Raw genomic sequence first — 265,424 nt, 5'->3', positions numbered from 1 at the left:
TTTTCTTTCTTTAAGTTAAAAAAAAAATCTTAAATGATTTACATATGAATTGCTTCTAATGAGGACACACAAGATCAGTTTTCCAGCAGACTTTCAACAAGGCCAAAATTAAGGATACAATTACATGGCAGAATACTAGACTGAGATCTTCATGGTTTTTGTGTCAACAGTGAAGTCAGCTACTGCTGGTGGGTGGGAAGCAGCTCTCTTTAGGGATGTTGAGCTGGTTGATTTTCTGATTACTTCAGAGAATTTTAAAAATAGCAAATTATAATAACAGGCCTATAAGACTCTCTAGCAGCTTTCTGATTAATGTCAAGCTCAAGCTATATGCTGAGTTCTTGTCCATAAGGTACTCTGCTCAGACATTTTCTAGATGCTGTTTCAACCTGCGTCTTGAGTCACATTAGCCAGAAGAATTGGCCTGTAATTTAATTATTGAGAATGGTGCATTGGTGAGTTATTTCCTAGGAGAGAGAGTTAAGAAAACCCAACACCGCAATTAATGCTGAAATGGAACCCTTTTGCTTTGGCCTTTCAAAAATTTTTCCATATGTCAGAAGCCAAGTGAGACTGAGAGAGTTTAGAAAATTCTATTAGAAAGTCATCTTCACCCAGAGCTTTCCCAGAGACCAGAGGTTTTATGACTCTTTATTTCTTCCTCTGCTTTGGGACTACATAACTCTTCCCTAATTTTTTGCAGAATTACAGGTATTTCCAATTTACTTCAGAGACCTTGACTCTGTTCAGCTGTACAAATGACTCAGACTAGTTAAGGGATTTTAGAATTCAAGAGAGATGTCTTTAAGGTCCACAGTGTTTGTAGCTTGTACAACAGATGACCATCACAGCAATCATATAACACCCTGTGCTTGCTTTCCTTCATGAACTGTACAGCCAGCAGTTCACAGACCTTTCCTCATGGCTCTTATTTTCTGTTTTTCCACTGTTTTCTAAGCAAAGAATTCTCCACTTTTAATTCCTATAGAATTGGAATTATGATCTGAGCCCCAGTAAGCAAGAGACCCTCAGTCTATTGCTTCTGCTTAACCACGCAGCTTGAAAACTTAGAACAGAAACATTTAGGACCTGATCAGATTAAACAACAAAATCAGCAATATAAGGGATTCTCAGTTGGGTTCAGAGGCTCTCCCAAACGGAAGCAAGAAGCCTGGAAAGGTTTTTAAGTGCTATTAAGTCCAAAAGCACCATGAGTTGAAAAGCACAGCAAGTTCTGTGATGCATGCCTCCAACCTTCCTTCTATGCCACCATCTTCCAACTCCGCTGTGCAACTTCTGGGTGCTTTGGGCCATCCACACTCTACAGATGAAGAGCAGGCCTTGCTGCCCCTCCTGGTGGGCTGAGATGTGTTCTGACCATGCCTGGCCGATCCAGACAATCTGGGACACACACTAAGCTGCAAGTGTGCCTGGGCTTGTCCCTCCAGAGATCTGCAGGGCGCAGCCTGCAGCCGTGCAGCGCTGGTGCCCTGAGCTGTGCAGGTGTACACAGAGTTTGAACAGGAATCAGCTCCAGACCCCCCTTACAGACACCTGTGTGTGAGGACTCTGCCCCTCAGCAACGTGGCTGAACTGGGCTTCCGTTGCCTTAACTCTTCTCAGTTACTGCTCTCCAGGGATAGCATTGCACACAACCCACAAACTATCTGTGATGCTTCTTTTTGGCCTGTAGAGTGTGTTTGTCTTCTGTCTGACAAAACAAAAGGATCAGAAATAGAAGTGAATAGGAAAAAATGACAGAATAGAAAAATCCGAATAAATGCAAAAGATAGGGCAAGTCAGAGTGGCAAATGCAAAATGCCAATATACAACATCTCTGAAGCCTTGATCCTGTGACATGTGTAGGACATACATGGGAGCCTGCTTTACTCACAAGAAAAGAAAACAGTCCTATTTCCAATACATTGATTTTCTAACTTCCTTTTGCTAAAAACGTATTTGTTTTTAAATTAATTACATTGGGAAAAGGCAAGAGAAATGGGAGCAGTGGATTTTGAGGAAAAATAAATTCCAATTGGTAAAAATTAAATGTGTGCCTACAGAACATGGTGGACACCAGGTTCTGCTCTTCAGATATTTCTGTAGGCTGAAGGAGAACAAATGGGCTGAACTGGTTCTTCCCTTCATAGCTGGTTGCACCAGAGGATCTGCACCCTTTATCCTCCAAAGTACAAAGCAAGACACAAGGAGATGTAAACATAATGAGCCACACAATCTACACACGCCAGGTTTTTTACTTCATCTTTAAAACATGCTGCTTTTGGAAGACTTGAAGCCTGGCATGCCAAAGCTTGGGGTTGGACTGGAGGCAATCTTTCTGCTGTGGCAGAGCTAGCTGTTGAAAACTATGTCCAGCAGGCTCTGCTCTCCACAACTTCTAGCCACTGTTTAGAAATGGGTGGACTGGTGCCTGTGTTGGCAAAGTGGCTTGGCTTCTCCAGGTGGACTCATAGTGGGAAGCCCCACAAGCTATAAAAATCCCTTCTCTCTCCCCCTAGAAGTCCTGCAGGATCAATGTATCTACATCCCACTGGAGTCAGACATATTTCTTTGGTTTCATCCCCAGCTCCCTCCAGCGAGTGTCCAGCAGCCAGGCTGGGCTTTGGTGGTCCCACTGTGCTTGTTCTGCTCTGCACAGACCGGCCCAGAGCCTCAAAGGTTCTGACCACCATGCATGTGTTTAGTTTTAAGAGCAATTCAGACTAGTGCTTGACTCATCTAGCAGACATACCTTTTGTTTCCAGGGTACATGTTTTCAGTGTGTCCTACCTGGCCACAGTTTTCAGATCAGGCTGTTCCTGTGTTGCAGTATAATAAGCAAAGGCAGATGATCCAGTCCTCAGTGGTTTTGCCTGGAGAGATATAAATCACAGTGTTGGTATTATTTCTTCACATGTTGTGTCATTTGCTGAACAATTAAGTGCGTGCTACTGAAGGATTAATAAGCGAGCCAAGGCTACAGAACATAATGCAACTTCACAGGAGGAGATGACAATGCAATTTTTTAATACTGTGTTATTATTTAATGTAAAACCAGCTGATGCAAAAATCAATTCCATGCTAAATTGTGTTTTCCTCTTTGATCCTTTTAAACTAATTTTAAAAAATGGGAAAGATACCAATAGCCCATAGACAATCTCTAAATAATTTGTTACAGACTGATGGTAAGTGGCACTCTCGCAAACCCATACTTATATTAAGAAACCTCATATGTGTACATTATATAGACCATCAATTATAACAGCTGAGAGTAAAATAAATGTAATGACTGTGCATCTCCTTTACTACACATTACATCTCATCTTGAGAAAATGGTATTGTTATTCTAAGCTATATACCTCATAAAGTTATAAACAAACTGTACACTGCTGATACTGATCAGCAGTATCAAAATCTAAATACCTACATCCAAAACATGCACAATTACAAAAAAGTGTATTGTTAACTATATATAAATTAATAAAACCCATTAGTTTTAGGCCTTTTCTCAGTGTAATTCTATTTATCGTGTTTTGGCAGGTAAATTAATAGATTCATCCACATTAAATTGCACTTCTTTCAATAAAGATGAGTCTCTGGGGTGTGATTTTGGATGGTATGTTTATAATCTAGGGCAGCTCTACATTAAGACCACTGCAACCCAGAGAGGGTAAAAAACCAATCAGACAGTTCAAAGGTTCACACTTGTGGCTCTCTTTTCAATAAGTGCATGAGGGCCAAAGGGTGCTAGTCCTTCCCAGCTCCCAGGGTGGAATCACGAGGAGCCCATCCCTGCAGCCAGCACTGGCTTTGGCAGCCCCTGCTTGACAGAACCCAGCAATCATCTGTGGAACACCTTTTGGGTGACATGGACAGTGGCATTGAGTGCACCCCCAGCGAGTTTGCTGATGACACAAAGCTGTGCAGTGCAGCTGACACACAGAGGGAGGGGATGGCATCCAGAGGGACCTGGGCAGGCTTCAGAGGTGGGACTGTGTGAGCCTCATGAAGTTCAGTAAGGCCAAGTGCAAGGTCAGCACCTGGGTCAGGGCAATCCCTAGAGATGCAGACTGGGCAGAGACTGGATTGAGAGCAGCCCTGAGGAGAAGGACTTGGGGGAGATGTTCAACATGACCAGCAATGTGCACTTGCAGCCCAGAAAGCCAACCTTGACCTGGGCTGCATCAAAACCAGCATGGCCAGCAGGGTGAGGGAGGGGATTCTGCCCCTCTGCTCTGGTGAGACCCCACCTGGGCCCCCCAACATAAGGAGGACGTGAGACCTGTTGGAGCAAGTCCAGAGGAGGGTCACAAAGAGGAGGGTCAGCAGAGAGATGGGCATCTCTCCTGTGAAAACAGGGTGAGAAAGCTGAGATTGTTCAGCCTTAGAGAAGAAAGAGAAGGCTCTGGGGAGACCTTAGAGCAGCTTTCCAGTATCTAAAGGGAGCTGCACAACAGCTGGAGAGGGACTTTTTCGAGGGCGTGTAGTGGCAGGACAATAGAGAATGGTTTAGGGTAGGTTTAGATCAGCTATTAGGAAGAAATTATTTACTATGAGGGTGGCAAATTACTGGAACATGTTGTCCAGACAATTTGTGGATGCCCCGTCCCAGACTGGATGGGGCTCTGAGCAACCTGGTCTAGTGAAACCTGTCCCTGCCCATGGCAGGAGGCTAGAACTAGATGATCTTAAAAGGTCCCCTGCAACCCAATCCATTCCATGATTGTACAAAATCACTGTTCCCTCCTGGCAGAGAGTATTGCTCCCTTCATCTATGGAATAACCTCAGCTGCTGCCAGCACAGTTACACTGCAGGAAAATCCTGTTCCAACTAATTTAGTCTTTATTTACTCAGAAGAAAATACTAAAAAGCTAGAAGGTAAAGGATAATGAAATAGCACTATGGGAATTATTTTACAGGAATAAAATACTTGGCATGTGTCTAAGGGCACAACATCATACACAGGTCCTGAGAGAGTCCTTCACAGCAGGATTTCCTGAGGACCTTGTATGTGTTCACATAACTTTATAGTTATGGGAAAGATGCTGGTCAATCATCATGTCCCATCACAGTAAGAAGGCAGGGTACAAGTAAATTGAAAGGACTAGACACAGCATGTGCACCTGGGGAAAGCAAGCAGGCAGAGAAAACGAGTAAGTGCCTTTTGTTTTCATGTTAAAATTACATGCAAAGTGAGTTTTGAACCTAAGGTTGAAACCAATTCCATATTCCTTGTCTGTTGGTCCCACTGTTAGTCTAGTTTACAAAGCTCCTTCTCACATATTTGCAATGTTTCTCATTTGGCTGCATTTTTAATTAGTATCTTCATATATAAATAAGCTAAATTGGATATGCCTTATCATGTAACTGGCACAGTGAAACAGGGAATAAGTATGCTTGCCAAGTAGTACCAGGAGCATAGATCAGGCTCCTGGCAACAGGGAGACTTTGGCTATTCATTGTGATGACACTTAGGAGAGGAATGATGCAATACAGAGCTTGAGGCTTTCATGCATTGCCTCTGCCACCATCCCTCTCAGACAGGGTGAGAGATACTCAGTGTCTTCATTTGCTCCTCTGAATTACAGCACAGTCACTAACACATCATCTGAGGGGTTTGAGGCTAAACTCTTGTAAACCAGTTTTGATTCCTTCCATCATGTCTCTCATTAAGTGTAAAGTGCCTCCAGGGAAAGGCAGCTGATTAAACAGATTCCTCAGTGACATAATGAATTTACAAAGCCCTCCAGTTTTGCTGGGGATGTTTTGGGAAAAATATCTTCAGCCACCGAGGGCAAAGTCCACTGAGAGGGAGAATCACTTTATTTCCTCTGCCTTGGGGCCTGAGAAACATTCCCCACCCAGCCTGGTGGCTGAGACAAGATCATTGTTGAGCATTGGAAGGAAGGAGAAGGGGCAGGGATATGGCCATCCATCCATCCATCCATCCATCCATCCATCCATCCATCCATCCATCCATCCATCCATCCATCCATCCATCCATCCATCCATCCATCCATCCATCCATCCATCCCAGCACACCCTGTCATCACATTAAAGGGTGGGGGTCACAGCCTCCTTGCTTTCCTTGGCAGCCCAGCTCTGTCACCCTTCTCCCGGCAAAGCTCTCCAAGGCAAGCTCTGCTCCCAGAGAGGTATTGCCTCTCAGCACAGGAAAGAAGTATGAGGCTTTTTCCAGCATACAGATCTGTTTTAAGTGTGACTCAGCTCTGCAGAGTCCATAAGGAAGACACGGGTTGTGCTTTATTAGCACTTAGGTTAATGTTTGGAAATAACAAGACTGATGGTTTTATCTGTTTAATCATTTGGTGCTGCCAAGAGCGACCATAAGCACAGCCCAATGGTGCATGAAGGGAGTACAGCCTGACATTAGTTTCCCACCACTAAAATCCAAACATTAGCACACAAGTTGTGTAGCAGGCTGGCAGGGGCAGGCAGCCAGATCACTGCTATTGCAGTGACTCAATGATTGTAATTTTTCTTCATGGAGATTTTGAACCTCCTTGCAATGGAAGGAGATGGAGGCAGATTAGGTGGGCTAATTTTGAAGTTTGGTAGTCCATTTGTGTTTGCCCAGCTTTCCTATGTCCTCAGCTGAACTAGGCTACAGAGCTAAGGACTGAAACACTTCTCTAGATTTCCCCAATATTATTTCATGTGTTTTTCAGTCCCCCCTTTTTTTCTGAGCTCTCCTCAGGTACATTCTTTAGCAAGCAGCAGCTGCAGTGCAGATTCCCCAGATGTAACCAGGCAATGCTACTGAGCTGCCATATGCAGCCAGCAGCAGCTGTAGCCATTCATCACCAAAAATCAATCAGAGGGCTGGTTCCTGTGGTCAGCTGGCACCCAGACAGCACTGGATGTGGCAGATGCCATCAGTGCAGAGAGCAGAATAAGAGACAACAGCAGGAGTCAATAGACTCAGGGATGTTTTCTTCTAACAGAGGATAGCTACCTCAGCTAGTGTTTATCACTATTTATCACTAGAGAAGTGCAGCTGTTAGACCCACTGATCCTTTGAAACGTGTGGAGCAGAGTTTGGTGAATTTTGGCAGAGTTACTCAGAACACCTCTCCTTCTGTACACAAAATCAGGGGGGAGAAAAGCCACTGAAATAATCACAGTGGAGCTGTGGTCCAAGAAAAGCTTCCTTGGACGTGCAAACACACCTCACCCACTGCTGGGAAGGTGTGTGGCTGTACACAGCATGGTCCAGCTGCCCAACACTTCCAGCAAGGGCTGCACGACTGGCACAGCACTGCAGAGCTCAGAGCTGCCATGTAAAGTGCTTTTTGCAAAAGCTCCTCAGAAGCCACACAGGTGGGCTGTCATGTAGAGGACTGGCTAAAAGAGACAGAGAGTCTGCAGGGCTGGCAAACCTCAAAGACCTGGGATTCTTAAAGTTTCCACAATTGCCCTGCATCTGTTTTCTTTCTCCTGTTTGTATTCTGTTGGTATTCACTCTTTCCAGTAAAAAAGGGCAGTAGCAGCACATGCCCTTGCCCACCTCATATGTCTGAAGATGCTGTCAGGAGCTGCCCATAGCTTTAGCATGCCAGATCAACACTTTAAATCCTTTTCCTCTGCCAGAGCTATGCTGTTTGCTAGCACAAAAATAAGCAGAGCCTGAGCTCTGCCTACTCTTCCTGCTTTTCCTCAAATACGTACCAGAAAAATAGCTGGAGCATAACTCCCACTCACTGTACATGATCCAGACTTTACAAGCCCTAAAACAAGCTTTTTCCTGTCCCAAGCCTATGCTAGAACTAGTCAAAATTTAACACTTGCAAGATCATAACATTTTTAGAGCAGAGGAAGTAAGGGTGGGAAATCCGAATAAGCCTGAACACACCCAAAACATGCTGCCACTTCCACAACTAACAGAATCCCACAATACTAAGCTAAAATAAAAATGGAATAGTCTTCTCACCTCCTCTTTAACCCTAACCTCAAGGCCACCTCTGCTCCACAACTACATAGTTTCCCTCCAGGTTCACATTTTCAGCCTTGCCATCTTAATGAGAAACTTCTGCCAGCTGGATCCAGCTCCCAAAGCACAATCTGTAATGAGGACAGGCACCTGGGGACCTACCTGTCTCTCTCAGGAGAAGAATTTGGTTTGTCTTTCCAATCCCCCGCACTGCAGGGTCCTTTGAGGCTGAGATAAGGGAATGCCAGACCACCTGGCAGCAAGAGCAGATGAAAAGGGAGGGGACTGATGAAGTTGAGATGTGGGTGGTAGCCAGGTCGGAGGAAAGGGTTAGAATTAGAGAATTGTTTATCAGAAGGGATGTCTGAAATTATCAAGTTCAACTGTTCACTGCCAAGTCCACCACTAAGCCACACCCCCAAGCACCACATCTACATGTCTTTTAAATACCTCCAGAGAGAGGACTCAATCACTTCCCTGGACAGCCTGTTCCAATGCTTAACAAGCCTTTTAGTGAAGACATTTTTTTCCTAATATCTAATCTAAACCTCTCCTAGTGTGATTTGAGGCCATTTCCTCTCATACTGTCTCTTGTTACCTGGAGAAAAGGCTGACCCCTACCTGGCTGCAACCTCCTCTACATAGTTGTAGAGAGTGATAAGGTCTCCCCTGAGCCTCCTTTTCTCCAGACTAAACACTCCCAGCTCCCTCAGCTGCTCCTCACAGGACTTGTGCTCCAGACCCTTCCCCAGCTCCGTTGCCCTTTCCTGGACATGCTCCAGCCCCTCAGTGTCCTCCCTGCAGTGAGGGGCCCAGAACTGGACACAGGATTTGAGGTGAGGCCTCACCAGTGCTGAGTACAGGGGGACAATCCCTGCCCTCCTCCTGCTGGCCACACCATTGCTGAGCCAGGCCAGGATGCCATCGGCCTTCTTGGCCACCTGGGCACAGCTGGGTCATGCTCAGCTGTTTTCCAGCACCCCCAGGTCCTTTTTCCCTGGGCCACTTTCCAGCCACTCTTCCCCAGCCTGTAGCCCTGCCTGGGGCTGTTGTGACCCAAGGGCAGGACCTGGCCCTTGGCCTTACTGAACCTTGTACCACTGGCCTCAGCCCACTGGTCCAGCCTGCCCAGATCCCCTTGCAGAGCCTTCCTGCCCTCCAGCAGATCAACACTCCCACCCAGCTTGGTGTCTCAATCCCCTCATCCAGATCATCAATGCACATACTAAACTGGCCCCAGCACTGATCCCTGGAGAGCACCACAAGTGACAGATCACCAGCTGGATGCAGCACCATTCACCACCACTCCCTGGGCCCTGCCATCCTGCCAGCTTTTAACCCAGTGAAGAGTGCACCAGACCAAGGCATGAGCAGCCAGTTTCTCCAGGAGAATGCTGTAGGAAATGGTGTCTAAGGATTTACTAAAGTCCAGGTATACTACATTCATAGCTTTCCCCTCATTCACTAAGTGGGGTCACCTTATTGTAAACTTAAATCAGGTTGGTCAAGTAGGACCCACCTTTCATAAACCCACCCTGGCTGGGTCTGATTTCCCAGTTGTCCTGTATGTACCCTGTGATGGCACCCATGATGATCTGCTCTATAACCTTCTCTAGGACCAGGACTTACAGGCCTTTTGTTCTCTGGATCCTTATCCCTCCCATTCTTACAGATGGGTTTCACATTTGGTAACTGGCACCTCCTCAGTTAGCCAGGACTGCTGGTGAATGATGGAAAGTAGATTCATGAGCACTTCTTCCAGCTCCCTCAGCACCCTTGGGGGAATCCCATTCAGTCCTATAAATTTGTGTGTATCTAAATTGTGTTGCAGGTCACTGACGAACATCCCTTAGATCATGGGGGCTCCATTCTGTTCCCCACCCCTGTCTTCCAGCTCAGGGCACTTGGTGCCCCAGCAACCAGTGGTTGTAATAAAGACTAAGACAAAGGCATTAAGCACCTCAGTCTTCTCCTCACCCTTTGTCACTTCCCTTCACATCTAATAAAAGACGCAGATTCTCCTTAGCCCTCCTGTTGTTGGTGATATATTTATAGAATCATTTTTCATTGTCTTTTACCGCAGTACCAAAATTAAGTTCTATTTGAGCTTTGGGTCTTTCTAATTTTCTCCCTGCATAACCTCACAACAATTTTGCAGTCCTCCTGAGTTGCCTGCCTCTTCTTCTAAAGGCCATAAATGCTCTTTTCATCCCCCAATTCCAGCCAAAGCTCTCTGTTCAGCCAAGCTGGTCTTCTTCCCCACTGGCTCCTCTTTCAGCCTACTCCCATGCCTTTAGGATTTCCTTCTTGAAGAATGTCCAGCCTTCCTGGACCCCTTTGCTCTTGAGGACTGACTGCCATGGGACTCTGTCAACCAGTCTCCTAGACAGGTCAAAGTCTGCCTTTCAAAAACCCACTGCCTTGTTGGCCTTTGCACAGATTCTTATCCATAAACAATCTTATTGCCACCATCAGTAAGCTTCAGAAAATCAAAACAGTCCCTAACATACAGGGTTACCACACTGTCTCTTCTTCCTTACCTATTCTTTCTGATCTCTGCCCTCATACATGAGCATCTAGTTTTCTCCCAAGCCTGAAAAGAGGGTGTAGGGTGCTGGTGCCCATTTGGCAAGACCACTTTTTTTTTATAGTTTTGTTTCTTTATTATACCTTTGGTTTGTTTCCTCTTTCACTTGCTGGCTTTAAGTCACAGCTTGCTGGGAAGGGAAGGCTTCAGTTTCTCATGAAGTAGAGACTGTTCAGTCAAAGCCCAACTTTAAAAATACATTTTCTAAATATGCACTATTCACTGTTGTCCTCAGTGATTTGATTGGCAGAAATAAAAACTGCAAAAGTGGATCTTGTCAGTCATTCTTAAGGCTTCCTTAATATGGAAACAATCATCTCCCATTTCAACCATTTTCTGCAAGGGGCACAGTGGGCTTAATAAAATGCACACACCTGCAGTCTCAACTTATTTTTATTTTCTGGTAAAATTTTTTTGTGAGGATTGCAGATGTGCATGGGCAAGATAAGAGACCCTTCCTGTGACACCTGAAAACCCATCCTGGCCTATATTCCATAATTTTCTGGAAATGCTCTGCATGTATGCACACTGGCCCAGCTCTGAGTGTCTGTCTCATGAGATCCGAAGGATGAGGGTGACACAACCCTTATGTTGTGCAACACCTGCTCATTTCAAACTCATCTTTCAGAAGTGGTAAACATCCATGGTGCTGTCTGTACTCTGAGATACATGGAGACACCCACCAGCTTTTACAGAAGACCAAGGTGGCCTCATACTGAGGTCCCAAATTATGTTTAGAGAATGGTTCCAGAACAATCAACTTTTTTTTTTCTCCTTCATTAAAAAACCTCCTAAGGAAGAATTAAACTGGTAGTGCTGTATAGTAAATTTAGCTACAGTGTTTCTGGGACAAGATGTCCATAGAACAAGCATCTCTCATTTATCACCAGAACATCTCAATTCTGACCTGAAACACAAATTTGGTGCCACGTGTAGCAATGTGTTTGTCGTCTGTTGCAAATGCCAGCCAGCGAGGGAATATGTTGGTTTAAGGCATGCAAGTAAAAAGCACAGCTTTTAAAAGCTCAGCTTCATTTTCCTTTGCTGGGAAAGGAAATAATTATTCTATTTATTTTGCTTCCAAGATGGGAATAGTAAATGTATTTCTCACCTCACTGAGAGGAAAAAAAAATCACACCCAATATGGTTAAGGTGCACCCCCTTTTACAGAGCAATGTGACAACCTTGCAACTTCAACACAGTATTTTTTTCTTTAGCTGCTGCCTTCTGGATTTTTTCTTTTTAATGTGGTTTATTCTTGAGAGATCCCTCATGCATGAACATCTTGGATTGTTTCCTACAGAACAGCAGAGCTCCTAAATAAAAGGAATGGGTAGGGCAGAAGTGAAGCTTATTTCAAACAGGGCTTTAGAGGAGCTGATTTTGCTGCCATGTGGAGGCAAATATTTGGCCACAGAGGAAGAACATCTTAAAAATGAGCTATGCTCCAGGATTGAGCAGATCAGTCCTTCCTAGAGGCCTGTAGTAATTCATTTCTTGGATGATGTGAGCTGTGATTCCGCTGAGGCTGCTGCTTTGTTTGTTTGCTCTTGCAGCGAGCACGCTGCAGTTGAGATCGCCTTTTCCACAGCTCAGAGGCACCTTCTGGAGAGCCAGGGCCCAGGAGAGCATTTGGATATTTGTGTCCCATGATCAAGGACAGGGCTCTGGGAGAAAAACTGGAGCACAGCAGATGTTGAGACCAGGAATGCTCACAGCACTGCTCCTTTTTGACCTGCTGTGTGACCCTTTTAGGGATGCTCCCTTGTTTTTCATCTACTGGATGCTGTGACACAAATTTCTGTGTGTGTAGTGTCACTTCCCATGACTGAAAGCCCTGAAAAAGAGGAGCCAATTGGGACAATTCCTGCACAAGTTTCCCCCCACACCTCCCCAGCTCCAGTGACAGCAACCTGTGTCTTCACACTACTTCTTGGCCTCAGCTCCCTCATAGTGAGGTGATCCACAAAGTGAGCATTAGAAGGCATTTTCTGAGCCAAGGGCTTTTCCCCAGCAGCTTGCAGAAAGGCCCATCTGCCTCTCTTGGGGCTGGTGTTGCCTCCATCCAGCCTCCACAGCTGCGTGCAGCTTTTGCTCTGACCACAGTGGCGCTGGTGACAGGGGATGAAACCCAGCTCTAGGTTGAGATGCACAGAAAAAAAGTTGCATTACATGTAAATGCTAAAACTTGTCTGAGTGGATGAGGGCTCCAAGGCACAAGGTGGGATTGCTGCTCCCAGGGGTGGTGCAGCCTGTTTCCTCCCTGGAACAGCGATGGGAGTATGGCTCAGCTGGAGGCAGCAGGGCCAACACACCGCCCAGGCGGCCACACGGGCACGCAGTGGGTGAGTTAAGGACATACTTTCAGCCTTAATTCTGAGTTTCCTAGGTTTTGTCAGTTTAAGCCAGATTCCTAATGTTATTTTAATGCAGTTGTTTTGTGTGTGAATAATATGCTTTCCATGCCAAACCACAAGCCCTGGAACTAATATCTCATAAAAATGCCTAGAGTCCAAAGCTAATAGTGGTAATTCAGCTGATCAAGTGGTGCCTAAAAAGTTCCGGATTAACGCTATTCTCCAAGGGGAAGTAAAATTAAACTTGCCTTCTGAGGGGCTGGGTGCTATTTTGCACCACAGTGCCTTAGCCTGGGCTGAGGGATGCAGCTTGCTGCAGACCCTGGCCACCCCATGGCAGGGCTCAGTGCCCTGTGGGCAGAGGAGGTCGGGGGTGCAGGGGGGTGGGGATGTGAGGGATTTTCATCATTTTTTCCCTTAAAAAACCTCCCACCCTTCCAGCAACACCGCACCCAGTGCTGTGTCACTACAGCTCATGCTTGCACAGCCCTGATGCTGGGCAGTGATTCAGATGCCAAAATGAGGCGGGGGGCTGGTCCCTCACTCCCAGGCTGGTGGTGGCAGGATGAGTGGCAGCTGAGGTGACATCAGGAGCTGTGCCTGCCAGGCACAGTGGGCAGGAGCTGGTGCTGGACCCAGCAAGGAGGCAGGTGCCCCTTCCCCTCCCAAAGGGTTTGGATGCAAGAGTGACTTACTTGCAGAGACGGGACATGGAGGGGCAAAGCTGTCCCTTTCCAGGCGGGGAAGTCGTACCACAGGATGTCAGTGCAGCCTGTGAGAATGCCATGCCTCCCGAAAGAAAGGACTGTCTCCTCTCAAAAGCACACAGGAAGATCTCTTTCCCAGAATATCTTATTTAGGAAACTTGCATCACAGCAGCAAAGCAGAATGCTTATTTGGGAAAAGAAAATGAGATGTGGCCCCAAGTCAGTGCTTGCCTGTAGGCTCTCTAGCAGAAAGTTTGAGGAGGCACCCGAGGCAGCTGCTGGCTCGCAGTGCCAAAGGCAGAGCTGGGTGGGCTGGAGGCCCAGCTGGTGTTTGCTGCCTGTGTCCTCCAGCTGTGGAGCTGTAAGGTATCAGGGATTTTCCTGTTACAACACAAAGGGATCAGTTAGATTAGCTTCTGCAGAGGTGAGAAGGAAATGTGTCATGTTGACTGTTTATTTTGCTCTAATTGGATTCAGACCATCTTTCTGAATAAATCTCGGTTTACTCCAGCTCCTGTGGTTTTTCATGGCTGTGAATGCAGAGTAGCTGTTCCAGGGATGGGCAAGTGATCCTCAGCTGCAGTGGGGAAAGCAAAGGGATCACACTGTGGTCACTAGAGGCAGCCTGCAAGCAGCACGGCTGTTTCAGGAAGCCCTCATGGTCACATCCCAGATGAGGCTTTGTGGTCATGCATAGCTTCAGGCAGCACGAGGCAAAAGCTGCTCTTTGAGCAGGGAATTTTAAGCTTTTCAGTCTTTCAGATATGACATCTACAGCTGCTCTGGGCGAGCTGCAGCAGCACAACGCTCTGACCTGGGGGCAATCCTGTCTGTAAGAAAGCAGCACATGCCAGTCCCCTTCAACAGAGAGAGCTGTGCTGTCAGCAAATCTTCTGCACTTCATCATCCTTCTCTAGCTGGTGTGGAACTCTGTAGGAAAATTATCTTGGTCTGCTGTTTTTCTTGGCCTGCTCACTCAGAAACATGGAAAGTACCTGCAGCAGGAGTGGCTTCTCAGGTTCGTCCATTAAATCTCTGGAAACAAAATGGGCTCAGATGGAAAAGAAGAGAGAGCATAGTTTAAGAACCATAGGTCTGGATAGCTGCAAGCTGCTAATCGACCTCTCTTTGTTAATCCCTCTAAACCAGCAAATACTTTTCATTTCTGTGTCCCCTGCACTATGGAAACTTTTTGACATCTCTGTACTGGCCAATGTGGTTTGAATCCCTGCCTCTGAGAAACATGGGTATCAAAATCCTCAGACCAGCTGGACTGAGTAATGCTCTCTTGATGAGCACAGCAGAAACAAGACATAAAATAAATCATTAAGTCATTGACATTTTTGGGTGATCTAAATTATGCCTGCATATGTGTTACAGAGTCAAGGCTTGATTTTGAAATTCTTCCACTTATTTCTTGTTCTTACAGGTGCAAATGAATGCTATATCAAGAAGACACATTTCTCTGGAGAGCATCTGCTCCTGCAGTTTCCAAAGATGTCCTGTATTTGCAAAAGTCTCTTCTTGTACATGAACCTGTGACTTGTCTGAGAGTTCTGTTGTCTTATTGGAATTGGACATTAAAATGATCTTTTATTGTTCTTTTGATCACATTTCTCTCTGTGACAGATGATTGTGTTTTCTGTTGGCTTTGCTATTCTTTAACTGATCACTGAAGGATCAAATCCAGATGCTGGGTACATTCTCTGTTTGAGGTGGGTATTGGAGTACTTTGGTAAAAAAATTGTGATCATTTTCAATGGCACCTTTGCCTTGATCATTTGCTCTTGCAGAACTCATTTGTTTTAGTACTTTTAGAGCCCATGGGAGGTGCTAAACAAACACATCAAACTATAAAAGAAGAACTGTGAGGGAGTAAAATTAAGTAAAATACCCAGCATCACACAGGTAAGCAGAGCAACTGTTTTTTTCTTCCTATGTTGTCTGGATTAATTTACAGCATATCAGATCAGGATTTTACATTCTACCTACCTGCAGATTTTTCTACCGCAGTATCCATCCCCATTAAAAAAAAAAAAAAAAAAGAAAAAAAAAGAGAAAAGAAAAAAAAAAGAAAAAAGCCCAAGATAAAACCAGTATGATCAGCTAATTTGAATTTGAAGGAATTTTTTTTTTAATATGGACAATGCAGTCTGTTTTTGCTTATCTTCAGTTTTGGAGTGCCTGAGCCGTCTTAGAAAATTTAGCCTGAATCAGACATGTAGAATTTCCTAGTGAGGAATATTCCAATCTACAAAATGAAACTTAGGTTAAAGGAAAATAGCTGAAAACAGAGAGTGCTACCAGAAAACATGATACAACATGGACATTGGGAGACACTGTAATACAGGAATCCCTGAAGCATCTACTGAAGTCTGCCACCTCTACAACAAAGCTGCTTTGCTTCCACGAAGCAGTGCTATTATACAGGTTTTTAGGGAAGGAAGGAGCACAGAGCATTATTTCTAAGGGAAATCACAGGTGCAGTAGGAGAGCTGTCAGTGCAGGCATCCCTTTCCCATGGCAGCACCCACACAGCACAGTGGGAATGGCTCCATAACAGAAGCAAGGACAGGATGGGTTCTAAGGGTCACCCAGTGAAAAAATTGGTAGGGGGCACCAACAGGCTGCCAGTCCCTCTCTTGCTGTCCGGCCAGGGGGAAGCATTAGAGAAAACAGGTTACTATTCTGCAGACTGAAAGTAAAGATAAATGAATTACTCAATCCAGAACTTTTTAAAAACAGCAAGATGACTTTTGGAAATGCAGAAAGACCCATCCGTCTGTTGCTTTCTTAGCAAGATGAAAATTGAAGGACATTGTATAAGACAAGGGAAAATCCCAACATTCTCCAGTACAAAATTCAGTTAAATCTCTGTCCTCAGCAGCTTCCAAATCACATAAACATCAGGAATATTGGAGGGCTGGGGCACAGGGTCTTAAGAGGCCAGGGCAGAAAACAATGTTGTCTCCTTGCAAGAGAAGCTATAAATAGTATTTAGCATCTTCAAGCAGGCAAGTTCATAAGCGAGCCTGCCTGACTGTGAACTGGCTTCTTCGACAACTTAGTATTCAGGAGAGAGAAGAATTGCCATAGCAACATTCCCATCTTCTGACATGTATCATGCAGATCATGTAGTCAAGGCAGCATAGCACCCTCTCACACATGTGCTCTGTGAACTTTTGTGTTCCTGACAATATTAAAGAGAGAACTGTGTCTCATGATTGACACACTTGCCTGTGTGTCTTTATGATTCCTTAAAAAATATATGGAAATGCTTCCCTTCCCCCATCCTCCTCCTTTGAACTGTTTTCTCTTTTCCATCCCACTGTAATGATGAGAACAGCTCCTGCCCCAGATCTGTAGATATATGCTCCTGACAGTAGTCCTACGCTATGCAAATGTGTAAACTGCAAAATGTAGAGGGCTTTAAAAAATTAAGTATATCCAGCAGAATCTAAATTCTGAGGGCTGAAAGGGACTAGAAATCTTTCCGTACCTGCATAATTAATGCTCTATTAAGCAAAGACTTACATCTCTTTTCTTTTGGGTTTTTTTATTTGTTTTTTGCTTTGAGTTAGCCTGAAATCTCCAGACACACACATCAACCATTCCTATGGCACATGCCAGTATATATGCCACCCTGTGTGGGAGCTGAGTTCACAAGCAGAGCAGAATACTTGTTTGCAGGCAGGGTCTGGCTAACCCCTGGGATGGCTTTGGCTGTTAGGACTTCCCACTGTAGGAAAAGCACTACACATCACACAGGGCTGAGCTGTGGGCCACTACAAACGGGAGGCTGCAACACTGTGCAGTGACACCCATGTCTGGAACCCTGGCTGCAGTGACAGCCAGGTGCTTGACTTTACAAGTGCTCTTGGTTCGATTGTATGATAGGTCCATCCAGTGGACCTCTTCCAAGCTTACTGCCTAGTCAGAATTGTGGCTCCTTTCAAAACCTCTGCAATGCTAGAAGGAGTTGGAATATAATGATACCAATGTATTTATGTGTGTCTCTAACTACAGCTATCCCACCAGTGGTTCTGACATTAAAAGTACCACAATATACTGTCATGTGCCTGCATACTTTCCCCTCCGACCTGGGATTTTACACACTGTGCCGTCCTTGGCAGGATGTCTATTGCACCATTTCTGCAGACAGGTTGGCCTCAGTAAACCCCTTCTCCAAGGAATGGGCTCAAAATCCTGCACAATTCTAAGGCCTTGGCAGAAAGAGACCAAAACCCATTTTGACTGAGTGCTCTCTCTGGACTGTATGCACCTAACTGTGGGCTACACCTAGGCAAGGTAATTTTTCTAACCAGGTTGTTTTATCCTCTCTTGGCTGCCTTTTTACACAACTCCCCAGAGCTGCCTAATAAGCATTCATTCACTGCAAAACATTCCCATTGGATGGCAAAAGCTCCCATTGTTTGCATCAAGGGGGCTCCTTTGTACAACTGTCTGCTGGAGGCAGGTAACATTTGGATGGTAACATCTTCTTCCATCTTTCCCCCACCCACACTCCTGAACTCTCCACCTCTCTTCCCCAGTGTTTAGGGTTACTGTACAAAGCTTGGTACCTTACATGGTGCCAAAGGAGCCAGGACCTCATGATATCCCAAGCAGGTGAATCTAATTATGTTGTGGTCAGTATTGCTTAGTGGCTCAGCTACGATTACATCTCCAATGAGCCATCTCCTAAGCTTCACCCATGCTTGAAAGCCCTCCTTGTCTTGGTGCACTCCATTCCATGATACGAAGATTCAAGAAATTCCCTCTTCATAACTTGTTTCATGGTAACTCTTGGCCAGAATACGCACAGGTAGTTGAGGTCCTCCATTATCGTAATTTTGCTGCCTCACTAAGTATTGTGTGACTAAATGCCTCTTCCTACTCTATGACTAACAGCACTCCTGTTAAGCCACTCCATTCTCTAGAGAATGGTTTTTCAGTTTAATACCAGTCACAGAAGAGGGGTGACCTCCCTCTCTTTTATCCCATTTAATCTGTCAGGTGTAAACTTCAGAGCCAAACTGAGAACCATTATTATATAAGAACTACTTATTGTATTGTACATAGTAAATAAGCTAAGAAAATTATATATAGACAGCTAGCCAGGCACTGTTCTGCCTGCAGAAATACAGGAACTGCAGAGTCCTGCAGACACAGACTGTTTCTGTTACTTTGGGCAGGATGGCCAGCAGCTGACCAGCCTTATTCCCAGGAGAAAAGTAGGAGGACAAGGGGCTGTCAGTTTGGAGTTATGGTGGCATTACTGCCCCTGTCAAAAATGATGCCTTCCACAGTGCCTGATTTCTTCCCATGTAAAGTAAGTACCTGCCATTTAACATCCAACTGTCATAATTTGTTTCTGCAGAAGATCCTGTGTGTATACATATGTGTATATATATATGTGTCCGTGTGTGTTGAACTTCTATCTACACAATACACATACAGAGGGGCCTATCTGCATAATAGAAAGCAAAGAGAAATTCAGTCCTAGAACTGACTGCACTATAGCAATCTCTATATTCAGAATGCACACTGCAGAGATACTTCTCCAGCCTAATGGTAGACGTTTATTTTTTAATACACAAGCTATATATAAAATGCTGAATTTGAACACCATGGCTAGTTATGACATTAATAACACAAAAAAGATGTTATTTCATTTCTGTCTCATTTTACACAACTCTAAGGAACAGCAGATACCTTCTCCAGTGGGCCACGAAGTCTGTGGCCTACCTTTCAAATTTCTGTACTGGCATTTATTGCGATGAGGTTCAAATCCCTTTACAGCTGTGGTCTGAACAACAAAGGGGTACTTAAGGGAATAAAACTACAACTTGCTCTTCTGGGTTACATTAAAACCCATTGATTTCCATCTGTTACTTGAACAGAGTGCATTTTGATAAAAATAAAATTGCTCATTTTGGAGAATATACGCTAAATATATTTCATGTTTGTGGTCTGCAAATTGGGCAGTTCTGTTCTTCCTAGTTACTTAAATAATACAAGCAAGAGGAAGTAGCTATGCTCAAAATGCATATTTTCACTCTAAGCCCAAACCCCTGTCATTACATCATTAGAAGCACTACACAAAAATGCCCCACCTGCCAGTCCACTTGCCCCCTCATTCAGCAAAGCCCCTGCAATCAAAAAGCACCAGTGCACGTGCTGTGAGGTCAGGATGTGCCCAAGAACTTTTCTAAACAGACCTCAACAGCTACATCCTTTTACTTTCCAGTTTAGTTTCATTCTCCCTTTGTTCTTGCTTTAAAAAGAGGAGAGAGATATCATTGCTACTGTAGAGAGCTGACCAGCCAAACTTCCAGATGTTCTTTTCTTCCCTGTGACTTTGGCAGTAGTCAAACTCCCAGGTTTCTGTCCTTCCCAGCAACACCTGTGACCCCAGTTTAACCATCTGGCCACAGCAGCAGGTGAAGCTCTGAACCATAGGAGCAGAGCAGTGGGGTACCCTAGTGGAGATTATCTCCTCTACTGGGATGTACCAGGCTTTGATCAGGAACTTTCTTATGCTGCTGCAGACAGAAGACACCTGTCACCAACATTTGACCCTACTCACATGACAACAGAGGGCATTAAAAGATAGCATTAGTAGCACTTCTCTAAGTCTACATTCAGAGGTGACCTCACCTACACCTCTTCTATTGCTTGCTCCTTTACTCCCAGGGCAGGAACATCCAACCTGCCTTGGTGGCGCTCGTCTCAGGCTCATGGTCTCTTCAGGACTGTACATCAGCTCATGTTTTAGATGATGAATCTTTTCAGTGTTTACTCTAATGGTATCTGAGTCTTCAAAGGCTACTGAAGTGCAAATCAGAGCAGACCGACCAATCCTTGTAGAAAATAAAAGGCAAAGAATAAATTATTGTTAGGATTTGAAATAGTCTTTGAAAAGCAAATTCAATAGGAAAAATGAACTGAGAAGTGCCTGAGAACTGCCACTAGAAACTGCCCCCTGGAGCCTGCAGAATGGTGAGCCATTTGTCAGTCTACTCAGTGGCCAAGTGGCTTTGACATGCACTGGTGGTGATTTTGCTAATATTACTCCCATGGGCAGAGAAGCAAAGACTAGGGAAAATTAGGGAAAATATTTGTCATTTTCCTTTAAAATAAGGCAATGGTTGCTATACAAAGACATCAAATTACAGTTTTACCCCACACAAGCCAAATCACAGATTGAAATAATTTAATGTTGAGATTGTGGCACAAGTTTGCAAATTATGGCAAAGCCTTTGTAACAGAATGGTATGGGAACTATGAATACGTGTTTTGGGGCAGCTACATGCAGGCAGAAAGTCAGGATGAGCTTTCTAAAGCCAAATAGGGGACTTAGTCAAAATGAAATTCATGACAACATGGTGGCTAGACTTTCTAACCAGCCTTTTTTTCTAACCCTCTATTTTGTGTTCTATTACTAAAAAAAGAGATTACTAAGTTTGAAAAGTTGGGTATTGAGGAGTGAGGTAATGTCAGCATTTAGGCTGTCTGTTCAACCTTAATTTGGCCCCTTGTGAGTATGAATAATGATATTGCCTTTAATTAGATGATCACACAACATTTTTTCCTGTACCTCATTCGTAACACTTGATGGATGGTGCTCACTGAATGATGAAACTGTATTTTGTTTTCTCCTCATGGTTCAAGGTGTGGCAGCCTTCCTTATTTACTGCACACTGCACTCTTCTCCGACAACAAAACTAATGATTCCTTCACACGGTTTTCTATGTGGTTTATCATTACAGCTATAACATAACAAACACTACTAATTTCATTTTATTGCAGTCCTCAAGGGAAAAGCTAGAGTTTTTTTCACTTAGTTCATCCATCTAGAACCTATTCTCATTGCTCGGTTGTCATTAAAGCTTGGCTTCCCTCACACTTCGATGCAGCTTTATTTGCATCAGCTCTGGGGAAGTATTGACAATACATGGGAGGCAAAGTGGCTTCCCCATTCTGGTCTGTGTCTTGGGTAGTCAAGGCATGGAGAGGATCAACAGACCAGGGATGGCAGAGAAAATCCTATTCAGCCACAACTTTAATTATTCCCAAAGATAATAAACACTCTGGAGAATTACCTGTGCACTACAGGGAAATGCAGGCTTATTATTTTTCCTAAAATTTGGACAAAGACAAATGGATATTCCTCATAAATTCAGAAAAGCTGCAAACATAAATGTTGTCCTCAGACTAAGTTCCACAACAAAACTAGAGAAAAGTTTTCTAGACTTTTTTTTTTCATAGACTTTCACTTGGAAATAAATTACTTGTTCTGACAAAAAGCTTTCCACCCAAAAAATAGTTCCCCCAAGAGAAATACCTTTCAGGGACAATTTCAGCCAAGATGGTTGAAATTTGGCAAGTTTACAAGTGACTTTTATTTTAGTCATCATTCATCCATCATCTTTCTTAAGAATGATGGATTGTGTAATCCTAAAGGGAATGATCACAGTCTAGAAGAGTGCTCTCTGGGTACACAGGCCCCCAAGTTATTTATATCATGGTTCATACATCAGAGGCTGGATTTAATGCTCTAAAATGTTTTTGACTTTAAGTACGATGATTCAAAGCTCACAGGAGGTGGAGAACTTTTTGAGATGTGAGAAGACAAATGGAGTTCAAACCTTCTTGGAATACTATAAATTTTCTTAAACCAAATGAAACCCACCACGTTTTGTGTCACATATATTGCCTTTGGCTAACACTGCCAATCTCAGGGGCTTAACTGAGATCTAAGCTTGGTGTCTATTTTCTTCAGGTGCTGAATATTCACAAATTAACAGATATGAGGGCTGACAACTTTAAGCATGCCTATGCTATACCTCTGAAAGGGAGCCTTCTTTCACTTGGACACCTACCTATGGATTTATCTATGCAATCCTGATCTCTGACAGCTCTGTTCTCTTTATATTCTTACTCTATTTTCTATATTGCATATAATGACATGGTATAAGAAGAAAAACCTATCTTGAGCAGATACAAAACTTCCTGAGAAGGAGAAATCTTTCCATCAATGTCTGTTTTTGAGATCTCAGACATTCAGTATTCAGTGGTGCCATATATAGAGCAGACATGAGCAGAGGTGCTCTAGCACAATGGGTACAGCTGTGTGGCATTTTCTTATTTTTATTTAACACATTCTTCCCATCAGAATGAATTCTGGAATTCTGTGAAGGAAACAATACCCGTGAAATAAAATTAAAAAAAAAAAAAGGTCTAGACTTAACAGCAGAGTATAGGTTATGCAAATTCTTCATATGACAAAAAGTCAACAGGATTTGTGCTTCAGGCTTCCTGCCCTAAGCCACAGTTGCTGCTGTTGGAAAGTACAGCCAGATCCCCCAGAACATTCATTGTCCACCACTACTTTCATGTGCTACCACAGCTTTCAGAAGCGGTGACTTTAAACAGTTCCTAGCTCACTGAACATGAATGAATCCATGCCTTCTTTCCTTTCTGAGTTTTAAAAGCAAGTAACATTGTGCACATCTAATGAGGAATTCAGGAACAGCTGAACATAATATCCTTACTGCAAGGCCTCATGGCTATGGCCATTTGCTTCCAAATTCTACTGGTTTTGTGTGTCCTGTCCTCTCCCTCTGTAGGATCATTAGCAGAGCTCCTTCTCTATCTGGCCACTTATTTCCATGAAATTTCTAGTAATGTGCTTAGCTTTGAAATCTTTGCAACTCTTGATCAGCAAGTTAAAAATAATCTAGCAGATGGACAGACAAAGACAATATCATTACTGAGTCTTATTTTTGAAGGAAACAAACCAAAAAGCACATTGTTGAACTTGTGCTGTTTCATATGATAGTGTGTACATAAATATGTTTAAAAAGTACTGTGGAGGAATGTAATGAGTTGCAGGAGATCAGTCTTCCCCAGAATTATTCCAGAGCAGAAACACTGTTAAACAGTATTAAAACTGTGCAGAAGTCCCGTTACTAAAAACAACACATTAGCACTATACATACTCAAAGTGCTCTGCTTGTGTTAAAATAAATGACTAAATACACTAATGAAAAAATATGTGATATGAATACCAATACTTGGATTGCAAAGCTACTTTTTAATAAATATTCTCTTGCCAAAAATTATTCACTTTATCTTAGTTCTTGACAATTTTTTTCTGCCTACTAGAGTTACTTCTTGATTGTCTAATAGTTAAACAGAATCATGTTAAACTTAAACAATCACTAGTATTTTGCAATTGATTCCTTATACAAACAGGCATATGCTTAACTTCAAACATTTGCTTATGTGCCTTCCTGAAGTAAGACTTAAATGCTTTCCCTTTTACAACACAAACAGCCCAGCCCCCTACTGAGAACTTACAACTTGAAAATGCAGGATTTGTTATTTTACTATGAAAATAAGAAGAAAAATCCTCATGTAGAAATTATATCATCTACAGTTGACACTGGAAAATCTGAAAATGTATCATTCAAATGCCATCAATCCATCTAAAATTTCAAGAATCAGCATGAAATAACAGAAATGCAAGGATAATTTAATATTTATTTAGGTCTTAAGATCTTAACACTGCAAGTAAGATTTCACTGGACTGGTAAAATTATTAACATTACAAATTTAAGGCAGCTGTTACATAGTGTTACATTAATATTTCAGTCAGACTGAACTCTTCTTTAGATACATTCATGCAATTAACTTCTATGCTGTAATTTGAAATATATGGGATTGCTTTGTTTCCTTGTATTAGACCTATCTGGTAAAACTTTTCTCAAACAGTACAAAGAATGGACTCATTGTTTTTCTTGGCAGAAGTAAAAAGATCTAATGACTTAATGGTTAAATGACTTATTTAATTCAAGAAATGCATGTTGAGAATGCCTTGGAGATAAATATACATCTTATATGGGTATGTCACATGCAAGCATGGAGAAACTGAAGTTTGAAACATTAATATTCTTAGCTAAAATCATTTTCCCCCCCCCATAGAAAATCCAAAAATATCCTTGCACTGAGAAGTGGGTCCATGAAACTTCATCCTTCCCAAAAGATTCCTCTCCAGGCCAAACTCTGTTGGGATGAGAAATCTTCCATGCAGCTGTAAACAATCCTCTGTGTTGTCTCTTATGGTTCACTCTGATTTCGGCTTTTCTCTTCCTTCTTCAATACCTGAAAACATATGGAGAGCAGCTTCTAAAAATCTCTCAATAAAAACAACCCAGTGAAGGGTTTGCTTAGAGAGGTTCTTCTAATGCATTCATCTTTCTTTTCCCTTTTTCCATGTTGCTTCTCCTGAACTTGCTCGCATGTGTTACCTCACCTGCTGTGAAGGAAAAGAGCAGCTGCACACCTGATGACAGTGGTTGTCCAGTAATGAACTGCACAATCCCCCCTCCCTCACTCCCATTTTCAGATCAGCCTGACCCCCTGCTGCACACCCAGCCTTTGATGGCTGCAGGGGTCTGGGAACACTTAGTTCCCTCACCTGCTCTGCTTACCTACTAGCAAACTAAAATAGATGTTACTATAGCTGAATCTAAGCAAACAACTTGGTTTGAAAGAGAATTTTAATAACTGTGTTTCAGAATTCAATAATTGGAAGCCACTCTCCATTTCAACATTGGATTTTTAAGTATTTGCAGGTACATCTCCCTTTTCCAAAAGTACAAGAAAGAATAAACAATTACTACTGAGAGGGTGCTTTTCTCTTCTTGTAGTGGCCATTTATTTCAGTAATATCAGGAGGGCTGAGTTGAGTGTACAGCTCCTTAAAGAAATTATTCTAACTGCAGGACACGTCTCTTTTCTATGCTGGGCTGGGCAGCAGACTGTGTTTTTTCTGGCAATGGAAACATTCAGCTATTTCATATGCCTGTTCCTGGACAATGAATTACTACTGGTATCTGACAAAAGTATTGTTCTTCTGACTAAGCCCTCTCTGCCAGACATCTCAAATACAAATATTTCTTTTGGAGGTTTTCAGGCCTGCTGCATGCTGGAAAAGAAAGACTTATGATAACCAAAGGCAAAAAAGAAGCAATGCTTGAGAATACTGAGAGGAAAATCCAGTCACAAGTAAGATCACCTGCTAGTGCAATATATGCACAGGCGGTAAGTACACCATAAATCACTTTAAAAACACAGTTAATGAATTCCAATATGGGAAACAATAGGATTCATCTGCAGTTAGAAATCACAACTGCAGAGCTGCCTTGCTGAAAGGAACAACACCAAGACAAATGGGTCTGCATGTTGCCAGCAGCCCAAGTACAATGGCCCTGGGTGTTGCTGGCACACCGGTGTAATGGGAGAGCCACAGTCAAAGGTTTAACAACCAAAACAAGAGACTGGGACCAAAAGATTACAGATAGTTTACAATGTTGCTCCAGAGCCAAACTTATGTCTTCTGCTTTCTCCTAGAAGGAATTTTTCCAATAATTTTAAAAGCTATTTTATTTGCCTTTTTGAAAGCACCTCTTTCCTTTCTTCTGAAGCACTCTACTGCAGATGCATCAAATAGTTTGGCAGGAATGCAGATATCCTCAAAATTGTGGACAGACGCTGGCTTGTACAAAGGGCAAATTTTTCCTTCCCTACCATGTTTGTGGTTTAACTTGGAAAAACTAACTGCAAATCATTTTGTCAGTAGTGAGGTTCTATTTAATGCATCTCCAGAGGCAAATAAAAAAACTCCAAATCCAAAACAACCCCTTCTCACCCCAGAAATCTTCTTATGGCAGACTGTTTAGATTTGCAGTCTTACTGCTCAAAAGCCCCTTTTAAGTGTACAGTTTTCAAATAATATTTTCCCAGGTCTTGCATGGTGACAGACTGGCATAATTTTACATCTCTGCTGTTTGTGGTGTTCCTGCCACGCACTTTGGGTTAAGTTTGTGCAAAGTGTTTCAAGCTCAGAAAACCAGCACATGACCCACAGCATTTTCTGTTTTGCAAGTGCTTGAGCCACAAAGGACTTGGGATCAATATTCCTTATCTATGTGAAGGAAATGATGGAGAGGACAATAATGCCAGGGTAAACCTTGAAAGATGTTGGGAGAGTGAGGAAACTAAGTTAGCTCCTCTAGGGCAGCAGGCTGCAAGGAGCAGGGATTTTGTTATGTATACTTTGGAATACCGCAGGAGATTTTCCACCATCTACTTATTCAGGGACTTGTTAAGAATATGTGATTCTTTACCACACTATTATTCTTCATACAGGACTTAGGTCAAGTGAAATTACTCCTTGCAGCTGCCTTTTTTGGAAACATCTTTCCCGAATTAACTTAAAGATGTTAAATAAATGTGAATTTGACATCACACTGAGGACTGAATACCTGTCTTGAACACTATGACCAGTGACTGATGGTCCTAGAGCAAAAACAAAAAGGCATTTTACACCTGGATGCTAATATGGGCAAACTGAAAGTAAAACTGCTTTGAGCTTCTAGCATTGGATTCTACCTGGTATTGAAGGACTTGTTAAAGGGAGTTGTGTGTGCCATTAACTACCATGTGAATTTCTTTCCCTCCAGCTGTGATTTGCCACAGCAGCTATTATGAACGTTGTTTGCTTATTTCATTCAATTTGATAAATGAAGAACATCTTTCATAGATAAAAGGAACCTCCTTTAATCTTGTGTTTCTTATTTTCCTTTTTCCTCTCCTCAGCAATGGGTGGCCTAGGCAGGATAGATGATGTAGAGTCTGCACAGTTAAGTTTACCCTGCACTAAAGTGATCTTTCATTCCTGTTATTTCACTGACAAGAACCTGTTCATTTTCTCTGAGTAAATTTATATGGTGAGAAAATACCTTATACCTGAAAATACTCAAAAACTTTATTTTCATTTCTCAGTCTAAGCCTACCATTAATGGCATTCGTACAGAATGATACTTTATTCTAGCTGCATTTAATGGGTTCATCAGCTAATAAGTGGGCTGTAAACATCTCAGGTAATTGCCAAGAGCTCTTAAATTAGTACTGTAACTTATAAAAGAGAATACATATTCATAGCTCATCAGGCTCTCCAGCAGACATTCTGTTCATCCGTCTGTTTTTAAGGGCAGGCAAGCAAGATGTTTCAGTGAAACTTCTGTCATTTTCCTTTGTTTTAGTCAGCTTAAAACATTCTACACTTTCAGAGAAACATACTCAAGTCCTGATGGTGTATTTCATGAGATAATATTCCTAAAACAATACTCACATTTTTGTGTATCCCAGATGTAGTTGTTCAGGACTTCTCCCACCAAGTAGAATACATTAATTATTATAGTAACGGCGGCAAAAAAGATTATTTTGACACCTGGGCTGAGGTGCTCAAGAAGCGGGTACACCCACACTCCTGTAACGTGGTGAATCCAGCACACCCTGAAACAAAACAAAAATAACAAGCACTGACTCAGCCCTGTTTTACAGAAGTAGCTTGGTCTGTAGGCTTAGCTACTGTAACCCAAAAAGCAATTATTTGAAAGGCCTGCAAGTTGCAGGTGAACTGGAGCATGTGGATGACACCTATCCAGAACAGACATCACAAATGATGTAACTATGACTGATTTCCCACATTCTTACTGCTTTGCTTTCAATTTATTATGAGCAGTTGGCCTGTTTTCATTTCTGATGTAGGCAGGTATTTCCTTGCTCACTTATATTTCTGAGGAAATCCCTGTTTTGTGCCAAAGATGGAAACTGCAGCAGCCTCTGTTCCAAGCAGGTTCTTTATCCTAAAAGCATTCAGGGTTCTACAGGCTCTCCTACCATCTCTCTCTGCTTTCTGCAGTTCTCCTGCTTTCACTTCATACACATTTATGTTTTTCTTTTGCTTTTCCTCGCTACACATGGTAATCAGTTTTTGGGTTTGCCAGAAGCATATGGTTTAGATTCTCTTGTAGAGAATAATTTCTTCAGCAACTGTGTTTTAGATTGGCTCTCCTTTTCTTCCAGCTACCTGCTATAATTTGGAATCTAGTAATTTTTCTCTAGGTAAGATAAATATTTTTTTTAAAGACCAAACAAAACCACACCTCAAAAGTAGTGCCCAGCCCCACAGCCAATATACAGTAAAGGAAAAGGATTGATGGTGCTTTGCTGGTGACACAGAGATTTTTAGCATTCATACAGAGGACATTGTCGGTAGACTAACTCAAGAGACAGACTATCAGCTTTACTGCAGTGCAACCTGAAGAAGCACTCCAGGTGTGTGGTTTTGCTGTGTGTGGCTGTAGTGGACACCTGCATCCTCTGATGAGATTGCTTTTGTGTTGAGATCTGATGCAGTGAGTGGTGAAGTCAGAGGGAGCAGAGAGAGCCCATACATTCCAGTAGGTGGAAGTTAAGAAAAGCAAATACTGGCAAACAACTGAGTAAACATCTCAGAGGCTAACTGGGTAAAGTGCTCAGTGAAGGCAAGCTGGGGCTTTGCTGGGCTCTCTTCAAAAATGTACATCTTTTCATTTCTGACCTGAAAATTTGAGTGAAAAGCTCACAGTGAAGCACAGCTAGAGCAGCTGCACAGACTGTTATACATGGGGATTTCCATGGTTTGATTCACTTGCTGATGTTTCTATTTGCTTAAGGAAGATTTTTGATCACTAGATCAACAGTCAAAGGCTCCTAAAGGGCAGAGATAGAGAAGTCCACAGAAAACTGTTACCATAAAATTCTGTCACACAGGGAGTACAGAATCCCTGTTTAACAATCACCCTGGAAATGTACATGGTTGTCATAGCTTCTCTCCACCTTGGAAAAGCTTTTATTACAGCCCAACCCTTAACAGTTGGACACTTCACTTGGGAAACTACATGTGTCAGTAAATTAATCTGCATGATCTAAATGCAATTAAACCCCCTCTCTGCAAATCAGTTCACATATGGGAAATTATCTCTGTACTTTACAGTTATTTTCCCCAGTATTCTTCTGTGATAGAATTAACCTGACAAGATAAAATTATCTATGAAAAGATGAAGTGTTCCTGTGTAACCCATGGTAACAGGGGACACCTTGTTCCTTTTGATGAAAGAAAAAGATGAGACAGTTGGGTAGAAGGTAGTGGGATGTCCCCTGCTACCAGGTTCGCTTAGCAGGGAATGTCTATTATTGCCTAACAATTTTCAGTTTCATTTACTTTTTTCAGTTTTCATTTGCTTTTTTTTTTCTAATGATCATTCTGTGAAAAACAAGCTCCAAGGAAAAAGACCGAAAAAGAGCCAGTCTCTTTCTGCACTTATTTTCTCTGGTGTGATACAACTTCCCAGGATTATAAAGTACCTTTACAGAGGGACTTTTCAAGGGACCTTCTAAATGGCATCTACATAGCCAGCTTCACGAACCAAGTAGAAGTGGCTTTTACTAGATCACATTTATGTTAGAAAGAGGAAGCATTTTCTAAATCAAACCAATGAGTCAGTGATGAGCTCCTGCATATCAGCAACATCTGGTTAGTTCAGGCTTTGCAGACAGCTCACATACTCTGCTCCCTGCTGCCCAGCTCAGGAGCCCACTCCCTGCATGGTGATGCTGCTTGTGCCTTCAGTGTAGCTGTTGTTTGCCTGTCCCGGGAGTGGCCACACTGTCAGAATCGCTTTGAGCATGAGAGGGACCACTCTGGAGACAACAGTCACAAACCCACCTGATCCTTCTAAAAATGAGCCACAGCACGCTGCTGGCTATGCTGGGGTGCAGTAATATTAGCCTTCTCTCTCTGAGCAGTGACACACTGACTGCTCCAGCATTGTCTGTACCACAAACAGGAGCAGCAAAGGGACAACTGCTGCCATGGAAACCTTACCTGGTGGCCTTTCTTAGTGGGTTTGATCCTGCTGCAATACAGGCATTCTCGAGGCTGCACTATAAAGGGCTGATCAACCATTCGCATAAAGCTTCCACACCAGAGTGTTGATTGCCAGCGTTAATGAATGCCTTCAGTGCTGCCACTCCAGTAGCCTTTACTCCTATCCAAACTCATTATTAGTTAAGCACAGGGAAGCATGCATTAAGATTTACTTAGGAGTGCAAAAACTAGATCAAATTGAAGACTTTGTTATTGAATAGGTGTAAAAAATGTGTCATTTAGATAGAAATAAACTGAGGAGAAAAAGGAAAAGGAGAAAAAGAGGAGTAAAACTGGACTGGCTGCTCTGAGAAGATAAAATTAACCTGAACCTCCCTGTGATTTGGAAGAGTAGCAGCTGTATGTAGACATAACTGTATATTTTCAAAGATGAATGTGTTACAGGTCATGGAGTTCATCTAGCCATTTGTTAGAAACAGTAAAAAAAGAAGGAATGGAAATATTCACACATTGTATTTAAATTAAAATGTCTGTAAAAAAAAGTAGTTGTTTTTAAAAATTTTCAACCAGTTGGTGCAGAAATCAGAAAAAGCTATTTGAAAATGCACAGTATTGCTTGTTTTTAACAAATCTGTCAAAAAATGTGACTTTGTAGCTAGTTTTCACTTCTACTATACAGTAGATCTTGTATATCTCTCCTATCAAAGTAATCAGGAGAAAATGAAAACTATGCAGGGAACATTTATTCTTTGGATATAGATCTTTTGTTAATGAGGAAAACTAAGCACAAAAAATTGTTAAAACCTTGTGGTTTATGTGTACTCTGTCAGTTTAAATGATACAGCTGCAACAACAATACGTGTAAGACCTTAGGCCTGGCAGAATCAAGCTCAACAAGTGAGTATAATGGCAGATAATAACCATGACACCTCACTAATTTTGTAATGGGAGGTGTTGCAGAAGATGGTTGCTCCTTCATGGTGGCTGCTCTCAGTTATCATAGCTCAGCAGTACTTTGTGGTCTGGACTCTCAGTTTCCACCCATTTCCTGCCCAGCTTGACTCCTTCACATAATCTGTCATCATCAACAACCAGCACTATAAGTTCTGGAAAAAGGGGCTGCTAGATGAGGGGCTATGTAACTTCTCAAGAGCAGCAAATGAAAGGACACAGAATAATAATGCATGACATAAAATGGGTGAAAAGCTTCCTATTTTCTTCCTCGTGACAGAAGAATCACCTCAATGCAACTCAGAGACAAGAGATTCAAATCTGGTAATGGAAATATCTTTCTGAATGATACCTAATCAATCTCTGGAATGCTCTACCCTACCTTTCAGTGATAGATCACTGAAATAGAGATATTCAAAAAAGTTTTGAAGTATGAAAGTCTGGAAGTCTATTTAGTCCACTCATCTTCTCTAGGCTCTATCATGCATTTCTAGCCAGTTTCTGAAATCAGGAGATTGTACAAGCAATAAGAATGTGCACAATTATGCCTAAGTTTAAAAGAGTACAAGGTATATAAACCACCAAGACCAAAGGATCTAAGCACCTACATTTTGACATAAGTTTTGGAAGAAAACTCCCTCTTAAAGGCTGGTTGTCTCATAATGGTCTGCTAAGCTCTCCTGAAGCATCTGACATTAGCTCTACCTGGAGTGTGGGTACATGACAGCTCTCATCTATGAACAGCAGTTCCTTTCTGGTTACTTGCAGCAGCAAATCCTCTCCCAGATCTTCAGTATTCTTCATATTTCCAGTGGCTGGCACAAAGGAAGGTTGAATCCTTGGTTCCAGACAAATTGTAGATGAGTTCCCAGTGGCTACTCTTTAGCAAACAGAACATGGGCATTTTCTACGCCTTTATTTCATGATCTTTTCCAGCATCATTCTCTTCCTTTTCCACCAAGAGTGATAACTTTACCTGGAGCTATTAAAATGTGGAATGGCTTCCAAACAAGGTGATGGGCTTACAGCGGCTGAGACATTCAAAACAAACAAACAAATAATTTGTGGTTGTAGTGCAGGTCCAGTCTTGTGCTTTCAGGGACAGAAGCACAATGACCCACACTAAGCTTGTTCTACTTTTGGTTTCTAATACTGACCGATGTGAGACACATCTTCAAAACTCCCCCCAAAAATACAGGAGAGTTTGTTCTGCATTGAATCAGATTTCTTAAGATCTCAGCTATATTTAAAATACTGGGCTTCTTATATTAACAGCCAGCCAGACCTAATACACCTACACCAGGAATGCACATAGTTTAGGAATTTTAAAGACTAAAAAGTAAGTTCAATAAACAGTCATCATTTAGGAAATAACAGCAATCATCCCCTCTTGTTCCATTTTCTTAATGCTGGATTCTTCTCCATTCATCTGAGTGGAGAACAATACATGGGTCACAGGACTGTGCTACTGGTGTTGAGTGGCTTATGCAACAAGACCTGAGAAACTGCAGCTGCAAATATTGTCACATCCAGAATGTACTCAGCATGACATGGTGCTGGCATCCTCTGGGAGGAACAAAGCTTAGCAGAAATTAGTGTTTATGTACAGGTAGCTACAATGACAGAAATTTAGCAGATTCACTGCAAAGCGCTGTCATCTCTGGAAGTCATCTATTTTGATAAATAATTTTTCATTTTAAATATAGTAATGGTTGCTATGCCTTCTTGAGCTATATTTGAAGGAGCTGCACAAGGAAGTGAGAACATATTACCCATGCACTTCATCTGTGATTGTGCTGTTGCTTTGACTGAAACATTTGAGGATGTGGAGGTGGAGGCAAGCCAGAAAGTAACAGTCCAAAATGGCTATGTGAGACCTAACAGGCTGGGGATCCATACAGCCTTCTCTTGCTGAAAGCAATTCTGCCCTCCCCTCCACCTTCTGGGTCAGGTACAAGGGATGGTAATCTTCCCGTGGCCTATTTCTGCTGCTTCTGTTTCTTCCTACTCTTTCCTCTTTGGGGCAGCTCCAGCTCCAACTCTCTTCTCCTGCTCTGCGTTGTCTCATCTATCATCCCCTTCTACATCAGCCTTCCACTCTGGTTTCAAAGCCTGTTTCCCTCTCCCAGCATTCCCCACTTAGTTTCACGATTTCACCTTTGAATCTGCTGACCTGTGAGCTGTATGTTTCCTTATCCACTTCTCTTTTAACCCATGATTTTAGTTCATTTCTTTTACTTGCCCCCAGGCCATTTTACTTTATTTTTTCTCTAACCATGGACTCCTCTGATCTTTATAGAACTTTTATCCCCAGTGCTCACTTCCAAAAGCATGCATGATGCCCTTCCTACATACAAAGCCTCAGCACAGCTTAGCAAAGCCATATTGTGTCTCTCCCGCTCCATTGCCACCACCAACCTCAAAAATCCTTCTGGTTTCTCAATCCTGTTCTTCTTTATTAACATGACTGTCAATTTTCACCAAGCTTCACACTCTAACCCACCACCCCTCTCTTCTGAATGTCAAGGTTTGTCCTAGCAGTCTGTGCCAACATCTGCTCTTTCTGATCTTCCTCTCCTTCTATGGAGAATCGCTAGTGGAAATCCTACAGCAAGCCTGATAGAATCAATCTCAAATTCAGTCCAAATCCTCAGTGTACATTCCTTTCTTAAATTTGTTCAAGAAGAATTCATCAAATTACCCTATCTAAATGCTCTCCCTCAGTGAATCTAAGGAACTCTCCTACAGTCACTTCAAGAGAAACTTTATTTTCAAATCAAAGTTTAAAAGCTCTTTAAATAGATTTATAAAAGAATGAAAGAATGAATCAAGTCTAAGCTTGGCACATGTGGAGGCAGCTCCTAGTGGATTTGAGATAGTTATAAGAGAGCAGATCATGTCTTTTGCTCCCAAACATGCAGCCCAGCACGACTACAGCAGTGGAGTCAGATTCTTAGGGTCTTTTTTTTTGGCATCCTGAAGTGCTCAAAAGTAGAGGGAAAAGGAAAACCATTTAAAATAAACGTATTTGTCTCAGTTTATTTTAGGGACATATTAGGCTCTGATATTAGTTACCATGATGTCATTCTTGTTACAAGGAGCAACACATTTTTGGCTCTTTTCTGTTCCTTGACAACTAACTCCATAGACTCATTGGCAGAATTTTCTGGTAGTACTGGCAAATGCTCTGGTTTTCTTAGCACTGTCTAGATTTAACAATTCAATACAAACTGTGACCTTGTCAAGCCATGCTAAATAAAGCCAATAGGCTTTTCCCATCTTATCCCATGGCCTTGATCCTAAAAGTCCATGTATGGTGTGCCGCATGCAATGCAAGTCTGCAGATGTTCTGCCTGGGCACAGTTCCTTGTGAGCTCCCTCTCACAGAGAGTGCATAAGCTAAGTGTGCTTACTCAAAACCTCTTTGACTGAAGGGACAGAATGCAAAAAAAAAAAAAAAAAAAAGCTTTTACTCTTCAAGAAAGGATGTTTCTCAGAAAACAAGTCTGAATCATGCTCAGGAGATATCAAGTTATGTAGCTATGTTCTTCCAATTTCAGTGATGCTATTCAGAATTGTTTGCCAGTTTTCTTGTTTACCAATTATACATCAAAAAGCACTTGCTATTCTACCACCTCTTTCATATATGACAGATTCACTCATATACAAAATAAAACAAGCTTTCCTCTACTTGGAGTTGAGAAAAGCATTCACAGAATCAAACCTAAACAACATCCTCCTGTATATTCCTTTCCTGTAAAAAGTGCAACACAATACATAAAACATGTAGGATGTTAAGAAAGTTTCAGCTGAGATGGGAAGAGAATTCAAAATTCAAGAACAAAACATAGAGAACATCTGATTAGCAACTATCTTTGCTTTATTCTGAGAGTTGCAGTGAAAACACTTCTGCTTAGGGAAAAATGGAATAGGCAAAAGAACAAATTCTCAAGTGGCAGATCCCTAAATTCTAGTTAAAAATACATAAACCACAAACTAAGCCTCAGAACGGGACCCATGGTCAACCCTAGGTACAAAGGAAGGAAGTTCCACCAGGCTGTATGGAACTAGGTCATGTGCAGATGTGCAGGTATAGTCTCATTTTAATACACTATGCTAACCTTGAGGGTGCTGCCAACAAGGACAACAAATTTGAATTCAGCAATTCCAAGCCCTCTGAGTGATTAAGGTCTCTGCTGTAATGTGGTCACTTGGCAACAGGAAGACAGTGGATTTCAGCTGTGAAAAGAAGCCACACCCTGAATGAGAGGGGTGAAAAACTCCTCACTTTTCATACTTACTGGTAGATTTTTCCAACCTGTGAATATGACATATTATATTGATGTAATGGGACCAAGATTTGGCTTGCAGCCTCAAGCACATCTTGGATAGAGTCTTCAATAGCACCTGCAGGCTGAAGACATGCAGAACTTTCAAGTGATGGCACAATGTAGCTTTTGTCTGCCTCCACTAACCTGCAAAGGCCTCCTTCCATAACAGTAGAAGGAGAAATGGGTTGTATGTGCATAATTTAAACTTTTAAGATTGTCTCATCTCATTTAAAGAGAAATCACAACTTGGAAGAAGGCAAATCACTTGAGAGTGGCCCTATCTGTTTTGGAAATAATATACGAGTAGGCAAAACCAAAAAACAGCAAAAGCAAAGGGAGATAACCATAGTCTGTGCCTGGGTAATTATTAATGCAAGTAATTATTTAATGCAGAATCTGCTTCTCCTGCTTTACTTGTCCTACAATTTTCTTTGACCTTGTAGCTGCAGGATACACATGCACTGTAGTAGGTAGGATCAAACTAGATGAGCATCACACTGATATGGTAACAGATTCTTAAAAGATTTGAGACACATCTGGTTTTGTTTCCCTTGTAAAACTGGACTGTTTCAATTTTAAATTCTCATTAAATACTATTGCATGTGTCTACTTAGATGATTTTAGGAGTTGCCAAAGGAGGTCAAGCCATAGGTACCTGCTAATCTGTCTCCAGGCACCATTAGAGGAAGGTCAAGAACTATCACAGTTAAGCATTACTGTATATGGGTTAAGAACATAATTCCTTTTTCCTGAGGGAATAATTATATACCTTTTTGCATGAGGCTGCCCTTATCTTACAATTACAAATATTATTCTTTTTTAAGAAGGGTATGTATGTTTATAAAAGTTAATGGCAGAATGTGTCTGTTGTCCTGGGACACAACATCCCACTTCAGCTGGATTAATAGCATTGTGTGATTACTGAGTGTGTGGATATGTATGAATAATGACCTCTCTTAGCTGGATCAAAGGGACAAATTGCATAGTTAAAGCCGTGTGATAGTACTGCCTCAAGACCATGTTACTCTCACATTAGTTTCATCTCTCTTGGTTGGTGGAAATTTAGGAAAAATACCTTCTTAGCTGAGAGAAGGATGTTGTGAAGTAAAGAGTATGAAATGGGGGTCATGAAATGCAGAAAGGATAAGGGATAGATGGCATCAAAGGAGAAATATAAATAAAACAAAGGTTTAGTGAAAAATAAATACTAGGGTGACCAAAGTATATTAACTCTGTCATGCAAGTCAGGTGCTTGATTAGAAACTGCCCAAAGACTTAATTTAATGTTGTACAAGAAAGATTATTTCTGTTTTAGTTTAATTTCTCACCACCATTTGCATTTCTTAAAACAAACTTTAGAGTGTTTGGATTACTGACTTATTCTGTAATCAATTTTACAGAAAGAATTTATGAATCAGAAAAGAAAAAAGACAGTGTTCTATCTTTTCTCTTGATGCTTAAATATGATGCAGGAAATCATTTGCCTAGTCTCAATTTTATTTGATAGAACAAAAACCCCAAGCAATAAAACTAAGGTCCAAGAAAAACATTTAGCTTGAAAAATGGTTGAAAAATGTACCCTTGGAAAGACCACTGCTTACATGGGATTGTTCAACAAATTCCTGTTGTGTGAGGTTTGGCATATACTTTCTAAAAATATAAGCATCTGGGGAAACCAGACAAAGCCCAGGTCTTGGACCAAACGAGGCATGCAGCGTGAATCTGTTAGCGATTATATCCATAATGAAATATGTGCCCAAATTTAGCAGTACAAAACCCCCAATACAATGTGAAAACACAGCATGTACAGCCCTTACCATAAAATATAGCCAACAGCGAAGGTGCACACTGCAGCCAGTCCACAGCTCCTGCTGGGATACTGATGATGTGTTGTTCTCATCTCGATTAATACAAAGGGCAAAACTGTTGTGTGCTGGAAAAAAAACCAAAACAATGAGGAAAAGCAGGCGATACAAATGGTTCTCTATATTTTCATTTCAATTCTACAATAAGAAACTTAATCGCAGACACCTGAAGACAATTCTTGATGGCTAGATAGACAAGGTAAAGTAACTATAAAATTGATCAATAACCCGACAAATGTCATCTCTAAAATGTCTGATTGTTTGAGAGAGCAGAGGAAAACTGAGTGACCAGAATGTACTTTTTTTTCAGGAATCCAAAGCAGATACTCAGTGAGTAAAAAGGAAATGTGTCATGAAGGGACACAGGTCCCTACCCCAGTCTGGTCCTGCAGTTGCTCTGTGATCTCTGCCATGTCACTTCAGTTATTGTGACCATTCTGGTTGGAAGGCAATACATTTGGTTTTCAGAGACTAAGTACAAACAATGCCAAGTGAATGAATATAAATGGATGTATTTAACGCTTCTGAGAATTAGGTTTAAATGTATCTCAAACTGGGGACTTGAAAACAGGAGACATATTTTCAAAGGATAGCATCAATACCTCTGTTCCTTCATCTGCAAGACAGAAGCAATTACATTCAGAAAGGTGTTGTGAATCTTAATTTTTCAGTTGCACAAAATAGTTTTAGATTCCTAAATGAATCATATGAAAGCCAAAGCTGTAAAAATAATTTTCAACCACTTGTCTTTATTTAGCTGTGAAACTCCTTATTTTGTTATTTTCCCATACACATTTCCTATATTGCCCCTTTTGAGAAGGCCTGTTCATTCAATTAATGTCAGCAGCATGAAAAACTGCATCCAGCCTGCCCCCAACACTCAATGTCTACATTTCAGAGTGCTGGCAAGCATGAAAATATACATAAGCAAAGAACAAATGTGCCAGGAAATAAACCCCATAATTTCTGAATATACAGCTCACTTAAGACCACAGCATTAGTGGTGACTCCAGACACATACCCTGCCTTGCCTCCATGGGGCCAAGTTTTTGCTGGCATCTAAAGGGAATTAGTTCAGTTGAGAGGTTAGCTCTAGGGTTTGGTAAGACTGACTGTGAACTCTTCTGCCCTCTCCACAAGAAGGCCTGGAGGTGTAAGGACTGCAAGGGCAGCCTAAGTCCTAAGGCAAGTTCAGTCCTGCCCCAAGTACTTGATCACCAACTGGAAAGGAAAGTTATGGCATACACTGGCTACATTCTGCCATCATGTAGTTCTGGGGGATGCTGGAGGTCTGATTTCTAAGTTTGCAATAATTACAATGTAAACCCAGACTGATTTTCTCCTGTGTGCAGATAGGAGAGGCATGGAGTAGAAATATCTTTGTGTGGATTACAGGTTCAACTGAGAAGAAACACAGTGGGGTCTAAGCCTTTAAAAACTGCAAAGCAGAATGGTTTGAATGGAAAATGGTAAGATAATGGAAATGCTCCTGCTGAGAGATGTAATGTAATTGAATTGGATATCTGCTCTGATTTTCAAGGCATTGGTAATTAATGACTAGCATTTGGAGAATGTCAGGTAGATAATCCAGCAGTTAGGGGAGCTTTCAATTTCTTCATCTTCTAACAACTTGTTCCACCCCCATCCCTTTAAACAGTATAAATCAGCATCAAGGGAATGCAAAGGTGTTTTGTAGCAGTGTGGTCTGCTATAAAGGTGCCCACCATTAGATTAGAGGTCTATGAGCTGCAGAGGACCTTCAAAATCCATGATCAGGGACTGACAGCAAAGCAAGCCCTGGAGATTCACCTGCACATCTTGTGTCTGTATGGAAAAGGTCTCCAGGAAGAGAGAGATCAGTGCCTCACTCTGCAGAGCCCCCAAAGCAGAGCAGCTGGAGGCTGTGCAGATGTCTCCTGCCCTGCCCCCATAACTTATTCAGAGAAAAAAACAGAGGAAAAAAACAACTATTAATACCAAAATCCACCCTCGATACTCCTTGTACAATGTATTCTTGTAATCCAGTCACTTAGTTTAACTCTACACTCTATGGATGATTGTTACAGAGCTTGTGAGCTCAGTTTCTCCATGTAAATGTTTACTGCTTTCGATACTGCTTGTTGATGAGTTCTTCATTGATGATAACAACTCAACAGCTTGCCAATTAAAAAGTAGTTAAAATAATTTCAGCAATCAAGCCTTAATTTCAAATACTCTTCTTTCCCTCCTCCCAATTTTTATGGTTATATAATAAAATAGGTTATTATTTTCCTAAATTCTCACTTCTGCTCTTTTCTAAAGGTAAGGGTGGAGGGAAAAGCAGATAATGAGCTCTGCCACTAAAAAATTTGTGTACAAAATCCCATTAAAAGTACAGTGGAATTAGAAGTCTAAGGAGAAAATCAGAGACATGTAACTTTAATCTCAGTCTGTTAAAGCGAATGTCAATGCTACATGCAAACACTGCAGTTTTACAAATTTGGAGTAGGAACTTTGATTTAAAATGCTTTTGTGAAAGTGCCACTCTAAAAAGCTGCTTCAGATCCTTTACCAAACCACAACCAAGATAAAATTTCCTTTCTCTACATTTCAGCTCCTCCAAAAACCTTGATTTAAAAAACATGAAATTCTGTAGTCTGGGATGCCTTCTATCCAACAGTGTCAATAAAAACTCTAGACTGAAGCATAGTGGAGATGGTCAGGGGTCAAATGTGCTTGCAGTGGGATCCATCAGGGCAGGGTATTCTGCAGGGGGCCTAAGATTTCATATCCTCTAATGTTTTTGCCACCTGATTTCTGAATAAACAGGCCAGTGGGAATCTGAGGCTTAGAGAGAAAATAGCATTGATATTTCCCTGACCTGCCTAAAGATCACGCTGTGCCGATCAAACATACCTGACTGGTACCTCTGGGACTGATCCCTTTTACCGACTGGCACGCGGGGTGACAAAACCACATTTTTCACCTTGTTTGCCAAGGTATCTCCTGGGGCTTGCTTACTTCAGAGAAGACTGAGGAATGAGGAAGTTCAAACAACAAGGAGGCTTAAACAGTAAGGATGATTAGCTGCTCTAACAGCTTTCCAGTAGTTGCCATTTTGCACCATTAAAAATTTTTAAGAAAAGAACAAATATATAATTAGAGTATAATGACTAGTATAATATTACAATAGTAGTAAACCATGCTAGCAATACTAATTAATGTTATATTGATTGTTGCAGACATCTTTTTGTGAAAATCTTTTCTTAGGATTTCTGCTCTTCTGAGAAGCTGAGGCCTCAGAAACAACATGTAAACAATGGTTATCTGCTGCTGTGGAATGCATCAGGTTTGTCTGTGATTGAGCCATCTTGAATGTTTACAATTAATGGCCAACCACAGACCAGATAGCTTGGACACTCTGTCCAAGCCACAGACCATTGTTATTCATTCTTTTCTATTCTATTCTTAGCTAGCCTTCTGAGAGATGAAACCTTCCCTTCTATTTCTTTTTAGTATTGTTATAATGTAATATATGTATCATAAAATAATAAATCAAGCCTTCTGAACATGGAGTCAACATTCTCGTCTCTTGCCTCATCCAAGAACCCCTGTGAACACTGTCACAATTGATAAGGATTTTTAATATGGACTAGATAGTTACAAGCAAAACTGTATTTTTACCAGGACATCCTATTCTTCTCCAACTGAGACCAGCTGCCCCTGTGAGATGGTTTGCCTGTATGACTGTGCTGACACAAGAGACTTGTGCTGAGCACTGTTGTGGCCACACCAGGGAGCACCATTCCCACTGTCCCAGGAAGGTAACCCTTCCTGCCCATGTTCTCTGTGGTGACTGCAGGCTCAGAGTAGTCCCCAGCCCCCAGCTCAGCCCAGGCAGCAGTGGGGGAGAGATCAAACCTTGTAGCATTAGGAGGAGCTCCTACACTGAGCTTTTTCAGGGCTCAGTAACTGCAACTACTTGTAAGAAAATGCACCCTGTCAGCTTCTCCAGTTGTGACTGTGGTGCTATCTGCAAGGTGTCCTCACAGCCACAAATCCTTTTTTCCTCTGGAGTGCCAAGACAGCAGTCCTCAGACCCATTATTTACCCCTCTCTGAAGGGTAAATAATCTCTCATCTGCCAAGACCACTTTGTGAGCTGAAGAGCTGACCATAAGCCCCCTTTACCCAGCCACAGCATTACCCTGCTCAGACCCCTCACTGCCTGCCCCTGCTGCTGAAAAGCCAGCTCTGATAAATCTTTTTGCTAGGAAGTGCTGGTCTCAGCAGAGTAGAAAGCTGCAACTTCCTCTTACTCTGTGTCTACCACATGGCATTTCTTCCCAAGGACCCATCACCAACAAGTGGGGAAGAAATATGGCTTGCCAAATCTCCAACTGCTAGAAAACAGAGAAACCAGCACAATGCACAGAGCCTGAATGAAATGTGCAGGAAGGTTATCATATGGAGAATCTGACCCACAAGATACTCTGGAGACTAATTTCAAAGAAGCAACCTCTGAGTGAAGCTGAATTATCACACACTATAAAGAAAGCCATCCTGGGATCTTGCAGGTGGATTAATTCCTAGAGCCACTGTCACAGCATCCTGAGAGAAACTCTGCTCATTAATAACTCTTAAAAAGATATTATGAAAATATGTACCACTCCCCCACATGGTATATATGTGCCTAATGACATTTGAGACCAGAAAATCACATTACAAATATGCTCCACAGCTGAAGTGCTGGCTTGGGAAACTGAGCTTTGATGGAGGACTGTGCTTCCCCGTTGTAGGTGTGCTCTGCAACAGTTACTTGGAAAAAATATTTTATGTAAATTGGGTACATTAACAATGAGTTCTGTAATAGTCTTTGGGCAATTAAGTGCTCATTCTTGAAAGCCTGATTATATATTTTATCTTTCAACCAGTAAGTGCTGCTTTTTTTAACACTGGTTTCAACAGTACCTTACTTGACCTTTTCTCCCTACTTTAACTGTGTTTTAAATGGAATCTTAAAACTTTTCAAAAGGTGCTAAATTGACTGCTTTATGTATTATATCATCAGCATAAACATCGTAGTGATGTCTTCCCAAGTCATCCTCCTGATCTGCACTGACTGTCCAGAACTACCTTTATGACAAGGAGCTCAGTCTACAGAGGCATCTCAGACACCCAGGTAGCTCACAGAAGTTCTGTAGGAATGGTTAAACTGAGGGTCACAAAAGTTGTGATTATAATTCACTTCAACCAACAGACTGTGATTCATTACTCCGTTTAATCAGATGGAAAACTACAAGGTATAGGACATTTTAGCTCAGTAAAATAATGTGCACCTCTGAGGCCTACATCATGACATTCAGCCCATGTTCTTAAGAGTCAGCAAAAGTCCAGTGACAAGAAAGGAGCCCTTGCAGTTTTGATATCCACCAACATTTTAACTGATGGACTGGGAGCCTCCTGGGGGTGTTGGTGTGTCCTGCAACAAGGAAGCTGCAGATGGGTTTTCACCCAGAGAACTTGTGCAGCCCAGGACCTGGAGGGCTACATCTGCCACCCAAAGCTGTGTCCATGTCAAAGCCTCTGCCCTGGCAAGGACAGCTGCTTCAACATCTGCTAGGGAAACTACTCTGCAGCACACTGCCTCTGAGCCTGAAACTTTTGCTGGTGTAAATTTGGCGGTGCTCCCCTTCTTTGCACCCTTCTGTGCAAACTGCTGTGTTTTCTGTCTGCCTCTGCTTTCTTTTAAAATTTGCCTATAAAATATAGTTTCCATCAGCAGGATCTTATCCTGCCCCTTTTTCTTGTGAACTCACAACAAGATGATGATGTTAAACAGCTGCTCCATGTCAGAATGAGTGGAACAGTCTGTCTGCCACTCTTTCTTCCCTCTCAGGGGTTTGTGCAGCACCTTGAGATAAAGAAAACAGAAACCAGCAGCAAACTGACCTATGCCTATTCCTCTAAATTTAAAATCACTACTAGTGTGTTCATCCTGGAAACCAATAGTAATAGGCCTAAAAATCCCTAAGCTGTAGTCAGTGCCATTTGTAGAGTAACAGTAGCAATAAAGCTCATTTTTCTGCATGCTCCTAGCAGAGTACCATGGAAAAACCAGATCAGGAACTAGTAAAATAGAGGCATGATTATGATTTACTCCTTGAGAAACTTCTGAGAAAGGAACAGCTGGCAAGAGAGTATTTATGTGTTGTCTGAAGGATGATACCTTCTACCAAGGCAGCCTAATCCATAAAGAGAGCAGCAGGATATCAGAGCTGGGTGCATAATAAATTGGAATCCTTGAGTGAGTCTGAGCCCTTATGAGACTGAAAGTGCTGGTAGCACTTTTCCTCTTACAAATGAGAAATTATGACTATTAAATGAGACATGCTGATGCACAGGATGCACTCCAAGGCAGCCACAGACAGCTCACTAATTGTTATGGTAGATTGGAGGGAGGAAGAAGTATTATATGATCTAAACGAAGACCAATACCTAATAATGCCACAAAACACACAAGAGCCAAAGATAACCATTTTCAATCAATATGAGAGTGTGGAGTTCTTTGAAAAGAAAATTAACACTTCCTCTCTAATGTTACCCCTTCTTTCCCTTTTTTTCTGTAGAAAACCACAGTGGATATGGCATTCCAGACTTAAGAGGATTTCTACACTTTATCCACACATACCTGATGTTGACAGCTTTGTTCTTGTTTCTTCACACACATGCAGTATATACTATATATTGAAATAGCAGTGTCAATCTGATCTCACCCTACAACTGTACTGGTGTCAGGGAGGTTATATATAGGTGTTTATCTATAGAATTTCCACAGTGCCAATCACTGAAGCACTTCAGCACCTCAAAAGCATTACTAAACATACCCTCACAATAGCCCTGATCTGTAGGAGCAGGATATCCTATCCTCATTTTGAAGAAGGGCAAGATGGAGATGGCATGCCTCACTCAAGGTCACATAGGGTAGCTATGGAGGAATGAAGAACCACATCACATTCCTCAGTTCCATTCCTGGGTGTTTGCCTAAGATGAGCAAACATGTATAGAGAAATAACAAAAAATTTGGTATGAAAGCCAATCTAATCCTTCAAGTTTACAGCTCTGAGACATCTTGGCCCTTTCAGCATCTATCAGTTGTTACCCTGATTGACCCCCTGTCCTGGTTCCCCTCTGCTTTTGGAGGCTTCTTCAATTGCCTCCCTCTGAGATATCTGTCTGTCTTTCATCTCAGCTCCTGCTGCTCCAAGCTGCTTTCTTGCAGCTCCCATCCTTAATACCTTAACATGACACACAAAATCTTGGTCACTTGGACTTGAAACAAGAAGAGGGTAGGGACCAGACACAGTACATACAGTATAGCAAAACTGTGTAAAACCAGTGCCATGTTGCCAAATGGAACAGCATCGCTACGTGTTTCATTTTCTTTAACTTTTTTAAGTCAACGTAACTACTTTCAATGCTTTTCATGTATGCAGATATCATTAAACACATGCCAAGTGCAATGTCACATAAATCAACTCTCTCTTTTTGCTGGGATCCCTTAGCCAGGCTTTCTTGTTCATTCTGTGCCATGCCCAAACTTCCCAGTCTGCTCCTGCCAGCAGGAGCTCACTGCTTGACCCTTAGCAGAATTTTAAAATACAAGACAATCATCAAAGACCAGACCATTTCCTGGTTCTGTGCACTCAGCCACAGCTGAGCAAACCCTCCAGACCCTAATTTACTTTCAACCTCAAGTCCTTATTTTTGCCATGAAACCCTTAGAGAAAACAGGCTACTAACAACTTGGAATATACATACAGATATATCCTGCGCAAGGAGCACTCATTAATCACAGTGTTATGCAAAGTAATTTTTCTACATATTTTTCTCAGTTTATTTGCCTGCTCTAGAATTTCTTAAGCTACTATTTGCAAAAAGGTTTATCTAGGCAAAGAAATATATTGTTGTCTCTTAAAATTATCCTTAAAATTAAACACACACACACACACACACACAGACTTTTACAGGGGTTACCAAGATTTAATGTGCATGAATGAATATTTGACTGTTTTTGCAGATCATGCTGAAAAAGTGCTTGTAAAGTCATTGAGCCCTATGTATTCCTAGCAAAAAAATCACTAAAGAGAGCTTTTTTTAAAAGACGTATTTTACTAATGGTTTAAATGAGATTACTCATATGGAAAATAGTACTCCTCTCCCTGAAAAGTGAACTCTTTCCATACTCGAAGGAGAGAAGGGAGAAAATAATTTGTATCAGTATGTTTTCTAAATCTCTTTAACTAACTTGAAAAGTTTATCAGTACATAAAATATTTTATATTAAATTCTAACATCTGGCAATCTCCCAGGACTAGTATTAAGGCTTTCACAGAGGGATATTTTTGGTTTCATGATAGCCAAAGTATCCTTTTTCCAACCTGAAAACAATGGAGTCTGAATCTGTCACTGGTCCAGGACCAAATATTGCTTGTCCTGGGCTTTGGGCCAGTATATTTGGGGAAAGAGATTTCACATTTGGGAAAATAAAAAAACCCCATTATTTCTCGGTTTCTTTTTCAAATGGTGACTCTTTGATACTGTTCGGAAATCTAAAATCTTGGAAGTGGTTACTGAGGGACTGGATTTATTAGGTGTTGTGTAGGTGAGGTAGCCAAAGGTCAAACTTTGGTCTATCACATGGTGATTGCAACTATCTGCAATATGGTTCAAACAATTTATCTCACAGATATTGTTATTATCTTTATTTCATTATTTCTTTACATTGTACATGCAAACTCCTTTAACAAATAGCTCTAGAGGACGTAACCTCCTAATCTTTTTTGTTGTATTACAGAAAGCAGTAGCAGACTAAGGAGAGAATAGTCTTACTGCTGCACCCAACACTCTGTCTGTCTGTCCAGTTTTACTGGATGTGCACTGCCCTGAGTCTTCTAAACAGCACATACTCCACTGCCACGCAGAGGTGTATGCCTGTGCAGCAGGGCAGGGCGAAGCTGTGTGACAGCAGCTGCCCACTAGCAGCTACTGCCGAGCCACCCAGCAGGCATTGATGAGCCATGGCCTGGCACCAGGGCAGCTGCTGGTCTCACTCTGTGCTCAGGATGCAGAAGGCCAAGCCTGGGCATAGTGGCACCACAGATTCCTAAGAGCAGGAGTGTCTAAGGCACTAGCATGTGTTGAGGTGCAGGGAAGAGGGAGTACATGGTGGGGGTGTAGGGAAGCCAAGAGGCATGGGCTGTGTTCCTGCATTGGTTGAAAGGCAGATGGAGTAACAGGTATGGCTGAAAAACTTATTGAGGGTGAGAACGAGTTTGTGCAGGAAAGCAGGGGAAGGACAGAGATGCAGGCAGCACTTTATTTAGGAGAGTCATTTTGCTTCAAATGCAATTAGTTGTAAACGCTATTGTTCATCTTAAAACACCTGTTATTTTGATCAATAGTAAAAGCCTACCCACCATAGTAAAGACAGGAATGTCAGGCAGAAAGACATTACAAAATCTATAGCCTGACCCTTTAAAACCCAACTTGAACCATCAGATTTGACTTATGAGACTAGTAACAATAGTGCTTCATGCAAAAAGCATTAGGTTAAGGCTGGATCAGGCTAAGTTGCCAAACACACCCTGGCATAATTAATCAAGAATATTTCAAAACCAGATCGCCTCCAAGAGGTTATTGATCTCCTGTCACGACACGTTTTCCTCATGAGGTGTTACAATGCTATGTAGCTGAGATGTGCTGGCGTGTATTTTTCAGTGACTAAGCCTTGATCTATCTTCCTGGATTCCTGCCACTGGTGCACTGACATCTGCAACTACTCATGTTTGACAGTCTCATGCATGAGCTATGTGGCTTCCAACTTGGATGGGATTAGTATAGGAGACTTTCAGAATACTTCAAATGTAATTGAAAGCAGATAAATACAAGGGTCTCAAGAGGATGGCATGCTTTTTACAAACAGAATCACATTAAATCATGTGTATAAATGCTTGGACTAAGAAAGATCTTAGTGCTAACCAGTATAGTATGCAAGAAAGTGTTTGTACTTGCTCTTAAATATGTATGAATCCTGATAATGTCACTTCTCTCTAAAATCCAAACACAGTGCATGGCTGAAGTGCAGTTTAGACAAGCATGATAAGGTACATGTTTGGGGAGAAGGGCAGGAGAAGAGGAATCTACTCAGAGACTGACAGGTGCTCTGCCTTTCACCCATGCCTGCACTAAGGAATTAATATCTTCCGAGAACCATTCCTGCCAACAGATGAGAGCTGAAAACAATATACGTCATGTAACTACAGGTTATACTGTTATAGTGTCAAATTTCAATAAATTACAAGTGATGTTTTCTTTTAGAGCAAAATCCAACCTCATTCCTTACACAGAACACAGAAGAAATACATTTCTATGTATCTGTTTTTTCTCAGAAAATGTGGACATTGATATTGTAATCTGCAAATGTATTCTGCATATATTTATTGAATACTATAAAATAGAAGATGCAAATACAACTGATGTTAACACTGCTGTAAAGAGTTTATCTTTCACATTTGTTACTTTTTTAGACTCTAAACTCTGTAAACATAAGTAATCTTGCTTTAACACAGAGCTTTATAAGAAAAAACAACAAAACCTTTCAGTGGGAAATGGCCTTTCTTGCAGTCAAATACCTTTTTGAGGATTATAGTGATGGGCAATATACGAACATATGAGAGAGCAGTGATACTGAACATATACAGTATCAAAGGGGTCCAAGATGATCAGGTTGCAGTAGTACTAAACCTATGGGCTTCTCTGGGTTCTCTTGCAGACTCTGGCCTGATTTTTTCTCTTCAGTTTAATGTTGGTATGCCTGTCTCTGCTTCCCTCACTTACAGCTCTATCCCAAGCCAGGCTGATCTCACTGAGCTCCCCGTGACCTGCACGGCTTTTCTATTTTAAATGTGAAAAAGGAAGGAGAACTGGAAAAAAAATCTGATTCTTCTTACCACATAGTAGCATTTTTCCTAGCAAGCAGAGGAGCAGAACAACAGCAGTCACCATGGGAGAGCAGTGTGTGCGCAGTAGGGTTGCAATGGGATGAATGGCTTCTTACTCTGCTTGGTATCACAGCTCCTATCATGGAGTAAAGTCCTCAACAACTTCTGCTCCATCCTCCCAAGGTAGTTTAAGTGAAGTAACCCTTGGTTTCCTTCCCATGATACTGATAAATGTGGCCTAAAATTTCATTAATTTGGTGATAATTGTAGTATCATAATGCATTTTTGGTACTATAAATTTTATCTGTATTCTCCCATTGCCACAGGGATTCCAGACAGAACTTCCTTCGCAGCACCTGCTCTTAAAGCTGTGCTATCAGTCTTCTGTGAAGTTCTGTCATATATGCTCCAGCTGGTCTGCATTCTTCTGTGCTGTGGGATGGATGCCAGCACTGGGATAGAGGTCACTCACATGACCATGCAAATGGTTCATGAAAATTCTTGTTTAAACATAAGAAATACATTTTTTTACTCTGAAGGTGATCAAAGACAGAAAGTGGTTGCCCAGAGAGGTTGTGGAATCTCCATCCTTGGTGGTATTCAAAACCTGACTGGACACTATCCAAGGCCATTGGCTCCAGCTGACCGTGCTTGAGCAGGGCGTTTGGACAAAACAATCTCCATGGGTGCCTTCCCACCTCAGCAAGCCTTTGATTCTATGACCCTAAGGGCTTGGCTGTTATGGTCACTGGCCTTTATAGCCAGTCTTTGTCAGCCCCTCAGTGTCTCTTGTCCATCTCCACTCCCTGGACAACACTGGGTCTGAAGGAAGTTGCTGCATTAGAAAAAGAAGGAGAAATGAACCAACCTGACCTGCAGTATTTCTGCCCTCTGCCCTTCAGAAGTGTCTCTTGAGTATTTTCTCTCTTGAAGACTCTCGATATTTTCTTAATTGAAATGTAACTCACCATTTTTTAACTGGGGAGCAGAAAGATGTCAAAAATCCCCAGTTCTACATGTTTGCCTCATTGTTAATGGTCACACTAGTGGTGTGTGAATGTATGCTTGAAGCAGAAGATTTTAGAAATGCCTTTGAGGTGGGAATGGACTAACCAGTGACTAGATGTATTTCACAATGTTAGCTCTAACATTGTTCTGTTGCAGTCCCCAAGTGCAAGAATTGCAGCATAAACCCTTTTAAACAGGGAAGATCACTACAAATGTGTAACTGAAGAATAACTGTGATCCCAAGGTACCTGAGACTAACTGATTGACCTTATACTGGGGAATGGTGTCTGTTGGGAATACGAAGAGACACACTTAATTAGGAGCACTTGAACTCCATAGCAGTGATATTTTCCACTAGGAAGAAGCACTAAGGATAACCCCATTGCTAAGAGAAAGACCTGAGAACCATCTGAAGTGCATCAGGCAGCAGTGCAGGTATGGGAGCCAGCATGGTGGGCTAGGCTGTACACAGGAAGCTGGGTGAGAGAAGGGAGACCTCTTCCAAACAGCAGGCTAGCTGAGAAAGGCTGGTTAGAGCCTCTTTCTCCAGAACTGGAGCTGCAGCCACCTCAGCTGTGCTGGCTGAAGACTGATTGGCTCAGATTCGGGTCAGTGCCAAGCCAAGCCAAGAAGGTATGAGGAGCCATGGTGGAGACCAGAAGCTACTCTCCTGGAACTGAGAAGGAGGACTGACTTATGAGCATTGCAAAGGCAGGCCAAAAGAAGAGGAGACTTACCTAATACTGTTGGTTTGTTGTACCTCCCCCCCCAAATAAGACTGTATTTGAGTTAAGACCTTGGAGCCACTGCTAGCAAGTAGTTAAGCACTGCTGCTCAGGGGCACCCATGTATGTAATCCACTTCTTCAAGTTTCTAGGCAGGGTCTTGTGCCAGTGTTATTTTCAGCAAGAACACTGAAGTGATCGAAGCCGGCCTGTGTGACTGGCAGCAGCGCTGGGCACAGAGAGGGTACATCATGTACACACACTCTTGTTTCTCCTTTGCTGCTGCAGCGCGTTCTTAAAAGGTTGCTAAACTCTGTACTGGCACTTCTGTAGAAGGGACCTGGCACTAGAGTAATATTTGTATTTTAATTACTTGACCTATTGCACTGCCTTGTTGGGCAGGATTCTTCAGCCCTATAACCAACTTCTTAATGACCTTCACTATTAAACAAAATCAAAATAATAGGAAAAGCTTGCTGCTCTGCTGCAATGTCCACGGGCAGAGGAATCACTAAAAAAAGACTTAATATTACCTTATGGTCCTTAGATAAATCTTAAACTTTAAACAGCCATCTCTTACACGTTCTCCAGAGCATGAGACTGCTTTGTCATCTCAGGAATATCAATTACCACTTTGCCATTTCACTGCAAAACAAAGGAGTGAAATAAACCAAAACTCCAAACTTTTTAGCAAATTGGGACAAGAAGTGGAATAAGAGACACTTGACAACCTTATGGAATCAGCTGTTAAGATAACAAGAGCATAATTCTCTGTAACGGTCTTATTAATTAAAATAACTTCTGACTGTCAGCATGCTTTATAAAAATTCCAGTTAACCCTTACAATGTTTCTGTGAGACAGTGGGGAAGAGAAATAAAAGCATTTTATCAGTTAAGACATGCATACAGAGAAAGAAAAAACATCTTGACCAAACCAAAGCAAAAGGCCAACAGTGAGGGATTTTGAACTGGAATGCAGGTGCTGGCGATGCCTTCCACTGGGCTCAGCCCACAATAACAATCCCTTGTCAGAAGGTCAAAGTAAGAACAATATTGGTGGGAAGTGCACAGCTACTTAGGGGCATCAATGTACTGACCTCTTACATTCATGGCAGCAGAAGAAAATCATGTGGATCAAATCCAATAGTTTAGGCACCCTATCAAAGCTGATTATTTCAAAACTTTTAATTGAATGTGAGCTCATCTGCCTCTCTAAATGTCAATGTAAACAAGCTAGAGGGAACACAAAAAGGCCAGAGGAATACTTGGGCCGTTGCCTATTAAATTTATTCTTGTTCTGACCCCTCTCTTCTAGTGAAAGTAGAGAGTAACTGGGGGCTTAAAACCACTGGACTTCAGCTTCAGGGCAACTTAGGTTCCATGAACCTGAGCCCAGGCTTAGCAGCATGCATCTTAGTAACTCATATGGTTGAGATTCAAGGATTCATGGCAAGTATTCAGTTAGGCACATCTCAGAATGCAGAAAGGATGCAGCTCCCTGACTAGGGAGCCACAAACATCATAATAGTATTTGTGAAGGAGTTTCTGTACTGTTTCCATCTCCCCTTCCCAGGAAAAGTCAACAACACCTTCAGGAATAACCACAAGTCTAAAGAAGCTAATAGAAACAGTGTGTTTTAGAAACAGAACCGAGTTTTTGTAACTATAAATTATTTATATACAGTGTGTAAGTGACAGCACTAACACCTGTGCCTTGATCCTTCAGGAAACCCCTAGTGATCCTTTGTCTCTGCTGGAGGCTGACACAAGCTCCTATCCCAGAAGAAGGACTGAAGGAGGTCTCTACTATACTTCCCCCAGGGTACTTAACAGATGATGGACTATTTTGGCCAAAAAGTGGAGAGGCTTTCTCACTTTGCATCTGGGAGAGGTTAATAGCCCTTTTGGCCAGTAAACCCTTTTCTAAGTGTTGAGAATTGCAGAAAATCAACTTACAGCTCTTTTTGTGGTGTAAGGGTTAATACCAAAATATTTTATTTCTGTGAAATGCAAACAATGTGGATTTAGTCCTTTTTTTTTAAAGTAAAAACAACTCTACTTTTCACTCCAAAATAAAAAAAAATATTGAAGTATTTATTTGAGTCAGGTGGAAACACCTTTTTATATCAAGAAGTTTAGAAACATAGAATATCCTGAATTGGAAAGGACCCACAAAGATCACTGAAGTCCAACTCCTAACCCTGCCCAGGACACCCCAAGAGTCACACAATGTTCCTAAGAGCATTGTTTAAACACTCCTTAACTCTATCAGGCTTGGTGCTGTGAGCACTTCCCGGGAGCCTGTTCCAGTGCCCAACCACCCTCTCCATGAAGAACCTTCTCCTAATATCCAGCCTAAACTTGCCCTAACACAACTTCATGCCATTCTCTTGGGTCCTGTCAATGGCCACCACAGAGATCAGGGCCTGCTCCTCCTCTTCCCCTCACCAGGGAGCCGTAGAGAAATATGAGGCCTTCCCTCAGTCCCCACTTCCCCAGGCTGAACAAACCAAGTGACCTCAGCTACTCTTCATATAGCTTCCCCTCACTCCATCATTGTGGGTGTTCCTGATTAGAAAGGTGTGAAGGCTGAAGGCAGCAATGCTGGTGCCCTGCAATAATTCCTTTGGCATGACTTTTCCAGCTCCTGAGTCCCCTGAGCTGAACTGGCTTTCTGAACTCTAAGTCTAATCCTAACAATAATGGAACCTTGATGCTAAGGCTGAGGTTGGTATCATCATGGGTGACCCAGATTTAGAAGGGTGTGAAGGCAGAATTGTTAGTGTTCTGCAGTGATCCCTTTGGCATGACTTCTGCAGTCACAGTGTCCCTGGACCTTATGATTTCTGATTCTCTGAACTTTAACACTAACTGTAATGGAATCTTGGGGCTGCTTCTGAGGTCTCCAGCACAATGGTGGCCCAAATTAGAAAAGTGGGGAGGCGAAAAATGATGGTGCCATGTAGCAGACTCCATGGAGCTGGCTAGAGCTCCCTGGAGGGCTGAGACTTAACAGTAGGAACTGCTGAGTCATGACGAGACAGCAAAATAAGCTCCTGTCTTCTGCCTAGCTTATCTCTGTAACCCCATAGGTCACTTTTCCCCTAACCCTTACTATTGGACAAGTTTGGATCCCCCTATACCCTGTAAAAAAGGGCTGTTTTAGCCCATTCAGTAGAAGAAGAGCTGTCGCTGGAACCTTTCACAGACCCCTCAATAAACCATCACCAGGACCTCCTTCTCCTCTCTTGCTGTCTGCTTCTACCCCTAGCCAAAGGCACCCTAGCAAGCAAGCTCGAGCTGAAATCCTAAGAGAGCTGAAAATCACTAAAGAGCTGAAATCCAGTAAGCTTGCTTAGGGTAGCCAGCGGCTATGAGCGACGTGAGTGTTCAGGCACTCTGTCTCCCAGAGGGACTGAGTTCTCTGGATAAGGACTGCCTTGCTCGGGGATAAATCCAATCTGAGGACCTGGGGTTTTATCAGTGCCATGCTCTGATTCCCTTGACATAACTTTTCCAGCCCCAGTGTCCACAAAGCAGTAGGCTTTCTGGTTTTGAGAACCATAACTTTGTTTGAATTTAATATGTGACCAGCCCTGGTGGTAATGTAATTGACCAATGATGTTGAAAAATGTCCTAATGCCTGCTAGAATTCCTTTAAGAAGAACAGATGCATGTAGTGGGACTGAAATATAGTTGCAAATGGAGGAAATATTTGGAAGATCTTGCTAAAAGTCATTTTTCATCAAGGCCATTAGCACTCTATTTGTCAAAGCATTCAGAAAGCTCCTTAATTTTGTTGGACTCATTGCTAATGCTGCTCCCTATGTTGGGACAGTAATAATCTCCCATTTAACAGGAAGCCACATTCTTTCATTTTGGGTGAGGATTTGTAAATGGCAGTCTATTCATTCATTTATCAATTCCAGATGTATTTAATAGTCCTTCAAACTGAAAGTGAGAAAACAAAAATTAGATTAATTGTAATATGGCAAAAGTCTTCATTATTTGATACTATGCTTTCTGCCCTCTAAGGACTCCTAAATCACTTCAACTACTGTTTTGGTGCCTTGGTTGTACTGAGAGCAGGGAAACCTCCAGCCAACTTCATTCAGATGAGCCACCACAAGCTGAAATGTTCTTTCTCCTCCCACCTTTCACCTCTTTCTCTACAAAATCCCTTTTCTCCTTTCTGCTTCCAGCTTCACATTGCCTGGACGCTGCTCAGCTTCTCCACTCTCACTCCACCTGTGCTGAACAGTGTGAATATGGGTGTTAACAAAGTCTTTATCAGTGGAAGACCTGTCTGGCTTTTGATAGGAAAGAAATTCCCTGCCCTATCTTTCTTCTTTATGCTCTATTCTGGTATCACTCACAAGACAAGGTGCTGCTTCATTCACAGACACAGCAACAGGCAGGCTTTATGGTGACAGTGCAGCTATGAAGTCCTCCAAGGAAGATAGCCTATGGAGGTTGGAGAAGAAGTATTGCTGTTCAAGGATGTTCTGGTTTAAATTGTGGACTGGGAGAAAAGAAATGACCCACATCACTGGTATTTTTAACATTGCAAAAATCTTCCAGGGACAGGAAAAAAGAAAAAAAGAAAGCAGTGGCGAAAACCAAGCCAACTGGACATGCAGAGCTCAGGGAACAAAAGAAGGGTAGGCAAGGTGCAGAAGTCATTAGAGATAATGCAATGGACTTCATAAGTGCAAGTTCTTGCTATTAATGTGGCAAAAAATATTTATACTCTCTGCTTACTTCGCAGTAGAGATGGGCAACTTACCTTGCATCTCAAGCAGATGTATGCATGGCAAAAGCACAGACAGGCAGAACAGAGCAGATGGAGAACATGTGAGTCAAAGCACACTCTATAAACAGATATTACAGAAGTAGATGGTAGAAGACTTTTTTATTAAGTGCTCTTAGCATTTCCTTAGAAACCTATTCCTTTAGCATAAGTTTCTTTCTTGTAAGGAACCAAAAAACATTTGCTTTACTGATTGCAGATATAAGTTTTGGGAATCAGACCAACAGGATGGAAGCTCAGCACTTACTAATGATGTTTTTGGAGGATGCATGTATCTGTAGTTGACCTTGGTGGGACATCAGGCACCCACCAAGCTGCTCTATTATTCCCCTTCCCAGTGGGACAGAAAACAAGATGGAAAACAACCAGTAGGTTGAGATAAAGCATTTTGATGTTGTGGTGTGATGCCATTTCCTGTTTCACCTATCCCAACCCCTCAGGTGTGCCAACCTCTCCTTTCCCCTCCCCCAGTCCCCAGGCTTAAAAGGAGACGGGACCATGCGGTCTGGATTCTGCTGGGAGCTGTTACAAGATTCAGAGGTCCTGGAATAAAACTCTGGATTAAAACTCTACGACAGAATCCTCTCCTTTTTCTCTTCACTGTCGCCTGAACCTTTTCCACCAGAGGTAAACTGAGTTTCTACTCTGCCTGGATTTGTTCCGAGTGCCCAGCTACAGCACCCAGCTGGCCAAAGGTATCTCTGGGGTAAAATGCCACAGCTGCCACCTTTGGCCCAGCAGCAAGGGTCAGAGGAGCCCAGGCACGTCCCACCCGGTAATATTGGGATTAATATTCCATATTTTACTAAAGTAAAAGTTTGCATGTGCATTAGTAAAGGAGAAAAAAAGTTTAATCTCTACTTCCTATTGGCAAGTGATGTTCAGCCACTTCCTGGGATGCAGGGCTTTAGCACACACAGGGGTTGCACTTCACAGGGGAAGGTGAACATTGTAAAATAACAAATGCTCCACATTCCTCCTCCCTGCCTTGGCTTTTATATCTGAGCTGACATCATATGGTATGGAATATCCCTTTGGTTAATTTGGCTCAGCTGGCCTGGTTGTGTCCCCTCCCAGGAACTTGCTCACTCCAGTCCCCTAATGGGGGGGAGGGTTAATGTTAAATAGACAGTGATGATGCTGTGCCGGAGCTGCTCAGGGAGATGTTCTGTATTTATATAATTCCTTCCATTTTCAGTCTAAGATACCAGCAATTTTAAAGTGCCATGCACTTTCAAAATAACACACATTGTTTCCACCCATTAGCATGTGTCTATGAGAACTACATGGATCTTCTTTAAATCCTGATGAAGTATTCTGGTTTCTTGAGGCACACCACCTTTTTGTAATATTTTCAGAAAGAAATCTATTGTAAGCTTTTCCTAAAGCCTCCACCCAGTAAGTATATGTCTCCTTGCAGGTCAATTATTTTCAAGGTTTCCACTCAAAGATGAAGTCCTCTAAGATTCACTAATTTCCCTCCTCTCTCTTTGCCATGTTTGAATTCTGACATTTGCTTGCTGAAAGGATGAATGAAGTCAAAAGCAATGCTGCTATATTTTATCTGCCTAAACAATTACCAGCAAGGAGGTTTGCTATATTTTCCTCAAAGCCACATTGCCATAATATTGTATGCATCTGTCCATGTCTGATAACTCTGAAGAGTCCACACACAAATGGAAACGATCTTTCCACTTCTATGTCTCAAATAATGTTTTTCACAATTACTGGATTACTTAAATCCACTTAGATAACCTTGATGCTGTTTAGATATAGAGAAGAATTTAGCATAACCAGGGTTTCTTTCTAAATGTTATTTTTTAACACTTCCTCCTATGAATCCAAAACAACTTTTTGTTATTCATCTCACTAACCATTCATGGATGAATGACAATTACTGAATGTCTTAGAAACAACACCTTGAAAATGTCATTCAAATAAATTTTTCCACAGCATGAGAGGCTAGGAGGTAATTCACACTTCTTTTATAATAATATTCTATAAGAGGTACTGTAGTCATCTGCCTTCCTGCCACCTCCTCCAGAAGTAAAAGATTATAAATTCACTCTGATTTAGTGCAGCCAAATGTACCAGGCAGAGAAAAACACTGCAGAATATGCAATTAAGACTGGTACATTATGAAAAAAAGCCATCTCCATTATTGCCCCAAAACTGACTTGTTCCTCCCAGTTGAGCAAAAGCATGGAAGAATGCTGCAAGGCAGAGCTGGAAAATGTCTTTCCTTCTTTAAGAACATTTATCCATGGACAGCAACTCCAGAAGCATCTAAGCCTGGTATCTTGAACTCTGCTTCTTTCTGCTTCTGAGAGAAGCTCAGAACCCTGTTTTGTCCTCCTAAATATCAGCTGCTTATTAAAATCCAGAGTTCCTCTTCCTAAAGTGGTGCAATATACCTTAGGGGTCCACCGAACCCCGAATCCTCAAGTATCAAGACATCATTATTCCAGCATTTGCTCATATCTAACTCTGTCATGATTCTAAAACCACCAGCAATTCAAGCCCCCAAGCTGGGACAAAGGAGCTAAAGACCTTCTGGCTAAAAGATTGTTTCATCCTTTCAAAAGGCCACTGACGAACAAGGAGATGCCACCTAAGAAGTTCATGCCACAGTATCTGTCACACATCCAACACTTGAGATCAGTTTCTGCTGTTGGCACAATGTCTTCAGACCCCTAAGCCAAAGCAACAACAGACTTGAACCACAGCTGAGGAATGTGTGAAGCAATGAAACCCAAACCATCTACTTTCAAAGTCTGCATGCATTACTGAATGCAGATGTAAAAAAACACCAGCACTGCTACTGCTAAGTTAATTTCCAAAGTATATTCTACATATACACAAAGATTAAACCAGAGGAATAAAAATAGAGGGAAATATTGCCTATTTCCCCATATCAGATATGCAGATCAGGTGTCTTCCTGTAAGCCAGTTCCTTTCAGGCAAAACCTTGGATAAATCTTACAGTTAAGAGTGAATCCACTCTTTGGCCTAACATTTGAACCCAAGCTCTCTGCTTCTGATGACTTCATATGAAGGATGCTGGCAGCACACAGTCAAGGACACTGTAGTTCAAACTCCTCTGGAGGTGGATGCTGCATAAGCTCTCCTTCATTTGATGGACAGAACAGCATGTACTTGCCATGAATCTCAGCCTTACAGGGCTGCTGAAAAGCCAGCAATTATTCTGCTGTCTTCAGGGTCTTCTCCAGTTCTCCTGGTCAAAACTGTTTATCAGTCTGTCAGTCTGACCAGTGTTAGTGCGTCACACAGGGAATGATTCCTCTTCCCATCCATCACACCTGGAAGCAACGAAGCTGACTTGGATGCCAAAAAAAAAACCAACCCCAACCTGTTTCAATCCTTCTATTTTTCAGCATGGTCCAGAACAATTTCTGATCTCTATCATGGGGTAAGAAACTCATCACATGCTCACCTGATGTAATATCCTCTTCCCCACAGTTCATCTGCACTCACTGCTGAACATAACCACCTCTCTATGCAGCACCTCCCAGAAGATGAAAGACAGAGAGAATGGACTTCTACAGGGCCTAGTTCCTGGGTTGCCGCAGTGCCAAACAGGTCCCACGGGCAGATCAGGGGACTTCAGAGACTGCCCACCCTGAGAATAAAGATGTAATATTTTGGTATAATTTTTGAAGTGACTTCTTCATGTTGTTTACAGGTTTGAACCTTTCCATTATCAAAGCAGCTGAAGATTTAACCTTCCTGTGGTGCTCTCTAGCAGCACTGCAGCTTTTGAGATGATCATACGTTGTCTGTCTGTCCCATTGGAGAACATTTCCTGTAAAAAGAATTTTTGGCACGGCTGCTTCATTCTCTGCCAGGAGCAGAAAGTCGATGCAGAGATTAGCAATTGATTTTCTAAGAAGTACCCCACAAATCAGGTCTCCTCTCTCTGTTTGCCTTCACATTTCTGCTGGAGCCTCTATAATTAATTTAAACAGATACAAGCACTTCTCCTCCTCTCCTTTTTGATGCGAGCTGTTCCAACAGACTGTGCAGTGAAGCTGCAGCAATTTCAAAGGCTTCCGCTCCCTGCGCAGAAGGGAGCAGCTGCAGGAATAGCTCTTTGAAGAGGAAATGGCACCCAATGGGACTGACAGGCGGCTCCAAGCTGAGCTCAAAAAGCCCCCAAAGTCCTTGGGAGCATCTGAGGACATCAAAAGAGGAAGGAACTCGGCTGGGAGAAGCCTGAAGAATGACTTCCCCTCAACCCTGAAGCTTTTTTTTTGTGTAAGCAGCAGGGTCTGAGAAGAAGAGTCTTCCTCATATTTGGCTCAGATGATCCCACTTATATTGAAAGACTGGAAGTAAGTGCTGAACACAATTTCAGTCCTGGATTATTCATTACACTGTAAATGTATAAATATCTGTACAAACACAAACATATCTATACAAATTCTGGAGTCCTGTATATTGTTAGAAAAGCCATTATATTTCTATTAATGTAAGTAAGTATGCAACCATATTTCATTACTATAAACACTCATGGGGCTTCATGCATGTTTAACTGGTTAACTGATGAACTCACTGATGTGATTTATCTCAGTGAAATGGTATTTTTTTATGATGATTGCCAGTATAGTCTGTTATTTACAGCATAGAACACTTTTCTACTGTTCCATTTAAGTGATTTATAACAAATTCAATAGACAAACCAAAGAAATCTTTGTTTCATGTATATGAATTTGTGTACAGGTACATACATATCCTCTCTGCCCTGAAGTGGGTAACATCACTGACTCACTGCTGAACTTTATAACTGATGGAAATTTCTAGTGCTGATTTAACAAGCTCCACGCCTAACAGGACAGTATTCATTGAAGCCCTTTGGCCTGTGCAACCCCTGAAGAACTACTCCAGCTGAGGGGTAGTTCAAACAGCAGCCAGTTTTTAGTGGCATGCCTGCAAAAGCATGCATTACACCAAATGCATGCTCTTTTATGAAAGCTGCATCCTTCCCTAAGTATTTATGTATAAATAAATGCCATTTTACTACACTGCTACTGTGCATAACCAACATGTTGTCTAGAAAAAGAACTGACACAACACATCCTGTAAATGCCTCTTCCTTGTCAGATTGCACTAATTATACACTGCATCAAACTTCTCCAGCTTTATCCTCCTAAACAGCAAATTCTGACTTTCTCAATCAATTTCACACTGCTCTTCTCTCTTCACTTTTCAATTTTTCTTTTGGAACAACTTAAGTTCATGGACATACAAACCTGAGATAAGTGGTGCACAGAGCTACTGCACATATATTTATGCCCACACTTCTGCACATCCTTTGGCACAGATGTGGACGGCCTTTATCTGAGACCATATTGAGTTTGGCAGGACAACCCTGCATCCTGGCAGGAACTGCCCTCAAACAATTTTTCTCTAAATAATTTTTCTCTAGAAACAGTTTTGCTCTGCTATTAACATTAGGCCTTATTGTTCTGATATTGCCCAACAAATTATGATAAAACATTATATTGTGACTCTTTTATTATACATTGCAATTAATTGGCTAGTGAACTCCATTAAAAACACTTCTCTTTTCCTAAGTGTATAGGCTGCTTAACTGAGTTACTAGATGATGTGGAAAAATGTAAGGAACTAGGTTGAGATCAGTGGAATAATTATAATTTCCACTTCTCTCTGAAGTGAAAGTTTTGCTGATACTCCTTGACACCTCATATCTTTGCTGTATTTTCAATGTCTGACAGGGTCAGTTGTTGAGAGACAAAAACTCTACAGCCAGTTGTTTATACTTCTGAAAGCAAAATTAGAATGCAGAACAGGAAATAAACTGAAATGGTCTCATACTTGAATGGAATATAAACATTCTGCTTAATTAGGTCACTAAGCATATGTTTGTTTACTTGGATATTTTCTCTCAGGCAGTTCATCTCTGGGTAACACAACTATCTCACTGGAGAGCGTGGAATTTCCATGGCAGATAACATGAGGTTGGCAATTGGGGGGTCAGAAAAATATGCTTATTAGCATACTCTCACATAATGAAGGGAGTTAGAGTGTGAACAATACATGCCTTGCTGCCTTCTGTGTCAGGCTGGTGTCCACACAAAGGAGAGCAGGGCCATTAGGGAGTTGGTTATAGCTCTACGAATTTCTGCCTAACCCTGATTTACCTTCTTGGCTGATTATAAAGCAGAGAATGGTATAGATGCTAGTGATGCCTATTTCATAGATACAGAAAATCTTTCCTTCTTGCAAACCAAAGGGCAATATTGCCACCTACACTCATCTCTATAACTCTGTTATTTTTTTATATTTTATTTTTATAATTTTCTTCTATATCCTCCACGCATTACATTTCTTTTTTTGTTTTAAGGCTACTTGAAACATGTAACTTCTTTGTCTTCAGAAGTACAAGCAGACTTCTGGTGGTACATGTAAAACCCAGTAATTTCTGTTTCTGTGTGCATTACAGGCCCAAGCCACAAGCGAGACTAAAGGAAATCCTTCAGAGACAGTCCCAGTACAGACTCAAGTCCACTCAAGCACTGTAGAGACAGCCGATCCCCTCACTACCACCAACACCTCCTTTTATGGGCCTGTGTTGAAAGCAGGACAGGGCTTACAGAAAACCATGTGTGCTGTTCCCTCCAGACCACAGTTCCAGGGCATGGTGCTTTATGGACAGGCATGTTTTACACAATGAGCCAGTATTTTCTGGATGTAGCACCTCAGCAGTTGTTCCTCCACTATCAGTCTCACGTCAGTTCCTGGGATGAGTTCTTCTGATTTCTCAACAGAGATTACTTGCACCTGGATGGGAATGATGGGGGGTTGGCAGGGACACTGAGCAGATGAGAGGAGAGGGGAGAAACCTTGCCAGCCTTTGTGTGCACAACTGCTGAGTCAGTTCAACAGAATCAGAAATCCCCACCCCCACAAACACAGGTGCAGATGGCCATGTAAAAGTAATCTGAATTTGGCTGCTGCCCAAATTCCACATTCCTCTTGGCTCCACTGGAGCCTTTTTCCCACATGACCTCATCTCCCATACCCTTGCAGCAGACAGCCAGGCAAGCAACGTGAAGCTTTTCCCAAAACATCCAGGAGTTTCTGCGGAAGTGGGAAGGAGATGGGAGTCCAACACGGGCGAGAGGAAGAACATATAGGCATGCCTGGGTCTGGGCCTTTGACCCTCAGACTTCCCACACAGCCACTGAAGTCTGGAATACAGATCCTTGGAGCTACCAGGCTGCCTTTGTGTCCTTCCACTCCAGCAATAATGCACAAGCTGCAAGAAATCCTTCCATGCGAAGGACTCTGCCAGTGTAAAGCTGCTCTGCACAAAGCCTGGCAGCTCCTGCTTTGTCCCCCTCTAGACAGGATTAGAGGTGTCAGGATGCCCTTGTGGGAGACAAGCTGCTGTAAGCCAGCTTCAGCTGGTCTGGCCCCTGCCCCTCTACACACACAGCTCCAAGCAGCTCAAGACCAACATGCAGCTACGTGAACAACAACTTCATTGCCAGCTGGAGGGCTGAGGGCAAATTCCCACACCCATCTCAATGCCTGAGTTAATACTGACTACAGCTCCAGCATATGGAGCTCATAGACTTATTAAAACCAGCCACTGAAGCTTCAAAAAGTTAACTTTAACCTACACAAGCCTTATTGATCCTCTTAACAATTGTGGAAGCTTTACCTGAAAGTGACAACACTCATCTGCGCCTGCAAAAGAAGAGTAAACTCCTTATTTTACCTTAACTAAAACAATTAGCAAGTCCACACATTCACCATTTGCCAGGGAGACTAATGAAGCCAAAGCCAGTGGCAACGAAATACATGATGTCTGACCAAAGACTGCTTCCACACTGTGTTTCAGTTTCCAGAATGAAGCCACTTTGTGTGCACAGATAACGAACTTCGTAACTTGTCTGATTTGATTTTGAGGGAGCCTTCAATCATTTTTCAGAAAAAGTGAAAGAAAATTGGTTGACTTTGATTAAAGTAAAACAGAGACAAAGGCTGGAATACTTCAGATAGCAAAAGTTTCAGGAATTCACAAGCAGTTTCAAAAAGAAAAGTGGACTAGAAATCATTATACAACTTCACTGTAGGGACCAGTGCTTCAGCTGCTACAATTGGTAAAGGAAAATCAAAATCACTCAGATATGTATCATATTTCATGATGGATATCTAAGAACCACCCATTCCTTCATCTCATGTTTAGTATATCCCATGTGTTAGGGCAAAAAATAAAAACGTGAGCAGTAGGCATGAGAATGACAACACCATCGGGAGCCTCCTGCTGTTGGAGGTTTTATCGAGGGGAACTTTGACTGTCAGCTTGGCTGAGCTTCAAATCTGCCCTAAATATGGTGCAACTGGCAGAGAAGAGCTGGGACAACAGGGTGAGAACGCTTGCCACCACAGAACTATCAACATAAGAGGGTGGCTACCTTCCTGTTTGCTGGGTTCTCACACAGCCTGATCAAAAAGGGAATGCTAATACAAACGACACGTGTTAGGTACAGCATATGCCAGGCTCCGAGCAAGGCTGCTAAGTCAAGGCAGAGGCTGTGGCTGTGTGCAGAGGGGGCACAGAGCAGCACACAGGTGTTTGCACAGGCACGGGGGAGCTTGTGGTGGGAAGGAAAAAATGAATTGCAAGAGGAATTCCGTTGTTAGTAAGTTAGGAGGTGCTATGTGCCTATTTAAATCTGAATTGTGTTGACAGCAGAAACAGAAAAGGAATGGTGAGCAAGGTTAGGACTGCCCATTAAATTTCCTGGACTGGCTAGGAAAAAGTCCTGTCTGGCATCTGAATATGCTGCAGGAAGCATTCTTGATGTTGTGTCTATGTCTTTAGCCTCCTTTAGGGCTATTGCTGTATGTCACAGAGCTTCTCACCGTAGCCATGAAGATGCTTCACATAAGTGGAAAGCTTTATTCTCTCTGTCAGTCTCAATCATGGTCACTGCAACTCCCCGTGGCTGCAAACTGCTCCACCGAGCTCTGGGTCAGGCTCTAGGCTGTAATCATGCTGTGAACCTGGGAGAAGGGAGGTGTGTGGGAAGGAAGAGACAAGAACAGAAGGAAATGACACTGCAAGAGCCGACGGCAGGATGGAAAATGGAGATACACAAGGAACCTGTCCTTATAAGAAATGCAGAATAGAAAACTGTTGACATGACACCCTACACAAAACAGCTACATTAAATACTATTAGCAGCTTTGGAGGTGTGCATGATCAGAGTAGCAAGGAAGAAGAAACATCCTGAATCTGAATCAGAATATATATGAATGTGAGTCAGCTGTCCCCAAGCCAGACAGCTAATTAATTTCTGGTTTTAAAAGCTGTAAGAGATCACTGATCATTTGAGCCTTTATCAGCATAATTGAAAACAAGTAAGGAAAAAACTAGCTTACAAATACCAACAAGCCATGTTTGGGATGCTTTGTTTTTATTAGAATTTTTTTTTCGGAAGAGCATTTATGTAAATCCAAATACAGATTTTTGGCTCCATATGTATGGTAAGAAGAACATTTGGTTGCACTGTGGTCATCTCAGTGGTATTAATCTGCAATCTCGTCATTCATTATTTATAACATCACTGTCTTTATAAAGCACCAGTTCACAATCACCATAAATCCCATATATTTCACTTAAGTACTAAAATTTTAATCAGTCTTTAAGAGTGAAAAAGAAAGAGAAATTAAGTCACCCAAACAGGCAGAATAATCAGATTCTGTGGGAACATACAAGAGGACAAGAAGATCACGCCAAGAATTTTGGCTGTAATAAGCTAAAGTGTGAATAAAAGCTCTTGTGCCATGCTTGTCAAAAGACCACATGCAACAGCTTGGCCATGGCGGCAATTACCATAACCTTCTGTGGACATGTAAAGTATTCCAGAAGTGAACCAACATTACTGATCTCAGATAGTAAAATTCAGCCCTGCTCCCGCTTCTAGAAGTTGTAGCAGCTCATACTCTCATTAGACAGCAAGAATTCAGGGCAAGGATCATCCTCTAGTATGTGCTTTGTACAGTGCCAAGCACAAAGGGTGGAGTACTTCAGCTGTCACACAATATAAATAACAGTGATTAATCTTTCTGATGCCTTCCTATTAGCTTGATTACCTGGCTTGATTCAGTCGAGGTCTGTAACAACTTCCATGGGCTGTCAGAAATCTTATTTCCCAAAGCTGTTTTTGTTGAACAAGATATCAACACACCTGCCTCCTGAGAGGATAGATTTGAGACAGAGCACAACACAGTCTCCTCCTCTTCACGCCTGAACTCAAGTTGGCCTGAGTTGCTCTTGAGGTGATCATGAAGAATGGGAATCCAGGCTCTGTATCTGCAGCCAGGAGTAGTTTATCTGTAGCTCAAGGTGAGACTTATGCTTTGGGGGCTACATCATCCCCCAAATTGTATTACAACTTCTCACTCACCCCTGCAAGGGACTGGAGGTTCTTTTTGCTCCCTGAGGACACAGAGGCATGTGCAGAAAGCAGTTCCTGTTGCCCCTACTCAGCACTATACCATGTCCTTGTCATACTTGTTGGTGCAGCAATTTTAGGGAAGCAGGTATTTTTCATTTCAAGAAAGGCTTTTCTCTATTAATCAATCTTGTTCACATTCTCATCAAGATCCAGACTCTCACTTTGTCTGGGACTCCAAATGTCCCAGACATTTGGAACAAAAAGCAATGGTTTCTTGTCCCAGCCATATTTATCTATTGTTTTCACAATGACCCATGCCACCTCTTTTGTTTCTTTATAAGCCCTTGTCACAGCTTCATCAACACACTACCTATTTCTACCTGCCCTTTTTTTTTTAATTAGCATTTAGGTATTGTGCTTTTACCTGTACTGGATTAGAATTTAGCAATTTTTTAACTCAGGGCCAGGGGCTTTCCAGGTTTTATTTTTTTAGGCTACAGTCTAAGCCATATGGTTATTCATCATGTCCCCCTGCAGCTCTTACTTCCAAGAGCTAATGATTGCACCGAAACAGCATCCTTAATCTAAGAGTACTGTTCTTTTCAGTAGAAAGAACAGGCTGGTGAGGAAAAAGTAAAAATACAAAAAAATTTGGATTATTTTAGTATAGTCTTCATGTCTGACTTTTTACTGAAATGCTAACGAAGTCTCTACCTACCTTTGCAGGTCAAAGGTTTGAAAGGGTTGGTGTTTTTTCAGTAACCAGGATTTCACTGAGTAAATCCTTCACACAAAGACAGGATTCCCTTCTAATTCCTACATCACTTCAGTGCATACTTTTCTCCTCATCCCTTTCCGGCATTGTCCTTTAAACACATTTATGAAAAAATACTTGTGGAAAAATCACACTTGTCTTTGGCCTCCATTATTTTCCTTCTCTTTTGTCCAAAACCCATGACCAAATCCCTTCCAATAATTGAGAAGATTTCTAAAAAGTACAATACTCAAAGAAAGACAGATTCCTTTTCAAGTGCATCACAAAATTAAATTGTAATCCACAGCAATTACACACACACTATCAACCTCAGCAAATTATTTAACTGTGAGCTGTTTCAAATGCTTTCTTCTCACCCTCCAGCTAAAGCAGGGGAAAACCTATGAAATTAAATACTTGCAACTTCTAAAAGCAATGTCACATCTCGTCCTGCTGAAATGTGATCAGTCACTCAAAATGCAACTCCAAACACCTGCTGAACATTGGCAATGTGGGGTAGACAGTACATCGTACACTCTTGAAGAGTAAAGGCTATAAATCTCTCCTACGAAGCCAGTGAGAAACAATTCCCTGTCAGCAGACACAGAAGAGTAGACATGAGAATAACCTTTCCCTATCTGTGTTGCTGAGGCTCCAAACACTGTAAATCTCCCCAGAGCAGCCACTACAGTGATGGTTCTGCATGTTGTGCTTGAAGAATAGTGACATTTCATCAGCTGCCTACAAGAGATGCAGAATCAATGAAGAAGTATTTTACAGTTTTCCAAGGGCACACAGGCCCAGCAAAACATGCTGCTATTGCATCTGCTAAATATTTTGCACTTCCTACTCAAATGTTATCAGGAATTTTCCCATGTGCTTCTAATGGACTTATCCTGACACCTCTGTCAGAGGTGCCTTTGCAACTATCTCACTATGCTGCAGAACCTCTGCTCAAATAAACAGGTCAGCAAATGCACACTTCAGCTTCTTGTTTCCTAGTTTTGCAATGATGGCTTGCAATGATCTACTTCTCATGCTGGAAAATAGTAAAAGCAAAATGGCAGCATTTTAGGCCATATGCAGTGAAGCAAAGCCCACTTGAATCAGGACTGATAATAGCTGCTGCTTTGTTCTATGTCTGAAAGATGCATTTCCTAAGTTGCTAAGCATAGGATAGACTTTTCCAAAGCTGAGGTGTGAAGGGACCTCTGGAGATTCCCTAGTCTAAGCTTCTTGTTCAGACAAGGTTTTACCAGAACAAATTGCACAGGGCAGCATCCAGTTGAATTCTGATTATCAGTACAGATGGAGCCTCTCTGGGCAACCTGATCTAGTGTTCAGTAACCTTCACAGTAAAAAAGGTTTTTCTTATATGACCTTAGCTCAGTATACCATCTGAATATTTTTTCTCCCCCCTCCAAGGAACTGCAAAGTTGCACATACATTTGAGGGAAACTTTCTGCAAAACAAAGTATGAACAGGAAGGGTCAGTTCCCTGTCTTCCATATATCATTGTGAAGTTTTTAAGACAAGCATTCACACCATAGGTTGCTAACTTTGAAAAGAGGCATTTATTATCATATCTATATTCTAACTCACAGGCAGCAGAAGTTAAACAAACATCACAGAGTCAACGTACCAAGAAAGCCTACTTCACAGCAGTCACCTTTGTCTCTCTCTTTGCCAGTTTCCTGTTGTGGAAGAAGATTTATATACGATACTGATGATGCCACCTGTCTCTGAGTTTCTTGAGCACGATGAAAATGATGTGTTTATTTTACCCATCCCTTGGTACCTGTGCTCAGTACCTCAGTTCAGGACATCATACAATGTCTATGTTCTGCACATCTGAAGAGGAACCAGGGCTTTCAAATGGGTATTAGCCACCAGAGGCAGCCTTGCAGCCAGCCACCAGGGTCAGTGGGATTTTTCACCAGCTTGTCCAACGCATTTCCACCCGTATCCTCTGAAGATATTTTTGCAGCATGCTTACTATTATCAGGAGTGGATGAGGAATCTTCCACACCCTATCTAGCATTTTTTCACAACTGTGTTAACTTCAGGGGCTTGTTGCTCCATTTTATGATACTTAGCTACCTATGATGGATCTTAGTTCTGTTTCAAGGTCAAACCAAACCAAACCAAACCAAGGAGGTGGGAAAGAAGTCTTCTGAAGTTTGGAAGCAAACCTCACAGCTATATACAGGATTACTGCTAAAGATGTAACTGATAAGATCTGTACACAGGTAGGGTTGTTTGTTTGAAGTTGTGCTACCTGTGCCAACCATATTAGAGAATATCCTAAAAAATATCTAATTGTGAAGGAAGCATAGGGACTAAGGGGCTGACATGAACATAACCAACTGCTAAAGAGTACTTAAGGCAATGCTACAGGATAGGCCATGGTCAGGGAGGGATTTATGGGATTTTCTTTTGTAAAACCAAGAAGCAGACATGTTGGATACGCCATACAGAACAGAAATAAGACAGCTTCCAAAGTAAGTAGAAAGCATAATACTGTTTGCAAATGTTAAAGGCACTTGGGGAAGATGGGATTCTTTTCCCTTAAATTATATATTGAAATTTAAAAAAAGTCAGCTGAGGACAGCCTCATCTATACCACAAAATTACTGCCCATTAATATGTATAAAATAACTCATCATTAAAAGATTAGGGCAGACAAAGACTACTAAGAAGCTTGATGCCAACCAGAACAACAGATGATGATATGAAGTTAAAGATGACAGTGCTACATGTCATGTCAAATTTAGCTCCTGTAAATTAACATGATAGTTAAAGGATGTTCATGTATAGATTCCAGATGGAGGAGGGAAGAAAAGGCAGAAAAAGCCTATGATCATCAGATGATTTCTGATGATTTCTGATTTTTTACTGGAAGGGCACAATCAGCCAGTTAAGACTACGGTAAAAGAGAAGGTAGTGTCTTGCAGGAATATTATCCCACCAAACTTTACCTATATGCACAGACCTGGTGACAGATACCGTGACAGAATAAATATAAATAGAGAAAATTGCCCCAGATTTCTACCACTTTTAAAAATTCTGAAAAATGCAACTGAGGGATGGACATAACTGAAGTAAAGCACAACATGCCAGTTTCTCAGGCCAAATAGCAGTTACTTCTGACTTCATGTGCTTTCACTGTTTACTGCTGCTTTTTGGATAAGATTATGTTCCATACTGCTTTTCAAGTAGAGATTCCAAAAACTTCTAATTGCAATAGATACATTCATAGTGTGTCTTAGTAAAATCAAAATAAAAAATATGAAAACATCTAGCAGTAAGTTATTAACATCTGAGGTACAAAACTCAGTTAAAGAGCTGTACTTGTTAATCAATAGATACATGATTTCATTACAGACAAGTATACCTATGTCTGAGTCTTTAAGCAGAATTTATTAGATTCCTACAGCAACTGACATACAATAATACCATTGTCAAATATATTATTAATTAAGGTATGTATATGAGAAACAGTCTGACTTCCACAGTCAAAGTGTACTTGTTTGTTTGAAGTTGTGCATTCACTCCTTAAGGAGGACAAAGTGGTCTTTAAGCACATCCAGCACTAGAAATGGGTATTTAGGTAACAATTTCTGTCTTGGAGTATGGGTAGCAGCTTATTTCAGATAATAGCTTTTCACTGATAAATACAACAACTATCCCTCATTACAAAGTAGGAATGTAAAAGGAGGGCAAGACCTATGCTGGAGCAGAAAAGAGAAGTGCAGAAATGAAACACTGTGGTGCCTGCCCTTCTCTCAACAGGAGGAAAGACATGTTCCAAGGCTGTCCATGTCAGGGTGAAGAACCCATACTGAAGGGGAGAGCAAAACTGCTGTACTGAATTTAAAGGTGACAGTAAGGGCCCAGTTCTTCACCACACCCATGCTCTTGTCAGCATAAACCCAGAGCAAGTGCTGGCCTACAAACATACAAACCTTTCACCTTTTGCACCACCTGGTCCTAACTAAAGTCACTGGTGTCAGTCTCCCAAAATATAATGCAGATTATGAGATGTGTCTACACAGACACTCCAAGTAACCCCAGCTCTGCACAGGCGGTTTATGTTGGCAGAAAATTCCTTGACCAAAATAGGCTACAGTGACAAAAATACTTTTAGACCTATAACCACATCCACTTTGGTATAGAAAGGAAGCAACACTGGGCAGCCTAAACCAACACTGCCACAGCATCAAGAGTTTCATAAAGAGCCAGCTTTCACATATGTTAGCTATGAGATTTCTTCAAAATCAGTTTCAGACTCAGATGATGGAAGGGGCTGGAAAATGGTGGCTGTAGAAGAAGAAAAGGACTTCATTATATTCTGTTGCAAGTGATTTCCTTGCTGCAGAAGAAATGCTCCAGCAGCCTTGTACATGTTCAGATTCTCCACTATTTGGCCACTACAGGTAAAAATGTAAGATCAAACTGGAGAATGCCATTTACACTCTCTTCTCTCTTTTTTCTCAACAAGCTTTAGCTTGGGGCACTAGGGAAAGAAAAAATGAAATAAAGGAGCTATGAAAACCACAATACTAACAGTAGCATTTTGTTAAAACTTCTAATGAGAAAAGGCAAAGGAGAGCATTGATTTTACACTCTTCATATTCCTGTCCCACACAACTCGTCTCCAAATAGATGACACAGCAGAGCAGCATCAGTGAGCTCCAGTCCCCTTCTGGCTGCCACACGGCCCTGCACTGACTAACTTGAAACTCGTGCAGCTTGGTGAATTGCTCAAGGCTCAGGGAGGCAATCAAGTCCTTAACAAGCACTAGGTATAGGACATTATAAAGGCAATGCCTTAAATGTACTGTATAGGTATGTTAAGTTCTATTTTCTTTTTCAGAAGATACAGAACTGCAATATTATTATCTCTCTTTGTAGAACTCTATGTACTTTTTTTTTAGATTCTTACACATTTTCAAAATCCTCTAAAGCAGTTGATTTGAGGAACAACTTGAAATGTGGCAATTTTATCAGTTAATTAATCAATTATCAGGAGAAACTGAGAGTTAGACAAAGGTTTTTGTTATTGTTGTGTTTTGATTGGTTTCTTGGTGTGGTTTTGTTTTCACACACGATGGCAATAACTTATTTCTATAATTGGCCAGCATTTCTCTATCACATCAGAAAATATTTTTGAAACCTGGATAAAAACTGAGGGAGCAAATGACTAAATGTGCTCCACCCCCCTCCCCCCCAGAAAAATTCCCTGTGCTTTTCCTTAAAAACCTGTATTTTTAAAAAGGTGGCAGAGGCTTGGCCTGACATCTTCTATTCATATTGAGAAAAAAAGGTGTGGGCAAACCTTTTCATGCAATTTTCTGAAAATCTCAACGCTTGATAAAACACTATGCTAAAACAAAAGTAGTAATAATGTGGTTGATGTAACGTGAATGGTTCAGTTGTTTAAGAATTAACTGATTCCATGCTTCCTGAGTATGGATAGTTTGGTTTCTGGGATAATAGCAATTTGGATAGTTATTTCATTATTTCATCTCAGCTGGGTTTTTGAGGAAATGTTGGTTGATTTGTGGCTATGCTGTTCTTATTTACCAATGAAATACTATATTCAAATACAGCACAGAGTTTTTCCCATTTGTTTTATATAAAAATAATAACAATTCAGCTGTATCCCTGGAGGAGTAACTGACAAAATCTTTCTAAGGGTTACTTTATCTTCCTTTTTTGTTCATGCTTCCAGTTTGTCAGCAACTGAAATAGTAATTAACTTGGACTGTCATGTTTTCTGTACCATAAATAGAACTTTTAAACAACCCTGAAAAGCCCTCTTTTCTTTAGGTTACACAACATCTCAAAAAAAGCAAGTGACTGAAAACCACTAAACAATGGATTTTAATGTTTTGAGTTCCAAGAGAAAGTCAGCTGCAGGACATCCATGTCTGTTTTTCAAGCCTCAGGGTGAATGAAAAGTCAGCACTTTTCAGTGTTTTTTTAAACAAGTGTATGGAAGTGTTCTTTGCTTTTCCACTGCCTATGGAAGCAGTGGGTTATTCCTAGTCTTACAAACACCTTTGATGGATGGTTGAGAACCCCACAAAGAATTTGCTTTCTTAGGGCTCAAAAAAGATGGTAACAGATAATTTTGCAGACAAGTCAGCCAAAATACCAATCCATGTGATTGCTACTTTTAAAGACAAACATATAAACTATTACATAAAAAAAATAAACTAAAGAAAAATCCCCACTCTTATCCCCTCCTTCCAAATCTCTACAGCTATAGTAGCTGTGCCATGCTGTTTCTTAGAGAGTTGGGACAGCATATTTATTATTTTAACAAGATGGGAAAAACAGTAACATGACATCAATGGATATAAATGTGGTTGTAAGAGAAGTTTATTGTAGTTTAAGACTGTCAAAAATATCTTGTTTTATGAAAACATTTCTCCTTAGTTTCAGAAGGGGTGAATTATTATGCTTCATCATGTCTGATATATTTTATTGGGGGGGAAATACACTGAGAATAAGGAATCTGCCAGAAATATTGACCACAGTGTACTGCATTTAAGCACACAGTGGGATCTGATCTTATTTTGGGACATATCCTGTATTATTTGGACTAAAACAACCACGTACCACTGTCAAAAAGACAATGGAATATAACTGAGGAGGCTCTTCTGCAAAGGATCACATGAAGACAGCATAAAATCATAAACCTATGATTATAGAGTTTTGTCACTATGGGCTTTCTTGTACTTAAATTAATTTACTGCAATTTTTCTCTCTCCATGGTTTCTCAAAAAAGTGGGGTGAAACCCATGAAAGAAATCCCACATTTTCTAGACTAGGAGGTGAACAGCACACCACACTACAAAACTCCAGTCTGGTTCTAATAGTTTAATAATCCCTTCCCCAGGGGAAAACTAACACTCTAAAAATACCAAAACAGAAACAACACTGATCCAGCGTGGGTTAAAGATTTTTTTGTTTAGTTTAAATGCAGAAGATCAGTTTAGGGAAACCACCTTTTTATGAAGTAAATGTTTAATAAACAGTAAAGAGCATTCCCTGCTGGAACTGCCTATGCAAATATACACTTAAGACTTCAGTATCTACAATATGCTGTCCTCACTACTGGGGACCTGGCTGCCCTCTCCACTCCCATATCACAAGAAGCAGCTATGCAGCAAATAATTTCATGAAGCTCTTTCTCATGACATTCTGGAAAATTATTCAACTAATGGCTTGGTGGGCAGGTCCAATTTTTTGCCTCATTGTCTGTGTTCTGACTCCAACTCTGTATAATATTTTGGAGAAAGTTCGCCTTCTCTGCACTGTGCCGAGTAAATATTTTGTCAGTTGTTAAGGATGAGCTACAAAGTAAGTCCCAGCAACGTATCCAAATTCAGCAGCAAGACTTGGAACCATATTAGAACTTTTTCCAGATTGTGATTTGTAATGTATTTCAGAAGCCAGAAGAAAACCAACCACTTGAACTATTACGGAAAGGCTGAATGAACCCTTTTCAGAGCTGTGAAAATGTTTTTCCCCACAGTTAAAAAAAAAAAAATTAAAAATCATTAGTGCCAGGAGAAAGGGCTGGGTAATGAAGGGGGAAGTTTCCTTTCAGTGCAGCATGTTCTCCAAGGAAGAGCCAAACTGTGACACCAAACTGTCCATGTCAAAGACACATCCATTCCACTGGCAGGTGAGCAGGAAAACACTTAAAAGAGGCTGCCCTCCATCTTGCCTTCACAGTGGAGCTATAGAGAAGGAGGCATAAATGAAGATTAAACAAAGACTTGCTTCAGGAACATAATTGTTTGATCTCTGCTGAAGCCAGGCAATTAGTAGAAGTGATGATCACCAAAATTGAATTCCACTATTTAAGTAAGCAAACATCCAGCTTATAAATTACTAAATAAAGAGAACCTACATGAACACAACCATAGGGCTCAGCACACATCTATAACAATGTCATGGTAACCACTTGTTTGTAATTCTAGTCTTATGCCTAACATAAAATGCCTACAGTAATAATCTGTGGAGGGAGGAGGGCAGAAATCTTACAGACAGGTGCTGTTGTTTGGACCAACTAAGAAGTAAAATAAAAAAGCATCTTCCTTTCCAATAGAACAGTCCTACCTCATACAATTTTGGATTAAAATAATATGTATCTTGAGGTTAATATGCCAGAGATGCCGTGTCTCTCATACTATTATGATTGGTGCCAGAAAAATATTTTTTCTGTCTGCAAGGCAATGTACAAAACCCCTAAATTGGTGAAAAGAATGCAAAGGATGAAGAGGGTCACAAGGAATGCAGAGATAGAGCGAGAAGACAGAATCTGAAAAAAATGATGTTGCGTATCTGAATGTTTATCTGAGGAAATTTCTGTCACTACCCCAGCTACACAACACTAATATAAATGGCAAGCAGTTCCCTTCCCTTTCTCCTTCCTCTTTCCTTTCCCTGCTTCCTCTGCTTCTCCATTTTTGGTGCTTTTTCTGAGGTAAAGACTTTATATGGGAGATATTAGTAGGCTTTTTATAGAGAAGAGAATACTACTTTTCTAAGCAGGAACATTTTTTGTACAGTATTTACAATCAAGCCCAGCTAATGGTTCTAGTCCCTGATTGACCTCTGCTACTTCTGGCATGCTCACAGCAAAGAACACCAGTCCTTTAGGAAAAGCCATAACAAAAAGCTAGTAGAAGGCCAGAAGGATTTAATTTTTGTTTCAGCTACACTTTGCTATTGGCAGTAGCATCCAAAATGTCTCATCGAATCACGAGGCAATAAATTGAGGCATAAATTGATAACATCTACCAAGTTCAATTTTTAAAAGAGTAATTCTTGACTATATTTACTATTTGCACTGAGAACTACTCCAGTTTTGTTTCTTTGGCACATTCATAAGCAACTATTCAGCTTCAGGGATATCACATTAAACAAACATAAACACTGGTTTCCCCTCCTATGTTGTCTGTATCGGTTAAGCCCAAAAGTCCTTTATGTGGCATCCTCCCATTTGATTTTAGGGCCTTCCTGCCATGCTCTTAGGCCAATGGCTCCTCTGTATCACTACTGTCCTCATCCCCATCCACTGGGCTGGACATGTCCTCTGCACAGCTCTTCCCTGCCATACTCTGAGCCTTGGCTGTCCTTTCCCTGCCATGTTACAGCTCTCTCTTCCTCGCTCCCCTTGCCTGTGTCATCCATATGCTCTTCTCCCTCATTCTTTTTCCTCTTCTTTTCCTCCAGACAACTGCTCACATATCAGTTTTCTTTCTAATTTATCAGAAGTGAAGCAGAAGTGACACAACCAGCAGAGGAAGCCACAACCCGGTGTTTGGTTGTGGGAGGATGGATTGTAGGAGAATAGAGATAGTGGTGAAGGCAATCTCACCCCTGAGGAGTTGCAGCTGTACTAATTACCAAAGAGTAGGAACAGCCTTGCCTTTAATAGGCCACAGCTGTGTCCAATAAGGATGGGTGCTATAACAGACTGAGTTAGCTGGTTGGGAGTTGAGTTGGGGTTTACTGGCTGTGCTGTGAGGAGGATGGGTTAGGTGGCTGTGCAAGGGACAGGAAGGAGTCAGTGCTGTGAGAAGCTGCCCATGGGAACTCACAGAGAGAAGGTATGAAAGTTTTATAGTAAGATGATAAACTGGTGGTGACAGTCAGATTGGTGCCAAGCACTGATGCCAACAATTGGTGGCTCGTACGGGGATGAGTCCCGACATTTGGTTGTGTCCTGCTTTTCTGATGCATCTTGTGCATTGGTGCCTGCCTGTGACTGGAGCTCTGCAGCATGGCAAAAGTGCAACCAACCAAGCTTCAGAGAAACCCAGGCACTGGTTAAGCATGGAGATGCACCATGCACAGCTCTGTCAGGGCTGGTCAGGAAGGAGGAATACAAGTCTTCTAGGGTAAGACTAGAGAAAAACAGTTGTGTGCCTCACAGCACATGCTGGTTTCTGTTATAAGAATAGCTTTTTGATCACCTTTCAAAAGTAGTCAAAAACTATAGATAAAAAGGGAAATAATAAGATTCTGAGCAGACATTGCATTTTTTTACCCTTGAGTCCTTTTCTGGCTCAGTTGTACAACTCCACTACAGACCAAGGAGAGACCAGAAAGTTAACAAAGGCTGGAAGATCCACCTAGGCCTCATGGTACTTTAGCTCAGGACAAACCCCACTGGGTTCAGGGACAGAACAATGAAAAAAGAGAAGGGACATATTTCTGAAAATGCTAACCCAATTAAGTCACAGAATCACAGAATAGTTGGGGTTGGTAGGGACCACCTCTGGAGATCATGCAGTGAAACACCTCTGCTAAAGCAGGTTCATGCACAGCAGGCTGCACAGAATCATGTCCAGGCTGGTTTTGAACATCTTCAGAGAAAGACTTCACAACTTCTCTGGGCAACATGTCCAAGTGCTCTGTTACCTTTAAAATAACTCTGTAACCCCCAAAGTGAAGGAGCTTTTCCTCACAATCAGATGGAATTTCCTGTATTTCAGTTTGTGTCTGCTGCCCCTTGTTTTGTTCCTGGACAGCACTGGCTGGTCCCATCATCTTGACATCCACCCTTAAGATACTTGTGTGCATTGATAAGATCCCCTCTCAATTATCTCTTCTCCAAGATAAACAGGCCCAGTTCCCTCAGCCTACTTCATAAGAGAGATGCTTCAGCCTCCTAATAAGCTTCATCGTCTTCTGATGGATCAGGGAACGAAGTTCTAAGAATGTACTTAAATACTTAAAAAATTATAGCTCACTTATACATATTTATTTTCAGATAAAGCCAGCAATTATTCTTAAAGAGTAAGTACAATCCAAATAAAAGTCATTGTTTCAACAGCAACAAATAAAGTTATTGCTCTCCTCAGCAGCCTTTCTCCATAAGGTATTCCATGTGTTTAACAACTATAAAACTTCACTGAGGCCAAGTGAATGAGGGGATAGAGTTAGTGATTAAGCAAGGAGACAGCAGGTAACAGGATCAGGAAATAAGGCATATGCCAGCAGAGGAGTATAAGTATACAGACCCAGACCTCTGACCTGTTCTGTTTGGCACCTGACCCAGAGGAATGCACAGTGTGTATGCTCACTACCTGCATCCAATTTTAGCCATGAACACACACTGTCCTGTCCCTTCAGTTCTGCCACATTTCTGAAAACTTGTTGTTTTCTTGGAACATGCCATGTTCAAGACACTTGGTTAGAAGCAATTCACCACTTTTGGTATATCTGGTAATTCAGACTGCAGTATTTAATTTTTTAAGCTCAGAAAATGTGACCAAGTTTCTGCAATTTTGTTTACTGCTGTGAAGAAATTCACACTGTATCTTGATAGCACATAAGATGACATATGATGAGAAAAGGCAGGTAAATATCAAACAACAATTCAGTTCAACTCCAGAAAAACATTTTAAAATCTTGCTTAGAAAATTTAGTTATATGTAAAGTCTGTGAATGTGTTTCTTAAGAAGCAAACCACTGGACAATACCTCACTGTATTGAAAGGAATGGCCTAACTTGTATTGATGTCAAAGGGGTAAGGAAAGATGCAAGACAACCTTTAGAAAACCTAACACCTCCACTGTTTCTCTGTTCTCTGGGACAAGTTGAACCCTTCAGAAGCTCAATGTAAAAATTTGCCCACAGCTCCTACACCTGTGAATTATGTATTTCTTAATTTTTAATTTATAGGTGTCTTTTATATTGCCATCTTCCACCCAAAGACCTAGTCAAGTCTACTTCTCCCAGTAATCTGGTAGGACTGGAGTGTTGTGATTCAAGCTTTGGCTCCATCATTCATCTAGATATGCTCTTGATTTTGTTAGAAGATTGCGTTTGGGAAAGCTGAGAAAAATTAAGTTAACAATGCCATGGACTTAAAAGAAAAATTACTTCTATAGCTATTTTCTGCCCTTAATCTTAAGAATTATATTGAATTTTAAAAATCTATGGAGGGAAACTGATGAATTTTTAATGATTTTATTCCTTTCAAAGTATAATTTAATATTGTTTCCAAAATTATCTTCCACAGACTACTACAACAACACCAGTCCATGCTGATCAGAATATCATCTCACTGGCTGATCTGATCTCACTGAGAGAAAGGAGGCTTATAAAAAATGTTTTAAGACTAAACAGTACAACTAGTGCCAGGTTTCATTTGACTCACACTGTATGGAAGCTGAGGCTCAATGTTCTCCTCTGCCAGATGCCCATGTTCTCAAATTTAAACAGATTTTACATTTACCAGTAATACTTAGAGTAATCATCAAGTTCTACTAAAGAAGACATTTAATAATTTGTATGACACCATATGCTATATTTAATTTTCTCTTTAAAATGCATTAAGAAATATTTTGCAAAAAAATCAAATTCTTCATAAACAAAATGTAATCAGTATGGGTGTGTGTACCCAGATGTCTGTGTGTGAAAGAGATTTTGGAAACTAAAGGCTCTAATTTCTCTTTTCTGAAAGGCCCTAGATTTTACAAGGTCAGAACAGGAATTTTCAAATAAAGAAAAAAAACATGAATGCACAGAAGGAACACACATCTGTTATGCTGCTGTTCATACTGAAATCCAAAAGCAACACAAGGAGAGGTATGCAAACAACAATTTTGGTGTTCTGGTGGGATTTTAAATAACAAGTAAATTTTTGGTTAAGAGGAAACTGGAAAAGGTATGAAAACAGCATATCCCAGCTCTAGCCTGTCGCAGACATCTTTTCATTAAAATTCTTTCATTAGGATTTTTCCTGCTGAGAAATTTCAGCAACAAGATGTAAACAATGGTTATCTGCTGCCGTGGAATGCAACAGGTGCATCTGTGATTGGCCCATCTTGGATGTTTATAATTAATGGCCAATCAAAATCAAGCTATCTCGGACAGAGTCCGAGAGAGCTGCCTTTCGTTATCATTCTATTCTATTCTTAGCTAGCCTTCTGAGAGATGAAACCTTTCCTTCTATTCTTTTAGTATAGTTATAATGTAATATATATATATATATATCATAAAATAATAAATCAAGCCTTCTGAACATGGAGTCAACATTCTCATCTCTTGCCTTATCCAAGAACCCCTGTGAACACTGTCACACTAGCCTCAAGGTCTACATGGCTCTAAAGAGGCTGCTGAAAAAAAAAGACAGAAACCTCTGACATTTCTATTCCTCCTTTAAGAGGGAAGCAGAGAGTCTGTGAGTACTCCATGTCTCAGTTTGGAGGCTGTACAAGTGCACAGTTATGTTTTAAGACAGAATAGAGAGGTACCAGAGGTCAGAAAATCCCTTTCTATGGGTTGTTTTAAACAAAGCAGAGCCATGGGACAACGGCGAGGAGAAGCGGTCTCAGGTGGAAGCCCATGCCTTGGGAAGAGTCCAGCTTGCACCTGAGGTGCCCTAGAGCAAGGACCAGGACTTGCACAGGCTACATCTTCACTTGATCTCATCTAGAAGGAATCCTGGAAAATGTAATCCCAGTATCTGCTGGGATTTGCAGACATCCACAGAAAGGCATATTTGGAAAGAGTTCAAGATAGATGCAGCTTCCTTTCTAGTAATTTAGGAAAATGTGAAAGAAACTAAAGATCATGCTCATCTCCCCTGTAAGCAGGGAAAAAACCTCCTTGTTTTACCTGGAATGTCAAAGTCAAGGAGGCAGCCATTAATTTAACTACAGCAACACCTGGCACAGTTTTAGCCCAGTGAGCAGGCCTTTTTATTTTGTTAAACCTACTAAAAGTGGTTTTACTTGCTTGTTTAGACTTCGCCACTAGAACTCTGGGGAGAAATGTCTCCTCAGAGAGAAGCTGTTTGTTTGCAAAATAACTGAATAGGCAAAGTCTGTGGGGAAAATTGGCCTGTAACATGTAGGAAAAACAAACAAGAGTGGTAATGGATTCAAAGGTTAATATAGAGACAATGAAGAAATTAATTGGGTTAATGAACACATCCTGCTGCTCACCCCTCCATCAAAATATGATGGCATAGCTGCAGCCCAGCTCTGGGCACATCCTCAAGAGGGATGAGAATCAGATACTACAAACAGTGTGAGATGCAACACATATGCAAGTTCCAGAGTGTCACCCAGGACAGGTGACGCTTTCATCTGCTAGGCTGCAACAGCAATACCGTGTGGACTGCCTGCCTCCAGGCTGGGAGGGCCCCGCTGACAGCTGTTTTACTTCCATTTGTGCACAAACCCCAGAACTTTTCTCTGCAAGTGATGGAAACCATCATTTTCAAACGTGTGCATTGCTGTGCCCACTGTGATATGGCTGAACTACAGACCTGTGTGCAAGACTTACCCATTTCCTAACCCATCTTTATAGCTGGATTTTCTGACACTAGCGCCTGAAAAGCTTAAAAACAGCTAAATTAACTTCCCAGTGCAGCTTAAATTCAGGCAATATTTCTGAAGTGACTCTCCAACCTTCTTTTCCCCCATTTGGGATTTAACAAACTCCACCCAAAATTCCACAACACATCTGGCAAACAAGTTATTGTGACTGGTTTATTTAACATCATCCCTTCTGTACTTCCATGTTACCTCCATAAATTACCTTGAAACTGTAAGATGCCTTAAAAATCTGTTTACGTAAATTAAAAAAAAACTAACATTCTGCCAATTAATTCTATAATATGACACCAAAATCAAACCTCAAGGTAATTCAGGTATCCCCAAAGCTGAGGCTGAAAAAAGCATCACACTTAAAATAGTCACAAAATTGCATGCTGGGGTTAGAAAATGTCTTTCAAAACAAATTTTTGACGGGAAATGTTGTTTGGGTATAGCTGAAATTTTGTTATTTTAAAAAATTTTCCATGCTTATAAACAATCTAAAAGATCCATCAGGCTACTTCAGTATGGCTGCACTGGTCGCATTCTGCCTTCTCCCAGCAGTTCTCGTACAACATTCTCTACAGCAGTTCTCAGAACAACGTAGCCTTGGAAGAATTTAGTTTTCCATCATCTGACACAACAGTTCTGGGCTGTGGGTTTAGCTTCTGGCTCTCACAACAGTTTTTCCTTCTCTCAACCCAACCAGTTTGGAGTGGAACCATGAACTACCTGTATGAAGATGCACTTCAGGTTTACACTAACTCAGAGGAAATTGTTTTGTGACTTGCAGATTTAAAATGTACGAAATAATGGAGAAAACCCCATCATACAACAACAACGAAAACCAACCAACCAAAGGAAAAAAAAACCAGTAAAAGACTACCATTACAATTTTTTGCCTCCATTAATAATATAAAGAGTAAATACAATCCATAAATGTGTGGAAAATGGCTGCGCAGACTGCTGGGTGTCTATAGAAATGGTGTGTTTGGGTTTGTCAGATGTGAGACCTTGGAAAGCCCTACCCGTGCTGCATTTATGAGTAGGTAAAATATATTTTTGGTAAGCTTTATCATTCTATCCAAGTAAGAGTGAAACAGAAGTTGGCTTATTTCAGGCTGCATAAGAAAAAAAAAAGAGGAATAATTAATGCAAACTGACAGGTAAACTAAAGTGCAGAGTTTGCTGCATGCAATTCCCCTCATGTGGGAGACGTTTTTAGCATACAACAAGAATAATGGACTGGGAGAGCTTGAAAATTAGGTTAAGGCAAAGGAACTGCATGCAGACATAAAGTGGCATCAACAAGTGACAAACTCACATCTGTCTGTAACAGCACCAGAAGCAGTTGAAGCATTACAGCTGGCACTTAGGTCAACCACACATAAACAGTTTACCATATATAACTCATTTTCTCAGTCAGGCATTACTCCTAAAATAAACAACACTGCTTCATTGAAAGTAGGTGGTGATCATCTTACTTTGCATGCGTGCTGATTTGCTAGGGATGATCAAAATGACCTGCAAGGGGACACCAGACCCATGGATTCATGTAGATCACAACATAAGGATAGCTCAGGTGCCATCCATTAAAAGAGGGAATGGGAACAGGGGTAATAGGAGATATTGGTAAGAGAGACTGTAGATCATCTCCTGAGATAACACTTTCAAGGGTCTTAACCTGATCACCTTCTCCAAAAGGAGATATAAGATCTCTCCTTTTATGGAAAACCATGATACAAGATGAGGAATAACAGACTGTTTTAGCAGAGCCGTGGAAAGCATAACAAGCTGAAGCTGGACAAGTTAGAAATTTGGAAAAGAATTAGCAGTGACAGTGAATAATGACAGGAGCAAGCTGCTAAGGAAAATAGAAGATTGCTATCTTTTCAGATCATGACCAAATGCCTTTCTGGAAGACAAACTTCAGCCAAATGAAAATTACTGGGCTCACTACAGGTGCAAGTGAAATGTTATGGCTTGTGTTAAGCAGGAGGTCAGACAAAAACACCTCATATTCTTTCCAGACCTTACGAGCCATAGATGTCTGAGTTTGTCTGTACATATTTTGTTGGCAGGTGAGGACTCACTCTCGGAGTCTGGATGAATCCTTGCCAGCAATGAACTAGGTGTGCGTAGCTGTGGTTAGCATAATGCACAACCAGCCTTATAACTTGCTCCTGACTGGGTATCAGCAAGCTCACAACACAGAATCAAGCTGCATCTGTCTGCAAAATACCATCCAGACATACCTACCCCTAAGTCTGCAAGTTGACAAGCCAGCCAACCTGGTGCATTTTTACAGATCAGGAGACAGGAGGTATGTCTGTGCCATGCCCTGGATCGTGGTGCAAGGATTTCTGAGATAGCACCCATGGTGTTCGTGCTGGAGCCAGCAGCAGTACAGCCATCTCGGCACCAAAAAAGCTTGGCCAAGGAAAAGGCTAACCTGGATGCAGTGCCTTCAAACCCAAGAGCTGTACCACATGGGGACAGGCCAGGCCACAGCAAACCCCAGTGACTACCCTGCTGCAGGGCAGGTGTGCATTAGGTCCTCTTGCTGCATGTGGTACTCAGAGGCAAATTGTGTCATGGATTCTCTTCTTCTGGAGCAAGAATGAGGGCTCAAGATTGGCTCATTGGTCATAACTGGATTTTAAGCGCTCTGAAAGGACAACCTGCATTCCCTTCCATCAAACTCTCAGCACCTGCTTGGTGACCTGTCTCTTTTTCTCAGTGTAAAATGAATGAAAGCAACTCCAAATGCAAAACAAATTATATAGTCACACTGTTTTTTCTATGCTCAACATCTAAAGAGAAGAAAAATGAACAAGGTGCTAAGAATATGCACTGGACATGCAAAGATGGCAAATAAAGTGATAATGATCATAATATCATTGCCACCACATAGTTTGCCTTTATAGAAAATACAGTGAGCAACACACCGAAAAATCCTGGTTTCTCAGCACAGAGCTCTTCACTGACAAGTAAAACACAGCTTGAGGGAAGAAGACAGAACATGGTCCTGAGGGGAAAATGTTGTCCTAAAGGATTATGCCACAGGATTGAATGCTGTGAAGAAGTATTGAAGTAAAAGGGCAAACCAAAAGTGAAATTCAGATGTTTACTCTGGCCTCCTCTTTAGGGTATCAGATACTCAATTTACATGATTAGTTGATAATCTCAGGTTTTATTTATAAAAAAGGATTTCCAGTCCTTCATGGTGTGAAGAAGAGCTTCAAACTGAGACTGTAAGGATTAACCTATCAAGATAAAATTCACAAACTTGCATATTTCTGGGCTTCTGCTATTTTTAATCCTGACCATTCAGACCTTAATATTTGCAAGCTTACACCTCAAAACCACTGACACCTGGTGAATAATAATACCAGTGTAGGATGCTCAGGATTAATCTCTATATTTCATGGAGGTATGTAAAAAAATGCTCAAAGAGGACTGGTGCATGAGCAGTACAAGCACATATGATGCATTCGACAGGATAGCTCCTGAAAGCATCCTGAGTCACTGGTTTTGTGGGAGGATAGTTCCTTGAAAGAATAATGTCCATCTGGAGGGGCAGAGTAATTGGAAAGAGGCACTGGGAATAGGATTTAAACAGTATCACAGCTACTGGATATCAACTATAAAACATGGTAAACATTTCAAAACACTTAATAATTGCAAACCAGAAATTTTTGGCATTATAATAGTGTCCTTAAAGTTGAGTTTTTCTGTAACCATAGAACCTTAGAAGTTGAAAACTCTCCTCTCTCTATTGTGTATCAGTATGATTTCCACAAACACATCACTTCAGTTGCTGTACTAGGAACAAAAACAGGATGGGTATTAGACATTGGAAACACTCCATCTGCGTTTACCACAAGGGTAGTTTTTCCCATGGATCATAACAAGGGCAGACGGGCATTCCCTCGAGGCAAACAGAGATGTTTTCAGAACATTGTGCAACAGGAATACTCCCTGACAACGTGTCTATAATATTATGTTTTAAATACAACTTTCTGTACTGCACCTTAGGCTGTTTGGTGGTGGCCATATTTTTCTGCCCATTCATTTTCCCTGAACTTGTGTAGAGACCAGCTGAGATAAACAGCCTTTTAAAAGCAGGACATCTCATTTAACCACAAAGATGTTCCTTACAAGTCAATAGGTCCATAAAATTTTCTGAAAAACTATCTGTGTATCATCATTACCCAGTTTCTCAATCAGCAAGGTGGAAAAGGTTATGATGAAAGAAATGTACTTAGTCACAGAGTATCTTGTGAGCAGACAGATTCCAACCCACTCGTTGTCCCAGCATCCAGTTTCCTTACAGAGCCTCTATGTGGCCACAGTTTGATAAAGATGTGAAAAGTGAGACAGTGTCAAATGTCATCCAAGGCTTCCCTGTGGACAGACTTGCAAAAGAAAGGAAAGAAGATTCTGCGCTCATTTCAGTCCCACGAGACTTCACTCAACACACAGCTCATCTAAATGCCACCCCAGGAGGCATTCCCCAAGCACTAACAACAGGCAAACATCGATCCCTGCCTCAGGAGTGTGCTAGAGAGCTCAGCCTGGCTCTCCCTGGGTAGCTCACCAGCTCCTTGGCACCTCTATTAGCACAGCAGGTTTGGTAAATGCCCTACCATGAACATGGCAAGTGGAAGAAGACTGTTCATTCTCACAGTCTGAGCAGCTAGCTTCCCTTTGCATCTCCATGAATTCCAGCTGCAAAAGCCCTCCTCACTGAGGAAAAGTTTTTCTGTGCTGCTGATGGTCCCTTCCATTTCACATCTGGAGATTGTTAACTGTATCCCATGGGGTCTGAGTTTTAGCAGTAAAAACACTCCAACAAATTCTAGTAAAACTGATTTATTTATATTAACTGGACATTGGATACCCAGATAATACTATATAGAATCATAGAATATCCTGAGTTGGAAGGAACCCATGGAGAACTATATTTACCTTCCTTTTCACATTGACATTTCACCTTGAGCTGTCCTTTGAAATCAATACTAGGGAAACCTCACGTTTTAGTGGTTGGAAGTTCAGAACTGAAGAGGTCAGAAGCTGAAAATAATTTAAGCATGACATCTCCTCTGTTCAGGAGAGCTTAAGTACGTATGAGGGGCGGAAGTCCCAGCTAAAACTCAAACTTGATGCTGTGAGGCTGTGACTTCCCCTGAGCTTACAGCAAACTCTCTTTCTGCAAAGTCATAATTTTCTGCCATGGAAAGAATTATATTAGCAGACACTGAGCACACTGCTTCAAATCTTTGAAGGACAAAACACTGCAAGAGGGTAAAAGATACATATACATTATGCAGCTACATAAAAGAAGAGATAAATAAAGTGGGGGGAGTGCTGACTAGAGCTGTAAAAATGGTTTTAAGTTGCTAACATGGAAGAAAAATTACCTATGTGTTGGATATAAAATTTACTACCTTTCCAGAAGGTTATGAATTTGATATCAAAGACTTATTTGGTGCAAGCACATTTCTGCACAAATATCGTTGTTTAACATTTGAGCCACTCTTTGGTAAAAGCCAGAAGGCTAAGTTAAATGTTCTTCAAAAGTAAAAAATGTTCTTCAAATGTTCTTCAAATGTTCTTCAAAAGTAAACTACCACAAGTAACTAAAGATTCAAAATATTATATTTATTTTAAAATCACCACTAACAGGGAGAACGAACTGAATAGCTGCAGAATGCTTTCCACTCCATTTAAATAGGAAAAACCTTCTTGCATTAGGTCACCAATGTGCCTAAGCTGCGTGGCAGAGAAACAATCATTAGAACTGAGAATGTGAGAGTGAAGAAGATGATGGTTTGCATCAAATACTTGTTCTGTTATTTTACTTTCTCAGTTTAACTTAGTTTTGAGCCCATCACTGCAAATGTACCAGCTATCAGAGCTTTTTGATATCCTCAGTGTTACGTAAATGTATTGCATGAGGTGGCAGAAAACATAACACACCCCAAGGCCACTGCCTGAGGCTTGCTGCTGCAGCTGCTATGGTAGTGCAGCATGCTCTCACTCAGACTCTGCCAGGGAGCATGTATCACTTTGGGATTCATGTCATGGATAATCATGCTGTAGTGCAGGATGCAGAAAGGCTGTGCTTGGCTGCCTTGTATCTAATTTATGGATAGGTGAATGAAGGCATGAAGTGTTAAGAGAATGCTGCAGACCACACAAGGCTGCAGCTGTTCTGTGGTGCAACAAACTTAAACAGTCCTTGCTCCAAGCAAGGACTGACTCCTGGGGAAAGCATTTATTGCCCAGAATTCATCATCAGGAAAATGAAAGAGAACAGGTTTTATTTGTACTGCAAATCATGTACAGGACCAGAATACTTCACTGCAGTCAGAAGAAGATTGAATTCTGGTGTGCTATCTGACAAAGAGGCAATTTTGTTTTTTTAACTGAGACAAGTTGTATCTCTGAGGATAAGGGAACCAATTAGCATTTTTGAAGAGCCTTGTCATTCTCACTTCAGGAGGAAAAGGTATTGAATCGTAAGACGATGCAGAGGGTCCACTACTGCAAGAAACTAGCTTTGAGGAATTTGAAGGCACCACAATTGAGCCTTCTGCCTTGTAGGCCAGTGCAGGAAAGCTGATGCAAGAGCTCTGACAGGGAGTGAATGCCTGCCAAATTCCCACTAATTGGTAATAAGGATAGTTGAAGAAACTGGTCTCTGAAAGGAAAAATAAAGCTTGAAACCTCAGACCAACTTCTTCAGGAGCAAAACTACTGCTAAAGAGAGTAGTAGACCCACGTGTGTGGATAGATATAGGCTAATGCCTATAAATAGCTCCAAGCTGGCAGTGCTACGGCAGGAACAGAAGCCAGACTGTGGTAACAGCCGGCTTCACTATAGAAATTTTCATCTTAATGCCATCTTCCTTCTTCCTGTAGGAGATGCATTAAAAACAGGCCTGGGTAGTATTTTAAAACTTTATCAGGCTTTTAACAAGGTTTCATATGGTTACATGAGCAATTTTAAAATTTCATTTTAGAAATTCAGTTCAATCTCTATGCAACACTTACTAAAATCCTAGGTTTCACTGTTTACATGAAAATGCCAAGTAATATGACCCTGAAATACGACTTTTACATTTAGTCTAGAAAGTGTTCTCTACAAAAGTAGCAATAGTGGTAAGAAACCTTATACAGAAATTCTTTAGATGAATTTGCCAAATTAAAGAAGCAAATATCCTTTACTCCTTTTGCTGCTGTTAATTTAAACCGATAGGCAATTTTAATCCTCCAGAATTAATATTACACCTCTCAATTAAGAAAAGAATATATAAGCCTAAATAAACTGTCTTTAATACTCTTGTAAAGTTTAATTCATTTGTTTGCAAAGTGATCTGAGATATCTGGAAAATTAAGTACTATTTTCTTTTCCTAGCAAAGGTTAGAATACGGTTGGGAATTCTGCTGCAGTAATACACACAAGACTAGTTTCCATGAACATAACAGAAACACTAGATTCTCAAGTATATTTCATCTGCACAGAGTGCACTGAGTTATACTTACAAAAGTAAGAGAGAAGAGGAAAATCACAGTGCTTTTCTACCCTTCTGAGGTTGCTTGGGTTCACATTTCTTGCAAGAGTAAACAAGGATAGTCATGCTATTCTAACATGTACTGACAGGAACTGGCAGGTCTGTGTCACCTGTGAAGGGACCAAGCAGGGGCTAGTTCTTTATATTGTGCAGTTAAAACATTATCAGAGAATTTTCAATGCCACGGAATTTTACATATTACTATTTATATTTTGAAATTGCAGTCACAGAATGTTCAGACTTGCCCTGCTCTGCCTGGCAATGTATAGGTGGGATCTTCCATGAAAAAGTCAACTCGATAAAATACACTTTCAGGTTCACCACAGAATTTTCTTCCTGACACTGTAAAACTTACCAAGAGGCTGTACAGTATTATATTACATGGTAATGGTATTTCCAGAAAAAAAAGAATTGCACATGAATAAGGCAATGAAAGTATGCAGGTAACCATGGCTACTGTTGTGAACTAAATAACATTTTTTATACAGCTGTGAATATTTGTATTACTGCCAGCTAAGCTGTAGAGTTCAGATTTGAGACAGAACTGGTAAACACTGAATTCTTGCCTGAAGAAAGGTACTTCCCAAAGTCGATCCAGGCCTCTACATCGTGCTGCTACTCATTGTGGTGTAGCTTTGTCTAGTAAACACACACCTTATTACACCAGTCAAAATGATCTAAATACAAGGAGTTCCTCATGGCCAATTCTTACACTTCGCTGTCAGTGTAAGACCCACTTTTGCACAAGCTATTTTCTGTCTTTTGGGTATTTTTATTTCCTCTTACCCACAATCACAACTATTGAAATAACTTCTGAAATAGCTTAGACTCCATACATGAGTTTCATACTTTTGAAAGATCTTTAAAAAATGTGCAACTTCTCAGCTTTTCTTGATCTTGGTTAGTGTTAACACCCACCCACCCCCTTCTGCCCCTTGTCTCGCACTTTGGTCCCAACAGCATTCCTGGACAACAAAAGAAAAAAACATTTCCAAAATGACAGGGCAAGGGCATATGAGAGGGAGCTCCTCTCCCTTGACATATTTTCAGTTTCCAAGTTCATCCTTCTTAAATCATCCTTCTGTTTACATATCAGCGTTTCTCTTCTCAAATCAATCATCAGAAGAAATGGAAACCTAAGGGATTTTCCTCCTTACAGAGAAAAGGTACGCCCAAAATCAAATTATTTGGAATAAGTTGTCAATAGTTACTATACTAAAAGAAAACATAAACACAAAAGCAGTTGATGAGGTGAACCTGTACTTCCAGTGATATAAACAAAATGAAAATAATGGAACGCCTATTGTAACTAAGTGAAGCAGGACTTAGAGCAACATCTCCCTATTCAAAAATTGAGTCACTTCTTCCTTCCAATAGAGCCTAAGTTTGAAACCCAAGTGAATGCTCATTCATAGACTATGAATTTGTTGTCTTTGCCTGGTTTGTAGAGAGTGAATAATTTCTTAACAAAAGTACTGACTAATGAAGCAAATGCAGATTCACTTTGCAGTTCAATCTTTAATAAACTGCCTGTAGCTTCAGGCAAACCACAAATTCCATGTTATTGTTTCTCCTCTGTAACACAGGGAAAATACTAACTCTCTTCTACTGGTCTTTACCTGTCCATTCATTTAGGCTGAGATAAATTTAAGGACTAAACATCTTTTGTTTGTATCAAAAGAGATCAGCTTAGATAGAATTATAGATATTCTTTAAAATTGTATTATCTACTAATATAATTATTATAATAATAGCTGAATGGCAATATATATCAAGTATTTCTATGTATGGTGTGTGTGTGCATATATACGCATATATACACACAAACACTATACATACACTATATATACACACTGTATACATACATGCATGATAAACATATTACTAAAGATTTACTGTATATAATAATCCTACCAAACTCATGTAATGGAGAATAAAACTATGGGAGGCTCAGTAGCACAGTGTTCAGACAACTGGGAGATCTAAAAGCCCACAAACTCTGGCGACAGTAAAGGCACCAAGTGTGCAAAGCGGGGCATTCTTTTGGTGTCCGCATGCACAAAGAATGCTGGAAAAAGAGAACTGTTCTGTAAAAACAGTGGCCACAAGAAACCAAATGAAGCTACTTTTCTGCATGTTGGTCTAAAATAAACTATGCATGCCATTTTCAATATACACTGGGTACTTCAAACTTCTATCTCAAGCTTTTTCTCAGTGAAGTACAGTACACACAATTATCACCTCCACATTCTATGGCTCTCTCCAGCTGACTATTATTAGCACCTCTTTATTTCAGCATTTGGTTTCCTCTGCTTTGTTTTCTGTCTTCTTCTCCTCAACAACCTATAAGGCTATCACTTTTTCTCTTAGCTTCTGACACTTGATTTTCTTTCTCCTTCAAACTCCCTCTTCTTTTCCATTTTTCAATCCTCTGCTTCAGGAGCAGAGACCAAAATACCATCCACCTTAGTCTCTGATCTAAGAATATGTATATTCATCTCCTAACATGATTTGCAGCTGCATGAATTTTTAAACAACTTGCAGCCAACAAACATTTGTTTGTTAATGGAGACATCAGTAAATCTGTGTGTTGCTAAAAAGACACTTTTAATGGATGTTTCCTTAATAGAAAATTATATAATTTCCCATTCCTTTATTTTAAAAACTGCCTTAAAATATGAAGTTCAGTAGACTGATGTGCATATTTCCTCTTTCTCATAAATAGTTCACAAAAAAAAATCTATATTGCATATTGCATTTGTAAAAGAAGCCACAAAAATGTGCATTGCAGTGACTCAGCAAGTTGGAACCCTGTATACTGGCTTTATAGAACGCTGGTAAAGCTCAAAGTAACAGAATAAAAAGCTAAAAGCCCCAAGAAGCATATAAAATTTCTTCCTGTTGGAAATAAACTGAAAGATGTGATTTGACTGTTACAGCCATTTTTATAAAGAATTTCCTTTCTAAGTATATTTGACCTTCTATAGCATGCCTTACATCAGCCTAGAATTTTTATGATATACCAGGAGCACTAAATTTGTACATAACCATGGGTAATGTTATTATTTGTAGTAGAGGCCACTTGTGCTATGCAGCAGAATGGACAAACTCTCTTAGTTGCATTTGCATCCATGAACCTCAGAGGAATCTGCAGCAGGCAATTCCTCTCTTCACTGCAGCTGAATGAATGGGACGCTGAGGCACGTGAATGGGAAATCCCTCCGAGGTCTCAGCAAGCCCCAGCATGGTGAGGAGCAGAGGGCAGGCACAGGCAGCCTGGTCTGGCACAGCAGCCCAGCCCTGCCTGGGACACCTCACAGCCAGAATCAGAGGCACAGTACCATAAACCCTCTGACAGGCAGCAGTGTTTTTCCAGCTACCATCACAAAGCTCCACAAAACACAGGCACTAGCTTATGAAGACATAAAAAATGCTTTTGATCAAACACCACATATTTTCCCTCAGATTGTTTAGTAAAACAGATCTAGGAATAAAAATAGAAATATAAAAATGGGGTTTAAAAGCAGCACTTCAAACATGCAGCATTCCTTGTTTTGAAGAGAAAGCAAGCTGTGAAGAGTTGAACGGTATCAGTTAATAATGCAATGGAGATGAAAGAGCGAATCCTTGGTTTGGTCCGCCTTTTGGTCCACCACTCATCTGCCTTTTGCCACTTTGAGACACTTCACACCATCTGCTATTTCTCCAAGAGAAGAGTTGTTTCCTGCTCAGATAACTCTGGTGTCAAAGGGAAGGAAAGGGTCACCTTAGTCAGACTTGTGGTCTCTGGCAGAAACAAGACACCTCTGAAAGGTTATGGGTTTTCCTGAGTAGGGCACCAGGATGGAACTTCAGTGTGTTATGTAAAGATCCAAAGGTAGAAGGGACAGTTGTAGAACTGCATGACTAATGGCAATGGCTTACACATCTGTCAAAAACATTCTCTGTGCTACCTCCAGTTACTAAAAAATGTACACTGTTTTTACTTCTTTGTATCTATGTGAGAAATTTTAAAATATGAGGATTGAACATAACAGGTTTTGTTAAAGCTTAGTCTTCCATGAGCAGAGGTCCCAAGGTTGTCCCCAAATTCTTGATTTCTGCCTATCAGCACGTATAAAACATTACTGCTGTGGCACTATTTCAACATATTAATCATCTGAATATGAAATTACTTCTGCAGAAATGCTGTCTGTTTCCAAACACAAAGACACATAGAAGATAGCATTTAACAAAGAAAAAAGCTACTTCTAAAAAGTGGTAATTTTTTACAAAAACAATGTCAAAATATTTCCTTGTATTAGTTTTCCTGAAGCAATAATGATCTCTGGATACAGGGAGTAGTAGTATTTTTTATTCCATCAACTTCAAGGGCTGGAAAAAGCATATAAGCTTTTGGGCTCAGATTCCCTTCCCCAGGTCTGCTGATTCTTCTGGTATTGTGTCCATGTGAAATAACCCACTTTCCAACAATGATAAATAGGTAAAAATCTGGTCACTGAGCTAATACATATGCCTTCAATTGAAGGAAAAGCTGTCTGCCAAGCTTCAATCAAGTAGATCATAGGTCTGTGAAAAAAAGAATCTAAAAGGATGGAATTCAGTTGCTATAGTGGCACATTAAACAAATAAATGAGATACCATGGAATGCTGCAAAATATTTGTGGTCTGATTAAGTCATATTTGCCACATGTGTGAACACTAACAGCACAGTTTAGTAAAGTGGGTACAATATAGTACAGTCCCACTTTTACTGTATGCAAAGTCTAATTCTTATCTGGGTGCTAATGGTAACCAGCGTGCCCAAGGGTACATAGCACTACATTTTACTGTAATAATAGGGCAAAACATAGTCCCTTAAATACACACAAAGGTATACAATAAATGCCTATTAAACCATTATACCTTCAAAGAGATATTTGCACCCTTCCTGATGTTTGTGAGACCTGCTAAGGAGACAAAGCTCTTCATTGTGATAGCCTCCAGGATGCTCACGTGTTTATTAGAGTACATAACTTGTAGCTGGCAACTGAGTTATTAAACCTTCATCAATATAACCCATCCTCCTCCAATACATTAATTTTTTCCAGTGAAATGTTCTCTTTTCTTGATAAAAGACTTTGGATATACTCATTATTAATCAGAACAATCTATCCCATAATGTTTGACTCTACTATCTGCCTATGCTCTCTGGAAAAAAACTCAGGGAAGAAACCAGAAACCTATTCTGTTAAAAGATAAAACAAGTGTTTGATTCAGCAGAGAGAAGAAAGAACATGTATTTTTTATTGAAAAAGCATACTACTTATTAATGCATTTTGCACTGATTTTTAAGTTGAACATTTATTTACATTTATAACCTGTAAATATATATCTGATAAATGGTGCAGTAGCACCTGAAAATGTACCATCTTAGGCATTACAGAAGAGCTGTGCACAGCTCCAGCAGCATCTAAGGCAAGCAATGTAAGCTGCACAAAAAGTGAATGTTAAAACAAAACCAGCATTCCTAATATTGTCAGAACTATGTGACTGTACCAAATGCATGTCCATCCCACATCACTACTGGTGTAACAACAAACCTAACAGTCCAGGGCCAAACTCTGCTTCTAGGAAACATAGCTCACTACTTCACGCTCAGAGAAAGGCTAAGACTCCCTTCATGTGTCCTTTGGGGGCTTTTCTTTGGTTATTTGCTTTGTTTGCTAGTAATCACTCCAACAAACATTTGTATGAGCAACTTCAGCTGAAATTCTGGCTTAAAGCTTTCATTATCAGCATTATTACTATCAGCATAATTACTACTTCCAGAGTTACACCTAGCTTTGGCTGTTAAAGGAAGGCAGTTTGAAATACAGACAGAACACCTCCTTACCTTACGTATTTCAAATATGTGACCTTCCAGCTCACCTGCAACCCTCAGCAAAGTGCATCTGTTTTAATATGCAATGCATTTCACACTTCACAGCTGATATGGAAAAAAAAAGGGTCTTTTCTAAACAAAGGACTTTAGTTTTGACAATCAAACAGATTATCAAGATTATGTACAGCTTTGCCAGATAAGAATATAGACAGATGCAAGGACATCAATGTCATTCTACAGATGTCACAGAGGAAGTTTTATATGAACACAGGCTTCATACTTTTGTGTGGCTGCAGATGGTTTTAATCTTAATTTTTTCCAAGGTTTTGAAGCTCCTGCTATGTCACTGAGCAAATATTACTTTACCTGACCTGTAAACCTACATCCAACGGCAACAGAAACAATTCTCCTCCTCAGAGTAGCACCCATAAGCCATTTCCTTGCTCTTAATTCCTCAAACTAATACATCTCAGGGAAGTCTACCCAGTGAAGAGATGGAAGAAAACATACTCTTCATTTATTCTTACTGTTTATTTCCTTGCTCCTCTCTTCCTCCTCCTCCTCCCCCTTCAAGTCCTCTTTACCATTTTGCGTCTCTTCCAGCTTGTCTACATTATTCTGTGGCTCCTTTTTTATTCACTTGCCTCATCTGTTATTTTTCTTTGTTTTTTTTTTTTATTCACTTGCCTCATCTGTTATTTTTCTTTGCTTTTTTTTTCCCCTACGTAGGAGTTGGAACAGCATCAGCTGACTACTTAATTCATCTCTTTCCTCCTGCCTGTCTTTTCCTCTCATTCAACCATCTTTCCCTAACCTCCCTTTTTGTGCTCTCTCACTGGCTCTCTCCCCTTCTCGCTTCCTTTGGTTGTAACTCCACAACTTGGTGTTGACACTAGATGCTCTCATGCTCTCTGCTAGCAGACCAAGTTACGTGATCTTGTCAACAGAAGGTGGTTAAACTTCTTGAAAGAGATTTCATCTGGGGATTTCAGCTCTCAGGCCTTTCATTTTCAATGTTCACACCCAGAATAGGGTTTGCAGGTTTTGCTGTTATTAAGCGCTCAAAGATGTTTTAAAAAAGGTTCCTTGTTACTAAGGTTTAGGGACGTTTATATCAGGAGGAGCCTCTGTGTGGGTTTTCTCCAGATTAGTGGAAATAGCAAATAATCGGAAAAATTCAGCATCTGTGTCCACTTAAAAAGCTGTCTTCACCTTATCCTGATGAGTGTTATCTGGCAGATGTGTAACATGGTTCAGGCCAGCTTCCCACTTCACAAAAACTGCTGTGCTGTTACTGTGTTAGGTAAAGGGGATTTCCTAATGCCCCCAGAGGATGCCATTTAGACAACAAGGACTTCACCCTAGGAGCCTCTCTCAATTTTCAGGTGCTATACTATCACAGGTTTTGACATACCACCAATTTCCAAGCCCTTCACATAAGTAAGAGAAAATAAAAGAAAATCTTTTAAGCTGGTGCTGTTTTTCTCCCCAGAGCAGGGAGATAATTGATACCACTGTAGTTACGCTCCAGTGGTGGAACTGGCAGATAATGAGGAGAGATAACAGATGAAGCCATGTAACTGCAGCACAAACATTCAAAAAGTGTACAAATTCAACAACATTATTTTCATGGGTTTTGAAAATATCCTGAGTCCCCAGGCAACCAGCTTCAATTGCTATTCTCTCCATCAGATGTTTAAATAATAGCCGTCTAGGAGTGGTTAGTCTGTTGGAAATTAAATTAAAAATTTTCCCTGATTTTTATCAGAAAACCTTGCAACTTATGTAGAAAGTGGGAACGCCTTCCTGGAGCACTGAAAATTTTATTCACACTGAACATATGAAAATATTGTAAATAAATTAAGAAGAGCACTTGAGTTGTATTATCCTTGAAACACATTTATTGGATTTAGAGAATAAATCCCAGAAAAATGTAAATATCTTCTAGGCAGAAGCATGAAGCATTACGAAGGTGCACTACATTTCACAAGCAGAGCCCATCCATGGGATGTGCCGTGTTAGGAAAGCATCCCCAGGAACTAAAGTGCATTGTTTCAAATTAACAATTGCTGAAGAGGATTTTTAGGTCTACATGGAGAGAAACTCCCTGATGAAAAACAGAGTATCTCCTTGTTCATACATTATGGTGACCACTGTGTATCACCTGACCAGTGACTAATGGAGAGATGGGTTTGTGAAATAACTCACCAATTTTGGACATTCCAATCTTTATGTTCAGGTCACTATGGATTTTGATTTTTGCATGCCTTTTCTATTGTTCTTGGTAAATCATCAAGGAAAAAAGATTTACACCAGAGAAACAACTTTCATAAAATCACAGAATGATTTGGATTGGAAGGGACCTTAAAGATCATCTAGTTCCAACCACCCTGCCAAAGGGAGGGACCCCTTCCATTAGATAGATTGGTCAGAGTCCCAGGCAACCAGGCCTTGCACACTTCAAGGGACAAGACATTCAGAGCTTCTCTGGACAACCTGTTCCAGTGCTTCACAACCCTCATAGGAAAGAATTTTTTCCTGATGTCTAATTAACTAACCTGCCCTCTTTCTGTTTGAAGCCATTGTCCTGTCACTACACAACCTTGTCCTGTCACTATAAATCCTTGTAAAAAGTCCCTCCAGCTGTCTTGAAGAACCACTTCAGGTACCGAAAGATTGGAATAAAGTCACCCTGGAGCCATCACTTCTCCAGCTGAACAACGTCAATTCTCTCATCCTTTCCTCACAGAAGAGGTGTTACATCGCTCTAATCACCTTTGTGGCCCTCCTCCAGATTCATTCCAACAGGATTATGTCCTTCCCACCATTAAAACAAAAAGACACACAAGCCATGGCCACCAGGCCTTGGACAAGGCTACTAGGACAAACAGTTGGAGAGGTGGTTGGTGTGACTTTGTACCACTCTCCAGTGGGCTCAACTTTTCAGCTGGCTAGTCAGCGGTAAGAAAAGAGAGACAACTTGTGAAATAGAGATTCATCTCTTGGACAGGCTCCTTCCTCTTCCTTCTTCTCTCTTTCCTCCAACTACTATTTGTCCCAGTTTTTGTGCATTCTCTTGAATACCAGAACAGAGGGTAAGTCTTTCTAGAAATGCCTTTGTTTCCCATTTCCTGAAAGCAGCTTAAAAAATAACAGAGTACAAAACTGGAAGAGCTTATATAGACTGCAGTGGCACAGAACTCAGACAATAATCATTTTTCCAACTCCACAGATGTAGAGCATATTTCTCTTCCCCCCTTCCTGACCTCTCCTCTAGGGTCTTCATATGAAGACATTACTTTGTTTCTGACCTCCAGAGCATTTCAGCTTCTCAGTAAGTAATGTCTATCTCTGTATTTTGCTTTCCTTCCCACAAACAAAAGATGATTCACATTTTTAAAACAAATTTGAGACAGTGTCTGCAAAAACCAAAGAAGGACTCTTGCTGAAATGGTATGCTAACTTGGACAGATACTGCAGGCAGTCCTGCCATGTAACCTGGCTCAAAATCAGCAATGCTCAAGCGTAAATTAATTCAGTCTACATATCTGTTTATGTGGGCATTGGTTAGAATACGGGCAACCTCTAGTTTTACAGCCTGTGCTAATATTGAAGAGAATATAATTTCTGAAAAAATTAGCCATGCATCAACCTGGCCAGCCCCAGCACAAGAAGTTGCAAGGAATGAGCTGATAAAAATCCTACTACTATGACACATCCATTTTACACGCTAAAGGTTAGTGTTCAATTAAAATTCTTCATACTGCTAAAGATCAGATAGCCAGCCATCAGAAAGTGGAAACAGTATTTCCCATGGAAAATATGCATTTGGAATGATGAGCTGATATGGTTCCAAACTGCAGGACAGTCTCCAGAAAACAAATGACATCTTTGATGAAAGAGTTCAGCAATTTGGCAACTGAAATTGTAGCCCATGAAGATGAATTCATCTGCATAACTAATAAATCGAGGAAGTGCACTTGACAGTTCAGAAACAGATTAAGGCTGAGACACAGCTCTATTCTCCAACAACTCTCTTTAAACAGGTAGTTATATCTGTGGACAGAAGCTTAGCTTCAGCTACTCAAATGTGTTCCTTCAGATAATAAACAGAAATTAAATCCTTGTGTTGGTCAAATCAGCAGCAACCGTGCTATTGATTTCCATGGTCATTTATCAAGTCATAGTGATACCATTGGTTATAGATTAATGAAGTGACTGACATGATGCAATACATCAGTTTTATGGCACAGTACAACTCTGTCAGTGATACCTTTCACAAGTGTATGAATCTGCACATATGAGGTACTATCTGGTACCATAAGGCATCACTTTATACACAGATTTCCCCAAATACAGGAATTATGTTTGTAACTAATACAGAGTGTGGGTCTGGGGGTGTGTATATATCAAATATAGATATAAATATAAATAAATGTATATAGGTAATAGAAAGATATTCTTGAAACTATATGCAATTTTATGCTGAATAGGTTCTGCATAGCAATAAGCCTCTCTTTTTCTATGAAAATTTATAAAAATATTAAAATTGAATTGGTAATGGGACTACATATTTCCAAGGTTCATTTCCCTCATGTTTCCCATTTCTACAAAGGAAGTTTTTCTATAATTCTGATTTTTTTTAATGCTGAAAAAGTGTTGCTATGAAGGACTGGTATCTCTGAGTATTAACAAGACATTACAGTGTGTTCAAGAAAATAGGGGTTTAGATATGGACGGTGTTGTAACTGCAAAGAAGGGATGGGAAAGAGGAAAAGAAAAAGGAGAAGGAGAACTAATTACTATAAGCTTAAAAAGCAGCAGGCTCTTCAGCCCAAATCACTTCTTCCTGGGCTAAGGCACTGAATTGGATGAGCTTTTCAAACAACTTCACAGAGACTTCAAGATAGCGACCTAAAAATGCTTCTAAAGTATGAATACTCCCAAATATTTTAATACATGCCCATATTACTAATGGAAATATGATTGCTGTTATTACACCCAGATTTCATGACTTTTCACTCCTTTTCTATGTATGGATTTTGCAGGTTGATGTTGACACTTGAGCAAGTTGTTACAGCTGATCATAATACAGTAGAAGGCTTTTTAATTGTGCAATTTTGCAATTTTTTTTTTTTTGGCTAAAGAAATATTTTGGGGAAATTGCTGTGAAAAAATTCTGGATAGAGTGTTCACAGGTTAAGTAATGTTTGACCTCATATCCTTAGGAGCTGTACCAGATACTTTGTAGGAAGATTACACAAAAGTGGGATTAATCAGCAACATGACAGAAGCTAAACAACCCACCTCTCACTGACAGATGAGAGTCTCTTGTGTGAGCTTTGTTGTGCAAGGTTGGGCTCCAGCATGGCCACCCTTGCTTTCAGAATAGTTATCATTCCATGCGCACAGCTGCTGTCAAAATGTGCAGGAATACATGAGAATAAATGTTTATTTCAGTATAAAGCAATAGCCAGGGATCCTGACTTTTTAAAACTATTCCCAGAGGTCCTACCCTTTCACCAAGTGGGCCTCTATCATATTCTCTAAAATCTGCCTGTCAAAATTTTAACTACTACTAAGTAGGGTGCAAGCATTCTCAAGGTAGTTTAATAACCCTTTCATACTATGATGAGCAATGGATCAGAATTAATTAGCATGAAAGCTGGTGAGGATAAAATGATGGATAAAACATCAGAAAGAATGTACTAAATGTGGTGAAAAGCCCCACAGCCATAAACTTCCCTTGTGATCTAACTGAAGAACACTTGGATAAATAGAGACTGACACAGAAACCAACTCCTTTACAGAAGTCTTTCAAAAATGCTTTCTACAATATTTCAAGTTGAAAAAAAAAAGTCTAAAATAGTTGGACACAATACATTTCAGGAAACTCTATGATGTCCAAAAACCTCAAACAAAAGACCTCTTCACATATTTCACTAAGTATACATCTCTACAAAGCAACATGAGCTTGAGTTGCCTTTTAGTTAGCACACAGAGAAGACTTCCTGAATACCTACGGCCTTTTGCTGCCAACTGCTTCACAATGTACATTCATGAAAAATGTTATGGGTTAGACACTTCCAGTATATGGAATGCCACCTGAAAGAAATGTCATCAGAACTGGGACTGATCTGTTGTGGGGAAAAAAATCAAGATAAGCACGGTTTAGCAGTGTTTGCAAGTTTTCAGTTCATAACCTCAAAGCTCAAGGGAGTACAGCCTGAACAAATATAGCAGGAGTCATCAGACTCTTTCCTCAGCTCTAGATACACACAGTATCATGCTGTTCCTTTCAAAACATCATAAAACAGTACAGTATCTAGCAGAAGCTGATGCTCCTTTTGTCAGTAGCAACTCTCATACCGCTCCTTTGATACAAAATCTGGGGAACAAATAAACAGCAGTGTCATCTGCCCCACTCCACAACCGACCCATTTATCAAGCACAGCAATGGTGGGCAAATCTTGACCTGCTGTGGTGATAAAGTTCACACACCTGGAAGGATGAACTCTGCTGTTGTCTAGTGATGAACAGCAGTGCCAAATGGTTTGCGACATCTTGATGAGGAAATCAAAGTAATAATGAAACATTTTGCACAGATGCAACTAGAGAAGCAAACATGACACTTTTCAGCTCCAAATGCTGCATCAACAGTGGAAAATAACTGATGGAAAATTGTGGCCTTAACTTTCCCTTGGCATTTAAATATATAGTCGAGAGAAAGGATGTCTGACTTCACATAGCAGAGAGGGATTAAAAGGTCAGTTTTCTTCTCAAGAAACTACCTTTATGAATACCAATGCATCAATTTTAAAGCTTTGCATCGAACATATAATTCCACATTATTAAAAATATTCAGATACAGGTTCTGCTACATAAGTTTGGTGTGCTTGAGTTATTTTTCTTAAAACACCCAAGTCCAAAAAATAGAGATTTTTTGAAAAAGCATTTTAACTAAAAGTTTTCATCATGAGTTATTCTTTGGTAGACTGGTAAAGAAACATTCAGTTAAGTGTTTCTGTCATTTTAGAGAAAGATTGTCAAAATCAGAACCTCTGTTTTATGAACAGTCTCTTCCTCATGACCATGGTGACATTTCTCTGGGAAAGTTACCTTATACAGGAAAGAGTTGACCCCCACAAGCCTGGGATATAGGACATGTAAGTTCAAATCTCCAGTTTCAACCTAATAAGGACTCAAATACAACTCCAGAAGACAGGGAAGGAAAGATGTTACTCTTCCTTGCAAATCACATTCCTTAATCACTTCTGAGGGGATTAGCACCAAGAGTATGCAGAATCATGCACAGAGAAATCAGTGTCTTTCTTACATTTTTGTTTATGCAAGGAAGTGTTTACATTACTTTACTCACCATTCCGTGATTTAGCCATGCTGGTATAAAATTATCAAGGAGCTTTGGGTAAACCAGTTCCCTGTCATAGATATAGATGCTCCAAAACATCGTCACAACAAACTAAGGAGAAAAAAAAGACAAGACATTTTTAAATATATGCTTCTGAAAAATTAGTTGCATTCTTTAGATAGCAAAATGGGTCACTTAGCAAAGGATTTAGAGACAGACATGGGCATTATTGTTCTTTGACCAAATACTGTTATAATCAACAGTTTGAATCTGGATTACTCTTTGCATTCATTGAGGTTTTAACTTTTCTTCTTTTTTTCTTTCCTGAACTTTTAGCCAGGAAAAAAAATCTCATTTTTGACTTACATGCCTGTGGCCAAATTACAAGTGAATATTAGACTTTAGTAGCAGATGTGGCACATAAATAATGTTTCTCCAATAACAGGATAGAAAACAAATGGAAAATCAGCTAAATATCACTTGGAATTCATACAACATATCAATATGAAACATTCACTCCTGAACAGAAGCCTGTAAATTCATATTTGCACTTTTCTGTGTCAGCCATCAAGTCAGCTTTAAAAAAAAACAAACCAAAGAACCTTTGATGACTCTGTACACAATTCACACACAATTCTCTGTGGATTGGGATCCACAGAGAAGAGGTCTAGTATCCTGCTCATTTGTCAATATGAAATTTGACTTGGTTCTTCTCAGAGACTATTTACTAGGGGTCCAGAAAACAACCATGATTTCCTGTAGACTGAGGCCAGGACAAATGGATCAGATAAAGTTTACAGTAGGCTAAATTTTTGCCGAAGTGTTCACATATTCTTTCAAGTTATCCTGATGTCTGAAAGGCAAAAGACAATACAAACCCACAAAAATGTACAGAAATAATAGTTTTAGCTTACCTTAGCTGTGGCAAGTAAGTATTTTTCTAATTAAAACACCACTGCTTTCTTACCTTGGATTTGAGTCATAGTTTTCTAGTAATAAAAAAGGCTTATTGTTCATAGCAGGAAAACCTAATACCTGGGCCAGGAGCTTTTCAGTGACCATTTACAGGGGCTCTCTAAACAGAAATGCTAAATCCAAGTTCAAAAATTGAGAGCCAAAAGATAGAACTTTCACTGAGATAGAAGGGAAGTATTCAGTTACGTCCAAACTGATGTGGCTCATGATCTTACAGATCATTTATAGAATCAGTGAAAGAAATATGGGGTGAGCATAGCACATCCTGCAAATTAGTAGCGTGTATAATAGTGTAGGCATAAGTTATTTCATTAGCTTCTGACTTTAGAAAGTTAAAACTGAGGTTTGCAGTTAATCAATGGCACCTTGTTCTAACCACAGACACGCAGACTTTGGCCAGCCAGTTATGTGAATGACCTGAACCAGTACACTGTTCCCTCAGTGTGCATACAGTACATAGTTTCTTGGTTTCCAGCACAGTTGTCCATCTGTTACGACAGCTATCAGTGCCTGCTCAGAATAAGCTTGGATTATTTGAGTAGTGCACAGAGGCCAGGAAAAAAAATAGGTTATGATGGACAGCCCGAAAAGTACTGCAAGTGTAAAGCACCCCACAAGAAATCTCTCTTCTGGGTCAGTCTTGGCACTGGCACAGCGCTGCTCTTTACGCACCTGCTGACTCATAAGTGCCAAGATATGAATAGCTGAACAGCAGGAAAAATGGAAGCAAAGTATCCTCTTCTCTATAGGCTTCCTAGAAGTCATGTATTATCACAGTGGGTCTCTGAGAACCTGCTAAGATCAACTGGGGCATAAAAACATCTTCTCAGGCATATGAAGACCAAGATTGAGAATGTTTTTTTTCCCAAGGAAGTCTCAAAACAAGAAAAATCAACCAGGATTAGACTGAACTTTATTACACTGAATAGAACAGAGGTAGCATGTTTTGACCTGTGATTTTTGTGTAGAGCAGAATAAAACAATAGACTTTGTCAAGGAGGTAAAGACAAGAAAAGAGGGGACGTGCCATCTGTCCCTTAACCAAAGTCAGCCAATGGATGGAACAGGCTCAGCCTAGCTGGTTGCAACCATCTGGAGCTACAGACGGCAAATGCTGCTTAGCAAAGCACTATCACAAGGCAGACATAAAGTAAAGGAAGTGTGCAAAACCAAATGTGTTACAGAACTAACCTATCCCAGAGGATGACCTGGTATGAGACTTAACACAACAGGGAATCTTCCCCACAACACCCTGGGGAAGATTCCTTCCAGGGTCTGAATGGTTCACCTTACTCTTCTTTACAATTAGCTCATTTGGATAAAATGAACTATAAAACTTAACTATTTTGATAAAAGGAATTATAATGAGGGCTTGCAACATAGTTACTTTGGCTGCTTCTGAATTTGTTTACTTTGATTAATGAGCAACTGTTGGTCTGGTACTTTTAAGTACCCTCTACTATGCTTACATTTTGCCACTGGCAGACTTTTTATTTGGGCTGGGCTTTGCTAAGATCCCACGTCATCATGTACTGCCAGACCATGACACAACTGAGCTGCTTCTTTACACTGCCTCTTGTAAAGTCCCGGACCTGCAAGATGAGTTTCTTATGCTTTTTTAATACACAAGGCAGCACACAGGAGAAATGAGACAACATTCTCAGGAGGTTAAGCAATAAACTTTCATTTGCAAACTTTAGAAAATAAGGGTACTTGGCAGATTTTAAAGAAACATTCATTCAAAATCAAGCATTTCACAAGGCATTGGCTTAGTGAACTCCAAACCATACAACTCTTAAGTTACCCAGATTTTGAGAAGAAGAAAGGGGGGAGGAAGAGAGAAATATTAAAAATCATTGCTTGAATTCCAGTGTGATTTCAGCTACTGTGAAATCCTAACAGTGGGCTGTGACCACATGTGCTATGCAACTGCTTTTATCTGCCCTGGTCTCTCAGATCATTCCCCCTTTGGTGGGACTTTTCCTGTCCCAGTGGCTAATAGCCATTCTGGGGCTGGACTAGAGGCTTCAGGGCGGTGGGGGTGGAGCAGTGCAACATTCCACCTATGCAGGACACACCCTGCCCCTGGTCCCTTTGGTTAAGTACACTACCCCGAGGCTCAAAACAATGACTGAGACCAGAACAATGGGAAACAGGATCTTCTTCTTCTTCCATGGTGGCAGTAGTAGGATTCTAACCTAGCAGAGAGAGGGAGAAAAAAAAGGAGAGGAAAAAGAGGAAAGTGTACAAGAAATCACACAGCGGACAATTGCTGCTTCAAGAATAAAAAATAGAAGTCCAGTCAGTATAGGGATTCCACCCTATGCAAGCCTTCATCCCTCACTGTGTCAGTTCCAGAGATGGCAAGAAAGATGCAAATCAGGATCTGGGGGGAAGAGTTCATGAAACCAGTCTTTTGGCTGCAGTGATTGGAAGAGTTCAGCAGACTGGTTGGCAATTTTCTTTACTTTTGCTTGTGCTGCTTAAAACAGCATTTTCCTACAGGTGAGGTTCAGAATTTCACATATTCCTTGCCCATTTAGTAACAATTTATTGAGGATTAGACAATTTTATAAAATAGTTTTTGACACTTGCTGAGCTTCTAAGTTGAGCTCCAAAATGGCCTAATGAGTCCAATTTAAGATTCTCTATTGCAATGTAATTGCACACCTCACCAAAAAATAGAAAACTTAAGGATAAGGCAAATTTTCAACAGTTAGGCTGCCTTACATTTTGGAGCTGATAATTTTACAAGTCCAGGTGTCATTGTAACCCAAACACATTTCCTGTATTACCACTCTCATCCCTTCTACCAATGTGGTTTCAGGGGGGGTCCCCAGAGTCCATATTACAGTAAATTATCTTATTACAATGCTAGAGATCCAAATGCCAGGATAAGGGGGAATATCAGGGTGTACCATGGGAAAGTTACATCAAGTTAAAGTTCTTAGTCTGGTTGCCTCAGGGAGGTTAAAGGTATAACAAACACTCGAGCCATTTCTATCTATTTGGCATATTTTTCTAAACAGGGTCCTGGGTTCAAACCAAATACCTTCCTAACTTACTAAACCATTCACTGGTTTCCAAATCCAAAATCCTTTCTTCTGACATCTTGACCACTTAGGACTTCTTTGCTTACAGCTGGAGAAAACTTTCCAGCTGCCACCTCAGTCTCTGTCAAGCCCCTTCTCTGTAGGATCACGCTTCATGCATCGCTTTCCACTACCACATGTGGTTCCTCTGGCATCAAACTACACTTCTTTCTCAGTTCAAAATAATTCTATACCTTGTTCTGAGGAAGTAGGAAGGGGTACACAAATCTGATTTCATAATCATACGAAATCCTGTCTGAGCTTCCAAGCTAAATTCAGGAAGGAATCTTTTCCACCTGCTGTGGCAACCAGAGAGAAGACACAAACAGCCCAAAACAATGCTTGTAACATTTATACACATACTGCAAAACTACTGAGGCAAAACAGATATGAATATAAATATCACAAAACATATTAAGATAAAAACATATACAAACAGTCACTGCAGCAAAGAACTGTGTAAATCTTCAGTCCTGTTGCCACTTCATCTTCTCACAGCCACATCTTTGCATGGAATGCTTGTAGAAGGAGAGACAAAAGAAAACGCAGTCCTACTTGGACCAGTTTTAAAAAGCAGGGATTATCCATCTGCTGTTAATTTTGTGTTCTCTACCATGGGTATCTTTGGTTACCTATGCATGCACGTTCAGGGGGGTCTTTAAGACCAGCAGGACTTCCCTGATAGCTGGGAGGCCTACCAGTACTGGCTGACCAGGAAAATGTATGGAGTTCTGGGCATCATCAGTCCTTTTGTTCCTGGAAGGCATGGTAGGTGTCGTGGGACAAAATGCTGTAAGTCATGGACATCCACTTATTCTCCATGGGTCACTGACTTTGGTCACAGTGTCCCACAGTTGATCAGGCACCTTTGGATCCTGAGGTCTCAAAAACCATTTTAGGAGACCATTTGTCCTTTCTACTATCCCATTGGCTTGTGGATGTGGTGTAGGGGGTATGGAACACTCACAGTATCCCTTCAGTTTTTGCCCGAACCTGGACTATTCCTGCTGTGAAGTGACTGCCATTATCTGATTGCATTGATTTTGGTTTAGGAAGGAAACTGAATTATAATTTTAATCCTTTCACAGTACTTTCCCCTGTAGATCATGCCACTGCTTTAGCCTGCACTTGACTTGACACTATTTGTACGCCTATCAGCACATATTATTTTGCTCCTGATTAATTAAAAGGACCAATGCAGTCTACCTGCCAAATTTCCCTCAACTCCTTTCCCATCCTTAGGTGCAGGGGGGAAATGTGCAGGGGGTGTTCCTCCAGTTTGGGTGCAGCACTGGCTGCAGACAGAAATGACTGTTTCACAAGCCCTTCGGGTGACAGGACATCCCCTACTTACCACCTCTCTTAACAGGTCTTTCATCCCAGAGTGGCTATGCTTCACATGCAGCCATTCCAACAAATATCTCCATTTCTCTTCTTATTCTGTTTCCTTTTCCTCAGCTAAGATAGCCAACTGAGTGACAGAGTCTACTTGGTCATTTAAGATGTGGGCTGGATGATCCCCCTTCTGATAGGCTGCTACCCATCCAACTGATACCATTTTGGATCTTGCACTTTTCAGAATTTCTCCCCATTTCTCTTTCTTTCATACCAGCAGTCTTTATACCTGTGTGTGCCAGTGGCTAATAGCCAGTCTGGGTCTGGATTAGAGGCTCCAGGGGGCGTGGTATCATCCCACCTTTGCAGGACTTGCCCTGCCCCTCTTCCTCCCTTCCTTTAGTTGTTCTGAGCCAGTACTCACTTTCTCTGGTCTCTCACACCTACGTAAGCCTCAAACAGAACTCCAGCTCTTGTGCTCATGTTGCCTTCCTTGTGGCATAATTCATCACCCCTATGGAGACAGACTTTGTACTATATTCACATGCCAGGCTGAACAGGCTGCTCATATGAAACAAAAATTTCAGAGAGCCCAATACTTTATTTTCCTTTGTTCCTAAGGCAAAATGGCACAAATATTACCCTTCCACTTCCTCTGTAGACACACTCAAGGCTTTGAATTCAAGGAAGAAAACAGGCACCAGAAATTGTTTTTTACATTTCTTTGCACAGGAGCCTCCTAAGACTGACAGATTTGCAAAAATAGTACTGGGTTAAACATAAAATGAAGCAACATATAGAACAGAAAAGTCCCTCATTTGCAGCTTATCCTATCTAGAATCTGTAATGATTCTATCTGTCTGTAATGATTATCTATCTAGGGTCCAGTCATTATAGACCAAAGGAAACCTCAGATTTGTCAGAAGACCTTGGAACCTGGAAATATGGAATAGCTCACTTATTACAGTGAGAAGAAAGACTGCTGAACAAATACACAGTGGCAGAAAAAAATAAGGCTGAAAACAAACTGCTGTCTCCCCACTTATGGAGGTATTCCTTGAGTGTTTGTCCTCTGTCTCTGAAGCTTCAGAGGACACAAGCACAGCATGTGGCCCTGTCAAGGGAAAAGTTTTAAAGGACAAGCTGGGAAACGGATAGTTATTCAAAAGAGAAATCAAGTGGCTTTGTAAAAACACTACAAATGAAAGCAAAGAGAAACTAAGAAAGTAAAGCCAATAAAAAGAATTTTACAATTTGCACTTTTACATGAGTCCAACCAAGAAATGTTATGCAAACGAAGAATGAACCCAGTGGAACTTTATTTTCCTACACTATGTGTTTTTGGTTTTGGCTGGGCTGCACAGTTCAGTCATTTCCTGGATGGCTAATGACAAAGAAAAAAAAAAACCCAACCCTTGTGACCCTGACACAATTTGTTGTAAGTACAATTAAAGGCAAGCTTTCTACCTATCTCCCAAGACACTTGTGGTTAACTGTGGGTATAAATATGTTGTTTGTGAACTTCTTTAACAGTTAGAGGTATTTACATCTAGAAGAAAAGTGGTGTTAAAGGCAGACCACAGTAGGTAAAACTTGGCATGGTACTGTCTTTAGGTAGGATTGAGAGCTAGCACAATACACCAAAGGGATTTGAAAAGCACCAGTGACAGGAATCCCAAGGAGTGGGGGAAAAAGCCCAGGGAAAACCACTCTCAGAAAACAGACTTCAGGGGGCAATTGTACCACTACTCACTAATTATCCCATCACCAGGCATCTTGTCATAACAGATGAGGGTAAAATCTAGAAGAGAGATTTTTGCATGGTTGAGTCAGTTATGGAAATAAAATTATGCTATAGTCTGGTCAAGTAACGAGGTAACTAGGAAACTGCAACAAATGCCTACACATCTTTTCTTGGCATAAGATCACAGATCAGCATAATTGATGATCTACAGAAGGCTGATCAGCTTTCCTTTGACTCTACTATATGGAGAAACATGAAATAATAAAGCATGCCTGATTTTCTCTCCTTTGTATCACAGGTTTTTAAACCCATAAAAGTAAAACAGAAAAAATGAGGTAATTCTGGTCAGTTTAGACTCTGATTCAAACACAGCTGTTGATGCTACATGATATAAAATGTCTGTGGTAGAGTTTGTGATTTTCTAGGCAGCAATCTCTCTTTTGATATGTAACAAGATCAATTTTTATTCTTCCTATTTTTAATAAACACAGTCTTAAACAACCAGAAATGCCTGATTTATCTCTTCTTCCTTTTGTTCAGTACAAATTACAAGAAACATATTGATAAAACCAAAACACTAATTAAGCATAGAAACATGGCAACTTAATTATTTATGTCAAACAAGTAGAAAAAAAGTAGGGATAAGCTAAACCACTGGTGTAATGTCTGACTTTTAAGCATGTCTCACATCACTCTAGCAGTGTAAATTACTCTCATATATATCTCCTTTACACAGATAAAGGATGGCAAGTCCAAGTAATTATAGATGAAAATTGGTAATGGACTTCTAAAATGCCTATGCAAGCAATTTTCTTCAGTGGATGGTTCCTAGTCTCTTAGGCATTTGAATAGTATTGCAGGCTTATAATGAACTAAAAAAGGGCTAGGAAGTGTTGCCCATAGACTTTTTTGTGGCGTAAGGCTTTACTGCACAGAAAATTAATCTGCTGATTTCTGATTTGATTCTCTGAAGAGTCATGTTAAAAAAAGCAACAATAGGTAAATAGTAGCCATGATGTCCTTAGAAGAGGTTCATGTTTATTTCTCAACTCTCCTATGAAATATAGGTTGGCAATTCAATTTTATCAGAGTCCCTGAAGATACACAATGCATATCACAACACTGGAGAGATGTGATTTGCTGCACAGATTTTTCAGGCTTTGATTTGTTTGCAAGATTTGCTTTGTTGTGAAGCCACAAAAGGAGATTATTTACCCTTGGGCTGTTCTTTCCCTCCTTTGGAAGGTGGGAAGAAGCTGGTGGTCAGACTTCCCAGATGGTTTGTATGTTTAGTTTCTCAGGAAGTCTTAAAAATTAAGAACTTGGTTACATTTTTTTTTTCTCACATCACTGTTTAACTTGCGAGTGGATACCCCTTTTCTCATCGTTTTTTCAGAACAAGTCATCTCAAGGGCTCCAGTAAGCAGGAAATACAGAACAAAATGTGGTGAATTGCTCTTGAAAAGCTGCAGTTATTAGGCTTTAAATGCTCCCCTAGTATTTGCATTATTGCCTAAACATGCCCTGTGTAAAACACTGAGCAATAAAAATAATTTAGATGTTAAGATAACTGACAAGTACTTAAGCATGATCACTACTGTTACATTAGAAACCCAACAAAGATTTTATTCACATCTGCCCAGTTTTTATGTGTGAAGGTTCCCTTGTGTCACTACTGGAAACTGCTGAGAAGCTCCATGGAGAGCTAGGTGGGTGAGTCTCAAGGAAAGAAAGTTTGCATTTACAATTATTTTCTTTTTCTTTTTTCCTTTTTTTTTTTCTGGAGTGAGGAAGCTGTTAAAAGAATATGAGAAACAAGGGAACTTTTAACTTTTTTTTTCTGCAGACACTCTGGTGTTTAATGCCTTCCTTCTAATGAAAACCTCCATCATAGCAAAACTTCACTATTTTCTTCCACATAAATAGCTCTTTGGATGACAACATCTGCCTTAGATGTTTGCTACTTTTGGGCCCTGCACTCTTCCTATCTGTAATCCCACCAAAGCAGAGCCTGCAGTGAAATTCTCCAAGATCTTGAGAAGTTTCAAGGTCAGGAGCATTGCAGGAGTGGAGGAGCACACAGACAACAGTATGAGCTAAAACAGTGGCAGGAAAGAATCCCTGAATCCTGAGAGGTGTGAGAGACCCAAGGTGCTTTGATCCATGTGAAGGAGTACACTTCTAGAGTGAAAAAGGCACTTAAAATATTTAAACACAGACAAATAGTGGGAAGTTGTTCTCCTTTTTCACTTCTACTATCAACACAGGAAAAGCATCTGTTGCTACTCATAATCACAACTACTTCTAACTCCCTATCTCCCTTAAAAACACAAATGCAACATAAATCTCTGCACCCACAAAATGCATATTTGCAAACTTGTCTATGGACAAATTTTCTACTAGCTGTATTACCTGATCCAGTCTCCTCTACCATTGCTGGAAAACTGCAGTCTGCTACCCCAACATGAATTGTGGCAGCTCCCAAAAGGCAGCCCAGCAAGTATAATAAGGGAAGGCTACCAGCTGGGTTTTTATTAAAGAAGTACCTGCAGTGTTTCACATATGTTTTGCCTTTTGTAACTTTGCAAAAGCATTCTACATATATTGTGAAATTCCACATAAATGGTGAAATGAAATTCTAATGAAGCATCACTGAATATATGAAATTATAAGTGATAGATTGATATGTTAGCTGCTGTTAACTGACAGAAAGTGATCAGCTGTTGTGAAAGTACAGCTTTAAAGACCTCATACAACTTTCTAATAGTCCATGAAAAAAAATCTGCTTCTAGTGAATTTATTTTGAACTACTGTACAATGAAATAAGAAAAAGAGAATTAAAGATTGATCCTGAATTACAATAAAAGCATTAACTTTAACAAAATGTTCACACATTTTTGCATTGCAGTCTAAGCTTGGAACTAGACTGACATAGATGACACTTCCATATAAAAACTCATGAAATTTTGGATTTTTAGCAGCTTTATTATCTATTACGTAAAGACACTGAACACCTCTTGCCATTGAAAGTGATGTGCAATGTCCCAGCAAAGCAGGATCTGATCCAAAGAATATTTTTCTTTTTTTAAAAGACATGTCAATCCCACATTTTCAAATACCTTCTGTGTCCTTTTTAACATTACTAACAAAACCCCTTTTTTTCTACCTCCATTATTCTGTCAGCTCTGAATCCCTTGTGGAATTAACAAAGAGCAACCTGGACTTTTGCTTCTCTTCCTGCCCATGTGAAAATGTCTTACAGCCCAGATTCCCTCAGGTCATTATGGTGTAAAACATGCCACAGTCAGCACTTTCACTACTCCTGATGATGACATGTGGAGCAGAAAAAATCCAAATTGAATCCCAAGATGCTGCTGGTACAATACACATATAAAATTACTTGTACGATAAAGCTCCTATTGTAACATGGCTTTTTTATAACAAACCAAAAATTATTTCAGCAACACACTGTATATTCTGTTCCCTTACACCTGTGAAAAACAAGAGAGTAGTAAAATCATCTCTCCCATTTTCCCCTTTCTGCATAGTCTTTCATATAGTGATGGGAAAACCTTTCAGGAAGAAAACATTCAGTAAGTAACACTGTTCACCCAGTTAGCAAAGACATGCACAGATTAACACTGTACTTACCACTCCCACAGGGAAAGCTAGAACAGCCATCATCCAGTCACGGAGGGAAATGAGCTTTTTCAGTTGCCTCTCTTGCTCTTGACTGTCATTCCCTCTAGTGAGAAGACTGGACAGGTCAGTCAAGACGCAAATCCCAAAAAAGACAGCCTGGATAACCTGCACGGAAGGAAACACACTCTTGAACACATCTTAATCTTTCTGTGTTCCTTCTCCCATTTCTTCTTCTCTTGAACAGAGAAGACCAGCCCTTCAGCAGAGGGCAGGTCAGACACAGGCATGCATGAGGAATATTGCCACAGAATTGACATGGGGAGTGGGAACACATCAGTCTCTTAAATATGGGTAGAGTTTATTCACATAAAAGCCACGTGTGCTTCAAAGTGGTGCATCTATAGGGGGAATCCATGTGAGTGGAAGGACCATCCCAGAGGTGGCTTTCCACCCTCAGCTCAGATATGTGTTGCCTGCTGGGAACTGAACTGCAGCCACCCCTTCCTGTGTCACTCCATACAGCTCATCCCCAAAGCAATTGCCTCTGAGGCAGAAAAGTGAGAAATGCTCCCTGTGAGAAGAAGGAAAAGAAACAGAAAGGAGTGTTTCCTTCCCTTGTGACAGGAGGTCTCTCTTGGAGATTCTGCCTGTCCCAGACACTCCACCTAAAGGCAAAGGAAGTGCCTGAGACTTCCTGACAGACACAGCACATGGCCCAGGTGTCAGCAAATCTATCTCTACTTCATCTCAGGTAGTATGATAGAACGAGAAAGCTGCAGGAGTTATTCACTTTTCCTGATGGCAGTCTGTCATTTTTTTTTCAATTTTTCCTTTTTTGCATTTACGTATTTGTGTGCAATTTAAGATTATCTGCGATATTAAATCGTTAGTTTAATCACCTGAACCCACTGATTTGGTTCAAACTTGACTCAATCTTAATGTGATCACTGAGTTTTTCTCTCTTAATTGGCTTAGTAAAACTGTAATAAGTTAGCTCAGGAATGCTCTTGCCTGAGGACTTGCACATCCTTTCTAGTACAGTTCAGAGGAAGTGCATGCAGCTTGTTTACTCCCCAAACTGGAAGCCCAGGTCACAAACCCACACACATCAGGTAATCTCAGGTAAGAAATCAACAAAACATGGGCTTGGTTCCCAAATTAGACAGTGATTAGTCAAAAAACATAAACACATGTATGCTTAGAATTCATACTTCATGTATTTTAAAGCAAGCATGGAGTCCTAGTTTAGAAGTCTTACTGTAAACTAAGTGTTCCACTGACCAAGCAGAAGACTACCCATAAGAAATAAGAATAGCATATACCCAGATGCTGCAAAATACAATTTATTATCTGCATAGATCTTTGCAGCATTTACACTACAGTAAGGCATGTACATGCAGGCAGGAAGGATGGACGGAGAGAAATACCAAACAGATGTTGGCTACCAGGAAGAAATCCAGAGATTTGTAATGATTGTATGGATTAAAGTACACTTCCTTCCTCAATAATCTTTATATGACCCAAACACTTGTAAATTCTGGCTGTAAAGCTGTGAATGACAAACACTCAAATGGCCCCTGGATCTGCTTGCAATTCTGTTGCCGTTGCTTTCTCCTCTCCAGGCTGTAGCTACATAGAATTTGCTTGATAAATAGATGAAGCAACATTACAAAACATTCCCTGAAGCTGTGAGATGTGACAGACTACTAGTGCTAGAGCTGTATATTGCACTAGAAAAAGGTATTACTATTTCAAATGACTGCTTGGAAAAGTTACAATCTTCCACATAATCTTTGAAAAGCCTTTTAAATGTAAGTTGGGGCTTCTTGGAGCTACTAAGAACTCCTAATGCACTTTTTCATATTATTTGTTTGAAACAAGCACTTAGTAGAAAAAAAATCTTCCCATACTCAGCCCTGTTTTCCACCAAACAGATGGCCTATTTGGAGAGCTGAAATAGAAGAACTAATTATGCATTTGCTTGACTTATGAAGAGATATGATACCATCTACTATTCACTCAAGAGTGTGAATGCCAAACAAGACGGAGATGGGAAAAAAGTATAGCTAACAGTATGAGATCAATCTGGGTGTTAAAAAGTTTAGGCTGAGTACCAGGAAATATTTCCTAACAGTTAGCTCCATCAGACCATGAAATAGTTTCTCAGAGGAAGTGGTGGAAGCCTCATGGCTTGAGTCACTCAAACCAATATTGGACAAAACACTCAATAATGTACTGCAGGGAACAGTATTATGCTGGCAGGGTTTGGAAGAGTGACTAATGGATTGTTTGCAGCTCTAACTACAATTCCCTGAAATGGTCCCTCTCCAAAGAAACACAGACTCAAACAATCACACACCCACTTTCCAAGGGAATTGAGATTGTACATCCACTAATCAATCACAAACAGAGCAACTTCCCTCCCTATTATCCTCTTATGAACACAGAGCTTCCAGAGAAAATGTAATGATATCATTGGGAATGAAATCCCAATTAGGAGTGACAACCCCTGAAGGGAAATACCCAAAGATTTCAGAGGGTAGGTATGAAGCAGACTACTCTACAAAAACATTAACAAATAAAAATCCATATAGGAAAGAGAAAATTACATCTTCATTGAGAACATTCAGAGCAAATGAAAAACTTGTACAATGTTCAAGGAGGAACAGTTACAGCTTAGTCATACAAATAATGTACATACATTCACTCCATTCATTCTACTTCCTTTCCTTTCTAGAATGCACAAGAAAACTTTTCTGACACCTATCAACACCTGGGATTAGAGTTAGGACCTCCAGAGCTGCATGAGTCTCAGCAACATTAATTAAACAGAATCAGTAATGATTTACATCCTTTGTGGGTCTGGCATAGGAAAAGCACAGCATGCAGCTACTGGTGTTTTTTGGTACAAAACAAAGTTTTAAAGCCCATGCTCCTCAGTATGAATGCTGTTTAACAAATATGAAAAAAGCACAGCAAGGAAATAGAAACTCCCTCTAAACAACGTTCTCCAAGGTGCCCTGGTGTTACCTCAGATTTCAAAAGAAAAAATTATTATGAAAATTTATTTTTATTATTTTGAAAATTTGCAAGTGGTAAATCTATACATGAAACATCCTCAAGCTGTTAAACAGCTGACTTTTTTCCCCCTTGGAAATGTAAGCAAGAACAGTATTTCAGAGGAAATACTTTCCATTTTTGCCTCTAACTAGAGCTTGAAGGAAAACAGTGATTTAGAAAATGACAAATTTGACAGAAAACAGACAGAGCTTCCTTATACTATCTAAGGGTATAGATAGACAGTATGGATAGAATCAGAAACTTATGAGCAGAGTATGCAATCCCAAGAAAATAACTGAACAGGTATAAAATACTGCTGATCCTTTTTCTCCTAGAAGCCTAAAGGGGCCACTGCTACTAGGGTTGATACTACAGTACCTTTAAACTGTGATCATGTAATGACAAGTAATAACAATGGCCATGTAAAGGATGTCAGTAAACAAAACTCAGAGCAGAGAAAACACTTGATAAGTTGCTGCAGGAGAAAAACAGCTATAAACATAAGATGAAACCAAGCAGCACAGAAACCACCTCAACAGTGAGATGTGTTGAACTACATGGAATAAACTAATTGTATGTGTCTATCTACTAAAAGAAAAGAAAAACTTGCTTCAGTAGGACAGTTTTTTCACAAGGACTGCAGCTAATGACCTCCTCATACTACCCCTAATTTGACTTCTTAGAGTCAAACAGAAAGCCTATTTCTAGGTATTTCTAGCCTATTTCTATTTTTTCTCATAAATCTATTTCCAGGGCATGGAGACTCCCTTCTCCCCCATGCCATGAAGCTCCATGGTGTGAACAAGATCTCCTGAGATTATGAAAATTCTGTTACTAGTCTTAACAAGGCAGAAAATCCCTCATTAAATTCACTGAATCTGGAATTTCATTCTCTTTCAAGTTCACTCTCATAATCAGAAGCACTCCTTGAGCTCTGGGCAGAACTGGAAAAGTCTCTGCAAGCACTAATACCATCCAAGGGTAATTATTCCTCTACCTACCTGTGATTATGAAAAACCACTGTCCTTAAAAACAGTTATCATCTTAGAGATTAACACCACTTACTTCATGTGACCTTCTATGAAATAAGGCTTCAGTCTAGCCTGGCAAAAAGCACTGCCAGAATAAAACATGGGAGCAACATTCACAAAATCCGCAAGAAGTAACAAAAAAGCACTAAGTAACCAAACATAACCCACATGATAAGATGACTAATTCACAGAAGGCTGTCAGGGAAGCCTTACTGATCCATGGGGGCAGGAGTGGCAGGGGGCAGTCAGGGCACATCCCATCCCCAGCCAGGAGCCAGGCAGCCAGTGGCACAGGGGCAGTCCCAGCCTCAGGGCATCAGGCATCCCCTTTGGGACAGGCCACCCAGCTCAGAGGTGGGGGGACAGGCATAACCTGACCCATCAAACCACTCAGGCTTGAGACACATGTTGTATTTCCACAAGAAGATGGAAGTTCAGCTCTACCAGCATGCAAAATCAAACTGCTGAAAGTTGTAGTTTTTCTTGTATTTCAGATTTTACAATCTGTCAAATGAACATGGTCTGATTTTCCTCTTCAAACAATGGAAAATTATTTATAACCTTGGAGTATCTAATACTGCTCACTGTCACCTTAGCTTTAATTTCTCCAGCCTCTAGACACCCTCACTTGCTGTAACAAATGAACTATGCTTCAAGCAATTCAGATGACTGTTTCAAGTGGTGTTGAGTATTTGGGCTGTTTGCAGGCACCTGTGAACAGGCTGCATCCTTAACAACAGCTCGGTTACCTGTATTTGCAACATATGGAGGAAGTTCAGGATGAGAGATGGAGAATAACAAGGTATTTTTAATAGAAAATGCTTCAAATGAAGTCATGGGTTGTAGCTGCTTAATAAATGTTACTGTTCTTCATTGTATGGAACTGCTGATTGCTCTTGCCCATTGCCATTCCACCACTACTCACAGGCACACTGCTTTATTCTTCTCATTTCTCCTCTTCTTGCTGTATCTTTGTCAGTTATGACAGCAAGCAGAAGCTGGACAACATTACAACATGTAATTTTTCTATCAGAGATGCCAGAGACTTCAGATAAGAAAAAGGTAGATCTTTGTGTCTACAGACAAATGAAAGAGAGACAAAGAAAAAAAATGCAAGAACCAAGAGCCTTTTAAATACTAAAATACAGTGTAATACATCCAACCACTAAAACTACAATTAATTAGGGTGCAAGAACCATGAAAAAGCAGTGTGCTACTCAGAATCATTATTTCTGTGCAAGGAATAGGGAAAAGTACTCATATTTCAAAGGTCAGAAGTAAAAAAGAAGCATCACCCCAGAAGATTCATTGACAGTAAGCTGAGGCAAACAGGCAAGCTTATATCGCATCTTCTTCCATACCAGCTGCAAGTGCCGTGGTTGTTTTAGGTTGCTTTGTTTCTGAAGCAGGTTTCAACATCATAGGTCACTTCAATACGGAAAGGGATGAGCCCCTGGCCCATCAAAAGCCAGTAGTCTCAGAAAACAAATACATCATATACAGAAGAAAAGTAACAGACAAGGCAACAAAAACAGAGTAAGCCAAAGGAATAGTTAACACAAATGCCATCTATTTTACTTTGAGTTGTTTACTGGTTAGGAACCTTAAAGTATTTCTCCTATCCCTCCTTTCTCTTTTATTTACACAAATTAGAACTAAAAACTACACTAGTAAAACATGACACTTCTATCAGAAGAGACATTAGAACCTCAGTAACTGGATAAAGGGACAGCCTTATAAATGTCCAGCACTGTCCTCATCCAAGCTAATGACTCATGTCTCCCTTTGCAGCCTTCGGGGGGGGGACGGCTCTTGTACCCAGCATGTTGCATATGAAGACTAGTCCTTAGTAGGAAATTTAACTTCATTTTCATGGTTTAGTCATAAGATATGAATCAGCTTATAAAACATGCCTAATCCCTTACCACATTATGTAAATTCAGGGACTCCTTTGACTATAATCCTTTATATTCGACATAATCTCCTGTGGTCTCTTTCTTTGAAGCCCACCAGCATTGTCCAAATATAACCAAAGATGGGATTTTAAACCACTGAAATTATATAGATATACAAAAGAATAAAATCTACTAAGACATGAATATGCATAGAAGAAAAAATTGTTTGACTCTTGGGTCTAGTTTTTATAGGTACTACACTGTTCAACTCCTAGTGATTAAGCACGTATTATGAAGGTGTGGAACGGGGACCAAGCATGTAAGATAACAAGATCTTGTGTTTCCATGACAAGAGATGCCTTTTAAAATTATGTCTGTTGGAATGCAAGATGTGTTTTAATCTGGACAGACAAAAAAGCAACTCAACAGGCTCTTCCTTTCTCTTTTCATCTTCCCTCCTCTTAACCCAGGAAAATCCCTTACTCTGTTACTCTTACTGGAAAGGTTAACTTAGACCATTCAGTTTTAGCATGATTCCTGACTGTCTCATAAAATTTCCAAAAATATGCAGCACAGTTCTTGGAGAAATAATGTATTTGTGCTAACATAGTTTTAAAACAGTTTTTATAATACTTTAAGTACTTCTGTAAGGACAAATATTCCTTACTACAGCAAATTAAACAGAAATTCGGTACACTAGCAAAAAAATTTGGAAATGTTATAGTCTTTGACAGCAACAGAAGCATCTTTATTCTTTTTACATGGGTGCAATACCACCAGCAAAAAAAAAAATCCATAGTGGACAACTGAGGAATTAATTTTAAAGTGCTACTCTATCTCAGCTGAGTTGCATAGATGACATTTCTAACATGATCTCAGCATGACAGAGTGTATGCCATCTGGCTCAGAAGTGCTAACAGCCTGCAATCCACTGCACATATCCAATGAAGAGATGGAATGGACAATGTACTAAAGAAATATGAATAAAAATTTGAACAGATGCTGAGAAAGTACTACATTTTCTCAAATTCTTTGCAACTATATCAGCTGTGTCATTCCTCTCCCACATCATGTCAGTCTTTTTCTTAGATGTTCATATATGTTACTTTGATCTTGGCTAATACACTCAAAGAAGCATGAAGCTCATTGTTGCAGTACTTAAGAAATTATTATTCTATTTTTATCTGTATCTTTTTAATTGTTTTGACTAAACTCATTTTCTAATAATCCCCATCTTCTTCCTTGCTCTCGTACATTGTCTATAGAAAAGCTGCCATTACTACTTATTGTATCCTGCTTATAAGACAGTCTAATTTCATTAAATTTATATAATCCATTCAGCAAACATGTATAATACAGTTTATTCAGAATAGATTATGATTTTATTAAGTTATATATTTTATGTTTTTCTTTAGTAAAGCTTAATCTTATTAGGATTATACACTGCTCAGAAGGTTATGTCATTATTTTGTCATAAATGATCATTTTACACATTTTAGCACGATTGGTACACTCTCTGCAGTTGTGCCCTTGCAGTTAAGGCAGGAAAAGCAGCCCTCTAGACAATGTTTGGCACAGCTAGCTAAGAAGGTAAGACTTGTTCTACAGCTGTCTGTGCTAAAATGAGCTTTAGGATAGGGTTTCCCATGGCTGGAAAGCCCCAAGCAGTTTGTAAATTAACTACCCCCAAAAAGAAACTGCATTTTATTAAGCACAAAACTTTATTTAAAAAATGATTTGCTCAAAACCCCAGAAACTTCTGCCTTGCACCAAATTTTTCATGTTTAGAAATATAGTTTGAATACCACTACAGGGAAGCAATTTTGACTAATCAAAGAGTAACTGATTTTGCTTTTAATTTCTTCCATTTTTAATGAATAAGGTAATAGCTACCTTCTAAACTCCTGAATTTAGATAAGGCCATTACAAATGTATCTCAGCAACATGGGGACAGAGCTGGAAATGCAAATGAGAAAGTCACTACAATCTTCTGAGACACAGCAACCTCAGTGCTATCCTACTGTAGCTTAGGAAATAAAAGGTTTTAAAGGTTTGTTTCCTGAGCACTGTGAAAATAGTAATGAATGATTCCACACATCAGTCCAGAAAGACAGGCTTTACATGATATCCATCTAAGTTGGGCAATTCTCCTTCTCTCCAGGGAAGGTAAGGGAAGGAGACACTGAGGGCTTTATCCCACTTCGTCATTCATCCAACAATACACAAATAAGTCAGTTGCAAACTCATATTGTGGAAAACATCTCAAATCTCTGATCAGGCTCATCTTCAGCTTTTGCTTAAACTCTTCTTCCTTTGCACACTGCTGCAGCAGCTGAAGCTTAATTTATGACAGGTAAAGTATATTCATAAATAAAGTTATTACTAAGATAAGGATTTTCTGCAATTTAGACCGCAAAGGTTGCTATTCAAGCTCCACTGGAAGAAAAGACAGGACATAATTTTGAACGTAATTATAAAGCATGTGGTTCAATGAAAGGTGATCTAACATGTTATACTGTCCTCATAAACAAGACTGTTCTTTACACAGCACTTCAAGCAAGACACTCTTCTAAAGAGTTGCATTTTGGGAGAAAAAAAAATCTCATTATCTCACATCTCTAAAGAAACCATGGGAAAACCCCTGATATAAACTAACTGCATTTAAATTAAAAATACAAGCGGGGGGGGGGGGGGGGTGTCAAGCGTTCACTAGGTGTGTGGCATTCCAACCACAGATGATAACACTTCCCTGCTTTCATTGTCTTTCTTAGGAACCAATCTCAGAGGAAATGAAGGATTTGTTTCCTGACTGTTGTTGGTGAAAGCAAGGCAGGGGGAAATGAGCTGGCCAAGGCAGCAAGGCACCCCAGGGGTGAACTCAGGTGTCCTGACCCCTAGGTAGTTCTCCAGGCTTGTATCAAGGTTATTTTCCACATACCTACACTCACTCTTATAGAAACAGCCATTTCCAATGCACACACATTTCATTCCTTTCAAATGCAGCCATACTTCTGTATGTATGTACTAATAGTGTAAATTCAAATATTTCTCCTCTTATGTAGCTCACAGTGATCAGAGTTTTCAAAGACCTTCTTTAGTGCACTATGTCTTTAATAGTTAGATACTATAATTTGGACCAGCTGATCTATTTCTGCCAAAAAACTAGAGTTACCAAGGTCTCTAATACCTTTGGAGATCTTCTTGTCCCATTATACCACTCCCAACTTCACTGCTCTTACATCATATTTCATACAGCAAATATTGATTTTGAACAACACTAGGGGTGAATATGTATTTTTAATTTTTCCTCTTGTTTTGCTCTATATGAGTAAGTTTGATGTGCTGCAATGTCAACATGGTGTACACTTGGCTTCTCAGCATGCCTATAGAGCAGATCAAAGAGTAGAAGAAGCACAACAACCTCATCTGCTACCTGGAAACTGTCTTTGGAGAGAGTGGTCTGAAACAAAAATCAGCATGGAACCATATCTTGCCTTATTTGCTCATGAACAGACACAGCTCAAACCTGTCCCACTCTTTCTTATTGTAACCAACATTTTCTTGAGTTTCCAAACTAACCTTTTAGACATACCTGTTTATTGTACTTCTGGCTTACTCACTACTTTACATTTCATTTGCAAAAGAAAAAAGAGATTAACTATATGGAAGTTTAAATTTACATCCCCTTACATATTAGGGGAAGCCACTTTATGACAACTACCTGATATCAAACCAGATTCCAAACCCATGAGATTTAGATATTCTCCATCAGCAATGAATGTATTTTTCAGTCAGTAAGCACTTCAAGTTCAACAATAGGCTGCCCTTTCTTCTCGAAGAAACAGAAGGCTCAAACAACACCGGTTGTAGCAGGTAAGAAATAGCAAATCACTCCAGTAAAGAAACCCTTGCTGAAGCCTAGTTCTGGTAACAGTGAGCAAGGTGTTTTTGATTTTCCATGGCAGGAAAAGCACTTTGTAGTAGCTTGTAAATATGGCAGCCTGGCATGAAAAAAAAAAAAAAAAGGCATTTGTGCCTACCAAAGAACACAGCCTACTAGTCAGCGGATGAGGACACACCAGGAAATGCCCAAGCATCAACTGGCCACTGCAAAACTCTTGGTCCTTCCAACATTCCTGCCTCCATGCTCCAGGTGGGTACAGGCACGTGCGCTCCAAATTAGCACAGCAGCTGTAATTGTAATGCAGCTGGGGACAAGGGCTGTGCCCCTGCACATGCTGGGTGTGCTGAGTCACCAGAGGAACTCCCTGGGCAGTCCCGGGAACTCCCCAGCTAGTTTCTGTGCAGATGAGATAATTGATTGATAGCTACTGGAACCCGCCCCGGGCAGTCCCAGCTCCACCAGAGGTCTGAGGCATCGATAAAAGAACTCCACAGGCAGTCCCAGTACATGTTAACGAGATAATCAACTGCGTGTCAGAGACTGGGGAGGCAGGGAGTTCCCAGCAGCCCTGGGAACAACCCAGGCAGGTCCTGCTTTGCTCATATGATGTAAACGGTGAACTAATGGACACTATTTATCTATTGAGATATGTATATCATTGAACCAGACAACCTTTTGCACACAGATGAGATGATTTTAACTAGAAACTCATCGTGTATACACTCAGTGTTGACAAGGGGCTGCAGGGCAGCTGAAGCAAACCAGAGGTTGCGGGGGTTCTCATCCAAATGAGCTGAAAATGCTGCTGCTACGAGGATACTTGTGATGGAGTCTCCTATCATCACCTGGCGAGAAACTGGCCTTACTGTCACAACAGTGACAACAGCAACATAACATTGTTAGCTAACATGTAAACCAATGTGTGTGTAACATAAACCAGAACAGTTTCTTAAGAAAATGAGTCTACCACCACATAAACTGGCCACAGTGAAATGCCACACAGATTTAAAACATTATCCTAGAGTATAAGAACATTGGTCCAAGTAAAAGTATCTGGTGTTACTGTCTGATTTTATATAAGGTACCTCTAATTCCAACTTGCAGAATACATACTCTTTTCCCAAGACACTTTGTAAATAAATACTTTACAGCATTCTGCCCAGTTCTTCACAATACAAAAAAACAGCTGGTTACCCAGATAATTTTTATAAATGTTGGAGGCTTTTAGGCCATGCCCAATTGTTTATAATCTGGCAGAAGCCCATTGCAGGACCAGGCCCAGACACCCCTGCAATAGAACAAGAACCTCTCCAGTCCAGGCCACCTGTAACCACTCAACAAGAAACTTCCCACCGGAGTCCCGGAGCAGAGCTGCTGAGCAGCCCCTATCAGCATGCCCATCTTGAGACATTCCTTTCTGACTAACAGCAAGACTGGGTCACATTCAACCTCTAGCTGTGAATCAGCCAGGAATCCTGGTTCAGAGATGTGTTACAAATTTTATATGAAACAGCCTGACCAGGGCATTGGATCCTTCTTTCCATGTCATGAAATCAAGGCCAACTACTCAATGCAGAGTTGAGCTGAGTCCACCTGGACTTTGAGCACCATAAGGGGCTGTTCTGTTTACACTCAGCAAAGCTAGGTTTGGATTATGCCTGTACCCACCAGGAGGTTCAGGTGCAACACTGCACGGGGTTTTTAGATACCTGGCTAAAGTGGAAAGCACAGCTCTCACACAACACTAATTTCCAAGGAGCAGACCATAAAGTGAGATGAAAATAAAGCAAAAATGAACTGGATATAGTAAGGTAAAGAAGTATGTTTGGAATCCCAACCTCTCCTGCAAGGCACATACCTGCAGAATTTAAGTAACCTCAGTCAATTTCTTGTGTGAGATGAGCACTCACAGCTCACTTGACAACCAAGAAGGGCTTTACGAGTCCAGCTTTTAACTTTTGGGACTACTGCTGTAACATACAGTGGAAAGAAAAGACAAATTCTCCGTATCAACTTTTATACAGTATCAGAGTATATTACTTGCTAACAAATGCACCTTCTACACCCATTTCAATCCAAATTGAGCTTAAAGAATAATTCCTGTCTTCAAGAAGATACATATTACTGACAATGTCAAAGAGTATTATGCCCACCTTTCCTGATAAATTGTGCTAGTTTAGGAGAGAGCCCACAGATGTCTTTGGAACTCATACTGAGGTTCCAGCCCTGTGCCTGTATTTCACTATAAAAACTATCTGCTAAAACACTTTATGTGGAGCAAGAAATAGGAATCAGAAACAAGGACTACTTCCTCCTGTCCCATCCTTCCCCACACAACATGCAACATTGGACAGCCACTACTCTAAGTACAGCTCTTTGTGAATGCTGTCTACCATCTTGCCACTAAAGTAATTGTTTTCTTGGGGCGAAAACCAATATATTTTAGAAGTCTCACTGCAGAGCTCATAAATATCACATTTCTTCACGCATTACTGAAACATCAAGGAAAACACATGCTGGAGATGTTTTTCAAGTTCTTGAGTTTTGTTCTTCCCACTCCACTGAAGGGAAGAAGCATGTGTGAACACTGGCCATACCCAAAGTTTGCTGTCAAGATTAGCCATTTTACTTCTTTATTTCTATTTATAAACACAGTTAGGTATTACAAGAGCCAGACTATTTAGCCATGAAGACTGTCAAAACAGATAATGTACTGTGTCTCACTGAATTACAAACTGGCTGGGTGCCTAGCCTATTGACTGCAAAAGTCCACTCCATTACAGCTCCAGCAATGTCTTCTATCTACTTCAAAAAGGTTTTTAAAAGCAGACAACTGTGAAATGACTATATGGATCATACATTTTTTTTTTTTTACTCCTTCTGTTGGTTACCTGCAATTATTGACTACTAGTTCTGATGCCAACTCAGGAAGAGTTATACTTTACCAGAAAATCTAACTGATGACCTTCAGTAAGAGATACCACTCAGCAGTAATCTCCCACAGTATCCACACAGATGTGTGTTCACTTACTCTGCTGGAATTAGTGCTCTGATAAATTTTTTTCCTTATGTGTTTAGGGAACACATGTGCAGCCACAGTGTGATCAAAATTAGTATTACATTTCAAGGAACCGAGTCCTTGGTGTAGTAGCAGTTACAATACAGTGATAGCTCTTATGAGAACCATGAAATTTTGTTTGACTCACTGCAGGCATTGCTTGTATCTGCTTCCAAAATATGCAAAATAGATAACTAAAAAAACAAAGGTAATAGCACCTACAAGTATGGCAAATTGAATACAGGCAAATATCTTCTTTTGAGTGGAAAACACTGAAACAAAACAATAACCCAGAAAATGCACATGGACTCCAGGTTGGAATACCACAGCTTGCCTTTATATGAAATTGTATTATCTTTCAGAGGAAAATACAACTTAAATACTGGTTTGATTTATAACATGCTTGATATTCAATCATCAACTTGCATACATGCAGTGATGTAAAAGTACATTGTGCTTCCCTGCAAAGGGCTTTCTTCTCAAGAAGCAGGGTTTATCCAGCTATGAAGATAGTCAAAACGTGTACTTCATCTAAAAGCAAAACATTATATAGTATTGAAATAAAGTAGTATTATAATTAATATAAAACTACTACTTCAGGAATTTCCTGTCTATAATTACAACACCTGTATTAATGCCAAGGTCAGCACGTTATTCCATAGTCAATTTGAAAAATAAGCACAAAATATCTACAGCAGAAATGGTCATATTTTAACCAAGTGTTTATTAACCTTGTATGGTAAAAGGATAACTATCATATCATCATGTCCATATTTTAAATGTATTTAGCTGAAAAAAAAAAATCAATCGGCATATCACAGTATTACTATGGCATTATGATTGCTTCTCTCCAGAAATTTTCCTACCCTTATTTTGTTTTTTGTCATTACCACTTCCCAGGTTTTCAGACTGAAGATGGAGAAAGTATTAGAGGGACTCTTGCCTCTCTAAACAACTCAAGAAATCAGAGAAGGAACCTGAAAGGATCTCATGTACTTCAGTTCTAGGTTTGCTTTCCATTAATAGCCCTCAGTAAATTAGAAATTATTTTGCTGCTAAATACAGAGACAGCCAGCTTCAGATAGGAGTTTTTCTTTGGTGTTTTCAGACTGTTATAATCTTTTGAAGAAACTTGAAACTGATCAAAGAGATTATCTGTTTATTTCTTATGCAGCTCTTATTTAAATTATTCTAAATGTCATATGGAAAGGATGCTTTACATGGAACTGTCATAAACCAGCCTAAATGGTATCAATGCACATTACTCAGGAGTGTAAACTGAGTGTAAACATCCATATATTGTAATATTTCTCTCGAGCTATGATTTTTTAAAAACCAACAGAAAATCATGAAGCAGAGACCAATAAATTGCTAACTATATTTAATGAAATCTCAAAAACAATTAAGTCCGCTTCCCCAATTTTAATTTCTTTATTCTTATTAATGGTAATCTTTTAAAAGAACTAATAAAATAGATTTTTCATATATAATTTTTTCATAGGCCATCATATTTATTTAGATCAAAAAGAGGAGTAAGATTTACAACAGAGATGTTCCCTATCAATGGCTATTTCGTAAGAAGGCAAAATAGTACATCTGTTAACTGCACTGTTGCATAATAGCACAGGAAGAGCAACCAAGAGCAAAGCAGACAAATCCACAGCAATTTACTGTTTTGTAACCCAAACCAACACTTTAAATTCAGCTTGAAAAAAATACAGGAAACACTACTGTAGCTGGACAAAACAAAAAAAAAGGCAATTTCCTTGTGGTATGATATACTTAGTAAGCAGACTGCAACATTTTGCACTACTTGCCATTTTTGGATAAAGCTTCTGGTGAAGGAAACTGCAGAGAATAAGGCCTAAGGCATTGATGCCATGCGAACATTACAAAAACGTGACACTGAACACAACCGCCTAGTCAACCCCAGGCAGAAAAAAGGACTACCGAGTTCAGGAAGGTAACCAGACTTGTAAGGGCCAAAACCACGTAACAAAATGGCAATCACTTCCCCTAAAAAATGAAATCTTGGTTTTTGCTATACTCCTTATATTTTGTTGTACTAGAAAACCGTAACTAAAATGGTGCATTTATTTTATTTCTGTTAGATAAGTATCATGACTGGTGATAGGCTGGAATATGCTAAATATCTCCAAGCAGAATCCTGGACAATTCTGAACTAAATAAATGATCTTAACTTCAGATGTGTTGCAAATGCAAAGAAAAACTTAAAATAACACATTATGTATTTAAATGATACACTAAAAAACTATATGTTTTCTGTTGTAAGTAAAAACAGATTTAGTATTTCTTTTCACCATGCTCTACAAGATTTTAAAGGTAGTAGATATTATCCTCCCACACCTCATTGTTATTCGCAGGTGAGTAGGAGGAAAACCAGTTTTCCTACTTTCTAACTCCCAGCTGGTTTCTCACTGAATTGATTTTTCTTCATTCTGTGTGAATGAAATAGTTACTGAACTAACCTAATGAATAACAAGAAATACTTTCTCTGTATCTGCAGAGGAGAGCAGTATTGTCAAAAAAGCAATTAATACTGAAGGAAACTCTAACTCTGGTCCTTAACCATTACCTTTAAATAGTTCTGCGGTGTGGTTCCTGTTAAAAACTTCAATAGCACAGTCTCCATCTAGATTTAACAGTACATGCTTATAAAAGTACCTGAAATGATGCTGTACTAGGATACATCATGGATTATGAGCGTGTTCACTATCACACATCCAGCAAACAGGATCATCACCGGTGAGATCCTTAGCAGACAATGGGATTGAGCAATTCTGTACAACACAACAGATGTGTTGTACAGAACAAGAGATGGATGTGTAACTGAAGAAGAGTGGAGGTTTCCAAGTCAGAACTGAGGTGGATGAAGTCCTAGGCAACCTCGGTCAGTGTTGAACATAATCTAAGGGATTGGACTAGATGACCTCAGTAGCTTCCCTTCCAACCCGAGTGATCCTATGGTAACATTACGTCTGGGGCTTCATGTAAGGAAAGTGTTTAGCTGCATCAAGGATTGTGAAATCTCTTAATTGTTAATTGAGATATGAAATTCTCATATCTCTTGAATGACTCCAGCTGATCAAAACATTTTAAATACTTCTGAACTATTCTCGCAATCTACTGAAGGAATTTTCCTATGGTCATTACAGGTTTAAGCTTCACATGAGGATTCTGGTGAACCGACAAGGGTAAGACTTCAAACATGTTACTCAGAGGGAAAAAACAAAAGAGTCAAGGGACACAGACCAACTAAAGATTTGAGTGTAAAGTTGTATACTAGACTATCATTAACTAAGATGTAATCAGTAGCGCCTGGTTGCTATTTTATATGCTTACATAGAAACAATAAAAAAATTCAAACCCTACCAAGTTGTCACCCATGTAAATCTGGAAATCATTCTGCAATTGCAACATCTGCACTTGACAGGTTCAACTCATCCATTAGAATAAAGAAGTTATCTGTGCATGTTTAGGCATGTACCTTACTGATTCTTTCATTGCCATTTTCTGTCTAAACAGGTCAGGAAGTTTTTACATACACACATACCAGAACTGCCTTTTAAGTCTATAGTGACTGTTCAAAATCTGTTTCTATCTCCGTGAAACTGAAAGACATTAAAACAAATAGCTTAGTCTTTTCTATGTGATTTTACAGTCCAATGTTTTTCAATCATACAAAGAATTCTTACTCATACCATGTCAAATTTCTGGTTTACATTAAAGGGATGCTATCCATTCATTTGTGAGGTCTTCATTATAGATCCTGGATCTACCTTGCTGGTGTCAGCAGCAAACTAACACCAATTCAGCTTTTAACCAAGATACCCAATGTTGATAAAAAAGTTATCACTTCAGTATCAGCCAGGCAAGTTGCATATGAAATGCAGCACTAATGTAATTTCTTGAAAAAGCTTATTAAAGTTTTGCAGGTAGTCTTTCCAATAACTAATAGTATGTTATGAAAGTGCTTATCAACTGGGAGAATAAGTATTTGAATTCCCATAGGTGGTTGCTCATATCTGTGTGCAATATAGACAAGACAATAACAAACTAGTATGAAATTATCTTTTCACTTAGTTGAGTCCTTTGTCAGTTAAAATATAAGAGGCAAGATACAGATGTAACCAAAGTTTTTATTTTCTCCGTTGCTGGAACCAAAAGCTTCAGTTTGTCTTGGGACACTGGAGTCTTCCAGTTTAATACCTTGGACATGTACACTCCTCAAAAGGAGTATGCCATTCCTCACCATTGATCCTGAAAACTGGAACTAGAACCCTGAACCTTAATGCCTGTAATAGGGGACTATGTTTTAGATTAGTGCTGAAGAGTATTGAAAATAGATGTTTACATTATTGCTGAGCAGTGCTTGCACCAAGTCCAGGCTTTTTCTGCCTTTCACACTGCCCCACCAGTGAGGAAGCTGGGGGTGAACATGAAGTTGGGAGGAGACACAGATGGGACAGCCGATCCCAAGATACCAAAGGGATATCTCATAGCATATGGTATCATGTTCCTTACATAAACTGGCGGGAAAAAGAAGGAAGAGGGGAATGTTTGGAGTGATGGCATCTGTCTTCTAGAGTAACCGTGATGTGTGACAGAGCCCTGCTTTCCTGAAGATGGCTGAACACCTGCCTGCCCAGGCAAAGTGGCAAACAAACTCATTTTCCTTTGCTTGTGTGCATAGCTTTTGCTTTTCCTATTGAACTGCCTTTACCTCAACCCACAGGTTTTCTCCCTTTTACTCTCCTGATTCTCACCCCCATCCCACCACAGGGGGATGAGCAAGGGCTGCATATGGTGCTCTGTTGCTGGCCAGGGTTAAATCATGACTACTCTACTACTGCTGGTGGTTACTGAATTTTAACTTCAGCAAAGTTTCTGAAAAAAAGCTATTTTTTCTAAGCATTTGGAGAATGAAAGCATAGAAAAAGTCTACATGAAGGACTTTTAGATAAGCCGCACTGAAGGGCCATAACCAATCCCTCTACATACTGTCAGGCAAAATTAAACTGCTGGTTTGTTTTTCTTTTATTAATTTCTTCCCTGATGTTCAGAACATTTGATAAAATATCCTACATATTAAGGCAACAAATATTCGCTAATGTAGTAAAAAAATACTGTATTACTGATTTGTCTGAAGAAACAGTGAAGAAGAATTACAGCTAGTATTTCAGAAGAAATTTAACATTTAACATTTACAGGTAGGACTTTAAACTGATAAAGAAACCTACTAGAATTCATAGCCCAAGGTACAAAGCAGTGGAAAATAATATTTTACCTGAACACATCATCCAGGGAAGTAACAATAGCTACTTTTATTGTCAATTTTATAGATTAAGTGAAGCCCAGAGAATTTACTCGCTGTGATGACATCTTACAGCTCAGGACATTCTGGAAGAAGACAGTCAAAACTCTTGATTGACCAAGACTCATTAAATAATCCTTTTGACCTTGATAGAAGTCAGTTGGCAGAAATTCTTCACAATTTGATTATCTCCCTCTCCTATAGACATCTTTTGAATGCTCATATTTAAATATAGACATGCACACTTCTAAATAAACACCACTTACATCTGTCTCTTGCTGATAAAGCAATGCACAGATGATAATTCTATCATGGAAAAAAAAAATATTTTCAGTTACAGACCTTGACAAGGAGCTCAAAAATTTAAATGAGTGCTTCAGTTTGCCTGCTCACCAGATTAAACAGGTATTTCTAAATGGTGTCTGCTTCATGGAAGAAAGAAAATTAGACTGACTCTGGATAAAGGCCATGTCTTGAACTTTCCATTTCCTCTATGTCTACATACAAATTGAAGACAAGATGCAAGCACTACCAGATGATAACGATGTGTACTTGTATTGCTAAGGTGTACATGGCAACACAAGGTGCAAACTAGAGGCCTTAAAACTGGATGAAGAATGCAAAGAAACTCTAGCAGTAAAAAAGTTACATCCTCATTTGGAAAAGAGTAGAAAAATAAAACAAGCCTAATTTTCAAAGTAAAATTGTTAGAAGCAAATCTGGACTATGATTAAGAGAATATAAACACCTAAAATCCTTTTGCTGCCATGATTGTTTACTACTAATTAAGCAGATAATTTTTTCACACTCCATTTGCAGCAGCATCTTCTGTTTGAAGTGTTGTGAAGATGTTGTGTTTGTCCAACACAAACACTTGTAAATTTCACTTTTTGATGGTTCTACACTTTGATCAATTCAGTGTCTTTCATGACTTCAAGAAAATTGGATTTTAAAGACTTATAAAATTTCCTGAGAACTGGCCATATGAAACATTTGATGACCTCTAACTTTGGCTCTTTACACAGTTGTCCATGTCACAGTTGAGGTGAGAAAACTAAACCTGTGGAAAATCATAGCGAGGATAAATACCAACGTTGCTTCCTTTTGTGGCTATGGTTCTTTATAAAATACTTGGACATACCTCATGAATGGCAAAGGTCTGAAGCACAGTTTATTCAAAGACCAACAAGAAAATGAAGAGGGAAGGAAGGATGTTTATAATAGAAGTCTGATAGCTGTAAGCTTAAAGCTCAAATAAGATTAATGACTTGGGATGTAGACTTTCAACTGATAAAAATTTGGAAGTCACTGTCATATGATTACAGATTAAAATGGCAGCCACTCTTAAGATCAGGTGTATCTGGAAACCATTCACTACATTAACTGGCATTTTGCAGAGGTAGATACCCCTTATCTGAGTGTAAGAGCAAAGGCTCTTAGGACAGCACAGGAGTAAGAGCACCTTACCAAGCACTAGCACAAAGTAAAACACCTGACACTAAAACTGACTCTGATTCTAGAAGTAATTAGGATTTATGCCTTCTTGATATTCTTTTAACAGAAAACTCTAGATCTTCAGACTTTCTTTTTAGATCATTTGCTTTAAGTCAAAGAGCTTTTTGGGCCACATAGCTCAAAGAGATACTCAGGAATTATTCAGAGAATACTGATTTCAAGCTCTGGGATGGGAACGCAAAAAATGTATACATAATAAAACATGCTTAGAAAATATTCTTGTGGGGAAAAGGAAAGAACCATGAACCCTTATTCTCCCCACAGAAAAGTGTTAATTAATGAGATAACTGAAAGCTGTAAACAAAAATCTAAAGTAAACATAAAACCCAAAGGAGGTTCTGAATTAACTTGACCCTATCCACTTCACTACATAAATGCAATGCTTTTTGTTGTGTATGGCACAACCTCCCCTTTTATAATCCTAAGGACATATAGTCTCTCTTATGAATCACTAAACCCTTTTGGCTAGGGCTGGCATTGCCTTTTGTCCTGAAAAGAGGGGGTGCACTCCACAGCCATGAAAACTGAATCTCCTCCCAGGCTGCCCCAGCTCAGCACCACAGGTTGCCTTTCCAAGCAGGGGGAGAAGGGCAGGCACCCAGGAACCAAGCAGCAGGCCACCTGTAGGCAAGGCTTGGCTGGAAGGCCTCAGCAATCTGCCCCCAGCTGCCCCCATTTCCCCATGAGGAAGAGGGTGAGCTGCACACCACTGCCTTCAGCCAGGTCTCACCTCCAGCCACCCCTGAGCATTACTGCCAACCAGCGACTACAGCAGCAACAAAACACGGCCCTGACACCCAAATGCCAGTCATACATAGGCTTAACCATTTACATAACCACGGACTACGAAATACACTAATAAATAAGGGCACACACGAAATTCAAGATCAGAAAGGCTGACAGGGCAATGCATTCCTCCCCAAAGCATGCACACAGCTGCCTCAGCCCAGATCCATTTGAAGATGGATCCTTCAGGCAGAAGGGCCTGAAATCAGGGACTGATCCATGGAGATCCAGGAAATACGGATGATATGTCTTTGCAATCTCTTTCACTGCAAATCACTGATCCTTTATGAATTTTCAAACAAGTAAAGAATATCGGGAGAGAAAAATTGTCCAGCACAGTGAAGCAATAATCCACAGACATGAAACACATTCCGCGTTTCTCTCCTCATTCAACTCCACAGCTACAAGAAGACAGTAGCACAGTAAACAAGCCTCCTCCTCCTCAACACACTTCAACTCATTCTTCCCACACACAGCTGCCACTATCATGCATATTTCAAAGCCTCCATCTGGGCTTGACAACTGTACCTTCCTTTCTTCCAGCCAACAGAAATACACGTCCTACTCAAACCAGCATGGATGATACTGCGCTGTTTATTTCAAAAAAGAAGCTGTTCCACAAGTAGGTCATGTGGGTGGAAGCCTCCATGCTAACCTACATGTTTGCTGTGTAGGTTAGAGATGAGCTACCCTACATTCATTTTTCCCTCTTTCCAGCTAGAAATTGTCTTCAGGCAGCATGTGAGGACTCATGGTACTTGTCCAGGCTGCTGAATGCCTGGTTCTTCTGCATAAACACCTACTGTTCACACAAGGATTAACTTCACAGTATACACCCAGCAGGTTAAACATTTCCCAGAGATTCTTCATTTATGCCACATATGGTGCACAGTGCAGGTACACCTCCTTCTGTCCAGAAATATGTCCATCATTCCAACAGCTGTTGCAGACTGAGGATGTCCTGAACTCAGCATGCACACAGGCAAATCTTCAGTCTACAGCCCGCATCTTTTTTCTCTTAAGGTCAACTTGCCCTGCTGGAGCTATGCCTCTTGAAGTGCTGCTGCAGCAATCACCCACTCTGCACCCACAGCAGCAGCCTACGTTCTACCATTTAAATAGCTGTGTCTCTTCCTTCCTCCCTCATCTGCAGCCTGTACTCAGATCACCCTTCCTGTACCATCAAATGCACTCGCCTACATCCAGCATGTAAACATGCAGCCTGCCTCTCCAGTCTCTTGCTCTGCAGTGCCTGGGTAGGCATAGGCTGAAGACAGTGCCTCTTGCAACACCAAGTAGGGCCAAAGCTACCCCAGGGCTGTGGTTCTTATCTTGGACAGCAGAAGAAGGTGGGGCCAAAGTGGAGTTGGGTTGCTCCTGATCCACCAAGGGGGAAGCACCTGGGTTTATTCACACCCAATGGCTATGTCCACACATTTCCCATATCTTAGTGAATAGCAGCAGCAGCAAATCACCAGGTAAGACAGGGCAGACTGCAGGTGATGCTTAACAGCCCAAGCAGAGCACGTTGAATAGCCTCCAGCCCCACCCTGCAAAAAACCCCAAAGGCTGAACAGGGGTAATCTGTGGGCAGCCTCTGCCCCACATCACCTCCTAAACCGCCTGAGATTAACATACAGATTACACAACTAAGGTAATTCCTAAAGGATTTTAATGACTATATGTCCAACCAATTTCAGTGTCTTGTCTGCTGTGATTGCATTTCGTTCAAATCACACTTCTCCGCAGAGAGATGTGAGGCTTTAGTTAGCAAATATTTCTTAAATGCTTTGAGAACTTGTAATAAAAGGTACAATGGCACTACAAAGGGATTTTAGTAAGATGCTTGCTATCAGAAGATGTTAATTTTTTTTTGAAGGTCTCTATATGTGTACTGCTTCTTTCTTGGAATAAGGAAAACAAAGGAGATGGTACACTTGTAAGCATCCCTAAAGAGAACAGACAAGATTGATCATTTAGAATGGTCAATTAGCTGTTTATACAATTTACCTGTGCTTTCTTTTGGGAAGACCACCAAGGAAAAAAACTGCAAAGCAAACTCCAGTGGAAAGATACTTTAAACCCAGCATACTCATTCATTTTAGGTCATATGGAAAAAGATGTGACCTAGATCTTCTGCCACTCTGCAGGCACTACCTGTCTTCCTACTTTACCAGTATTTCCAACAAACTGAGATATGGCCTTAATTTTCCTTAAGCTGATCATACAGGTTTAAAATTTTTTCTTTGATATTTATCATAGTGCTTCGGAGGTCACCCAGGCATTTTATGCAGACTGCTGGTACACTTAATCATTTCAGTGTCTTCCTGCAGTAAATCAGAAGACATTATATTAATAAAAGATGGGTCTGTTCCAGGTCTGATTCAGAATGCTGAACCTGGCTTAGAAAGAGTTCTTTAAAAAGGTCAGTTTACTCTATGGAATTCTGAGTATCAAGGATATGTCTTCTCTCACACAAGATATATACACTCCAGACCAGCATGAAGACACTGGAGTGATTCAGAATGACTGCTCAAGGCTGTCTATACCACAGCCTAGCCAAAGAGTTCTTGTCTGAAAATACACCACTGAGATACAGGCACACCATGCAAATAAGTATCTCACAAAACATGTTTGCCTCCATCACTACAGTTCTTTGTCTGGCAAATACTGTTTGGTCACATGCACTTAACACAAGAAACAAGACAGGCAAAATACAAGGTCTGCAAGGGCAAGACTGGCCAGAAAAAAACTTGTACCATATTGTTATTTTTTGGTTTTGTCTTCAAAATACTTACTAATTCTTGTAATCAGGTTGCACATAGTTAAAAAATAATAAAGAAAAAACAAAAAGGAAAAGGTTAAGCAGTTGTTATTTTCTGGGCTTGGATTTATCACACTCTTCTGACTCTCACTTTCAAATTTAAGCTTGCATTGACTATTCCACACAGCACAGGTACAATTCCTATGAAATAAGGTAATATTTATGATTAAGTCACAACTTTCCGTGTTATAGTCCTCTTGTGACATCGATCCGCCCCTTGCTAGAGGGAAATTTAACACATTTTCAATTAATACCACTGACAAAATATTTCTGAATAACAGTTTCTCACTGCAGTGGCTGATTCCTTTCTAACCTTGTTTTGTCCGAGTATTTTAATGAAGACAATCAAATGTCTTGTTTTCACTTGATCAGTTCAACTGCTCTGAAACCATGATTTTGAAATACTTTTTCTAAATCTTTTTCCTCACAAGAAATTGTGAGATTGATTCTTTTCTTCCCTTCTGGAACAAATTCGTAATTTCTAAATTTACAATCACACAAGAAGTGGCATTTAAAAAAAAACCAAACCAAAAACCAGAAAAAATCTTCCTTCAATATTTTATGTCTTATCTTACAATGTGCTGAAAAATCACATATTTCTAAGTCACATGCATATGTGGATGCTTTGTATCTACCAGAACTGGGAGTCTGACCTCAACTCGAGTGCAAACTATGCAGAACCCATGTGAATAATACAGAGAGAATACCTTCCCATCAGCTGTAAAAATTAACACCAAAGTACCCCTGTAGATCAAGATCTTTGTTACCTTTCCATTAGCTGTTGGAAGTAATATCATAAGACGCCTGTAGATCTGGATCTTTGCGAGACGCACTGATGTCCTGGAACATTTTATCACAAGGCAGCTGTGAACACTGGTTCCGGGGATGTGCCACACAGGTAGGCCCTGTGCTAGGGCTGAACTCTCTGACAGAAGTGACATTGAGACCAAAGTGGGAACACAGCACCCTAACTGCAGCCCAGCCCTGTGTTCAGCACAGGAAGGCTAAGCAGGCAGGATACAGACTCTAGGGGGTCATGTGTTGACCATTCCTTGTTCCAAACATCACTTGACATCCTGGCTGACATATCTTAAAAGATATTGACTCTAAGCCACCTAGTTCAATCAGAAGTTTATTTGTATTGACCTGGATTACAGGCAAACTGATTTTACACGTCTGTCTTTCTATGTGTCCACTGGGCATGTGTTCAGCCTTGCTTATGGTTGGAAATGGGGGAGTGGAGCTGTGGCAGTGTTCACAGGGGTCTTCAGGATGAGGGAAGAGACGTAGATCTGACTGCATATTTCAGAAGGCTTGATTCATTATTTTATGATATATATATTACATTATAACTATACTAAAAGGAATAGAAGGAAAGCTTTCATCTCAGAAGGCTAGCTAAGCTAAGAATAGAAAGGAATGAAAACAAAGGTCTGTGGCTCGGACAGAGAGTCCAAGCTAACTGGGCTGGGATTGGCCATTAATTGTAAACATCCAAGATGGTCCAATCACAGATGCACCTGTTGCATTCCACAGCAGCAGATAACCATTGTTTACATTTTGTTCCTGGAGCGTCTCAGCTTCTCAGGAAGAAAAATCCTAAGAAAAGGATTTTCATAAAAAGATGTCTGTGACATGGAGCCATGGCAGGCTTATCTCTATCTGGTAACCCCTGACAAAAATGAGTATGTTTTCATGTGGGTTTGAGGAGAAAGTTATCATTGTGAAATGTACATTTCTCTCTTTCCTTACTCCTAAATTGCACCAGGTGTGTCTGCATACAGCCAAAATTTGCACCTACAAATAAGGTACAAGTACTTGTATATGTTCACATGAAAAAAGAGAAAGAAGCTGTTTCTATTAACAGCTGAAAAGCTAAGCAGCTAAGCAATGTTCAAAAACATTTTTGTTCATTTCACTGAAAGTAGTAGATTTCAAACCTCATGATGATTGTTAAAAGACAAGTTTTCTTATTAGGAAATATAAAATACAATTTAAATAATTTTGGCATCTCATTTAAAACAAGTACATTACAAAAAAAAAGATGGAAAACGTCAGAATAAATACCGATTGCCGATTCTGTACATAATTTTGATTTTTCATGTTAAATGTCAGTTTTTATCAAGGACCTGCTTCTGAATTGGAAATTTTATCATAAAAAAATTGAATGGCAGACTACCAAGAAATGACAAGATTTTAACACCATAATAAACATTAGGATCATGATCCGTTATGCTTAACACTTACAGGCTTTTTTTTCCTGTAACCAGGATGCTTAAAAACTTGTTCAAAAACAGAGAGCAAAGCTAAGAGTCTTATGTAACAGCATAATTTCCAAACTGGTTTATTTAAGGCCACACCACAGCAAGATCAAGTTTTTCTAATGGAAGATGGCTTATTTTTTATTGGTTTGGGTCTATACAAGGTGCTTTAAAAACAGGAGATAATGAATGACACTGAGTAGGTCTGGTATTTGGGAAGGACAGGGTGAGAACACAGAATATATGAGAATGAACGCACTGGGAGGAAAGACAGTCTGTGTGAATGGTGGGGAAGGAGTGTAAGGAGTACGTGGGGTAAGAAGAGCAGCACTTGACAGGAAAACACAGGCTTCTGGAAGAGCACTGGGAGTGTAATTGGAACTGCAACGAAGAGCTGAAAGATCAAGGAGACTGCTGGGTTAGAAGATACTAGAACAAGGGAAGAGAAATTGGATAGGGGGATTCCTGTAAGAAAAAAAAAGGCAGAAAATATACTGATAGCTGACAGCAACTTGTAACTGAGGAGCCTGACTGGGTGATAAGGGGCACAAATGGATCAGGGCAAAGGGACAGTACTTTCACTGACAAAGCCAGCAGTGGATGAAAAGAGTCATCCCTTGCACACCTTCAAGAACATTCATATTTTGCTTTTATGTTGCAGGTTGAATTTTAAAATCAAGAAGTTCAGATCCCACTGGTCCAAATCCTCAAAGTAACAAGAGGTCCTGCCACACTTTTCTAAAATGCATTGTCATAAAATACATCTCATCATTTGAACTCAGCCTTGTAATTAATAGGGAGCAAAACAGCTTTGAAATATTTTGGTAATATTTGGTAATAATTGTAAGTAGCTTCTGCCTTAAACAATGACAAAAAGAAAATAAAACTTAGCCTGAAATGACATATAACTTAAAAGCAGAGAATACAATCTATGGAAAACCATAGGTGTCTAGCTTCTGAAATTATACTGGCAATGAATCAAGGAGATTTGAATGCTAATCTTCTATGATAATATATATTCGAATTAGAAAGATCATTAGCTCCTTAATAACGCAGGAGTATCCCTTTCTAGCCACGGTAGGTCATGAGACAGCTAACCCAAAAGCTGTCTGCTCTCTCCTGTCCTCTACAGTCGACACTGAAAAACCTGAACAGCATCTTGAACTGCTGTAACCTTTGACCCATTGTTCATTAATTGGTCACCTAAACTGACTTCAGTAGCAGTAGACCAATTTACCCTGAGATGTGCACAGCTTATGGAAAGCCTATGGAACAGAGCAGCTCTTATGACAGTTTGATATTTTCAAATTATGTGCAGCATAGGTAAATAACTATTATATCAAACGTACACGAAGATGTGTGTCCACGCCTGAACATACCAAATCCCTTCCAGCCTCCTGGATGTCCAGTTTAAAAGTACAGTGCCATGCAGCTCCACACAGCAGAGGTTTCCACTGACTCACGCATTCTTGGGACTCACTTCCTGGGACCTACTGGAATGCAGACAGTTGTGTCTACTGCACAGTCCTTGGAATACAGAACAAGTAAACCCAGGTTAAGAAAGTTTTCACAGCATGGAGTCTCCATTTGTTTGTAAGCCTAAGTGAACAGCAAATGGGGACCTCTGCATCTGTCAGCGCATATGGCTTCTAGCTGGGACAAGCTTTGCAAGCCCCCTGTGCTGAGCACGGCTCGCTAAGCCAAACACGTATGCGCAGAGAAGTGGTGCTGTGGCACCAGTGCCCCCAGCTAGGGGGGCTGTGTGGGGAGACTGCGTGGGTGTGCGGGAGGAAGAAATGACAGCGAGGAAAAGGAAAGGAGGGAAGTCTGAGGGAGCTAACACATGCTGGTTTGGTCAAGAAATACCAGCCATTCTGCATCTCCACCCTTTGCTTTCCCTCACTTTGTCCTCATAGCCGGCAGTCAAATACCTAAATATCAGTTAGTCACAACACAGAACTGGTCGGCACGGTGCACTCTGTCACCTATGCGCCCCAGGTACAAAGTGCTGTCATGTCCGATTCCTTTTCTCCCTCACTTCCCTACTTCCTTTCTTTACACGGCTGAGCCTGCGCAAGCCCTGGCCATAACAACTTGTATTTTCCCTATGGGCAAGGGCCCCACTGCCGTGCCTCAGGATCAGCCACTTGCCCCAACATCAGCTGTCTGAAATGCTTCCATCCCTTTCACAGGCATGCGCTTGTTAAGCACCTCGCAGGGAAAACATCCCTTCTGTATTCTTGCATTTCACCAATTCATATAGTAGCAGTTCAAGTCAGCAGTTTCTTTTTCTTCCTTTTGCATCTGACCAAGTACATTTAGGAACATATGCCACCTGTACTTGGCATGTGGAACTCCCACTCATGCTGAATTCTAATCATATTAACAATAATAATAAATAACGATTTATTACTTATGTGCTGTCAGGACCAGAAGGCTTCAAGACACATTATAAAATATACACAAATATAGGGAAGAAAAAAGTAAATTTACCCTTAGGTACACAAACCCCTAGGTTTAAAAAAATACACAAATACAGACAGCACGGCTTGAAACAAAAAATGAACCAATCAATCCCAAATAGATTCAAATTTAATTTCTCAGCTAGGTCCCTCCCTGCATAAGCAGCTCAAGCAGTCTGAAGAGTCTAGCAGCATTCACAGAGTTAAGACTCAGCCTCTTAAATTGTTTCAGTTGGACCAATTAATTGCAAAAACCCACTACCCCTTGTCTGCTGCTTTACAAGTAAGGAAGAAATTAGTGAGGGATTTTACATCCTGCTCTCCTGCACATTCTATTCTACTTTACCAGGACACCAAATATTCAGCTAGGAAAAATGCAGCAGTACTAGTTTTGTTTTAAGCTACACTGCAGAGTCCTCATGCACTTTAAAACAACTAACCTGACAGACAACTGCAACAAAAATACCTGAACCATGTCGGCTACAAACAGATTAAAGTGGAAATTATTATACAACTTCACCTTTTGGCATATTTGTTTGGAAAACCTACTGTAAATTGGATGCTTGTATGGGCAGTGGCAAGACAGGATGTTCAGGGAATACAACTAGAGGCATTCAAATGGTACTTTGAAACTCTCAAGGGAAAATTGGGATTTAGCTACACTGCCAGAAGAAGCCTTCATACAAATGAAAATCAGGTTCTTATTTTCCCCTAGCATTTTACATAACCTTAGCCTGTTTTCAACCAACAGAATCCCCAAAATTTGCAGCATAAAAGCAATTTTGCAGTATTTTGAAAAAAACCCAAAACTTAATCACAGTTCTCATTGGGAGAGGGGCTTGTTTTTAAGTCTTACCAACACATATTTATAAATTTTGACTTACAGTTTCTTCCTGTCTGAAAAGTCTGGAAGTTTTACTTCCAGCAGATTTTTTTTTCTTCAGAGTTGGGTTAACTTTTCCATTCACTAAAGTTAAACACAGCTTTTTCAGTGGTAGCATATTTAACTATGCTGAGTTGAAAAAAATCTTGCATTATACATAGTAATGGAACAAAGTCTGCAAAGCTTTGAAGAGTAATAACAAATTCAGAGCCTTGGAAAATACAGTACAGGGAAAATGTAATTACACAAATAAATGCTGGCAAATAAGGCAAGATTTGAAAAAGCTTTCACTGGAAGGATGAAAGCTTTTCATACTCATTCAAAGCGTTGGTCTACAAAATAAGTCAGTTGTCAATTTTGTTTCTACCTTATATGCCATATTTATCCATATATACATACATATAGTGAAACAGCAAGATGAGAAGACCAGGCCTCATATTCAAATACTTAAAAAAATCCCAAAAACCTACACTGAAAGGAGTTTGATGTCTTGCATGAGTGTTTTGCAAGCAATAACGTCACTTTTATTTCAAATACAGAAATATCCAATGTGAACTTTCTTGTACACCAATATTTATTTCACTCTTGAATTCTAGAGAAAGCATACTAACCTGTCACTGGCATTGATCATTTTTACATTTACTGTCTGGAATTGCATTAGCAATTAGAACTCCAAATGACAAGAAATTCTCCACTCAGAATGAGCTCCTCCCAACATCAGAGACTATACTAAAGTAGCACAATTAGAAAAATGTTTTCTACATATTGCATTAGGATATGCAGGTCCTCACAAAACCTATCTTTAGATATGGAAGGTTGCAGCATAGAAAATACTTCATCTAATAGAAGGAATTTAAGATTTTTTTAATTAGTTTGCTCAGGTAAATACACACAGCATAATCCTTCACAATGAATCTCATATATTGTGTTCAACAGACTGCAGAATTGCCTATTTTTTCTTTATTTGATTCAATCGTTTTACTTTATTCAAATCTTCAAACTTATATCTGCGGAATGTGAAGGTTTTTTAATTTCATTAAGGCTTTTTCTTTACTTATAGGTCAAATTCTTTACTTATAGGTCAAATACAACTTCAGATTTGTTGTACAGTAACATATTACCACGTATTTTTTTTACAGTAACATATTACCACGTATTTTTTTTCAGCCTAAGGACTACCTACATGGCAATCTACCCTACAAATCCTTGTACATCCTAAGGTTCATGTAACTGCAAAGAATCAAGTGTTATTTGATTTTTATTACAAATATATTTAAATTAGAACCCTAAGTTTGCAATTTTCTATATTAGTTAAGAATATTATTTGATAGGCTATATAGATCTTTACTACAGCTTAAGAAGGTCAATCTTCCAGAATCTATTTCTTGTATAAACTTACACAGCTGCATTAACATAACACAAATATAAGGTCAAAAATACATTGATTAAATAATTTTTAAATACTTATATTCACAATGGATTAGGACAGCTCAGAACCCAAATGACTTCAGCAAAGAACACTAATGTAGAACACTAGATGTGTTGTCCTTGCTTAAACGAATTGTTTAAAACAATTTTGCCACATGAAGGCATATAAGATTATCTGAATTATCCTTATCACTGTAATAAAATTTTAAAGAAAACAGTTCAACTGTTATACAACTTAAGTAAATAGGATGTTTTTCAAAGGGCAACTGAAAGACTACTAAACCAAGCTGTCATCATTTGAAACTCTTCTGACAAAACTCTACAGACCGTACACTGGTGTAAAACACAGCACTGCTGCATATCACTTACCTACTCCAAGTTCTAAAATAATACTACTGACATTAGTTAAATCTATCATCATGGAAAGTGATCCCCATTTTTCCTCTCTTCCATTCTCCTGCTTTACGCTGCCAACCCTATTGCCAACACAAACAGTTCAAGATAGCCATAACTTCCCTGAGAATTCCCAAATTAAATGTACATCATACTTAAGTACAATTGTAAAAAAAGGCAGACTAATGCAATGTGAAAACGGAACACTTCAATGTAGTGCTCAAATTCCACTCAATTTGTAATAGCACTACCAACAGCAAATGGAAAACATGGATCTATGAATAAAGAAGGGTGACACTATTACATGTTTATTACTGCATCAACAGCACTACACATTACTCTTCCCCAGACATGTTTACAGCCCAAGAGTGAAAAAAAAGCTCTGAAATACTTAAAAGGCTCTTCTACCTATATTGTTACCTTTTCTCTCAAATACCTTAAGTATCATTAAGAAACCTCATCTTGTTATTCCTTAAAAAACAATCCTTTTTTATGTAAACTGATAAATTCTCCATTGACTGTATTCTCTGTAACACCACAGAGATATTTAGATATGATGGTTAATTACTACTGGGAATAAATGCATAGTAATATTTTACACTTCTGGAATCTTTTCACTCAAAAGCCATAAAACACTTGCATATCAGGCTAACTTTACAGATGATGAAAAAGGAAATAATAAGGTGAAATTTATTTTACTAAGGGAAATCCTGTAAAAGAGTCATAGTTATATTCCATAGAGTATGGAATGTGTTTTCACTTTTGTCCTCTGCTTGTGGCAAGTGTAACCCATACAGTTAGCAATGAAACTCACTCAATTTCAAATAATACACCAATGGTACTGTTTATCATTCCTTCATTCTGAAACTATTGGCCTCTAGTATTTTCTGGCCCATTTATTTCCTATCAGCTCCACTAAATCCAAATTGGGTACAAATCACCAAAAAGTTTTAGCTGCATTTTGCTAAACTGATGTCTTTTTTTGTTGTCCAGTAACTGTATCTCATACAACTTAATAACTAATATACTAATTAAATAAATTATACGTCTAACAACTCGAATTTCTAGTCCTGTTGATAACAAGGTCCTCTGAAAGTTTTTAGAGACAAGGATGTAAGTTCTGATCACTTATATGAACTTAATCAAACTAAATCTAAAGGTGTTTTCTGAAAAAAAAAATCCCAGCATTTACTGGCAAAAAATGTGTGCTGGAAACAGAGCACATACCTATTTTTTGTAGAACTCAATCTGCCAGGCAACATATAAAAAGTTCACCCAGACATCCTGCTATTTCTTTCAAGAGAATAATAATTGTATAACTCAGGCAGATTTATATATGAGCAAAATCTGTTCCTCTCTAGCTTTGGCTGCGCTGAATCAAGTCATGGGAATACCCAGGTTAACATTCTGATATTAAAAATGGGACTATTAATTTTATGATGATTAATCATAAAACATAACACTTGAGACTGCTTCCAAAAATCTGGCCTTGCTTTCTGTCTCTGTAACTACCCTGTGCTGCCTATCAGGGAGACCTTAAGATTATAAAATACAAAATCAAAAAATCATAAATTTTTTAATATATGTGCACTCATATCTTGAGTTACTTTACTTTCTCTGAGGAATAAAGTTTTCAGAAAAACTGCACAATGAAAACTAGAAGCTATTTAGACCAGCACATCCCATACTAAGGAGCTACATACTTACAACTCTAAGTTACTTTTCTGCTAATTATTACACACACACAAACACATAAAGTAGATTTGGTCTTCTTTTGGCACCCACAGGCTCTCCACTTTATTCCAGAAGCCAAATTCTATTTAATTTTGCCTCCTCTCCCATCAAAAGTAAGAGATCCAAGAGAAACTGAAGAATAAAATGCAATAGCAACTTTTAAACGAGTTGGTGCAATGGATTCCTCAACAAACGTGTATTTATAAAGGCAAGGATGTGACTGCAGTGTATGCAGGATGACCAAGTACTATTATCTTTAATCCAGCTACTTCAAGTACCTACAGAACTGCATAAGGAAAATTTCTGAGATATTTATATAAGATGACAAAGTTGTTGCAAAGAATCATATTTGCTGGCATCATTTCCTGCCTAACTTAAATTTCAGCTATGAGGCTCAACAATCTATTTACGGGGTGCAGCACAGGACAGTGCTGTCCTGCAGCATTCTACTATTAAAGCACAAAATCATGAATCTGAGTTAAATAAAGGCAGCTATAACAAGAAATTTTAGGCCCATTTCTTGAAATATCCCATCTGAATCCAATTCTTTGCTATTTTCACAGGAACTAACCTCAGGGCTTGGTTTGTGTTTTGAGTTTAAATGAAAGCAACACGTAATTTTGAACTAGCCTGAATATTCAGTTTCATAATTCCATATGCTGGGTCCACCAACTTATTTTGGCAGCAACTCTTTACCTCTTCACACCTTGGTTTTCCACTCTATACATCACAAAGAAGACACTGCTGTCTTTTCTGGGCGGGCTTTGGAATACACAGGTACTAGGCAGGTATCTTTACCACCTTTTCAAAAAGCAGGGTAAATATCTACCACCTCTATATATGAAGAAGAAAGGCTGAAGTGGAGATATTACTGTTAGTAGCAGCAGTCAGGAGCATCTTGAATGTAATGTCAAAACATATTGCCTGTGCATTGCTTCATAAACCAGAAAAATACTCCACTGTCACAGGTGTTTTAGGGAATGTTGCCATCAGATTTGCAACTGCAAAAAAAATAGTAAGTCATAAGAATGATAGCAGTTAAAATTCATTGGTTGCACTTGTTTTCTTTCCTAATTCAAAAACAAAAGAGATTAGGGATGAACATTGGTATCCAAAACACTACTTAGATATGAACATCCAAAATACTTTGGATCGACACAGACATTACATTTGTATTTAAAAACTTCCTCTTAATGCTCAACTTCCGTGAACAGTGTGAGGGCTCAAAGTCTACTGTTCAAACCACTGCATACATTTATAATGTTTTACTGTCCCATGTTTTAGAGTCCAAACTACTAGATTGTCATAATTCAGTTCAAAAGTATAATAACTGCTGATAACTGTAAATCATTTCTCACAGCACCTCTACAAAACTGGCTACTTAAGACTTCAAGAGATTTATGGATGCTGAGACTGGAACGAACATCCCTTTGCAAATGGACAGATGGAAAAAATTCCAAATTACTTTTCAGATTAAAGTAATAAACTGGCTTTTCTCAGAAACTGGTAGCAGTTTTTGGAAGCAGAAAGAAATTCTACGTGCTTCTGTGATGTCAAAGATGAAATCTCTGTTTGTGGAGGTACAATCTGTAGCAAGAACACACGTCTGCCAAGACTCTGGCATTGATGATATTTTGTCTAGACAGCCTTTGAATGTGACTGACACAGGAACAGTGCACATGGCTGAGCAAACTGAAACTTATGGAAGAGCTTTTCAAGACTTAGTCAAGATACGGGATTTTGGAAATGTGCCTAACATCCTCCAACCATGCCTCCCGGTATCCTCCTCAGGAATCTAACTGGTTTTGTTTTGTCAAATCTCCTAGCTGTCCCAAGGAACAGAAAGATACATTTGCTCACATAAGATATTGGCAGGGCCATTTGGACATAAAGACATATCATCAGCAAGTGGAGAGCTCTGCATGCTGGCTAGTCACTGAGAAAGGCATTCAAGTCATTGAATTGTGTGTTATTTTGAAGGACTGAATACTGTAAGAAATAGCTAAATCTTTCCTCAATTACTGGGCTTGACTATGGGAAACACATGACAACTATTAGCCAAAGGACAAAAATAACTAGCTGCAGTTGATAACCATTTAGTGCTATTTTAGAAAGCACTACATATTTACCATGACCTTTTGAGCCCCGACAGAAGTAGCCTGGACCATGTACATGCTTTGATGGAAAAGCCCATGTGAGCTTGCCATTGACAGGGCTATAATTTTTGGGAAATGACGACTATCATTTACAGTTAAATTTTCACTGTGTGACAGCCCTGGTTGACTTAGTCCTCAAGCAACTGTCAGGGCTAGGAGAAAAGAGAAAAAGGTGAAGGAGACTCAAAGAGATTATCAGCTTTTAGATTTGGCTGGTTCACTTCCAGTTCAACTGTCACTGAATTCAACAGCTACCCCCCTAACTTACTGGAATTTTATTTTAACTTCTATTAACCAATATTACAGACAGTACTGTTCAGCAACACAAAAGGTAAAAAAAAAATAGATTCTAGTTTGTCCTCCAGATAAACACCAAGCCTTAAGACACTAATTTAGAGTTGCAGCAAAAGTACTAGTTACTGCTGTGGAACCTCAGAGCTCCAGCAAATTTTTGCAACTGCAAAAAAAATTATCCTGGCTAAGTGAAAAATATAGTAGATGCTTCTTCTCTGCAAATAAAATACCTCAGTGAACCTTAACTTAATCCTGATACAGAAATTTGCACACTTGACCTGCTTGGCTATGAGTGTTTGAATCTTTGGTCTCCAAGCCCACAAACTCAACCTAGAGAGTCAGTAACATGTGTGTAGGCAACAGCAGCAATACTTGTGAATCTACAATGAAGCTCTGAGAGAGCTGTTATCACTGGGAGGGACTGAAATACTTGCATTTTGGGACCTTTCAGTGAGTTGGAACCGCAAAATTTCTCACCTAGTTACACCGTGGATACAAAGAAAAAAAAGTATTTTGATCTAGGTACTAGGTGTAAGTTTGCTATCATATTTCTGAACCAGAATGAATTTTCTCCTCCCATCTCCTCTCTTCCTCCCGCCCCCTCTCCTCCCACCTGCACTAAGGGAACACTTGTTATGGGGGCAGCACGCCTAAGGAAGCTCAGATTAAAACTAGTCCTGACTAGCACCTGGTGTTCTCCAGCAGGCCAGCATGCTGGTGACTCTAACAGATCTGGACCCTTATGAAGAAATACGATGAAATGACATGTCTTTTATTTCATACACTCGTTTATGGATTTGCAACCAAAACTAACTGGATCTGGCAAGTTGGAGTTGCCTGGCTCTTTTTGCATCACTGACACACTTGCACCTGTCACGGATGGATTCCTCAGAAGGGCCAAAAGGAGCAAGACATATTTATTTTGACAGCACACGGGAGCCAGATGCTGGGCCAGCAGGTTCTGGTGTTCACTGTCGGCCATTAGAAAAGGCGAAACACATCAGCAGCACTGGTTCGGGTGGCAGGCCGTCAGGCGCACCTTCCCCACGGCCGCTTACAGGCAGGCAGCAGCCGCTCGGCTTTGTCCGTGCCCGTCTCCGTTCAAACCACCCGGCTCCGCGGAGTCCGGCTGGCCCCTCTCACGGCCGGCCCTGCAGCCCCAACATGTCGCCGCCCCGCTTTAAGGTCACCGCATGGTGAAGCCGTCGAGCTCCGGGGGCCGCGATGCACCCGGGCCGCGGCCGCTCCACGGGCAGCCCGAGGGAGGGGGCAGGGCCACGGCCGCCGCCGGGGGCACTTACCAGGTCTATGAAGGTCAGAAATTTCCAGCTGCCTCCATAGGTCTGATGCGCGGGCATGTCAATGGCCTTGTAATTGCACAGGATGGAGCAATAGGACAGGAGGATGGCGGCGCGCAGCACCTGGCAGGGCACCAGCGCCATGTTTGCGGCGCGGGGTGCGCCTTCGTGTGCCTGTGTCTGTGTCCCAATGCCCCGCGTGTGTGTGTCCGTGTGTCCCGGTGTGTGTGTGTGTGTGTATCCCTGTGTGTGTGCGCGCCGTGCGGGCGGGACTCCGAGCGCCCCCGCGGCCCCGGCCGGGGCGGAGCGCAGGCCCGCACGGTGCGGCGGCGGCTGCGGCGGCAGCGCGGGGCAGGGGGGGCCGCAGGGCCGGGCGGCGGCGGCAGCCGAGCGGGCGGGCGGGCTCGGCGCGCTCCCGAGCTTCAGCTCCGCGGCCGGGCCGGGCTGGAGGAGGCCGGGCCGTTCCTGAGGGAGGGGAGGGACGCCGGTGTGAGCACGAGTTAATCGCAGAACCCGGCTGCCCGCCGGTTTTCAAGCGGCAGCTACAATGACTCAGCAGTTACGGGTTATGCCGGCCTGGCTCGGAGCAGCGCTCCGGCTCGTGTGTGCCCCGGGCAGGGCGCCCCCCTCGCTGCCAATGGGCGGGAGCGCGGCCAGGGACGCCCGGGAGAGGCCGCGGAGGGGGTGCGGCTCTGGCTGAGCGCCCTGCCTGCCGCTCCAGGGCTGCCCTTCGTGTTCCCATACCCCGCTTGTGTCCGTACCCTTCGTGTGTCCGCACAGCGGCCCCGCCGCGCATTTGTTTTGCCCTCTGTGTTCCTGCGGAACCTTCATGTTTCCGCTCATCCCCACGCAGACGTTTGCTGGAGTGGGCTCTCCAGTGCCTACAAGCCTGGGAGATGGGAGCCTCCTGATCCCTGTGTTGAAATGAAGTACCAGCATTATTGTAAGGCATGATGCCCTGGGACATCATACCAAGGCTCTGGAGCACCCTATCTTACAAGGAAAGGCTCAGGGAGCTGGGCCTGTTCAGCCTCGAGAAGTGATGACTGAGAGGAAGCCTCATCAATGTCTGGGAGTATCTTAAGGGAGGGTGTCAAGAAGATGTATTCAGGCTCTCCTCAGTGGTGCCCAGCAGTAAGAAAAGAGGCAACAGACAGAAACTGACGCACAGGAAGTTCCACTTGAATATGAGGGAGAACTTTACTTGTGAGTGACTGTGCACTGGAACAGGTTGCCCAGAGAGGTTGTGGAGTCACCCTGACTGGAGATGTTTGAGAACCATCTGGACACAATGCTCTGTGCCATGTGCTCTAGGATGATCCTCCTTGAGCTGTGAGGTTGGACCAGATGATCCACTGTGGTCCCTTCTAACCTGACGCATTCTGTGATTCTGTCCTGTCAGCAGAGGTTTGATCACCACAGGGATCCTTGATACTAGGAGAAATCAAGGGGGGGCTCATATTTTGGACTCCTACACCTTAAGAAAGAAAACTCTTAAGATGCTTGATTGCAGAGTAAATATTAAATTGCTTCACTATCTAGAAAAGTTATTTTAAAGGGGAAAAAACCCATGAGCAGTTATGTCCGGGCTTGGATAGACAAATCACTTCTATAAAATACCATCTCCACTGTCTTATGAAGTAAATATTTGAACAATAAGGTGCTTTATCATAGTTAAGCTGCTGGAAGGCAAAAAGAATCAGTGATTGTGCAATGCATTCCCTGCTTCTATTCCATTAAGTAAAGTCAAAGCCTTTTCATCTGATATCAACTGTGCTCAAGTTCTGCAAAAATGAAGGGCTTTTAGGAGAACACATGCTAGCAGCTATCCTCAATGAATTTAGCACTGTTCAAGGTCTCTGCTTATGCAGAGTATTGTATGAGGATTCTGCTTATACAGAGCATTGTATTCTGCTTATGCAGAGTATTCTAGAGGATTCTTTATACATTCATACATACGTATGTCGTATGTATGAATGTATAAAGAATCCTCTAGAAGCGTGAAGCATGAATTTAGCACCAGATGCTTTAGATAATCTTATCCATCAGTTCACAGACCCAGCAAGCACATTGGGCAATCATGCCCTTGTTTGTGGCATGTGTTTTAGTCTTGCAGGCTGAAAGTCTTGCAGTCTCCCTGACACCTCAAGGTGCAGTGTAAGAGTCACCTGAGTGTAAAGTAGTGGTCTGGAGTGCAACAGGAGACCGGACTAGTGACATTATCAGTGTGACCCAACAGAAGGGAGTCTGTAAAGCAGCATAGTTGCTGCTGGGGACCTGATGTCTGTTCTGTATTTATGCAGGAAGTTTCACTTCTCTGGACCTGTGAATATTCATTAGTGGTTGAAGTGCATTAAGTGAAATCCTGGAGCACATCTTCTGTTTTGGTTTTATTCAAAAGGAGTCCAGCTTGCTTTCTGAAACTGTGTCAAGTTGCAAAAGCTCTCAAAGGAAAGTTATTCTGTGCAGAACTCTACAGTGTTGTGATCAGCTGCTTGACAGCAAGAGTTTGGAGCTGTATGAGCCTTAGGCAGCCTATCCCCTAGTTTTCTCCTGCACCACCTCCTACAATATACAGGAACTCACTCCTTTGGTCATCTCTCTGTCAATAGTAAGGCACTAACACTCACTGAACATTACATGATAGCCACCTTTAGCAGTTTACATTTTAGTGGTGTGTAGATTAAACAATCTCCAAGGTTACAGCACCCTCAAAACTGAAAAACTACCCAGGCATTTTGGAGCCCTGTTTGAACATTCTTTAGTTTTACTCTCCACTCTTCAACAGACATCTCAGCAAGGCTCACAGAAAATCTTAACCTCATTGGAAAAACTTTCACTAAACCTTGCAAGTCAAGGTGAAAGTCTAAATGAAGCAGAATGTTGTACATTATAACACTCTTATTCCCCATTTTTTTTCCTTCAGTGAAGAAAATCTCAAGGCAGGCTAACTATCATGCCAGCCTCAGCCAAAAACTCTTCTTTATTAGTCTTTAGTCAAAAACTCTTCTTTTTTATGCATTTCTAGTTTCTACTTTTGATAGGAAGCATAAGTACATTGTGGGTGGGTTCTTTGAGCCTGTGTCCTTTCTAAAGGAGTATCTGTTGACTCTCTGTACAGTATTCTTATACGGACTAGATTAGACTGGAGGCTGCCATTAGTCTGTATGTACTGCTGTGGATTTCATACTGTTTATTGAGAGACAAGCAGAAAAGTCTTTTGTGACTGTTGTTGAAGTTGGTCTGCAAAGGATTTTATTTTCCTTTACATTTGGTCTTAAATATTTCCCAGCAAAGTAAAATTTAGAAGTTTACTGCTTTGACCTTTACATTGCTGTATGAATGAAACTTTTTTTGTACTTCGGTAAAATGTTTACATTTCAGGTTTTGGATTAAATGCTTAATCATTGTTAGGTAGATTTTAACCATGTAAAGTCAGATATCCAGGGCTACCCTGTCATTTTTCAGATTCCAATGATTAAGTACTTGTTCGTATGTAAATTGTGAAAAGACTCAATTTTCATAAGCCACATACTGTAAATTTACTTGGAAGTGGGATTTTGACACAGGTCATAGTTGTCATTCAGTTGAGATGAGAGATGGCATTAGAAAGGAGAAAGTTCAAAGCTCTGGTGTGTCTGGGATGGGAGATGTTAGTAAGGGCTGTCTACTACAGGGGAGGAAGCAAGGTGCCTAAAAAACTGTCAGAGAACTGAGTGAAAAGAAAAAAAGGTGGGGGCAGGGGGTTCCCATCCAATTATATAAAATGAGTAGCATGGTGTTCTTTCTACTTGGCACCTTGACAGAATAAAGCATAACATCTTGGAGTCCAAGTTTGATCTTTTCTAGGCAGGCTAGCAAATAAGAATGTTGAAGAAATATTTGGTGGATTTTTATTTTCTTTTTTTTGGGGGGGGGGGAGTTTGTTTTGTTCTGTTTTTTGTTTTGCTTGGATTTTTTTTAATGTCTTTGGGTTTGTTTGTTTTCCATTTTTTTAAACAAATGACATTTGAATTTCTGAACAGCATTTTATTTTGTGAATATCAAAAGATATTGGTGAATTATCTGTGTGAGAGATTTTGAGACTCACAATGGGCCTTTCTTTAATTGCTTTAAATGCAGATTAGTCATCTACAAGGAATTATGCCACAATTACTTCCCTCCAAAGCAATAATAATAATAATAATAATAATAATAATAATAATAATAATAATAATAATAATAATAATAATAATAATAATACTTGTAGGAAGTTGGTAATACTGCCTCAACACAATCAGGTGCAAGACAATGCACCTGATACTGCAATTTCTAATATCGGAGGCATAGAGTACAAACTGTGCCAAGGTAAGTAGGTAAGTACTTGGATGTGTGGCAGTGTGACTCTCACATAAGGAGACATGCAAAAATTAAATTTCTTGTGAGGAACATAAGTGAAATTACTGGAACAATGCAAGTTATAAATCAACAGGAAATTGTTGAAAGACCTTCTCGGTGTCTAAGAGAAGAGTTTTTAGAAATGTTCTCAGTTAATATGTATGTGTTTAATATGTAGCTCTTCAGTTAAATAAAGTACCACTTGGAAATGGCCTCTAGTATCAGGGGAGGATTCAACTCAAAGTGTTTGGTAAAGACAGATGCTGTAACTAGGCCTGTTACTAAAAGTACTAATAAAGTTTAGGCAATTTTTTATTTCTTCATTTACTTTGAATAAGTATATATTTCCTATATAATAAGGTTGAAGGATGGAGGAAAAAAGGTAATAAAAATTATAAAACTGCATTCATACCTGGTATAAAGAGCAAAGTGTCTAGATTTATGGAACTACTTCATTTTCCAATGACTGATTATTGCCAATTTACCTTCACATTTAGGTTTAAGAATTACAGTGAAGTTACTCATTTGGCATATTTTGTACTGCATATTGTATATCTATCTATATGTATTTAAAAATGAAGAAAAAAGCTGGAGCGGAGATGACCAGGAGATTAGTGGAACAAAGTTTGGGGAAGATGGAAATTGAGTTATCCTCTCTGCAAGTTAAACTTGGCTTTATCCTAAAAAAACATGAACTTTCTTGCTATAAAGATGAAATGAGTGAAAAAACTCGCTATGTTCATCTTCCCTCTTAAATTATATTCCCCAAAGGGATGATTTTTATAAAGAAAAAGCCTTATTGTACAGATCAGGAATTTTGAATGTGTAAGTGATTCAGGGACTCTGTAAGCAGATTAGCTTCTCTTCACATTTGGATCAGATAGTTTGTGTGTAATAATAGTTTGTGTGTAATAGTTTGTGTGTTTCTTGGTCAGGACTTAATATCTCAGTTTCATATACTTTCTGTTGAGTACATCAGACAGTGTTAGGGCAGAAAGGGAAGGCAGGTACCAGCCCCTGAGGCACAGAAGTGTGCTGCTGACTGGGAGTATTCTACCTGCCCACAGATCATATGGCCCTCTGTAAACCAGAGCAAATATTCCTCTGCTTTAGCTGCAGTCTCACAGAAGGATATGGCTTTTGGGAAACGGCTTAGGAACATGCAGTGCACAGTTATAAATTATCTGCTGTCATGGTTTAAGAGCTTATCCCTTACACTGCATCTAGCTATTGTCAAGTTCTTGGAATGAGATGGATATTAGCACCATGCTCTAATCAACTGAGTTGATCTTGGAGTCAAAAGATTCACAGAATATTCTGAGTTGGAGGGGACCCACAAGGATCATCAAGTCCAGCTCTTAAGTAAATGGCCCATACAGGGGTTGAACCCACAACCTTGGTGTTAATTAACTTTGGTGGATATGCATTGTTGTTTAGGAATATCAGTGAACAGTAAAAAAGCAGAACTGTTTGCCATGGGGAAATATGAGTCAGCTTCTTATTCATTAAAAATGTACAAATGAAGACACACCAATTTTCCACAAATAATTGTAAAGCCAGAAAAATTAACCCTGTGTGGAACTGCACACTAAGGATCTGCCTTCTCTTCTTTTTGTAGAAGACAATCCTGGCAAAAGAATTTTTACTATTGAAACACATGAAATCCCATCTGAATGTAAGAAAATGCTGTCTACTCTCAGATTGGTTGCACATGGGAACAGGTTGTGTGGAAAGACTGTGGACTCTCTACATCTGTGGCGGTATTCAAAACCTGTCTAGACATAGTCCTGGGTAAACTGGTGTACTTGACCCCACCTGAGCAGGGGGATTCAACAATATGTTCCCTTCCAACCTCAACAGGTTGATGTGATGTGTTAGTGTAAATGGAGATACATTTGCATTTATACTTAGTGACTAATGCATAGTTCACCAAGTCTGCCTGAACTTTCTAGATTAAAAGTTGTTAATTTGTAATTTTAACAGCTAATTTAAATTGCTAACTTTAATTATTAATTTAAATTCTTAGATTTAACAATAGGTTAAATTGTTGATTGTTAAAATAATTTCTCTGATGGCTTAAATCCCCTAAGTTCATCACCATGCTACCTCCTCTGAGCACCTGGGCAAAGGAGTTAGTAGGATAAGAAGGAATGGGAGTGGTGCTCCACACCACTTTTGTAGCAGTGCTTGCATAAAAAAAGTTATATAATTGTTGTGCTGGAGACTTCACATGTGTATTTTATTAATTGAATTGCAACAAATGTCTACCCTGAAATTGCCCATCAGAAGTTGTAGACTTATTTGTTTGCACTGTGTCTGTACCCCAAATTCTTGTTCATAATTCTGGACTAGTAAAACTTTATGTCTTTGTCCTGACTGAAAGTTCATCTCAGCAAGAGCTATTTCTTAATTTATTTTGAAATTATAAATATGTAACTGTACTTCACTCAGTTACATCCTGGACTTATGAGGAAGCATTAAATACTAAAAAATACAGAATTTTCTTAAACAAACAATGTTATTTTTTCTGTGATAACCAACTCATGGGCTGTACTGGGAAATAGAGTAAATATAAAATATCTTCTATTATGAATGACAAAATTGTCTGGTTCAGCTGCAGTAAGATTTAGCTGATCAAGGGAGAGCGGTAATACACATCTAACACAACAGCCAGGACAGAGAGAGCATGTTTCATTCAGTAGCAGAGAGACAGCAGTGGCTAGCAAGGACAGGAGTGACTGAACACCCATCTCAAAGATTTGGCATGGCCAGTTTTTTCAACTAGTTTTGCTTTGATGCTTTTGCAGAAGCTTGTATTGTGTTTGGGCTGCCAAGCAAACCTGGAGGTGCCTCCCATCATCTGCTAGCCCCCCTGCAGGGAATGCTGATCGTTGCCAATTCCTCCTCTCTTGGTAGGAATGACTCTCAGCAGAATGCCACACTTCTGGCTTTTTGCTATCTGCCAGACAATACTGCAGCAACGAAGCTCTTTCTGTCACCAGCTAGAAGCTCTTTTTCGATCTAATTTTTTATTCTAGTGCTCATCCTCAAAATGTCTTTCACGCAACTTGTGGAAACTCTGTCATTTTTCAGTGTGTGTCCTTCCCATTGATACAATCTGCTGCTGAAGGCTCACATTTCTCTGGGCTAACAATGGCAGGGGGTCTCCATCTTACTGTGATGATATTGCACCACAGATGGTTCTGTAGGATGGTTTTCCTGGATACTGATGCTTTTTTGTTTTGTTTTGTTTGTTTTGTTTTGTTTTTCTTGTCTGTGTATCAAAAATGTTTCAGATTCTGGAAAATAAGAACATGATCAAGAAATTTTTGGATAAGATATCTTCATGCCTCTGGAGCATCCTTTCCTGCCTTTTTAGTTCAGTCCATGGCTATGCTGATGGATTAAACTCCTTCCCCATTCACTGATTTACACTCTTTCAGCCTTCTTTCAAATCTTGCTCTTAGACAATGCCACTGTGGAAATGGTAGACAGAAAACTATTCCTGTAATTTCCTTACTTATTAATCTGCCATGTGTCTGCATCTCCATAACTAAAAGCCTCTCTTAAAATGAGCTTAAAAAAAATAGAAACAGTAGAAACCTCAAAATGGAAGGAAAAAGGGAAGGAAACACACATATTGATGTGACACAAAAAGTACTGGGTTTAGGGAAACAACCATGAATAACTTTCTCCACTGTTTGTTCAGCTTTGTATGTTTTTATAGTCTGATGGTCATTTGAGATTAATTGCAGAGGATGGAAAGATAATGTGTGTTAAAGGAGAAAATGAAGGGAAAAGCAGGAGGTTGAGACCAACCTGCATAAAGAAACCAGTAATTGCATATTTGAGCTCTTAGGTAAATCACCACAAATGCAAATGGGAATAAATGAACACACTGAAATTACTTCAGACTTTCTTACAATACCTTTTTTCATTGCTACTCACTTGCTAAAACAAAAATAAAAATTAGAACAGTTTAAAACTATTCAAGCTAAATCATGGGAATTTCTCTATAAGTGAATGAGATAATCATAATCCTTGTTTTCCTGGATGACAGCAGTGTTGCACAATGTTCATAACCACTGCAGAGGACACACTGGAAAAATGGGTGTTTGCAAAGAAAACCTAGTACTTAATATCCATGGAGAAAGTTTGGCTGCCAGAGCTCTCACCCATGAATCTCAGATTTACTAACTGGACGGACTTGCCACAAGTCACTTTGCCTTTTTTTTCTGTTTACAGAAGGAACACAATTGTGTCCATTTCACATACACATCATGAAGAGACAACAGTTTAAGCAGATGTGGAGCAGCATTACTATAAGTCTTAGCAGTATAGTTGGTAGCTATTAAAGTGCAATTGAATGAACCAGAAGAGGTTGAATTAGGATGTCTTTGCTGGAAGTAACCCTGGAGACTGTAAATATGATAATTAAGATACCTTTGAAAGCCTTTAGGTGCTGATTTGGAGTATATTAACTGGTAAATCTGACTAGTTATGCTAGTAATATACAACTGCCAGAGATAATTGAAAATGCACAGGACTAAAAATTTTTTACCAAAATATTTGTGTGAATGAGAGTGGAAGAAATCCTGTTTATAAACACTTTGCAAAAAATATAATCTATTCTCAAGCATCTTCAAGCCTTGCATGAACTTATGCAGCCACTGACCTAGCAGCTTTATAATTTATGAGCAGCCCAGATGGCACACTATGATTCAGAACACAATCTGAATCTTTGTAAGACTCCATTTAATTTTGGCTGATTTAGATTAATCACAAAACTGTCCTCTATGTTTTCTTAACCTAGGCAATTCAAGGTTTGAGAGGGTTTTTTATTTTGGTTTTGTTTGTTTGTTTGTTGGCATCTTAATATAACACTATCCTTCTTATCAGAGCAAATTATATCATGGATAGTTCCAGAAATGATTGGAGATAGGGATTTTTAAATTTTCAGACATTTCCGATGGCAGCTGAGGAAATTTTATGTTTTTCACTTTGTCATGGAAAACATATCCATTTTCCTCGTAATGGATTCACTGCAGGACAACAGTTTGGTGCTTATGAAAAAACTGACCAGCTATGATGGATTCACGTGGAAGAAGTACACAGGTTTCTTTCAGGGCCAGCATACCTAGTTAAAAACCTTATCAACTGCAAGATATAATGATTTGTCTCTTGGGAATTCCTGGTCTGTGGTGAGGATATAGTGTAATGTGGATGAATGCAAATAGCTAACACTTAGCATTAGTATAAATTTTAAATGGTTACCTATGTCTCTAGGAACAAAATTCTCTTCATGTAGAAGTCATCTTTTTAAGATATTTAATATAGTGGGAACACTTAAGGGCTTCTTTTTCACTTATTTGGTATCATTCTTCTATCCCTCATTAACAAATTAGCATGCCTAAAAAACCTTGTGCTACTTTTATTAGAATTAATCTCTAAAGGTTCCTAATTCAACCAACCATCTAAAAATTTTGTCCAATTTTAACACCATCAGTGGGTCTCAGGTGAAAATTTGACGCTTCTTCTTCTGAATGTAATGATGCAGCTTGCACTGATAATGATACATGATCAAGCCTGAGCTCATGTAACTGACTTACTCAAGGCTGGTGTTCTGGTATCACTAAAACATTAAAAATAATGCAGAGAGTGTGGTTTCTATGCCACAACTGGAACACAGTACATGGTGAGTAACAGAATTCTTTTCTCAGTGTGAGATATTCTTAGTTTTCACTAATGTACCAGTAAGTTTAAAGGGAAAATAAATTAGCATAATATTAAAGCAAATAAAAAGCGTCTCAGAATGAAAAGTATGCATGCAAATGAAAGTATGTGATAGTGGCAGGAAGTGATTGCATCCTAAGTCCTCTACCTTTTTTCCAGATTTTGCATTATTCTTCAAACTCTAAAATTATAGTAATGGATCAAGTAATTTTCATAAAACCAAAACAAAACCCACTGTTATTAGTTTGAGCAGATATATCACGTGGAGTTTGTTACCATTTGCTAATTTTCAATTCACTTATTAAGATCATCTCTCATTTTTTAATTTTCAGTAATCAGTGTCATTCTAGTTATGAAAGCACCTCTGCAGTCTAGACAGTACATACTCATTTATGTGATAAATAATGGATAAATACTGAGTGTGCCATTAGCCCTTAATGCAGTAGATTGATTCCCTGCAGCACACACTCTCCATCCTTGTTTTAGCACTTATGCCACCTGTCTCTTGCACTTACTGTATGATGCTTCAATAATGTGAATGGGGTTCCCTGATCATTCTTAATTTAGCTCATTTTATCATCTCATAAGTAGGCTGGCATTGCTCTGACAGATGTGCAAATCACAAGGTGCCTCACTGCTGCCTTTGTGATCGTTGTCATTACCCCGCCCAGTGTTTTTAGCACAATGCAGATTGCATGAGGGTGACTGGATAGAATCACTAGGCCTGTTTTCTTTCCACAGATTTCCATTTTAACATATCACTACTGCTTTGGCAGTGTGGCTGAGACAAAGACAGTTTGCTTCAAGTCCCTGCTCCCATCTCCTTCAGCTATAGAAGCATGGATCCAAATGGAGTTAAATCAAATAGACAGATATCCGTAAGTCACCAGGGCAGGCTGGCATTCAACCAAGATTTTGAAGGAACTCAAATGTGAAATTGCAGAACTGCTGGCCAAGTTGTCTCACAAATCTATAGAAACAGCCACTATGCCAGACTGCCAGTGAAACTTCCACTTACAGGTGTAAATTTGTGATTGTAATTCATCAGTACATAAGGAAGATTATGTACTGATCAACAGTTTACATATAGATTTGTTTTCAAATATGTGTCTATAGTTTACATTTAGATTTGTTACAAATATAAGTCTATAGTTCAGTGAAATAAAATTCTTCCATTGTAGGTTCTATCAATCTACTTAATTTATTTGTCCTTACATAATGCCTTTGTTTTTACTTTGATACTCCTGAGAGCCTTCTTACTTTTGATAGCCCATTGCATTTAATCTTTATATGGGTAATACAATATTCAAGTGCTGCTTTCCTGTTTTGCATGGTTCCCTCAGTTCCTGGTGTTCAAAGTGAGAGGTCTGTGGCTGCAAGTGGGTAGCAAATTGCCATCAAGCTGTTAGTCTGTAAGGGCATATGCAAATAACTTAAATGTGGAAAACCTTTTTTATGTGACCTGAAATGAAAGATGGGTGAGAGAGAGCAGAGAAGGAACAGATACAAGAAACTGAAAGGGTAACATTTTTCCCCAAATAATCCAGGAGTTAAAGAAATCATGAAGTACGTGAGAAAGTTTGTTTTAGTTCTACCACGTAGCAGAACAGACTATAATCTGCAACTTCCACTTCTTGTTCTCTCTTACTTTTTAGAGGATATGCTTGGGTGGAGAAGGATTCTAATTATTTTTGATGACTATATATTTTGCATAAACAAAAAATACTTTATTTTGGAGATTAATGTTCAGGTTTCATCTCTGAAGCAGGACTGAGGATTTATTGTGACCTTAGCTGCTGACAGCTTGTTTTGTGCAAAGGAAAAAGGGTCATCTGTAGAAAATTTGACTGTTCTATAACTTAGCCTTTAAGGTGCTCATGTGATGATAGTGAGGGAGCAAGTCTGACTCTACTCTCTGCCACATGTCAAGTTAGTCATGCTCATCACTTGCATTAAGCCAGGGAGCAAAGATTTAGGTTCCCATTAATAATAATTTTCTTCCTTGGTTAAGAGGAGTCCCCAGACATGGCCAGGGAAATTGATAGGTGACATTATCTCCTCCCTCAGTAACAAAAACCTCTTTGTCCAGGGAAACTTTCTCTTCTCATGAAAATATAGACTGGATAAACTGGAAAATATGCCACATCAAGGCTGTTGACAGCACCAAAAGCAAAATTTCTGTCTGTTCAGATGAGCCAGAAGGTCCCTGGTCTGGTTGCAGCAAAGTTCTGCAAAAGATGTTTCCTCACCATCAGGTCATGCCTGTGTCCAGCTGTCCAGAATGAGATTTGCTCCCTCACTGTGTCTGCCCCAGCCTGGATTGCTTCTCCCTCAACTGTGGTCCTGCATGCCTGGCTGAAAGCCTGGCTTCCCCCAGAGCAGCTCCTCTTCCATGGGAGTCTGGCCTTGAAGTGAGCCTCAGAGTAAGTCACAGGGGCCAAGATCCTGCCTGCAGTAAATCAGGGGAAAGCCAGTGGTCCCACTGTCCCCTCAGCTTTCTCCCTTTCAGGAGGGAAGAGGTGCAGGACCACACTGTGAGTCACAGCTTACAGGATTCCTGCTTAGCCTCACAGAAACCTCACTGAAGGAAACCAGGGAGCATAGTTAGCTTTGCTGCATAGATCATAAAGCATATTTAAATAATGTAATTCACTTGCTCACTGAATATGCTTTTGCTTTAAAAGAAGACTAAAAGAGGAACAGTAAATGAAGTAGTCATGTCTCTGTATTTATAGATGCATAAACTGCTTTGACTGTAGTGAAAACAGCCAACAAAGATCAGAGTGCAAGCCTCTTCAGTTTAACCAACAAAAACTTTATTCGAAGGACTGTCAGAAAAGGTTTCATTTCTGTGTAATCTATTAATTTTGTGGGAGAGAGCTACATCTCTTATCCTCAAATTAAATTTATTTACCCATGCATAAGGGAGAAACAGTGAGCCTGAGAGATGCCCTGTGATTTAAAATTCAGTAGATTTTGCTTCTGATTCCATTAGGTTATTTCCTTCTTGAATTTCAAAGACTTTTAAGCAACTGAATTATGCTACACTGGAAAATCCCACAAAACAATCTGACTTTCAGAAGAATGATTATTATGGCTGAACCTTGGAAAAAGGAGTAAGAGGCCAGTTTAAAATACTAGGTGTATCTTATTGTCAGCTTTATGACACTGAGCTGCGTTCACTCTACTTGGCAGGTTTTTTGCATTCAGGAGAGCAAAGTTGTTTCAGGCTGAAAAATAACAACAACTATTCATGTCCTTCAAATAACACATCCCATGTATCTTTACTGTCAACTAATCTGATTCGTGTATGTAAGTTATTGCCCTGTCAGTTTGCCACAAGAGACCCAGTCATATATTTTCTTACTTCAGGGGAAAATCACAACAGCCTCAAGAAACATCTTGTGCTGAGTACCGAGATGTGTCAGATAACAGAAAAATGGAAGCAACAGGAAAACGAGGGCAACACAGTCCCCTTCTTTCTGTGCCAGCCCATCAGTGCTGCAACCTAGTTTACCCCAGTTGACTCCTGATATCCTGTGAACCTGGGTATTTGTTCTGGTTCCTTGCCCATAATCCCACCAATGGAGTAAGTTACTGGACTGAGACTGAGGACCAGTTAAACTTGATGCTGATCCTATCACATTCATTTCCAATGGCATTAAAAAAGTTCAAAGCAGTGACAAAAATCTCCTGTCAGTGGGATTCAAACAGCTTATCCCACATTTGTCCCTGTGAAAGCATAGCTCTACTGCATGAGGAAGAGCACTGGGAAATAATTTTTTTTAATCTGTATATCTCAAAATATATATGGGATGCAATCGCTGACAATGACAGCAATTGCTTAACATCTGACTTCTGATAAATAGAATCAAGTTCATGATTCTACTTGCTGTCCTATATCCCAACCCCATCAAACTGTTTGGTGGAAAGGCACCAAAAGAAAAGACATTGTATCCACTCTATAAAAAAGGTCACAGAAAGCACCAGGGAGGTCTGCTTTTGCTGATTTTCTTGCCTACCAGTGCAAAGTGAAGTCATTTTTTACCTTCAGCTTCCCATCTATAAAAGAGGTCTATTTTCTTGCTTATACAGGAGACTGGGAGAATAAAAGTTTTAGAAGCAGTCACATGCTACAGCAGGAGTGACTGCAATAAAGAGACAGCCTCCATTGGCAAAGCCTTTGGGGAAGCCTAGAGTTCCTTTTAATTGACCCCTACATTTTACCATGCATTACATATACATATACACAATATTTAGCATTTACAAGAAATAGCAGGTTTTTAAAATAGTTGGACAAATAATTCAAAATTAATGGACAAAACCCCATACCCATGTCCTTAGCAAGAGAAGTTACATGTTTCTATGAAATAGTTAAAAAATAGTTAAAACTCCCTACCTCTCTTCTTAAAATTCTTCTTAGTAAATCTGTGACCTTATTATGTCACTTCTAAATAGCTAAAGTATTTTTTGAGGGGCAATCTCAATCCCAGTCTGTCCCAACAGACTACTACACCCAGTGTGCTGTGCTCAGCCGGTGCTAGCAGGGCTCCAGCTCCGTGGGAACAATGAGAACATGTTAGTCTTGTCATCTGGAATATCCGTTTAACATTCTGGTTTTTTTTTAAGTATTTTAAGTTCTGTCTTCATTGCTGTTTCCTTTAACATAAGTCCTGTAAAATCTGAAGGAAAAAATACATAGTTAGTATTGATTTAGTATTGATCAAGGATTATCTAACTGATGGAACTGTGATATGGTAGAAAATGCCTTTTACCCTCTAAATAGAGAAAAAAATATTGATCACAGAGTCTATGAAACCATTCTAACTATTCTAAAATGTTTAGCTGTCCTACATGTTATGAAAGTCAGTTTATCAGAGTCATAAATAACAGTACAGCCCACTAAAAGTCAGATTAATGCATAGCAATCCCAAAAGCATTCCATCAAGGAGTACAGTCGTTTGGGTAGATAGCTTTAGTCAGTTTATTACTAACCTGATTGGAGACTCAAGATACTTATAATGGATTTAATTTGGTAATAATAAATCATTACTTATGCTAATGGTGCTATCCAGATTAATAGGTTTTAAATAGTTAGAGCTGTTTTATTGTCTCATCCTGACTAATGAACCAATCTATATCTGCACTGTACATTGAATGATGGAGACCAATAATTTGAACAGTATCATACAGTGGTATCAGTATGGGACATCAGAATGTTTTCTTCCTTATACATTGAAAGGTAAAGTTGAATTTTTTGAAAGATTATGAACGATGAATGTGTGCAACAGAAACTGTAAATAGCTGACAGAACATTGGGAAATTGGTTTAAGTGCCTCGCCACTCCTCACTCAAACCATCTGTCAGGCACTTCTCCAGTAAAAAAAAAAAACAAACACAATTTTTAGAAATGTTTGTTCTGCAAATGCAAATTAATACTTTTAAATTTCTTTCAAATCGTGTAGAAGAATATGTATCTTAAAACATGTCTGCATGGAGATATGATGCCTATTTAACCACTTCAGAAAAAGATTGTGAAGGCCCAGGCAGGCCATCCAAGATGACTTTGAATTCTCTGTTAGCTTTGCTAAAAGAGGAGTGGAGTGGCTGAGCACACACAGGGCATGGTCTTCAGTTGTGTCCAGTTCAGCTGCATGTGCAGAAGAAGCCAGTCTTGCCCTCTCCCTACCTGCTCTTTTCCTCCACCCCCATTGCAAGTGCATTGCTGATGTTGCTGGCAGTGCAGCTCCCACAAGTTCTAGTGCCAGGAGAGGAGAGGTGGTGGAACAACAGGGCTAGGAACATCAGGAAGGGGAGGTTCACATCTCTCAGTGACACCACAGACTTATGTCACTTTAAGCAGCTCGTGAAACTTCACTGCAGAGCCCCAGCTCAGCAAGATGCTCAAATATGTGCCTAACTTGAGGCACACAGGCTATTGATAAGAAGATACGGAAGCATATGCTTTATTTTTAAACATATTATTAAGAGCTTCCTGAATTGAGATAATTTCCTTCTCAGTATTTCTCTTCCCATCCAGCATAACTTTATTTTTTCACTTCCTGCCAATATGTACTTCATTTCCCTCTGCACATTGCCAGCCAGCCCTCAACTTGCTGGTTGGCATCTTTTCATTCTCTTAGGTGGAGTGTGTGTGTGGTGCCACACTATTTTGGGAAAGCATTAAAGATACAGGGCAATAAAGATACAAATCCTCAGGGATGGGCCCTGGCTCATTGACTACTATAGCAATAGCTTTGTTGTCTTCTGTGTTGTACGAGTCCTGCAGAAAATTAAAGAGAACCTAATTAAAAAGCCTAAATATCTTTAAATAAGTTTGGATTCAGATTTCCATACCAACCTCACCAACCTCTTTTGTTAGCAGAACCTAGGGTATGGAGGAAAAATCTAGTTCTGCACCATTTCTCATTGCTGTCCTGTCTCCTGTGGCCTTGGAGAGGTAGATAAGGGATATAAAAAAGCTTGTGAGTACTGCACTGTAAGTCAGCTAGTAGTTCCGAGACAGTGTAAGTGAAGATCCCAAACTGTAGACAAATTGAGTTCACCAGATACCTGATTTGTTGGCCCCAAATATTTCTTTAACCAGAAGATTTTACTCAGAATTTCACTAACAGCATTTCACTGAAGCAAAACTTGAAACTCTTTGTTTTCTCAGTATTTACAAGTTTGTCAGGCATTCCACAAACCTTCTTCTTCAGTTGTGGGATCTTGAACAGTACAGAGTATGTAGGCAATATCTTGTTATATTGATGTAAATGGCTAATACCTACCAATCTCTGAAGTTCTGCTGGGATGATAATAGATGACTGGTACTGAAGAGGACTGGCCAATCTGTTCTGTTGGTTTCAGAGATTTTTTTCCCCCACCATAAGATATCCTACTTCTCGTTGTATCTGGCTGCTAGAATATTTTTTACATTGTATCTTTTGACCAAAATCAGAGTTAAATTACATTTTAGAATATCTGTTGCCTACAATCATCAACTATCTTTAGTCATATTTTGGTTTGTACACAGAAGCTGAAGATGCAATTTTGATCTTTTGAAAGAAAAGAATTTCACCTAAAATATTTAACAGACCTTTATACCTACCTGCAGCAGAGAGGTTTGTTTTTAATTTATTATATGGCTGTGAGTGCCTATTGCTCATAGCACATAGGGTTATCTGCTGCCAACCTTTCTGCAGTTTAAAAAGTTTCTGGATTGTTGAAATATAATTACAGTTTAAGTGAAGATTAGGACAGAACTTTGAATTTGCTGTTTTATTAATTTCTACAGTCCACAGACCTTGAGCAAGGAGCACTGCTGTAAGGCCAGGAATGAATCTCTTTTTATACATGTTGGTATCCACAAACATACTTTTCCCAGGCTTCATGCTAGTTCCTTGCCAAAACATTGTAATTGTGCTGGCAATTTCCATTCTTAGTTTTTGGGTAAATATGCTTCTTAAACAGTCTGACAATGTCCTTATTGACCAAGAGCACAATTCGACTCTTTGCCCCCCCTTCCTCCCCTGCCCCCAGCAGTGATGCAGTGGTGACACATACTGAGATTACAACTCAAATTGTTAACAGACAACCTCCAATGAATGTAGCCTCTTTGAATTAATAGTGTCCACCCGCTTGAAAAATCCAAAAATTTTCAAAATGTAAGAAAACCATGTACTTGTATACTTATAGTCAACTAGAGATGGGGCCAAACTGTATGTCTGCTCCTAGAGGTGTGCAAGAAATGTCAATGTCTGTGAGAAAGGATGGAGGGCACAGAACTGTGAAGTCTAGGACACTTAAGCATTTGTTTAACTTTAAGCCCAAGAGAACATCACTGAAATCACTAAGGTTATTCCTGCACTTAACAGTAATTATGCCTTTACACACCAGCTTGACTTCAGACTTGTCTGTACTGTACTGTCTGTGCAATTTTACCTAGCTCCCATTGATCAGAATTATTGTGCAGCCCTTGGTGGGTCTTGAGCGATCTTAGACATTCCTTTAGAGAAACATTGTTTCCATTACCATTTACAATTTGAACATTTTAAAACTATCATTAAAATATGTAGCTTTAGAACATACTTTTTTTCATATATGTAGCAGATGGTTACTTACTGGCAACTGGTCATGTATTAATTTTCAGAAACCTGTTTCCTGAATATGATTAATGACTCACATCTCCTTCATATTTCTTTACTCCAGATGAATGGTGTATGGATTCTGAAATGCAAGACATATGCTGAACACCTAATTGGGCTGCCAATGGCTCAAAAATATTATAAGTTTAAAAACTCAGGTAATACAAAGTTTGCTGCCTGGGTATTTTTCATTTACAAATCTGTGGTATTCAGGAAATAGAGTTAATATTGATATTTTGGCTATTAGAATTGGTTACATTATGACAAATCAGTAATTTGTTGGAGATCTTTAATGCATTTTGGATTTTAAACCAGAAAATACAACATGCTCTGCAATGTCTCTTCCATTATGAAGAAGAAAAATAATTCAAGGATGAACTGAAATTTTCATTGAATGCTTCTCCATACAGTCTTTGAAACTGAAAATAATTTTAAAAGCCCAAAAGTTGTCATACATTTGCAGAAAGAAAGGCCAGTTGTGACTGGAAAAAGCCCCCTGAAACAACCCACCATAAATTAATAGGAAGATAAGAGCTGCCCCGATTTCAGCCAGATGAGAACTCCATGTAATTTGTTGTCCTCAAAGTGTGGCCAGTTACACTACCTAGGGAAAGAATTTCCTCTTTTAATCTCCTATAGTTTTTCCATGATACAACCACTTCTGCCAGTCAGTGAGTGGTTTAGGGACTGACCCCTAAGCATCTGCACATATATGAGCTTTTTTTAATAGCCAGTAAGGGATTGTCTCACAGCTAATGAGGCCAATCTTGTTTTCAGACATTCATAGTCAGGCACCCCACAGCATTCTTCTGCCTCAGGTCTACACTTCTGCCATGTGCTGTGTTAAGTGGGGGTTTTTTGCCTGTTAAATCTGCTGAATCTCATCATTTTCTTGATGGGAAAGAAGAAAGATGGGAAAGATGGCACCATGTTATTTTTCAGATTGTGCCTGAGCAGAAGAGTATTTGGTGTGTGCCACCTGCATCTATACAGGTGTAACACTTTTTTATCCCTTTTGTTTCTGAATTACTCTGATAACGGTGCTTGCATTGGTCACTGGGCTGATAGTTTTGCTGGACTGTCTGCAATGACTTGCAGAACTTTTTTAACTGATAGTAGGTATAGACATGATGGTGAGTCTAGAGTTAGATTTCTCCCTGTTTTGTTCTTGCTGACAATGAATTTTATTTTTCTTCTATGTCTTACATATGTGAAACATTGAATGGTCCAGTTTCAAGTATTACAGAGATTTTAATGTACCATATGACAAGTAGGTTAAGACTAACAAAACTGGTAGAAACACTTCAAATTTTATTTTACACATCCTCAAACTGTTAATCCATTAAGATATTTACTCTAAACTGCATTATTTTATTTCTTACATTGCAGCAGAAGTTTTGATGACATTCTTATTGAGAATTATTGAGAACAATCTTTCTTACGAATAAATCAGTTCATTACAGAAGTGTGAGAAACTTTAAAGCATATATTATCTGTTAATTTCAGTGAATCACAATTTTAGAAGTTTTGATCATCTATTGTAGTGCATATAATAGAATTTATATTGCTGACTCAAAAGTGAAAGGCTCTGATGAACCTCAACACTGTGCATTTTTCAGTTGAGCGGTTTCATAGATATTAATAAAATAAATTGGTCTTAAATTATTTATTTATGATGATCCACTATTACAACACTTGAAACAACACTGACATCTGTTCCAACTTTTTTGGTAGCCAAAATAATGCATTACTGTGCATGAATAACTCAGTGGTGTAAGGCTCAGGTAACCAAAGGACACTCTCTAGGTGTGTCAAACAGCAAGTTATGACAGCAGCTGTGTAAAGTTTGCTTTGAGCTTGTTCAACCAAATGATAACTTGAACAAAGTGCATCCACCATCAGAGGCAGCTAATGCCTGGCAGTGAAGCTGTTCACTCATTTGTTAAAAATGCCTAACTAACACCCAAACTGCAAATAACATGTATGTCAGTACTGCCACCTCATCTGTGTGTTTTACTAATTATCTACAAATCGAGTATTTTCTTACATTTGTAGAGATAATTCTTGATATTTATCTCATTTCTGGCAAAAAGTGGCAGTGTAGGAGTAACTGCTTTCAGATGATTTATCAAATTATGCTGCTTACACATGAATTAGATGGAATCAGCCTGGATTACATTTGCTCGTGTCCATATTCATGACCTTCCAGTTGCTGAGTTTACAAACTTTCATAAACCAAAGACTACTTTCTAATTCAAATCAGTAGTGTGAAGGCCTGGAAAGTTCAGAAATGGGAAAAAACTTAAGAGAGTCAAAGACATATAGAAAGTGGCTGAGGTCCTTCAGTAGGTGGCACACTTCCCTCTCAATCAGTTGAGAAGGAAAGTATTTGCAGGATGCTTGGGGCGCTTGCCTGTGGGAAGATTCCAGGGATGCAAAACCAGGAAGGTAACCAATGTGGTTAGGAAGGTTCCCATGACATGTGCCAGAGGAGTTATGGAGATAGGATAATGTGGTGAAATTCTAGATAGCTGCAAATTAGTTAATGCAATTTTTCTTATCCAAAGTTCCCCCTGCCATTTTGAGATCTCTTCTTTACTCTGTTTTCAAGTTGTCACTACTCACTATTAAGACTGGCCTGCCCCTCTGCTCTCTCCAGCCCATACATTAAATTCTCTATGCATGAAGCACTGGAGGTTTCTTTGAATTGGAAGATGATGCAAAAGAGTTGCCTGTTTGAGAAGAATGCTAAGTGAAAGGCTATCAGGGCTAATGGGAATAAAAATAGGTAAGCTATTAGAAAATTAAGTCACTTAATAGTCAGGTTATATATAACTCAGAAGTTGCTAAATCATGTCATGCTTTTGGCAGGCTCTTACTTCAGTTGTTCCTATAAAAAATGGGGCAGGGTGAGGGGGAGAACTGAGTCCAGTATAGAAAATTGCAGGAGCTAATACTTTATATTTAAAGATAAATAACCAATGCTTGGTAACATGTTCCACTTGTCAGCAAGGCAAAATAATTTTTTAAAATGCCTAAAAGTCTTTCAAAAACTTAATTGGATTGTGTTAAAAAGGACAAGCAAATAGAACCTGGCTATAGAACTTACAAGCTTTATTTATCTCACATGAGAAGTGCACATAATCCCTTGCCTGAGTTTCGAGTCAGCAGAGTAGATTTTCCTATTCAGCTAGTCAATTAGCTATGAAAAAAAATTAAAATGAGTAAAAGTAATCAAATTTTATTTAAAAAACAGTTTCCCAGGATTCACTGGCTTAAAAAATGTTCCCATGAAAGGGCATAATTTCAGAAAATTCTGCCTTTTTCATTTTTTCACCCTCTTCCAAGGTCAAGTGATGACATGTTATTATCAAGTAGTTGATGCACACAGCATGTTAGTTCTGCATCTGGAAATACTTTATGTGGAGAAAATCACTTTTTTTTTTTTTAAGGAAATCTCAAGATAGCAGAAAAATATTTTTCCTTCAGGAAATACAGCCATTTGTTCATTAGCAGGCAAACAGGACTCCCCTTCCTTTGGGCCCTCTGCCAGAGTTATTTACACACAGGCTTGTTCAAGCTAACCACCTTGGCTTCTGCTCCTTCACACCATTTGATACTGTATGAGATTGGAGCTGTGGCGCATAAAGGAGTGCTTCACTGTGACTCCTTTGTGTTCTGTGGAGGAGTCATGGGCACACTCCCCTATGAGGAAAGATTACCCTTGTTTACGTAGGAGAGTAGACAAACAAGATACAGCAGCCTGGATTCAAGGAACACATAGGAAGAGGTGTTGAGAGGGTGAAATGGCAGTGTCTTTTCCTCTTTTCTCATATAAGATAAGATGGCACTTGAGCAAAAGGAAAGCGATATGTACAAATGAGAAAGTGGAATGCTGTGGCAGGAAATGCATTTTATCATATTAAATGATATGTGAAACTTATAGCTTCTAGTTATCTCTGAGAAGAGCTTGACATGGTCAGTAGAAGGTAGGTATCTCTTAAAGTAAAAAATCAGTTACCTGAATTAGTACTGCTCTTAAAATGGATTTTGTGATGTATTTGACTCCCCAAGTAAAGTCAGAGGCAAATGCAGCCCTTTTAGTACTCTTGCCAACTCTTCTGATCCATCTGGGTCTCCCTTGTCACCCTCCTTGCTGGCCCCAGAGCTGCTGGGTATGCCCTCTCAGGCTCTCCATGTGTCCCTGGGAGGGACTGGTGGCTGGGACCCTCACTCTTGCAGGCTGTTCATCGCCCAGCACCCAGCTCAGGGCCCTTCTCTCTCTGATGAGCAGAGAAACAGCAGGTCAGAAAAATGGGAGAAGGAATATGGGAGGAAACTCCTGTATAAACAAGGACAATGTGTTTTAAACATTACTGGTAGAAAACTCCTCATATTTATTGATGAGGAAAGCCATTCACATAGATTCCCATAGATTTCCCATAGATTTTCTAATTTAATCAAACCTTAAGAAAGAGGATCTAAACAGCAAAATAACACCACTAATTTTGTTTTGCACTCCTACCCTCAGAGACTTTCAGAAAATTGGATACATTTGGTCAATTTTGTTTTACACTGCTCACAGTGAAATCAGTTAAGAGGTATCAATGCCTTATATAAAGGAATTGTCCCTTTTGCTGCAGTTCTATCTGTAGCAACTTTGTGAAGAATAGTAACGAGCTTGTGGGTAATTTTTTCTTAAGAAAGGATGAATTCTTTTAAAATCATTAGCTATTTTAGGAATGAATGGTTGTTTAACATTTCAATTCAACTGCATTATAATAGAAAAATTATGTAATGCTTTCTATTATCTACTTTGAGAGCAGCACAGTTTACAAAACTGATGGATTCTGTGTGCTCTGAGATCAAACCAAATTTTCAGAATAATTTATAGCATTTAATAATCTGTGAACATCATTGCTGAATATTATCATTGTATGTTGTGTTTGCTGTGAGCTGAAGCTGTCACGGCCAAGGTGCTTTCCAAGCATTAAGAATGACTTATTTTTTGATGAATCTGCAAAATCTATATTTAAATGACAGCTGTAAATCTTACATCTGAGACCTCCCTTAGTTATCTTCTTTGTTAGAGTGATAGTTTTATTAAATGCTGGGTGTAAACATAGAAAAAAAATCTAGAGGGAAATGACAGGATGGTATGAAGCAAGGACATCATCATTAAGTTATGTTGTTGCCATGAGTAGGCGAGAGAAAGTGATTCAGATGTCTGATGCCTCTCTGCGGAGTCAGTGGCAGGAGTCTGGGAGGAAAACTACCCTGGCATCCCAGCTGCAGTCCCCTGTGGGACAGTGCTCCTGCCTCCTGCTCCCCGTGGGAGGGGAAAGGGGCAGCGGTCAGGGATGAAGGTCAGTCTGTGCTCAGTTACACCCACTCCCCTATAACCGTGCACAAAGAGGGGGAGGGCTGAAGGAACCCTGTGAGGACTCCGTGCCTCTTTGGCTGGGGAGGTCTCCTCCAAGCTAAGGACCCTTGCAGCTGCAAGTTGTGCAGCCTGTCAAAACCTGCTCTGGGGCTTGAGCCAAACATATTTTGTGGAACAGTGAGGGTCTCTCTGTGAGCACAGGTATAGCTTCACTCTCTCCCCTGGAAACACCAATGTGCTGAAGAGTTGTAGCTCCAGCACATACCTTGTAGAGCCACAGTGAAGGAAATGGCTTTGGCTCAGATGGTGCAATACCAAGAGAATGTGGGAAAGTGCACACAGTATGGCTTCTTGAGGTAACCAATGTAATTGGAAAAAGACCCTTATTTTGAAAGGCATTATGGAGAAGCATTTTTTTACTTTGCTTTGAGACTGATCGTAAACAAACTCCTATTTTGAACACTGAACCTTGTTGCTGTACCTTCTGTAACAGTAAAAATGAACTTCTGGAGTCTTGTGAGAAGGAGGAGAGAGGATGACAACGCAGGGCATACACAAAGAAGTCTGGTCAGGAGTCTGCAGCCTCCCAGAGGGGAAGATACTGGCAGCCATCGTTTGGGGGCAGAGATAAATGCTGCTCTTGGAGCAGGATGGGAAAACCTCAATTTGAAACAAATCCTAAGCACTCCCATTTCCTATTGACTTATTCTAACATGACATCAAATAAAGATCACAAGCCCAAAGTCAATATGTTTGCTCAGACAGAATAATTCCAGTCAAACAATACTCAGTGTCAGGAATGACAGTATCACTTACACCAAAATCAGGAAAACAAAGACAGACATGCTCATGGATGTAACAAGGAGCAAAACCCTCTTTGTTCAGCCCTCTCAGTATTGAACATGCTTGTAGGAGCAAGCCTTATTTGTAAAAGAAGTCATAATTTATCATGAAATTATGGTCACATTATCCTGTGCCTATATAACTTGAGGGAAACCCCAAGAAATCCTAAGAGTATCCTGCATCTCCTGGATTGAGCAAAATGAAGCACTATGAACCTGACTCAGAGGTCACCAAAATAAACAGGGGCCAAAGACCACAGTAGCATGAGATTTTTATTAATGGATTCTATGCCCTTTTATGTCCCTGTATTGCCAGCTCTGAGCACTGAGTTGTTATTAGTCCCTAAAAGATACATGAACAACTTAAAATTATTAGCTACTAAAATTATGAAATAATGGTTTTATTTACTCTGGCATCTACCATAAGAACCATTGTTTTCAGGATTTATGTATAAACTTTTTCCTTTTCATCCACGAGACAGATTTTTTTCTTGATTTCAGTCAAAAGAATAATCTCAGATGCCAAGTATGACTTTTGATGTCACTGTAATGGTGCTGCGAGTTGGCATCACTTCAAATCAACTTCCAGTAACTTGTAAACGCGGCTGAATGGATTCCCCAAAAGAAAATTTACTCTGAAAAGTAAGTGAAGACCTGCTGTCAAAAACCCAGCGGGCGCCGGTGCCATGGCAAAGCCAAAGCAGGCGAGGCCAGGCAAGGGACCCCCGCACTGCCGGAGCGGCCGGGAGAGGGAACCAGCCGGTTGAGCTTCACTCTCCAAGCAGCCGTGGCAAATCTCAGGAATACAAACGCTGTTCCCCGGAATCGCGCTCAGGCTTAACTAACTCGAAGATAGTGTGAGCGGCAGGACCCGGGGCGTGTGTCGGTGCGGGACCAGGGCCGGGTTCTGCTTCGGCGAAGACTCCGAAAACCCGTGTTGGGTTCCCGACCACCGCGGAAGGGCAGAGGGATGTCTCAAGGAAGCACGGGTACCGCCTCGCCCGGCCGGGAGGGAATTTCCCCTGCAGCGCCTCTCTGCCCCGGGGCCGGGGGCTGCTGCGGGAGAGCGACCCCGCCGCCGGCCCCGGCCCGGCCGAGCCCCTCCCGCCGCCCCGGGCGCTGCGCGCCCCCATTGGCCGCGGGCAGCCCCGTGAGCGGCGGCGGCGGGGGCTGCGAGCCCCGTTACCCGGCGCCGCGGCCGCCCGCGTCCCCCGCCCGCCCTCCCTCCCAGCGGCGCGGGTCGCTCCCGGAGCCGGCGCTTCGCTCCGCTCGGCCGCGGCGCTGGCGGCGGGCGGGTGTTGCAATAAATGCGTATGGCTGCGGCACAGCCCGGGGCGGCGCGGCGGGCTGCCTGCCCTCCGGGGCGGCGGCGAGCCCCGCCGGGCCGGCCCGATGCGCGCCCCTCCTCCGGGCCCACGTGCTGAGGGTGAGCGAGGGTCGGGGTGGTCCCCGCCCTGGGGAGACCCGGGCTCCGCTGCGCAGCCGGGGCCGGCGGCCGGCACGGGGAGCCCCGGCGGTGTATTGTTCTCCTTGACAGATAACGCGATCTCGGCCGGGCGAGAGCGAGGGGGTGGAGGGGCCGGGGGAGGGAGAGAAAGGAAGCGGAGGGAGGGGAGGGGGCAGGAGGATCCCGCGTCCTCGGAGGAAATTCTCAGGCCGGGAGGACGCACGGCTTGCGCACGGCAAGTCGGGACTGGCTCTCCTGGGAGTTCCCTCGGCGGGGAGGGGGAGGGGAGCGGCGATCTCCGCCGGCGGGGAGAGGCCGCGGCTTCGCCCTGCGAGGCCCTGCCTCCTCGGTGCGCGCCCTCCCCGGCGCGGAGCTCCCGCGGCTCCCGCCCCGCGCAGCTCCCAGGGCGGGCAGCGCCCAGCACCGCGCCCGGGAGCGCTCCCGCCGCCGCGCGGGGGGACCCGGTGACGTCACGGGCGGCGCGCTCCCCGCGCTCGCTCCGCGCTCGCCGCCCTGTAACTTCTGTTCTGGGAAGTGGTGCCAGGAATAGCCCGGCGGAGCCGCCTGCAGCGCGGAGCGCTCCCTCCCGCCGCGGCCAGGGCGGGCTGCGGCTCCCGGGCCTCCGCCTCTCCCCCGTGCAACACCAGCCCCTCCGCCACTGTCAGGGAGATGGTGATGAGCCTTTCCAAAAAGAGGGAGAGGAATGACCTGCCTTAAGATAAACGCGTGAAGCGGGCGCCCCTTGGCCGCTGGAATATCTCTGTCTGTCTTTATATATAAAGAAGCACCGCGAGCCGCCTCACTCCGGGCGAGCCCTTAGCAAAGGAGCAACACGAGCGCCCGGCGGGATCAGCAGCAGCAGCAACAACAACAAGGGCACCGGGAGGGCTTCCCTCCTTCCTCCTCGGTGATTTCCCAGGTGAGCAGCACCGGCTGCTGTGGGCAGCCCCCTCCTCCCTGCCCGCCGCTCATTCCCTGTCAGCGGCACCAGCTGACAGCCGCGCCGGGGCGGCGGGGCTCGGGTGCGGGGCGCCGCGGGGCTAGGGTCGGGCCGCGGCAGGCAGGAGGGGGGGGTCCGTGGCCGGCGCTCCGAGTGCCGCCCGGGGCTACGGGGGTAAATGGAGGGCAAGGCGGCGGGAGGGCGCCGGCGGGGGAAGCCGGCGGGGCTGTAAAACCGCCGGACCGGTAAGTCACCTCTGTGGCGGCGGCTCCGGGCGCTGGCAGGCACCGGCACCGTCCCCGGGGCACCACGGCCGGCGGCCCTTCCCGCTGAGCCGGCGCAGGAGGGGGACACGGCGGGGACAGGCCTTTGTCGGTGACACGCCGTTAGGAAATGTGGGGAATACCCGGCTTGTAAGTGTATGCAGATGAGGAGAAGGCTGCCTTGCGTAATCCCCTCCTGCGGCGGGGAATGGGCATGGTCACCGCCGGGGAGAGGCGCCCGCGGGGGGGCCGACCCGACGGGGCACTCAGCGCGGCCTCCGGCGCCCCGGGAGCGGATGGGGGGGCACCGAGGCAGGGGGGGCGCCCGGGGCCACCCGGCGCGGCGGAGGACAGGGCGCCCGAGGGAGCGGAGGGAGGGGACGTGCCCCGGCTGCTAGCGCGTCCCCGCGGGGGTGCCGGACACGGGGGAAGTGCGTGTGTGTGCGGGGACACCCGGCACCGCGCCGGGGTGCGTGTGCGAGAGTGCGTGTGCGCGCTGCGCCGCGGTGACTGTTCCCTGAAGTGGGTGGGACGTTGGCCCGTTCCGGGAATGTTCCATGACGTGTAAACGCCACAGGAAGGGGGTTAACGAGGGGCTCGGCCGGGGCCGCCGCCGGGTCCCTCCCTTTCTCCCTCCCTCTGTCCCCCCGCCCGCCGGCGGGGCTGCCGCGGGGGCCGGCGGGGGCACGATCCCTTATGTAATGCGGGGTACGTGTGCGGCCGGCGGGGATTATGTAAGCGGCACATCCGCGCCTGTCGCATAGGATACACCACCGCACGCCGGCTCCGCGCCGGGAGGCGGGCAGGGACGGCGAGCTGCCCCGCCGCGTCCCCGCCGTGTCCCCGCCGTCGGGGTCAAGCGGCGGGGTGGGGGGGGAGGCGGGGGAAAGCCCCGGGTTATCCCGGGTCATGCCCCGCAGCCCGCCCCGACCTTCCTGCCGGGGGCTGGCCCGGCGCACGGCCTTCCCCTCGTGAGAGGGAGCCCGAGGCGGAGGGGACGGAGGGTGGGTGGTGGTGGTGTCCGGGCTCCCGGTGCTGGGTGTCCCCAAGAACTCCGGCCCGCGGGGGGGAAGCCGGGGGGAGGCCCCGCCGCCCCAGCGCGACTGGCCCGGGGTCCCGGCCGGCCGCCGGCCAGCACATCTTGTCTCCGTGGGCAGGCGGCCGCGGCTCGCCCCGGGACAACGATAAACCTCCTCAGAGCTTAATTTCCCGGAAAAGGGTTCTGTTTTTCTTATTAGTTGGCACTAATGGTCAAACTTTTTTTTTTTTTTTTGAGTTTTTTTTTTTTTTTATATGATAGTTGCAGAAATGAAACTTCTGCTGAAACACTAAAGAGTTGGGGTTTTTTAGGCAATAGTTCTTAAAAAGCTTTTAAACTAAAGTAATCGAAATACTAATGAGGTTCAGCAGAAATGTTTAGCTAAATAGTTTCTCTCGTCTCATTTTAAAGTGAAGCCTACTTTAATATTAAATCTGTCTGGGTTTGTACATTATTAAATAATAGAGGGGGCACTAAACGTTTTATGCTGACTTACTCAAGGGTGTCACTTTTTCTTTATTTTTCTTTTTCTAATGAATTTATACTGAGAGCTATTACGAAAGAAGTAAACAAAGTGGTCAGGGTGGCAGAGGAGAAGCATTGCTGGCTAGGTCTGTATTTCTCTGCTTCCCGGAGCTGCGTGTGCGGGCGAGTGTTCGTGCAGCTCCCAGCGCAAGGGGGCTCCGGTCATCATCGTCAGGAGTTCTGGGGACACCGGGTAATTGGAGTAATTAATAGATTAAAGGAACTACTGGTCTAACGAGGTACAAATTCATTGGGCCCAGTTTTAAGCTCTGTTGTTGTGGATTACCACTGACTACCAGAGGAATTTGATCCCCAGGTTATCAGGACGCAGTGTGGAATCCTCAATATTTTTGATAGTAAAGATGATATACAGACATGCTGAAAAAGTGCATCTGTTTTTCAAAGATAGGACAGTCTCTGCCTGTTGGATTTGCAACACATGGACATATTTAGATAGATGCAGTATATCCTGGCGTTTATATTTATTTACACTTAGATGTTAAATCTTTACTGATCGTTCCACTCAGGAGATATTTCTGAAACTTCAGGTATGGATTAGCTGAAACTTTCTTCAATATTTTTTTTGCTTGGTCTCATTTCTCAAAAAGTCAAGTGTTGTAGAATAGGCTGAGAGGGTTTATTCATGTGAGTTTTAAGAAGTACCACTGTCATCTGCAAATGTGTTGAAGATTGCTGTGGTTTTCAGCTATGCAAAGGCAGCAGTAATACGGTACAAAATCAGTGTGCCATTACTTTTGTTGATCGAACAATCCGCATTTTTAATGTTTTGTATCTGTTGTGTTGATGTTTTTTTCCAATGGCTGTTGGGCGTAGCAGTTTTCTACGTCCTGACTGAGGTGACTTCTTAAAACCTCACTGCTATGGATTAGGATAGAATCGAGCAGCACTTGTCCCAAAGCACAAATGTAGAGGACTTTTAACTGTGTATCTAAGTCGAATTGTGTGGCAACAGTGCAGAATGCTTCTTTATAAAGGCAGATTATTAGATTCTCAAGTGACTAGATTGCCTCATATGTGAGATCTGTTTACAAACCTTCTTGTTACTATGAAGACAAAACAGAGAGCCATATGCATTCATGTGGTCCTTGCTGAATAATGGTACATGTGTCTACTTGAGTGTTTGGCAGTATATCATGTTTAGTTTATGTGGTGGCACCCTACAAGGCTATTCTTTTTTGACTTTTAACTATTTCTCATACCATTGGCTGTACTTAGTTATGTGAGCAAATTTATGACCCTGGTCTGCATGTTTGTAACTAAGCTGGACATTTTTAAAGCAGGACATTTATTGTTGAGCATTTTGCCAAACTTCTTTGCTTATTCATTTATTTAGGTGCTTAAAAAAAAAGAATAAAGGTGAATTGGATTTAAACAGAAGTGAAAGTAATGAGTACCATTTTGTATGTCCCTCTGCTCATCATTTTTGGTCAACAGCAAAGGGTAGTTACTGTTACTGCTTTTGTAGTTTAACCATATTGGGTAAGGTAGTGCGAATATAGGAGCTGTGTGCCTGGCTGAAGTGGTTTACTTAGTGAAACACTGCAATACTTACCCATCAAAGAGAAAAATGCTTGCTATTTAAGAGTGTTCCTGTGTACAAGTCATAGTAATGTATAAGTCACAGTAATATGACTTGGGTTATGAAATATGGCTTGCCATCCTTCAAATTTGAGTGTGGTGGGGTTTATAATAAGCTGTGGTTGGTTATATTGATAGTTATCTGTACAGCTCAGCAAGTACTACCTGCTTATAGTTGATTCTGCCTAAGGATTGCAGGTAAATTGCCAGAGCTGAGTACTGGCTTCCTCTGCCCCATCATGAATCAGGCCCATGAAAAGTTGGTTCTTCATGTCAATGTTCTTCACACAGGGTAAAGAGAAAATGTTTTATCCGTTTTACCTCAGACTGTCAGTATGTGGCTTTAAATTATTGGTCCTCCAAGCAGGAGGAATGCATAATTATTATTATTCTTATGGGTTAAAGGCTTCAGGAAGAGTTAATTGTTAATACTTTTGGGAGTTGAACAGCAGTGTTGAGTGCAGAGGCTGCATACCTTTGTTATTTGAAAAAGGTCCGATAAGTTACAAGGAAACTGCTTTAAAAATTCTCTTTTTTTAAAGAGGCAGGTTAATTTTCTCAAGATTTCTTAAACAGCATCTCTGAAGTAGCAAGCTACAGATTAAATATTTTTTTAGTTATTTGGCTTTCTTCTGTAGTTTAACCATTTGTTTGTTGAAGATTTTTTTTGTTTGGTTGGGTGTTTTGGTTTTTTGTTTTTTCTTTTCTTTTTTTTCCCCCTTCAATAAAATATCTAGCAGTTGCTGAACAAGTAAAGAAACAGCAAGGGGAAGTGTAAGCTAGATGGAAAATACAGAATGGTATTTTTCACACATTCAGTCAGTAATTTGGGATGCTACATTTAAATAAAGCAGCACAGAATTATGATAGAACAATGAAAGTTTCAAGCTGGTTGTACCATTCTGATGCGAAATAGCAACTTTGCACAGCCTTTTTTCTCTTCTGGGTGCTTAAAAATTTTCGTAAGACTTTGCAACGAGTCCCCTATTTCAGCAGGAAATATTAAAAAGCAGTTCATTGCAGCCATAATTTTAATTCTCAAGTGAAATTAGGACTTGTGAAAATGCTGGTCTGACAGCCTGAGAGAAAAAATCCACTGTAAATAGAAATATTAGAAGTTTTTCCATGATAACCAAGTAGCAAGCCCCTGTTTAGACTTCAAGAAATCATTAGTGAAATTAAAGACTATATTAATGTCTGGAAATATCTGGGGGTTTTAAATATTTTTTCTTTTTACTAAAATAGCAAGTGGGAGGTACCATGGACATCTTATTTCACCATTCTGCTTTGTTCATAGATTAAACAATTGGCTTTACCCTCCTTACTCATTCGTAGTAGGTTGTCCCCAGTAAGCTTTGTCCCTGAGAACTCTCTTTCCCAAAGCTATGAGCCTGGAAAACGTGCGGGAGGATATAGGTAGGGGGAACAATCTTATACAGTGTTTCAAAAGCCCCAGTGTAGAATAAGACATTAAAGTACCATATGCAATTTAGTCAGGAATCGCTTGCCTTTTTCTATTGTCTTGTGATTAAATTCTTGCCATTGTTGATATGGTCTAAACATAAAAGCTTCTTCTTGCTCTGAGGAGGTATTGGAATTTTGGGTGCTTGTTTTCATTTGTCTTTCAGGCACATTGTGTGCATCTGCAAAATGGTCACTCTGTTCTCTGTATGCCAGGGTAGCAGCAGTGGGGTGTGGACCACTCTGGTTTTGGTTACAGCATTGCTTATGTTTCCGTATTTCCTTGTTCTGCTCTGGATGTGTCTCTTTTACTGTTTTTTGAACCTCGATATTGCCTTTAACTTGAATAAGAAAAAACCTGTGCCTGCTTTTTCCCGCCTTCACTTTCTCTGGATGGGAGTCTCAGGGCAAGCCTACCCAAGAGCGTACCACTTGGGTGCTTTTCTGAAAGTAATGCAGTGTATAAACATGGATTTAATTATCTGATGTAAATTCCCCTGGTACATGGTGATACTGATATGACCAGTTTGTATAGTGATAATATCCCCTTTTTCTGAGTTTGTTTATGCACATTCTATCGCTGTCAGTGTAAACTTGGTCTCAGCAGAAAAGTTCCTTCTAAGTATGACATGGTAACCACAAGTCATATAATAATGTAGTAGGTAATGAGTTTATGGCCACTTGATATACACATGGGTTTGTTTCGTTGCACCTCAATTTGTGTTTTACATAAAATTATTTTCTTGTTTTTCTGTTTTGGTTTTTTTTTTTCCTGTTAGTTGATAGTTCTGCCCTAATACATTACCGAGCTTGAAAAATGCAATTCATGTACAAGAAATTTGATCCTGCACACCCAAAAAAAGAATAGTAAAGAATACATCTGTTCTTAAATGTGGAAGTTCACTTAATTGCAACTAAAGTAACTCCTAATGAACTGCTGCAGCTCTGGCTAAAATCTTGGATTTATGTAAGTTGCAAAAAAGGTGGGGAGAAGAATGTACAGTATTTTTTTGAAAGGCTTAGCTTAATTGCTGTTGTGTCATACAGGAGAAACTCAAGGTTTGACTGCTACAGAGAGTTTCTCTTTCAGGTAGTAGTTTGTTGGAAATTTCATACAAAGAAAAGCAGTTAGGTAATTTGCATGTATAGTTCAGTTTAATAGAACAGTAAAAACTAGAGGAGGGAACGGGAATTGAAATTACAGTGTCAGGTGACATTTTAAAAGTAATGCAATAGAGTAGAGTTTGACCCTCTTCATAAGAAAATACTCAAAAAAAAAATGAAGCAGAAAAGTTCCAAGTTGTTTTCTGTAATTTATGAAGTTTAGACTTTTGTGGGTACAGAGAGTAGTATTGCTAAAGAAATGTAAAAAGCTGAAAGAAAGTTCTAACTGCACAGTGTAAGATATAAAACATCAGAGAATGTTGTTGAAATAATATTATTTATTGAGCAGGTTTTCCATAGACCAACATCTGTGCTTAGGCAGAAAGGAGCTCTAAGTTTAAAAAAATCTAATGGCATAGGATCAGGGTTATCAAAATTAGTCTTATTAGACAGTGGGGTTTTGTTACATGTTGGTGTGGTTTTTTTGTTGTTTTTGTTTATTTTAATAAGATAAAAGTCCCAATTCTCTGTATTTATGTATTTGTGTTTGTGGCTTCCATTAAAACAAAACATGTGTAGTGCATCAAGAAAGAATAGTATGAAATAATAACCGAGGTTACCCTTCCTTGACAACAAGATGTGACACTAGTTAGTTAGAGCAAAAACTATTCAGTTTAGACCAAAGTCAGTATTCAACAGAGACCTAAGTTGCTGGCATCTATTACCAGTCTCACAGGTCAGTGTAGTTCATTTTGTGTGTAGTGTGCTTACAAAAGTTCTAGAAGTATGTGGAGTTTTATGTTGTTTGTCTCTCAAAGACAGCTAAAATAAATAGTTCAGTTAGCTGAAAAATAATGTCCTTATTTGCTTTTAACTGTTGTCAATTTTTCTGAGGACTGGATGTGATTTCCCTTCTTTCTGCACAAGCCTTAGCAATGAAAGAGACGCCCTAGAGCATCGTGCAGGCCCATGGTTCACTGACACCTCTGCATGCTGACAGTGTTCGACTGAGTCCTGTGTGACACCTGTGAAACACTGATTCATCTTGAGAGTTGAATTTCTAAAACTGCTGTGTTAATGTTTTAGAAAAGAAAATCAAATACACTTCATGGTCTTCTGTAACAATAGAAATGGACAATTTTTGACTTTTTTCCATTTAAAATCAGTTATGTTTATGAATGCAATTTCTGAAACTGTTTATGAAAAGCCTTTTAAGTGCATTTGTCTGAAGTAAAATAGTTCTTTAGTGAAAAAGGCACTTATCTTTGGCAGGACATTCATAGACTCCTACAGCCAAATTCCCTGTCCTGTATAGGTCAAAAAGGTTTCTACAGTTTGGTAGAAACTGTAGGATTAAATATCAACTATGAGACTATAAAGTTGGACATCTTCCTGCTGTCTTGATATGATAATCTGTTTTGATCACCAGGTGAGGCTGTAATACTAGGCTCTTTGAGTAAGAGATTTTGCTTTAAAATCTCTTCAAAGCTATGTGAATTTAATTTCTTCCAACATTCTTAGTAAATTCATGTCAAACAAAACTTGCAGTCTGTTCCATTATTTTATGCTTGGTCCTGCAATAGTAGCAAAATCCCTTTAAAAGTTAGTGAATATTTTCACAGAACTGCTTGGCTAGAATATTTGATTTCTTAAGGTTTAAATAATGGATAAGCTACATGTATTTAATTTGTGAGGTACAGTTGAATTTTGATACAGGCTTAGCAAGATGTTACTGATACATCTGAAGAAATTTGTGGAAAGTGTAAGGGTAGGAGTAGTTTATATAATGCGCTTAGGAGGAAATGATGTTAGTGAAATACAAACTGACAGAAAGGTATTTGTTTTAGAGTGATACCAAACGCAGTGTTGCTATCTCTGCAGTTGGTTTTTATGGTGGAAAATGTTGGGATCAAGAGGACACTGAAATTGGTCCAGTCATGTTTGATATGTAATATATTTTTAATCTCTGATTTACCTGATTACGAATTAAGTGCACAAATTGTACTCATCTTTGACCTAATTTATTGTAGTGAGTAATGTTAATTATTGGTGAAGAACTTTATAGTCAGCCACGCATTAGTAAAACTACTGCATGATTTGGAGTAATTAGTAGCGCAACTCTGAGTCAGCTATTTTTTTTCTAAACAAGTAAGGTGGTAAATTGGAGCTGATATATAGTAGTAGGACAGCACTTTTATTTGGTCTGACAGGACTTTGGTCTGTGAAATGTGGGGAGGCAAAAGGATGACATACAATACGTTCATTTGCTCTGCTTTGTTTTTTAGCTCAGCTCATATAGTTGTTCAGTGATTCTATTAAATTAGTGATCTCTTCATGGGAAAAATTCAACCACTGTTTATTACCTATGACAGGCTTGAAGGAGAGGTGAGAAAGTAATACAGAAGAGAGTAGAAACATACCAGGTCTTCCAAATTTTTGTTTTGGAGCAAGGACAGGATGTGTTTACATGTCACCTTGGAAATGCTTGTTTTGCTTCTGGGTTGTACAGATTACCTCATGCGAGGCTGATAGACCCAAATGCTCCATGATGGGAAGCTGGACTGGACACATTCACTTGTGAAAGATGAGTGTACAGGAAGAACCTTTGCTTTAGTTTTGGTGTATGTCCTCTGTGTGATGCTTTATAGTGGTGTGTCTGGGGTCTTGGCTAATTCTTCTGTAGGAACAGTGAAGTAGCTTGCAGCAGATGTACCCTGACTTCCCTTCCCCTGCTCCCCAGATCACCCTGTGCATGGCAGGAAAGAGAAAGACACATGGGACGATGGAGTTCCTTTATGCACACATCTTCAAAACTTCAGTGTAGCTCATTTTCCACAAATTGAGTGAATATGAGAGAAACCTTTTAATTTTCTTTCTCTTTCTCACTCACAACCTTATTAATTAAGGAAGAAAACAGGGATGTTAAATACACAGTTTTGGATGTATGCTGGTTGAGGATGAGGCTTTGAGGGGAAGATAATAAGATGGGGATGGGAGGTTTGAATGTGATTGACAGTGGATTATAATTGCCTACTGGAAGTTATTTTTATCAGATCAAGTGTCCCTCTAACCTACAGAATTTTAGTAAAACAGTCTTTAGAATCCCTGTCCCTTCTCAAGTCATACAAGCATGCATCACTGAGTAACTAAGATCCTATGGAAGGCCCATTCAGGGATACAGTGGTAACATCCTCTAACTTCCCACTTTGACATCTCCACAGGTAGCTTGCGCACAGAATATGATGCTTCTTACCTTGCTCAGTGCTTGAAGGTAGTTATTTTTACATTTGCTTATGCATGGTTTTGATTTAATTTCTTTGCAGTATCATTTAATCTCCATAGTTCAACCCACTTAACTCCCAAGCAGGGGAGTAAATGAAACTAATTTTGATTTTCTTTTTTTCAGTCAAGTGGGTTGTCTGGTGAGCCAAAAGTGTAATAAGTACATTTGATGGCTGTTTACAGATTCACATGCTAGAAAACAACCGTGTTTCAGTTTCCTTGCCTAATTCGGTGTCACATGTAGGTGATGGGATTATACTTGTCTTTTCATCTCAACCAAAAATGCATTTTTTTGGTTCCTGCTTTGATGCTTTCCCATAAAAATGAACATATTACAGCAGAAAATGTAGAGGGTTTGCCACATTGTGTGAAGAAATATTTAAGAATGCATGTCTAATTGTATACATCTAGACTCATGTACATATATGTGATCATAGCTTTTACCTCTAGTCATGTCCTGTCTCCTTCATAGAACAATATACCTGGAATAATTTCATGAGAGCTCATGGTTGGAGGTCTGGCTTGTTTGTCACTGGGAGGAAGATTTGTCCTGGATTCCATGTAGGTTCAACTTCTGCTGCTGGTTAACTATCAAAGGAAATATTTTAAATAAATAAATTTATTTGAATTATTTATGTATGACTGTTAGCATTTATTTCACAAGTGTCTATGCAGATGCATTTCTAAAATGTTATCCACTGCTTCTGGTGCTCTGCTGCCAGGAGGGTGCAGCAGGATTAGTAAGTGAGCATGGCCCCATTTAGCTGCCTTTGACTGACTCACCAAGGTCTTGTTGGACCCCATAAGGATGTTTGCCTTTAAGCTGAAGCACTTTGAATTCCTTTTACATCCTCATATTTCTGAAGGACGTAGTCACATCACTCTGTCTGCTCAGAAGGTGGAAGGGTCATTCCCCAGGCCCTGTCATGGGTGGTGCCTGACACTTTTAGTGTCACCTTGAGCAGGGTGCTCTCTGAGCCTTGCTGCTCTGCTGGGACACGCACCTCCACACTGCGGCTGAGCTGGTGCTGCCAGCTTTCTTGGTTCTAGGAAAGTGACCAGAAAGTCAATCCATGAGCAGACTAACCACGCAAATAGGCGGTGGAAATCAAAGCTATCCTAAAAAGCATCGTGCCAACACGGATCTTGTTGCTGGAGCTTCGCTTTCTCTGGAGCCAACACAAAACTGTCTTGCCCTCATCTCACAGTTTTCTAATCAGTGCCCCATATCGGAGAAGATGACACCAAACTGTGCCTGGCACAGCTTGTGAAACCATGTGAAATGCCTTGTCTCTTGTGAATATAATGAAAAGTCTGTCATTTGGGATTGTGTCCTGACTAATAAAAGTGCAGAATGGGAAGTTATTGATTTTGACTTTTTTTTTTTTTCATGAGGCCAGGATTTTGCCATCAGCTGTAGGTAGGACTTGTACTGCTGAAATAGTGCTTCTCGTGACTGTCCCAGCCTATAAATGGAAACCTTCAGCATGCAAGGTTTGCGTTTCATTGAATATAGTAACACTAGGTGAAACTGTTGGAAAAACTGTCTACATGGAATCAGCCTCTGGATACTTCAGGCAGAGAAGACCTACAAGGAAAGGCACTCTCAACAGAAATGATCTTTACATTGCCAGATGGTATAAGGTATTTTAGAAAAAAAATTATACATTATGTACCCCAAGGTCCTTTCATGTGATTTGAATATAAAGTACATGAAGTTGGAGGTGAAAGTGTTGCAACTGACTGGCTTAGAGCTGTGGTTTTAGCTTTTTTTGGTTATTATTTGTAGTTATAACTCAGCTGAAAAAGAAACTTGCTTGGAGCCAGGGCTGTATCTTGTCCTGTGTGCTTCTCTCCCCAGTGAAATGCCATTATTTGGTTTTGGAATGATTAAGGTTTGAGAAACTTGCATTTAATTTCAGTTTGTGTATGATGACCTGTTTTATTTTTATTTTTATTTTTTTAATGAGGTCTGATGCCTGCTTATTTCAAGTGACATAATTTGAAAGGTTTTTTGGGTTTTTTTCCTCTGTTTCCATTATGGTTCAGAATAAAAAGAAAGATGAAGCAATCTATACAAAGGGTTTGCATGGTTCTAGTGTCATGTTTCCTATTGGTGTATTTCACCTGCCCTATGTATCTGCTTCTCCATCTGTAGCCCAGTAGCACCAAACTGAATTAGGTTATCCTTGATAATGGAGTTTTTCTTTGCAGTTCCCCATTTTTGGATATAGTTTAAAATAAAATTTTGCACCTTATCTGATGGGTGGATTAGAGGGGAGATGAGCTTTTTTTTTTTTTTTAACAGTACAAACAAAATAAAAAAGGAAGAGGAAAAAGCCTAGTTCAACGAAAGCTTATGACATGGTTCTAGAATGCATAACCCTGGGCAAAAAGGGCCAGTTATTGGAGTAGTTCTTGAGTAACCTAATTGTTTGATAAGGATCCTTGCCTGTTTAAGTTGTTGTTGATTGTTGGAAATATTCCATTTCTAAATTTGTGCCTTATTGCATACCCTAAGGTATGTGTACAACCCACTGTAATTGCACAGTTTATTATTTTATTAATGAGAGCTGTGATAAAGTGTTGGCTCACAAATCCCCTCCAGTCTGGGTACGGTCTCCTAATTGCCCAAGGTTCTGTGATTCTGTCCTTTGTTCTGGGGTTGGTGACAGGGAACACAAGCAGATTCTCTGTAAGCATGGTTTACAAAACTTAGACCTTGCTCTAAAGCCTGTGTTTGGTGTGATAATGCAACCAAAGTCTGGAAAGGCCGGATACGTTTTTTAACACACACATTATGAATAACAATAGAAGCGGCAGAAGGAAATTCTTACTACATAATCCTGAGTACCTGAGACTTTGCCAGCTGGAAGGAGAGGCCTGCACACCTAACTTGGCCTTCTAAACCATAACAGAGCACCCCTTAGCAGTCCTTTGATCTGGGTCTCTCCTGCCTGCCTCTTTGCCCAAGTGGCTGGAAGGCGCTCGCTTTATTTGCTGTAAGGCGCACAACAGTGAGCAAGCACCTGGCATGCAGCAGCAGCTCCTGTTTTTCATGTGCCTCAAGGGCAGCAGGCGTACTAGGGAGCTTGTTCCCATGTTCTGGAAGCTATTTCTGTTTGCTGATCCTAGATCCATGGTACAAGAGAAGGGAGCAGCAGCAGTGGAGGTGTGGTCTGTGGAGTAGATGGGGAAATCCAGTTTACTGTGTCTGTAACTCTGGAGACAAAACTTTCCTGTAAAAACCCATAGCAAAACACCACATCCTCAAACAGCTAGCGCTTGCTCCGCAGCATGGCCCAGCCCAGCTTTCCTGGTACACTGTGAACCTCTGACCCTGGGTTTGCAACATTTGGGGCGCTCTCTGAGGGCCTTGTGGCAGGTCGGGTAACCCCAGCCCACAGCACGGGGGGATGGCGATTCCCACTGAGCGTATCGCAGGCTGCCTCCTTACTGTGGTGGCTGGTGCAGTTTTCCACAGCTTCTGAAACTGCTCATTACTGAACTTGGCTCTTCTACAAGGGCTTTTCTTAGCTGTAGCCCCTGTGGCTTGATGCAGCATGCTTTTCTGGAGGAACAGATGGTATATTGCGTAGAAAGTTACTGTATTTTTATATCACTGGATTGTATTTATTTATATTGCTCTTCGTCTTCCTCTCTTTTTTTTAAGGTGTGCATATAGGCCAAGTGCAGAACTTGGAATCAGTACTAGGTTTGCCTTCGATATATTCAGCTTTATATTTGTGTAGGAGTGCAGTGTTTTACACTGAGTAGGGTGTGCTCTCTGAAGTTTTAGGAGACAGATTTTCATCATTTGGATGGAAATTAGTTCAAAATACTGCGAGGGGAAAAAAAACCATTTTCCCCTTAGAAGTAAGAAGACTTTTAAAAGAAAAAGTCAATATCTTCTTAAACAAGCTTTGTGCTGACTGAAGTACAGTTTTGTTTTTAAGTAAGTCAGTAGATGTATTTTCTGTATCTAATCTTTGTTTTTTTAATTGATATCATCTGGTCAATTTGAGTGAAAATGCTATTCCCATAAGAAAAATATTTATTCTAAATATTATTGTTGCCTAGGATCTTGTTGAATTAATGGGATACAGAAGCAGTCAAGTTGATTTGATATTTTTAAGATTTTTAAAGTGTTTTCTCTTTGTTTCCATGAAGGCAGTTTAAATAAGTATTTTAGCAATTGCTTTTGGTTTCTGGAAATTAGGTTACTTATTGTTGAAAACTTCAGGTTCCTAAATATGTGTTTCAGATCTGGTTTGTCTTGATTAGACATATGAAATAAAATATAAATACTCGGTGCAACAAAATAAGGGCTTGGCTTTTCTCCCACTTAGCTTCCAGGACTTAATGTGTTTTGCCCAAAGAATCTCCATTAGCCATTGCTTATAAAAGGTAGTTACAATCACAGGGTTTTGGTACCACTTAGCCAAAGCACTTTATATATAAACTTCTAATGTGAATATAGACATAATTATATATTTAGATGTCTACATATTGTTTTGTATCTATACACTCCCATGTGCACAAGTGTGTATGTAAATGTGTATAGACACACCACAGACACAAATACACTCCTACACTTTGTCTCTACGGACGCTCACACACATCTGCACTATATGGGATCATCCCATTTCAAGTTTAATGTTTTCATCCTAAACCAAATCCTTACCATAGAATTAAAATGTTCCTCTTGGCAATGTAACATTTTCCCAGTAGCTTCTGAATGGGAGGGAGGCTGCTCGTCCTTATGCCTGAAGATCCCCTCACATACCTGGCCTGAGAGACCAGTGCTGGTGGCAGTGTCCTGCTGGGGCAGGAGAGCATGGCATGGGGCAGCTGAGTGCAGTAAATGAGGAGACAAAATGCTGGGGAATACTTTGGGAATTTCATTGGTGGTTGGATTGTGCCCTTCAGCAATGGGCAGACTCTCCTCCATTCTGTACTGCTTACTTAGGCTGAACACCAGGTTCACAGTGAAAAAAAAGCCCTCCCTGCTCCCACTTCTGTTTTTTGCCACATATATTTTAAAGATAAATAATGACCTGCTATCAGGTGTTTTGGCAGCTTGGACTTTGTCATCTTTGTTTGCCTCATTTTCGTTATAAAATTGGTGCAGGATATTTGAATTATCTGCTTGTAGGATTGTTTGAGAGAATTCACTTAGTGACATGACAATTCAACAACAAAAAATTGCAGGATAATGGCTTTTCCACTTGCACTTCTCTTCAAATGGAAGTGAAAGAATTATAAAAACCTTGTACATAATTTGATTCCCAAGTAATACACTATAGTGGCTTTGTTAAAAGTCATTGTGCAGATGTGTTGTAAAGGGTAAAAGTGTAACTGAGTTCGTAGGGATCACTAAAGGTGTTAGATACTTTGTAAGTAGCCAACTTCAAGAGTTGTTTTCCACATGTATTTGTACCTACCACAACCACTACCTGTTCTGGAGTGAAAAGGCAAGTGTTTTCATCAGTGTAGCCAGGGCACTGCTAGTGAGTTCGGGTCACAGTTTGCATCTGTCTCTTTGCTATAAGTTTCAGCCATTTCATTAATAAAACCCAATACAATACATACAGCTCTTTAAAAATATTAGGGTCATATTTGGATATTGCAGAGAGCATATTCCACTTTCTGACCTCAAACCATGGCAGAGATGGCTTAATACTTTGTCAACTAATGGGACAGCAAGATGTAATTACATGAAAATTAACTCTCAGGACATGGATGGGTGTGTGAATCCACTGCTACTCCTTGTTATATTCTGTGTTCTTTAGCAGACACTCTATTGCAACAGGCAGCCATAGGTGTGTGGCAAAAGCCTGTTGTGATGCGGCGTGGCAGTGCCTGGTGGTTATGCAGCCTGGCCCCGTGCTGCTGCTGTGCCATGTGCCAGCTGTCTCAGTATGGTCAGAAGTACAAATTGTTGGTGCATTTCCTTCATTCTTGGATATGGGTCTAAAAATAGTTGGCCAAGTTTGTTCTGAGTGAGCGCGGTACCAGGTGGTTGGATTTCAGAAAGTCGAACGGCTTTTGTATGTGTTGTTTAGGATGCAGTGCCCAGTGGAAACTTTCTTACAGTACTTTTGAAGATTCACCCCCTTTTTCCTTCTCTCAGGAGATTATTCACTACTTACAGCCACTGCTGTGTATAACATGGGCAGGATTTTGTTCCAGCAACCACAGTTTTAAGGGTGAGATTCTGATTACTTTGACTGGGCTAATCCAAACTGTCTTCGCTGCAGTGGATGCCTGTGTACTACAAATCATTGTCAACACCAAAGACTAATTTCTCTGCTTTTTTTTTTTTTTTTATTTAAAAGAGTCCTGATTTTTAGTGCCAGATTGACAACCTTCAGGATTAGGTTTTCAAGCTAATGTCAGAAAAAGAAGCAATAGGGTTTTTTTCATGCTGCCTGGCAATGAATTCTAGAGATAAGTTACCTTTGAAAAATTTACCTTTAAAGGATAGGGTAGAAAACAACCAAACCAGCTCATATCCTTGTAGAATAATGTGCTTGAAAATATATCCAAAATGTTTCATTTATAAATAATTAAAATACTATATCTGACCTTATTTTAGTTGATCAGTTTTGGTTAGCTAGTGACACTGCTTATGTCCCATGAAAGATACAGTATATCCAAGATACACTGGTGATTCTCTAGTTTCAGCTGAATTACTAGGGCTGAAAACTGGCTTCAGTTCCCAGTGTGACCACAGGGTGGTTATTGCAGAAATAAGGCAAAAATACTCTCTTCAGCTAGTGATGATGGTATGAGAATTTAGAAGAGCATTTTCCAAACTCCTTGTTAGCTTTTTCACTGAGGTTTGTTAAGTACCTCTATTTGAAAAACAACTTCTATCAAGTGTAGCACTGCTGCCCAATCTGTCACATTCGATGTATGCTGGGACATGCTTATCGTGGAATGACTGCATTTATCACTGTGTTTTAAGTCATTGTTCAGAGACTATCAAAAATGGATCTAGAATGTGTCTCATGAGTGAGAATGTACTGTAAGCCTGTGCATCCCTCAGCCCCAAGAGAGGATCAGCTATAACCAAAGCATTTCCTACAGGTAGTTGTTCAGACTGCACTTTAAAGCTTCCAGTGATTGGTGGAGACTCTGAAACCTCCTGAAATTCTGACAGGAATCTCGTTTGGATTCTTGTCAATGCTTTCCATTTAAAAAGTCTTTCTAATATTTAGCTTAAGAAGGTAGTAATGGTGGGTAGGACTGCAATCCAGATTCCCCCTGTGCTTGCCAGCTATACTGATTCTCTTACATTTAGGTGGACAGCCTGGCTGACAATCAGCTACCAAATGTTGGACATCCACATGCCACTATCCAACTCCTGCATCTTCACTGTTTTCCCTAAGGTGGGATCTTACCTGCTTCAGAAAGACAGAGGCATATTTGAAAAGAAACCTCTGTATTCACTCTGCCAGGATGTTGGCCATATCTGACAAGGGAATCCTGGAGTTTTACCCACTAGTTGTGCCTCTGATGCATTTACAAAACATGTTTTACTTCATGGGATCCAAAGCAATGTAAGGCTTGATTTCCAGATGCTTGTAAAAGTATGGGCTGCAGAAAAAAGCTTAGTACATTTTGATATTGTAGTAATATTTCATTCTACTTCTATATTGCAGTAATATTCAATCTAACAAGCTGTACAAGAAAAACAAGAGCAGCACGGCTCCTGAGCAAATATTGTTTCTAGTCACATACGATACTTTGCAGCTGACTGCTTAGCTGTTTTGCTATGCAAGTGCAGAGAACACTGTTAGCAATAAAGCCACTGCTGGTTTCTCCTCCCAAACCTCCCTCCTTGCGGTGCATTGGAAATGACTGAACTTTGGCCCTCAATCTGCTGACACCCTGAGGGAGCGTAAGTGTAATGACGTCTTTGCTTGTTTCAGCTGCACAACAGGAAACGCTCGTGGCCTCCCCTTCTTCCTGCTCTGAGAAAGTGCTGCTGCCTTTTTTTTTTTCTTCTTCTTTTTTTTTTTTCCCCCCTCCCTTCCCCTGCAGTCGAATGGGCTGAGACCTAGTTTCAGGTCTGGGCTTGGCAGCCAGCTGGTGCTCGCACAGGCCCCCACTGCTGCTGCCTGCTCCCCAGGGCAGCCACTCACCTCCCTATTGCTCTGCTGGGGTGGTGATGCCAGAAATATGAGCTTTGTAATTTTCTTTTTATTTTTCCTTTTTTTTACCTCCTGGAGAAGTGACTGAGAAGAGAATACAGTTATGTGGCAATTGCTTGCTCCATGGAGTGTGTCACTGGACACAGCTGAGCTGCAAAGACCAGGATGGTCAGGTGATGATTTGCCTTGGGGAGACCATAGCACTGCATTACTGCAGAGGACACACTGTCAGGTGGGCATCGAGGGATCCTGGAATATGGTCCCAATAGTGCTGAATAATGCTGAATATACTGGGCCTGAACAGATTTCTTTGCCTTGCTGCAGTACAGAGGCTGGCTTCTTGCAGAGCATTGACAGGAAGCCTGTTTAACCCTCTCTGGCTGCTGCTTTTACACATCATAACCAAAAGCGGGATATGAGTGAAAATGGTTATTTGCAAAACACAAGCATTTTGCTGCTAACTCAGGGAGGAAGATTTTATCTCAGCATAGTCATCCAGAACATTAAAGCAATACAGTGTTTTTGTGAGTGAAATTGACTGAGTCAGTATTCAGCTGTTATTCTCTAATGACTGGGGAGGGGAGTGGGTCACTTTTGAAAACTAAAACACACATGCACTAGGGAGTTTGCATATCATGGTGTGAGAAGTGGCACCGAGTAGTCTAGTGTACAGGATCCTGAATTTGAAAGATTTAATTTACTTTGAATGTAAACAGTGCTGGTGCAGTGGCTTATTCATTTGTTTAAAGTTGCATAGGCATATTATTTAAGAAGCAGCTTTTGTCTGGGTTCTGTAATAAGCGACTTCTAGATTTACCTCATTAACCTTCCGTACTACCTAGCTGCATAACTGTTGTTTTTAACAAGCTGGAGTTATGTAACATGAATCATGCCCGGTGAGATGCTTGCTAGCAGGAAGAACCAAGATAGGCAAAGAAATAATGGCACTCAACCTTTTGCAGAATAGGATATGACTGGGTTTTGAGATGACATGCTGTGTGTTGGTACTCCCAGCTTTACAGACAAGGTCCAGCTATTCGTTAGGAGGATGTGTCTTGAAACAAAGTCTTGGGATGGGAATGTTTACCAGACAGAAGAGTGAATTGCTCAAGCATGCGCAGTTCTTGAAAAGTTTTGTATATGTGCACACCAAATTCTCCCCACCCCCCACCTTCTTTTCCCTCTGGGATAAAAAATGGGAAAATTCCCTTGAGTGGGCCTGATTTCACACGTAAAAGAAAATATCTTGATGAGCTGTGATTGCCCCTGTAAAGTGTTATATGAATCTTTCTCCTTCCTTTTTTTAATATGCCCTTATAGTATCATTAGGCATGTGTGCAAAACAACAGTCCTCTGTCTCAAGAGATTTTACAACCAGTTTATAGAAGGGAGAGGCAAGTGATTATATGAATGCATTAGAATAAAAGCAATTGATTTTAAGCTAATTTTTCCTTTAATAATATTTCCTTGACAATTTTCTCTGCTGTAACTTAGGCTTGATCTTCAAAGTCATGCTGAGTTGTTAAGCCTGGGATGACTTCTTGCTTTAGTGGCATGTATACAGATGTTAAATAATAGTGTCAGGAGATAAAGGTACAAGAATATCAGGTATTTAGGTAAGGATTAGGAATAGTGATATTTTGGAAAGGAATGGTTTAGTGCTCCTGAATTCCCTTTCAACCCGTCCTTCTCCCTCTCATTTTGACCAAATAATGATGTATTTTTCCTTTGTCTTATCTATAAATGAAAGAGCTGTAAAGTGTGGCATAGGGGTATAAACTCCTGTACTTTTAAACTTTATTGTTATTAACAACAGATGACCAAAAATGAGTGCTGATATGGATGGTCTCCTGCACTGCCATGTGTGCATGAACACAGTGGCTGGTGGCGCCTCAGCACAGGTGGCAGCTGAGATGTTACAGTGACAAGCAGCCTCTGTAAGCCGCTGCTGTAGCCAGCGTGAGTGCTGATAACCTCAGCCCAGAGACAGGGGATGATCAAGCACAGACGGAAATGAGTATTTTCTCACACTGGAGGCCATCCAGGTAATGGCCAAGGGATGCCGAAAAGGCGCTTATAAGGAAGTGAACCATGTTGCTCTTGGTATGTCCTTTTTTTCCAAACGAAGGATTTCTCTTGGACTGTCAGTACATCCTTCAGAAGAAACTTGCTTTTTTGTGAAAACTTAAAAAAAAAATCAGTCTTCTGGAGAATTTTCCTTTATTGTACTGAATTGACTTAGTGTTGTATAGTAACGTTACTGCTAGAGCAGCAGAAGCTTAGAGCTGGGAATCTAAAAGTAGCACATGAGGGCACCGCGGGTTTGTGGGTGGAGAAAGACATTTTTCTGAACCTGCATGGTGAAAACCAAAATTAATCAAATGCTTTCTCTTTCTGTCAACTCCAATATTTATTACTTTGTCTGACTAATGGTCATGTCCTTTCTCCAACTCCATGATTTACTTGATACAGTTGAATATTGTGTGGGAACATCATATAAAATTGTTGAAATTTTTGTTGGCACACTTTGCTGTTATGGCTACTTAGGAGGGTTTGAGTGTCCTTTACTTGGGTGTACTTTGCTTGAGTTTCCCTTACTCTTTTGGATGAGAAGTCCTTGTGGCTTTGTTAAGAGCCATGACTTGTAAAGACAGGAGAGTCAGAGGGAGCATCACAGGACCCATGGGAGTTTCCACCCTGTGTTTTGGTAGGATCCATGAGATGAGCATGGCTGCAGAGGGGGTTGTTGTGACTCTCTGCTGCCTTATCTTGTCAGGTGATGCCTCGCCTGTGCCTGCTGGATTTTGCTGGGGGGCAGCCAGGGGTGGGCTGAGGGCTGATGGGGAGGTGAGCTGGGGGATGAGCTGGCGCGTGAGCTGGGCTGTGCAGGCACAGGACAGTGCCATGGCACTGTCCTGCATAGCTGGGATCAGTGCCTGTGAGGTGTGAGGGCTGTTCACCATGTGCTGTGGGAGTTGTGGGCTGGCCTTGATTCTGGTGCAATTTCTGTTGAAATCTGTGAGTGAGCAGAGTATGGTAAGCATGTGGCTGCTGATGGAAGAAAGTAAATTGCCACGAGTGGCACTGATGCATGGATGAGGAGGGGGTGTATCTCTGTGCATGAGCAGGCAGGGGCTTGCTCAGGAGTAAACTCTCACATCCTGGGGTCTTTGAATAGATCCTCAGATCTATTCAGAGACCCTCCAGGTCATAAGGCTCTGCACAGAGGGATTTCTTGTCCTTCAAGTTACTGTACACAGTTTCACTTCCCTTGCTTTTGTGTACCTTGTTCTTTCAAACACTTAAGTGTTGTCAGGTTATCAAGTTGTTTCCATGTTGTGGCAAAATTTGAAACAATTACCAACCCAGTTTCACAATTTTTGGCTGTTAAAAAAGGTGAAATTTAATTTACACTAATTATTTAACCAAATGAGATGCTCAGCTTGAAAATGACCAAGTGCAAATTAAGATGAAATAAGTAAAGGAAAAAAATATGCTGTGCATTACATTTTTCATATTAAGCATTCTATTTGTATTTCATTACCAGTCCATCTGCAGGAAGACTTTTCTTAGCAGATTGAAGCATTTAAAAAAAAAACTTGAACAAATTTATGGTAAGTCTGATACAAATAAAGAATAGATTAAGATGGGAGAGTTTTAAACAAATTTTCTCATTATTGCAGACTTACTTTCTTTTAACTCTGTACTGTGTACCTTGTGTTGATTACACCATCAGTCTTACCAAGGTGAGTTCAACACCCTAGTGCTGTTGCCATGGTGCATGTTTCTTTGGAAGCACCAATACAACACCCTTCTCTATTGTAGAGAACAGGTTTCACCCTGCAAAAAATATGTGCTGTCTTTCTTTACCTTGGCAGGCCCTGGTTTTGAACCCTCCCAAACTTTGGAGATGTCTGTCGCAAGGTTTACTTCGAGAGTGGAATTGTTTTTTTGAGTGCATCATGCAAGATTTGGCTTATCTGCATGGAGCATGCTTCCTTGTGCAGTTGCTTTCCACAGTGCAGTGCTTGTAGCTTAAAGTCCTTTCTGTTGTGCTTGTGCCAGTTCAATTCCTCCTGCAGCAAGTCTGTTTTCCTGGCATACTGCATGCAGTAAGGTGCCTGATGGCAATAGTGAGAAAGAAATCTTTTTGTTTCTGCTGACATGTCATTCTTGCAGATTCAAAATGGTAATGATAGTTTTTTAATAACCATTTTGCAAAGAAACTCTGAAAACTAGAATAACGCTCGCTGCTTCAATGTATATTTTGTCCCATCTGAAAAACTGCTTTAAATGCATGTGTTTGCACTTGGAATTTGAATGCTTTGCATCAAAACTAGAAATGACAACGTCATATGCATGGAGTAGACCTTTGAGTTTATGTTGGTGGCATGTATTACTGCCTATGACGTGTGACCACAGGAGCTCAGCAGTACACAGCTGTACTTGATGTATGTACTGTAGTCCTCTACCCAAGGAAGTATGGTCTAGTGACTAGCAGGCTGGGTGGGGACTCAGCACCCACAGCTGGTTCTGCTACACAGCTCATGAGTTTGGGGCCAGATTCACACCACCTTGCACTGATTTTCATGTGAGTTATATTCATCAATATGAGTGAGGCACAGCAGTGTCACTGTTGTGCAGTGCTCTCTTCATGTCAGTTCCATTCCTTATCTTACAGAGATGTCCTGTAGACAGATGCCATTGATCCCTAGGGAGCCAGTAAGGGGTTTTGTGCTAAAACTGACTGCGGGGTTTGAACCTTAATTTTCGTTTTTGTTTGTGTCTGTTTTTAAGTGACCATTCTCAGAGTGACCAATAGTTGTGCCATTTACTATGGGCACCTCTGCTCATACTATTTATGGTATTAAACATAGAAGTCATTGCAAAAGTCAGGCTACATGTGACTTTGGAGTCCAGTTCCATCTCCTTTACTTAAGAGGAAAAATAACCTAACCAGGTGCAGTCAGCAGCCAAGGCATGAGAGAAATGCAGCACAAATATCTGCCAGATGAATCTGGTGTTTCATTAGCAAAGCCCCTAAGAGAAACTTCAATTTCAGACAGATTCCTAAGCTGTAGTGAAATCACTGGTCCATTCTCTTGAAGTTAAGTATATGGTTATATACTTTGTGAATAGGAATGGCTTATTGAGCTGGAGCCAGCATGGGGAATTTTGGGACTCCTGCTGTTCTGCTTACAGTATTTTGCAGGAGAATTTAAGGGTGCAGAATGACACCAACTGGATTCACAGAACAATCTGCTCCTGTTCCCGTGAACTCCAAATTATTTTCCTTCTCACATGCAAAGTTTTATCGAGAGCTGCATTTAAAAACCCATCTGTTGTCCATATTATATCAATATGAAGAAAAATTTTGGACTTCTAAAATATTCAGTTATGTGTTCCATCCTGCTGTCATTTGTCTTTCAACTACAAGCCATTTCTTGTAGTTGCATTTAAATCTTTTCCCTCACACCAGAAGATGAAACTCTGAGTTACTAAACTGCAGAGATGGAAGCAGGATGCTACAAACTGGTAGTGGAAGGAAATGACCGCTTTCAGAATATGATGCTTTTGTTAGCCTAAAATAAATAAATAAATAAAATATTTGTTTTCTTATCAAGTGTGGGAATGAGTAATAAATTACTTCAAAAGTTGTTTCATTGTATTTTTCATTACACAGTATATTTGAAGTATCATCAACATCTAGATGTGTTTTGATATAATTAATGACACAAATATGTATAACAGAATATAGCCTTTTAATTTTTTTTTTTAGTTTTTACAGCAAAATAAGATTATCATTTCAGTGCTGCTGGTTATAATTTTATAATTTACCTGCTGCTGATCCTTCTTTCCTGTGTTGCAGTAGCAGTAGCATGAATGTAATTATTGGCAGGCACTGCTTTTTGAGAGGACAGCATGAAGTTCATGAGGGGTGTTTATTTTGATTTTGTTGTTACATTTTGCTGAAACAGCCAATTGGGATAGAAGAAGAGAGACAATATTGTATTATTGCAGGTTTGGAATTTTGTCTTTGCAACTGTAATGAGTACTCAGGGGTGTGTGTATGCGTATTTTCTTCTGTAACAACTACCAGGCTTTCCTCTCACCATTTTAAAGCAGTATCTTCTCACTGAGGGCTTCAGGATTTTTCAAATGCTGGCACTGTGTCCTCGCTAGAAAACTCCATGGGAGACACTTGGGTGGTGGGAGGTTTGTAGGCTTTTCCTAGTGAGATAGACCACAGATACAAACCATAAATCTCACCATGGTTGGGTAGCTGGGCCAGTGTACTCCAGTGGGTGAGTTTGCTTCCTTTCCCACTTTGATTTTAGCCATACGGGTGCACCTGTAGTTGTGAGCTTCAGCTTTTGACACCGTTTAGAGTCTCAGTACATCTGTTTTATCTGCAAGTTCTGCACTCTCTGACTCAACATGGAAGATTTTTCCCTTTACATGAATGCTGACCATCTCTCTCCTGTCTAAGCTTAAGTTGTAATTGGAAGGACCTCCTGGCAACTGGGTAATTTTGAGACTGCTACCTCTTTGTTGAATGCCTTTAGAGAAATTATTAAGAGGAGGCAGATAGACAGAGGCGTGACATCACACACAGTTTGTGATTGCAGGGTTTTTTCACATAGGAAACAAGGTTACAAAAGAGATGTTGGGAGGAAGGTTGAATTAATTCCTTTGAGAATACTTTCCAGATAGGAAGCTGTGTAAAAATGGTAAAATGTTAAAATTGTGTCATGTAAGTGATTTTTTTATTACCATGACTTTTCTTGTCTGTGTGGTAATATCTCAAGTCTTCTATGAAGATATAGCCTTCCTTGTCTTTACATCTTCAAACTCACTGAATTTACAGCATAAATACCTGACAGAAGAGGAGAGGAAAGAAATGTTATCACAGGGATCAAAGATGGAGACAGATTGTGAGATGCCCTCCATGGTCAGATAAGAAATCACTGGTGGCTAAGAACTCAGTCTGTTTCTCAAGTCCTGTGATTTGGTGGCACTCCGAGCACCATACATCACTTAGCATCACAGAGGTAAATCTTTGTGCCTTTGTGCACTGTGTTAAACCATGTTAAACCTTCAGCAACCCTTTTTCCCCTGAAGCTTTTGACATATCTAGTTTATTACATGTATCTTTGCATTGCAATTCAGTCCTAAACTTGTTTTATTCGTAAGTTTAAAGGTCCCATCTGACATAAAGTACATTGATTTTGTGGTGATTTATGGAATAATGTCAGATGCCACTATTTAAAAAAAATGTTACTGCCTTGCAAAAGTGAATGTCATGTTTTCTTTGTTTAGTAACATATTCAAAACACTTGAAAGGAAGTTTTGGAATAAGGAGATTTCTACCCTGAGGGAGTAGTATCCTGTGCTTTCGTTAGGTCATGTCAGGCCATTGTTTTGCTTTTCTTATCATAAAGATCTTGTGTCTTTATTTGTGCTCAGCTGTGGATTTGAGTTTCCTGGAAGAGAGTGAAATAATTAAGAAATAATACTACAAAATCATATGTTCTCTGTAGCTATGTTTGTTTAGTTGAAGGGAGGAGTTCTGATGTGTAGCTATGTAGAGTAATAGGTGGTGTAGATACTTCCCAGTAATAAGTGGTATCTTGTATCTGTGGTTCTCATTGTAGCTGAAAAGAAATAGGATTCTTCCATGTGAAAAAAAGAGAAATTCAGAGCCACCTGTCAAATGGCTAGTAAAACTGGGGTCTCTTTACTGGTAAAACGGGGTTTTCACCCATGTCTGCCAGCTGAGACTCTGAGTGGCTTTTTCTCTCCTGCTGGATGACACGGTGGCAGGGTATGGGAAAGGGCGTGTTTAATTTACTGCTGTGGATGCAGGCACTGGGGAGGATGGCTGGGTACACTGGGTGGTTTATCAGCTGAAGTCATTAAAGTAGGGTGATTAATGTGGTGCCAGAGAAGGGCATGCAGTGTGTTGTACTTGCACTCAAAATCTGCGAGCTGCCACACAAGGTCACACAGCCTAAATACACTCCTGGTGAGAGGAGTCACGGGAGGAAGAAAGGCACTGCCAGCCTAAATTAAGATCTCATATTGCTGTGCACTTTTGTCAGGGGATGGAAGAACACATCCTTAATGACTTGCTAATGGGATGGATGAAGCTTGCTTGGTAAATTTGGCTTGGCTCTGGTGTGACAGAGCTGAGATATAAGTGATGTGAGCAATAGCTTTTTTCCTGGTCACACCCTGGGATGCATGTGCCTGCTTTGACAATAAGCAGAATTTCTAGCACTGACAGTGAGATGCCTATCTCCAGAACTAAATTTATCAATACAAGGAGGCATGAGAAGGCAAGGCTTGTTACGTCCTGTATTCATGGGACTTTTCCTTTGAAATGTGTTGTTCTATTTCCTCCAAGTGTTCCTTGGGGAAAGTCTTTGGATTTAGTATGCATTTTACCATTGATTCTTCATTTGTCACTATGTGCAGCTACATTTTTGCCATAGTTTGTGTTTACTTTTATTTGCTGTCAAACACCACCACCCTGCTTGCAGGCTGCACTGTGATGTGCAGGTTCCAGTACATGTGGAGAAGTCCTGGTAGAGCAGAGCAGGGGTGCTGTAGGTGAAAAACACATAAAACACATACCAGCAGCTGACAGATGTGTCAGCCTGCCTAGTGAGCACAGACGCTGCCCCCTGCACAGACCTCGTTCTTCCAACCAGGGACCAACCTGCTCTCCTATAAACAAAAATAAATAAATTGCTCCTAGGGTATCATAGTCTTTCCAGGGAGCAGCTCTGACTGAGAGAAACTGGAGAAAAAGCTCCTGGCAGAGGTTATACACCAAGGTTCTCTTCTTTATGTAAGTGGCAACAGCAGAAGGAGGATGAGGCTGCATAGCCATATGAATAAACATGCAGAATCTGAAACTTGCACTTCTGGCTCGTCTATCACATACCATCCTTTTATAGTGTGAGATGAAATGTCCAGCACCAAGTTTCAGCTGCCCTCAGCAGACATGCCATTACCTTCTGTCTCAGTGCACGGCCGTAATCTCATCCTGAAAAATAAGATTTTACCTTCTACTTACCCTTCTGGAGACAGCTTGTCAGAGCAACATGGTACTGCAAACTTATCCTGCTTAATGTCAGCTAATTAAATTCATTTTTGAATATAGTACTAAGCCAATTTAATTCTGTCTTTCAGAGCCTGCAGAGACAGTTGTGACTTTCAGATGGGTTTCTGTCTCTGATTAGTGTTCAAATCTCTTTGTGCTTTTCTAGACTGACTGTCTGTCTTTTTCTGCATGTCTCTCACCAGTGCTTGGGATGTTATATCTCAGTGGGATATGGGGTGGAATGGGGTGTTTTCATATCCCCAGCATCTTCTGTCTCATTTGTCAACATTCTCTGTTTAATGACTTTTGATCTCTGAAATGAGTTTCATTACTGTGGCTGGAATAGAAATAGGAATTTCTGTGACGTTCTCCTGGTGTTAGATCTTGATTTTAGAGGTTGTTTTTCAAAAGTGTTGATCTTTGCAGGGATGGGCATTGGAGTGACCTTCTAACTCTGAGCTCATATACCCGCCTCTGGATGATCATTCACATCACAGTCCAAGTCACAGTCCAAGTGCAACAGCCTCCAGTAATGTTTACTGTCTGTCACTCTCAATATATTTTGTGATCACAAACATTCATGAAAATAAGGGGCAGAATTTAAAAAAATTAAAAAAAGATTAGTCTAAAAGAGAGAAAGGTCAAAGCAAGTCATAGAGTGACAAAGTGACAAAGAATAATGTACTTGATTAATTAAGTAGTGCTGTGGAATATATCATGTCAGTCTAACAAGTATTTTTTAATTTTAGAGGCTTTCTCTGCAGGTTATCAAAAAAGACAAAGAAAAAGTAATTTATCTGGAGATTTTCATGCTTTATTTTCTGTACAGCTCTGGCATGCCCCTCACTTCTTTTTTGCAGCTTTATGCCAGGGACTGCTTCCAATTTCCGGTTTCTGAATTCCCCAGTGCTGTTGGGCAGCAGATTGCTGTGCATCACTGTGGAACCCCCTTGTGCAGTTTACCCCTGTCTGCAGCTGCATCTCCTCTCTCTCACTCTCTTCCTGCTTGCCCTCCCACTTGTTGATGTGACCTGTTTGTGTTCAGACAGATGTTACACTGGCAGAGCTGAATATCAGCAGTGTAATTCCCGGCTATGGAGAAACCATTGCTCCTGTTTTCCTCCCAGAGTGCAGCTGCAGTGCGTGTGGAGACGTGGACTGGGGAAAAGCCTGTGTCATTGTCAAGCACTCTTCTGTATGGAGAAGAGGGCTTCAGTCTGCATGGATGTCAGTCTGATATATTTCACTTTCACTCCATCCATCCATCCATCCATCCATCCATCCATCCATCCATCCATCCATCCATCCATCCATCCATTTTTTGCTTTTCAAACTAAAGCATACAAGTGCTGTTGTGTCTGTAATGTGGCTTCTGATGGCAGAGAGAACAAAATACCAACTTTCTCACCTTTACTGAAATAATACTGAAGTTGTAAAACAGAAAACAGATGCCAGGAAAGTAATACTTGAGCCTTAGATTTACTGAGAGGAAAGGACAGAAATTTTGGTTTTAGATCATTAATTGCATATTTTCATTTAACTTTAAACCCTGTTTTTCTGGAAGGCTATTAAGAGGTATATTTTTTTGAAATTAGAAGCTTTAGTTTTTAATTAAATTAATAATAAAATATATTTTATTTTATGTATCTGGAAAGTTTTTGAGGCTTTATACCTCCTGACCTGGGTTTAATAAAGAGTTTGATGCTTGTATATAATCAATCTAAGCATTTGGTTTAGCTGCTTTGTCTATTTCTTAAGTCCTCATTCATTCTTCAAATTAGCATGGGGAGAAAGAATTGCTAAAAGCCTGGTAAGTCCTAGAGCACAACAGTGGTTTTATAGGGCCTTTCTAAATACCTGTGGTGGTTAGGCCTCTGTAGCTCTGTTGGTGTGACTTTGCTGTGTGCATTGATATAAATATTTATAATACAAAAGATTGCATATTTGCTTCTTCAGTGATGTACTTTGTTGTAAGAAAGGGGTAACTTTGGGGCAATGGAGTAACTTATCTGTAGTTTAGTATGTATAAATGCAGTTTTAGGATAGTCCCAAGACATGTAGACTCAACTTTAAGAAGTGATGGCACGCGTCTGGAATTAAGTTGGAAGCAAAAATTTAATTACAGCTTCCATTAGTTTTTCTAACTGTACCTTATATTGCATTTCCTTAAAACATTGCTTGTGCAAAATGAAGGTTTTAATTGATAGCACTAGAGATTATCACTGTCTGGATATAGAAAATAAACAGTTTGGATAAGAACTGTATTCATTTTCTTACCAGTTTCTCTTTCTGTAGAGAAAGAGAAACCATATTGATTTGTATGTTTAGTTCCCAGTCTTTCTCCCACTGAGATTTTAAGCACTGGGTCCCCAGTGGATTTCTGTCAACACTATTTCCATAATTGCTAGAACCACGTACTTAAATACCTCCCATATAATTTCCATTTCCATTTCATTTCACAATGGGTTCCATTCTTCTGCTTCACCTAGAAAGACTTTGCTTTTGCCTTAAAGAAGCTCTTCTAGGACTTGCAATTTTTAGGTGAATTTTTGGGACTTTGGTATTTGTTTCTCACCACAGGTAAGGAATTAGGAGGCCTCTGACAGAAAGATCTTTGTAAAAGATCTTGAAAGTTGTCAGGATCATGAGTAATTGCATCAGTTCTTAGCTGTTGCTCATCGGTGCCTCTGGCTCCACTAAAAGTGGTTTGTTTTCAGCAGTTTTGGCTTTCTTCTACATGATCTCTGAGATCCCTCCCAGCTCAACTATGAGCAGAGAGACAGCAGTCTCTGAAATGAGGCATAACTGATGGCCTTGAAAATCTGGGCCTGGCCAAGGAAGAGGATAAAGACTCAGTGAAGAAATCTGAGCAAAAGGGAGTCAAATGGAGAATTACAAACTGATTTCCCACAGGAAACTGGAGAGCAGAAAGCCAAAGGTAGCTGGTGACAGCTACCATCTTGAGTTAGGTTTGAACTGATTCACTGGAGATGACAGACTGCATTTCACTTGGTTCCATGTGTGCTGTATATTTCTGTTCATGTTGTAGCTATCTGGTGATCATTCTTTTCAATTCTTGTGGTGATTTAAAACTTTAAAATGAAAGTATTCGTGAGAGTTTTCATTTTCTAACACTGCTGTTAACAGACATAAAGAAAAAGAAAGAAAAATGTTTAAATTATTCACCTGAAAAGTCCTTGTAGTTTGCAAGGTAAATGATTAGGTGCAGTCATTAGGCACAGATTATTAAATGACTCCAAATAAATCTGCAAGCAGAAGAAGAATGTGTTGCATGTCTTACTGTGTTTTTCTGTTGAAGGCAGTTGGCTGTGTTTATCCTTCTGTGGGGGGTATGTCACGAATAATTCCTCTAGGAAGGAAGATTGTTTTTAAGGCTTCAACAGGTTGAGAAATTTTGCTTTTGTAGGTGAAGGAGAGTTATTGGGAAAGAAAATCTCTATCTGAGACTCAGATAGATCTCTGCACCGTCTGCCAGCCAGCACTGCCTCAGGGCAGTCACTGCTGCCCCATTTTCCTCGCTGCTGCTGGGTCCATGCTGTGGCTCTGCAGCTCACCTCAGTGTCTGGCATTTAAGTGTGCCTGTGCCCACAAATACGTGCACAATTCTGTTGGTGTTAGTAGTGTTTCAGAGCAGGCAAACTTTAGATATTGCATTGTGGCATCATACCCATGGGCAGTATACCGCCCTTCACCTATAATTTTTTGTTGTCCCATGGATTATGTTCTTTGCAACTTAGTCTTTACATGGTTTTACACTTGTTATTGAATACCAAATGCAGAATATAGGAGACACTGACTTGCTTAAGTGGCAGCAAATGAAGGTGTACATGATTCTAGTGAACTGTGAGGTGTTGAGGCTGCTCACTGAAGTGTAATAAAGGCAAGAGCCAAGCCATTTTGGGGGCATGAAAACTCAAAGAAGCATTAGAGTAATTTATAAAATATAAACTATGGCTAAATTCTAAATTTTTGAAAATTCTTTGTTATTTGCCAGGCTTTCTTCCTGAAAACCACTTACTCTAGGATGAGATGCGGCTTGTAGAGGAGGAGAAAGATCAGCTTCTGTTTGGGGAGGCTTGATTAAGAAATTGGGTAGTTTGTTTGTTTGTTGCAGTGTGTCTTGTCATTGCAGATAGCACTGCTAACGCAAGCTCATTTTCCATCTCTGCATTGGTTACCTGCCAAAATATTTAAAAACAAACTCAACCATTGGGTGGTTTTAAATTATCAAATGATTATAAATAAGGTGATTGTAGTGACCTGTGGAAAGTAAATGCTTTCTTAAGATCCCTTAATCTCAAGAAAACAGGTTGCAAGAGAGTTCCAGGGTTGTGTCTACTTCCAAACCATCAGTTTACAATGTTAGGGGAAAAAAAAAGGGAAGATAAAGCCAAACTGGCAATGTACTGCTGAAAGGAATTACATGCTTTTCAAGGACCTGACAAATGGGAAATTTGAAGTCTGTATCTGTCCACCAGACAGTAACAGCTTCTGCTTTAATGTTGAAAACTATTTCAATGCTTTGATAGTATGCCTAAAATATGGTCCGGAGCAGTGGGCCAAAACAGTTTGGCTACAGCAGGGCACTTTCGCTTGCCACTGTGAATGGCAAAATGTTTTCTGTGAGCCTGGAAAAAGCACAGACCCTGTTAATGCACAGGATAAATGTGTGAAATGCACAAATGCATTGGCACAGCTTGCTGTAAACCCGTGAATATGATGAACTTAGTATCTGGATTTGTTATACTTTCAGGTGGGACCCTCTTCTGACATGTGATCTACCCTGAGCTACTTTGACTCCTACGATGACAATGTTATCACTGCCACATCTCTGGGAACCAGTTATTCACAAGTACACGGTATGTGAACGTCTGCATCTTACATTAACCATTGCTTGTTGGAACAGCACAGAAACAATAACAAGAAGGTGCTAAAAGTCATTGAAGTGAATGTTAAGCCACATGTACAACCAGTTACATGGAGCTGTTCCAGCAGATGTTTATCTGCTAGGCCTGGCCTGTGTGCAGAATAGTGAACAGTTTCAACTTGAACATGTATTTATTCACAGATATTGGTAGAAGCATTCTACCAATGTTTCCTTTGGATGAGATTATACTGGTACAGTGATGATACATAGATATACAGATGATTAGTCTCTCTCTCAAGAAGGAGGCAGTGGTAGCAGTAGTGTGAAGGATTCTGTACTTTAACTGTATTGTTCTGTACTTTAACTGTATTGCTGCACTTACAGCAGTAATTTTTTTTGCATTTAGGAAAGGTCTTTAATTGCTTTCTTTCTTCATTCCACTTTCAATTTCTGGTCAGTCTAAATTAGATTAATTTCACACACCAGTGAGTCCCTAAAGAAGTGTAAATTAACCCCATTTTACCAAACTCAACCAGATGATGGCAGTTATTCCCTTGATGTTCGTCTTTACATCACCCACCATCTTTGACCAAGACTTCAATAGGAAGTAAATTCATATTTTAGCCCATTTTCCTCAGCCTATATAAAAAAATGGAGACTGAGATCCACATCTGGTGAAGGGAGGCTATTCAATTTATGGCCTACAAGGCAAAAATTCTGAGGTCGCTGATAGCTGGCATGTTTTTCTTTTCTGACTTGATGATTCTGACTTGATGATGTTTTTCTTTTCTGAATTGATGATTCTGACTTGATATTTTAAACACACACTCAGATCCTGTAAGACTATGGCAAAATGGTTTTATGAGAATGATTACATTGTTGTTTTAGGTTCTAAAGCAGTTCAGAGCACGCCACATAGCTAGCATGGAGCATCTGACTTATAACCCAAATGCAACTTCCATCAAAGCTGGATGAAAAAAATTTCTTCATGCTGATGGGAGTGGAATAGCACTTCATTTAACACCTTCTGTTAAAGTAATGTTCCCTGCTTGGATTTTTTTTTTTTTACTTCTTAGCCATTTCTTAGAGATTAAGTATTAAAGATACAAACATAAAACAGAATTACAAGGAAATGGATAGACAAATAATGAGAACTCAATTAGTGAAATGCTTGTTATGTGTGATAAGGAGAGATGACTGTTTGCTCTAAAAGTATATATCTGGGTTTAATGCACTGTATTTTCATGTGCAATTTTGAAGACACTGTCAGAAATATGGATGATCCACTGCTACAGCAGTGATGTGAGAACAGGAAAGCAAGACAGAAGTCTTACAGGGAGCAGGAAGAGAAAGATCATTCTTCATTGATCAATGCAGTGTGTTTTGGGAAAGCAGTTCCCACCTTTGGCAGCCTGTGTGTTGGTTGGTGAAGGTTTCCACATCTGACTGGACAGTTCAAAGAGAAGCTCTCAGAGGTGACATCTACCACTGAAGTGGGAGAGCATTGCACCTCTTCTGCTGGCAGGGCTTCTAGCATGGCTCTTTAGCCACGCTCAGTTGGTCTCTGCTGGCCAAACACCATTAACATGACCCTTTGCTGACGGTGTATTTGTTCAGATGTCTCTTCTGTTGTCCATACCTAAGCACCTTTTCAGGAATAAGAATTTCTATTGCATATGTTTCTTGTGAGTTGATTCATTTTCAAACATTCAGAAGAATTTATTGGTATGTGTTTTCGTAAATAAGTTGTTTTGGTGTGTGTGTAAGAATTAGTAATGGAAAGCTTGTTTGACAAAAATGAGTTTCATATGTCCTACAGGGGCAGAGGTCTGGAAAGGACCCAGCAGACCAGCTGGTTGCTTTCCTGCCATCAGAGGTATCTCATCATGAAAAGCATGAATGCATCTCGGTTGACATTTTCACTTTTCTGGTGGAATGTGGCTTTTTTGGGCACTCTCAGAGTGCCAAGGGCAGGCGGTGGGGAGAGGCAGCTGTCAGAGTGGTGGCTGCTTGCAGATCTCTGTGTTCCCCAGCACAAAGGGCGAGCAGCCATCTCACAGCTGTACTTTTAATGAGCTGTAGGGCAGGGGAGACTGCGTCTCGCACCTCGTGAAGCTTCTGGTACACGGCAATAACCTTCACGGATTTGCCATCTACACACATCAAAATGAAATTTCCTTTGACCAGTGAACACAGGAGTCAGAAGGAAGTGAAGGTTTTCAAGTTTGTTTTTCCTTTTGGCTGTTATTTTGGTTCTCCTCTTTTGCCAGTTCTCATATAGCATTGCAAACCTTTCAGGAAGCTAATCTGCAGGAGCACAGCTCATAAAAGATTGACCTGCCAGAGGACGAGGCTCTGCTTATTACAGAAAACCTTCTGAGACAGTGACAGCTGAAAAGATTACACACTTCCACAGGAAATTAAATTTGATGTAATATAGTGAAAGAATGACAAAATGGAAAGGGTATATATAACATATTTGTGATTATTAAGCAGTAGAAAAATGAAAACTTGAGATCCAATAAAGTGCATGTAATTTAGATATGGATAGAAAATTCCCAATAGTTTTTTTAAACTTTGGCCCTCCACTTTGATTTGCCTTCTCTCAGCTTTGTTATTCAATGTGGAAAATCATTAACTCCTTAGAATCATAGAACAACTTCAGTTGGAAAGGAGTTTTAAAGACCATCTAGTTCCAGCACCCTGCCATGGGCAGGGACACTTTCCACTAGACCACGTTGCTCAGACCACCATCCAGTCTGGCCTGGCACATTTCCAGGGTTGGGACACTCACAACTGCTTTGGGCAACTAGCTCCAGTGTCTTGTAAAATTATGTTAACTTTTAGGCACATTAGATTATAAAACATTTAAATCACGTTTCAGAGCAATCCCATGGCATCCAGGTAGATTGTATTCTTCAGCAGAAGGTGCATATGTGACACTAGACTGGGAGAGGCAAGAGCTTCCTTCTTTGCTTTGTCCTTTTCCTTTGTGGATGTGAAGTGCCAGGAGAGGGGGAAGCTTTTCTTCCCTGCCTGCCCATGCTTGTTGCTGGATTGTGCCATGGTGCTCCATGGTCTGTGGAAGGCCTAGCTCTGTCCCAGCTACTACCTGTGGAGTAGCAGGTGCCACTGGAGCTGTTCAGGTGACATTCATGATGGGTACTGAGGTCCTTGCTGCTAACCCAAGGCACAGGGCAGATGCTGTATCTCCTTTTCCTCTCTTCCTTGGGGTCAGTGTAGGTGCCGCTGTGAGCCTGACTCTCTCCTGGCCAGGTGCTTCACAGCAACACATAGGTTTTCTTTCAGAGGGGATGGTAATACCCTTAATAATTTTACACTTTAATATTTTTCCTTTAAGATCTGATTACCTTCAGTTGGAAAGAACAAGCAGAGAACTCTGGCAGGTTTAACTTTATTAACCATCATAAATCCTTTCCTTTTTGACTCTAATCAGTCTCTGGAGTCCTTTTAATTCTCTTGACATTGCGCTGGCCTTTCATCACAGCTCAATATACATTTTCCTGTCGCTAGGAAAGTGATGGCGAGAGCCTTACGTAGACTCACAGTAATGGGCGCAGCGATGGGGACGTGTGACTGTCAGACTGTGCTGACGATGGAAGGAGGAGAGGGAGCTCATGCTGCCAGCACAGCTCTGCCTTTGAGGGGGGCAGAAGGGGGTACCCAAAAACACAGGCCCTCACAGGGTCTCGTGTGCACCGCTAGCACCTGGGGATGGGGAATCAGCTGCCTTGACAGACAGACACACAGACACAGCAGTGCTTTTGTGCCTTATTTTGGCAAGTGGGCGCCAGGAGCCAACCCTGCCTCAGAAAGCCCCTCTGTGAGCAGCCCCCAGCCCGTGTCCCTGGGGCCGTGAGTGGCCAGTGCCTGCCAGCAGCCCAGCACGCTGGCCCAGCCACCAGGAATGGGGGAGCAGGGAGCGGCACAGGGACCGGTCAAACCTGCACGGGTGGAGGTGCTGCGTGAATGGGGCTTTTCTGAGCTGGGGACAATGCTAAAAGGAAGGAGTGTTACCAGGTGGTCGAGGGGCAGGCACCAAAGCAACAAATGGTGCCTTCATAAAGTCACTACCTGGGTTATTGCCTCTCTGTCCAGCCTGCGCACAAAATCCTGCGGAAACCAAGAGGGGAATTCCCCGGTCGGTAGTCTGTCTGTCTCTCTGCTGTCCAGGAATTCATGGGAAGGAGAAGGAATCCCAAGAATCTGCCCCAGTGTGCAGGGACAGTAAATTCCCTCTTGTTTTTCCATATACACAAGTCAGCAAGTTTCTTCAGCAAATGCTTTAATTTTAAGCTTAATACTGTGCAAATATTTAACCTGGGACAAAAAAAGCCTCAAGCTGGCTTCAGACCATGGACTGGCTTCCAGTTGTTTCTGCAGGTACAGATCCAGTGTTTACATACATGAATGGCTATTTGTTTGTTTGTTTATTTATTTACTATGGTAATCTTTTTTATAATGAACTTGGATATTTTTGTACTCTGCTTTTGCTTTCAGCATAAAAATCTATATATTTGCAATTTGTGTACAGGCATTTTCAGAAGCATTGGCAAAAGGCTCAGATCTGCTGAAGATAATCAATGTAGGCTAAATCTTTAGGATGACACAGAATTGTACTGACTTTGTTTTTTTTCTAACTGAAGTGCCCAAAGCTTTGCTCACCACTGATGTCCCACCAGCCTAGGTTGTTAAAGAAAGGTATTGAAAGAATTCATCCCTACTGCAGCATCTTTATAATCTGTTTATTCAGACAAAAGAATATTCAGGAGCATCAAGAGCATTAGCAACACATAGGTTTATTAGGTTTAAAAAGTCTGCTTAAATCCCACCTTGAAAGATAATACTTTTCTGTATCCACGTATATTTCATAGATTTATGCTTTCTGCAGCCCCTGACTCAGCGGCTGCAGGCCCGACAGCAGCCTCCTATTAAAGAGGGAAAGACCACAGTCTTGTGGCCCTTCTATAATGTGCTCAGCATGTGAGCTGTTGAGTTCATGAAGACGAGAATAGCTGTGTCAAATGTGTTTCATTTGCATGTGGCAAGATGGAAAAAGCAAACTCTGTGTGGAGACGAGCAGGCAAGAGAGAATGGAATGCCTTAAATACGAAGGGAGTTAATGCTATGCAGTGATTTTGCTTCTGTTATAGGAAGCGTAAGAACAGTATGCTTCCAAAGCATAAATACAGCATAAGTACATCGCCATCCAAACTGCAAAGGTTTCAGTTCCATGGCAACACGGAGGGCCCGACTGTGCTGAAGGTGGATGTATTAATGTATTCAGAGTGAGGGGCTGGGATTCAGCTGGGCAAAAATAAAATGCACCTAAATTTTTCCCCTTAACTTATTTATATATTAAGTAAAGCCTTTGTTCTTAGAAAATCAAAATTACATGAATACACCTGCTCCCCCCACTCCCCCCAATTATTTCTGATTCTTCTTTGCATACATTTTTCTCAGGCAAAAAGCAAATGAAGAAGCTGGGTTTTCTGAGGGTTTTTTATAAGACTGTAAGTGCAGCAGCACTTGAATGTTGAAAGAAAGTGATATTAATCCCTGAGATGGTTGTATATCCCTAGAGAAAAAGACTTGGACTGGGGGTGGAGGGACATATTGTTTCCAAGATGTACTGCTTTACAGAGCAGAGTGAAGCAGTGGGTGGTTGGTTGGTTTTTGTTTGTTTGGTGATTTTTTTTATTATTAATATTATTTTCCTTGATCCTTTTGATCTGCCCTCTTTCTGCCTTTCTGTGCATCTACTTCCAGTTTCCCCTACCTCCCCTGGATGAGGAGCAGGAAACCAGACTTAGCTCTGTTTCCTGACATCCAAAGAAATATAAAAGTACAAAGAAATGGTGTATTTTGTTTTCCCAGCTGACTTGGATTCACAGACCTGCACTAGAAAGGCACCTGATCCCAGAGAGGGTCAGGAGTCACCCTCCAGAACAACTGGGCAATTGTCCAGGGAATAACTGAGAGCTGATCATTACGTGAATTTTGTTTGATCTGCTTGGTTGACTGCAGGAATGTGGGATGGGAGATTGTGATAAATTGATTTTTCTCAGAGTGAAGAACTACCTCAGGCTGATCCTGCCAGCTGTGCTGATGGGTGGATGAATTGCAGATTTGCAAGGTTTAAAGTCAGACTGGGCAGCAGGAGAACCTCCAGATGTTGATATTTGTGAGGCTAACAGCAGTGCTAATCTGGCATGGTAAAGCTGACAGAAGTGGCAAGTTAAACTGGATTTACAGCTGCTCTGTATTGCTAAAACAGGCAAAGCAGCCCGAACATGCCAGTGCATCTAGCCTAGAGATTTCAGCAAGGTTTCTCTGTCTAACTGGGGGATGGATATAGCTCTGCAGCTGGAAGTTGCTGTGCAAGAAGAAAGCAGTTGATCAACTTCCAACTGTGGTTATACTGTGCAAGAGGAGAGGAGGGATAAAATTAATCTCTCTTTTAATTTGTATTCTTCCTTTTTAAAAATTTGGTTTGGGTTTTTTGTTTGTTGTTAAATAGCAGCAGGAATATATTTTTTCTTAAAAACAAGTCTTGCTTCCATTGCAGGGGGAACCTTGAGTTTGAGATTCTGCTTGTAGGAAATTCCACCCTCTTCAGGAGACCAGTGCAATGTGGGTAAATCTTTTCTAAGGGAATAAATAGCACTGAAGTGATCCTGTCTCAGCATTCCACAAAGGGGTGGATTTCACCCTCCAGGCAGTAGAGCTGCAAAGTAAGAAGGTGTCATTTTAAAATGTTCTCTTTCTTAGGGAGAGCAGCGCTGGTAAGACCGGGTCCCTTGCTAATGCTGCACTTGACATCCTCACAATTTTACTGTTGTTGTGGCTTCTGATTTCTGCACAGCCCCCCAAAACAAGGAAGCAGATGTAGCTCATTAAATACTGGCATATGCTTCCCAAATGGTGTTGCACCTTCATTTTCCTGAGTTTTGACAAAGGAACTGTGTAAGCAATGAAGAGGAGGAATCACTCCAGTCAACAATGTAGCAAGAGAGCCCAAGGATTCCTTTGTAGGTGTCCCTACCTGATACAACCCTGCAAACAGCCCAGCTGCTGTTTGTCAGCACCTTCCCAGGGGAGTGCCTCAGTCAGCTTGGCAGGAAGGATGAGGAGAAAGCACCAAGAGGAGCATCAAAGAAAGAAGAAAAGGAGGAGAGAAATCAAGGATGGGAAGAGAAAGGAAACAGAGCAAAAGCAGAAAGGTGATCAGAGAAGAAATGGGGCTGGGAAGAGCGCAGCAAAGGAAAGAGATGCTCCTCTGGTGCCTCTGAGGGAAACACTGTTTTTCAGGTGATTTGTAGACAAAACCAAACCAAACAAAAAACAGAGCAAGAAAATTAAAATACACAAAGTGGAAGAAGGTACCAGAGGGAGGAGAATTCAGATTGACATGAAGGGGAGAAAATACATAAAATACATAGATGAATTTCATAGCATGGTCCAGCCTATTTTAAATGATAGTTGCTAAGTTTGTAGCACCAAGAGCTTGTGACCTTCTTCTTATGGAGGTTTTGGGGGCTGGTGAGGAGCAGTAGGGCCATATTGGGAGGCTGTTGCAGGCAACAGAATGGGTGGTTGGAGGCAGATCTTTTCTGTGCACCATGTCTGGAAGCCTAAAGCCAGTATGAATATCCCCAAGGAAAATTTCTCATCCTGCATCTGAAGACTCACAGTCATAAAAATGTGCCTGCTTCTCTCTGAAGGTATCTGAGGATGGGCTGTTGCCATGCAGGCAGGGGTAAGGGCTCCCTCTATATCCCTCTTCCAGTTGTTCAAGCTATCTAGGCTACCAGAAATAAAGAGCTGAATGGAAATTTTAGTTCTGGCTGTTCCAAAGAAGCTTCTGAATGAATTCTGTATCAAATAATGAATGTCTTCTTTCCTCCTCCTCTCCACCTACCTTGTTCCTAAACATTAACATTTCATGTCAGTTGAGCTAAGTTCGGTGTCAGACTCAGAGGATCCTGCTGAAAAATACACCCCTGTTTTGTGGCAAGCCAGAGAAGATGAGAGGCTTGTGGTGTTTTTCCTTCTCAAGCTCTGCTCTGCTGGGAAAAACAGCTAAGGCTGTGTGAAGCTGTCTTCTTCCCACTCTCCTAAACTTTGCTCCTAAAAATGCTGCTCTCTCAACAGCTTTGCTGCTTCTCTGAGTGGCTTGGCCTACTTAGTGCCATCGCTTGCCAGGGGATGTTTTCTGAGATTGTGGTGACTTCCATCTTGATAGGAGGCTGAAGAAGATTGCTGTGGAAAAACTCATTGGCATCGCTAGTTGTGTCATTTGAAAATGGTTACTTAAGAATAAAAGGGAAGAGAGAGATCAGAAATTAGGAGGTTTAAACCCTATCCAAAGCTCCAAACCTCCAAATAATTTCTGCCATTTCTGCTTCTTCTTTTCTAAAGACTTAGGTGATATTTGCTTTATATTTTTAAACTTTTCTTGACAACCACTACGGTGAGAAACATCCTCTCTCTGAAATAGGTTGTTTTGTGGGCAGTGGTAGCAGTCTGTGCCAGGCTGAGGCTCAAACCCTGGCTGAGCACCACAGTGGCCATGCAGCACCCGAGGACTGAGCTTGGGGCATCAGTCTGGAATTCCTCCTCAGAGCCAGCTACCAATTTTCTCCAGACTTTTTGGAATGTCACTACTGAAATGCAAGAAGATAACAAATGTCTGCAGAGGTGGGGAAATGTTCATTCAAAACAGTGGGTTTGTTGTACAGGAAGTGGAATGGTTCTCTGGGCACTCATCTCTGAGAGACTCTGCAGTATGTGGTAGTATTTCATGTTAAAAGCATGGGGAGACCTGGAGACCCTAATAATTTTTCCTATTATAGAGAAATCAAGTGGTGAAAGGCACAAGAAGGAGATGTTGGTGAAAACAGACCTTTTGACAGTGAGTGCTGTCTTGCTGCTTCTGGTGGAGTGAGTGGGGATGTTCCTGTATCTCACTGTAATGATGCAGAGATGTGCTAATACTTGCTTATTTTGATCAGGGCTGAAAAGCAGAGACAAAAGAATTGCATGTGTCTTTGGAGTGCTGTAATACACCTGAAATCAAAGCCGGTGTGATGTGGAAATTATGATGGCTGGTGTTTGTGTAACCCCAAATCTCTCAACCTGTACCTGAATTAACTTCTCAATTGTTAGAGGAACACCATCCATCCCACAGATGTCATGTGAACAGGACAACCATTTCCACACAACAGGAGGAGTTTTTTCCCCCTCTCTCACCTTGTTGTCCAATCTAGCAAATTAGGAATCAAATTTAACCTCAGTGTTTGTTTCAGGCCCTCTGAGTCTTTAATTCTTTGCCAGCAGCAAAACAATTATTTTTTATAGGCACGCTAGTTGTTTTTTAATTTGTTTATAATCAGTTTTCTAGGAGGTTGCTTTGATGTGGGAGGAACTGAATTCTTTGGGTGCAAATATCTGCTCTTGGCTCTCTTAGTCATTAAAAGATGTTTTCCACATTAAGGTGCCTTTACTTTTAAGGGCAAATGTCAAGCATCTTCTGATACCAGAAACATGAAATATGTGGCTGCCTAAAGAGGAACAATTTGTTGAGCTGCATCATATGAGGGAAGGAGGGACCAAGACCAGCCCAAGACTTCTCCATCTTCCTGGGGAGAAGCCAAACAACCCTTGGGCCCCTCTGGCTGCCCACTTCAGCCCCAGGTCCTGAGACCCCACAGGTGCTGGTTTCAGCTACTGACCTACATCCCTGCTGAAATGGCTTCATGCTAAAAGATGTCACTGTTCTTTTCCAAAAAGAGCGTGTCTCTTTTTTCTTTGGCTTTTTTCTTTTAAATAAATTCCCTTGCCACCTTTTTGTATTTTCCAACTGCAGCTCTTTTAAGGCTCCCTGCCTCTGCAGTTTTTGCTTTTGTATAGGTTATTTTTGGAAACTGGGGAACCAGGAGGAGGGAGGAAATTTAGGAGAGTTAACTGCGGTAGAAGAAGAAAGCTCTTTCCCTTGGTGTGCTCTTTCTTCCCTGTCCTTTCTTCTCATGACCTCTGTGTCCGACTCCCCTTGGACTGCTCATTCCAGGGCAAGCTGTAGCTGACCCTCTTTGTGCCCAGCCAGCAGCTCCTTCCCACGCGGTGCTGCTCTGCAAGCTGTGCTTGCTTCTTCCTCCCTGCAGTGGCTGCTGCTTCTCTGCTGCTTTTCTGGGTCAGCCAGCTGGCCAAAAAGTGGGTAGGTGGTCGAGCAGAGTTTTGGGAGCTGTGAAACACTGGAGGCACTTGGGAAGTTATGTGCTATGGGGTAAAGTGTATGCAGAGAGGAATGTGTTCCCTTCATTGTTTCCTCAGGGGAGCAGCCCCATCAAGGTGGTTGGCTTTTTCTTGAAATGCCAGTGGGTTTTTTATATTAGAAGTGTCACATGCTGACTGCCAAAATTTGCAAGAAAAAACCCAAATTCTCTGAAAGACTGGGGAATAGCAACTGAAACCTGACCTGGCAGAGAGACCAGGAGCTCACCTTTTGGATCTGGTGCGTGGGGCAGGCAGTGGTGAGCACAGACCCCCCCCCCCCCCCGAATGCCTGAACTCTTCTGAACAGGAACAATAAATTCACCACAAAAATGAATGGAGAAATTTTCTGTGAAGGAGCAACCAAGGACTCTTTTTCCTGTCTAGGTTTTCTAAAATTACTAATGCATAGAAAGTCATTGACCATGCGGTAAGTCAGGCTGCCCTTTTGCTGAGACAGTATCTGGATAATTGAGATGCCTGTCATTACCCAGGAAAACTTGCTGATGTTTACACTGCTGTCAGGTATTGAAGTCACACCATAATATTTGTTGTGGTATCTTGAAATAGGTTTTAAAATAGATTGACATCACAGCACAAAGTGAGAATTTTCCTAATTTTTTCTGTGGTTATGAAAATGCCTAAATAGCAGTGTAGCATAGTAAATGTTAAACATTAAAAGCAGGGTTTATGAGTTTATGATTAGAGGACATTGGTAGAGAAGGCAGTAACTTGAGTTTGATAGGAGTATGGTAGAAATCAAAGCAGGGGATGGTGATAGAGCATTAACATGTTGACTTAAAGGGATGGATTTGGGTCAGCATCATACCAAGAGTTGGTATTGAGGAAGACTTTCACCCTAAATAAATAAATTTTAAAAAATATGATTCTGTACCAGGAGCTGCACAACTGATGCAAAAAGCCAGCAAATGTGAAGAGAATGAAATAAAAAGAAAATGAAATACTGTCTTAAAATACATGGAAATGGAGGAGGTTTTACTATCATGCTATTGCAGAGATCAATTAAGCTGTGCAGAATAGTTATGCAAAATGTTTGCTGTAGGGAAGTAGCCGTTTTCCATAGATTCTAGGAATGAGTACTGGCATGCTGCCGACAGTGATTTATTTTCACCCAGCCCTGGTGCTTGTGTCTGGCACTCAATGAAATCTTCCAGGGTAAATTATTTATTTAATTAGGAATGGCCACAGTTGCGCTGAGAAACTGGCAGCACAGCAGCAGGAAGTCTGTTAGAGATTGCATCTAACTTCACTTCTTACAGATAGGCTGCTTATATATGCTTTCATTAATTAATATAATAAATAATTGCATGTTGGCATTTTTGTTAATTAGCAACAGTTCCTAGTCTGACTGTGGTGAGTGACTTCTATGTGTTGTAGAAATCTGATTTCTTGATTAAATAACCCAGAGGCTTGTATAGCAAGCTAAGACATCAGATTGTTGCTTAGCTGAACTTTTGAACTTTTCACAGGAAAAGGAGATGTCAGTGAGAAGAGTCATATTAATCAGTGCGTAAGCTGGAGTAACCCAAAAACTTTCATTTCAGTAGGCATTCCCATAAGAGCAAGGAGAGATACCTCCCCTCTTCTTATGCCAAGTTGGCAAGATAATGCTTTTTTCATAGTTTAACATATTCCAGAGATGAGAGATAAGAACTGGTGGCTTGAGGGAGTCCAGGAAGAGGGGAATTTGGGTATAACTAACAAGCGAAACTGTCTTTTGAGGAGAAATCCCTGAAGAGTCTCTATGAGATGTCATACTTTTTTTCTGTGTTGTTTAGGAAATATAAAAGATGAACCAATGTAATTTGGTAATTGTACTTTTTTTAATAAATCAGATTTTTAAGAATGCTTTATGAGTTTGATCCTTGCGTTCTTTCCTTGATGAGCAATATGAAAAAACCTCACAAGAAGAAACCATCTCTTTTAGAGGAAACTACTCACGGATTTAATCTGTGCAATTTGCCACAAAGGGAAAAAAATGGACAAAGGTTTTGAAAAATATCACAAATGGGCATTTCTGAAACATCAGGCATACTTGGGTTTCAAAGGGCCCAGTAAGCAAATCAATGCAGAGCTCAATACACCTCTGGGGTGAGCTCCCTTTTGGCAGGCACTGGTGGCAGGGACCAGCCAGGGGGCTGCAGCCAAGCTGCGTCTCTCTCCTTTGCATAGAGTGGTTTGGACATTCTCCTTTCTTCCCCCTGCTGTTCCTTCAAGGCCCTGCTGGCTCTCTGGTGGTCCCTGCTGGAATTGTCTGCATCAGTGTCTGAAGTGCCTCTCAACTTTGAGAGGTCAGCTTTTCTTTACCTTGGCCTGGATTCTCCAGTGCTGCCAAAGCTGGAAGTGAGTGGGCAGGTGGCTGGAGATTGAGGAATGGTTTCCCACTGTCGTGGCTGTGGTTTCATGTCCCAGAGGGGCTGCTCCTGCTAGCTGCCCTCTGCAGCCCACACTGGGCTGGTTTGGCCAGCTGGGCGGGCACTGAACTGTTGGATAGCCAGGGATTTCTGATGGGTAAGCCTTGGATTGGCTGCCCATGGGCACAGGCAAGCTCTAGATCTGGCAGGAGCACACAGCTGGCATTGAGAGGAAGAAGCAAAGTGGCATCCTCCCCTCTTGGGTGGCAGCTTACCACTGCACTGACCTCACTAAAGCATGAAACTTCATCCTCAAGGGCAGGTCAGATCCTGTGCATGTGAGGTCATTAACACTTAAATACGATCTTAGGTTATCACAGTGCTCAGGGATGGAGAAAGTGAAGACGGTGGAGTGTCTGTATGCTGCCCTTTCCCACTCCCCAGTTTTGGTGATATCCCTAGTCACTCTCTCTGTGTTTCCCTTTCCAGATGGGGTTAGAAATGGGTATACATTCTGAATTAATTTTTTATTGGCAGTACCTGTGGATGAAGATTGTTTTACTGATTTGCAATCAAACATCAAACTGAAATAAATGTAATTTCAGAATAGTCTCTTTGCAGTCACTGTCTTTATTTTTGCTTTACAGTATCTCTGAGGGACTCCTAATTCTGTGCACTGGAATTACAGAGCCACAGAATGGTTTGGGTTGAAAGGGACCTTCAAAGATTATCTAGTCCCAACCCCCCTGCCATGGGCTTGAACCCTTCCCGGGATGGGGCATCCACATCTCCTCTGGGAAACCTATTCCTGTGCTTCACCATCCTCATAATAAAGAATTTCTTCTTTATATCTAATCTAAACCTACCCTCTTTCAGTTCAAAAGTGTTGCCCCTTGTCCTATCATCTCAGGCCCTGGTAAGAAGTCCCTCTCTTATAGGTCCCCTGTAGGTACTGGAAGGGTGCTGTAAGGTTTCCCCAGAGCTTGTTCATCAGGCTGAATAACCCCAAGTCTTACAGCCTGGCTTCACAGGAGAGGCGCTCCAGCTCTCTAATCATCTTTGGGGCCTTTTCTGGATCCACTCCAACAGGTCTGTGTTTGACTTGTCGTTGTCACCAGAGCTGCATATGCTGTCCAGGTGGGGTCTCACAGGAGCCCAGTAAAGGGACAGAATTATGTCCTTTGACCTGCTGGCCACACTGCTTTTGATGCAGCTCAGGGTGCAGTTACCTTTTTGTGCTGCAAGTGCACATTGCTGGGTCCTATCTAATTTTTCATCTAAGTGTATTGGGTTTGTGTAGCAAGGTTTTGGTAGCAGGGAACTACAGCTGTGGCTTCTGTGAGAAGCTGCCAGAAGCTTCCCCTGTGTTTAATGGAGCCAATGTCAGCTGGCTCCTAGATGGACGTGCCTCTGACCAAGGCTGGGCCCATCAGCAAAAGAGGTGGCACCTCTGGAATAATAGATTTAAGAAGGAAAAACAAAGTTGCTGCACAACAACAATTGCATCCAGAGAAGAGCAGGGTGAGAACATGTGAAAGCAACAGCCCTGCAGACACCAAGGCCTGTGAGGAAGGAGGGGCAGGAGGTGCTCCAGGCTCCAGAGCACAGATTCTTGGGGTGCAGACCCTGGTGAGGCAGCTGTGTCCCTGCATCCCATGAAGTTCCACTGTGGATCAGATACCCAACTACAGCACATGGAGGGTCCCACACTGGAGCATGGGGATGCCTGAAAGAGGCTGCAACCCCATGGGAAGCTTGTGCTCCTTCTCATGGGAGGGACCCCACATTGGAGCAGGGAAATGAGTGTGAGGAGTCCTCCCCCTGAGGAGGAAGGAGAGGCAGTGAACACAACCTCATTCTCCATTCCCCTGCACTACTGGCAGAGAGGAGGTAGAAGAAGTCTGGAGTGAAGTTAAGCTTGACAAGAAGGGAAGGGTGAGGGGAATTTTTTTTAAGGTTTATTTCTCATTATTCTACCCTTTTTTTTTTTTTTTGTGAGAAATTAGACTTCTTTGCCCACGTCGAGTCTGTTTTGTCTGTAATGGTAAGTGGTGAGTGATCTCCTCCATCCTTATCTCTTTTGTTGTGGTTTTTCTCCTCTGTCCATTTGAGGAAGGGAGTGACAGAGCAGCTGTAGTCAGCTCCTAGTGTCCTGTCAAGTCAACCCACCACACAGTGCCTGCAAGTCCTCCACAAGGCTGCTCTCAAACCATTCATTCCCTGTCTGTCCCGATACTGGGGGTTGCCCCAACCCATGTGCAGGTCCTTGGCCTTGGCCATGTTGAATTTAATGAGGTTCACACTGGCCCACTTCTCAAGCCTATTAAGGTCCCTAGAGATGGCATCCCTTCCACCAAGTGTATTAATTGCACCACTGAGCTTGGTGTCCCCTGCCAACTTGCTAAGGGTGTACTCAATTCCACTATGTCATTAATTAAGACATTGAACAGAATTAGTCCCAATAAGGTTCCACGAGGAGCACTACTTGATGCAGATCCATTTGGACATTGAAAGGTTGACTGCAATTCTCTGGGTATGGCCATCCAGCCAGTTCCCTTTCTATTGAATGGTCCAGCCATCAAATCCTTATCTCCTCAATGCAGAGAGACAGAGATGTTTAGTGAGACTGTATCAGAGACCTTAAAGCAGGCCAGACAATGACATCAGTTTCTCTTTCCTTATCCACCAGTGCAGTCAGTGTAGAATAATATATAGAATAAATTTGTCATGTTTTGATGATTGATGTTATTTGGTCCCTTCAACTCAAGTGGCATACATACCATGTGAACAAACCAGAGACTAGTGTAGTTTTTCATCACCATATTCTAGAAATACTTTAAAGGAATTTTGGTAAAGAATAGATCTTAAAATATTTTTAGTTATTATCTTGGAATAGGGTCGTACACAGACAAGGCTATTGCTATCAAATGCTAGTTTCTTATTTCAAGAAAACCCAGTTTCAGGTGCTCAGGCAATAGCTTTCTTTAGTTTTGTGGTTTGATTTACTTTAGAACTTTGGTATAAACTCTGTAATTTACTGTTAAATATGCTACCAATGTATCTAGCTTAGATTATATCAAAGGTAGTGTTAATTTGAAATTTAACTTCAAGTGGACTTATTTCCACAGATAAAAATACTGGGGTTTTTTTATTCATCTTAGATTTCTTCAGGGGTGCTTGAATGCAATGAGAGCTTCCAAATAAAGAAAAATCAATATGTAGTCTCAGAAGCCTGTGCTTCTATAATATTTTATTATTTTTTTCAATTATAACCAATATTACCTGTTTTACCAACGCTAGTAGTGAGAGAAAGGCCATAAGACATTGATGGGCAGACAGACTGAGAATAGCAAGAACTATATTTATGTTCCTGACATCAGTGTCCTGGTTTATCTAATGTTGTACGATATAGTGATGAAATGCACCATACTATCCCATCCTCAGTGAGCCAATATTTTCTAATACTGCCCCTTGTTTCAAAAATCATAGAAATTTCAAATAAAAAATTGCTAATGTGATGTTCCCTTACTGTCTTTGGAAAAATCATAATCTCTTTATTTTTCATAAACAATATTCCTACACTACATTAATGTATATTCAGAACTGGATGCTCCTGGGCCAGTAAGGGATAATTCATCAGCTTCCTACTTCAAACACAGCATTTTTAAAACTATAATGAAGTTTTGTGATAATAGGACATCTCTACACTCTTTAAGACTTAATTAAATGGGAATACTTAGTTACCACTGTAACCATGATTCCTGTTCTGTCCTTCACCTGTTTTCATTATATTTTCTCTGCATTGAAAAGTGACACATTTTTACTACTGGAAAAAGCAAAAGCTACTCCTGCCAGATCCTAATTTTTCCACCATATCTCCTTCTATCCCAGAGATACCACCTTCACTGCCCATCTGTCACATTACCACATCTGTACCTATTCTCTTCAAGGGTTTGTTGTGTTCTTTTATGTTTCAAGACATCAGGCTTTTGAAAAGTCTGTTGCCTTCCAGAAAAGAAATAGCACAAACCAGCCTGTTCTAGGTCTCCCATGTCACAGCTGGTTGAAAAAAAAGAACAACCCAAAAAAAACCCCAAAAAACCCCCAAACAACAAACCAACTAAAAAACCCCACCAAGCCGAAAAATGAACTGTGCCAAAATTTTCACTTTCCAAATGGCATAAAATGCCGCTTTTATGTGAACAAAGGGTTTGTTCCATGTCCAAATAAGCCCTTCATCTTTTAATTGATGTAGAGATTTGGATTAAAACCACCTAATGAGTATTGACTGAGTCTGTAGCATCCTTTTCCTAGAGGTGTATGTGAAAGGAACATTAGCTGGAATGTTGTAGTAAGGTGCTAAAGAAATGGAGCCCTAGGACCCTTCCAAAATGCCTGGCCACTGTGATTAACCCATTCTGTCTTCCAAAGGCAGATGACACATGGGAAGTTAAGTTTCCAAAGATAGCTGGAAGTTGCAGGATTAGCCTGATGCTTCCCACTCATTTGAGCAGTTTCTGCTTTACAACTGCTGTTCAAACACAAAAGTACACGATATATGCTGCAGCTTCCTTTTTCCCAATCAAGGTTTAAAGAGACCTTCTGAGGATTATGAATGCAACCCTAAAAGTTAGTCTGTCTCACAGTATTTATTTTGAGCTTCAGATCCTGATCTCCCTTCTATGTTTAATTTGATTAATGGTTAATAGGGCCATCCAGAGTTCTCCACAGAGGTTTATGGCTTTAATTAAATGCACAGAGACAGCCAGCTCCGGCCAACCTCTGCCTCTTTCAGCTGGACAAGGAGGAAGAGAACAGAGCTTTAACCCTGCTTTCCACACAGACTCTGTTCTCTTGCATCCTTTGGGCAGCCACTGGTGTGGCTTAGAGCAGATGCACTCACTCAGAGGTGCCAAAGAGCTGTTCCAGCAGCTGCCAGGCAGCTGCCTGCCACCACAGGCTCAGCATTTCCTGAGACAGCTCTTCCTCAGCAGGGGTTTTCCTCCAGCCAGGAGAGATCTCCTCTTTGGGATTTGGACACTGTTTTGTTGACGTCACCTGTCACACTGGAGATGGTGTTCAAAGTATGTGTTAGCATCCCTGCCTCGTGGCTTTCCCAGCTTTGGAGCTGTGCTCCAGCTGGGTCCCTGGTGGACAGGGACATGCAGCTAAAAGGGGATGTGGTCCTGTACCTCAGTGGTACCTGATGCAGCCTCCAGGAGCGGGGCTGGAGGCAGAGGGGATGGGAGCAGGGAGGGTGCAACAGGGAGTCTGTCCCTTTGACTGACATCAGTGAGAGGAGAGGAAAGCTCTCCCTGTTTGCCAAGGCTTGTGTGATGGCAAAAGGGAGGCCCTGGGCTCTGAGCTGTGAAATTGTCTGATCCATCGGCAACTAACCTCAGAATGTGTGGCAGAACACAGTGAAAGACTTACAAGCTTTTTGAAGGCTCCTGATAGAGGGGAATTGCTGAATAACTTCTGACTGGGTGAGGGGCTTCCTGTGTTCCATGCAAAATTGCAGGTTGTATTTCCCCATGGAATGTGCAGACTTGCTACAAAGTATATTTAGGTGCTTCACCTGTTCTTGGTAAGGTGGTATTGAACACGGTTATACGTCCTTTGTTTTTCACAGCATTTATGCTATTTAAAGAGCTCCTACAGTTGAGAGCACTAAGGGATTTGAGTGTTTTGATTCCTGTACCTTCTGTAGGAAGTGCCTTATTTTATTCCAGGGCACTGCATTTTGGAGGCACCAGTGAAAGACCCAGGAATGTCAGGAGAAAAGAGAGACTGCTGCTCAGTGTCTGCAGGAAATTGGTGAGGAAAATCAGCTAGAGGGCACCAATATTTTTTCTTAGGGCCGTTAAATTAGGCCATGTGGACTGGCAGCATATGGATGCATGAGAGAAACATGAGGGCTTTACGAAACAGTTGTGCTAAAAATAATTTTTGGTGTTATTTTTAATAATGTTATCACAGATGAAGAAAGTGAGGTAGAAGTTCATAGCCTGAGACAATTCCTTCTCCTGCTTTACAGCATAAACACTATAAATCCTTGAGTGTTTGTTTGGCTAGGTAATGCTTTCCAAAAGTATGTCAATAAAATAGGCATCAGAACCATAAAATATTTTCCTATATTTAGAGTCTAAATGTGCAATAAAAAGTCAGTAAACTTTAGACAACTAAGCACCAAAATTGCTTTCAAAAAGGGGGGTTGGATATTAAAATCAAATATTTAAAAAAATAAATATTTTAATATTGCCAAAAATGCACAGTCAGTGTTTCATGCTCAGCGGTGTTAGTAGGCTCAGCTGCAGCCTCGTAAGTTTTGTTGCTGTCTGGGCATGAGAAGGATCCTGAAACTGTTGAAGGGGTCAGGAGTATTGTAGGATTATCAGTTGATTGGTTAATTTAGAGGATTATGTTTTTAATGCCAAAAAATCCAGCTGCACAGAATTGCAGAATAATTTAGGCTCAAAGGGATTTCTGGGGATCCTCTTTCTAGCCCCTGCTCAAAGCAGGTGCACGGTACGTGGTTTTGCATGTTGCAGTAACTTACATGGTTTTGATTTGTGCAAGAAAATTAACTATTTGGGTATTTTTCTTTTTGTGTAGTACAGAGCCAAATACCAAAGAAGGATAAAAATTAAGGCAAAAGTTGATCCAGATAGCATTTAAGCAGCACCGAAGTATCCCATACTATTTTGCATACATTGTTTTGGTTTTTTATGATAAGGAAACATTGCTCTAGGCTAGCACGAGGGGCTTAGTTTAAAAATCTGTGAATGAATTTTAAATTGTTCTTTTCATTCCTGGCTAATATGCTGGAGGGATTGGTAAATATTGAGAGCAAAGGCTATACAGCATTTTTTAGCCAGTTCTGTTTAGACTTAATCGCTATCATGCAGTGTTAAAATTTACAAAACAGCTTGTAATTGCAGTAGCTTATTTAAACCAGCTCTTTGTGGTTATGTCTGCTGAGGAAACTTAAACTTCAATGTTCCCCAGCCATCTAATAGCAGCAAATTGACTGCGGGTCTCTTGAAGGAATATCTAAATGTAGGCTGTTGAATAATCCCTTTGGGGGCCCTGTAACTATTTTTGTGCCTGGATATGCGTCATCAGTGGGTATTTTCTCTGGTGACTAGCTTACATCAGTAGGTCTCCTACCATACGCTCTATCAGTGAGTGACTTATGATTGATGGGAGTCACGGCTGCTGTTTAGCTTTTATCTGTGACCTCAAATAATGGACAACGGGAATTTCCAGGCTGTTAAATTCCTTGAATGACTGAAGACACGGGATGGCTCTGCTGATAAATGCAGGTAGTGCCCAGATCCTGGGTGTTCACCGGGGGCTGGGGCGGGGAGGAAGGAGAGGGGGGTTCCTCGGCTGCCAGGCGGTGAATCCGGCGCCGCCGCCAGTGGCGCGTCCCCGCACGCCGGGAAGCGGCCGCGCCGGAGGATCGCCGCTTCCCGGCCGTGATGCTCCAGCTCTCCCGGCTCCCCAGCCATCCCTGCCCGCCGGTGGCACTGGCCTTGCCATGTGTTCGGCTGGCCAATCTTAAGGACAGTTTTCCCGTGCGTTTGAAACCAGGGAGACGCGCAGTTCGCAGCGCTGTGGAGGGAAACGCTGTGGAATTTTCAGCTGCAGTCTGGTTGGTTTTTAACCCTTTTTATTACCATCGGCGGCGAGTGGATTTATTGGCATGCTTCACCCAGGTGCTGCCTGGGCTAAATCTGGAGGTGCAGTAGGCTACGTGGTCTTAAGGTTAAGTTGCACCTGCCACAGTGACCCACTGAGCACACAGTCGTAGTTCATTTCCTGGTGTTCAGTACTTCATTTTAAGGAAGTCAGGACTGCAGATACTGAGTTATCTCCTCTTTCTGTGTCCACTCTGCCTTTCTGTCTGACATGCGAAATGGGGCTGCAAGACAGCTACAAGATTTTCTGTGTTACCTGTGATGAATTTAGCAGCTTGAGTCAGCCCTACAGCGAGGCACTTTGTCATTTCTTCTTCTTCCCCTCCTGTTCCTCTTGTCTCAATCCCTTTGATAAAGCTATGATAGGAAACAAGAGATTGGCTGTCTGCAAACTTGTGCACAGAAATCTCTCAAGCCCTTCTCCTGGTAACCAGGGAGTAAAAATTACAGATATAGATGATCCCAGTGTGATTGAGGATTAAAAAAAAATCCTTAATGCTGTTTATCGTGTGGCATTGTTTGGCTGAGGGAGGATAGCAGCTGGATCCAAATTCCTTCTCACCACTTCTTCCTGTTGGCAGGTGGCCTTCCGCACAGGCTGAGCTTGCAAACTCTCACACGGGTCTCGCTTGTTTGAGCGCCTGCTATTGTTTTCCATTCAGGTGACAGCGGAGCGGGTTTGTGCGAGATTCTGAGACTTGAAGAGTTTCAGAGGGAAAACAGCAGCTTTGTTTGAACTCGCCTGTGTGCTCCCTCCTCCGCATGTACTAGCCCAGAGGTCGTAGTTAATGAATGGAACCAGGCTTCCTGCAGAAGGCAGTTAACCCCTGTCTGTGCCTTTGCTGGCACAGTGCGTGCAGGTGTGCCCTCGCTCTGGGCAATACGGGCTGTGTGTGCCTCTCTGCTCCTTTCAGACAGGTGCCTGGTCCAGCACATGCACTGGGGCTGAAGTAAATTTCCTCATCTGCTCTGGCTAGTTGAGTGCTGGTCAAGAATTGCATTCGGCAGAAACAGTAGGAAGAGAAGCAGCAATTAAAAAGAAGCTCGGAAAATCAAGAGGGGGAGAGGAGGGAACGGAAAACTCTTCATTGAACTGTGATTTACAAGTATACTCTTTTATTTTTGGGTTTGTTTTTTTCAGTTGCTTCAGTAACATTTTGGGATTCATGACAAACTGGTTATATAATGCAAAATCTGTAAAAGGTTGAGCACAAAATGTTTTGATGAATCTTGAGTCATTTGCATTAAAAATCAGTGGATTTTCCTAGGGTGTGCTTTGCAAATGTAAAGCTTGCTAACTGGTTGATGCTACTATAATGTGTCATTTACCTTAGCTTTCTAGGAATCAAAATGCCTGGCTCCACAGTAATATCTTTTGGCTAATATTGACCTCATTTGCCCCCATTTTTAGGGGTATCATGTTTTAGGATAGTGATAGTATTTTGGGGTAGCTTTCATTTACAGTATTTGTGCAAAAGCTCAGCATTACCACCTTTCCAGAAAGACTCTCCAAACCTTTAGAACATTTCCAGAAAGGGTTGCCGTTTTCTAAGAAAAAGTGTTGGCAAGTTGCCTGCCGTTTCCTGATGCTTGGCACTGAGGCCAAGGCAGAGGGATGAATTCCAAACTGGCATGTGGCAGGGTGTGTGGGTACCTCCCTGTGTACTGTGACAGAGATGTCGCACTGGGGACAAACTTAATTTAGGTGCTGACCCTACAGTGAAGTCACGCCCCATGGATGTCTGGGTCTGTATGCCTACACCCTGTTGCCTTCAGCAACTAAGAGCAGGCACCAAGTTCTGCTGGCACAGCTTGAATTGAGGAATGATGACCGCAGTAGCTAAAGCCCTGTTTTGCCAGAAGAGCCTTCATTTATTCAGTGTCCGTCTTGAAAATCTTGAAACTTTCCCTGCAGAGTGGCTAACCAGATATTCATCTGTTTAGTTAAAATAATTGGGTGTTGTGAGCAAGGGATACTGCACATTGACCGAAAGTCAGAGTATTCCCTGCTGCATCTTGTAATATCTCCATCGGCAAAGCTCTCCCTCCTCCAGCAAAGTGTGTTGGTGTTTCAATGTGCAACTAGTTCCCAGTGGGCACAGGACTGTAATTACTATACCTGGGAGGCAAAAACGGAGACTGAATCTGACACAGGAATACTGGGGCTTCATTCTGAAATCTGTTTTAAGATTAAATGCTATTCTTTTCTCTCCCACCTGTTAAATCTATGACTATTCACTCTGTACAGCTGATGTATGTTGGGTATTTGTTGAGGGTCATGAGTTGGTATTTAATAGTCTTGGATCATTTTTACACAAAGTACTCTCAGAGCTTAAATACTCTTGAGTGTAAAGAGGTGCTCTGGGATAGAAAGAAGAGAAAAAGAAAAAACCTTGCCATGGCCCACCGTTTTGATGGCACTATTTTGTTTGAAGAGTGACTGTATGGAGCAGGCAGTGCTGCTCATTCATTAGTGAAATCTTAAACACAAGTGAATATACATTATTAGTGTGAGTTGGCTATAGGTTGTAAAAATACTCTGAAATATGAGGCAAAGTGTGATTTGACATTTTCAGGGGACATGGTATATTTTGCTTGTTTTCATTCAAAATCATCTATTATAGTCATAAATACTTTATCTCTCAAAGTGATCTTTGTGTTTCCTTAAAGTACAGTTGAAATGAGTGAACCAATTCCCAGATGCTTGGAAACTGCAGTTTTGGTCAGTTTGTGTGAGCAATAGCTTATATAGTTTCATTGGTTTGTTTTGGGTTTTGCTCCTTTGGGTATCGTGGAAGAAATAAAGGTTAGCCATCACTTCATTTAGGCATTGCTTTTCTGTAGGGAAAATAAGGACTTACTCATAAACATTGCTCATATTTGTAGTGATAGAGTAACAAAAGTGAAGAGGAAGAAATAATACAAGAAAAATACAGTGTAAAGAAAAGTCGGAACAGTGAAAAAAGTTACTTCATTTTTGTGAATATAATTTTTTAAATCCACTTGGTCCAGTGAATGAAGAGTTTTCCATCTTTTTGATGTAAGTGTATACAGTAATGTGAGTGAATGGAGTGAGATACACTTCAGCTCTTCCTGTGTGTTCTGTGCCTGATAACCTTGGTCCTGAGACCTCTAGTCATCAGCTCAGTCCTCCCTGCAAGTGGTTAGTGTCTTTAATAAGATTGTTGGAGATCCAGGACTAGGTTGTCAGTAATTTCATAGATTTATAAATGTTACCCTGGCATCAAACAGTTAATTTAGAATAAATCCATTAAATCCACCTGTTTGTCGGCACGTGGGCAGAAGAGAGAAGGAATATACTGCAGGTGAAGGCTGTGTACTGTGGCAGACAGGAAGGTACCTCCTTTATGTCAGTAGTTTGGCACCAACTCCTGTAAACTGTGGCAAAGTCTTTTCCTGGTCTCGTTTCCTATATCTACACGGAGCAGTAGTTCTTCTAGCAATTTTTGCTCTTGGAAGTATTTCTCTTTAGTGTCATAAAGTGAGCATTTTTCCTGCAGGACCTCAAACAGCTCAACAAGTGGTGAGCTTCCAGTGACTCAGCCCAGGCTCCCTATCCATCTGCTTGCAGCCACCAGCACTCCCTACCAGCCACCGTTCTCAGATGAAAAGCCAGGTGTGCATCCTGAGACAGGAGTGGCTAATGGACAGGGTTATCCTGGATAAAGAGGTCCTGGACTCCAAGGAGACAGTGAGGGAAGAAGCTTCTTTCTAAGCCAAATTACATTTTTTCTGAGTCACATCCTGGCCTTTTGCATATCTTGGCTTGGAAACTTACTGTAAAGGAGGGAAGAAAGAGATAGATACCACACACTGACATCCCCAGGAGCCTTGATAATGTCAGGACACCTGATGGTACAGCGGCACTTCAAAAATGGCACTGTCATGAAGGATTTACATGATACTGCAATAGCTAATAACACAAGGGCAGTACAAGGTACTTATTCAAAATTGCTGAGGAGTTTGCCAAGTGTCTCTAGTTTCATGACATGACTTTGTCCCTCTGTAGACAGGCCTTTAGCATTTGAGGAGTTTTCCAAAAACTCAACCAGTCTTTCTCAAGTATAATTGCCAGTTGCTACCCTGCTAGCTAAAAATAGTAACAACTAAGTTAAAAAATTAAGTTCCTTACCAGTTATTCATTTTTTTTCACAAACTTATTCCAGCATCCTCAAGGATGGACTCTCTTTTCTTCTTGCACACTTATTTATTCTTTTGGGTTGTGAAATGAATGAATGTTTGGGGATTTCTCTGTGTGCTGCTTGGAACCATCTTTGTTCAGGGACAGAGGAGATACAAAATCAGTCCATGAGGTCATGACATCTTCTGTCCCTTGCTTGGGAGGTAGGATAACAATCTGTAGTGTGAAGCTCCTTTCTCTCCTTCAAGGAATTTTATTTCTTTAGACATAGGCCAGCCAGACATCCTAATCTGGAAGTCTGCAATTTGGGAATAAAAAGGGGTTATTACAACTAAGAAACAGAAAACTTATTAAACCCCCTTTCACTAACATGCAGGGAAAAGTGATAGTAACCAAATTTTCTCAGTCTAACCAAATCATGGAGCATCACATTGACTAAAGAAAATAGGAGCCTTTTGAGGCTACTTTGCTGTTAGCTCTCCATTCTCCATAAAGCTCAGAGCCATGCACTGATGAAATACAGCCTGTCTTTAGAAGCAAGCAAGACTTTTCCACCCTCTTGGCTCTTGTATAGGAGCTCAGTCTCATGCAAGCAGCAGCTTGTTGCTGGTTACAGAGGGGCAAGGCTGCATATCAGAAGGTCAGTTGCTGTTTTTAGTTTAGCATTTTATACCTTGATTTCTATTAAATTAGATATCATAGTGGTATCAGAGACAAGATCACCTGGAAGGGAATGTCTCAAAGAGGTCTAAAGTAGTAGAATGATGCAAATGAGCAAAAGGAGCATTAGTTTAACTGCTAGGAAAAAAAACATTATGGTGGAAGTCTGTTCTCTTGATGGAAACTAGAGGACCTGATTAGTTGGAGCAACTAAAAAGTGAACTGGACAAAATGCTGAAAAATATACTACATAGATTTTTCTTACTTAGATACAATATGATCTAATAGACTTCGGTAATTTCAGTTTTGATCTAATTTCTGGGATTCTAAGATCACCTTTTAAAAATGGTCATTTTCTTGCCTATCTCACTGCAAACCTTCTTTGTGAAATTTTTCATCACTTTAACCACAGAGGGAGGCATTTGCAGTAATCCAGCATGGTGGTATTTTGAAGACTCCAGACATTTCTCATGGCCATATCTTGCCATTGCTCCATTGTAAAATTCTCGGAATACTTGATGGGAGTTTTGCATTAAACTGTAAGGTATTTTTATCCAGCTGCTCTTTAGAGGCCCAAGTCATATCCATGTTCTATTCCCAGGGTAGCCTTCTTCCAGTTCCTTAAAGATACAATTTGGTTTTACAGGAAATAATAGTCATGCCTACCACACTGTAACTAAAATATTCAGACACATGAATCTTTTTCTTGACTTCCTATAAAAATGTCATTTGTAGCTGTATTTTGTTTGTTCTGGTTTGACTATAGTATAAACAAGAATTTATTAAAACATTAGCTCTAAGTTACAGTTCTTTTTTGAGACTGCCAGGTCTTACAAAAAATATTACTGAAACTGCAGGGCAAAACCACATATTAACAGAAAAATGAATAATGAGTCTGTTTTCATATGGATTTTTTAAAAAGTACAGCTTGTAGTTGAACTAAATGTACTATTTCCTCCACTTCAGTCAGGAAGCTCTCATAGGCTTTTAACAGTGCCGCCAAAAAATTAATGCTTCAGCTGTTTAACAGATATCAAAAGCCAGTTTGACAATTGTAATCTCTTCCAGGAATTCTCTTTCCCATTTTCCCTCCCTATAAAAACAGATAACAAGATGCTTATATAGTAGAAATGGAAAGTCAGAGCTATTTTATGAAGCGCTGTGCATTTCTTCCAGCCTTAGGAGATGAGGCATGACATCTCCACGCCAGGGTAGGAAATGCAGGCACTCTGTTGTGTAAGTAGCATTTGCTTCAAGGATTAGCTGCTTGCCAAGATAGCACAGATTTAAATGTTTCCTAAGCCATTTCTGAGTTTTTACATAACATGGCAGTGACAGGAGAGCTGTGGAGATGGCTGGGTGGGGACTCAAAGCAGTGACCAAGGAAAGACAAAACCAAAGGAAGCAGAGAAATATGCTGCATGTGCCAGCATCAGCTGACACAGCAGAACTGAAGGCAACGGAAAGCAGCACCAGCCAGGCTTCTCTTGGATTTCTGTCCTCACTTTTAACATGCAACAAGATGAGACAAACTGAAAGGAGATGCCACTTGAACTTTTGTTCTGAAGCATCTCAAAAAGGCACTGAAACATAGACTCAAAGGTCAGAAGTGTTCCGTTTTCTGGAACAAATTCCCAGGACAGCTGTTAATACTACTCTGTCTTTTAAAGCTAATCTTTAATAGTATTCAGTGATACGTATTAAGAAATATATAGTATTACTGTGGCTGTGGTGAGGAACGTTTTGTTCTTCTCTAATGACAGAAAGGAGATTCTGTGTTAGAAGAGTGAAATAATTAAAGAGGTTGCCAATAAAAAAGCCACTGTGTTTGCAGAGGGTGCCCTTGTGTTCAGCAAATGCCAATTAGAGAACTGTCACTTTATGTGTACTGTGGGTTATTACTGCACAAACAGTTGTACAATTACGCACTGGGTCAGAAGGGCAAGTTACCTTCACCTCACAGCCATTATTTTAAAGCAAACACAAATACCAGGCACACAAACATCAGGCGCTGTGGCAGTAAAGTAACGACTCTTTGAAAATGCAAGTTAAAGAAAAAAGAGGCCATGTAACAATCCTTGGCATTGTGGAAGGTAATTTTTACCGTGTCTGCATAATGTAGATTAGAAACACCATCTTTATATAATGGAGAAGCACACACTTCTTCCACCACTTGAAATACAGTTTATATGCTGTTATGTTGTTCTGATGTTTGGAAATATAAAGAGACTATACAGAATATACATTTTTTCATTTACCTTCTTTGATACTGAAATGTTTGTAGTCCACATGCCCTTGTAAATGAGTTTGTGCACTTCCTTCTGTTGTGCTACCAATGGTCTGATGTCACCATCATCTGATGCACTCTGCTCTCAGCTCTTGTGTGGCTGTAACTGACTTTAGTAAATGGAATAAAGGACAGTTCTGCAAGTGACCTTGTGCAAGATATATCCTTGGGTGTTTCTTTGTAGGTGTTCTACTTGGGATTTTATTTTGCATATTTTGCCTGAAGCTTCATTGGATTCAAATCTAAATAGGCAGAATGAGCCAGGGGTGCTGTGGCCATCCTGGGCACACACAGCATAGCCGTGCTGTATCTGGATCCATAAGTGTGGATCTAAGGCTATCAAGTTTGCCTTCTTTTCTAATGTGGTTGCCATCTGTGCTTGTTCTGGCTTCTCTCTGGGTCGTAAGAAAGAACACAGTTCAGCAGGGATTGTGTTACCATCGGTGGCCTGAACCTTTGTGCTCGCTTGACCTCATACCTCTAGGAAGCTCAGCTGGCAAACATAGCACAGACCTTTGTGGCAACACCCTCTGGGAGCGTGGGCAGCCACTAAGGTTACCCTGCTTCCATATATGCCGAGGTATTTTCATTGACATGCTCTTTTCACGGGTTTGAAATCACTGTGGCTTTAAAGCACCAGCTTTCCCTGAAGCGAGAGCACCGTGCTCACCCGAGGACCTGCTCGAACCCAGCATCTGCTGGGGCAGGACGGGGTGGCAGAAGTTAAATGGAGAGCGTTAGTTTGAAAAATGTTATGAGGTCACCATCCTTTTAAATTGGTTTACACAGATGGCTGTCTGGTTTGTTGCTTTGTCCTTGCTTAATAGTAACTGTTTATGGAAAAATGAATTGCTTTGCAGAAGGAGGTCCAAAAGCTCATGCTGTTGTTTCCCTCACTGGAGATCTTCGTGTTTTTATGGGCATACAAAGATTTAGCCTGAAATGAAGATTAATTAGGAAGGATAGTGAATAATTAACTGTTTGACTTATTGCTAAGCTCTGTAGTCACTGGGTTAGAAATGATTTCCCCAACTGCAGGAGATAAGAGAAGGTTATTCCCAGTTTCACAATGTCCATATTGTTAGGGCTTTGTGCTGTGTGTATTCTGACATCAGCTGATACCTACGCAAGCTGGGTCCAGCTTCTCATCCAAACCACTTCCTGGGGTTTTCTCGGGTAATGGCAGTGATTCAGAAGACACCACAGTGCCTCAGAAACCATTTTTTACACATTGCACCCAGACTGTGTGACCATGAAGAAATGAAGTTCTTAGGAAAGAGTTTTGTTCTTGAAAACACCCCCTTTTTTTTTGTTTGTTCTGCATTCAGATTTAGATCTGTACATTGCTTGTCTTATCCTACTGACCTGTTCACAGACTCACTTTCTGTTTTGTGGAAGATGTAGGAATATGATGTACACATATGCATGAGGCAGAGGCCTGAGGCTAGTCTCCAGGCAGAGATGCTGATTTTGCATCCAAAATTGTTCCTACCTGAAAAATACTTAATAAAAACCCAACAAAGTAATAGACAGGATTATTAAAAAAAAAAAACAACATTAAATCAAATCTAAATAATGGTGCTCTGCACTTTTGCAGGACTGTCTACTTAAGAAGCTGAGAGTGAGTTAGGAACATTGATGAAGCCTCTATTCTGTGAGGTGGGTATGTGTTTTTTATTACGATTTTGAAAATGCATAAAAAATTCAAACCATTTGCTGGAGTCCAGCCACAGAACTATTTAAGAGCTGGTAATAGAGTCCAGAAATTTTCTGCCATGGTACATGTTCCAATCAACAATTACAAATAAGGTCTTTTGCCCTTCTCTGAAGGAAGTGATGAATTTTTGCATTCTGTTAGTGTTTCAAGTGGCTCTTTTGATTTTTGATTTCTGACTAATGGAATAAGTGACTCTCACAGATACTTTCTCTCCTCTGCTCTTGCAGTGGCCTTAGATCAAAGTTTGGGGAGATAACAGTCTGTAATAGGGGAGCCAGTGGATATCAAACGTGTCCACTGGATCCAAGCCAGACATAATCAGGGGCTCAGAAATGTTCTGTGTGTTTCATTACTTTTTCATTTTTTACCATTCTGTCATGGTCAGATGAACCAGCAGTCTTTTAATAAATCCCCTTCCGTATTCAGACTTGCAGCTCAGGTTTGCAGGCCCATGGGGGCTGGATTATTTGAGTAAGTCTGAGAAGTGAAACTAAACATTTGTAGGTGCAGCAAGCAATTACAGGCACCCAATCTAGTGAATCTTGTAATTTTGATAACCTTTGTTATTACAAGATGCTGCATGCAAAACCATCAGCTCTCCTTGCCCTCTGTGTGAGCAGCTCAGATGTGGAGCCTCAATGCTTCCTTGTGCCAAAGCTGATTGCCCACCCCTGCTCGAGCATCCCCATTCCCAAGGAGCAGGGACATGGAGAATCTCTCTCTTGGGTTCTTGGTTATTTGCACCACTTTCCCTTTTGGCATCATGAGGTAAACCCTGTTGAGTGGGATTCTGCCTCCTGCTTCATGCCATTGGGATCCTGGATTTGTGGCAAGAAATAAGTCAGGATTGGAATTTTCTTTAAACTGCTGTACATTTTTAAAAACTGATTTTGGAATAAATTGCTTTGACAATAAGTACCAAAATATGTATTGATAAAATATGAATTTATGCATGCCAGAATTTATCTCTTTTGTATCTATTCACAAATACATACCAAAAATTGACTGTAGCTCCATATGGCTCCCAATCTCTTCCCTCCCCCAGCTGTCAGCTTCTCCTCACCTGGATGACTAATGGGAGCAGAGTGCTGGGCCATGAACTGAAGGTGGGTGTAGCAGAAAAGCTATATTGAATGTGTTTTCTCTGGGACATCACTGTGGTTCCTCAAGTGCCTCTCAGTTTGGATGGAAAATGCATTAAAAAGGTGATGCAGTTTGGTGCCAATCTTAGTTTCACACTCTGAAAAAGGAATGAAAATACTCAGAGGGTGAGTTACTTCTGTGCTGATTTGCTTTTTGGGCAGCAGTGGTTGTGTAAAAGGTATTATTGTTTTAGAAACTTTTCAGTATGGCTATCAATTAAAATAATTCATTTTTTAATCTGAAATTTTCATTTGACTGAAGTAGAGATGTCAGGCCTGCTTGTAATTGGTTCAGCAGGGCTACAGGGAAGTTGAAATACCGCCACTGCAAGACCTTCCATTTTCTGACCATAAGCACCATTTACTTTGTTCAGTTCTGAAGTGTTTAAATTCAAAACCTTTGGTAAGATTTTTAGCACATTGTTTGATTGAAATTATGCAAATCCATTGCAGTAGTGTAAAATGATGTAAGATCTTTGGGAGGGAAAGCACCCATTTCTTCTGCCCTAATGCGTCTGGAGGTGAAAGGCTCAGGATTCCCATGACACTGCAGGATGGGTGGTGGGATGGCACAGCTCACTGCCTCACTGCCCACGTGGCACTGCTCACATCGGTGTTTTGGTGTCAACCAACTCCTCAAAGCCTCCAAAATAGGAAAGTTATGATCCAGGACTAAGTGTTGTTGCCATTAAACAATGATCCCAAAGTTACCTCAGCTTCTGGTGCTGGGTGGGCAGGAACCCAAGTGGGCTTCTTCTGTTGCTGATGTTTTTCGTAAGGGAGCTGAAATGATCACAGCTGATTTGGAGTTTTTTTCCAAGATTGCTTTCTGCCACTTCCTTTAGAAACCAAACATGAGCCCACAGCTTTCTGTCCTGTTGGAACATTGAGTTTTGTTGTCAAATTCAGAGCAGTTAGATGAAATTTTAAAGATAACTAGAGGAATAAAAATACAAAGAAACGGCTAAGGAGGAACAGAAGACAAAAGTGGTTGAAAGAAAATTTAGATGGCAGAAGGTTCTGAAATACTTCACCTCTCCTCTAACTGGGACAAAACCTTGACAACTCTTAAGCAGTAAGACATCTTACTTCAGAACATTTTAAATGTTGCTTCCGCTTTATTTTGCTTTTTTTTATGTCATGAAGGTATTCCAACTCATCGACTAGCAAAATACTGTCAAACTTCAGTATTGAAGTATCTTGTTATATCACAAGGCCTATTATTTTCATTTATCTTCATTTAAACCAGGGACAATTTTTTTTTATTTTATTGAACTTTTAATTTCTATCAAATCAGTATGTTTTTCTTTCAGGAAACCCAAGTATGAAAAGTTTGGATGGGCTACAGTTTTAAAATTTTTTCAATTCTTACTGTTCAGTTTCTCTTTTAAAAATAAGTAAAACATGCCTTCTTTTATTGTCTATAAGCTGCACAATCCCTAGAATTACGTATTTTTGAAAGCATAGGATTTCAGCACGGATAGGAGGGACTTTCCATTTCTGTGAGAATGTTTACAGTTGAATGGTCTCAGGAATAAAACTGAAGCTTTTTTACGTGTATGTTTTGTGAATGTAAAACTTGCACACACTCTGAGCTGTGAACCAAAAAGCTTCAGATTGAGCCAGCAGAGAGGAAGGAATTTGTCTGCTATACAGCAAAAGGAAGTATTTGCTGTGTTATTGAAGCACATGGCCTTTTGCCATCTTTGATAAAGTATTTCAGGGTTGTGCACCCAAAGTCTGCTGCCCTCTTGACCCATCATTCATCACTGGCTGCAGATGAGGTAGATGAGATGCAGCTCCATAGGAGAGCCATTGTTTCAGCCCTGCACAGTTCCTCAGAGAGCGGAAGCTGCAGACAAAGCAGCTCCCTGTGATTCACCACGCTGCTCAGCCTCCTGGTGTTTTTTATTTTACCTGTACCTTTTCTGGTCCTGCTCTGTGCTGGCCAAGATGGACAGGCAGCCACGATGAAGCTGTGGGATTAATATGCTTTCCACTCAGCTTCTACTGGGTGCAAATGAGATGAGCGTCTGGGATTTTTTTTCTGAAAAGGAGAAGCAGATACAATTATCACAGCATTTGCCTTGGCAATGCATTCAAATTTATTCCCCTTTTGACTATTCAACACTGTTGATAGATGATGCTTAAAACGTGGAATTGCCCATAATTTTTCTAGCACACTGTGAATTGCCCAGTCTTTTTTTTTTTCCTCTCTGTAAGCATTTCTGGTTACAGAGATGCCAGCATTCCCAGTAAGTATGCTAAGAATGTAGAGTTATACTTTGTACTGCTAAATTAACAGACAGGAATAGTCACACCAAACCAGATTCAGCTCCCAGATGGGAAAGCGTCTCCTCTAGACCAAATTTTAATGACTTTTTTACATGAGAAATTTTCACCACTGTAGCATACTGTGTGATTTAAAACAAATGCTATCATCTCTCTCTGTTGGTGATAGGTAACTTGTAAAAAATATAGCTTTCTTTGTAATGACCAACCAGGGCTTGGGAATGTCTGGACATTTAGGTAGATTAACTAAGTAGGTTAACTGATCTTTTATTATCTTAAACTATTTAAATTTAAAAAGATAATTTTTAGTTTAGCAATTTTTTTTTTTGAGCACTAGTTTGAAGGATCTGATTCTTACTTGATTTGTTATATATGCAATCCTCTTAGCTTTTAATTCCTGTAAGTGACAGGAGAATGAGTCCTAGACGGCATAACAACAATATCAGAAGAGTTAACTTGGATAGTTGTAGGATGTGGTGGGAAATATTCTCAGACATTTCTGCCTCCTGACTAGGAAGGGTCTGTTCATGAGATGATGGAATCCATGCTCTTTGGCAGTTTGCCTGCATCAGCTGGAATATTGTAAGAGATTTTGGCCCCCTGCAAATTTTAACAATGACTGTATTACGATGAAGTGATGCAGAAGTTTTATGATTTGTTTAAAAGAAGAGAAAGGGTCTTCCACTTCTTGTGAATGCTTGACCTAAGAGACACTGCAGTACACAGCCTGACTTGTCCTTGGAACTCCTTTGTGTTTCTGCGATGAAGTCAAGTGGGATGTGCAAATGCTGGAAGGAAAAGTTAAAAGCTGTGTATGTGGGCATTTGGACAGAAATATACAGTTTTCTGTGCTTGTACCAGACACTTTAAATACCCTACCTCCCAGTCACTGCAGCTGCTCAGCCACTGAGGAGATACTTTAGATGTCATTACTTTGTGCTGTTCTCCAGTTCATGGTATTTCTAATTTTGAGTGCACTGTATTACCCTATTTCTGTTTATAAATCTTTTAAGTGTGCACATTAAAAAAGTAATTAAATTGTCATTATAATTTATAGTATGCCTGAAGTCAATCACCTAATTAAATGGAAAAAGCAGAGAGGTAGTAGGTTCATAAGCATTTATTAAGTACTACAGTATTAATTATGCAGGACTTTTGAACCAAGCAAAAGAGGAAGGAATGGAAACACCAATCTAAAAAGGCTTTCCATTGCTGGCCTTCTCAATTTAATAATGTGAGATACCCCCCAACCCCCAGTTGGCAGGAAAACACTAATGCTTTCTTTTTGTTAATTTTTAATGAAATTATGATGGGGGTTTTTTATGACAACCACTTGCAGCATTTTCCTGTAATATTTTTGAAAGCATAATTTGTCCCCATGCAAGGGCCTATAAATACATGAGTAGAATTGAAGATACATTTAGAATTATGGTTTGGGGTGGATTGTGCAGGAGCAGACTCTTGGTCGTCGCTTCTCAGCATCTCAGGCAGGGAGTGGAGCCTGTGCCAGTCCCAGTGGCTTGGGGGCCACTGGAAGTCGGGGCTGAGCCCAAAAGGGCAGGCAGGCTGTGAGTGCCTCTAGGAGAGGGCAGGGATATGTAGGGACAGTGTGGACGTGACAAGGTTTGCACTTTCTTTGCAGCTGTTCTCTCACCTCCAGCTGCAAATCTGTGTCACTTGTCTGACAGTGGAGGGGATGGAATGCTGGCTCACCCTGCAGGGCTGGGGTCAGGAGGAGGCTCTGTAAGGTGGCAGACTGTGGGCTGAGCCCTAGAAATGGAACTGCATTTTAGTGAGCTTGTGAAACAGGGCTGTCTCACTATGGCTGGTTTGTACTTTGCTGCATTAGGTGAACTGCCTGGAGCAGGCAGATGAACTAGATGGAACAGAAGCCCTAAAGTCAGGATTTCTTCTCTTTTGCTAGTTTGTTAAAAATTTAAAACTCTGGTAACACACGTACACCGAAATAAACTTGCCTGCATTCCATGTTGTTCCCAAGATTTTAATTTCATCCTCAGTGACCTTTACACCTGAACATCGGTCATTGAAACCTCTCTTTTAGATAGCAGGGGGGTCTAGTCCATCAGCCCTGAGCCCTGGCTGCACTGAAGCAGACTGCAGGCCTTAGGGGAGAGAGAGACTGAGCAGGCAGAGGCAGCTGCTGCAAGCACTGCAGCAGTCCATGATCTCCGGCTGATCCATTGGCCTGCACTGAACGCAGCCCAGCTGGTTCTTGGGAATACCAGTGCAGGCAAACATCAGTAACAAACCAGGGCAAGCCCCAGCAAGGAGTTTGACAGAGTCCAGAGTATGCTTTGCAACTCAATTGGATATTGATAGTGAGGGATACAATGGAATCCTTGGAAAGGAACGCCTATGCTTTTTTACTGCAAGAACTTGTAGCAACAAAAGGTGGTTCACTAGAGATGGGGCCTTTAAAAGACCTTTAAATCACAGGTCTTTAAAAGAAAAGATGACCAAAACACCCACTACTGTATAAATGGACAGGTAGAGACTTACTTACTTGGTCTGTCATTATCAAATTGATTTAACACATTTGGAACCTGAGTGCACAGTATCAGTTTATCTTGCAGTATATTAAATAGGAAGTCATTGGCCAAACCTAATCACAACATAAGGGCAGCATCTGAAAGATGGACCTCACTTACCTGAAAACTGAAGAACCAGGTCAATAGCTCTTTTTCTGAAAGAAATTGAGATTATGTGATTGGAATATAAATCCTCACTGAAGACCATTTCTTTTCACAGTCTTTAATAGGCTGAACTGAATTGACAGCAAAAATGACCAAAAAAGGGCCAGAGTGAATTATCAGAAGATTTACTTTGTATAGGTATTATATGTTTTATACAAAAAAACATTGAGTCTGTTTGGCCATAAGCACTGCAGGATTGTGTACCATCTTCTTCAGTACAAGGATAAAGAGGATTGCACACTAAGGCCAGGTCCAGCAGCTGAGGTTGCAGCATCCCTTTTCCTTGTCCCACACACCTGCTGAGTTACAGGCTTGCATGTCTTGCTAGAGGGGGACCTGTGGTTACTGCTGTTAATCTGTTTATTACTGGAATTAATGTTTAAAACAGATATAATTGGGATTCCCTTTTCAACAGGCAGTGTTTTACCTTATATGGAGAAAATTAAATTATTGACAGCTCTTCATCTCAGAACTTATAATAACCCTATAATGAGCACAGTCATTATGCTTCAGGTTAGCACTGCAGCAGTGTTATATAAGGAAAGTAACTTGACAGTTTTCTGGGGGAAATAATTATATATATATGATATATATCACATATATATATATCAAAGTTAGTGGCCTAACCAAGGTCTCAGATGACATAATACAAGTTGGGTTATATAATTCATTTTATGATCAATAAACCTGTCTTTTGAGCTGCATGTTGGAAAACCTAATGCTTGTCTGTTTGTATCAGTTTACAGCTCTCTCTTTAATATAGAAATTGCTCATGCCATGATATTGTAATCTGTTTTCAGCTTCTCATGCTGGCACTAGGCAAAGGCAGTCCCACCACTGGTGTCCTCTCTTTGTTGAAACAGTGAAAAACTAGGAAACCCAAACCTTCCACGTGTTGATTCTGAAAACAAGTTGGATGAGTCTTTATTGCAGCCCTTTGAAGTAATAGTGGAGCAGAGTCGTTCAGATGCACTCTGCCAATTTTTGTGTCTAAACAGAGAAAATAAGTCCCCTCTTCATGTGTCTTCAGCACTTTAGGCATGTATTTTCATTGGGAAAATAGACTTGTTTTATGCTACAGGCAGATAATTGATTTAAAGTCCCAGATATATGATACAATGATATGCAAAATGAATGCTGATTTTTAAATCCACAGTTGTGGAAATTGCATTTTCTCAGGTATCAAAAGCAGCACAGGTGTTCTGCCACAGATGGAGAGCTTGACCACCCCAGTCTGTCTTTATGGGATGCTCAGACATCACTCAGAGGGATCTGTGTTGGGCACTGGCAGAGGTGGGACAGGTGGATGTTTGGTGGCACGTGCCTTGCACACACAGCGTGTGACTCCAGGCAGCTCAGCTGAAGACTCTCTGGAAGCATGAGGAGGTCACCAGCTTCTCCTGTGCTCCTGGACCTCCACTGTGTTGGGAGCACAGGTGTGTCACATGTAAGAGGTGAGGGGTGTTACTTAAAAATCAAAGTATATGGGCCATGATTGCAGACCAGGAATAGCAGAAGTAGCTTTTAAGTTCCTGCTACTGGAATTTAGTATGGCCTCAATAGCCTCCAGATGTTCTGTGCAAATGTTCAGGTAATCTTGGTGCTGATGTGGCTTCATTCTGAGCAATCCCTAATGGGGGTGACATAAGTTTATGGAGGGAGGTAACACTCCTGGCTGGTGTTTGGGTGGAAGTTCTCTGGAATTACAGGGCACATGCTGAAGAAGAGCAGTATTAAATTCCAGCTATTTAATTAATATGAGTATTGATCTTGTATGTGGGATTTTCTTGAGGTATCTCTTGGGACAACAATATTAAATTTGAAAGAACAAATGCCACTAGAAAGCAGGGAGTTGTGCAATGATATATTTTTAACTTCAAGCCTCATAAATTAAATTCCTAGCTAGACTTGGTGCAAATATTTAAAATCCTCTTCAGTCCACAAAATCAAAGAGCCAAAGGGCAACTTGAGTTCACAGGACTCTTCAGGAAGATGGAAAACCTAAAGTCAAGCTAAAAGCGTGTTTGAGAGAACAAATCTAGGTACATTGGGCCTGGAGAAAGCCTAAGTGAGAGCTTTGGGTGCACATATGTATCTGCAAGGGCTGGAATGAAAAGGCAAGATCTTTTCATATGTTGCTGAAGAGAAATTGGGGTGAAATACTGTGGTTAAACTACAGCATGGAGTACTTTGCTCTAGACTGTTCAATACTGGAAAGGGGTTACTACTATACAACATTTAGGTCATTGGAGCAAACTGCCACGGGAGGGTGTGGGGTCAGTCACAGCTAGACTAGGTTAGTGACTATTATAGGTGGCCTAGGATGACCCTAGGTGGCTTTAGAGGCGGCTTCCATCCTAAATGTTTCTGTGATTTTTGTTCTCTTCTGATTCAACTCTTGTCAGACTGACTTGTTCTTCCGGTTGGTATGTGAATTATTACAGCCCTATTGGCAAAAAAGCCCTCTGCATGTAAGATAAAAATATGACCAATATTACTTTGCATTTATTGCAGATGTAAAATGCCAAATAATTATTACATAAATTATGTATTACAATACATAATACAGTGTGTTTGTGTTGTGGATAATCTCTGGAAATTGGTATTAAAAATAAAATCTTATAAATATTTAGGCTATACTTAAAAAACATTTGGGTTTTTCCTCAGAATTACACTTTTTTTTTTCACAGGATTTTCTCCATATTTTAAAGATAGGAAATGTCTAGCATTTTAGAGAATAATCTCACATGGGAGGTGAGATGCAATCTGTGTCCCCATGACCACATGAGCTACATCTGTCCTGCTACAAATGTCTGTCGTGGTGCAAGTTTCCAGGGAAGGGTTTAGAGGACTTACAGATCAGTAAGCTGTGTGTGTTCTTATGTATGTGCACACCCTTAAGTAATGGTGTGATAGTCTTACCCAGCAGTGACTGTAGTCAGTGGAATTTTTAATTGAAGACACAGTTCCTCTATGCCAGGTTATGTTTTCTTTCATGACATTTCATTGTTCAAAAGCAGGCTCTGCTGTTAATTAAAATTAGTGCAAGGGTAAAGATTGACTTTCATCCACAGGAGCAACATGATGTATAGTTAATCACACCTGGCACGGAAGAGCATTTCTCTTTGGTCTCAATCCAGGTTCCACTGACTTTTATGATATTTGGATCAAGTTTTCCAATCATGTTGCTGTGATGATCTGCAAACCCACTGAGGACTTCATTGCTCATTGCCAGGACTAGCTGTTATGAAATGGTATGAAAAGCATTGGAACATAAGTGCCAAAACCTACATCTGCTGTTCGAGTTAAGAATTTCTTTGACTTGTCAGAATGAAAGAAATGAAGTAGCCCCAGCAAAGTTAATTCTGACTCCATTTACTTATCCTCTTTTAATCACATTTGAAACTGCTGTAGGATTGGTGTATTAGTAAGCAATCCTTAGAGAAGTGGTGAGCAGTGTCCTAAGGTCATGCAAGGTTCATCAGGCTCTGCCTGGAGCCTCTTCCTGGGATCTCGTTATTCTGCTTGTCTCCCATGAAGTAGTCCTGACAGAAAAAAATAGCTTCTTTTCTTCGAGTGCTTGCTCTTCTATCAAGAAGCAGTTAGTAGTGTAAGGAGTTTATGGTGGTCACAAATGTTCTAGAACAGTGAAATAATGGTTTGAGACATAATTGACTAAATTTTAATATATCTGTTATAACTGCCTGAATCAAAAATGATGATATTAATTTTTAGAAATGCTTGACTGGGAATTCGAATAATTCTTTGGAGATGTAAAATTCAGTAGGGATCTGTTTTGTCCTTTTTTTCCCTACCTTATCATTTCTCTTAACCATTCATTGTATCTGAATTTCTGAGTGATCACTATGGTTTGTTGTGTCTTTTATTCTTTGTGAGAAGCCTTCAGCTTGATTTCTTATGTTTCTTAGTAGTGGCATTATATTTTCCTGGTAGAAACAATTTTTTGGGCCTTATGTGTTGATTCTGTTATCCAAAAGCATTTTTTGAGTCCCGTGTATTTTTCTTGTCTCCTTTCCTGGGGCAGTTTTTCCTTGGTTGGAGCTTCTACAGTCAGAGTGGCCTCTCACCATTTTTCTGGTTTTACTAATTTTTGAGCTGGAGCCCTTACATAAAATCAAACCTTGAGGGTTTAAGGGTATGAGTCTTGGTGAAATTGCCACCTTATACTCCTTAGTCTTTGCTTGCAGCTGCCCCAAAGCTCAGCTGGATGCACAGAGAAAGCAAAGGTAGCCTGAAAACCTGTTTTTCCATTTCTCTGTTTCCTGGGGCAACCAGGCCTTGAAGATACCATATGTTAATATGAAACATCCTCAGAAACCAGGTTTACCTAATCCCTGCCAGTCTCTTTAAGTCAGCCAGTCTCTTTCTGCCATTTAGTGTTATGGTATCTGTTTGAGCTGGCACCTAGCTTTGGGAACACAGGCATCAAATTTAGTGGAGGCTCTGCTCACCTGCATTATCATTTGTGTTCCAGAGGAAAGTAATTTTTTTCTTAAAATATATTGCTTTTTAATGAGTTTTCTGGGCATAGTAAAAATAAGCAATTTAGAGAGGGATGAGTTTAGTACACTATTTGGAGTCTGCATTTTATTCTTTCTTGTCTTGACTATCACAAAATGATATTCAAGAGAGGTACTTTGTCTACAACAACATGTATGAGCTTTGAAAATTCAGGTTAAAACCTGTGTGTCTGCCCTGAAGAAATGAGTCTTCTGTCAAGTACCACATCATAGATAATTTTTATTTGGGGCTTTAAGGTCAGTAGCGTGTCTGGTAAGCTTATTTCTTCAGCTGTTACTTTAGTGATGCAGCAAGTTAAACTTTCCATCTTGCCTTTTCCATAACTTTTCATCTATGCTTCAGATCTCAGACAGTGGACAGGAATTGCAAAGGACTGCACAGGTTAAAGATGACCCTCTGCCCATGGGTCATCATTGCTTACAGGCTGGAGATTACTTCTCAGAAGAGCTGTGGAAGCGCTCTGCTTCTTACTCCAGGCAAAGCCATCTGGGTTGCCTTTGGTTGAAGGTCAGTGAGGGCTCACAGTGAATGAGGTAGAAATGTGAGCCTCCAGCCAGCATGGAACAAGTAGGGACAGAAGGACCTTCAGCTTCCATAGCTAGAGCAAGACGTGCTGTCATAGCTCTTAGCCAACAACATTTTCCTTTAAATGAGACGTGCCGGGATAGCTTGGAGAGCTATGAGCTTTTGTATCATGTTTTCCTACATGACGCTGAGGAAAAAGTCTTGAAACCCTTATGGAAAAGTATACCAGAACTTGCCTTGTAACTGTCCTTGCAGGAGCTTTCCACTGGCCTCCAAAACCTAGACTTTTATCTGAGATTATTCTCCAGGCTGTTGATTACATTTTTCAGAGCTGCAGTGTTCTCAGTGATGATTGCGTCAGGACTATCAGTTGTTATTTCCAGGTCCTCAATTTTCTTTTCAACCTCCTGCTGTTTTAATCCCAGACTTTCAAGCTTCCTGTCTATGGAAACCATAGTAGCCTGGAGTAAGTCCAACCTTCCAGAAATAGGAGTTTTGTATGTTTTAGAAAAAAATTAGATTATACTGGGTGGCCAATGGCTGCAGCTGTAGACATCATCAAACCAAAGGCAGGTAAGCAGGTAAGCCCTTTTAACAGGCTGAAAACCGTGTATGAGTATGCTGCCAGATCCTTTGCTGGTCCTAATTTCTGCTTTCTGTTAAAATCACTTATGAAAATCACAGACAACAGTCTTAAAATCTTAAATCACTTAAATGATTGTGACCAGTCGGTCATACCATATAGCACACCTGGAAAACAACTTTTCACATGGCTCTGAAAGCTTTCTAATAAAATTATTTTTAAAATGCATCTTAAATCAGTTGTTTTCTTAAACTGCCCACATAGTACCAGGCACTTAGTTTGGCATAATTTTCCCCCATGTGTCTGCACATCATGGTCCTCTCTTCTCCATCCTGGGAGAAGGCTTTGCCTGCAGCAGGCAGCAGCACCAGGCCCACTGTCTGCTTCCCCCTTCCTGTGGCTCTGGGGAAGAGTACTTAGCCCAGGTTCAGCCTCACAGGGCCAGGTGGGTGAGCCTTCTACAGAATGGGGGTGGAGCAGGAGCTGGAGTCAGTCATGGGAGTGCTGGAAACTTCTTTTGCTTGTGGAAATACCATAACCTTTCTGATAAGGGCACATGTGGTGAGACATTTTATCTCTGCATTTCTGCAGAAGTGCATGAGAAGGTAAGATTCCCAATGGGGGCAGAAGCCAGTATTGAAGCCTTTACAAAGGACTTCTTACTCCAGTCAAATGAAGAACATGCCTGTTTTACAAATTTTTGCTGTCTCTGCTGTCTTGGCCAAAGGTATAAAGAAGCATGATCCTCGACTTGATCTCTAACACACACAAAAGCTCTTCTCACTGTGGATACACTTAGAACAAACCTTTACTTTTACTGAAACACTTTTAGTGGGTTGGATGAGGGAAGATGGACCTCAGGAAAAAGCTGTGCCAGCAAATAACATAACTTTGCTGGTACGAAGGAAGGCTGTGCTGGGAACACTGTCAGTACAGTGTGCTTGGACAGCTGCACCAGCAGAGCTGTCCTATTCTGGACACAGCCTTGTCTTCTGTTCCAGTTTGTCATGCATGATTTATCTTTCTGTCACCTCTTCAGAACCCTAGGCACCTCTCAGCATAAAAAGAAATTAAAACACAATACAGATGAGTCTCCTCTGTATTGGAGTCTTGACCTTTAATGTATAAGGTTTTCATATTGCAGCTTTTCCAGAAAATAGGCTGTTCTACAAGAACAGAGGTGCTTTAGTGATCTGCAGAGGTCCTACCTTAGCCATGCTTCAGTTTTATTTGCTCTCACCTACCAGCTCTCAAGCTGCCTGAAATGCCTTTGAGAGGAGATAAGGTTTTCAGATTGCCTACTAGATCATGACCATGAACTCCAGTGAGGCAAAAAAATAATCACTAAAAATCAGAGAAAACAGCCTGGCAACCCAAGTGTTAGAAGGATTGCTTAATGCTTCATCCTGTTTTGCCAGTTTAATTTTTATCAGGGTTTATGTTTTTCCCCTGGGTGCTCTCATTACATTTTCCTTTCCTTATTAAAGAAAGTGTTTGCACCTTACTCTGTGTCTGCACTCCTCATGAACAGACTGGTACATTGCTCCAACAGCAGCTCTGCAGTCAGACCCCTTAGATCAATAAACCATCATTGTTGTTGAGTATACCAGATCTGAATTTTAAAGATTTGCAGTCACACTTGAAATACCTGATGTAAATTTTAAGAGGCATCGGAAAAATTGTTGTACATTGCAGTCATAAAGCTTTGCCAGTGTTGCCTTCTGACCAGATCACTCTTTGACTGGGTTTTGGTCTCATGTTTTTCTCTGCAACTATTCATGGTGTTGGTGTTCGTTTTTTTCTACAAGAGACAGACAACTATGTCTTTAGAGGAACAAAACAACTGTGTCAACAGATGGGAGAGAAAATACTGTGTCTGAAATAGTGCTAGGAATAAACCATGTTAAAAATAGGTAGTCTTGCCACAAGTGTTTCTTTGGCCAATGTGGAAATCCTTCTTTCCCATACTTGCATGTTATCAAAACTGTACTAAAATCCTGCTAGAAAAGCTGCCAAAAAAACCTACAAAAACATTGCTACAACAATAACTACCCTTTTCCTGCCTAATTGTAAGGGTCATGCTAGTAAAGGAGAAAGACTAAGGAAGCAGTGCTACCATGGGAGAGCTCTGAACAGTGCCAGGGACTGACCCCTGGCCAGCAGCAACCAAAACACAGCTCTTTCACTTGTGGCTATAGATTTTATTGATGTGACCTTCCTCTCCCCTCCCAACAGTCCTAGCAGAACACCAGAGGGTTGTCAGAATTTTGCCCTTTCTTAGAAGTGTTTCTGCATTCCTAGGCTTGGAGAAAAATAATTTTCCTGTCCCACAAAATACGTGGGGAAAACCCACAGCAGTTCAGCTGTCAAGCTGGGGTTTTTTATAAGAAAGCTCTTTTCCTCTCCAAAACTGAACTACTCTTAAATATGACTGTTACCAGCAGAATTACAGCTGCAGTTTAGACTTTGCATTTCTGCTTTCCATCTCTTGGCTCACTTATTTTTGCTGTTTGTCTCCTTGCTTTCATTTGTTTCTTCTGTGTCTCAATTTATCCAATTTTTGTGGCCAACCAGCCAGTTCAGCATTATCACTGTCCCAATGGCTGTAAAGAGGGCAGAGAAGCCCTTCACTAAATGAGTTTTTTTCCAGAATGCCTCTGTGCTTTCTTTGGTCCATTTTTGTTTGTGCTTGGTGCTCCATGTTGTGTCATCTGGAAAGAGAGATGATGTTTGCATAATTTGTATTTTTCTGGAGTTAATTTCTGAAAACATTTGTACAGTTGGTAGCACCTTTGGGGCAGGGACAGATTGCAATCTCAAACACAGAACAAGTCAGTGCGTTGACAGCAACTGGAGGAGTGGAAGAACAGGTAGAGCCTGGCTCTCAGTGCTCCCTTCCCCACATTCCCCACAGCCTTTTTCTATGGGGACTTGCTTGGGAGCTTGGCAGAAAGCAGCCTCAGGCAGTAGAGCATAGTTTAGGGCAGCCCCATGGTATTTGTAATTGATTCTGATATCTGCAAAGGCAGATAAGGCTCCTTCATCTGGGGAGAAGGGCAGAGGCAGGCAAATGGTGCAGCCTGCTGCTGGGCATAAATTCCCCATGACTGGTTCCAGCCCTGCTCTTTGCAACAGGCTTTTCCTTTCCCACTTGTCTGCAGTCAAGGAATGCTCCTGGGGATCTGTGCTTTACTGGAAGTCATCTCTGTTAGATTAATGATGCTTGCGAAGACTGAAGAAATTTAAAGGAAAATAATAGGTTTCAGATGGTGTTAGAGTCTGCCCTGTTACTTCAGTCCATCAAGGGAAGACCCACATTCCTTATCAAAGTAGTGTGCTTATTATCCCCACTCTTTCCTTGTTGCCACATGAGGAAAATGTAAATGAAGAGTCGAAATGCCCATTATTTTTCAGTCTTTTTCTAGCAGATAATTTCCCAATTCACTCTGTGTAAAGGCTCGGTGAGGCTCATCAGCAATGTATGTACAGAATTTCCTATGGTAGCTTCTTACATCACTTTTTGTGTTGACTCCTGCCTCTGTGGTCCCTGTAATCCATATGTATACGTGTATATATCTATGTCCACTCCAAGGATATGTCCCATGGCCTTTTTAAAATTTGGTTTTGCTTAACTGATTTATGGATGAGTTAAAAAGACTAGTACTTTACATGCATGAGTGACAGTTTGATTAACAGCTGAATTCTACCTTCTTCCAGCCTAATGAGCTCCAAAGGTAAATCAAGGGAAGTTTTGTGCAACATCTTCACTCTGTGAAAAACCAATATTCAAAAAGATGCACACTACCTATTCACTTTTAACTTGAGCACATGCTTTGCTTTGCTGAATTGACTTTACTGATTAGAGATGGAATTAAGTGACTTGCTTAAATGACTTGCTTAGCTGTGAATGAGGTTGCATAATTTTTCTGCTGGAGCTCTCCTCCCAAATCAGTGAGAGTAGGCTCAGGCCACAGTGACAGAGAGGGATGCAGTTATAACGGGCAGGATAAGTCAATTAAGAATTGTGCCCTTTGTATTGTAAAATGATGTTTTATTTTTTCATTACTGCCAGTTTCAAATTGTGGTTGTGAATTGTAATCAAGTGAATATGGTTTCATGGGGCAAGTATAGCAAAATATTTTTGAGCAGCTATAGGAATACAGCTAAAAGTTCTTGTGTAGCTGTGTCCAAGCTAACTGCTGTTGCACTGCCTTGTTTTTCAGACTCCTTCATTCTTTTGTTGACACAAAAATCATTAGAAAACATTCACTGGCAGCATTTAATAGCATATATTTAGAACGTGAAATAAAGAAGCCAGACATTAGTGATGCACCATAATCTATTAGTAATCTGTTTAACTCCACTCCTCCACACATGCAAGAGAATAAAATAGAAGTTACTCAAATAAAATGGATATTTTTAAAAAATCTTCACCTTTATGATTATGCAGGTTTTTTTTCTTTAAAGCACCACCTATTTTTCTTTTTCTGAGAGTCAATGGTGATCGCAAAATGTGAAAAATTGCAAACAAAACTGAGAAGTTCAAGTTAGCTGTGGAGCCAAAAGTGTGATTCAGTAGCTGAAAATATCTCTGCGCTTCATGCATCAAACTCAAACACTGTGCTTTGGCAACACCCCCTGGATTAGAAGCGGAGTTTGAGGTCATTCCTCCTCCAGCCTGCCATGTATGGAGAGAGCCCACGCTCATGACAAATTACTGAGCAGAGTGACATCAGTGCAGAGGGATCTTGCCTCACTGAGGAGAACCAAAGTCTTCACTGCTGCCTTTCTCTTGGTAGTCTGAAGACCTGGAGAACCAGAGTGGAGGGACTGGAAGAGAGGACACTTGAAACAGTCCCTCTCTAGATGTGGCAATAACAAGGGATAGTGAGGTAGTTTCCTTGTAGAGAGGTCACAGGATGTCCAGCAGAAGTGCTATGAAAGTGTGTGCTCAGAGATGGTTTGGTGGCCCGTTCAGTTTTTCAAGACAAATGGTCAGCTGCCAGTGATGGTGTTACACTGGGGCTGCCAACCTGAAACAACAGTTGTGTAATCCTGTGCTTTACAAGCTGTCTCTGCAACTGTCCGAGACTGGTAAGCTTATCTGGGCTAAATTCAGAGTGCCTTGAGTGAAGTCTCTACTTTTTATTAACACCAGACTCATTGAGCTCTTAGTTTTATTTTATAGGGAGCCTTAGCTTAGATTTTGCAGGTAACAACCAAAACTCTGTAAACAGACCCTGAGTCCTTAGATTATTTTCCTTGCTGGCAAAACTCTCTTGCTTACAGAAATCCCACTTCCCTCCTGTTATCCTGCATGACTGACCCAGTTGCCAGCTTCTCAGGGACAAGTTAGCTTTCACCTACTGCTGAGACTGTCCAACACTATGGCTGTTACTCTGCCATGGGCTTGATGCTGCCATGGTCTTTCCATGGAGATGGAGATAGTTTTGACAGCTCAGGTGATTGCCATGGTCTAGTGGGATACTTGCCATATTGTAGCCTACCTGCTTAGTGGCCTTAATGTCTGCTTAGTACCTCTGCCTCAGTTTCTTCACTGTGCACCTTGCTGCATTGGTTTTCCCCGATGCATGGATGTCGTAGCAGGGTAGGGTAGGCACTCAAAGAGAGAATGGAAGCCAAGGCCACTCAGTGTGGGAGGTTCCTCACGATGATTTTGCCAAAGTCTATTGTGCCAAAGAGCATGTTTGGATCCCATAGAGCATGAGCTTTACCTAGAATCCTATCTTGGGCTTGGCTGAGATCTGATGTTTTCATTTTCCCTGCCTACTCTCGGAGGATCGCCAGATGTACTCCCATCTTCCTGCCAGCTGCCTGCACAAACAGCCCTCTTGGCAGCAGCAGGCTAGGCAAATGGGTTGAGCAATGTGTGTTTGAGGACACTGTGTCAATTGTCAGCTTGACCATTGTCTAAAAGCCTCAGGCCTGGTTAGTGAGGGTGCTGGTCTCAGCTGGCAGTGTCCAAACCATTATTTGCAGTGAGGTTATGGACCTGTACTTAGGGGGATGTGCTCTTGCTAATTTAGCTCCTGGCTGAAGTGAAAAAAAGTAACCCAAAATCATAGTTTCAGTGGCAGCAGCTAAATAAGCTCCTGTGCAGACTGGGGTCTGAAGATAAAGGAGATAACATAGGGAGGCTCCCAAGAAATAATTAGGTTCTTGGTTTTAATAAAGTGAATTACGTATACATAAAGTAAACAAAGTTTATAGATGTTCCTTTTAAATTTTGTTTGCAGAACCCGAGAGACAATAAAACCAGCTCCACTAACACACATGCATTAGTAAATATGTCTATTTTTATTTATATAATATATACAAATATGCACATATGGATATATACATATATTTATGTAGATAAACACATATATACACATAAATTTATGCATGTACAAATTTGAACAAACTGAAATTTTACAAAGATTTCTTGGTGCTCTTTGTATTGAGATCTGCAACATGGTGTTAGCAGGATACAAAAAATGAAGAAAAGCTGTCTATTAAAAAAAATTTTAACGGGCTATCACACTCCTGTTGAGAAAATTGTGGAAAACAAAAGAAGCATATATACTGAAATATAAAGCAGGTTTCAAATCTCTTGCTGTTTTAATAATGAAGACAAAAATGTTTACAGCATAGCAACATTTGATTTAAAAAATTAATTTTATACCTTTTACTTTGGAAGTAGTTTAAGATTTGATCCGTTAATTTTATCTAACTGGTTGTAGGCAAATGTATTTGTGCAGTATTGGAAGCTACCAGAATGACCTGGAATTAAAAGGGCAAAGGTAGGGTTGCTTTAACTATTTTAATTCATCTATTCAAAGAGGATTTGTGTGAACATATTAAGAACACCAGTAAACTAATGGGAATAATTTTCTTCCACTTCCAAATTCAACTGCACATGGTATGATTGCATTTGATCAAGGTATGAACATAATTTCACAGATGATTGTCTTCTAGCATTGAACATATGAAGTCAATTTAAAGTATGACATTGCTTTTACCTTCCTTCTTTTCCTCAGAAGACTTTTCTGCTTCTAGCTGCCATAGCTATCAAATTGTGTGTATAATAAATTGTGTTTTGTTTAGAGAGCGATAACTGTAAAATATTGCCCATTTGGAGAAAAAGTGCTGCGATTGAGATTGATGCCTGGAACTTAATGTATCATAGCTGCAATCAAGCAAATTTTAAACTTCTTATTTCTCCCATAACAGATGATAATTCACAGAGTTCTATGGACCTTCTGTGTTTGAAAAGGAAAAAAGGAGCAAAAAGAGAAAAATGAGAAAATTAAAAAATTAAAATATTAGAAAATCCACTCTGACTGGCTTCACACTCTATACATATTACAGAAGTTTTTGTGGTAAATTCATTGCATTAAGTAAGAAAACATCTATAGAGAACTCATGCAAGATGGCTTGGAGTGGGAGATTTGCATGTAGCCGCACTGTTTTGAGTTACTCACCATGAATTCAAGTTGATGGTTGATGCACTGCAGAAGTGTGCACATTTTTCTACCCATATTGTCTAGCTCTTTTTAGTACAAATTATTCTGTATAATCCTAGAACCTGGCTGCAACTTAATGGTACCTTACAGACCTGGTCAAAGTGAGGCTTTAGGTAAATTCCTAAACCATGGTAAGTTACAGACTGTGCTGGAATGCTATCTGCTGCAAGCCAGTTAAGGAGTAATATGGACATGGCTTTATTTGCCCTTTGTAATCTTGAAGCAATTTCACTTGTTTACTGTAGTATTTCAGAATCTTTGAATAATTAGCAGTAAAATATTATCCAGTTGCTTTCCAAAAATTTTAGTTTCTGATTAAAATACACGAGATTCCTGACTTTTTTTTTGCTTTGGAAGGTGCACAGGAATGTCCCAGTCAACCCCCTGCCCTCAACTGACCCTACAGTGTCAGTTTAACAAATATATAAAAAGTGATATAAAGCAAAGATCTTGCTGTTGATCCATGACATTACTTAATTATTATGGTCAGATGATGCTGATGTCTCTGTTACATGTTTGTGTCACCACTGAAGGTGTAGTTTTATGACTAGAAAATAGTTACAGGGGTTGCCAAGGCTGCTAGGAGTCTTTCAAAAGCAGATGGTGTAAGTCATTATCAGAGCACCTCTGCCTGTGTTTCCAGGTCTTGTGTAAAAGGCTATTCCCAGAGTGTTTGAGAGGCAAAGTTCAAACTGAAAAAGCTCTTCCAAACAGTGAGACATGCTGTGATTTTCATACTCTCATTTCCCTTTTGATGAGCTTGTCTATTCATAGTCCCAATAGCTGTCAAACAACTGTAGAAGAGATTAGGAGAGTCATGACCAGGTGTGACCAAATAGAATCACAGAATTGTTTAGGTTGGAAGTCCAGCTGTTAACACAGCACTGCCAACTCCATGACTAAGCCTCATCCCCGAATGCCACATCTGCATGTCTTTTAAATACCTCCAGGGATGGTGACTCAACCACTGCCCTGGGCAGCCTGTTCCAAGGCTTGACAACTCTTTCTGCAAAGAGGTTTTTTCCTAATATCCAATCTAAACCTCCTCTTGTAATTTCCTTTTGCCCAACAATTCATTAGTTGTAAGAAGAGACCTAGCAACTTATAAACACTAGAAAATGCTCAGCAGTGGTGGCTGCATTGCTGTCTGTCTTTGGTGGGCAGGCATTGGAGGCATGCTTGTTTTCTTCTGCAGCAAAGGAAAAAAGGATCGCTCAAATTTTTACTAATGCAGTGATAAAAAGAAAAGTTCCTGGTTTTACTATCCAAACAATAACTCTTGAGCTTTAATTAGGCAGCAAAATCCTGTTTGAGTACACATGAGTTATCTGGGCTTATTAGAGACTCTGCAGATTGGCTGTTCCTTCAGACTACCTCCCCTTTGCTAGAACCAGTGCTGCTATGTGGTGCTAAGGTAGTAAGGAGATGCACTAGTACTGCCAGGACAAAACCCTGCTGTCCTTTAATATGTCTTGGTTTGAAGAATATTTTGCCTCTTTGTAAGCAATGATTAAGTTTCTTAAATACTCAGAAACTGATCCAGCCTGAATTTAACAGATCAGATGCTAGAGTGTTCTTTGAGGAATCATGTTGAAGACAGTGAGGTTACCACAGCAAGAGGGAAGACATTGGATTTATTCCATTTTGCCCTAACTTATTTTGGCTCAGTTTTGAGCTAAAATAAGTTAGGGCAAAATGGAATATAGTCTTCCTCATGGATTTCAACTTAAACCCTCTCCATGAAGCTGGAGCAGCAGAAGTGTGATTTTGTTCTATAAATGACATCTTTCACTTATGGCTTTATTCTCTTTTCTTGAAAGTCTCCTCTGCTTCTGCCAGTATGCCATAGAGAGGATTGAGTATAAATGAGTATAAAAACCCTTGTCTTTAGGTTGCAGATAGGATAAACAAGTTCATAATGCATATTAATTAGAAATAACTGTGCAAGTGTAACCAGCAGAACTAAAACCACTTCAGCCTGTGAAAGTACAAGGAGATCTGCTTTAGGGCTGGAAGGTATCCATGCCAGGGGGAAGAGGCTACAATCCAGACCACTCCTTGATCCTACTGAAGGATAGGAGAAGGACTCATGACTTCTTTATTGCTTTACTTTGCTTTTTTTGCCTGGGACATTTTTCAGGTCAATTGTAAAAGTAGTGATTGAAATGCTGGCCCTGCTAAGTACAGAGTTTTGCCCTTCTTTGTGGTCTTTCCCAGAGTAGAGCTGTGCCAAGGTTTCACCAACTGATTAAAACCATATTAGGCCCTGTCTGTTCAAAGGTTCAAAAGTGGTTCCTGGCTTCACACCCAGATAATTTCCTAGAAAGCTGTAGATTGGTGTGATAAAGTGCCAGGGGCTGCAGCCAGAGCATGTGTTATTTTATATATGCAGATGCCTGTATAGACTGCTGTTGATATTGCTGGTCAATAACACATTATCATTTACTATTTGTTTTTGTTGCTGGTAGCAAACATTGCAGGGAAAAACAGCATAAGCATGTCCATTTTATTGCCAGCCAGTTCCAGCCCTGTTTTACCTTTCAGCTTTTGGCACCCTCTTTGCACTGGCTCGCATCTGTGCTCTGCTAGCAGTAGAAGCACCATGTGTTGCCCACCCCCCAGAGGACAGGTTCCCTGCTGGAAGCAGAGGGAAGTTTGCTTTGGCTTCAGGGTATGGTGTGGTCAGGCCACGGGCACAAATCTGCAAGTTAGGTGGGCTAAGTTTGAGATTTTCCTGTCCAAGTCCTCTGACATGCTCCTCTACCATGACGTGTAAGGCCTTGAGGAGCATGTACCTTCTGTTGTGGTGGCCTGATCACCTGAGACAGTAGCCAGCCAGACAGTGCCACAGGCAGGGCAAAAGAGCAGGAGAAGGGGTGACATGAGCTGCACTTCTTGCTGGGACCCTGTGCCCCCCTGGGGTGCTGCCCTGTGCAGGAGCACATCCCCCTGGGATGCTCACACTTGTTGCCTACCTGTCACATTGCCTGGGATCTCACATGTGGGTATTCAGGGATGCAGGGAAGCCTGAAAGAAAGCGCCCTGAGCAAAATACATGCTGTAGTTGTCTGTTCACACCAGTCTTTGCAAAATCAGAACAGCCAGGCCTGTTGGAGTATGTAGTTCACTGAATACAAGATCACCGAAGGTTTGTTGCCTGAGTATTAATAAGGTGGGCATTTCAGTCAGCTCTGCTGTGTACAATTTAGATCTGAGTCTCCAGTTCCTGGTGCCTTGTCTGTATGCCCCAGTTAGGGGTATTCAATAACCCACTCCCTGCAAGGTGCAAGCAAAGCAGCCTGTGGCTAACGTGTCTGACACATTAATGAACATATCTCCTGGTGCTCTGTGCCTTGGATGCACATACACTCCTGCACACATGCCTACAGCAGGTCTTTTGTAGGCAGAAAGTGCTTTCTTTGTGATCTTTCCCGGAGTGCCATCACATGTAAGGAGAAATGTAAGGATTATGACTGTTTTTCACACTGTATGCTAATAACTTACTTTCTAAAACAAACTAGCATCATATGGAAAAGGGAATTCCTACAGGTGGTCTCACTTTTTAAGTGCTAAATAGGAAAGAAGCAGGATGAAAGATAATCACATTGCTCTGGTTCAATAACAGGAATGTATTTGCATTTAATTAAAAATTATGTGCTCCTAAGTTGGGATTTGGGCATGATGTTTTCAAAATTGGACAGAAATTAGACAGAAAACTTGGAATGACAAGGCCTAAATGTAAAGATACTACAAAGACAACTCATGGTTTGGGCTTACCCTGCTTTTTGTATATATCATGTTTGAAAATATGTCATTGTATGCACCTACTGGCCTTGTTTGTCTATTGTTTTCACTTTGACATGCATTAGTTGATGTGTATTCTAGCCCACAGCAAGTTGGAAACCACAGGAGAGCTACTGATTACTGGTGCCACATTGCTCTGAAGGCAGCAAGAAGGACTGTGACAATCTCAAGTTCTTACATGTATTGATGTAGCCAACACCATAAAGTCAGGTTATAAAATCAAACAGCAGGCTGAATTGATCACAGTCTTTAAAAATCTTTAATATTTATTTTCCAAACAGGTGAAGAGAGAGTCAACGGCCATATTTGCTGGAGTAGTGAACCAAATTGCTTTGACTGGAACCATTACTCACGTGCACCTTTGATGGCAGCAGCCAGGTAGGAGAGTGAAGGAAGGGTGGTTTTGCATGAGCTGAGGGAGCAGGTCTGAGAACACAGTTTTTAATTCTGAAAAGGCTTTATGTGGAAGTCACCCACATTTAACTCCTCATTTTGTGTCCTTTTGTTACAAACGAAGCCAGCTTTTGCCGAAATTAGACATATTTCTGTTTTGGGGCAGGTTTTTGTTAACTTGGAAGTGATGTCTTTGCTTTGTCCACATATTTGGTTTTCCACTTTCCCTTCTCCAATGCAATTTTTGTATCAAATATCCAGGGACTCCACTTCTTGAACTAAACAGAAAAGTGTGCTTGTAAAAATACAAGAAGATATGGTGGGTGAGGTTTTTATACATGAAATGTCTGGGGGTGTTTATTTACTTTGTCCTAAAATATAAGGTGATTTATGCTTGACAATCTTGCAATTTTAAGTGCACCATGGACAGTACTGTCCAAGGTTTCATTTTTCCTCTGGGTCTTGAACACTTGGGCATGTAGAAACTGCAGTTATAAAAGTGCTAATGTTGTATGCAATAACACCCAAACTTAAAGTTAGTGGATCCCCAACAGAGATCTTACTGTGGCATCAGATAGTTCAGAAAACAATTTATCTTGTCAAGAAAAAGTCAATTTTCAGCTACTGATTGCAGCACCATGTTTATTAGGGTTGGTAGTCCCAAGATGGTCAGTTTTCATATTCACAGGGTCAAAAACTGTGCCTGTGTGCAGTACACAAAGTTACTTTTCTTGCTATAGGAAACCTGAAGCACTGAGAAGCTCCTCTTCTCTCATCTTCTCTGCACAGGCACATCCTTGATGGTCAAAGAATTGTTAGCCCTTAGAATTTAATAAGACAAGCTTGAAAGAGTGAAAGGTTAAGGAAAGTTTGATCTCATGGAGTTTCTTTTTTTTTTTTTTTTTATCCAATATTTATCTTCAGCCATAGAAGTTAGGTGTATAAAGAAGACCCTGAAGATTCTCATGTGATATCATGAGCACTGAAGAAGGTGTTCAAAGAAAATACAGAACATCTTTTGAGATAACCCCACCAGATTTTTCAGGATTATGTAAATAGTGTTACAGTGTTGGACCTATGTTTCATTCTATATATGAATTCAGTGAAAGAAGGGGTTAAATTGAGAAGGGCAATCCCTTGAACTTTTGCTCAACCCAGGAACTGATCCCAAATATTCTGCAGTCCAGAATGGTGCTATATGGGACATCTCTTCTTATGGCTCCCTCTCAGGGTCCCTGCAATGGGAGTCGTGGGTATCTGCGTTGTTCTCTCTCCTCCCTGCAGCCTCTGAGAGCAGCCGAGATGTTTGTGTGCAGCCTGGGATCAGAGTTGGGTGGGCGAGAGGGTGTGAACTGATGGCTGTCAGCAGGGCTGTTACCCCCGCCAGAGGTCCTGTGGAATTTCTGTTTAAAGTTCAGCAGGAAAATAAACTGTCCTCATGCACCCCTGAGCTGTGTTGCCAGTTTGGAAAGCATTAACAGCGTGTGAAATTTATAAGGAGGAGTAATGGAACACTGCTGGAGTATGGAAACCTGGCCATGTCCTGACTCACCAGGCAGGATTTAAGTGGAAAACGGAGAACTTTGGCACACAAGAGTATGGCGGCCATGCTCTGAAATGGGGTTTTAGCATACAGCTTTCAGGTTTTGTAAGCGTGTAACTTAAAGGCACTTGTGTGCATTGGGCCCTTTTTGCTGTGGCTCTTGTACATGAGAACTCTCCCTGGTAATGTGTCAGCCAAATAATAGCACACTTCACTTTTTGATTGGAACAATTAAATTTTAGAATAGATGCTCTCAATTAATGTAGTTCAAACTAGCATTATTGTAACTATGATGATATGTACCACTACCTCATGTGCTAAGGATATTAAGGCAAGCACTTAATACTGGTAGGGTAGTAAATACGCTGTGTGAGCTAATAAAAGGCTCCCATGAAGAAATGGAACCCTATTACTGCCTATTTTACAGGTGAAAGCTTGCAGTCTGATTCCACCTCTAGGCACAGGGTGGTAGGAAAGGCACATTTTCTCCAGGGACCAGAGCATGCAAGGCTGCCAAACCAGCAGTCTCAGGCATCCTTCAGGGAATGTTTCCTGCAGCTGAGCAAGATTGCAAGCTGTGGTGTGGAGGACTAGCTCCTTTATTTTGGCTAGGAATCCTTTGAAGATACTGGTCCTGCCTGATTCTCTACTGCCTGAAACCTTTTGCTATTTATACCTGGGTAAAGTGAATGCCAAGCGAGCATAGAATACCACTACGCTGGTGCTAAAGGAGCTGTTATCCACTTTGCCCAAATATAAATGACTATGCAAAGGGTGAAGCAAGTTCAAGGTCTCTCTTTTTGTTGTGACATTGCCCCTAGATCCTGCTGCTCATTGCTGACAGCGTGAATAGAGCGAGGCTGAATTTTCCTGTAGGTTTGAGCTCAAGATGTGCAAACTCGGGTAAGTGAGAGCACCCACTTCTGGTCCCGCTAGTATCCAGAGACACAAAACACGTTTCTTCTTTCCCGTCCCGGAGGCAGCCGAGCAGCGCGGCTGGACAGCAAATCCTTGCGGCAGTTCCCTGACAGCCTGTGCCGGGCTGGGGGGGATGAGACACGGGAAGGCCCAGAGGCGGCAGGAACGGGCACTGCGCTCTGCAGGCTCACAGCTGCGGGGCACGGAAGGCCACGCTGCCGAGGCAGCGGCCCTGGCGGGCGGGGGCGGGCGGGCTGTGCGAGGAGAGGCCGCGCCCGGCGCAGCTGCCGCTGCCAGCCCCGGGCCTCGGGCAGCTGCGGCACCCTGCTCATCACCCTGCTGCCGGCGGCCGGGCCGCGTTTGGCTTCCCTTCATTGCACAGCGTCACCACCGCCAAAAAACCGGAACCAACCTCCAGAGCCATAAAAATCAGCGCTTGCCTAATGAAATCGAGCAGCTTCATTCCCCCCCGCCCAACAACGGGTGGCCCGTGCAGCCGCAGCCGGCAGTGCGCTGACATCCCGCCCATTGGAAGGAAGGACACGGTCCTTGAAATGCTCTGGCACCGAGAGCTGCTGCTTTCGAACTAGAGCAGAGACAGATAAGGATATTGTGAAGGAGAAGTTTGGCGTTGCCTGTTATTGAAACTGAATCCTTAAAGAACCTGTGTACTTTTGGCAGTATTTCGTATCTCGTAAATAGAACCCATATATATTCATGCGTATTTTAAGCAGAATATAGTGTACTGCAATTTCTGCCATCTAAGCAGATATCTTGGTAGAGTAATTTAAAAACATAGCTGGGGTGGTTTTTTTTGGTTTTTTTTTGTTTTTTTTTGTTTTTTTTTTTTTTTCGTAGCTAGCACTGCACCAATTAAATAGCAAGACCAGCATTCTGTGTTAGGCAGGCATCCTGGCCCAGGGGCTCCCAGGTGTACATATACCTGCTGAAGGCAATGCAGGAGCTCAGGAGTTGACCCAGCACAGGGTGAGGGCATCAGTGGCTGCTCTGCCTGAGCAGAGCTGTGTGGGGATGGTGTGCTGCAATGCACACTGCTGTGCAAGAGATACTTTTAAAAAGCAAGACGTGCAAATGGATTCTTTATAAGACCTAGATAAACCTCTATATGTTTCATTTCTTTATAATCGTGCAAGTATCCTGCTTTTTGCTAGGGGATCATAACAGCATGAACACTCGAATCACTGAACCCCCCCACTTGATGGCATTAATTTTATTTAACTTCCAAGACGTGTATATACCTATTTGCATCTATATTTCCCTCTGTCTAAAAATACCATAAGGTTATAGATTTGAGGCTTGCAGCTTCAATTAAGACATGGTGTGAACAACTGCAATGTTAAATCTGCCAGTGACATATATGCAGAATTATTGTTACATACCATGCTATAGTAACCCTAAATAATTTCAAAGTACAAGCAGGATTCTGTACTACAATGTCAATCTTTAAAAGTAATCCTATGAACCTGGCTGTGTTCTAAACAAAATTTGAAGAATTTTAGATTTTTGAAAAGTCCAATGCCCTGTGCAAATCCATGTGAGTGGAGTCTCTTGCTCACTGACACTTTGCTAAAAAGTTCTGAGACTGCAAAGTTTCAGACAGTTGGGAAGCTCAGATCCACCCTAGCAGTTACCTCCAGATGGCTGCACTTTCATCTGGTACTAAGCCTTCTATCATCTCAGAGTTTGCATGTTTGGGATGGTGATGTGTACTGTCCCACTTGTTTTTGCCAGAAAATGTACAGGGCATTGTATGATAAGTTTTGACACATGGTATAGCTCAAAAAGGAGGTGAGAGAGAAGGGACAAGGAAAAGAGAAGGACAGGAAAAGAAAGGAATAAGAAAATGCAGCAAGAGAAGTTTATGTCAGTGTAATGAATTCAGCCTGACTGGCAAATACAATCTGACTGCAAATTGTGAATTTCATTGAATTTGATCCAAGAAAGACACAGCTGAGCAATCTGCAGGAAGCAATCTTTTCCTAGAAGTATGCCGCTCCAAACTGTACAAATTCTTCCACTGGTCGTAAAATGTCTGTCTGCCACTGAACCTGTGCAATCAGATACTTTTGAAGAGAAAGTATTGTAATGAAACAGTCAACTGAAGAATAGCAAAAAATATCACTAAATGTAGAGTTTTGAAAGAAGAAAACCTATATAATTTGAAGTTGGCCAATGAAGCATTAGTGATAAGGACAGTTAATCATTCTAGTGCAGCTGTTTCCTGACATTTCTGCAAAATGTTGTGGAAAAATTAATGAAGGTTTGTTCAGTAATGGTTTCGAGCTTGGCTAGTGGAAAATATGACAGTATTTCCATCATCAATTAAGAACAAGCAAGGCCCTTTTTTTTTCCGTAGGGGAAGTGGTATGCAGTTTGTACTGCACAGGAAACTGTAGACTTGAGAGCAGCTGTGTGATAGTAGCAGGTATGCAGAGAATATGGAGAAGGGCCCGGGCCCTCTTCTCTTATCACATGTGCTTCAGTGTAGTAGAAGTAGCTCTGTTACATACTGGAAATACAGGATACTTACGCTATCTACCATGTGGGGTATTCCTTTGAGTGTCTGGCTCTGAAAATAAATGCCCTTCTTGTCACTTCAGTAACAAAGCTTGCATTAATAAGGCTTTCATTACAATTTTATTACTGTGACATCAGAAAAGACTAATTCCTTCAGGTGGAGAGACACAGGATTTTTTTGCCCATCTCTGAAATTCACGTTACTTGCCATTCGACCTCGGGGTGTCTGGTTGTCATAGCCGTGCAGCAGGCCTTGCATGCTCACCATGCATGCCGCTCACCAGCGGGCCTTGGTGAGCACATCTGGGTGCTGTGCTGCATGGGTGAGGAGCAGCAGTGCAGCTGGAGGGGAACCTGCTGGCTTGTGTGCAGTACGGACTTGGGCTGTATGTGCCAGCTCGGTGTCATGCGTGTGTATGTGGTGCTGCAGATAGCCAAGAAAGCATGTGGAAACACGAGCATGGCCAGAGGGTGCATTCCTGTTGCAGATCAGCATAGCTGAAAGTCACTGTAGCAGCTGGGCAGTGGCCTTTGTCCACTCCTTCACCTTGTGGCCTGCAGCACCTGGCAGGCAGCCAGCTGCCAAAATCCTACTCCAATGGCACCTTGGGGTTCCTGCTCCTGCCAAAGCTCAACTGTGCTTGAGCTCCTCCAGCCCAACTCAGTTTGGGGTATGCTGGATCCTCTCTGCGCTTGAATAGGCTGTATGGGGCAGAAGGTGATTGGGAAAGAGACAGTTTCATTCATGAGCATAAATTACGAAGACTGGTCCCGTACAGCCAGTAGAGTAAACTTTTTTACTCAAGGGGTTCTAAATTTTATTTTGTGTGAAAAATGCATTAGTGTGAAATGTCCAGGTCTGGTACAG

At 40.9% G+C, this 265,424-nt stretch overlaps 2 protein-coding genes across 2 annotated transcripts; both read right to left on the bottom strand.

The window, feature by feature from the left end:
• Nucleotides 1-24,131: 24,131 nt before the first annotated feature.
• Nucleotides 24,132-148,875, bottom strand: AIG1 (androgen induced 1). The gene is made up of 6 exons (XM_066545700.1): nt 148,545-148,875; nt 112,234-112,389; nt 101,446-101,547; nt 37,489-37,604; nt 27,807-27,970; nt 24,132-24,772 (listed from the first exon to the last, which is right to left on the bottom strand). Exons 1-6 carry the CDS (start codon nt 148,683-148,685, stop codon nt 24,735-24,737), a joined length of 717 nt encoding a protein of 238 aa, XP_066401797.1. The 5' UTR covers nt 148,686-148,875; the 3' UTR covers nt 24,132-24,734.
• A 24,945-nt stretch (nt 148,876-173,820) lies between these two features.
• On the bottom strand, nt 173,821-189,634 carry LOC136554270 (collagen alpha-1(I) chain-like). The gene is made up of 5 exons (XM_066546114.1): nt 189,470-189,634; nt 185,566-185,729; nt 176,056-176,873; nt 175,459-175,820; nt 173,821-175,128 (listed from the first exon to the last, which is right to left on the bottom strand). The coding sequence occupies exons 1-5, from the start codon at nt 189,632-189,634 to the stop codon at nt 173,821-173,823; spliced, it is 2,817 nt and encodes a 938-aa protein (XP_066402211.1).
• Nucleotides 189,635-265,424: the final 75,790 nt, after the last annotated feature.

Source organism: Molothrus aeneus, chromosome 3, assembly GCF_037042795.1.
Source record: "Molothrus aeneus isolate 106 chromosome 3, BPBGC_Maene_1.0, whole genome shotgun sequence".
Taxonomy (NCBI): Eukaryota; Metazoa; Chordata; class Aves; order Passeriformes; family Icteridae; genus Molothrus; species Molothrus aeneus.
The sequence above is the reverse complement of the archived record's forward strand: the minus strand, read 5'-3'. Positions and strand labels throughout refer to the sequence as shown.

Bases quoted from the DNA above. Each gene is read 5' to 3' on its own strand.
- AIG1 (XM_066545700.1), bottom strand. From the start codon at position 148,685: ATGGCGCTGGTGCCCTGCCAGGTGCTGCGCGCCGCCATCCTCCTGTCC. The intron at 37,605-101,445 runs GTGAGTAAAGTA...TTTTTTTTCCAG, and splicing joins CATGGCTAAATCACGGAATG to CACACAACAGTTTTGCCCTT. The intron at 24,773-27,806 runs GTGAGTATTGTT...ATATGTTTTCAG, and splicing joins CATCTGGGATACACAAAAAT to GTATTGAAGAAGGAAGAGAA.
- LOC136554270 (XM_066546114.1), bottom strand. From the start codon at position 189,634: ATGGAGGAGAGTCTGCCCATTGCTGAAGGGCACAATCCAACCACCAAT. The intron at 185,730-189,469 runs GTATGTGAGGGG...TCACTTTCCTAG, and splicing joins GCACTGGTCTCTCAGGCCAG to AACCAAGAAAGCTGGCAGCA. The intron at 175,129-175,458 runs GTGCCGCTGACA...TCTCCCTGACAG, and splicing joins CCCGGCGCGGCTGTCAGCTG to TGGCGGAGGGGCTGGTGTTG.